At 42.7% G+C, this 288,358-nt stretch overlaps 4 protein-coding genes and 1 non-coding gene across 5 annotated transcripts; 3 read left to right on the forward strand and 2 right to left on the reverse strand.

The window, feature by feature from the left end:
- Positions 1–42,378: 42,378 nt before the first annotated feature.
- On the reverse strand, positions 42,379–121,937 carry PIGN (phosphatidylinositol glycan anchor biosynthesis class N). The gene is made up of 30 exons (XM_033154430.1): positions 121,782–121,937; positions 119,346–119,407; positions 114,303–114,548; positions 113,376–113,497; positions 109,829–109,927; positions 105,620–105,726; positions 104,440–104,564; positions 102,507–102,637; positions 100,909–101,025; positions 98,538–98,578; positions 97,390–97,449; positions 94,847–94,939; positions 92,971–93,026; positions 88,514–88,592; positions 87,291–87,470; positions 83,691–83,830; positions 81,890–81,989; positions 81,557–81,649; positions 80,279–80,370; positions 78,713–78,827; positions 67,504–67,612; positions 65,702–65,804; positions 64,204–64,306; positions 62,601–62,687; positions 61,115–61,170; positions 60,214–60,289; positions 59,381–59,454; positions 55,504–55,546; positions 53,174–53,226; positions 42,379–43,212 (listed from the first exon to the last, which is right to left on the reverse strand). The coding sequence occupies exons 1-30, from the start codon at positions 121,920–121,922 to the stop codon at positions 43,089–43,091; spliced, it is 3,027 nt and encodes a 1,008-aa protein (XP_033010321.1). The 5' UTR covers positions 121,923–121,937; the 3' UTR covers positions 42,379–43,088.
- On the reverse strand, positions 49,074–49,179 carry LOC117050526. Its single transcript, XR_004427098.1, has one exon. It is a non-coding gene; the product is annotated as a U6 spliceosomal RNA (small nuclear RNA).
- A 1,131-nt stretch (positions 121,938–123,068) lies between the features above and the next one.
- On the forward strand, positions 123,069–179,708 carry RELCH (RAB11 binding and LisH domain, coiled-coil and HEAT repeat containing). Its single transcript, XM_033154432.1, has 29 exons — positions 123,069–123,679; positions 134,601–134,690; positions 137,327–137,398; positions 137,510–137,565; positions 138,211–138,324; positions 139,523–139,723; positions 139,823–139,914; positions 140,995–141,270; positions 143,173–143,248; positions 143,707–143,802; positions 153,367–153,479; positions 154,529–154,619; positions 155,780–155,851; positions 156,468–156,608; positions 157,208–157,372; positions 158,572–158,719; positions 159,724–159,880; positions 160,577–160,700; positions 161,000–161,048; positions 161,607–161,686; positions 162,611–162,717; positions 163,874–163,973; positions 167,676–167,758; positions 168,583–168,646; positions 169,908–170,046; positions 170,166–170,282; positions 171,308–171,396; positions 176,404–176,474; positions 178,954–179,708. Exons 1-29 carry the CDS (start codon positions 123,163–123,165, stop codon positions 179,072–179,074), a joined length of 3,621 nt encoding a protein of 1,206 aa, XP_033010323.1. The 5' UTR covers positions 123,069–123,162; the 3' UTR covers positions 179,075–179,708.
- A 7,558-nt stretch (positions 179,709–187,266) lies between these two features.
- On the forward strand, positions 187,267–222,013 carry TNFRSF11A (TNF receptor superfamily member 11a). Its single transcript, XM_033154433.1, has 10 exons — positions 187,267–187,466; positions 202,897–202,978; positions 206,015–206,140; positions 207,286–207,429; positions 208,664–208,757; positions 210,267–210,358; positions 212,153–212,257; positions 215,211–215,263; positions 216,073–216,892; positions 220,969–222,013. The coding sequence occupies exons 1-10, from the start codon at positions 187,404–187,406 to the stop codon at positions 221,379–221,381; spliced, it is 1,992 nt and encodes a 663-aa protein (XP_033010324.1). The 5' UTR covers positions 187,267–187,403; the 3' UTR covers positions 221,382–222,013.
- A 9,530-nt stretch (positions 222,014–231,543) lies between these two features.
- On the forward strand, positions 231,544–254,890 carry ZCCHC2 (zinc finger CCHC-type containing 2). The gene is made up of 14 exons (XM_033154435.1): positions 231,544–232,651; positions 235,501–235,606; positions 237,740–237,816; positions 238,612–238,683; positions 239,640–239,752; positions 241,408–241,502; positions 242,820–242,903; positions 243,113–243,170; positions 245,435–245,564; positions 246,389–246,453; positions 247,294–247,385; positions 250,105–250,233; positions 252,133–253,587; positions 254,557–254,890. Exons 1-14 carry the CDS (start codon positions 231,689–231,691, stop codon positions 254,622–254,624), a joined length of 3,507 nt encoding a protein of 1,168 aa, XP_033010326.1. The 5' UTR covers positions 231,544–231,688; the 3' UTR covers positions 254,625–254,890.
- The last annotated feature ends 33,468 nt before the right edge of the window (positions 254,891–288,358 follow it).

The raw sequence follows: 288,358 nt of genomic DNA on the forward strand, positions 1-288,358 counted from the left end.
TATCCATGTGTGTTGAACCAAAGGTGAATATCCCACAAGTGTGAGAATTGGTTGTTTTGTTCAGGGATGCCATGGTTTTCCATCAGTGAATGCCGGAGCGCAGGCTATTGTGGATAAAGGTATCCAGAAAAGAAAACCTGTCAGTAAGAACAGAACTTCTTGTATTATTTAATAACTCAGATGTTCTCCCTTGTATCTTTCCCAGAAGATACAAGAAGGAGAGCATTCATGTACTTAGGTATTTATTTAAAACGTGTCTTACTCATTGCAAATGCAATTCCAGACGGGGGTGTATATTAAAACAAATTTAGATGCATTGTACAAGGATGAAAAACAAGGCAGATCCTTCCACCAGCAAACTAAAATAGCATCAGTACCAAAGTCCACCAAAAGCCTGAGTGAAAAACTAGGCCTTCAGCTGCTACTTGCTGGTCCTGTCCCCTCCTTTACATTCCTAATGGCCTGGACCCACTACCCATCATGCTTTAGGAAGCTTCCTTTGCAATTTAGCATCCTGCAAAATCAAAGTTCTAAATCATGCTTCCATGTGTCTGTTCCTCGCTGCAAACATTCAGCCCTGAGTCACGGAGGATGGAATGGGTGAGCAGGTTTGTGCTCTCTCCCCTTAGGTGATGGGAAACATGTGAGGGCAAAGGTCAGCACTGGATGCTAATACCGAATAGGTATTTCATAAAATTATAGAGTTCGAAAGGTACCTGAGGGTCATCTAATGCAACCCCCTGCAATGCAGGAATATCAGCTAAAGCATCCAGGACAGATGACCATCCAACCTCTGCTTAAAAGCCTCCAAGGAAGGAGAGTCCACAACCTCCCAAGGGAGACCATTCCACTGTCAAACAGCTTTTACTGTCAGAAAGTTATTCCTGATGTTTAGTCGGAATCTCCTTTCTTGTAACTTGAAGCCATTGGTTCAGGTCCTACCCTCCAGAGCAGGAGAAAACAAACTTGTTCCATGGAACAGCCCTTGAGATATTTGAAGACGTCTATCATCCCTCCATCAAACTTATCCATCAAACTTATCCACCCTTAAATCAGCCCTGAGTGCTCACTGGAAGGACAGATCCTGAAGTTGAGGCTCCAGTACTTTGGCCACCTCATGAGAAGAGAAGACTCCCTGGAAAAGACCCTGATGTTGGGAAAGATGGAGGGCACAAGGAGAAGGGGACGACAGAGGATGAGATGGTTGGACAGTGTTCTCGAAGCAACTAGCATGAGTTTGGCCAAACTGCGGGAGGCAGTGGAGGATAGGCGTGCCTGGTGTGCTCTGATCCATGGGTACGAAGAGTCGGACACGACTGAACAACTGAACAAATCATCCCTCCTCTTAGTTGTCTTCTTTCCAGGCTAAACACACCCAGCCCCTTCAACCATTCCTCATAAGGTTTGGTTTCCAGACCCTTGTTATCTCAAGCAGTTTTGTATCATAACCTTAAAGGGCTGATGAAAATGCCTGAAAGGCAGGAGGAGGAAAGAGACTTTTAATCATGTATTATACACTACAGCAACAATGCCCACAAGTAAAATGTATTGGATTAGAATTAATAACTTGATAAAAGAGATTTGGGGATATGAGATCCCACTGGATCCATGTGTGTGTGTGTGCGTGTGTGTGTGTGTGTGTGTGTGCGTGAGAGAGAGAGAGAATATGTGTGGCTCTGTCTGTCAAGAGCACAGATAATTAGCGATCACAGTAATAAAGATATTATATGCCCTAAAAAAGGGGGGGCATAGATTACAAATACACCCTTGAACAAAGGAATAGACAGACAAGGGTTTGCCTTAATAGTTAAATTAACTCAGTGTGTAAGAACGAAGGAAAAGAGACAGTGATAATTTTATTATTAATTGAAATCCTTTTGTTGAGTTTTGTATGAATCATTCACTATATCCACGAATACAAAGGTAATTTTTTTTTTATTACGGCCATTGAGTTAAAATTTAATTTAAATTGCAATGAAGTGAGATGTACATAGATAAATGTTTAATTTCCCCCCTTTCGATAATCATTTTAGTAACGATTAAAAATTATCACGCGCCTTTATTTTAAAATAGTTTGATACGTTTATGTTAGTAATGATTATATTAGAAATGTCCACAGCTATTTCTTATATATTTGTACCTGTATCTAATCTAAGATCAGGAACAACTACTATGACCACCTAAAAGGCTGGCCTTGGCCTCATCACTTCTGCTTTCCTTGCATTTTAAGCCAGCAATGTTGTGTACACAGACCTTATGCCCCTGTTTGGAGATGCCTGCAATTATAGCAGATAGTCAGTCAGTAGGAGGCACTTCTAGATTCTGCTAAATTTGTCCCTGACTGCTGCGGGACGATAGGGCAAGCCAAGGTAAGATGCCATATTCACAGTGGCATTCTTGGAATATTTGACAATGTCTGATTACAGCCGAACAATGGGCAGTCCATTGGCTGGTCAATTGACAATATTTTACCTGACATTTGACCAGCATGCCAACCTTAGTACCCAGGTAGTTTCTCATGCAGGTAGCGCCGAGAGCCAGGGGCGGAGGAAGGGGTGGGTGGTGGGTGCGGTCTGCCCTGGGTGTCACCACTGAGGGGGGTGACAAAATGGCGGGCGGGACTCACCACGGGGCCTGCAGTGCACCCGAGCCAGGCGTCTCTCCTGGGAGTGACGCGGTGGCTTGGGCGCCCGCTGCCTCCCCTCAGCTGTAGGGCAGCTGAGTGGGAGGCGGTAGGCAGACTCCTCGAAGGCCCCGCGGAGCGTCCTGACCCGGCTCGCCCCGTGGGCAGCTGGCCACTCCCCTGCGCCGCCGCAGGCACCCAAGCGGCTTGCTCCACTGCTGGTTCTGCCTTTGAACCATTCTCTTGAAGCTTTTTTGTTTTTCGTTTTTGCAGCTTCAGGTCATAATGCTATGAGTTTTTCTTCTAATTGTCTGATTACTTTAGAGCAGGCTTCCTCAACCTCGGCCCTCCAGATGTCTTGACACTACAATTCCCATCATCCCTGACCACCGGTCCTGCTAGCTAGGGATCATGGGAGTTGTAAGCCAAAAACATCTGGAGGGCCGAGGTTGAGGAAGCCTGCTTTAGAGTTTGGAACTTAATCATCGCAGCAGGATGGATGTTTCCACCTCCATTGCCCCATCAGGTGCAACTTGCTCTGAGGTTTACTTCTTTTTCTTTTTTTGGTGTGGGGTTTAAAATATTATGTCCCTCCAATATTTTCCCTTCTGAGTTTAATTGCCTGTGTGTGTGTCCCCGTGTGTGCTTTGCTCATGTTACTAGTTCAGATTTCAGTGGACAGCAACCTCAATATTAACAGGAGGATCTTACTCAGGACGTTCATCCTAAATGTGCTCATTTTACCCAGCCAGTGTACATATTTGTCTCTATAACTGGTACACTGCACTGCTGGATGATAGGCTGAAGCCAAGGCAGATGGCTTCTCCTGAAGCAGAAGCCAAACTCACCTGAGGAGGCAGCTAGGAGAAGGAAGATGTCTGTGCTTCCCTAGCTTTTTGGTGCCCAAGGATCTGGGTAGCAATTTGTAACTCCGAGCCTAATTTTGTGGGGCTGGGAGGTGGGGGGGGGCAGAAGGAGAGAGGGGAAACGGGGTGGCTGGGTGGAGGAAGAGCAGGTGAGAAAGCCAAATTAGGAGTGGCAAGAGGTCTCCACAAGCCATCAGTTCAGATCTCTTGCGAGAGCAATCTACTTACTGCTTTTGCACAAACAAATGTTTGACCCACACTGTCCCCAGCATCCTATAAGCATTGTCTAAATGTTTACTGGGAAGCTGGATCGAAGCAATGGCTTAACTCTAGGAAGGAGGGGAAGGAAAAACCCTGCAGGGCATTGGCACATTAGCCCACTCTCATTCTGTGAAACTGTACTTAAATTCACAGTTTACAGCAGTGCTGCCTCGTTTTATGAAATATGCACAGCAGTTATACATATGGCTTTATTATTTTCAGCAGTCAAACTGCAATTAGTTATATCATCAGGCTCACATTGCTGAGGCAAATTAGAGATTATAGAGCATACAGAACTCTACCTACAATTTACCGCGAGCGGTAGATTATTTACATAATAAGTATAGGTCAATTTATAGTTTGATAATTTGGGCCACAAGATTCAAAATGTCACCAAAAAAATAATAACCAGGGAACTTTTATGCCTGCCCCTAAAAGTTCCTTAAGAAAAGAAGAAGAAATGAGCTGGTCCTAGATGTTTAAATTCTGGCAATTGGATAATGAACATGCATCTGCTGGTACGCTCAATATTTATTTCACGTTATGGCAGAACCGAAGATTTATTAACACCTTTGTCTGTGGGTAGAGATAGCCTCCGCTCCAGCTATATAAATCCTTGCCACCACCTGCGTACATCATTCTGCAAACCTCCTTGCTTTGGCATTCCTTTGTTGCTTCACCCCTGATTCTATCGTTTTATCTGAAGCCCTGAGACCATAGGCCTATAGTTTTCAGTGTGCCTGACATCTACACAGAAGACTCAGGCTCCTGTATTTTCTTTCCCTTTTCTTTTTTTAAAATATATTTTTTATTGATTAATCTTCATATGTTACAATAATAAATGAAATTATATTACAATACATTGCATCATATAAAATACTTTTGTGCATTTATACTAAAGAGTATTACACCTCAGAAAGAAAAGGAAAAAACCAAAAACAAACCAAAAAAACAAAAATTACCAAAAACAACGAATTTTATCCAGTATCATAAATAAACCAAACAATTAGACTTCCTGTCAATCCCGACTGTATATTCCAATAATACAAATGAATGTGCTCCTGTTTGTTATACATTTCTTTATATATATATTTTCTAATGCATTCTTATATCAAGGTGTACCCTTACTCCTACTACCGAACTCATTCCTTCTCCAAGGTCAATCAAATTGCTGGCATAGTTAGCGTACCCTTACTGTATTTCTGGACATACAATTTATATTTATCCCACTTTGCCTTAAATTTTCGTTTGGAGTTACCTCTCAGGCTGTTTGTCAGTTGTGCCATTTTGGCAAACTCTTGTGACAGGCTCCTGTATTTTCTTGGGTTTCCTGTGTTCCAGCACGGAGGGAGACCAGGGGGCTTCCAGCAAGGAGCCCTAATACAACACTGCTGCCAAAGGAAAACTGGAAGCCCTTTCTGTCTCTGGTGGGGTGCATGGCACATACAGTTATAGCACAACGGAAGCAAGTTCCCCTGGGAAATGTAGTTTGTTAAGGGTGCTGGGGACTATGGTTCTGTGAGGGGTAGACTAGAGTTCTCTGGGCACTTCAGAGGGGGGAATGTGTTAAATAAGGGTAAACGCAGAAGGAGAGCAAGGCTGGCAAGCAAGATTTGAGGGAGGGAGTTGTGCAAAACCTGTTGCGCTCCCAGCTTCATCCAGAATGACATCCTGTTCCTGGGGGATAGGTCAGTTTGTGAGCCCGATTCCAAATCTGGCTGGTTTTGGTTTGCTCACTGCTTAAAGCTGCCATGGTCTGAATTTATAGAGGATAGTCCTCTGTTTCAAAGGGCTGTCAGAAGACATTAGAAGGTGTCTTCTATTTGACGGCTGCCCCATCCAGGTCTGGTATAAAGATAAGAAGCCACAAGGATGGAGAGCAGAGGCCTTGAAGTTGCCCATCCACACTTAGAAGCACCTTGTCTGCAGACTGAGCAGGCGCAGGGGCCACGTTTTTCCTTCCCTGCTATGGTGGATTGTATTTCTATTCGCATTACAGTAACGATTTGCAAATTTGCACCTGTACATGTAGCGTTCTGCATTTTACATAGACCTCTGTGATCTTTTATGAGATGATGGTATATACTTTTATAAATACTTTTATAAATAAATATAAATAAGGAATTACCATATGGACATTTTATGCACGTTGGTGTCCTCTTTTGTGGTGAGGCAAATCCTCTTTTTGAGTGCAGTGAATAATTGGCCACGCTTACACCACTACACAATTCTGGGAGCCCAATTGAATTCATTCTCTGGACTGTGTGCACTTAGCTGCTCTTTTTCCTTCCGTGTACCTATTGACTCCTTTCTTCCAATCTAATTTGAGTCTCTTATTGAGTTTTAGCTTCAGCTAATACATCACTGCAACCCATGAATAGCAGAAACGTAGGCATATGAAGAAGACTAGTGGGGGGGGGGGACATCTAAATTCCTTTCTCTGAGATCCAAGTTGTTTACATTTCTGCTAAGATTAGATTTAGAGGGGCATTTAAAGCCAAATAGTTTGTAATTTCATCATGTTTCTCAGCTAGGGCATGATGTAGGAAGGAAAACGGGTTGGAGTCATCCCCACTCTCCGCATATCCTGGTGTTACTAAATTTAATCTTCACAAGTCTGCAAGTTAAAAGTTCAAGACCTGATAACCGAGAGTACGTTTCCGAGCACAATTCAAAGTGTTGGTGCTGACCTATAAAGCCCTAAATGGCCTCGGCCCAGTATACCTGAAGGAGCGTCTCCATCCCTATCATTCAGCCCGCACACTGAGGTCCAGCTCCAAGGGCCTTCTGGCGGTTCCCTCCCTGCGAGAAGTGAGGTTACAAGGAACCAGGCAGAGGGCCTTCTCGGTAGTGGCATCCGCCCTGTGGGACTCCCTCCCACCAGATGTCAAGGAAATGAACAACTATCTGACTTTTGGAAGACATCTGAAGGCAGCTCTGTTTAGGGAAGTTTTTAGTGTTTGATGCCTTATCGTGTTTTTAATATTCTGTTGGGAGATGCCCAGAGTGGCTGGGGAAACCCAGCCAGATGGACGGGGTATTATTATTATTATTATTATTATTATTATTATTATTATTATTATGTTGTTGTTGTTGTTGTTGTTGTTGTTGTTGTTGTTGTTGTTGTTGTGACTTCTGTGGTTTTGGCAGGCCTCTCATACTCTGTGAGAAATACCTTGAACAATTGGTTGGGTCCAATGCACTCGCAAAACAACAAAATTTTGAATGCCTTGCTGTTTATGGAGGGGAAACTAGCATGGAGTATAAACTCATTGTTTTTGCACAACGTGAAGCTTCAGGGAATTGTGAATATAAATTCTGACTCTGATACTCCCTGTGGCCCTGGGTATGCCATTAATCTACTCTAGTTCTGATTTCTCATCCATGAACGAGATAACTTAATGCCTGCCTTACCTTTACAGGTGCGGTGAGGATTCATTCAACAGTGATGAGGGGAGGGTGACGCAATGCATTATTTCCCTTTCTCCCCCTTCATGCCATCACAACCTCATTAAAAAAGTAACCTTTCATTTGGACCAGTCTTGATGAAGGCTATTCTCTGTCATTATAATTTTATTTTCTATTATTCTATTATGCCCATGTATTTATTGTAGGGTTGTGACATTTTGTCTGTTAACTGCCTAGAATGAGATGAATCCTTTTTTCCCCCAAAGTATTTTTTTATTAAATATTTTCTTGATTTACAAAGGTATGTACAATGTCTCTCTCATATTTTTTTTCCATGTAACATTGTTACACATCAGTTTCATTTGTTGAGACATTGGGAAGAAAAGGGGCAAAGAGGTGGGAATGCACTATAAAATGTTTTAAAATGGATTCATCTCCCCTACATATATTAAGTAAAAGAGATGAATCCATTTTAAAAACATTTTATAGTGCATTCCTTTGCACTGTAAGGGCTTGTCCACGCAGGAGTTGACTGTTTGTTTGCCGCTGTTTGCATTCCTAATTAATTTGTATACTCCACGTGACATTACTCTCAAACAATAACAATGTCAATTCTTTCCCCCTGAGAACTAGTGTTTACCCAACATGGGAATAATCTGATAAACATGGGAAAATTTGGGCTCTAAACAACTCCACTCAGAGTCATAGACGATTTGGTGCAGTATTTTTTGCCCCCCCCCTGTACCCCCCCCCCTCTGGCTATACCCATGATCACGTTTTTGTTATGTGAATGGTGACACAGATCCCCTGGGTGGGTTACACAGACCCCCTGGGGTTCAGGGACCACCAATCAGGAACTATTGCTATGCACACATACTTTTTTGAGCAAGCCCCTTTAAATTCTTCTCCTTTTTTAAGGAAGGGGCCTTAACAACAGCAAGCCCTGCTTCTGAGCTTCCCAGTCCAGAAGCAAATGTCTGGTCACTGTGCAAAGCAGGACACAGGGCTTGATGGATCTTTGATCTGATCCAGGAGGGCTCTTTGCATGCTATGATACCCGTCATTCCAAAGGGCTGGTGTGCCCTTGATTTGTAACCAGACTGTACAGCTTCAGATATCAGTTAACAACTGCTGCGTTACTTCATAAACTAAGATAAGCTGGAACCTACAACGATTTACGACATATGAAGTGTACTCTTAAAACAAAGCAGCCAACCTCAGGCATTCTTTGTGCCTAAATAACAAGGGTGGAGAACGTGGCTTGTTACATTTGCAATGACCTTGGACCTCGGGAAGAAAAATTGCAGGCATCCTTTATTTTTAGAAAAAGCAGGGAGGCACACCTTCAACAACTGCCGCCAAGACTATAAACATCCTGCATGTGCTTTTTCATCAAAGGCATATTCCGGATGTTGAAAGGATAAGCAGTCTTTTTTTAAAAAAAATAGATAAATAAAATAAAATAAAGACAAAATTAAAGGAGCCACTTTAAAAGCTGACGTTGTGAGCAGCTACTTTTGCAAGGCGTAAGTCTTTGTTGGCCCTTGGCCTCCTGGTCAACACACAGTGGTCAACATATAAGTGTGATTTTCCAGCTTTGCCCTGAGCTTCATTTGAAGCAGTGTTGGAGACTTTGTGCTTGAATGTTTGCCTTTTCATTGATAGAAGCTTTGGCTTAAAAGCAGAAGACTAGCAGCATAGACCTATGGTGCTGGGAAGTGCTCTCTCTGTCTCATTACATGGCTGATACTCTGCCCATTCAAAGAAACAAAGAAACATAATCCTAATTTGTGTACCGGTATATCTATTTTAGGGGAAGAGGGGAATACACTGCTAGACAGTGCTGGATCATATTGTATTTTTCCCCCAAAGCAAGGATTACAAGCACCACAGATGGGAATGCCATCAATTGTGAACCCCATTGGAAAAAGCCTGCAAACACTCAAATTTCGCTCCTGCCCCACCCACCCTTTGCACCCCTTTTTGTGACATTTTCAGGTCACTTCCATGTTCAGCATGATGCAGTCGCGCACATATCAGATGCACCTAAAATGGTCATTGCCTGTACCTATATTTGCTTTTAAAGTTTTACTGGTTTCATCTTTTTTATTTTTTATTTTGAAAAAGTTATGGTGGTTTTGTGTATCTTTGCTTTTAACTGGTTTGTGGAATTTAGCCATAAGTGTGGCTAAACCTGTAATTTTATTTGTACACACCTCTTGGAGACCTTTTTGATTAAGGAGGGTACAAAGTTTCTAAACAAATAGGAAGGTTTAAATTAGTTGCAGCATAACATTCATTCCGCAGTCCGGGGGAACCAGCTCATCCAGCCTTAGGGCTGGGCTAGGTTTAGAAATATTTGGTCCAGCAATTTGCAAGGTATGTGCAAATATGCCCCAAGGCAGAGACTCTGGATGGTAGAGTTCCCTTCTGTCCCTAATATCTTGGAAGCAGAATAGTGGGAGAGAGGCCCATACAGTGGTACCTCGGGTTGCGGACACGATCCATTCCGGGCTGCCATTCGCACCCTGAAAAGTCCTCAATCCGAGTGGCAATATCGTGCTTCTGCGCATGTGCAACCTGCGCAGAACACTTCTGTGTATGCGCAGACCGCGCCGAGCGCTTCTGCGAGTGCGTGCACGGCGAAACCCGGAAGTAAACACTTGCGGGTTTGCCGCATTCGTAACCCACGCCGTTCGCAACCCGCAGCGAACACAACACAAGGTACGACTGTATATGAAAAACACATGCTTAGAGGTTCAACAGAATGTAAAAAAAAAGTACTTATTTGTGATCACGGATTCTGCACATTTTAATTTAATTTTTTACTTTCATATAAAAGGGAAGGACTTCAGTCGTCGTTGCCCAAGGCAGGAAATTTTCCTGACAGTGTTGGCACCTTTATGCATTAAAAGATACCAGAAGATTTCGAAATGAGTTTCAGCAGGACAAAATGAGATAGTGGGAGATCCATGATTTGATCTCACATGTGAGATTTTTTATTTATTTATTTAAAAAGTAAATACAGTCATTGATATTTATTTGTGATCAGAGCTGCGTTGTAGGGATAAATGTAGTTAGTTAAATCCTTTGCCTCCATGCCATCGTCCCAATCAAAATATCCCCTCCTGAGCTGCTTTCTGGCACATGGAACAAAAGCTGAGTATATGGGTGAATTTTATTTAGGCAGACTGCAATAATTGGGGGGGGGGGTAGCAAAATAGCCAGTTTGTGCACTCAGTTGACGAGTGCCGTTTTGAGTGCTGAATTTTACATGTGAATGAGCCATCGCAGATTGAACATCACCGTTTCTAGTGCTTTCATTTCACTGCTATTATGGATTTATCCGATTTAAACTTAATAGAATCTGCTATCAAATCACAAATCTGAAAATTAACGAAGTCTAACAAGTGAAAAAACAGAGGTTACCTTAATTCATTCCTAAATACAGTAACTTTAAACTATGGTTGTGCACCATAGCTTGCACAACTTTTAGGAATTGCACCCAGAATTTACATATGGTGATATCAAATCTGAAACCTTCATGTTCCAATGCTTTATAATAAAGAAATACTCCAGTTTTCAATAAACTTATTTTATGATGGTCAAGCCTCTCAGATCCGAACAAAGTTTGTTAATTTAACCATATGCACAGAGCCCCAAGTTTTTAATACCCATTCCATTACTGATGGAGGCATTGCCCCTCACTCAGTGCCTTTCAGTATGGTCAAACATTCAGCTATGATCCATCAGGTGCTGAGAAATCAATCATTTGTGAACCAGTCCTGTGTATTATGTGTTAAGGAGCACCCATTATCTTCTGCATGAACCTGAGTTCAAAATTGCACCCCACTGGGGAAGGCTGAGACAGCAAAAAACTACCCCTATAAATGCATATGAGAACATGAGGAAAAGAAATAATGAAGCAATAAAGAATTGGAGAGAAATGAAAATATAACACAGCAAATACTAAAGACCGTGAAGAATTAAAACTGAAGTCTAGTTGGAGCAAATGATGCTCCTGAACTCCTTCCAGAACAACCCCTTAAAAGTTAAAACAGTATAACCCATGTTGAGTTCCATAGCATTCTGGGTTTTAAAGCAGATCATACACCCCAGTCCAATGGGGCTGGTGGCCCTTTATCCTTCATCTGACCCCTAAGAAGAGAGAAGGGGAATGTTGCCCCCTTTCATCCATCCTGAGCTTTTCATATTGATCAGAGGTGGGGCCAGAACTTTCTGGGTTACTTACCAGGGAGCATAAAGAGGTTGTCTTCATTGACCCCCCCCCCCCCAAATTTCTAATTTACCCAAATTTTAACATTCCCAGTATCCCCATAAGTGATCTGCCAAATAACTGTCTTGTAAGCACATTGCATTTCAGCATTGCCTCATAAACAAATACAGTGCCACTGCTGCCAGTCTTGTTATGGCTTCGCCAGCTGCAGAGACTCCAAACAAGTTCTTTCTCATTCTCTTTCCTATCAGTCAGCAAGATCTCTTCCACCCTTTTTATAACCGCCGAGGCCTTTCACATCTTTATATCAAACAGGTCTCATGCACACAGCTTTGGCTTCTCAGCAAAGGTCACCATGACCCACAGGCGGTTTGTCTGTAGACAAAGGTTAAATAGAGTCAATCCTGGTCACTCTGGTCATCCAATTTGGTTCCTCAGATCTGCTTTAAAGGTAAAGGTAAAGGGGCCCCTGACCATTAGGTCCAGTCACAGACGACTCTGGGGTTGCGCGCTCATCTTGCTCTATAGGCTGAGAGAGCCGGTGTTTGTCCACAGACAATTTTTCTGGGTCATGTGGCCAGCATCACAAACCTGCTTCTGTCAAACCACAGCAGCGCACTGAAACACCATTTACTTTCCCGCCAGAGCGGTACCTATTTTTCTATTTGCACTTTGACGTGCTTTCGAACTGCTAGGTTGGCAGGAGCTGGGACAGAGCAACAGGAGCTCACCCCATCACGGGGATTCAAACCGCCAACCTTCTGATAGACAAGCCCTAGGCTCTGTGGTTTAGACCACAGTGCCACCCACGTCCCACCAGATCTGCTTTAAGATTTGCTAAAAAAAAAAAAATCCATGGTTCCTTGGACCTGGAAGGGACAGATTATCTTTCTGAAGAGGTTCGGTGCCTCTGGATTTTTCTTTCAAATTGATAAATGTTGTTGCCATCCATCTGTCTCAGGAGACAATGGAGGAGTGCACCAAACTGTTGGAAGGTTGCAGCACCTGCTGTAGAGATGGATACAGGAGAGACCTGTTTTATTGCAGCTGGGGCAGATGAAGGCGTCTGATTGTGCTGCTACAAAGGCACCACAGCATTTCTTCTCTCTGCACTCCTCCTGGCAGTCATTCCTCCTGTGGTCACTGCAGTGGATACACAACCTGTCTGTCTCCAGGCACTGCGGTTGTCTGCAAGGGATTCCCACAAGGCGGGGTTGATGCAGCCAACCTTCATGTCGCAATTGCAGACATCTTTGCAACACAGAGTTGGTCTGCCAATGGGCCACCGGTGCCTGAAGCCACAAATGATATGTAGCAAACCAGACTGACTGATATAATTATTTAAGAATTAACTTTTGTAAGCGACCTCTCGTTTGTTCTTTGTGCAGCTCCATAATTGGTAAAGGTGGGCATATCAAGTGTTGTAAGAAAAAACTGCCCCTTTTCCCTTATGGGGTATCCAAGAGCCCGTATAGAGTCCTTCAGTAGGTTCCCTATCGGAAGGAGAAAATAACAGAGGCCAACCAGAGAATATTGAGAAGCAAGGCAGCTAGTAAGCCTGATCTTTATTAACTCTTGCAACAGGGCCCTCACTCACCACATGCAGGAGAGGGGAGAGACCCAGAACAATGGTGCGCAAGCCCTTATATAGACTTTTGAAATTGCCCACCCTGTAGCTCAAGATCACCCCCAAAAAACGTCATGCATAGGCCTACATCACAGAAGGAGGCAGTCTACAGCAGAAATCCTGTCTTCCAGGAGACCTTACTGGTCACTGATCGCTCTACCTGGGCAGCCTGGCCATTCTCTTGTGATGGTGAATACTTCAGTTCCTGAATCCAGGTCACAGGCTCACCCTATTCATACACAAATACACCCTAAAGAAAGGATTTGCAAGCGAAAAGACAATGGGAAGTCTTTCCCCATTTCCTTCCTTACTGCAGAGGAATATTTGAGGTCACTGGGAGAGTCAAAATGGTTTCAGGATTGCTCTCCTGTACTATTTCAGACACATAGTTTATATACTTATGTATGTGTTTGCCTTGTACATTTATGAACATTTATATATTTGAGACCTTAAATTCTTATAGCACAAGTGTTTAAAACAAATAAAACACACTTCCTCACGCCCTTGTCCCAGGTTGGCTAGGAAATCCTTTGTCATATCATGTGTGACCCCTGCTTCAATAATAATAATAATAATAATAATAATAATAATAATAATAATAATAATTTATACCTCACCCACCTGGGTGGGTTTCCCCAGCCACTCTGGACGGCTCCCAACAGAATATTAAAAACAAGATAAAACATCAAACAGTAAAAACTTCCCTAAACAGGGTTGCCTTCAGATGTCTTCTAAAAGTCAGATAGTTGTTTATTTCCTTGGCATCCAATGGGCACCACTACCAAGAAGGCCCTCTGCCTGGTTCCCTGTAACCTCACTTCTCACAGTGAGGGAACTGCCAGAAGGCCCTCAGATTCTAGCTGTCTACAGCTGGAACCATTCTAGCTCTCTACAGCTGCAATCTTAACCACCCTGACTAGAAATTAACTCCCATTGAGTGGGATTTGCATCTGAGTAAACAAGCTTAGCATTGCGCTATAAATCGCCTGGGGTTCTCTATGTTTGGTCTGAAGCGGACGTGATGAGGCCACCGACATTTCCCAAAGCAAAACCACGGCCTTCAAAGCATCATAGCATTTCCTTATGTGTTGAGCTTAGCCATTACTTCTTCCTGGTGATCTTTGACAGCTTTCCCCCCAGACCTTGCGGTCTGCACACATAGCGGAGCCATCTGGGGTTTGAGCAAAACAGCAGGTAGCATGATATTTATCTTCACTTGTGACCTGCAACCGAGCACAAGCCCGCAGAGATGACAGACCGCTGCAATTAAGACCTTCTATCTTTTCCGCCATGTTGAGGCAGCGACTTCAAATGACAATGCCGTGGACTCCCTGGGTGCAGCTGCAGCTTCCAAATTATTCCCATCTTGCTGTTAAGTCTCTTGCCGTTAATAACATTTGTTATGAATGCATCAGCAAGCAGCGGCTCACACAGAGGGGACTGGAACGTCATCAGAATAAAAGCTGCCTCTCAGAGGACACATCTCACTCCTCTCACAAAGAGCGGCTCCAACGAGACAGTCCCTCCTTACCTCTGGCGAGGGGGTGGGGAAAAGAGCATCTGTTCCATAGTCTGCCTCAGTGATTTTAATTACCCTTAACCATTCCTAATCTACTAGTTTGCTTGCCTGGAAGGGAACTGAGGATGAGGGGGGAAGGGGATGCGTGAGAGGAAGGATCCCCAGTTCTTTGCTGCTTGATATTGTTGTGTGACCTCAACACTTGCCATAGTGGTGGGAGGTTGTGGAGACAATAGGGCTGCCATATGTCTGGGTTTTTCTGGACATATCCAGGAATCGTGCTGCCAAAATGGCGTCCAGGCAGATTTTTGCTGAATCGGCAAAATGTCCGGAGAAACCCAGATGTATGGCAAGTAGGGTGATTTTTTAAAAAATGTTTTAAAAATTAAAAAGCCCCAAAACCTAATTGGAGGGGGAGGTGTTCCCCCCAAAAGTCCCCTCCCTTTTTACTTTTCACCCAATTTTCACTTTTGGAAATATGGCAAAAAGGTAAAGATAAAGGACTCCTGGACAGTTAAGTCCAGTCAAAGGCGACTATGGGTTGTGGTACTCATCTCCACTTTCAGGCTGAGGGAGGCGGCGTTTGTCCACAGACAGCTTTCCACTAAACCGCTTCTGGCGCAACAGAACACCATGACGGAAACCAGAGTGCACGGAAATGCTGTTTACCTTCCTGCTGCAGCGGTACTTATTTATCTACTTGCACTGGCATGCTTTCAAACTCTTGTTGGCAGAAGGTGGGACAGAGCAACGGGGGGTCACCCTGTCGTGGGGATTCAAACCACCGACCTTCCAATCGGCAAGCCTAAGAGGCTCAGTGGTTCGGACCACAGCGCCACCCGCGTCCCATGGAATATGGCAACCCTTAGAGACAAGCTCCATCCAGACCTGGTCTCTGTTGACAGAAAGTGTACTGGGCTTGTAACATTTATAAATAGAGTGTAAGTGGAATTAAATACCATGTGTGCTCCTACCGGGTGCCAGATCCCACACCACGGACCCCAAGGGCAGATCCAAACTGTTTCATTTGTTCACACACACACACACACACACACACACTTTCTTAAGTGGAATTTGTCACCTTCCCCAGGCTCTAAGAGCGGTTCCCACTCCAAACATTCCAGAGAGAGATCTCTGCATCAGGAAACAATCTTCTAAATATTAGCTCCCAAGAGGAGACATCAGTTCACCATTAAAGAACGTTAGCATTCTCCTGTCAAACTTCTGCCTTTGATCAGACCTTGTTTTCAAGGCAAAACCATGGTGATAGACCTGTTCACAATAGCCAGACTGCAAACCCACAACAAAATCTTCTGATGTCACCTATCTCAAAAGAAGCAAGGATGCAGCCACAACCGGTATGGGCAAGTGGCTTGGCACCCACATAAATGAGTGTTACGCAACAGGAAAGTTGTGAAAACAAAGTTTAAGAGAGAGGAATGTAGTGGAGAGCGCTGGTTTTTAAAAGTTACCCGGTTGCTTAAAAATGTGCAACATTTTGCAACTTTGTCCTCATGTTGTACTGTTCTTGTTACAAGTTTATAAATTGCAAAATTATTATTCTGTTGAAAAAAACAACGTGAAGCAAAGCCTATTTACATGTAGCATAACTGCATTTACACACATTCATTCCTTGTTATCTTTCATCTTTGTCTTTAAGAGCTGGCAAAGCAGGCAGGCTGGGAGGGCTCAGACTTCGTCTGAGCAAAGGTAAAGGTAAGTTAAATGACTCCTGGACAGTTAAGTCCAGTCGAATTTGACTATGGGGTGTGGTGCTCATCTCCGCTTTCAGGCCAAGGGAGCCGCCGTTTGTCCACAGACAGCTTTCCAGGTCATGTGGCCAGCATGACTAAACTGCTTCTGGCACAACGGAACACCGAGACAGGAACCAGAGCGCACGGAAATGCCATTTACGTTCCCGGCGCAGCAGTACCTTTTTATCTACTTGCACTGGTGTGCTTTCAAACTGCTAGGTCGGCAGGTAATAGGTTGATCAAAATGAGCCCGATTTCCAGCAACAGGTTTCTGGGACTAGGAAGAATCCTAATGACCCTTCATGTCACCTGATCCCTGCTGAACTGAGGGCTACAAAACTATACTCCAACAATCAACACTGGTAGAGTTGAAGCAGATTGTCCAGAAGCAAATGAGGTCCTTGGGCTAAGAACGTTTCCTAAGTCTTCTTATAAACAGTGGCCAATATTTCTTCTTCTTCTTCTTCTTCTTCTTCTTCTTCTTCTTCTTCTTCTTCTTCCTCAATATATATATAAAAAGGCTGCTTCTCAGTGAAACAAAACATGCCGTTATTTGTGCGAAGGCTTCCTGAACTGTATTAAGAGATACAAATCACTCTGTCAGGCAATCCTTCATCTTCTGCAAGGTTAAAATTAAATTCCTAGAAATCCACAAGCATTTCTGAATAAAGTGGAAGGAACTCAGGAATATCCCGAGGCAGAATGAAAAAAAGGCTGGCTTCTTTTCTTACCTTTTGGTTTGAACATATTCGGTGAAAAGAATTACGAGTTAGCATGCTCAGGAACTGCACACTCCTGAGGCAAATGGAAAATACAGTTTCAAGTGTGCTGCCTCTGATTTTACATCTTAGAAAGATTTTTTTAAACACACACACACACACACAAAACTTGGTGGTTAATGTTCTGTGTAATCAATCTCTCAAAGGTAAACAACACTAAAAAGGTATAGGCCTATCTTTCCATTCACTGTAAATATACAGGCAGGGAAGCAGCAGTCTACTGTAGTAAGCCATATACAAAACTGGCTGGTTATTTGAAAGTTATTGTCGTGGGAGAACCATCTGCCTCCTGGTGGGGTCTGAGAAACAGAAAGGTCTACAGCCAACCATGCAATGACTAATCACATGAATAACAATTTGGTCCTAAGATAGAGAAGGGTGAGAAGGAGCAGACTTTTTAACCTGCAGAGTGGCATTATCCTTGTGGAACTCGCTTCCCAAAGAAGTCCACATGGCCAGCTTGGTTTTTATTTTCAAAATATTGAAAAGCCCATACCATTCACACTGACAAGCCTTGGGAAGACTATATATCATTTACAGAGGATATAACCATGTATAGTTTGTTGAAGCAGGGTTTGTTTATTTTTTGGCACTTGGAAGCTGAAGCATCAAGGGTCTTGTTGATCACTGAGCTGGCACATTATTTTCTAGAATTTCCAGGGCAGTTTTTTTTTTTATTTGCTCTGCTACTGTAATAATAATTTATTATTTATACCCCGCCCATCTGGTTGGGTTTCCCCAGCCACTCTGGGTGGGTGGCTCCCAACAGAATTAATGATGATGATGATAATAATAATAATAATAATAATAATAATAATAATAATAATAACAATAAACTTCCATAAACAGGGCTGCCTTCAGATGTCTTCTAAAAGTTGGATAGTTGTTTATTTCTTTGACATCTGATGAGAGGGCGTTCCACGGGGGGGGGGGCACTACCGAGAAGGCCCTCTGCCTGATTCCCTGTAACCTCACTTCTTGTAGTGAGGGAACCGCCAGAAGGCCCTCAGAGCTGGACCTCAGTGTCCTGGCTGAACAGTGGAGGTGGAGATGCTCCTTCAGGTATACTGGGCCAAGGCTAGGGATTAGTAGCTTACATTTAATGTTTTTAAACTACAACTACAACTGGTGCTTTACATTGCTTTGTAGTCCTTTTGTTGTTGCATGAGGGCTCCATGGAGTCAAGTTAGGTAGGATTTAAATTTTAAAATAACTGTGTGTTGTCATTATTGCTAGTAGCCATTACTGGACTTCAGAGTGAGTGCCTTAAGTCAGGATTTAGTATCTGGGATAACAGGATCCCCAATCAATAATGTTAGCAAGCCCTGCTTCAGTGCAATACATTTTAACTATTGGAGATTTCTGTAGCTCATTAAAGCACATTCCCCCTAATCTTCCCGAGTTCTTTACTTGCATTATTTTCCTAGGAGATTAATCTCTGTGACATGACCAGGCCATCATGCTTGATTACGAGGAAAGAACCCAGTGAACTGGGTAGCACATCATCAAAAGACAGGATTGAAGCAATCAGACTCTTGGAAGGGATGCAGGAAATCCTGGGAAAATGGCAACATCAAAGGTTGAAGAATGCTATGAGCATAGAGAAATTTCTGCTGGCAGTTCCCATGATTATTTTGTATCCCAAGGGACTTCAGCCGCTGTTAATACATTGGCCCCGATCCAGAGAAATAGGACCCAGGATGCTTTGACTCTACAGCGTTTCTGTGCATGCAATCACATTCGTGTGTTATTTTCAAACCTGTTCTTCTCAAATGTGTACGTAAAGTCTGATACACCGGTAAATAGTTTGTGTGGGGCGATATGGTCCCAAGCCCGACTTAAAACAGAGGTACAAAGCGGAGTATTTTAACCACTGGATTATGTAACGGTTTCCTTTCAGCCGGAAACAACCAGACATATTTTCAAGGGAGGAGCCAAGGCTCAGTTGCAGAGAGTGTGCATGTTCTGCATGCCAGTAGATGGACCAGTGATCTGACTCAATGTGAGGCAGGCTTCCATGTTTCTTCTGAAGGAGGAGAAGAGGCCAGATATTAGGGAGGCTAGCAATCAGTAGCCTGGCACCCCAGTAGTTTCTTATTGGCTCTATTGCTACAGACTGAGGTCACATCCACAGCATCCACAGCATGACAAACCTCCAGAATTTCCCAGGATTTGTCCACCAAAAATAGCATCTGGGTGGAATTTTCAGAAATCAGTAAAAATGCCCAGCAAAATCCGTATCAGAAGTGTTGATTTATTTTATTTTTTTTGCAAATTTCCCAAAAATATAGATCAAAAACCAAACAAAAAATTTGCACCCCAAAAGCTCAACAACTTTGTGTCTGGATTTAAAGCACCACTGTACCACTTTAACAGTCAAGGGGAATCCTGGGAACTGAAGTTTGGGATTCCAAGCTTTGGGAGGTCTGCAGCCTTAACAAAAGGCAGTTGCCAGGATTCCCCAGTATTGCGGATGTGGAATAATAATAATGTGTAAATGTATGGTGTGGATGTGACTTGATACCCTACAGCAGGATCCCCCAAACGTGGGTTTCCAGCTGTTTTGGGACTACAGTTCCCATCATCCCTGACCACTGGTCCTGCTAGCTAGGAGTGATGGGAGTTGTAGTCCAAAAACAGCTGGAGATTCAACTTTGGGAAATCCTGCCCTACAGTATATGGCAGAATCCCCTACTGCAGACCAGTCTGGATGCAAGGAAGTTGGAGAGCAGCCACTGCGGCCAGGCCAACAGCCACTAGTGTCTTTATTTGCCAAAGGGTTTCAGATCTGACTCACTATGGAATAGTAAGCAGCTGCCCATTTAAGCCAGCCTTCCCCAACCCAATGCCTTCCAGACATTTTGGGATAATATTTTTCTACATTCTTTTCACTAATATATGCATTTCTATGCACGCTTTACCCTAGCGTGGTGCATTTTGGGTGCACATTATTTGGGTGGAGAATTCCACTGCAAGATTAAGAGAAGTGCAGATTTCAAAGGACGACTGCATTTCAATGCACATATTGTTTTGGAAAGTGAAAATCTTGGTAGGCTTTAAAACAAGAACTGAATGCAGTTTCTTCTCCATCCTTAATTGTGCTTGCATTAGATACTTTCTAATTCAGCCTTGAAAACCCATCGTGACAGTCTAGGCTGTACAATGAGTCAAGCAAAGTCTTTTGCGCAGAGTTCCCCTAGCGTGTCACTGTGTTGTTCCCTGTGGCTGTGGTTGACTCAAGTGAATTACACATCAGCCATGAGGCATTTCTGGGTCGTTTGCATCCTCTCCCAACAAGCCTTTTAAGTAGAAATCTTTATCCCACTATGCATCTGTACTTGAAGTACAGTATTTTTAACTGGTTTTGTATATAGAACTGCATTTAAATGTTTGGATTGTTTTCACGTGCAGAAGTACATTTCAAATTATGTTATACACGGAACAGTGTTTAATTGTTCTTACACTTTTCTTGTTGAATGGCTGGAGCTGTTTTAGTTGTTTACTATTGTAAGCGCTGTTGATGCATACCCTCCAACTTTTCCAGCAAAAAAATCAGGATGTGTGGCTTTTGGTGCTGCGCTGCCACGTGAGTCAGCTGGCTTATGCAGAAGCGCAGCCACCAAAAGACACAAGAGTCAGTTGGCCGCCTCCCATGCCGCAGTGCCTACCTGGAGGTCACTTGCTCTTTTCCCTCCTTGCTCACGTCCTCCTCCTGTGCCACCCCTCATGCCACCATGACAGCAGCGGCAGCTTTGGCAGTGGCAGAGAGGGGCCGAAAAGAGTGTCACACACACCTTACATCTGTGCTCTGGTGGGGAAATGCCTTCCCCATGCACAAGGGTTCCACTTGAAGAGGGTTCCTGTGCTAAGTGCAAGCGCTGGCTCACCCTCCTCCCATGCTCAACAGTGGCGGCACTGGAGGGGAAAAACAAGACATTCACAGATGAAATCAGAAGGCAGGATTGCTTCTGTAATTCTATGCAGACAGGTTAGGTGGTGCGCTCTGGGCAGAGATCCTCTGCTTTGAGCAACATTTGGTAGTCGTTTGGAGTAGTTTATACCAAAAGCTGCTGCAATAATGTAGGAAGTGCTCAGTTTTAAGAGCAAAGAGGGCACCGGGGTGAAGAACTCTCCCTTTTAGTCTTTGCACACTCTCCTAGTGGAAGCTGTCAGCAATGGCTTCTGGGATGAAAGGGGAGGAGGTGTAATCTGAGCCCTAGTGCCATTCCTCCGACTTGAACACCTTAACCTCAAGGAACTCCTTGTTGGACCAAATGATATGCTTGCTAGAGATGGTGTTTGTTGAGACCCACTGTAGCCTCTTCGCTCAATATGATTGCTTTCTGGCGTGGACTGAGAAGACCTGATTGCTTTAAATAACAAAGAAGGTCCAAGGTAGCCAGGGTGAGGCAGCTGGTTTGGGGTGTCATGTCAGGCAGCAAATTTCAGTTTATTGCATTTTTACTGCCAGGGGAGGAGCAAGAGGCGTCTGTGGGATTTTTCTGCTTCAGGCGCCAATATATCAGTTACAGTTTATTTGCGTTGCAGTGATTTTACTGCGCGATTGTTTTATTGTTTGAATTTGTACAACATCTTGAGGTGGATTTTAGTCAACTTGCATCTGACCCGATCTTCTGAAGGACCGCATTGTCCACAGCAAAAGCATGCCTGCATGTGTTTACTCAGAAGCAAGTCAGAATGTAGTGAGGATTTCTCTGTCGTAAATGCGTTTAGGATGCCAGGTGTAACAATGCAGTAGCTTTCCTGGACGGGTGCCCCCCCACACACACATGCCAGGCCATAAAACAAAATATAACTCTTGTTTAAAGTATTGCTGCTCTCCCTGCATTTTAAAGTAATTGCCCTTACCTGACAAAAGTCCAAACTGCTACTGTTCAGATATGCAGACTAGGTGTGAAGCTACAACTGCTACCTGTCAGTGCCATAGTAAACTACTACAGTATTTCACAGCAATTTCCTCCCCTTTCATTCACAATTTTGTATAAGAGATTGCACAGGAAAACATACATTTTTAGTCATACATGGATGCTTTCTTATTATACTGTGAAATCCTGTTTTACCACATGAATATTCATATAATAATTTAAACCTTCCCCGCTGCAAAGAATAAAATAAAATAAATACCCAGGCAGACAGCACAGATGGGAATTGATGGATGAGGACAAGTCTAAATGACAAGAAAGCGGGGAGGCAAGACAGGATATGGATGTGTCCTCACAAATTCTGCGTATTATTTTTTTTTAAAGCTACTTGCTCAATATAAAAAAGGAAATGTTTGAAAAGTTCAGTAACATTCGTGTTTTAAATAAAAACATAAACTGTCATTCCTTCTCAATGGCAAAAGGGGCCTGCATTGTTTCCTCTTTTTTATTGGAAATTAATGAAAAACATGTTGAGTTGAGGATGAGGGATGAGAACGCTGAACGAAACTTGTGCAATCCAGAATGACCTCAATTTTCTTTATGATGCTCCTAGGCTGCCACCATTTAGCTTTACCAACAGCTCCACCTAACCAGGCACATCTACAACGCAAATGGCCAGCTAGCTAGCAGCCAGGATTTTAAAGGCAGCAAGGAGGGGATAACAAAGAATGTGAATGGCAGTGGCGGAGGAAGCCTCCGTGCTGCCTGGGGCGGCGGCACAGCAGCACCCCCCTGGGGGCGGGGTGGCACAGCACGTGCGTCGTGATGTCACGATGTGTCGGATGCACTGCGCATGCCCGGAATTTCCAGGCATGCGTAGTAGATCTGGCCGGTGCTGCTGCGAGCCAGCAAATGAGCAGTGGGTCGGGCAGCCCCATCCGTAAAGAAGCACGGGCGGGGTGCTGGGCGGCGGGGAGGGGCCGGGGAGTGTCTTACGCCCCGTCCTTCCTACGCCACTGGTGAATGGCTGCCATAAACAGAGTACACGGGAATGCACTTCAAAGGGGGAAAACAGATCCCACAAAGAAATTGGTTGCTCAATTTGAGTTGCTGTGTTTGCTAAAATGCAGACCAACTCATTTCTTTTAGTGGTCACAGGAATAAGTTCCTCTAAATATCAAGCAGTCACTAAGAGTGCGGCGTTGACTTGGCAACTTGTCCCTGATGTTTGCAGTCAAGCGAATTTAGCCCCGATGGAATGAAAACTCAGTGCTTACGAAATTCATGGGCATCATTTCAGTTTAACCCTGATGTTTTGTTCTTTTGGTGTGATTGGTGGGCTACTTAAAAATGAGGCTGCAGTTTAGATTTAGTTTTAAATTGTATTTTAATCTGTATTTTAATGAACTGTTTTATGTTTTTGTTGTGATTTTATTGGTGTTAGCCGCCCTGAGCCCGGTTTGGCGGGGAAGGGCAGGGTATAAATAAAATTTTATTATTATTATTATTATTATTATTATTATTATTATTATTATTATTATTATTATTATCTCTCCTTGCAAGTCCTTCGAGCGTACACAAGCCAATGCCTTGTTTGGGTTGACCATGTTTCACTTCCAGACTGATAGTCTCAGTATTACTGAGAAGGACGATGTCTTGAATGGGCCTCTGGTTTTGTAGCAGAATGTTGCAGGTATCAGGATCAAGATGTACAAGAACTGAACTTGTTCCCCGACGAATGACTTGCTTTCGTCCAGACCCATCTCTGTAATACAAACGACTGCTCCAAATAACTATTTCCGGAATCCCTTCAGACAGTTTTGCCTTCCTGCCCTCCATCTCTGCCACTTTCTGAGCCTCTCTCAACCATTTCGTTTTTATGATAGCTCCCATCTAAATGCTCTTCTGGGATTTTATCATGCACAAGAATGTATTAGCACAACATGACAAGCTGTTGAGCCACAGTGCTGAGGGCGGGAGAATCACATGCTTTATTTTGACTTGTTAAAAATGTCTGAGCATATATATACACACACACACACACACACACACATATATATATATATATATATATATATATATATATATATACACCTATTTAAAGGCAGCAACAGAATAAGCATTTTCATAATAAAAACAGTGCATCAGATGCTATGCAGTGCCTCCATGTGTTGTTCTCCACTTTTATCAGTGGTGCTTTTTTACATATACATGTCAGAAAAATTGGTCTTCTTTTCGCCTCTCTGTGAAAGGGATCCTGGTATCCAATTTCTGCAGATTCACTTAACTCGGCTGTAGTGGTTTGATTCTGCTTTCTAGCTTGTCTGGAGAAGTCATTTCTTCATTTGTCCACATAGGGAATTCTCTTTCCTTGCTCCTCCAGACTAGCCTATGGGTTATACCCAATACTAATCTTGCTGAAATTAATGAACTTGACTAAAAGTCCATAACTTTCAGTGGGTCTACTACTGAACACATCTGCTTTCCAGTAACATGAACCAATTTGGGGGGATTTTTCAGCAATGACAGCCCATTTGTTGAATGCTCACCCCAGGGAGCCTTGCCTGACGCCTTCAATACATATTTTTTTGGTGTCATGTGAAGATATTTCTCTATAGCCAGGTCTTTGGTAGATTAACATCCTATGGCCTTTTAAATGTGGGGGTTTTGTGGGGTGGTGGTGGTTATTGGTTTGTTTTTGTTTTATTACATATTTAGTGCATGGGAACATGTGAAACAAAGGCCATCTGAACTGGACTCCCATTTGGGTACATATTTTTAAACATCTCTTAAAATGTTAAGGATAATCCACGCTTCCTGTTTCAGTCTGGATAGTGTGACTAAATGTTGTACATTGAACACACTGTGTGTGTGTGTGTGTGTGTGTGAGAGAGAGAGAGAGAGAGAGAGAGAGAGAGAGAGAGAGAGAGAGAGAGAGAGTTAACTAGCTGGGCAGTTTAAGATTTATGATGGTCTTAGCTTTTCGTTTCCTTCTTTTTAAATGCATGCATTTAGCAAACAGCATGACAGGTAAGTAGAATGAGCTCACTTAGTCACCATTATTGCTATTTTCAGTAAAAGATTTCCTTTGCTTTTGAATGATTTATTTCCAAAGGCCATCACAACTCTAACAATACCTGGCGGTTCCTCCCCCCAGCCCCATGATCCATGATGTTAAGACAAGACAAGAGGATGGAATGCAACAATTAAATGTTAATAATCTGCTGGAGATGTGCTTTAGCTACTCCAAATGGGCACTTCAAATGTGCCCTGAATAGCCGCAATGCTATTACGCTGATGGCAGTTAGACGTCTAAAGCCTGAAAACGTTCAGTGTAAATATTTAATAATCAAATGCATTGGTCATAATTCTGAACTTGCTTCGATGTGTTTCTGCTCTCCTAAGGACATCCCTACAAAGCAAAACAGTCCTTATAGCATCATTTGTAACATTTGCTGTTATGCATTCTTACACACACACTAAGGGGACAGTCAAACAAAAGAATAAGTGCTTTGACACCTCACAGAATTCAGTGGTTGATTTAGGGCACAATCCTACAAAGCCTGGAAGGGCCCCCCCCAAAAAACCCATAGGACTTTGTGGATCTCCCTCGCCGTGGAGGCCTCTTTGTTGCTGTTGTGGATGTTTCCATGGTGGTGGCCTCTCCTCCACCATCGGTGGGGTTTTGTTAGGTGGGTTGAGCTCTCCTGTTCCCTGACACGCACCCAGAACAGGGGCCACCCCAGAGCTGACTTTTTCCATGCCATTGGGAACAATGGGAAGGAAGATCCAAGAACACACACCAAGCAAAGGAAAGGGAGAGGAAATGCATTCTCCGCTGCCACCTGTCGGCATGAGGCCAACATGACTTTGGCTAGTCCTCTGCCTTGGGTTCACCCACCCACTGTCCCTTTGGATTATTCTATTAAGGACATGTTTAATTCTCTCCTGTTGTCATCAGTGGGCTGAATTTGGCTGCTGGCAAAAGGCTCATTGACCCCAGCAATGTGGAATGGCATGAGAGTGCTGTCCGTGGTACTTGAGCAGTGGCTGGTTCATATGCAGACGTCACCACCTGATGCTGCTTTTCCCAACTGATGAACCTGCATGTGTGAACTGACTGCTTAACCACCTCCATAAGAGCACTGAGTCAGACCATTGGATCCATCTAGTTCAGTGTTGCCCGCGCTGACAGGCAGTGAACTCTCTAGGGCAGAGTTTCCCAAAGTTGGGTCTCCAGCTGTTTTTGGACTACAACTCCCATCACCCCTAGCTAGCAGGACCAGTGGTCAGGGATGATGGGAACTGCAGTCCAAAAAAAGCTGGAGACCCAGCTTCAGGAAACCCTGCTCAAGGGCCTCTCAGCCCTAACTGGGGATGCCAGGGTTTGAACCTGCAACCTTCTGAATGCAAAGCAGGTGCTCTACAGCCCTTCCCTCTGCAGACTAGGCAACCCAGACTAACTAATAAAGTTACTGTGATGGAAAAGAATCATCTCCGTGATAATCAACCTCAGTGTGATTTCTAAAGTTCAAATACCCACAAAAATATATATACAATTTTGTTTTGTTTTTACTCGCCTTTGCTATTTGATTCTACTGAGCCCTTATTTCAAAGTCATATATCTATTATAGCAAGAGGATATAGCCTAAGGCTTAATAAACAATTTAAAATAAATAAATGTATCAAAGTAGTAATAGTGATGCCTACTATTATTATTCAACACATTCGTTTCTTTCCTCTCTCTCTTTTCGTCTTTTAAACTGAGATTTTCCCCCCCCCCGCACCCTGTTTTTGAAAAAAAAGTAATTAAAGTCACAAGTTGCTGCCTCTCAAATCGATGACGTAAGGAAAGCTCAGATAAAACTGTCATCTACTCTACTTGTGATGAACTATGGAAGTGCTTATTAGCAAGTGAAAATACAGCGAATGTTGATCTGGGAATAGGAATGGCAAAAAAAGAGAGGGGTTTTGGTTTGGTTTGGTTTGGTTTGGTTTGTGTTTTTTGTTTTTTGTTTTTGCAGAATGCAAATACAGTTTTTCTAAACCCTGCGAAATTAAAATGTCAACCAGCACTGTGGCTGAAGGAGTATTAACAACCCCTTTAAGAATGTCTTGGATAATATTATGTAAAGCCCGATGTCTGTTATTACCTCAGCATTTGCCCCACAGGCTGTCCTTATGCTGATCATCCTAACAGCTTTCATACCTCTGGGTCAAGAACTGCCACTCCTGTCAAAAGACATTTTCTAATGAACTTGCTGTGGGCAGCTGACGGATGTGTCAGAAGTGCCTGGAGAAGGAAGTGGGAGGTGACAGTTTTGCCATTACAGGACAAAAGGGTGGATAATGAATATTGCAAATGTGTAAATGTGGCTGCTGGGGAAAGTGTGTTTTCCTTTCATGTATTTAAGGCGTCTTTAACACCACTACCCTGTGCATGAATAATGAAGACTGCATATCTCAGCATCAGAAAACCTCACCAAATGATCTCTTCCCCACTGCACTGGCAGTACATCCCATCATATCTGCTAAGGGCTCAGCTACATGATCAGCAGATTTGTGCAATGTCTCGCGTCTGTTGCTAGACGGGAGTGCATCGAAGTACAAGTGTTGGGATTCCATACTGCATTGAAACAAGGGGAAAAACAACAACCCTCTAGTCACATAGTAAACTAGCAGGATAGAGAGAAGGGTTCTCTTTGGGGCTGTGTGCACACTGTACATTTAAAGCACATTCAAAACACATTCATTCCCTCAAAGAATTCTGGGTATTGTGGTTTGCCCCTCACAGAGCTGAAATTCCCAGAAACCCTTAGCAAACTACAGTGACCAGAATTCTTTGAGGGAAATGATCTGCACATAGCCTCTATATATATGTGTGTGTGTGTGTGTGTGTGTGTGTATCATATATATATATATATATATATATATATATATATATATATATATATATATGCTAAAGCTAGCATGAAGAAACTGTGGTTCTCCTGCTGGTGTGTGTGTGTGTGTGTGTTGAGAAATTATTGGCATCCATTGTTTGTAGTTCCCAGAATCTATGGAATAAGTTCTTGTTTCAACAAGCTCTTCCAGCTGCATGGAAAATGTGTCCTAGGGTGTTTATTTGTGCTGTTTCATTGTATGGTTGTAAATTCCCTTGAAATCGATAGGAAAGGTGATTCATAAATTAAACAGCAACAATTTCCAATTCAAAGAGAGGCACATCATAGCTTCTGTAGACTAGAATGTCACCCATGGAACAGTTTGAGAGTCCAGCTCAAATGCTTAGAAATCTTGGGTTGGATCCAAAGAACTGTGAGCTTGCCCAAGACTTGACACCATTTCCCCCCTGCTCCCTCTTTTCCCTCTGACCATCCCTCATTGTCCCACCACCATTCCCCTGGCTCTGAGCCTTCTTCCTTTGGGGGCTTCCTTGCTGGTACCTTCAGCCAGTCTGTGACAACATTACATGATGGTCTTATCCTATAGAAGAAATGCTGGGATGTATCTGTCATGGGTTGGCATCATCTGGACTCAGCCAGCCGTGACAGGCCCCAACAAAGTTGTACTCAGAGTAGACCCATTGAAATTATGCTGCCCCAGTTCCATTGGGTCTGCTCTTAGTAGCGCTACCATTGGACCCAAGCCAATGATGGAATGTGTGGTTGCTATTTCAATGTTTGTTGGAGTAGGCAAAATTACACATTTATTTTGGGGCCTTGCTTATTTTTATCCTACATCTACCCCAAGACATCTAGAGATATGTCCCCATTCTCTCATGCTGTTTCAACAATTTCTCCCACCCACAATATTTCTTCAGTTGAGTTTAAGAGTGGGAGGACTGAGGTAAATATTTTGCATGGACAGGATTCTCTAAGCCAGTGTTTTTCAACCTTTTTTGGGCAAAGGCACACTTGTTTCATGAAAAAAATCATGAGGCACACCACCATTAGAAAACGTTAAAAAAATTAACTCTGTGCCTATATTGACTATATATAAAGTAATTCTCTTGAATAGGAATCAAATAAACACAAATCTTTCGAATTTTTCAAATTTCCCCACGGAACACCAGGCAACATCTCGCGGCACACTAGTGTGCCGCGGAACAGTGGTTGAAAAACACTGCTCTAAGCACACCTGGAAACCTGTTCTACTGAAATCGATGGGATGTATTAAATGTCAACGACCAGAGGAGAAATGCTTAGATTTCATGTCAAAATATTATCATCTAAATTGGCCATAAATGGTGGCTGGAGAAATTATATGCTAATTTTGCTCTGAAAACTATGAAGATGTGATTCAGTGTGATTCACTGAATTTTAATGCTGCTAATAAATTTGTACACATGCAACTGAAGCTAGTCTCCAGCTGCTAACCCTCCAGCCCTCTGCTGTAAAGAGAGCTGCTCAAACAGGAGGGCTGCACACAGTGAGTTTTATAATAGTCATGGCATCTATTTATTATTAGCTGAATAATTACTGTTTTGGCATCAATTCTTGCTCTTTCGATTGTGTTACTAATTTTAGGTTAGGTAACAAAAAAGGTTATTCATGTGGCCTTTGACAACCAAATTCCAGTAGAGTAGACTGGAGGGTTGTCGATCACTGAACGAATCTTGAGAGGCGATCGAATTTGGAGAAAATATGTTAAACATGCGTAAGTTGCGAGTCGACTGTACCACATGAATTTGCCGGTTCGACACATTAAATCCCCCACAAAAATAGCTACAGACACGAAGTGCCCAAGGTTGTTGAGCTTGAAGCAATTCTCAAGTATTTCCATACACAGCAATGGTCTGTTCTACCGCGGAGAATTTTCTATTATGCGTTCCTTTGCATACTTATTTGGGAATAAGCTCTGGCGAATATAGCTTGGCTTATTTCCACATAAGCAGACATATGATTGCACCACATATCTTGCCTTCATCTTTCTATATCAGATACATTCCATTACTTTCAATTTCCAGTGACATTTCATATAATACTGACATTTACAGTTCTCATTTTTCACTTCTGTTATTTCCTCAATATATATCTGATCGGAACATATATGCTTTGTCCTCAAAATCTTTATGAGGCAAGTTTTAAATGGGCATGCTCAAATCAAATCAATTTTTTTAAAAAAAATTATTTATAAGATATTGGCACATTGTTTTCATCAGCAAGATCTGAACCTTCCTGCCAATAGTAAAAATTGACAGTTTACTTTGTAAGTTTAAAAACACAGCTCATGCAAGACACGCATAATTGTGGGCTCATGCTTTTCTTATACAAATACCAAGCCTTCAGTATAGAAACAATGTGTGGGATCCACCTCACGACTGCTGTCAGTGAGGACTTGCTCCTCCTCTCTCCCCCTGAGCCCCTAAAATTGTTTTTTGGGGGGGTGGGGGGGTTCCAGGAGAACTCCCAGACATCACATGGAAGAGGAGAGGAGGGATTGCTATGTCTGGCAAGCTACAATTCTTGTGCTGTTTCGATGTTGAATGCCACCTGTTAACTACTGTTGCATGCCACCCCAATCTCCGAGCTCCGCAAGATTCCACGGGAATAGTTTGTGTTTCCTTTGGGCACAAGGCACAGAGGAGACTGCTGTGTCTTTATGATATATGGTTAATTTACACATAAATACAACCTGAGCCTATGATGGAGGGGTTCAGAGCATCAACACCCCAAAGGGGTCTTGCTTCTCCCATAACCACAGCCTTGGATTCAAACAGACACCAAACATTCCTCTGCTTCTGTTACTTCTAGTTTGCTGCCTTCCTTCTTGGACAAATAACTCCCCATCCACTTGCTCTCACACTCAAGCCCTTTATGCTTTGTCATCCTACTGGCCCATCACCCGGGAGGTTAGCCTGACTTGATTAACTTTTAACATCCAGGAATAGGAAGCGTCTAACACTCACCCTAACACCCCAAGCCTTGATCAAATTCTAATGCTTACTGGATCCAGGAATTTAGAGAGGTCTGGCACCCACAAACTGATAGCACTGTATTTTCCAAATTTATTCTGGAGATTTTCTTACTTCCTTAATCGAAGAGCACCTAAGGGAGTCTTACTATAAACATGCTTTATTAGCACAACAATACATATTAGAGGTTTTAAACTAGTCCACAACCTTTAGTATAATGAAAAGTCATATACTGTACAAGGTTGGCCCAAAATATTTTTATGCCTCCTTGAGCTAATTCTCAGCTTTTGTTTCATGTGGACATTATTATACTTATCCATCACTCATGTATTTTTTTCTTAAATATACAGGTTGGTAATTAATATTAATTTCTGTCAGAGCACTCATTTTGATTAATTATCTTCTCAGTGTTTTCCATTACCAGATGTCTTTTTTTATTAGGTTAGGCCACAACTCTATACACACATCTACCCGAGAGTAAGTCCCACTGAATTTAATTTGACTTATTTCTGAATATATCTGTACAGGAAGGCTGTGCTGTTGATGGTTCACAATAATGCTGATCTTTGAGTTGGATTCTCACTTTTTTGTCTCCTCCATTGGATGCTTCCTAGGGTTTTTTGTGTATTATAATAATCCTGATAAACTATTAGTTATAATAACTGGCTGACACCCAATGATGTCCACCCCCTTGGACAACGGAAATCTCCTTGGACAACAGGACATGCTGTCTCTCATCTTCTCTTCCAGCCCCTCTGCACATTCCTAAAATACTTTGGGTTGCAAAGGGGGCTGCATGAGGAATTAGCAGAAGGAGAAGCCCTACTACACAAGCCAATGTCTATATTGGATCACACCCATTCTCAATAGTTATAACAACCATCAATATATATAAGTATTTAATCAGTCTCTATTTCCAACTGTATCGTGTTTCCTTCTTAGTAGTCAGTTAATTCCCAGGTATTCAGATTGGTTTTATGTAAACTCATCTCTTGACAAGTGCATATCACTTACAATTATGTTCTGAAAACCTTCCATAGATGAGGCACCAACATCAAGGCGCACATTATCAAAGAGTTGGAATGGACCTATCTACATTAAACAAGAGAGCAATCACTTTTGCCTGTTAGCCCCACTCTGTGTTCTGTTTCTTGGTCAGGGAAAAGGAATAACGAGAAGAGGCATATTTCATTATATTCAGGGCTTTTTTCAGCCAGAACTCACTGGGGCTCAGTTCTGGCAGTTCTGGCAACTCTCAGGTGGGCACCATTACCATTCTAAGAGAATGAGGGAGGTGTTCGTGGTGAGCTCTCTTTTTCTAGAAAAATAGCACTGGCTATATTGCTTATATAGTATATATAGCATCATAAACATATTATATTAGACACATGTATATTGCTGTCGCAGAAACCTCTCTCTAATTTCACTCTAGCCTTGCCAAAAACTCTAGGCACCATACTAATTTGCCTCTCTCCATTGTTCCCGACCTGCCTGTGAATTCCTGTCCTTGTTTGCTCTCGCTGTTTGCATGCAGTTCAAATATCTTGCCCTTTACCTTCAAGGCTCTGTACTGCTCTCATCCACTTACATCCCAAGCTGTCATTTCCTCCCACTCTTGTAGCCCACATTTCTTCCCAGTTTTAACTCCCTCCATTTATCTTTTCACTCACCGCCTGAGTCATCATTTTCGGTCATCTACAGTGAGAGGGGAAAGTATTTGATCCCTTGAGAAATTTGCCCGTTTGCCCTCTGACGAAGAAATGACCAGTCCATAATTTTAATGGTAGGTTTATTGTAGCTGTGAGAGACAGAATAACAACAAGAAAACCCCCCAGAAACCCAGAAGACAAAAGTCAGAGATTGATGTGCATTATAATGAGTGAAATAAGTGTGTATCAGTGGGAGACTGCCTCCTGTGATGTATGTATGATGTTTTGGGGGTGGTCTTGGGCTAAGGGGTGGGCAATTTCAAAAGTCTTTCAAAAGGACTTGCGTACCTTTGTTCAGGGTCTCTCCTACCTCCTTGCAAGGAGGGGAGGGAACTCTATTGCAACAGAAAATCAAGATCTGCCTTGCTTTCCACTGGATCCTGCCACCATCCATTCTTCTCCGACTGATCATGGACTTAGGGAACCCAGAGTCCCATGGAGAGTTGGGCAGCAAAAGCCAAACCCCAATTTTTACATCACTGTTAAGAAAGTGATGGGGAAATGCACTGAAAAACATGGGTAAGCGCTAATGATTAACAGGAAGATGTATAACCACCATGCAAGCAAATCAGGGTGAATGCTCATTGTCAGGTAACCTCCCTGCAATCAAATTCAAAATGCTTGGTAAAGACCAGACATAATCTTAACATCCATATAAGCTTTGTGCAAGGAAATGAGAACAGATGCTAACTAAACTGCTTGTCTAGAGGAGCCCTGGGTTTATACAGATGACCTGTACAAGTTCACAGGATGATGTAAGATGGCTAACCTACTCCAGAGTAACTAGTAAGGAGAATTACACCACACTGGTATAATGAAGCTTCAATGTAGCAGGAAACAGCTATCTTTATTCACACCAGAAAATAGAATTAATCTCTGCTAGATGCTAGGAAACATTCCAGACCATTCCTAAACAGATCAATACTGATAAAGGGGTTCAGTCACATTTTACTGAGGTGAGGATAATCTACTGGGAACCGAGTGAGACCTGATATGATTTACTGGAAAATAAATCCTTGTTCTTTCATATTTTAAAACACCTTTTCTTCTCTATTGAGATTGATTAAGGCTCTCCCTCTTCTACAAAGCCTTACTCGACATCTGAAAGCATAAAGCCATGCAAGGCAGCCCCAGAGGAGAGTTTTGTTGAATTAATATGATTGGATCCTTATAATAATTGGCTAAGAGTCACTGATCTGCTGTGCTAATCACATAAAATCCAAGTACTATTGGAAAAGTGAAAGAGCAGCACAAGCGCCATTTTGGGTCTATTTCTAATGCTGGAATGTATTTTACCTCGCTCTAAAGACTTGCTTTGCCAAACAGGTGCTAATTTGATCCACGTTGCACTATTGTATTGGTACGTATCAATATTTACCAAGGCATCCTAGTAAATACTCAGAGAAAGTCATTGGACACAGTCCTGCCTGACATTTTATTGATAAATCTCAAAAGCCATGAAATCACCATCCAATTTCAACCCTCTTGCCATCATTTACCTGCAAATGTTCACTTTCATCAAGGCAGGGTGGGAACATCATACTTCTAGGGATATGAGGATAATAATAATAATTTAAAAAAAACCAGTTTGGGGGGGGGGACATTTCTGGAGGGAAGATGACCAAGGCAATTCTACTAGATCGAAAATTTCATTTCTGCAAATTTCATTTATGCACTCATTTCAGAGTCTTTAAGTTGGAGGTACATTGATCCATGGCTGCTGGTGCCATTTTTGTAACCTCATCCATCCTCTTCCCAACATCAGCTACTTTTTCTTTGAGTGGAACCCTGAGTTCCTTCCAAATCTCCATAAGCACTGCTCTACAGTTGTGGTGGAAAATCAGCCCTAACATTTGCTGGCGGGAAATAAGTCCTGGGGCCTTTGGGTACTGTACTCTTCATCTGTGGAACTTGCAGGAAACCTCTCTGTTCTTCTTGTCCTTTGGCTTGTCCTATTTTTGGTCTGGTTACACTTGTGGGCATTCTCCCACTTCGTCGGTCCTGCAGTACTGTCAGGGACCATGCTGAGGAGGGCTGCACTTAGGAGGAATGGTGGGAGCCACACACACCCTGATCAGGATCCTGAATATTCCCAGGAGCAGGAGGACAATGTAGATTTGGAACAGTGGTTTGCAGAGGGACATAGTTCAGAAGACAGAAGTTGGGAAGAACTGGGTGGTGAGCAGGTAGGAAAAGAACTGGGAGAGATTTAACAGACTTGTCCATCTGCTCAGCTCAAGGTCAAGGAGAGCAGATAAGGTGGCTGCACAGAAAGCACAATGTTTGCGGGATCAGGTTGCGAGACGCGGAAGTGATGTGGGTGACTAGGGGGGAAGTGGGTGGAATCCTTAAATGGGAGCACCTTCATTCCTAGAAATGGATCCTTTGTTCTCTCGCTGTGATGATTAAAAATTTCTAACTGGTAAGAGACTCCTTTTGCTTTGTTCTGCTTATTTACTGCCAAAGGAGGGGAGAAAGCAGAGTCCCTGAAACCTGACAAGTACTTTGGCAAGCACTTACAAAAAGGGTTTTCTTATGGAGACCTGAGTTAGGGCACAGAATTCCCCTGGCCACACAACCCTTTATAGGGAAGAACAAAACCTATACTGTACTCATTTGGTTTTCATCTCAACCCCCCCCCAACCATATATCAGCTTAATTCCCTTTGCTACAAACTAAAACAAGCCACCAGTGCTGAGGCCAATAAATGAAATGTCTTGGGTAACACGTTTTCCACTCATTCCATTCATAGTATAATGTCACTTGAAGAGTTCAGGGCTTCTGTTGAGCTTCTGAAAAAGTGAAATGTATTTGTGTTTGCGGTCACGACAGGAAACATCAAACAGAAGGTCAGTTGATCCCCCCCCCCCCAATCTTTAGCTGGGATATCTTTCTTAAAGCGAGCAATATGTTTATAGTAGTCCAAACCTAAGTTAAACAAAATAGTTTCCATGCCACTGCAGCCAATTTTAGACATCTCCACTTTGATACATATTTATATATGTAGTTACGATAAATACAAAACTATTACAGTAAAACTTGGCGGATGCTGGCATTTAATGGTAATTCTTAATATCTTGGAAGTTGTCAGTAAATTTCAGGAATTGCAGGCTTTTGGCTAATGACAAAACAACATACATAAATAAAACGAAACGGTGACAAACTGGCCTGTACCATTTCTTGCCCAATTCCATTTCCTTAGCAAACCACTTCCCTGCAGCACAGTGTGGGAAACTTACCAGCAGTGTGGTGTGCAGTGTAGTGATAACAGTATGGGACGAGGACTGCAGACATCCAAGTTCAAATCCTCAATTTGTCATGAAACACACCAGCTGACCCTGGCTATTCCCCATCTCACAGCACAACCAACCTCAAAGGGTTGTTGTTGGAATAAAATGGAGATGAGGAGAAGTGTGAATGCCAGCTTGAGATGCTTGGGACTATATGTAAATGAGCAAACATGCCTGCCCTGGTGAAAACATATGGAACAACTTTACCGCATGGAGTGTCAAACTACCAAGCCTTCCCTTCTCCTGTCTGCCCGAAAAGAGTTTGCTTTGAGCTGTGTGGAGGTGTGGCTTTAAAGGAAAAAAGCTCTGAGCGTGCTCAAAACAGCTCCCAGGGCAAGTGGAAGCCACCCCAGAATTGGCCCTATGGAATATTTTACAAGACAATAATGCACACTCGCACTACAAAGAACTTATAACCCACCTAGGGTGGATCTAGACACAGGAAAAACAAGAACGATGCTATAAATCAGTCAGAAATTAGATTGTTATAACAAAAGAAAAAATCTCTATGGAAAATCGCGTTTTTAAAATTTCCCACTCTCTGGCGCCATCTAGTGTTGCATGTTTATAGAGCATTCAAATCACTGTTTCCTTACTAATGTAGCTGAGTCCCTACTCTCAGCAGCCAGGAGCATCATAACTAGACATTGGAGGGACCTGGCATGAGTGAACATGGACCACTGGTACTCAAAAGTGTATTGGATACAGCCTTACTAGAAAAGCTAACTGACAAACTGAAACTAGCACAGGGACAAATAAAAGAGGACGGCTTCACCCCGGTGTAGCTCCCCTTTATTACATACACACAGCCCACCAAGACAATAACAAGAATCCACCAACAGAATACAAATCAATATGGCTAAGTCAACCCAACACCAGGCCTCCTCCTCCTACACACAAACAAAACTCACTGCAGTCTACTATAGGTAACCAACCATGTCCTGCCCCCCCCGAAATCTCTCACCACCAATGAAAACTTAATAGAAAGAGAACCTACCCATGTGCCACTGACACAAAAACCTTGTGCATAGACTACGTAAAAGAATGGAAGTCTACTACCATAGAATCATAAAATCGTGGAGTTGGAAGGCACCTGAGGGTGATCTAGTCCAACCCCCTGCAATGCAGGAATCTCAACTAAAGCATCCATGACAGATGGCCATCCAACCTCTGCTTAAAAACCTCCAAGGAGGGAGAGTCCACAACCTCCCAAGGGAGACCGTTCCGCTGTTGAACAGTCCCTCCCCTCTCTCGCATCGAATAGAACTGATCTGTAGAAAGGACTTTTATCATCTAAAAACAGAAACGATGTATGTACGTTTGTAACCCAAGAAATATTTAATACAAACTTTTAAAAATAAGCAAACAAGTAGGCAAGTTAACCTCAGATATATTTTAAGTGGGTTCAGGTAATGACAATGGGTGGGGACAGGGGTGAACAGCAGTCAGGGCAAAAAGCTAGTAGACTCAGTAAGAGAAAAATCGATTTTTCTTCCTGAAGACAGAAGAAAGGGATCTTCTGTCAGTAACAATCAGACTGGCTGAGTGGTGCCAAGAGCTGATTGGTCAGATAAAGGGAGACTGGCAGAAAAGTATCCAGAACTCTCTACATTGAAATGGGTTGTGGAAGGATTTTGAGAGACAGGGAAAGAGTGTGGCTTTGAGATTTGAGGGAAGCCTTTTAATAATAATAAAAAATTGCTGGACATTTCACTTGGTAGGGCTGAGCCTTGTTTGCCCTAATGCACCACCACACTCTGGGAAGCAGTGTGTGTGTGTGTGTGTGTATCAATATCAGAGCTGAAAATGTGCTGCAGTTTCAGTAAGAACCGAGACCCCTCTGTGCCTGTAGTTAAAGAAAAAACTGATGGCGGCAGCTGCAAGCTATGCATTTAGCAGAACATATACCGGTACTGAACAGACGCTGTAAAGTAAACACTGACACCACTAGGAAGCTATGAATAAATACTTGCATTTCCTGCAGTCCTAAGCATGCATGCTTGAAAGCTGTCCTGCCAGAATCAACAGAAATGGCTAGGATCGGGCTGCAAAACTCCCATCTACATGGCCAAATCATTCAGCTGGTTTTCAACACCGCAGAATTTCAGACCCATGTAAGCCCACTCACTGCAGTAATTGTTGTGGGTACCCCAACGGCACTAACTACGATGAGATAAATTGATTTCACCAATGAGGTAATTATCCAAATTAATTATCGCAAGCTGGTGATGATGCAGAGAGCATCAGCTATGAACATTTTTAGAGTTACGAACCACCTCCACTAAAAGTCGGTAAATATGACCCTGTTTTCCAGAAGAGGGCCCATGTTTCCCCGCCCATGTTTTATATGCTGCTCTCTGTGGGAGAAACACTGTTTGAGCAACACTCCCCTTATTTTCCCCCATGTACCGTACTTTCTGTGTAAGCATAACATCTCAACAACGCTTCCTCTAACATAAACACAAAAGACCTGCTTAATAGCTCCAAGTATTCCTCCTACTTTATTTACTTAGAATTCAGCCTGCCAAGTTTGGCTCGGCTATTACAGGGCTGGGCTTGTTTTGGTGCTTTTAAAAAGAGGGCCCAGTTCAACAACTTAAAGCAGTGTTGGCCAAACTTGGCCCTCCAGCTGTTTTGGGACTACAGTGCCCATCATCCTTAGCTAACAAGACCAGGGGTCAGGGATGCTGGGAGTTGTAGTCCCCAAACACCGGGAGGGCCAGGTTTGGCCATCCCTGACTTAAAGGATCTGCCCTACCTAAAATTACTTGCCACCAAGTTTCCCTCAAAAGAAAGGGCAAAATTAGTCATAACTAACTTAAGTCCTCCTACTTACTATGGAACTTTGCTACCTTATAACACCTGAAAGATCTACACTAGCTCCCAGTACATTTCCGGGCACAATTCAAAGTGTTGGTGCTGACTTTTAAAGCTCTAAATGGCTTTGGCCCTGTATACCTGAAGGAGCGTCTCCACCCCCCCATCAGCCCAAACTCTTAGGCCCAGCTCTGAGGACCTTCTGGCAATTCCCTCATGCCATGAACAGGCAGGACGGCGAGGAGGAAAATGATCCTGGGACGCACCAGGGCAAGCAGGGGATAGGGGAGGAAGTACTCACTGACAGAGGATGGTGAAAAGATAGAGGTCAGCGCACAGAAACGAAAGCAGCACGACCCATCACCAGATGGCCCCTGTCCCCATGAACACAGCAGGCTCTGGGGCATAGGGAGCTGCAGGAAGGGCACTCTAGTAAGCTGAGGCAGGCAAGGGCCCAGAGACCGGCTCGCTAGCTCTGGAAACAGGTTGTGATTCCTCAGCTGGAACAGGTGAGGGTCACCTGCCTCATCAAGCTCAGGTGCTGCAATCAACAGGCAAAGTGCAAAAGGTCAGCAGAGCTGAGGTGCTGGGTTTGCTCAACTGCCCAAGTTGACAGATCTTGATTTGGATGCTCCTGGACCTGTACAGACTGTGCTTTGGGTTTGACCCCTGAACAGTATCTGCTGGACTTCAGACTTGGCATACTGACTTGCTGCCAGTTAGGCCTGGGGTTCGGGACACCGGACTGCAAAAAGTGAAGTTACAGGGAACTAGGCAGAGGGCCTTCTCGGCTGTAGCACCCACCCTGTGGAACGCAATGGTCAGGGGTGATGGGAATTGCAGTTCAGCAATGTCTGGGACTGGTTTGTCTACCATGGACCCTCTATGTGGAACAGGATCACTGAAGGAAGAACAGCTGAAAAAAATCAATAATAACAAGGACAAGACCCAGACCAAACCAATAGCCCCTCTTCCCTTCCCAAATGGCAACGGAAATGTTCTGTTGATCAGGCTACCAATGGATAGCTTGCAGCTCTTGTATGATGGATTTACAAAGTGATGGACACTAATGAGATTAGCTTTCTGCAAGATTTGGTTTTGAGAGGTTTCTATGCACATGTCCATGCAGACAAACAGCTCTGGCGCTTTTCTGAGATTCACAACTACAATTAAGACGGCCCGACTTGATAGGATGCTTATCCACTCCCTGTGAAAGACAGAGAACGAGGGACCTGGCTTCTCTGTGCTTTCCAGCTTTCTCCAATAATTGCCTTGGCCTTGGATTAAAGAATATTATGTTTGGAGCTTGTTTATGTGCAGAACAAAGAGGCACATAATCCCACAACACAATCAAATAAGACTGCTTAACTGGCAGAATTCTGCCAGCTTCCAGAGCTGGATAAAATTCAAACAGGCAGCCCAAAGATTTCTGCCTGCTCCCACCCCGAGGAAATCCAGGAATAGCATAGCCAGTCAGACTTTCCATAGGGGACATGTAAAATAGCTCTGGAGAGGGTGTTTGCTAGTAACAGAGTTAATAAAACGGTCAAGAGGGAGTCAGCTAAGGTCACTGGTCTTGCAGTCCAACTAAGAACAAAGCCAATGGAATTAGCAAATTAATCTTATCAGGAGTGGAGGCAAAACAGGGTGGAAACCAAAACCATCTTTCCCAATGCATGGTTAAAGCCAATAGGAAGAGATGCATCAATGTCATTGTTCATGTCAAACCTCTTGTGTAGCCAGTACTATTTTTCTAGAAAAAGAGGTGCTGGAACTCACCATGTTTTCTTGTAACGGCAATGGCACCCAACCGAGAGGTGCCAGAACTGAATTTTGGTATGTTATGGCTCAAAAAAGCCCTTCCCCTATTTTGGATTTTTTTCATACACTAGTTTCCTCCATACAACTTTGCCAGAAATCCAAATGGTTAGGACAAACACGCGCGTTTACAGGGAAAAAAAATATTTATTTTAGGTAGGAAATAGGATTTTCTTCTGGGTCCTATCTATTCAGGGCTGGATCTATACTGATCTTATAGAACGTTATATTGAGTAATGTTTAGAACGTTTAATGGCAGTTTTCCATTGCCGGCAGCTCGCTGCTCTGCAGCACCCTCTGGTGTCACATTTTAATAACATATTTTTAATGTTATAAATGACGAGTGTAGATCCGCCCAAGGATACTCATAATGCTGGCATTCAAACATGTCAATTGCTTTATTATAATTTTGAATAGCTGGTGGTATTTTGCAGCTTGGTATGAAGTGTTAACTGGAGAGATGGGTTAGCAGCCACCATTTTAGAAGACTTTGTTCCAATTGCTTCGTTGCTGTTCAGCGGCTTAAATAACATGGCAATGATCGCTCTCCCATGATAAAGTGATTGATGGTAACTGACAAGCAGATGGATGTCTGCATCCAGTTTTGCAGCGCTAACATTTCTACTGGGATGACTGGGTTCCACAGCTGTAGTGACATGGCTTTAATGCCACATAGCCAAGGGGCTAGAGTGGTACAGGATGAATCCCTTGCTGGCATGCTCCAATACTGGCAGCCGGCGTGGCATGCGTGTTTCATGGATTTTATATGTACTTTCTTTCTCAGAGCTATGACAGGCTGCTATTCCTACAGTCTCTATTCCTACAGATGACTCTGCCATCTGCTGTGATTGGTTAGGTGAACGTGCCCTTATAATACAAACAGTATTTCCATATATCGTATGTCCAAGACAGATTGAAATCATACAATAGAGGCATTCCTTTGATCGGTTGAACTTGGGCCACCTGTTCATTTTAATAGCTGTGTCTTAAATCGGATTGTTTTATTGTGCATTTTGATTTGGGATATTTTAACGTCTGTGTAACAGATTTTTATACACTGGTATCTCTGGTTGCAAACAGGATCCGTTCTGGAGCTCTGGCCGCATTCCAAGGAATTCGCTTGCAACGCGAAACCCAGAAAAATAATTCCTGAAAGATACGCAACCAGAGGTGTGTGTGTTTCTAGACGTACCACTGTACTTGGTAAATGGCTATTTTGGCTTTAAGCAGCACAGAAATTCAATAACAATACCCACAACTCGTTCATCGCAGCAAAGCAAACGGGTCTAGACACAGAAAGCAAGACAACCTAATCCAGATGCATTCTAAGACTCCTACTGCAACACCCACTTGTCTGCAAGCGGGTCCCATTGAACTCAATGAGGGATTACTTCTGAGTATTCAGGTATAGGATCATGACAACCTGCACTAAAATAAGAGCAAGTTGAGCTGAGGCACAAAAATGCTCCTACTGTCCAACGCATTGTGTACGAGCTGATGGCAAAGTGTTTATCTGAGCAGCTACCCATGAAAGATTTAGGGGCAAAATATATACAATTTCTCAGCCTTCTGGCATTGTGAATTCCAGTATGCGATATGGCTTCCTAGGTTTGGTTACCAATTGAAGTGGGATTCGAAATGCAAAAGCTTTTCTTTCTCTGGAGCTTTAACAGCTTGCGAGTTCTACTTAAGATGGCACATGTTGTCTCAGTGTAATGAACAGAGCTTGAATGGGGTGGTGGTGGCTGGGTTTCAATCTCTGCTCAGATCTGCAGCTCCTTAAGATGGCCTTGGCCAAGTCACTGTCCTTCAGCCTAACTTGGCTCACAGGGCTGTTGCTGAGATCATGACAAATGAAATCTCTCTTTTGTCGTTGTTGTTCCTCCTCCTTTTATGTAAGCTTCAGTTTGAGCAGACAGAGAGAGTTCTTTTCAAGTGCATCCTATAAAATTAATCATAGAAAAAGTAATCTGCAGCATCTTCTTTTAAAACAGGAATTAATTCATCTCTCTCTCACTCGCACATACAACCCATATGTTTTTGGGTTTGTTTGTTTTTAAAAGTAGCAAAATTCAAGTTTTAGTCTCCTCCCGTTATACACAAGCCTCTAAATTTGATCTTAAAACACCAGAAGTGAGAAATGGCCACAAAAAAATAATAATTCAAAGCATGCTGACCAGTCCCAAGATTTGGTCCAGAAGCAGACTGTGGACAAAGCGCAATATTCTGTAGGCCTTGGGATTGCTCTCCTATGCCTTTTGGGCCCAGTTACAGAGCCAGTTTATTTCCTTGTCACCCATTTCAATCTCCCTGGAAAAATCATATACAGCACTCATCTTCCAACATTGAAACGGACCATATATTCAGTTTTTGGCAAGAGACTTGTGGCTGTGTCTCTTTCCCTCTTCTTTTAAAAGGAGGGGAGGAAGACAAGGTACAATTCCAGAGAGAAAAGAGCTGGTTGAGGTGTTGTTGCCTGTAGCATCGAGTTCTTTCGGTGTTTCTGGCAGCCAGTCTCATAACTCCATCTGTCACTCGGGGAGGTTGCAGTTTCCAACGATATGGACCTCTCAACCCCATTCGTCACAAGGCATGGTGCTTAGCTTCTTCCCAAAGTGCTAGTCTCTTCGTAGTGAGCAGCTGAGCCACTCCACTCAAAAGCAGCAGGAAGATGGTGAAAGACATTGCAACCACGTAATGGCTAATGCTGCAACAGAGAGACAATTATGGGTGAGAAAGGAACAGATTTTAAATCAACAAGCAGAAACTAAGTTTACCGACAACATTAGAGAGACACAATCTTGGCCGCTCTCCTAAACAGGATGTTCAATAATGAGCATCTGTTTATTACCTGTGCTCATCGCTGGCCATACCAATACAGACTGAGGCTGGATAGCTTAATTGGCTAGAGTGTGGCGCTTATAACACCAAGGCTGCAGGTTCGATCCCTGTATGGGACAGCTGCATATTCCTGCATTGCAGGGGGTTGGACTAAGATGGTCCTCGGGGTCCCTTCCAACTCTGATTCAACAGACAAAAATAGCAGCAGCTTATTTTCTGGGCAGGAAGGAAGTGCACTCCATTAACAAATGAGAGTTGAATGATCTTGGTGGTTTTTAAGCAGAGGTTAGATTGGCCATCAGTCATGTGTGATTTAGTTGAGATGCCTGAATTGCAGGGGGTGGGAATACATGACCCTCGGAGGTCCCTTCCAACTCCACAATTCTATGGGTTTCTGCCTAAAGATTTAGATCCTATATATATTAGTGGCAAGTCCCTAAAGTAAGCCAACACCAGTTTTGGACATTAACACCAATGTATGCTTCTAAGCAGTTCTCTGTCCTCCTAGAGCAAAGGCAGATTACCTAATGGTTAAGATGTGGAATAAACACAGTTCCTTGAAGTAGATAGTCATTAATGGGAGAAGTTGGAATACTGACCAGAATGAAACAAGAACATTAGCGCCAATATTATTAGTTAGGACGCTTGGTGGCCTCATGAGAGTTGAGCTGAATTGCTGGCAAACTAATCAAGCATGAGAAGAACTCTCTAGCTGAACTTTTAGCCGATGAGCCGCATTGTTCTTTAAGAAAACTATGGAGCTCCCTCCCTCCCCTCAGTTACAGCTAAACAGAAAGAGCCCATCGAACTGCTAGCTGCTGCCACTACCTGCTGCTGCCACCACTCCAATTCCACAGAGAAGGTGCAAGTTCAGAGGCTGATAATATTCAACCTGGTTTGTCAAAGTGCACAAGGCATTGCTTGAACAGCCTGGTCAGCACCCTTTGGACTTTGCAGTTCACAGGAATGCTTACAATGAACTGATAACACGAGTCTGTCTTGGGAGAAAAAGCTAATCTCGCAACCCAGCTGGTTAGGCTGAATTCTTTTTTTCCGGCATGGCTTAGAAGAGAAGAGAATTGTTGCTGGATTTTTGTTCAAAGCTTTCTATGGAGTTTTATACTCAGAACTGCATCTTAGCCTTCATCACCTCCCCAAAGCATAAGCTGCCAACTAGGGAAAAAGCACAACTCTTTACATTTAGAAATCGAGGGGTTTTATTTTGGGGGGGGGAGTGTGTGTGTGTTTTTGTTTGTTTTAAAAAATGCAGATCCTTTGATGAATATTCTAATTAGTGTTTTTATCCTTTGAGAACTTGGATGAAATTTTAATTACTTTGAATAATTAAAAGGAGTTCATGACTTCATAGTTTGTTCGCTCATATGGAGCCAGAAGTTCAGACTACACAGCTCTAGAGAATCTACTCAGTCAATGGAAAATATCTCTTGTGTTCCGGAGAATTCAGTTAAATGCCTGGCACACCACTGAGACGCCCAAGTCCAATGACAAATAGCTATTCTACTCATAATTGACTGTGTTGATTATTCAGTGTTTAGCATTGAAACGGACCCAGAAAGTAGTAATTGAGGTTGAGGCTCCAGTACTTTGGCCACCTCATGAGAAGAGAAGACTCCCTGGAAAAGACCCTGATGTTGGGAAAGATGGAGGGCACAAGGAGAAGGGGACGACAGAGGATGAGATGGTTGGACAGTGTTCTTGAAGTGACTGGCATGAGTTTGGCCAAACTGTGGGAGGCAGTGGAGGATAGGGGTGCCTGGCGTGCTCTGGTCCATGGGGTCACGAAGAGTCGGACACGACTGAACGACTGAACAACAACAACTTTAAATCATAAATTAAACAACCCGCCCTTTCTCGTTCTTATGTCTAGAACTGCAGAAAAGACCTCTCCACCTGATTTCAAGCAATTCCACCTAGCACTGCATTCTGTGCAACACAGCCCATGCTGATCAGGACATATAGACACATCTGGAGAGGCTTTCTGGGAATTACAAGTGGCTGCCTGGGGGCAGAGGGAAAGGGAAAGACCGGTTGTGAAACCTGCTTTCCTTTTTTCTTTTTCTTTTGCAATCGCGGGATGCAAGTCAATCGTACTTAATGGCTAAATTTGCCAAAACGGAACACAAAAATTGAAAACTATAGCAGGAAATGCTACAAAGGCAACGGATGTCAGAGATGGACCACAAACTGAAGCAAACATCTATTAAAATTTGTTAAACCTGCCACGCTAGTTGTGAGAAATTGTGGTGTGCGCTATGGATTCAAGTGTTCAATTTATCCAACTGTCTTTACAAAAAGAGATGGCGTTAGCAGTGAAAGAAAGATGCCTGTAGACTTTACGCTGATCCAAATCGTTAAGAATCTTGGGCCTCCCAAATGAATTGAGAGAATAGGTTTCCACTGTTAATGGGAATTTTAAATTTGTGAAAATCTATTGCCGGTATCCACCTTTTACCGAGAGCAACAATTCTGTACCTTAAAAGAGGAAGAAAACTATTTGGAATGGCAAATAATTGCATTCGAGAATAGGGATTGAATCTGGGATGCATATATACAAAGCATTCGTTCTACCACTGAGCTATAGTTGCTTAGCAGAGTCTGGACAATCCATTACCCTCCGGCTAATTAAAGCTTGCAAATGGAGCTGCTCACCAGGACAAAGTACCCAGCGTGATTTTGTGGTTGCTCACATTAAGTCAGGACTGCAGGATGAGCATCAGTGGGATTTGAGAAGGCTGGTTACTGCATCACGGAACCACCTCTCTTAGAAATTTAAACGCCTTCCGATTCCCATTGTGGGATTCCTCATTCAAAAGATACAAATGAAACACCATTTTAGATTTTTAGATATTAAGTCTTCAGGGTTGTTACATTCACATGAAACCAGAAGCTTGAATTATGCAGTCAGTTAGGCACTGACTCTCTTTCTGGAGTGAGAATTTCACTTGGGTTCAATGCAAGATGGCCACCTTCATCCCACCAAAGAGAAAATGGACACCTGGCTCACAAAGTTGGGAAAGTAAAAAGCTGTTGGATATGGCACTGCACTGCTTGTGTACTACAGAGCACACGAATTGGGACATTTTACATGTCACACTGGTGCCATGGGAGGTACTTCCCCATAGATTTATCCTACAGGCCCAAACTAGCATTTAAAGGCTAGCAACCACATATGTGTGTCCACTTCTATAGGAAACAGGGCCGGATTTAGGTTGGATGAGGCCCTAAGCTACTGAAGGTCACGGGGCCCTTTATATCTCCAGCTGTCCCTTGTCAACAACAAATTGTTGCTGTTTTTTGTGTTGAATATATGCTATATGGTAATTTATGGACCTAATAGGTATCTAAAGCTATTTGCACATAACAAAATATGTATTTTATAAAAGTAAATACAATTAAGAAGAAGTATATTAATAGCGAATTTGTGAATTTGGGGGGGGGCAAGAGAGTGGGGCCCTAAGCTATAGCTTGTTTAGCTTTTACGTAAATCTGGCACTGATAGGAAAGACCCATGCAACTTGTCACCCCCTATATGGATTCATCCAGAGTTCCAAGCACACTCCATAGCACTAGTGTAACATTTTAAGGACACCTTAGTAAGCCATAACTTCCTTAAATTTGGTGGTGAGGGGGAATCCCCAAGATGTGGCTTTCACATTTTTTGTTATCTTCTCATTACAAAAAAAAGAATGAAGATTAAAAAGCTGTACCCGGACGCCTACAGTAGATGCTCTGGAAATACAGCACTACTGCTAGGTGCCAGATAGAGGCTGGAGCCGGACTCTGTCGTATTTAGATTAGACCTGATCCTACTGTCAGCCTAGCTGAGTCTAGATCCAACCCATCATTCGCGCAACATCTGCCAGGTTTTAATTTTGACAATTAACAAAAAGTATTTACTGTCTGACAAAAGGAACGCAAGGGAAGCGAGAGGAAGAAAAAGCAAATAAGAACAAGATTAAATGTCTGTGCAAAAAAAGTTGTGGGGAACTTTACAAATCGTGCATGCTGCAAAGAGGAGTGTGACACTTGTAAGTAGCTGCTTTGAAATGAAATAAGAGAACAAAAACAGCTGAGCCACCTGAAAAGCCCCTGCAATGTGGTTTAAGAAACTATGTTCAAAGGGGAAGTGAGAAAGCCTGTGTAATACTCACTGGATTTCAGCTTTCTCAGTGGGCCAGAATGTTGACATAACAAGGAGACTGTCAAGTCGGGGGGGGGGGGAGAGTTATTTGATGCTATCTCACACATGCACACCAAGGAAATACAGCAGTGGTGACGGCTGTTTCTTCATCTTCTGATAAGTGCAGGGTGCGAGTGAGAATTCTGTGCATGTGTGGAACTGCAGCTGCCCACGGGGTAGCCATTCCCTCTCTGCAAGAACTACTGTTATATAAAGTGGCTGCAGAGAAGAGGGAAGTAAATCAGCCCTAACGCAAAAATAATTTTAAAAAAGCTAGGAGTGGAAGAGACGATGTGCAATGGCAACAAGTCAGATTAGGGCCAATAAACCAAAAAAAAGGACCTGACAACATGAAGGTGCTCTGGCTTGATGGCTCCCACATCCAGGAAAAATGAAGGCAGCCTGTTCTGGATGGAGGTGCGTCCCCTTATTCGATCAGGTCTGTAATCTAGGGGTAGTGGCCCTGGATTTCAGGCAGTCACTTGAAGCCCAAGTGGTTTCAGTGACGTGAAGTGTCCTTTTCCAGCTCTGGCTGTTATTGAGAAGGAATATCTTGGTTATTGTTAGCCATGCTCAAGTGATGGGACACGTGGACTTGTTATAGAAAAAACCTGCTCCTTTTCCCTTATGGGGTATCCAAGAGCCCGTATAGAGTCCTTAAGTGGGTTCCCTATCGGTAGGAGAAAATAGCAGAGGCCAACCAGAGAATATTGAGAAGCAAAGCAGCTAGTAAGCCTGATCTTTATTAACTGTTTGCAACAGGGTCCTCACTCACCACATGCAGGAAGGAGGATGAACCCAGTACAATGGTGCGCAAGCCCCTATATAGACTTTTGAAATTGCCCACCTTGTAGTTCAAGACCACCCTCAAAAACATCATACATACCTACATCACAGAAGGAGGCAGTCTACAGCAGAAATCCTGTCTGCCAGGATATCTGTTAATTGCTTAACTGATTGCTTTACCTGGGCAGCTTGGCCATTCTTTTGTAGTAATAATAATAATAATAATAATAATAATAATAATTTATTTATACCCCACCCATCTGGCTGGGTTTCCCCAGCCACTCTGGGCGGCTTCCAACAGAACATTAAAATGCAATAATCTATTAAACATTAAAAGCCTCCCTAAACAGGGCTGCCTTCAGATGGGAGGGCGTTCCACAGGGCAGGAGCCACTACCAAGAAGGCCCTCTGCCTGGTTCCCTGTAACTTGGCTTCTCATAGTGAGGGAACTGCCAGAAAGCCCTTGCACTGGGCCTCACAAGTATTTACCTTGTGATGGTAAATACTTTTAGTTCCTGAATCCAAGTCTCAGGCTCATCCGATTCATACACAAATATGCCCTTAAGACAGGTAAGCAAAAGACAATGGAGAGCCTTTCCAATTTGCTTCCTCCTTGCAGAGAAATATTTGAGGTCAAAATGGTTTGGGAGAGTCAAAATGGCTTCAGGATTGCTCTCCTGTACTATTTCAGACATGTGATTTATATACTTATGTATGTGTTTTGCCTTGTACATTTATGAATGTTTATGTAGGGCTACTCTTATTTTTTTCATTTTTGGGGGGGGGGCCATGCTAATCTTTTCTGTATTGTTCCAATTTTAGTATATGTGCTGCCGAAGCGAGCACATGTAGGGCTACTCTTGAAGATAGTTCAGAGACCGCAAAACTGCTGCTGATCAACCTTTCTGCCCAGGACCGCGTTACATTTGTCCCTAAAGATCTGAACTGATCACCACCAAGATCAATGCAAGGTGTGGGTTCTGAAGTCTTAATCCCCGAGTTGCTTAGGACCACACTCCCCACACTTCATGAGATCAGAAGAGTTGTGACCCACCAGGGGGTCTTCTTGGCACTAGAATGTCAACTTTAGAATACTTTCCCCCTTAAAGCTTTGGCTGGCACCCACATTATCTGTCTTTCGGTGCTAGCTGCAGATGTTTATATTATGCTAGGCACTTCAATGATTTTTTTCTGGAACAGATGGGGAGATATACTGTATTGTTTTGCTTTTTTAATTGAATGCATCTTCTCTGGCTTTTATTGTATCCTGAATTGTCACCTGCACCAAGGTCATTATGATGCAAGGCAGGATGGATGGATAAGTATTAGAAGTTTTTGGAGTAAACATTGCAAAGAAGAAGAAGAAGAGTTTGGATTTGATATCCCACTTTATCACTACCCTAGGGAGTCTCAAAGCGGCTAACATTCTCCTTTCCCTTCCTCCCCCACAACAAACACTCTGTGAGGTGAGTGGGGCTGAGAGACTTCAGAGAAGTGTGACTAGCCCAAGGTCACCCAGCAGCTGCATGTGGAGGAGCGGAGACGCAAACCCAGTTCACCAGATTATGAGTCTACCGCTCTTAACCACTACACCACACTGGCTCTTGAGAGGGAGGAGTGACTACTAAAAACACTGCACTGAATGGGAAAAATAGGTAATGGGTGGGGGAAATGGGGCAACAAAACACACAACCAATTAATCCAAAAAAAGAAAAAGAAATGACTAGTAAACAACAAACCTCACTTTGCTTTCTCTAACATCCCACCTTCAAAACTGCCATCAAGCAAAACTATTGTAAGAGCTGTTGCACATATCATTTGATGACGATCTACAGCTAAAAAGCATGAATTGGTTCCGGTGGAAAATGCTGCATTTGCAGAGGTTCCTGCAGGAGAGCTCAGTTGGTAGAGCATGAGAGTCTTAATCTCAAAGTTGAGGGTTCAAGCCCCACATTGGGCAAAGAGATTCCTACATTGAACTGGATGACCTTCGTGGTCCCTTCCTGCAATTCTATGATTTCTTATGACGTGCAATCATTCAAAAGTGAGTGCCTTTTAACACCTTGGATGAAGATAACCTTGATGTGGTTTGCTCTCCCTTTTCTCTGCCACAGGATGCGTATGTGTTACTGATGGTGCTAGTCGGGCTTTCTCTAAGTGAGAAGTCCGACCTATTTTGGGGGGTGTAGGAGGCAGCTGAGTGGAGTACAGGCGGGTGCTGGGTTGGCACCAGCTGGCTGAAACTATATCTGTCCCTGGGATAGCTCAGCTGGTAGAGCAGGAGACTCTTAATCTCAGGGTCGTGGGTTTGAGACCCACGTTGGGCAAAAAGATTCCTGCATTGCACTAGATGACCCTCGTGGTCCCTCTACAATTCTATGATTTCTATGAGATGTGTCAGCAGCGTTTAATCTGCAACAGCTCACTCACACATCACTTAATGCTGCAGCCATCAGTGGATCAACAGTGTGAACCAGTACCAATGCATCTGGAAAGGAATGGAGTGAGAGAGTCATAGGTGCTGTGTGGCACTCGTTCCTACCTTATATGCTGCTCTAGATTTAGTTACACACACACACACACAAACAATGTTCAGCAAAAACGCTGCTGAAGGAAAGAAATCATGCTACAAATAGAATGCAATTAAAAGCAATTCCTACTCCATTTGTTATCACATAATGGCAGCCTGCCAATATATCTGAGTCTATCAGCAACCAGTACTGCTATGCCTGCAGGCAGCTTTGCTTGGAAAATTAGTTTTCATGCAGGAGTAGCACTGTAATTTTAAAGGGAAACAAAAAGCCACGTTTGCTGAACAAAAAGGCAGTATCTAGTTATAACAGCTTGGCAAGGTTTGATTTCCTTTTATGTTGTACATCTGACGGAGTTCACAATTACAATAACGTCTAATATACAACTTCTTCTTGGCTGAAGGTCAGTAATAACGTATATAATTCAGTGGGATTGGACTTGCTGGAAAGATATGACTATGGGATAGGAAGACACTGAATGGATGTATTCTTTTTTGCCTTCCATTATGTGCAAAAAACCCACCCCGCCCTCAAACCTTTGCCTATGTCATAAAGGCATCATGTTCATTATCAATGGCTGATACTGGCAAGTTTGGGGAAACATACAACATGGTGAGAACAGGCAATATATCAGTTTTACTACATATTACAGAGGAGAAATCGCTATGAGACAGCCCCATATTTATTGGGATATGTACTTCTATCCTTATATCTGAAGAGGCAGTTGAGAATTTATGGTTTATGGGAGGGGAATTTGCATTAGCTTGGCTGTTGTACTCAGTTGTACCACTAAGATTGGTAGCAAGGTATGGTATCACTTAACATCCTTATCTATGAAGTGTGAGAAGCAGAAAAAATGGCAGGCTTGTTAAGTAATGAGAGAAATATATTACAGATTATAAATGCCGCAATAATACTCTGTGTAAAATATAATAAGGAAGTAGTGAGATCATTAGCTGTTCTAGAAAATTCATCACACACATAATCACTGGATTCCCCGCCCCCACCCCCTTTTTAACAAACACTGACCTTTTTCCAACCGCCAAATAAAATTATGGTAGGAAAGCATCTTTCTGAAAGAGTACCCGGTATCTGTTGTTTTCTGGGCTTAGACCAGTTTCCTGAAATGGCTTCACTAAATAAAATAATTATATGGCACCTTAAGAAAACTGTTTTGAGGAGAATGGTCCAAAGTGTTTCGTAGTTGCAGGATGTGCGCCAAAGTCACTGCCAACTGATAAACAACTCAAAAGGCGTGGAGCAGGTGATATAGATGGCCTGACTAGAAATAGCCTATATACATTGTCCTCCATGTCCTGGACCCAACTAAATGACCACTGAAGCCAGGGCTGTAGGTATCTCCCTCAGGGCAAAACACCTCTGGGAGAAGCTGAACAAGACCGTGTTGGTTGAAGAAGGTACTGATGGAAGCAGGAGAGGGAACTGCACAATTTTCAGAAACGAAACTTCCTGTTTACCACTCATTTACCAGTGTGGTGTAGTGGTTAAGAGCAGTGGACTCATAATCTGGTGAACCGGGTTCGCGTCCCCGCTCCTCCACACTGCTGGGTGACCTTGGGCTAGTCACACTTCTCTGAAGTCTCTCAGCCTCACTCACCTCACAGAGTGTTTGTTGTGGGGGAGGAAGGGAAAAGGATAATGTTAGCCGCTCTGAGATTCCTTCGGGTAGCGATAAAGCGGGATATCAAATCCAAACTCTTCTTCTACTCTTCTTATTTTACCATACTTGATTGTGAACAACACACTCTGCATCCAACTAATCTTTTCTGTTTTTACTTATGGGGGGCAGGGAATCAATTCCCAGAACCAGAAGCCTTGTGAACATTCAGCAAACTCCTCTCTGTGAACTTAAAAAAACCAAACTGGAAGCTCTTAAGCTGGGGAGGAGTGGCGAGAATACCTCTGATTCTGTTTAAAACGGTATTTACTTTTAAGACAATGACTGAAGGGGAATAATGGGAAACAAAAATTCTCAAGATGACCTGGGCTGAGAAGAGACATCAGGCAAAGTGTTTCACAGCAGTTAAACACTAAACTACTTAACAAGGCAAGAAACGGACTCTAATAAATAAATATATCACCATCAACATTTATAGGCAAAGAAGGGAGATGGTAGAAACGGCATGGAAGCACTTGCCTTGATTGATCTGTAGACAGCACTTAACTATAGGGATTGAACTAAGAAATACACAGCTTAATCGTTGGGTTTATTTTAGAGGCAGCGCTACAGCTAAAGAGGAAGAAAAGGCAGTGCAGGAGGAGGGGTGGGGAAAGCAAATGCTTTGTACCTTGTTCCAATATCCAGCCAGCTTCCATAATCTTTAACCAGAAAGAAGAAGTGCTAAGGCGAGAGAAAGGAAAAAAAAGAACACCATGTTGTTTGGTAAATAAACGTTGCACAATGAGAATCACAAGGCTCAAACACATGTTCCGGGCCATTCATTTGGGGGCATTTAATTCTTGAAGTAAAAGGTGACCTGGCTTCATCCGAGAATGTTTAACTGAACGACAAACAGGTCAGGATACAAGCAATTAAGGAAGTGGACTTGAAGAAGAGAGGGCTAGGTTCGAATTCCTGCTGTGCTATGAACTCTCTGAGCCAAAATAAAATAAAATAAAATCCTTCCAGTAGCACCTTAGAGACCAACTAAGTTTGTTATTGGTATGAGCTTTCGTGTGCATGCACACTTCTTCAGATACCAATAACAAACTTAGTTGGTCTCTAAGGTGCTACTGGAAGGAATTTTTTTTTATATTTTGTTTCGACTATGGCAGACCAACACGGCTACCTACCTGTAACTAGATCTCTGAGTCAAGGTAGTCGTTACAAGGTGTGTATGTACGGCTATTGCTGAGAGCAGCAACCTTGTGGTCCCTTCCCTGTACCTCCCTAGCAATGTCTAGAAAGAAAGGGGGGAAAGCCCACAATGTGATCACACCCAGGTTCTCCAACCCAATTTGTTGGTTGCAGCTTGCAGGGGTGGGAATGTGTTGTGCAGCACGTTCTAAATGGTTATTGGTTACACCAATGATGTAAAACCCTATGCACACTTAAGGAGCTATCCAAAGTCATGCATACAGCGTGATCTGCCTCATCTCCTGCAGCATCTCACTGTATGCAGAAGCAAAGACTGCTCTGTTTGCAAGGCTGTGGAGAGGGACTCCCATTAACAGCTGCAAATACCTTGCAATAATGTCTGTCCATTTGGAGAACACTGTTCAAGGCAATTTACAACATAAAAATATAGTAGGGCACTAAAAAGACGCCATGAGAACAAAACGATAAAACTATTTACATCTCTTACAATTAATTACACTTTACACGCGGAATATTCCGAGAGGAAAACATTGTTAACTGTGACGCGAAGCCATTTCTCAACTATGAGCCAGGCCTCTGGGCTGCAGAGTCGTTTTCTAACTGCCAAGTGGTCATTTCCACAATTCCTCCCATAAAACAACAACACAATAAATATCCTGTTCTGAATTGGCAATATATGAAGGAGTAATTGCCTTGATTTTAGCAGTGTGTAGTTTGGGCCTTGGAAAACACATGGAATTACCTGAACTGATTCAGGTCAGACAATTTCCCCATGCAATTCTGGCACTTTTATTTATTATGACGGAGAGAGAAAACATCTCAGAATGGGACCCAGACTGGAAATGCAGATTATTATTTTTCTTTAACACTCCCCCCTCCCCAATCACATTTGTTGACTACTCTATAATTAAAATTACGACTGCCTTAGATGTCTAGCACTTAGACACATTTCTCCTTTGGCAGCAGCTCCATGAAGTAAGTGACACAACAAAAGCAGGAGGTGTTGTGACATAACAAAAGCAGAAGGTGTTGTCACTTCAAGTAAGTCCTCAGGGAAGGGTAAGAGATGTGGGAAGCAAGATCTCAGAAGAATAGCAGGCCCTTCCCCTTACTGCTTTAGAGATGCATCCCTTCGAGCCATGTCATAAAGTGTAAATTGCGTTACAGCCAACAAAATCGGCATTCGGGGAAGATTTTCGTGACATTTTTTCCACTTTCTCTATTAAAAAAAAGAGCAATTTTGATTTTAATAAATTGCGGTTCTGAAATTATAGGATGGATACTGAAATATGCCCCCCCCCCACTTAACTCTCTGTGTGTGTTTGTGCGTGTTTGTGTCCCTTCCTGTCTGGTAATTCAGGCATCTCTCTTGAAAAATTAAGGCAGACCATGGCATATTTTTCTTTTGTTCTGAAGGCAGGGAAGAAAAGGAAGAAAAATTAAACTGGGCACCCAGGTGCATCTGGCATTCCCTTTTCACTCACAGGCTTGAACATTCAGTTTGAAATACATGAAAACCAAGCACCGCTAACTTAAAAATAGCTCTGTGGAAGAACTGAAGTAATAAAGATGATGTCTCTTCTGATGCATTCATTAGATGATGTACAAAGGATTGTGAAAAGGGGGTTTGTGGGGGGGAGAGGGATTTCCATCTGCAATTTATGTGGGGCTCCAATTCCGTTCCCTGCCCTAGTTCCAGAAACTTTGAAGTCTGAAACTAATTCAGATTTCTCTTGATTGAATTAGCAGAGCTCTCTGGGTTTTGATCTTATTTGTACAGAATGTCCGACAGTAGCTTACCAAAGCCATGATGTCTGAAATCACAAGAACAATGAGAAAAAGCCTGGAGGGAAAAGAGAGAGAGAGAGACAATGTGTCAGAGGAAGACCATAATTCATAGTTCAACAGTGCAACAACAAAGCTTCGTAAAATCCCAATAATATGACAAAATGTGTTACAGAGGTACAGTTCAGTTCTCCTTTCATCTGTTTTCTTGGAATTATGTGTCTTAGGTTACCAGGGATATACATATCCTGGGCTAACTAAGGAGGAGGGATCAAAATTCTATATTAAGGCAAGCTTAAAAGGAAGGCCATTTCCCTACAGTTGCTCACAGAGCGAATTATGTGGAAGCCTTTGCTATTCTATTTCACAGCAGTATTGATAAGTCACCTTTCAGGACAGAGCCTTCTCAAGGTGGCTTCTAGAAATGTAATACAACACTGAGGGCATAGTAAGTTTGAAAGAAAAAAGAAACCACGATAATTATTGAATTCTTCATTCTGTATCTTCTGCTCACGAGGAACAGAAGAGCACTGAGATTTCACCCGTGGCTGGTGGCCCTGCTAAGCTGCTCCATATTTTCAGCATGTCACAAAGAACTGCTCACACATTTTTCAAGGTTTATTCCCCTCCCCCCCCCTAGTAATAGCCCACATTTCCTCCAAGGAGCTCAAGGCTGTGTGAAATGTTTTCTCCCTCACTACCTGCCACATTTTGCGCTCGCAAAAGCCCTCCTGTGAGGTAAGAAGCGGCGTTTTCCTAATCCTTGTCCAACATTCAAATCCAGCCTTTGCCAGCCAGGTGCCTTCCAGCTGCGGTGGCTGTGGATGATAGGAACTGTAGTCCAAAAGGTCTGAAAGGAGACTGGCTGGTGAAGGTGGCTCTAGCTACTCGCCACACCTGCTGTGAAGGTGATTTCCGCAACTTTAGGGATTAGAAACCTGTATGTTGAAAGCAAAGCTCCTCTTACAAAGCTGAGTTCTGTGGCCATTACCAAATCAGTTACCGTACTTTGGGCAAAACAAAACCACATCCTGGCCGACATGATGCACTACACCAAACAAACCCAAGACATTTTATTTTATTGCTGCAGCTTTAGGCTTATATCTTTAAAAATGTGGTTGAGCTCAGCTGGAAGTCGATGCTTATAATTCCAGGTAGGTAAGTGCGTGTAATAAGGGCTGTATTAAGTTAGGAAATGAACACAGGAACCCAGCCTAATGTAGCAGATGAAATGTTAGACTTGAACTAGGATTATTTAGCTCAAAACCCCCAATAGAGCTTGTGAAACCTATTGGGTGACATTGGGATAAGTTTCTATGTCTTGGCCTAAGCTGGTCTACCTCATTATATATTTTGTGATTTTGTTCTGTGAACCGGCCTGAGACCTCCGGGTATAGGGTGGTGTATAAATTCAAACAACAACAACAAAAAATAATAATGAAGTTGTGAGGCTATGGGTATTTAGAGGAGCAGGGGGAGTCCTATCTATACTGCCCTGAGTTCCTTGGAAGATACAAATGTGATGGCAAAAAGTTAAGCAATATTAGAAATGCTTCGGAGCAACACTTTGGATTATTTTGCCTGACCTCAGGCCCTGTGTACCTGAATTCAGCCCAGATACAGAGGTCCAGCTCTGAGATTCTTCTGGCAGTTCCCTCGCTGCGAGAAGTGAAGCCTCAGTGAACCAGGCAGAGGGCCTTCTCGGTAGTGGCACCCACCCTGTGGCAACGCCCTCCCATCAGATGTCAAGGGGATGTGTAACTATATAACCTTTAGAAGATATTATGTTTTTGGATATGCTGTAAGCCGTCCAGAGATGCTGGGGAAACCCAGCCAGATGGGCAGGGTATAAATAATAAAATGATGGTGATGATGATGATGATGATCTGAAGGCAGCCCTGCATAGGGAAGCTTTTTAATGTTTTGTTATGTTTTTATATATGCTGGAAGCTGCCCAGAGTGGCTGGGGCAACCCAGTCAGAAGGGTAGAGTACAAATAATAAAATTATTATTATTATTATTGACTTTCAGATCTCTCATTTGCAACTTAAAACAGCTCTAGTGGTTCAACCTATACGCAACTGAGCCAGAGCCCTTGCAAATCCTCTCAGAAAGGACTCTTGGCTGTAGCTTCCCTACCACTCAGCGAGATAAGTTCTTGTTCACAACTCTAATATTTCCCAAGAGAACCAAGGCAGTTCTTAATGGCCTCATAAAGCTTTTCATTTTTATTTGTTCCAGGTTGATAAGGCAGCCGCTCTCTTTTGCACCCCAATAACTGAGACATCCTGCACCAAGTTCACGAATGGCTGAGTGTTGAGTTCCACTTAGCCTCGAGGCACAAGAAACTAGTTATCCAAGTCTTTAGTATACAAGATCATTTGTGTTTGGGAAAGCACATTTCAGTGAATGAAATGGACTATGAACAAGCAACGTGAAATACAGCTAAAGACTTTTTCATTATCTTTATTTTTCATTAAGTGATTGAAATATTAGGCCACATGAACACCACTCTAAATTGCTAATGACTGGCTCTGCACTGAAACAACGCTGCAAACAGCTGACCTAGTAGCAGGGAGATGGGTCATTAACTGTAATAATAATTTAATTGTAAAGAATTATAATTAGAAGTGCGCTATCAGTTACAGTGTGAAATGTCATTAAAATGTGCTATTCCATAGCAAAGAGCAAGACTATTACAGTGGCTTCTAACAAATGATTCCCCTCCGAGAAAAAAGCAGAATCTGGTCACGTGATCCAAGCGTCGGCTTGGTAAATTAATTATACCTTACAAGATCATTATAAATTTGACAAATCCAGTTCCTGCAGATTAGCTTACTAGCTTAGTTGGCTTTGCAAAGCATTTGCACAGCTGGATACCATCATGTCATTAAAATTACTGGTAAAACTTTTAACAGCGACCCCATAGAGGCAAATACATATACCCATCAACTAATAGGGCAGTCTGGAGTGGAGTCCCTAAGATGGTTGGATGGGGCTGTGTAGCCTTCTTTGGCAACTCCTGCCAAATGTACTGTTCTGCTTTCCTCTGGACCACATCAATGGGGCCAAGGGGGTGGGTGGGTCTTGTCATCTGGACAGCCCAAGACCTGCAAACACACTGCCCAGGTTCTTGTGCCCCAGGGAAGTCACTTCGGTGCTGCAAACGCAGCCGTTTGACTCCACCCCCAGAGGCACACTCCATTGTCTCTCGAGACAGACAGATGCCAACCACAAGAACAGGACGGTTGGAAGTCAACCACAGGACCTTCATCATTTATGGGTTCACATGATCAATAGCAGTGACAGCAGCAAGAACCTTCAATAAACATGGAACTATTCTTTGCTTTGCATAACCTAAGAGGTGTGCTCAGCTGTAGAATACAGAAGACAACTAGCATAATGTTGTAAAGGCAATACCAATTATGGTAGTGGACTGCAAGTATCAGATCTATAGCTCAGAGCAGGTCTTAACGTAGTATCTAAAATACAGCATCCATGGAACAGGGCTGGCCCAAGACATTTTCCAGCCTGGGAAATACAGAAGCAAATGCCCCCCAAATAAATTTTCTCTTCCCTTGTAGTAATATTACAACAACAACAACAACAACAACAACAAATTAAACTGAAAATCTGCTGTTGCTTCTTTCTGTCGAATGGCAGGGCCAGCCCTGTATATGAAATAGATGCAAACAGGTACTCAAGTCACTACCAGTTTTTTAAAAAGCTTTTTTTTTTAATAGTCGGAGATTTGATAAAGCTTGATCCCAGTGAATGAGGAATAATTGTACTCACTGCAGGGATTTACAAAGAAATAGCTGCAGAGGGTTTACGCTGTGCACCCCAATGAACCCCCAAGCAACTGCTGCTTCGGTAAAAGCGTCTACTGTACCTTTTTGATGATAGCTGCGTTGTGACTTGAACAGCTTCAAAGGCACATGACACAAGAACAAAAGGGATTACAATCTGTTGAGGACACGGAATTACATTAAGCTAATTGAAATACCGCAGAAAAAACAAAACAAAACAAAAATCCAACAGCCACAAATTAACATAGCTAGTATTCAAAGAGACAGTCAAGCACATCTTGAAGTTGGCTTTACAAAATTCATTGTTTTGAATGTAAACATTTTATCTAGTTAACAGACCTGTTGCCTTCAGTCATGGCCCTGCAGGTTCTGTGCATTGCAATCAGAATATTAATAGTCCTTGTTACAATTCTAATACAGCGGTATATATTTTAGAAATACGCTACTGTGTTATGCCAGGGCTCTTCAAATTATTCTACCTTCACGGAACACTTCCCATATAAATTTGCCTGCTGAGGAACTTCTGGGGCACGTTCTCGACTTCATATTGCCGAGAAAGATTGCCAGCATTTTGTCTGCCTTTTACTGCTCTTCTCAGCGAGGAAACTTTGGCAGCTTCCAATGTCGCCATCCCCTGCAATAGTTAGAAAACAGCTAGGTGTTTTCACTTTCTGAGCCATTTTCTCTAGGACTGATACAATTCACTCATTTGTTCGTTCCTCCAGAATCCAGACAGTGTTTCTCCCAATCTGCTGAATCTCTGTTTTTCTCCAAATGTAATTGCTGGTTTGCAGTGATGTTTGGCATTTCCAGTGCACAACCTTTGCAAGCCTGGTGCCCTCCAGAAGTTTTGGGCTGCAACTCCCACGTGCCGCTAAATCTCATCACATCATTCCCTAAAGGTGCGACTACTAACCTTCCACAACAGCAAGGCTCCCATCAGGAAAGGGCTGAACACAGTCAAGAAGCAATGGACTGAAGTTGGATCAAAACTAGAGACCGAGAATGAAACCAAAACAAACATTATTTATTTTCTGCAAGTAATATGTTCTACTAAGAAACAGGAGTTTTCCCACCCCCCTACAATCAACATTTGAATCATCATGCAAAGACCTTTCAAGTCACACGGCTTCTAGTTTTATAGGCTGCCTCTAGTTTTTTACATTACAAGCAAACAGTTCTTGGATGCTACTTATTGCTATAAAGTTCTGTTTCTGCAGCACCTTTTGTTTTACGAAATGTTTGCCACCCTCCGTTTGCTTTCACAACAGGTCAGTACTTGGACAGACAATGAGTTCTTTTAAACAAGCTGCCAAGAGTAAAAAAATACCCTACTGCTCTCTTGGTACTTGCACAGCAACTTTCTGTTGTTGCTTCATGAAGAATATCTCATGAGATACCCTTGTTCTGGTGACCTTTCCACTGGATTGCTGCAATGCACCTGCATGTCAGACTGCCCTTGAAGATGATCCAGAAGCTTCAGCCAGGTGCAGAATGCAGATGCTGGGGATGTTAAGTGGTTCAACATGCTAGACTCACGAGGAGCTGGATCTTAAGGAGCTGCACTAGCTACCAATATGTTGCTGTACCAGATTCAAGGCACTTGTGGAGTCCTTTGCAACTTGGGAACTAGATATCTGAAGTAGAGTTTCCCTCTGTATCAGGCTACTCATGTGTTAAGATGTGACAGGACGGCGCTACTTGACTGCCAAGAGAAATCCATTATGTAGCGACATAGGACAGGGCCTTATCTGCTGTGGCACCCCACTTATGGAATCCCCCTTCCAACTTCTCTAGACATAGTTCACAATAGTTACCTGTTCACAGAAGCTATGTTTCCAGTACCGAAAAAGGCTGTCACTTGGAAGAAAACCTGGGTAGGGCTAAGGAAAACACAACATGTTCCATATTGAGCAAAATTAATGGATAGATTAAATATAATCGTCAGCCCATCATCCAGGAGGACAAAGCCCATGTATGTAATAGCCAATTTTATACAGCAACATCTGCTCATTCCTTTTTTCCATCTTACATTGTGTTAGAGTCACATGGTTTTTAAAATGTCAGGTGAACGGTAGCTGGGTAACCAAATTATTCTTAAAGCATAACTGTTCTGATCGATCAGTTTCCATTGTCCAATAGGAAAAGTAAGAAAAGGGGTATGATTACTCAAATTTCCACAGGGTGAAAGCAGGTCCCATTTGTCTGTTCAACAAGACCTTGTAAGGTTCAGCATTCAGGTAACAACCAAAAACTCTACCTGTAGGTGATGTGTACTAAAGCAAATTAAGGGAAACAGGAGTCAGAAAGAGCTTTGCTGCCTTCTCCTAAATCCCAAGCCTCAGTTTTTAGATATAAAAATGTCAAGTATATACCATCCCTGCAAAGCTTTGAAATTGTCCCCCCACTCCATATATTAATGTAACTTTCTCACTGTTAGGAAAGCATAACTGCATGGGTAGGCAAACTAAGACCTGGGGGCCAGATCCGTCCCAATCGCCTTCTAAATCCAGCCCATGAATGGTCCAGGAATCAGCGTGTTTTTACATGAGTAGAATGTGTCCTTTAAAAAAAAATAATCATCTCTGGGTTATTTGTGGGGCCTGCCTGGTGTTTTAACATGAGTAAAATGTGCCCTTTTATTTAAAACGAATCTCTGGGTTATTTGTGGGGCATAGGAATTCGTTCATTATTATTTTTTCAAAATATAGTCCGCTGTCCGCCCCAAGGTCTGAGTAGACCCCTGCTGAAAAAGTTTGCTGACCCCTGCATAATAGCAAATAAAGAAATCCAAAGCATGTACTTCTCAGAAGTGTTTAACGGCCCAATGATATAGTGAACAAGACTCTTCTTCTGAGATTCATACCTACAATTTCTGTGTAAGACAAGAGAGAGACGAAAAGCACAAAACCACAAAAGTGCCAGTATGCTAAATATATGCAGTACGAATCAACTCGTGGAAAATCAGGTTAACTAAAGGCCAACTCACAAGTCCTAACTGGGAAGCTTCATAACTAAACTTTTCTGGAAATCGTTTTGGATTATTTTAATTTTAAAAACTGGGCACAGTATATAGGCTCAATGCACCAACAACAGCATTGCTACATAAACTACCATTCCTCATGTATGCCTCCTGTCCCATTGACAAGCACTTTGCTTGTAAAATTACCCACTAGCAACTCCGAGCCAGGCCCATCCTAAGAAATCAAGATTTTGCTTTTTTTAAAAAATAATGAAAATTAAAATTAAAAGCCAACCCATTGCATAGAAACCAGGCCTTCACTCAATGAAGAAAAAGGATACGAAGAAAAAAGATCGCCGGACGTCATCCAAATGAAGTTGTCGGAACTGTGTTAGATCATTAGTGTATGAAAAGCTGAGAGCAGCAAGCTGTAAAGAGAGAAGAGAAATCAATGCCACGATGTCAGCTGGTATCCTGTTGATATTAAAGGTATATTTTCTGGGGAGCAAATGAGAATTTAAAGAGTTATTCCTTCAGAGGAGCCCGTGTCTGTTGCTACGAAAGCATCTTCCCCAACAGTTTTATTATACTTTAATGACTCCCAATAAAGTTATCGTTCAAGCAGGATGATCAAGTGGAAATGCTTCTGCTGCCTTAGGTAAGGAAATAACTCCCCGAACTTTCCATTTGCTCTCTTATTTCTTCCTCCTTTTCCCCAAACGTCCTGGAAGGGGACATATTTTCATAATTCAAAAAAAAAGGGTGATTTTGCAGCTGAAGCATTCTCCTCTAGTGAGCTACAGCGGGAAGCAACGGAGGTGCCGTATTCACGACTGCCGGTTAATTCCTTCCCTCTGGTGCAGTGTTGATTTACGTGGATTGACAGCACAGCACCTAATAACTTCTTATTTCCATTGCTCGCACATTAGAGCACTCAACTGGATAATAGCACTCAGCCAGGTTACTGCAGAGCAAACTGAGCTAGCTCCAGAGAGAGTAAGCATGGTTTTTGGTTTCTGTCATTCTCCTAGGTGCTAGTTCAGTTGTGGGGAACCTTTGGCCCTCCTGATATTGCTTTAAAAAATTCAAAAAGTGGCAATAAAATACATTTTCAATGAATATATTCCCTCCACAGACACCTCTGTGATGGTGCTGCCATTAAAATATCCTGTTATGGTCTCCCTTTTTTCCTCTTTTATTGAAGAAGAACAGATATTGCTGAACCACAACTCCCATCATGCTTGCTGGGGCTGATGGGAGTTGTAGTTCAGCAACAACAGGAGGACCAAAGGCTCTCTACACCTGCTCTAGTTTCTTGTTGTAGCTGCTAGGGACTTCGCGCCCGTGGGCTACATTGAGTTTTATGGGCTCTGCCTGTGCTGTCTTCACCCCCGCAGCCAACCTGAATGCTACATGATCACAGCCTAAAACGAGCATAGGCAAACTCGGCCCTCCAGATGTTTTGGGACTACAACTCCCATCATCCCTAGCTAACAGGACCAAGCATCATCCCTAGCTAACAGGACCAGTGGGCAGGGGTGATGGGAGTTGTAGTCCCAAAACATCTGGAGGGCCGAGTTTGCCTATGCCTGGCCTAAAAGATGGGTTTAAAATCACTGGGCCTTTCCCACTTCAACCCATCAATTTTAAACATATGGTAAGATTTGGGAATTTATGGATTTCAGTTTGCATCTGGCCTAGTGGAAATGGCTGCTGGTACTTGGGATTTTGCATCAACACTCCCTGGTCCATGACCCTTTTGGGCCACCCTAGCTGAGGAAAAGAGGATCATTTTCTTTTATTTGAGAATAATAATCCCTAGCCAAATAATGCCTAGACAATACACACACACACACACACCAGAAGCAATAAAGTCTAATCAAAGTTAATGCCCAGTAACTAAATGTCTAAGTGGTATTTACCTACGGTGAAAATAAGGGTTACCTTTGGCTTTGGTGAAATGCTGTAACGTTGTACTGCTTCTTGTTCCATATTTATCCACACAAACATCAACAAAGCCAACGCCAGGGGGAAAAGTGCTTCATATCTACATCAAAATACATTTGAAATTTAAAAAAGCAACCAAGGCATTGGATTATTTTTCCTCCACCACCCTTCCATAACAAATACTACTAGGTCGGGTGTTTGTGTGTGGTAGGACGCTGGTTTGGCAACTTGTTCAACAACTGTGTTGGCCACAGTCAAGTTGAGCTCTCCATATTCACGTTACTTGCACATTGTTCCGATTAATACAGAAAATGCCAAACAGTTGGAAGAAATATCGCCCTTACTTGGCAATTCTCTCCTAATTTGAAATTGTTACCTTCAAGTCAGGTTCTAGTAAACTGGCAAGTACTATTTATCAGCCTCAGAAATTTATCATCACCTTAGAAATTGGCTGTTTTGTTTGAGCTACGTTTTTTGGATGTGGCAAAATTATTTTTAGGGAGAAGTAAACCAAGATGGCCACATTTCGTTGTTCTCAGAAAGCCTGGTTCTGGTATGCTTAAAATATTCAAACTGGTTACTCCCATCATAGGTGACTGCTTTCTTTTCCACTACAGGGAGCCAGCTTCATAGTGGTCAAAAGATGAAAACACACACACACACTATTACAGAGTGAACAGATTGTTCCTTCAGCAGCCCTTTTTGAGAGCTACTGTATTAAAATGCTATACAAAAGAAAGGGCATTGATTGCAGCTTGCTAAAAATATAAACTTCAGTGTGACATTCCATGCAACTCTATTATTACATTTGAAATACTAGGGAAAACTTTTTTTGTTTTTTTACATTTGGAATCACCGCCCCTTTCTTTTAGTAGTAATATTTCAACCACCCCCCAAGATGCTTTATTTAAAAGCATAGGTTTAAAAGTAATCAGTGGGGGCAGGGATTTCATCTCTTCAGATTTCTGTGTCAAATTCACAAATTTTGGATTGAATTGTTGTTTATCTCCAAATGCTGTTGGAGATCATAAGAACTGAAAACTGAACGATTCAAACACTTGCTTTTATTTGATCCTCCTGTGCTGATTATTCCTTCCTCTTTTTTGCTTTTTGGTTTCTACTGTATTTTGAAATCATTGTGTGTGTGTGTGTGTGTGTGTGTGTGTGTGTGTGTTAGCTACCATACGTATTCTCATGAATCAATGCAATCAAAGGAGCTACAGAAAAAAGTTTCAGAGTGTCGTACAAAACATTGACTAAATGTCTACCCCACGACGTCGGCAATGAGATTTTAAACACACGCAGCATCTGGAACTTTGCGTCTTATTGGTTAAATGCAATGGAAGAATGACAAAGAATCTGGCCAAATGAAAATACATGACTTTAAAATTGCTTAGTCAAGAGAAAAGCTAAATATATATATATATATATATATATATATATATATATATATATATATGCTGGAATTTCATTTATAAAGTAGAGAGAGAATTACCCTGTACTAAGCAGAAGGTATGTTGACATCAGGGAAAGAAATATGCTCAGCAACCTCGGGAAGAGAAATGTGGGGCTTAGCAGTGGCACTACCAAGGACGAAGCTGCAATAAACACAATATCATCTGTCAACACCAACATATTTGAATACCCCCCTCAATGACTCTCAAAGCTTGGGAGCAATATATGACTTGTGTAGTTTGCATTCACTTTCCTGGAAGCTAGGGTGCAAGAAAATGGTCTCTTTCCTCACTCTTCGAATTGAATGCAGTGGAATATTCACCACACACCAAAACAAAACAAAAAGACCATCTGCTACAACAGTTCCGAGTTTACCCCGTGAAAAGAGGTGGCCAAGTTTGGATAAATCTTTTTTCATGGGATTCTGCGGCACTCATCCAATAGCCTTATATTACCAGGCTCATTCGTGCTTATTTGGACAATCAAAGTATAAGCATGCCCGAGTTGTTTCTCTTGAAGGAATACTTTGGTGCTGGAATGACTATGTATATATGAACGGGGCCCAAGCTTGAATGTAGAGAGAAACAGCTTGAAAGGTAAAGGACCCTTGGACGGTTAAGTCCAGTCAAAGGCGACTATAGGGTGTGGCGCTCATCTCGCTTTCAGGCCGAGGGAGCTGGCGTTTGTCCACAGACAGCTTTCCGGGTCATGTGGCCAGCATGACTAAACCGCTTCTGGTGCAATGGAACACCGTGACAAAAACCAGAGCGCACGGAAACGCTGTTTACCTTCCCGCCACAGTGGTACCTATTTATATACTTGCAATGGCGTGCTTTCGAACTGCTAGGTTGTAGGGAGAAACAGCTTGAAAGGACCTAGAACAGAGCCTTCCAAACTTTTCATACTGGTGACACACTTTTTAGACATGCATCATTTCGCGACACAGCAATTCAGTTTTACTAGCAAACCGGAGGTTAAACTAACCCTTTTCCAGCCCCGGGAGGAGCGCAGGGAGCATTTGCACAACACACCTACACACAGCAGCCGACACACTTATGTTTCGTGACGCACAGTTTGGAAAGCTCTGCCCTAGAGGCTGGAAGAAGCCTGCCTTATCGTGAGAGGCACTGAGCAAAATATCAACTGGAAGAAGAGAACAAAAAGCATTCCTCCAGTTTTCGCAGCATCAACACTATGCATCTGAACTCCACAATAGTTAATGATGCATCTCATTAATGCCAGGCTGAGCTATTAATCTCAAAACGCTAGTCCGCTTCTAAATCAATATCGCTCATGTGAGCTTGAAGAGGGGGCTGATATTCTCTTTTTCTTTTTTGCAGGATGATGTTTATGGATACTTCTATTTATGTATAATCACAGAACATTACCTTTCTGAGACCAGCTGCTGAGAGTCAAGGACATGTCCCTTCATGTTACACTCCACAGAGCCTAGGGCTTGCTGATCAGAAGGTTGGCGGTTTGAATCCCTGCGACGGGGTGAGCTCCCGTTGCTCGGTCCCTGCTCCTGCCAACCTAGCAGTTTGAAAGCACGAAGTGCAAGTAGATAAATAGGTACCGCTCCGGTGGGAAGGTAAACAGTGTTTCCATGGGCTGCTCTGGTTCGCCAAAAGCGGCTTAGTTATGCTGGCCACATGACCCAGAAGCTGTATGCCAGCTCCCTCATCCAGTAAAGCGAGATGAGCGCCACAACCCCAGAGTCGTCCGCGATTGGACCTAATGGTCAGGGGTCCCTTTACCTTTACCTATACATGTCTTTACCTGAAAGACTGAGTCTTTGCCTGCCGGACTAGGATAATCTCAGTTAAGAAAAGTAGTGCTTACCTAATGTTGTCCAGCTAATAATTTGATTTGTTGTAGGCAGTCCTTGTTTGCTGTGAAGACTGCTGCGAGTACTGTTCACGATGTAAGTAGACAGTGCCAGACTGAGCAACTAATAAAAGAAAGGAAAGGGAGCAATTAATCTGAGTGGTTCCACTATTCTGCAAAGACGTCCAAACTTAAGAATTCTAAGGTCTCAAATATAAAATAAATGTTCATAAATGTACAAAGCAAACACATACATAAGTATATGAACCATGTGTCTGAAATAGTATGGGAGAGCAATCCTGAAGCCATTTTGACTCTCCTAATGACCTCAAATATTCCTCTGCAGTATGGGAGGCAAATGGGAAAAGACTTCCCATTATCTTTTTGCTTACAAATCCTGTCTTTAGGGCGTATTTGTGTATGAATAGGGTGAGCCTGTGACCTGAATTCAGGAACTAAAGTATTAACAATCACAAGAGAATGGCCAGGCAGCCCAGGTAATGCAATCAGAGTCCATTATCAGGTATCCTGGCAGGCAGGATTTCTGCTGTAGACTGCCTCCATGTATAATGTTTTGGGGTGGTGGTCTTGGGCTACAAGGTGGGAAATTTCAGAAGTCTATATAAGGGCTTATGCACCATTGTTCAGGGCTCTCCCTCCTGCTTGTGGTGAGTGGGGACCCTGTTGCAACAGTTTTCCTTTAATAAAGATCAGGCCTACTAGCCGCTTTGCTTCTCAATATACTCTGGTTGGCCTCTGTTATTTTCTCCTTCCGATAGGGAAGCCACTTAGGGACTCTATATGGGCTCTGGAATACGCCATAAGGGAAAGGGAGCATTTTTTCTTATAACAAAGGTATAACACAGATTTTCCCCCAATCAAACCAAAACCGACAAAAAGAAAGGAAACGGAAGCAGATTTGACACTTTTAGCTAGAAAAAGCACTCGTGTTTAAAGGGCAAGTTCTCCCATTGTGCTCATGTGTTTAAATGGCTGGGGTTCCCAATGCCCCCATGAATAACGAAATAGGACGCATTGCCATTGTGTGTATATTATGGGGAACTCTGGTCCTGTAAATGAGCATGTACAACCGACAGCTTCACATAGATATTTGTCACTGAAATGCACAGCAGGATTCAAGATGTGATGCGTGAATCTGCACTTGCCCTACGTGACTTAAGTTCTTGATCCGAGTAGTGCAGATACGACTGGCTACGCCATTGAACCAGTAGGGGGGGGAAATAGCCTCGACCAGTATGAAAGAGCAGTGGGACACATGTGCGCCATCACAACAGCTTTGCAGCACGCTGGCTCCTAGAAGGACATATTTTTTGCATCACCTGCTCCCTTAGGGGATAGGATAATAGCCCAGTGGGGGAGCACATGGTTTGCATCCAAAAGGTCTCATCCCTAACACCTGCAACTAAAAAAAAAGATAAGGTAGCAGGTGATGGCAAAGACCAGAGTCCCTCAAGGTCTCTGCACTGGCTCCATGATCTGGAATAATTCAGCACTCTAAGCAGCATCATTGGGGAAATGGTGCAGATCCAGACTATTTGCATCCTCTTGCTGGCATCAATTCCCCCAACTCCATCTCTATACGAGCTCAGCAGCTCATATGGAAGCAGTCGGGCTATTTGTTTTGAAGTGCTTATGCAATTACTGTGGTTTTACAAGGTAGCAGAAAACCCTCAACACAATCTCATTTTAGCTTTCTGCAGAATTGGCTTCTAGGATGTCTCCCTCTCCCCAAAGGTTCTTGGTTCTTAACTTATACAATTCAGAATCTGTCCTTTCACTTGGTCGGTCTGATTTTCTTTGCTTGGAAAAAACAACAACATACAGTACAGTAGTTTCAATGCCATGTAGGAACAGTGCTCTTTTGCAAAAATGTTCAGTAATATTGTTCAGGATTATGGAAAAAGCTTGCCAAGTAGCCTGAGCACAGCATGCAGTATCATGAAAAGTTAAGAACTACATCAAAAACCTAAAAATCTAAAAATGCAGAAGCTCTAGGAACCACATACTGCTTGACATATTTCATGTTTTCTTGGAGGCATTAGGTATTGTATAACCCCATTATGTTTTGGATGCCACCGTAAAGTATTCAGCAACTCCCAGAGCAAACTGTTGATTCATACTTGCATAACTGCATTTCACGCTTGATTTCACCTAGGCAGAATAAATAGGGAAATGAAACAAACAAATAAGAAAAGAAAAGAAAAACTTTGGGAGGAAGGCTTTCAACAAAGTTTATTTAAGAGGTAGACCTGTCAATAGGAGTCCATTTCCAAGCTTACAGAGTTACAGATTAGAGAGGTAATTAGAGTAGATCACAAAGCAGCAGATATCTGGCACAGCTTTTTATGCTTGTTTAATAAAATTTGCCTGGCGTGCCATCATGTGACAACCCACAGAGAGGGCAATAAGTAATATATATATATGCTGGGCTCTCTCTCTCTTTTTCCTGCCCTACACAACAACAGCTTAGACTTCGGACTTGAAAATTAATTTAATGCAAACCTTTCCCCCACAACAGCCCAGTAAAGGCACTAGCCAGAGTCATCCTGCCGTCCCACTTTATATTTGTCTATCAATCAAGTTTTATTACAGAGGAACTGAAGTTATTTCCAGCTTCGTCCTTACTTTGCGGCTGGGTGGCTGTAAAGGGTAGAGCGCTAAGCCCCACATTTGCCTGTTCATTGGAGTCTATAGGGAACTGAAAGTGGTGATACCAAACTGTTCGGGGTGGATAAAACCAAGTGGGACTGCAAGGCACGCCAAAAGGGCCTCTCCAAATTGGGTGAGTGGGCAGTAAAACAGCAGATTCAATTCTATACAAACAAGCGTGAGATAAAACTGCCTGTATTGTAATGCCCTTACACAAATCAGGGCTTTTTAGTAGAGACGAGGAAACAAGTAAGAAGGGACATGATAAAGGTGCATCTCATATATGAAGTGGATAGAGTGAGGTATTTCTTCCTGTCCCATAATACTAGAACTCGGGGACATCAGATGAAGTTTGTAGTAATGGGATGCTTGCTGGAAGATTCAAGACAGGAGAAAAAAGAAAGCAGTTTCTCCTCCCTATGGAATTTGCTCCCACAAAAGGCAATGAAAGAGTTGTCTTTTAGCAGGTTTATTGCAATAACCTGCAGTTTCACAACAGTGTATATTTAAAGCTGATGAATAAAAGAATGCTAATTTAGAATATGCAGCAAACGTAAAAAAAATAAATTTAAGGAACTGCAGAAAGAGGAGAAAGGAAGTCGAGTTTTGAAATGTTAGGATGATTGTAAAACTATCTAAATGTATATAACTGAAAATCATAAATAATTCTTTAAAAAAAAATAAAGTTGTCTTTTATATCACTTAATAAAACAAATATTTCTAAACAGTTGTCATTAAAACAACAGAAGTACAACAATGTCATTCAATAATACTAGAAAATAGGACCAAACAGACCAAAACCTATCTCTAATGAAGTTGTAACTTTAGTTTCTATTGTACACTGTTAAATGATTTTATTCATTTAGATTTTTTAATAATAATAATAATAATAATAATAATAATAATAATAATAATAATTTTATTATTTATACCCCGCCCACCTGGCTGGGTTTATAAACTCCCCCCCCCCTTTTTTTTAACCACCACTGGTTGCGTATCCTTCGGGACACGTACACGGCAAACCCGGAAGTATTTTCCCGGGTTTCGCTGCACACGCATTCACAGAAGTGCTCTACCACGCCACGCGCATGCGCAGAAACGGTCCCTCCAGTTGCAGAAACCTCGGGATCCGACCAGAGCTCCAGAACGGATCCCATCTGCAACCGGAGGTACCACTGTAAACATAAACTATATATTACAAATAAAACTGAGCAGTGTACACAACAGAGAATTAAGAGTCAGAATCCAGGAAAGCTCGGGTAAATGTATAAGTCTTCAAGAGGCTCTTCCTCACAAATTACCCAAGGGAGGGCATTCCAGATGGTGGGTCTGTGTTGTCACCAAGCATCCGCCTACAAAGCCCTTCCCAAATATTTTGAATCAATTTTCTATTTCGCTCATTTCTATAAAAGTTGCACACAACAGCAGCCGCCATGCTTGCTTACTTTTGTTCCATCTTCACAGCAACAGAGCTGTTCATTATAAGGAATTCCCAATAAATGCCCCTCAAGTACAGCAGAAGGAAATCCAATTAAATCTAGTTTTAGAAAATAGCAGCTGATATTTGGGAACAGGCAAATATTTAAAGGCACCGGGGGTAGGGGGGGGGGGAAGGCTGGAAGAATCCAGTAATAAAATGAAGGCTTCACTAGGCCTTTTTCTTATATGGCAGACCTCGCCCATAACAGCCGATAAGGAGAGGAAGAAGTCAATACGAAGAGTTTACTAGGCTAGATGCATTTAAATATGTAACACAAAAAAGGTAATTCCAACCCAGAAAGCATCTGTACTCAGTTGTTCCCAAACCTGTTTATTTAGCAACACCACAGAAAGATGGAAGCTGGGGTGGATCTGTTTGCTCTTCAAACATAAAGAGCAACATTAAATTTATCTTCTCCATTATGAAAATGTACTGTACACACTGAGGGTGGGGTGGGAATGCTGTGTGGAAGCCAAAACAGTCCTGTTTTAGGCTGATCAAGGCTGTTCTTACAACAGTATTTGTGTTCTATGTTGGTACCAACAAAGAAAAACTCATAGAAGTTTGCCATTTTATTGCCCTTCAAGAGACGCAGGTGTTGTGAGTTTAAAAAATGTAGAATATGAAGTAGTATGATTTGTTGCTGCCTGATGAATGCAAATAATTAAAAAAAATGTCTATTTATTTGGCTTCACAAAAATGGCTTGATAGTCGTGTTTCGAGCTCATTCAAGAACCCAGGAAAATGGCATAGGATTAATGTTTAAGTTAGACGTAATTATCTGTGCAGAATTTGAATTTCTCTCAGTTTCCAAATACCAGAGCCTAACTAAATCGCCTTGGGGTTGTGTTGGGGGGGGGGGGAGTCAACAGCTCACACATGTTTTTGCTCCTTTCAGCAAACGTAGGACCACTTTGCACATGACATACTAGGTATACACCAAGACAGGAGTGTTTCTAGAATATTCCAAAAAGGAGTGCCAACTTGGCCCCACGACAGTGGGTTCCCGATGCCGTGGGTGCCATGCAGTGTGCATAGCCATGGCACTCAAATTTGTGGGTGCCCGGCCCCTTCATGGGGAATTTTGTGGGTACTCGGGCACCCAGGGCCCCAGGGAGGAGTTGGCATCTTTTCCCCAAGATGTTTTGAGTGTGCATTTAAACAGTGAATAAACATTTACAAGTGTATCTGCCACACAAGTACATGTGCCCCTCAAGCAGCTCTTGATTTTGTTTGGCAGCGATAATGTAAAAAATTCCTGATAGCTTGCTACTACTGTGCAGTGTGTGAAATGGCCTTGACGTGGAGATAAACAGAGGCAGCTTCCCCTCTCATTCACAACTAAAACCTGCCATCGTACAGCTGTCTGGCTCATCATACTGTATTCCTTCATTCCTTGGGAGTGTTAACCTCATGCACCATACTGTCAGCTGAGGGAGCTCTTTAAAGGTTCTTAATGCAACAAACAGGATAAGGAGAGCCTTTCCATCTGAGAGCTTCCAGATAATTTAGCCAAAGCCAGACCCCAATTTGAGTGCGGCTTTACACTACAATCGGCGTTTCCGTGCGCTGCTCTGGTTCACCAGAAGCGGCATTGTCATACTGGCCACATGACCCGGAAGCTGTACGCCGGCTCCCTCGGCCAGTAACGCAAGATGAGCGCTGCAACCCCAGAGTCGGACACGACAGGGTCCCTTTACCTTTACACTACAATGGACTCAGTTTAGCATTTAGCCAAGGTGTCAGGGAACTGTCCCCGGTCTCCCTGGCGCAATGCAGGGTGGTGGAAGGGGCTTCGGGAGGCTACAGAGAGCCCCAGCCCCACCTCACCAGCAGCACTTCTTCCTCTAGCAGGGGGAATAGCGACGTCTCCAGCGGGGAGGGGCAGGGAGTTCCGTGCCTTTGGAGCAGAGGCTATGGGGATGCTGGAGAGACCCTGCACTCCCCTCACTCAGCGGGCAGGGAGGGAGAGACGCCAGTTCCGGCGCCCCAAATGCATAGGGGGTGAAACGTAGGGAAGGGAGGCGGAGATTTGGGATTCCGAAATTCTTATGTTGGGGTCCCAGCCGGAAGGGGCCACTCCCGGATTCTGCGAGTGACTGATACAGACATAACAAAATAAAAAATATAAAAAAACTCCTTCCAGTAGCACCTTAGAGACCAACTAAGTTTGTTCTTGGTATGAGCTTTCGTGTGCATGCACACTTCTTCAGGTACACTTACACACTTCTTCAGATACACAAAAGCTCACACCAATAACAAACTTAGTTGGTCTCTAAGGTGCTACTGGAAGGAATTTTTTATTTTGTTTTGACTATGGCAGACCAACACGGCTACCTACCTGTAACTGATACAGACATGTACTTGTAGCTCTGCACAATAAACCTGTTAAAAGACAGGTCGGAGTTTTGCCTGGTTACTCACGAGCAACAACCCCACGGACCTTACACAAGGCATGCATCAAACAGCGAAAAGATAAGGCGGAACACAGTTTATTAGATTAGCTAAACTGAAGATAGATTTGCAAACATTAATCCCGAGGGTAGGATTGCTTTCCTTTAAAAGGTTACACAAGTTAATCACAACTCTCTTATAGGAAGTTACTGACTCCTAATTTACAGACCTTATTTACAGTGTAGCCAAATAAAATTCCTCCGGAGGTGGCTTGGTTGGAAAATGATAACAGCAGCAAACCCATTTGGATTCTTTGTGGTCGTCATTTGAACTGTTTTCATTCCTAGAGGTTTGTTTTGTGGCAAAGCCAGCATGCCAAATCGGTCTGAGCCAACCCAGGTCACACAGGAAGAGGGAAAAAACAGGGGTGGGTGGGGGAAACAAGGATAAAGCGAAGTATTTCAAAGAAAGTAAAAAGGTGACTTTCATTACAACGTTGTGGCAAATTACATAGTTGCAATCTCTTTTGCTTTTTACCCTAATCAGTTTAGCTCCTTATTTCTTCCATCAATACCACATTTACAGTGACATCTAGTGGTAAGTAAGAACATGCTTGGGGGGGGGGGAATTAAACTTGCTGAGAACCACTAATGTTTTAAAAAATTATATTTAGTACTTATTAGAGCTCAACCTACAGCAGATTTCCTTTTTACATGTACACTGGGTAGCAATAATTAATATGCAATCCACTAAAACTGGAATATTTTCCACCCTGTGATGAACCACACTTCAAAATTTTCTAACAGAATTCATGAGAAAAATATGTTGACAGTAGCTCTGATTTATGTATAATCTCTAACTGGAAATAATTAAATATTTCTAACAGAGCACCTTTTCTAAGTGCTTCATACACACATTGGCGCAGTAATCTTACAGTATCAGTGTTAAGGTATAAACCAGTCTTATTACAGTATATTCATATTATAGATGGGTGTGATAAAGGGGGAATGCAGGGAAGCAGGGCCGGATTTAGGTCTGATGAGCTACTGAAGGTCATGGGGCCCTTTATATGTCCAGCTGTCCTTTGTCAACAACAAATTGTCACTGTTTTTGTGTGTTGAATATATGCTACATGGTAATTTAGCGGACCTAATAGGTATCTAAAGCCATTTGCACATAACAAAATATTTATTTTATCAAAGTAATTGTTGAACTGAAATTCAATTAAGAAGAAGTATATTAACAGTGAAATACAATTAAGAAGAAATATATTAATAGTGAAATAATTATCAAGCTCTAACCTAAAATGATTTTTTTAATAATGCAAACACATTGGCATGTGGCAATAACAAAAGTTCCTTTAGAAACACAATTGACAAAGACTCATAATCTAGTCCCTAGAAACTTGCTTTAATATGAAACAATAATAATAGCAAACCAGTGATATTTTAGGGAGCAGGCTAGCAGGCGGGGCCCATTACTTCTCATAGGAGCCTACACAACACAAAACACTGTTGCTGTATGTAGGTTTTATTTTATTTGTTTTTTATCGTATATTTGGGAAATGTACATCCAGGTTTTTTTCATGTAAATTTTTTTGGGGCCCCCAAGAGAGTGGGGCCCTAAGATATACTGTATATCGCGGTGTATAAGACGACTTTTTAAGCCCGAAAAATCTTCTCTAAAGTCGGGGGTCGTCTTGTACGCCGGCAACATCATGCGATGTGACCCGGAGTTCCGCCCCGCCACTGGCTGCATGGAGCCTCTCCCCGGCGCTCCAGCCGCAACCGCTGCCTCAGCCGCCATGGAGCCCGGGCTGGGCGTGGGCGGCAAACGCGGAGGCTTCCTGTGCGGCGACGGGGAGGTTCTCCCCGCTGCCCCAGGCGTCGCTGCCGCCGCCTCAGCAGCCATGGAGGCCGTCCTGCGCTTGGGCGGCAAGCGCGGAGGCCTCCTTTGCGGCGACGGGGAGGTTCTCCCCGCTGCCCCAGGCGTCGCTGCCGCCGCCTCAGCAGCCATGGAGGCCGCTGTGCGCTTGGGCGGCAAGCGCGGAGATCTCCTGTGTGGCGCGGGGGACGCTCTCCCCGCCGCTGCCGCCGCCTCAGCAGCCATGGATCCCGGGCTGGGTGAGTATACCCCAAACTCTGTTTTTTCACATAAAAAGTTGGGGGGTCGTCTTATACGCCGAGTCGCCTTATACGCCGTGATATACGGTAGCTTGTTTAGCTTATATGTAAATCTGGCACTGCAGGGAATTATAGCTCTGTGATTTTTTTCTGGAGCTGGTGGGATGATGGTTTCTGCCAGTACACCAAGATAACTAAAAGACTCGCTTTACTCCAGCAAGTGAATCAGGAAATAACAATGCTTTTAATCTGCATGTGACAGATTAGCAGAAGTCAAAAAAGCAGAAAATAAGCAAGTAGAGGCTAGATGCTCCATTCCTTTTCTTTGATGGGGTTTCTACTTCAAGCTAGCAGTTTAAATTCTTGCCAAGATTGCATTTTTAATTAAACACCAAAGTTTGCATCTCGTCTGGCTGAACTTTTGCTAAAGCTCAGTGTAATTTACAAGTTGAGCCCGTGCAGTCAGAAAACAAGCACCGTCGAGTTCAATGGCACTTAATTCCAGGTGAGTGCAGGATGGCAGGCATGCTGATGCTAATAATTTTGGTGTTTTGCTATTTATTTATCGGATTACTAAAGCATCCTTCTTCACACAGTGAACTCGGGCCAGTTTTCAAAATACTACATTCCATATAAAATAATAAAATACTATAGAAAACCAACCATTAAAAAATTACAGCAGCCCAGGGTGTGGGGGGGAAACCCCCTTAAACGATTGTATCAAGTAATTTCTCCCATCCACACCTTCAGGGAGAGGAAATTTCACAGCTGAGGCACCACGGCAGAAAAGGCCCTCTCTCATATCACTGCAAAGTGGGCTGAGCCTATTGGCAGGATGACAAAAAGAGTGTCCCAGTGTGTAACACTGACTTGTACACAATTCATAGATCTACAGTGGAGAGGGCCTGATATGTATCAGTGGGACAATTTCTCCTCTATTCCCCAGCATGCAGGCACAATGTTATGGGTATGTTCTTTTACGTTTTAGAGGTTCAGCATACTTAAGACATAAGAGGGGAGTTCTTTGAGTCTAGTAAGAAAAGAAAAACTTTTAAGAGAAAGTGGGTATGTGTATATTCTCAAGGAGGAAGTTTCAATGGCATCTCATGCCTACGTGAAAACAGTAGGTTTGCATTCTGAAATGACCTGGTTTCATAATATACAACAGATACTCAGAAAATATACTCTCTCTCCCTGTAACGGTGAAGCTTAACCTGTTTTGACAAAGTGGTTTGGAGCCATAAGCCAAGGGTGTTCTTTATCTCCCCACCACCAGTGCCAGCCCTGCACGACCATCTTTGTCCTGAATTCTTAGCATGAAGGACAAAGAGGAAATATTTTAAGTTTTTTACAAAACGAGCAGACACGAGAAAAACCGGAGAAAGAAAGAGGACTGCATTGGTTTTATTTATGATCTGTGCCAGTAACTTTGAAAAGTTTTGTTTGCGCTTCCCTCCGACAAGCATTTTCAATGCAGCTTTGAAATATACCCCGGGTAAGTAATAGGAAAGGAAGCCAATCTACCCCCACGCCAAAATCATGGAACCGTTAGGCTTATTCGAAGCCAATTTGAGTTAGAATGGGGGCAGGCAAGGTCTGACTGTTCCTCCAACCCGCCCGCCCCCGGTGAGCTTCAAGATACCTCCCCAGTACAAATGCCTAACTCCACCTTCATGAACGCCTTCCAACTGCTGCTGCATCTCCTGCTCCAGAGGTTGGGGGAAAAGGAAGAAGAACACCAGGAAAACTATGTTTCCCAGCGCTTAAGATCGCTGGCTTCCTTCTGCAGCGGCACCAGAACTGTTTTGCTTCTCTGTACAATTGTCCAGGAAAGGGCTGCACATAATAATCTAAAGATGCTTCCTGGAGCTATTATTATTATTATTATTATTATTATTATTATTATTATTATTATTAAAAAGCCAGTTTTACCCACACAGTCACAATGAGCTGAACAGCTGCTCCACACAGTTTTGAAACGTTTTTACAAAACCCAGAAAAGAAAGATGGCAGTCAGCCCTCGGGCTATCACAAAAGCACGCGTAAGATACTATCACTCCCATGCATGGATTGGTTCATATAGATGTGGACTGTTCCGCCTTTTCATAGCACGCAGAGGGAACAGACCACAACCGCTGACCTAGTGTTAAATGCAAACTAGGAGATCACGGTTTGGGTCCTTCCACATTCCAGCAGAGAAATGGGACAAAAAAGGCGAGTTCATGGTTTATCGTGACGCAGGAGCCCTTGACTCGACAGCAAGTTCACAAAATGAATCGGTTACACAGAGGTCCTCCTTTGTAAACGTGGAGCGTTCTTGCATTTCATTTCACAACAGAGAAACACGTTTGGAGTTCTGCTTGCTTTGTGGAGGTGCTGCGTTGTAGCCAATCATTACAAGCGCCTTAAGAAATATCAAATCAGTGGGGAAACTCGTGGTAAAAAGTACGCTGACCCAGAAGAATACACAGAACTGATTTTATAAATATATATATATAGTGGCTGCATAAATGAAAGCTACACTTCTCAATAATTCATGTTTACAGAAGTCACTGACCTGAAAGAGGTATACTGTGAGTTCTTTACAAGGCAAGTATTTCTTTTTGTGTTTCCAGAGGCACGTCACCAGGTAAGATGTAGCCATCAACAGTATCAGCAACCCTGCTGTGGTTCTGTAAAACATAAGATATTTGTGAGGTTGTTTGATTTTTTTTTAAAAAAAGAATATATAGCTTTAGGAATAATTTTCATGAAGTTGAAATCATGTTACTGAAGGGCAACTATACAACATGCATAAAGCATTAATCTAAGCTTTTGGGAACTAGGAGGAAGACAGAGTCAAGGCGTTTTGACGATGTCCTCCTTCCCTTTCACAAGACTCTGTTTCACCATAACTTCACAGTTTCCCCTATTGTGCCAAAAATTTAAAAAGCCACTAAGTTGGCCATTTACAGAGGAAGAATTACCTCCCAGTAACTAAGCAAGGAAGCTGTATAAACATTGGTTCCTTTCTCAGGGAATGACTGCATCTCCTGACTCTACCAGGTCCCAAGTCCACTTGCGGACCCTTCCGTCCCTCTGTTTGCAGAGAAGAGCCTGCAAACCGTGTCACCAATATTGTCAAAACAAAATCGAAAATTCTTTCTAGTAGCACCTTAGAGACCAACTGAGTTTGTTCCTGGTATGAGCTTTCGTGATTGCAGGCCTCTAATTTCTGTTCTTCCCCTCTGCTCCCAGGACCCAGAAGGCAGTCCCCAACAACGTTGTTTCAGTGGCTTCCCTTCTTCATGGCAGGGAAGTAGAGAAAGCTGGGGAAAGGTCTCCATTGAACTCATAGCTCTACAAATAGGAAGGGCTATTAAGAAATACCTAAACTTTATTTTGAAACAAGACTGAAACCAGGATGGGATTTCCTCCAAGGAGGGATACATTTATAGAGAGAAACAGAGCCAGATTTAGGTTTGATGAGGCCCTAAGCTACTGAAGGTAATGGGGCCCTTTATATGTCCAGCTGTCCTTTGTCAACAACAAATTGTCGCTGTTTTTTGTGTTGAATATATATGCTATATGGTAAATTTATGGACCTAATAGGCATCTAAAGCCATTTGCACATGCAGAATGTAGGCACCCTATATATATAAATGAGCAAACCAGTGATATTTTAGGGAGCAGGCTAGCAGGCAGGGCCCATTACTTACATCATAGGAGCCTACACAACACAAAACACTGTTGCTGTATGCAGGTCTTATTTTATTTGTTTTTTATCTTATACTTTGGAAATGTACATCCAGTTTTCTTTTCCTTTAATTTTTTTTGGGGGGCCCCATTCTTGGGCCCTAAGCTATAGTTTATTTTGCTTATATGTAAATCCGGCACTGGAGAGAAACCACTCTAGGACGCCTTTCTCCAGCAAAGAGGAGAGCCGTGCTCCAAAAATGAAGTTTTCAATAAAAATACCTCATTTAAAAAACAACAACCATGCATTTCCTCCACAATTACCTTATTTAAATCCTGCAATTCAACAATAGCGGCGATACGCTTTCAATAACATAATCCCCACCCAATGAAAACGAAATCTGTACATGCCAAAGGAGGCTCGGAATAATTTTATTTGTGCTCTTACACTAGAGAGAAACTTGGCTTTCTTCCTACAACAGGCATCAAGGGGAAGACTGCCAGAAGCAAACACGAAAGAATCCAGCTTAGCACGATCGTCTACAGCAATGAAAAGAAACACCAAATAAATTGAGTCACATGTGCAAATAAAACTAATTATGGGAACTGAAATACGAAGTGGAAACAGCAGGGTTTAGGTGAGGTCATGTCAAAATTGCCATTTGGGGGTCTCAGAATCCTCAATAAAAACATGCACGCACCAAATGCAACCTTCTGCCTAATTTAAGAGTTATCCTTCGCAAGTTTTAGGCGAAAGGTTGCATTTTGCACTCAAGGCATGTTCAGGCATTGGGCTGAAAGCAGTAGTTGAAAGCAGGGACGGCGGCTAGGGGCTGCATGCAAATCTTCGCCCAATGCCCCAGTGCATGATGGCCCTCCCTGCTCAGTTCCTGGCCTTCCTGGGCTGAGCAGGGAAAGATCTGGAGTGGGCTTCTACTCAGGTTTGTTAAAATGCAAGTAGGACCCTCTGCATGATCGGGGAGCCCAACAAAGCAGCCCTCCTGTGTTTGTTGGTGACCTCCTCGTCTGCTGTGTGCCTGCCACCACCCATCATGAGTGGGCTTGCAGTGGGCGGGCACGCAGCAGAAGAGGAAGTAGAGGCAGCGGGGAGGGTGGGGGCAGCCTTACCTGATTTCTCTAGTCGAAAGATGTCCCCGGCCAGCACCACATAAACTACAAGGCAAGTCAGTACCCTAGGTTTCTATATTTAAGGATTACCAAAGCGCAGTGTGGTCAAAATGTGAATAAAGCTGCAGTTCTTCCTTGAATCGTATGGTTAAGAAGTGCGGTAAAAGGCAGAACTAATCACCCTTCAGATGCACAATTTTGGGGTGAAGTGACTTCCCTATTGACCTGCCACACGGTCATAAAATTGCAGAAGCCTTTCAACCCCATTCTCAACAACCTATTTAAAGCTCTGTGACATTAAAGCAGAAAGGGACTTGGGAGCCACATGGATTTTGTGTAATGACCAGCTGGCTGCTAAGAGAATTGTGCAACTTTTAAGAATTGGTGGCTGAATTTGCTTGTTTTTCTCCATCCTCATTCCCCCCCCCCCGGCCACCTTTTGGATCATGGCTTTTCGATTGCAAGCCTGAGGGGAAAGGACCTTCTCATGTTTTATTGATCTATAAGCCACCCTGGGATGCTTTTTGGCTGAAGAGTGGCGTAAAAATATCTTAAACAAATAAGTAAAAGAATCAGAATCTCTTTGAACATTAAATACCTTTGCTTGGTTCCACTGCTGAGTAACCAGTGGCCACATGGAAAAGATAATCAGGCCAAAACTGAGGGAGGAGCGATAGAAAAAAGAGAAAACCTAGATTTAGAAATGGAGGTAGGGGAGAGAAATACAGACATGTTAGCAAGACTGACATTCTCCTCAGACAAATAATATCCCAAATAATATCTTCATAGCCCAGTTTTAATTTCTCAAAACATTTTCTGCATTCATCCTTTTCATTATAATTTAAATGTATGATTATTTTTAAAATAAAAGGTATCCAATGAAGTAATGAAAGCTAATTAATGAAAATCAATAATTAGGTGTATCACTTACTAATATTTCAATTCCCAGGATGCAAATGAGTAAGAATCCAGCAAGCTGAGCTGGCTGAAAGTTCACGAGAGATGCGACTAGTCTCTGAATAACTGGGTATCTGTATGAAAAGATTACATTAGGCAATTATTATTTTTTATCAGATCATAAAGTACATAAAGACTATCACCTAACAAGGACCCTCAATGCCTATGAACTGGAAACAGCAGTTTCCAGTGCAGCATGAAATGAGAGAATAACTATTTACCGACATGACCTGAATTATCTACTTTGGGACAGTTCAAATTTTGTGTGGCACAAGTTTCTGCTTCGTATACATCAGTGTACAAAGCAGTGAACTTAGAAAGACTAAAGACATCATACGTAGCCTGGATCAGAGGGAAGCCTTCAGTAGCTAGAGAGCAGAATTAAATTCTGCAGACTTTCCTATCCCTCACTCAGAGTCCAGACACAACACTTCCTTCATCCTCTCCCGCTACACATAGTTCAAATGCCCCATTTGCCCTTTCCCTCAACTATTCCACGAAGGCGGAATACCAAATGAAAAGAAATGATCACTGTTAGCACTTCTGGCAATGAACTGCTACTTTGTCCGCAATCAATACATATTGTACTAGCCTACAGAATGTGGTAGGAGCACAGCAGGAGCCACGCACAAAAAACAACCATAAATAACAATGCCAATCAAATTTTATTGCATGGTGGGTGGGTGTCCACATACATAGTCTACAGAACCATTTACCCTATCAAAAAGCGGGGGGGGGGGGGGAGAGCATACATCAGATAATTTGCTGCTCAGAAAGTAGGGGATTGTGTTATTCAACTACCTTTCTGCCATATTAAAAGCATTTGCTCATCAGTACCACAATCATGCTTTTATTATTGTGGTGGATGGCGCATGAATATTGCAAGATTTTAACTTTTCCTGCACAGGTTTTCAAGCTGAGAGTGAGGGTATATACGAAGTTGCTAGTGTGCATTAACTTGAAGTGATTGAAAGCGTTAGTGCATGTAGAATTTGGGTGGGTACTGTATGACTGAAAGTTGTATCACGCGAGTTCTGATGTGTCAGAGGACTGCCCTCGCTGGAAGGCAAGGAGCTGCCAGGGCTTTATCGGTATCGCGAGCCCCCGTCCCAAATGCTGAGCAATTCATCTTCATCCAGTGGGGGAAGCAGTGATCCCTCTAGTGGGGAGGGGGAGATGGGAGCAGGAAATAGGAGTCAGGGCTCTGACAGGGGAAGAGAGCCCTCGCTCCAGGCAGAGGCTGGAAGAGAAGCACCCCTTCCGTCTCCCCACTTGCGCAGGGGGGAAAGACGCAGAGGGGGTAGGCAGGGGTTGCGCATCCCGCGCCTTTTATGCTGGGCAAAGAACTGGAAGGGGTCATTCCCGGACTCTGCCGAAGGATGAGCTGGACGTCTTTTTCTTAGCTGCACTGTATATAATTGCACAATAAAGAAACTTAGTTTCAGAAGATTCTGCGTCAGCCTGGTTACTCATGAGCAGCCACTGAAAACCTTACATGATGTTTTATCTGTTTGGGGGTTTTTTTGTTTTTGTTTTGTATGCCGTATGATTTAATCTTCTTGTTTGATTGCCTTGGTAAACCGTTTTGCAATATTTCTTAGGAGCAGAAATATACTTGAAACAAACAAACAAACAAACAAAAGATATCAGGCCACTTTAGAAGGTATTACTCATCAGTTCTCAAGCTTTCTTTGCCTTTTTGCTTCCTCTTGATCAACTTCAAACGCAGCCATACAGATTCCCTACCTCCCACCCCTCCTTTTTTCAAAACTTACTCTTTCAAAACTGCGTACCATATCGGGACTGGTAACAGACAATATATGTAGTAAGTCCAAGGCAAGCTTTGAATGAGCAGGAAAATGGTGATTAATATCCCGACAGTGAGAAACGTATACTGGAAAAGACAACTGGCTCCCTGAAAATAAAACAGATACTTGTAAATATTACTTTAACATTGCAAACATTTTCTTTTAATCAAAACAAAATAAAATAAAATAAATCCTTCCAGTAGCACCTTAGAGACCAACTAAATTTGTTCTTGGTATGAGCTTTCATGTGCATGCACACTTCTTCAGATATGAAATTTTATTTTAATGTTCTTCAGATACGAAATGTTCTTCAGATACGAAATTTTATTTTAATGTTCCAGATTAAACTACTGCAAAATGTTTGCCAGCTTTTGCAATGCAAGGCAGACAAAACAAAATTTCAACAAGCTGTTGACAAGCGGATTAGTTCACAGAAAGCCCAAATCAAAAAGTTCTTAGCATGGAACTAGATACTATCACAAAGGGTGGGGAGGGGTCATGTTGAATTAGCCAACTCTGTAACACATAATGAAATGCAATTGTGTCCTGACATCTCCAAGTCACGCATTTCCCTGTCTTCCCTCTCTCCCACATCATCAGCAACCACCAACGATACGGAACAGAATCAGGGAAAAACAGTTGCCACGTTCAGTTGTAAACTCTCGCCTCAAAGCATAGTGAGGGAAATTATTCTGTGAACACACTGTACTCTCGTGTACACAGCTCCTGGCTTTGCTCCTGGCCTTCCTAGAGCAGAAAAACAAACCTTGGCTTCCTGCTCAAGGATTGTTGAGAAGAAGCAGACCACAGGTTTTGGTTCAGATGTAATTGCTAAGCAGGACGCAACTTGTGGTTTTGTTTTGCTGCTCAAGGAAGGAGCGAGGAGGGCTTGAGCTGCATGCTAATCTGCCTAGCTATGCTTTCCAATCAGTGTTACAATCCAACATTGCCACTATGATAACACAGGAGGAGGCGAATTCTATAGAAGGTTGCCATTTTCAGAAGCGTTCTTGTCTTGCAATGTCTAGTTCTACCTTTACAGGAGCAAGAGTATTGTGTATTGTGTAAATGGAGCTCTGCTCTCTGAAAGGCCTACCCCAATCGTTTCTGTAGAAGAAGCATGCATCTATCTGACATATATACTTGACAAAATTCATGGGACAGACCGAATATACAGCTTTGCAGGATCATGATCAGAGGGGGGGGGTGAATTCCTTCTCTTTGAACCAATTAATTTTAAGAAGTTATTCTGGCAGTGCACTTGCAAATCAAAACATTCCACAAATCACAAAAAGCACCTGTGCATATAATTGTAAGGAAATGTAAGTTTCTAAAAACATTTTTTTTCCAACAAGGATTTATATCACTAAAGATTCAAATCTGCCTAAATGAGAATACAGTCATACCTTGGAAGTCGAATGGAATCTGTTCCGGAAATCCGTTCGACTTCCAAAATGTTCAAAAACCAAATCGTGCTGCTGATTGGCTGCAGGAAGCTCCTGCAGCCAATCAGAAGCCGCAGAAGCCCCGTCAGACATTCGGGTTTCAAAAGAATGTTCACAAACCGGAACAATCACTTCCGAGTTTGTGGCATTCGGGAGCCAAAACATCCAGGGAGTTCGACAACCAAGCTATGACTGTATATACTAATAATATGGGAATTTCTTATGCTGATTTGAAAAACAATGCTAGGCAAATACAAACAGGCACAATATATATGAGGAAAGAGCACAGAAAAATCCAACATCTACCTTTTACTATCTCTAATGCTATCCTAGGCCAGGCATAGGCAAACTCGGCCCTCCAGAGGTTTTGGGACTACAACTCCTATTACCCCTAGCTAACAGGACCAGTGGTCAGGGATGATGGGAGTTGTAGTCCCAAAACATCTGAAGGGCTGAGTTTGCCTACGCCTGTCCTAAGCAATTTCCTATATATGCACATATTATTCCCCCTGTCAAACAATGCAGATTAAAAAAATAGACACTTGTTCGTGAAATTGCACCCATATACATCCAGAAATATAAACCCTACCAGGATTCATCTGTGGGGAAACGAAGGCATACACATGTTCTAAGGAATCAGTGTAGCTTGGTGGTTAGAGTGTCAGGCCAAGACTGGGGAGACCCCAGTTCGAATCTCCCATTCATTCCATAAAGTGCACAATGTGATCTTTTGCCAAAGACCACATCTTAGCCTGAGCTACCTCACAGGGCTGTTGTGAGGATAAAACAGGGAAGCCACATATTCTACCTCGAGTTCTTTGAAAGAAAGGTCAGATATAATTATAAGTAGTGGATTTTTTTTTTAAAAAAATCCAATTTGCTCTTGTGAGCTCCAAGGGATACGAACCCCACTGTTTAAAAAACAATTCAAACATTTTAAATAATTTACTCTCAGATGCTTAAAAATATTTAGAGATGTAATATGTAATACTTTCAAACACCTCCGGAAATTCAGAGCTCTGAAATTACATCTTTAAATATTCTTCAGAATCGTACGGGGAGAGGATATTTGAGACTAAAGGCAAGGTATGAAACGTTTTGTCTCTAAGTATTTTTTGAATTATTTAGAATAATTAATCAGCCCAGTTTATCTCATTTTACACTGTACTTTGCAAAAGGTCAAGACTCTGCTCACATGAATTTATTGGGAAACGCTAAGAAAACAGCGATCTTCATTCGTGTCAGCAAAAAAAGCAAATCCTTTCACAATGAAAGGTTTTCAGAGGTTTAATTTTTCCACAGCATAACGTCTTTGCTCTCAGTTCATCTTTTCAACTGTGCGTATGTGTTTGAGCACTTGTCAGAGAAAACCATTTTTTTCTTCCTATTTAAATAGATGCATGAGATACCAGGAAACGTGTCATAGGATTATTTTTGTGTCAGATGTATGAGAAAGAGGTAGCCCCCTTCTCCTTAACCTTGGTTTAACATTTATTGCAGATGAATAAATGCTGCAAAAACACTGGTTGATCCGGCACTGTTTTTAATATTCCCCCCCCTTGACACCTGTTTGTTTGTTTTTTGCCACTCTCAGCTCTACTGGAGTGAAAGTGCAAAATATAAATGTAATAAATAACAATACCTGTGTAGACCTGCCAAGCCAGACACTGAGCTAACTTGCTACAGAAAATGCCCTAAACAGCCTCGGCCCAGTATACTTGAAGCAGCGTCTCCACCCCCCATCATTCAGCCCAGACACTGAGGTCCAGCTCCAAGGGCCTTCTGGCGGTTGCCTCCCTGCGAGAAGTGAGGTTACAGGGAACCAGGCAGAGGGCCTTCTTGGTAGTGGCGCCCGTCCTGTGGAACGCCCTCCCATCAGATGTCAAGGAAATAAAAAACTATCTGACTTTCAGAAGACATCTGAAGGCAGCCCTGTTTAGGGAAGTTTTTAATGTTTGAGGTTTTATTGTGTTTTTAATATCCTGTTGGAAGCCGCCCAGAGTGACTAGAGAGGCCCAGCCAGATGGGCGTGGTATAAGTGATAAATTATTATTATTATTATTATTATTATTATTATTATTATTAAGCAGGCAGAGCCCAGAAGTGGCAGAGCTGAACTTACCTCTTTATTCGCGATGCTCCTCATCAGGTCAGTATGCATCTTTGTAATAATCAAAATGACATAAAGTGTCCAGCCCACAAAACCCATGGTGACACTGAATCCCAGGAAAAACCTGTCGTACGTATGATAATAAGAGAGTCCTTCCAAAGCAAGGCGAATCAGCTTGCTGCAAAGAGAAACCTATAGAAAGGAAACAACCATTATAACTCTGTTGCTCTCAAGACTGACTCACAACTGGGCTCAAACCCAGCTTTCATAGACAAACCCAACTACCAGTGGTGAAACTTAGCAGATATGAATTGAAAAATAAAATGTAAACATTAAATGTAAAAGGTAAAGGACCCCTGGATGGTTAAGTTCATTCAAAGGCGAATACAGGGTTGCGGTGCTCATCTCGCTTTCAGGCCGAGGGAGCTGGCGTTTGTCCACAGACAGCTTTCCGGGTCATGTGGCCAGCATGACTAAACCGCTTCTGCCACAACGGGACACTGTGATGGAAACCAGAACGCATGGAAATGCTGTTTACCTTCCCACCACAGCGGTACCTGTTTATCTACTTGCACTGGCGTGCTTTCGAACTGCTAGGTTGGCAGAAGCTGGGACAGAGCAATGGGACCTCACTCGGTCGTGGGGATTCGAACCACCGACCTTTTGATCAACAAGCCCTAGAGGCTCAGTGGTTTAGACCACAGCACCATCCGCATCCCTGTTACATCAAATGTAAACATTCTACCACTAGATGGCAATAGGGGGAGGAAGGCAGGCCCAGATAAGGCAGGGAAGGGGAGCCTCAGGCCCCATGGGTCAAATTTGACCCTCTAGACATCTCTGGCTGGCCATTGGGACTCTCCAAAGGGCACAACTTCTCCCTAGCCACACCCCTTCTTCCCTCACCAGCCCTGCTTTGGACCCCACTTGACTGTTTTTGCCTGGCTGGAATGTGTCCTTGGACTCCGATGACACTTCTTGCTTGCTTGTATGGATGGAAAATATAGTGGGACATGTGAAGAAACTGATCTATTGTATATAAAAAAGGGTTTCTAAAAAGAGGCCACTCTTGAGTCTGTCGCTGCCTCGCCACCAGCTTGTGGCCCTCGGAACATTACTCAGAGGGAAATGTGGCCCTCAGTTTGAAAACTATTACCCCGTCTCGTTTAACAGTTTGCTAAAATACCGCACAGAAGACTAAGGGAAGATGGAAGGGACTGTTTCTGTTCACTTACCGCTTCCTCGTACTTCTCACGATGAATAGAAGTCCTTGCTTTTCTAAGAATGTCAATCTGTTCCGATTCAGAGAGAGATCTATGCACAAGATAGAGGAATTTTATTTTATTTTTTGTCTCAGTTCCATTTCTCTTTTGAGGATGGAAGAATAAGAGCGGGCAAACTTCTTGCAATATAGTGTTCTATCTGTTTTGCTTCATAAAAGCTGTGGTTGTTACTTAAAAAAAAAAAAAAACACAATGCCCTCATTGATAAATTGCCATCTTGCTTAAAAGCATGTCTACAAGGGACCATTGCAAACTTTTTTTAAACAAAATTGCTGTATTTTCCCTGGAGAGTTTTTTTTTTTAGAATGCAAGGAGTTTTATTGCATCTGGAGAAAACCACGGAACCTGGGGGGATCTGCTAAAGACAGCAGCAAGTCATGCAATGTAAAGGATGTATTAGACAGAGTGTTAGAGAATGACAGCTTCTTCTTTTTATTCAGATTGGTTGGGGGAGGAAATCTTAATAATTGCAAAGCTTCTGAATCTGCAATACCCATCAGTATGTGTATGCAGGGCCGTCTTCACCAGGTGGTGCAAGGGATCCGGGGCGCCCAGCGCCCGCTACTGAAGCCACCTAAGCTCTTAACTATCTACCTGTTATGAAATAATAATAATTTTGATCAAGCTAGAAAAAACAAAATACATATATACCTAGGTATTACCAAAATGTATACCTACTGTTTCACTAAGGGACTTTCGACTTTGCGCGCTCATTTACCAAAGATGCGCCGAACTTGTCATTCACAACGGTGGTGCTTGTCAGGCTCAATGACGGCGCTTGTCATTCACAACAAGAGATAAGGCGTAAGTGTGGTGTCTCAGCATAATAAAACTTAATTTGGGGGGCTAAACGAAATTTGGGGGTGCTGGGCGGATCTTTGCACTCCGGTGGCGCATATGCTAAAGACAGGGCTGTGTGTATGCAACAACTATGAAAATCTGGGAGGTTTGAATGGATGCTCACTGCATCTTACAGATCACTGCACCGATGTAATACTGAGCAGGCCCAAGAGGTTTGGGATTATAGCCTTGAAAACTGTAGAAGCTTATCGTCAACAATGGGAGGGGGGGATCTGCTTCGTTACAAGAATATAAACAACATCGTTCCTGTGTAAGGACAATTAATTATGTAACTAAACATCAGCACTAATTGTGCAAAGGCTTGTAAATTGTCCCTTAGGAGATGTTAGTAACTCTCACTGGGAATATATATGACAAAATTAATATTTCCACCACATCACTCACGTCTCCCAATAAAGAAAAGAGAAATTGACAGTTCAGACACCAAGTCTGTGATGAAAACGAAGAACCTCAACAGTTTCAAGAGTTCGGTCTGGTTATCGATCCCTGCTCTTTTGAAAGAGGCCATCTCTGCAGATATGTGGAGTGGGGTGTCACTAAACCTTATAGAACAAGTAAAAACAGACAAACCCAACAATTTGAAAGTGGGGAATCTGTGCTTAGCACATACTGCCATACACACGAATTTGTTCGTCCCCCCCCCCCAATACTTAAAACACACACATTAAAAGAAGTGAAAAATACAGTAGTAAGTTTCTCAATGGGCATAAATTGGTGGGATGAAGTGCCTCAGCCGCTCATGACAACAAAGCAGATTATTTTTTAAAAGGCTGGGAAGAGAAAACCCTCTTGCACACTTATGTATTTTGCATGTAAATAAATTAAAGATTCGGGGTCAATTAAAGGCCAAAGGGAGGGGAAAATGTGATCTACAGCAACTCCTCTGGCCAACACTGCAGCTGAGTCAGAAGAATTCAGCAGGAACTAGAAATACAGAGCAAGTTTAGCCTCAAGGTCTGAAAGATGTGATGCAAGACACTTTCGAGTGAACGGGGCTTAATGGGGGAAGCAGGACAAGATTGCCACAAATAATAATTTAAAGTAAACTCTCCATATTGCAAAGGCTAAGCATGCGTAAAAATGAAAAAAAAAAAAAGGTTCTCACTAGCTGTTCCAGTGAAAAACAGGTACACATGTGTACAGGGTTGTTGTTTTTAGTTTGTTGCTGGTTTTAATCTTTTGAACATTTAAAATAGATATTATAATTGTTCTTGCCAATAATAGTATTGGTTTTTTGTTTTGTTTTTTGTAAACCGCTTTGAGGGTTGTCGTTGTTTTAAAAATCGAATGGTGTATACATTTTGTGAAATAAAATAAATGGAAAAAACAAGCTGTTTAAGGCTTTAGCCCTTTATGCAAAGATCAAGGACAGATAGAAAGTTAAGGCTTTTAGCATATTTACTAAGAACACAGCCTAGAGGAATGCAGTGGTTAAGAGACAAGAGAGTTGAACCAGGGAAGCTCCCAAATTCAATCCTTATCTTGGACAAGAAGAGCTCACTAGATGATAATGATGATGATGATGGCCTGAGGCAAGTCATTCACTACAAAGTTTCAGCCTGGCTCCACTGAAACACGGGTATAAAAATACTGATCTACCTTACAAGGTTATTGTAAGGCTGGCTGACATAATGCATGCGTAGCACTCTTGTGATATAAGCATTGCATGCAAAAACAGTAAGAAAAATATCTCGGTCGTTGCTTTTATTCTAACAGTGGTCTGCAGGCTACTTGTTCATCTCTCTGGGACCAGAGGGACTTTGGGGGAGAGGATCCAGCATATAACACATTAAATAAATAAAGATCCTAGACTAGATGATCCTCAGGGTCCCTTCCAACTCTAGGATTCTATGAATGTGAATTTTATGACAGCTTCGCTTGCTCCATCAGGAATGTATCCAGGAATGTATGTGGGTGGGGCTATTGTGTACATTTTAGCTTGCCGCCGCCCCCCCCCCCTTTATTAAAATTCAGAGAGATGTTCAAAGTGCTAACTGTAGGGAATATGTTCACTACAAAGGAAAACTGCTTTGTAAATTATTTCTTCTCCGCAAAAAGTCCTGCGGACCATTGTTCTCGGAGGGAGTTAAAGGAATTGTTATGAGAATTCTTAGCACTCATTCTGAGTTCTAATTCCGGTCATTCTTTTTTAGAATATGATATGGCCATACATTCTAAGAAGCCCACTCAGCAACTGAGGTCTAGGCCAACAGACACTGGTGCCTGTTATGTCTTTGCAGTATATTAGGACCATAAACAACGAAGAGTCATTTGCTGCCACAGCTTTTTCTTCTTTCTGAACAGTGCTTCATTAAATGTTCAGAGAGGTTCGCAAAACCCCTCTCCTTCCAACAGGGACCTGGTAGCACTGAGTCATTTCTGTGGTTCTTTTAATTTAGGTTGGTTTTAATTGAGGGCTTCTGTACTATATTCTTATGGTCTTATTGGCTGGTGCTGCAAAATACTTGGAAAAAAGCAGGATTAAATTGTTTGTTGTAAATAGGAAGATGTCAGCTACACAGTCCCCTCGTAATTTACTGTATTTTTCGATCCATAGGGCGCACCGGACCATAGGGCGCACCTCGTTTTTAGAGGAGGAAACAAGATAAAAAATATTTTTTCCTGGTTTTCCTCCTCTAAAAGCCCTGTTTTTTTGAGGATCAGCTAAAAGTTTTGCAGCTTTTTTTTGCAAAGGGGGAAAAGCAAAGCTCCTTTTGCAAAGGGGGGAAAGCAAAGAGGACAAGCCCCATTTTTATGGGGTTCAACTCACATTTCTGCAGTTTCCAGACAGATAATCTAATCAGCCAGTCACATGTTGCTGGGGAAACAAACAACCTCCCTCTGCAGCACATTCAACAATGGAGGGCGGGGCTGAAAGGGAGCTGGGACTCTTATGTCTCTCCAGATCTCTTGCTGATCAGCTGCTGAGCGGGGTCATTTCAACACTCCCTTTTCTCTTTGTAAAATAAAAAGCATGATCCTCTTTTGGCCCCTGGGCAATTCAGCTCCAGGGACCACCATTCACTCCATAAGACACACAGATATTTCCCCTTACTTTTTAGGAGGAAAAAAGTGCGAAAAACACAGTATCTCCCATCTCCAGAGGGGGATAGAGACAGGAGCAGTGAGTATTACACTTGCTCAGTTTTTTCCCTTTCTAAGTATCACAGTCCACTTCCTCAAGCCATCCTCCTGAGCCAACAACTTGGGTCTATCTTCTCCGACTCTCCATGGCAATTGATAATAAAATCAGGAGTAAACTGGGGTATGACTGCAGCTGGCACTGATATTCATGACCTCCTCTAAATATTTATCCTCACAACACCCCACCACGTCATAATTATTTCCATCGTATTGGGCCCACCTAGCTCTGCTTTTAAGTGTTTACATTTTCTCAATCGAAGCACTGATCCCACACAGCCATTAACTGCTCAGTAAATATCCCTATCAGTCCGGTTATTCCTTAATCATCAGTACCTGACAGAAAAGCAAAGATTTTTTTTTTTAATGTCTTTAAGGAAACACAGTAACATTGAGGACACCCTTACTTGAATGGTGAAAACAGGAATGAGAGTGTGCTTTTCTTCTTCTGTGCCATCTTAATCTGAGAAAGAACGATAGGTTTAAACAAAAAGCAGTGTACTGTATACTGTTAGGGAAACAAATTAAGAAAAAATATGGAGACGCAGGCCAACCTTCTGCATCTATCATACACAGGATTTTTGTATTTTAATTTTTTAAAATGCAGCCCAAGCATGTTTGCTCAGACGCAAGCCTCAGTGTTTGGTGAGGCTTAGTCCCAGGTAAGTGTGCTGCCCTAAACAAAGCCAGTGGGGGAGAAGGATTCATATTCATACTTTTAGGAGACACCTGAAGGCAGCCCTGTTTAGGGAAGCTTTTAATGTTTAATAAATTATTGTATTTTAATGTTCTGTTGGAAGACGCCCAGAGTGGCTGGGGAAGCCCAGCCAGATAGGCGGGGTATAAATAATAAATTATTATTATTATTATTATTATTATTATTATTATTATTATTATTATTATTAGTTTGAGAAGGGGGGAGCTAGGAGAGGCACAGTAAGCATTACCGCAGAGTCCTTTGAGTGGACCACTACAAGTCTCTTAAGAGATCGACTAAGGTTACACCTACACCAGATTTCTTTCCCATAATGGATAAACCCAAATTTAATTTGCTCTGGTGGTGTCCTAGAAACTCCACGTTATACCTGGTTCTGACTCCTCGAATGAAGACATCTAGGAGCAATATAGTCCAAAAATTTACCCAAAGAGAGGCATAAGAACCAGAAGCAGCAACTTATGCCTTCCCCCTCAGTATAGATGTCCAGGAGCAGACCATTCTTGTGCGACCCGCTCTCATCCAGATACACACACACACACACACACACACACACAGAGTCGTGGCTTGCGATCGAAACCCGGAAGTGAGTGTTCCGGTTTTCGAACGTTCTTTTGGAAGCCAAACGTCTGACGGGGCTTCCGCGGCTTCCGATTGGCTGCAGGACCTTCCTGCAGCCAATCAGAAGCTGCACTTTGGTTTCCGAACACTTTGGAAGTCTACAGACGCTGGTGGACTCGCAACTCCCATCAGCCCTAGTCAGCATGGCCAACAGCCAAGGGTGGTAGAAGTTGAAATCCAACAAGCAAACAAGGAAGGTGCACAACGTGAGCCAGGTTCAGGAGGAGTTTCAAAATCTAGGCACGTTTTGTAAGACGGCCCCCTCCTTCGTTGCAGGGAAAGATACTTCAGACACGTAAGAGGTCCTCTTTTGATGACTTTAAAGAGCAGACAGGCACCTATGGGAGCTGGTCTCTTGGTTTGAAACAGATGAATGGCTCAAGCTTGGGAAACTTTTGGTTTTTCTGCTTTCTTTGGCATGTACCAGAAGCTGCATGCGCAGATTGTAACGGGAATGTTCCAAACCCGGCTGAAGAGGAAATGCAAACCCCAACTCTGCAAATGCTGGCAATTCGAGTCCCAGTTGCTTGAATAGGACCCGTGCCAGCAGAACACTTTGAGGATTGCCAGCAATAGTCATTAGCGAGATTGGAATTCAATTCCAGGACCCATCTGCCCCCGCTGGTAGAATGCATTGCTTTCAGTGGCAACAATTCACACTGGCTAGCCAGAGTTTGTCCCTTAAACTCCCCATTCTAATACAGTATTATACATGATACCACAAGTATCGTGAAATATTTACATTTTTGCTTAAGTCAATGATCTTATTTATAAATTTAATAAATTCAACATCTTAGAATAATTCTTTTATCATTTTAAATTGCAGTCCTAAGTATTTAAATGCTCCTTCTCTCTGTCTCCACTGTAATCGCTTTTATAAGTTATTTTTCCACTGCATGTATTTAAAAAGGCGTGTAATGTTTGCATTTGAGCAATATCTCGTTTACCTTAAATTGTTCAAGAATCTGAGCAGCATTCGTAAACATACTCTCTGCTTTAAAATGAGCAGTGTTGTTCAGGTACTCCAGAGGTAGACTCCCCTGAAAAACACACCAAAACCCATGTTTTATGGACACATCATGGATAGCTCAGTTGGTTAAGAGTGTGGTGCTGATAACACCAAGGTTGCAGGTTCGATCCCCGTAAGGGACAGCTGCATATTCCTGCACTGCAAGGAGTTGATGGTCCTCTACAATTCGATGATTCTATGAAGCCAAGACTAGCAAAGCATGTACTGTAAGCAGTTTCTGTGGGGAAGCAGAAATGGCTACTCTACAGTACCAACAAAATAGAAAATTCTTTCCAGTAGCACCTTAGAGACCAACTGAGTTTGTTCTTGGTATGAGCTTTCGTGTGCATGCACACGAAAGCTCATACCAAGAACAAACTCAGTTGGTCTCTAAGGTGCTACTGGAAAGAATTTTCTATTTTATTTCGACTATGGCAGACCAACACGGCTACCCACCTGTAACTACAGTACCAAGTCATTATATACTGAAGGGCATCTCCTACCAGTCTCTCCCCTGTCCCATGGCCATGACCCCACACCGCTGGCATCGCGCTGACCAATCACAAAAAAAGAGTGCAACATGCTTAACTGACATTCATGTATGGTGCTCCTTGATGCAAGAGAGAAATCAGGCACCAACCAAGATACCCCGACCTTGAATGGAGAAGCACCGCACACATATCGCCCCTCTACATGCTTGAAAAATGTACAGGCAACCGTTGGTGTGCCTGGTGGCTCGTCAGGGGAGGGGGCAGGAAGTGACCCTGAAACCCCAGAATGCACTGAAAAAACATGTGAGCGGGGTTCAAGCAAACCCACTCTGAGCTTTGTGGAGTTTGTGGAGCTGGAAGGGACCACGATCTCCCTCTCACATCTCCATTTTTTTAATTTTCAGACTGCCAATGTGCCCTGGATTACTAATACAGATATGCAAAAGCAGGCACACGCAGACATTTGGCAAGGCTTTTACAACTTTCTTGAAGTGATTCCACTGCCTTCCAGTCTGCTTCTCTTTTTTATATATACTTTTCACATTTATGCATTTCTTTAGTTTTACAATCAATTTAACATGTCAAAATTTGACTTCCTTCCCCCTCTTTCTGCAGTTCCTTAAATTTATTTTTTAGTATCCTCTGCATATCCAAATTCATTTAACTTGCTCATTTAATTATCTACCGTAAAGATATACTCTTATAAAACTGCAGGTTGTTACAATAATCCTGCTAATGTTTTCATCTGTTTACAATTTATCTGTAAATATTCAATAAACCGTTTCCATTATTTTATATAAACAAGTTTGTTGTCTTGATTTCTTATTCTTCTGGTAAGTTTCGCCATTTCTGCATATTCCATGAGTTTTTGTATCCATTTTTCCTTTAATGGGAGTTCTGCTTCTTTCCATTTCGGGGCAGGTAACATTCTTGCTGCTGTAGTAGCGTACATAAATAAACTTCTATGCAATTTAGGTAGTTCTGTCCCTATAATTCCCAAACTGTGCTTCTCCACACAGTTCAAACTTTCAAGCCATCAGCAGTTTGGAAACAGTATCTCAAAGTCCACTTGCTCCCATGTAACCCCATACAGATCTGAAAGGCCTGCTTTTGGAGTTCTGTTCTGTCTGAGTTGAAGCAAGTGGGTGACTTGAGAACACTTTTTCCAATGGTGATATGCACTGGTGGAGGAAGGGGGGGAGTGCACCGCCCCCGGCACCACAATCCCGGTGGGGTGCCATCAGGGCTGCCCCCCGCCCACAGTGGGTGCCACGCCCCCACAGGCAGCACACCATGCCCCCAGGACATGCACCATGCCCCCCGGGATGCGTGGCAGCCACGCCCCCGCCTGCTCTCCACCACCACAACCCCCAGTGCTGGAGCATGAAGCTCTGCCACTGGTGATATGATAAGTTTATTTATTAAAAATATTTATTGTCAGGAAACCACCCTCGCCACAGCGGGAAGCGATTCCGGGGCGGTTGCAGTACAGGGAGCCCCTGTCTCCGTTGAGCAGTTCGTCATCCTCCTCGAATGGAGGAAGCGACCGCTCTTCCAGTGGGGAGGGGGGAGATGGAGACAGGAAGTCGGAGCAGGGGCTGTGGCAGGGATGGAGAGCCTCTGCACCAAGCGGGAAGAGGGGGAGAGGAACCCTTTCCGTCGCCCCGTTTGGGCAGAGAGGAAGGACGTAGAGGGGGGAGGCGGGGGTTCAGGATCCCGCGCCTCTTATGTTGGGCAAAGAACCGGAAACAGACATTCCCGGACTCTGCAGAGGGATGAGCTGGATGTCTTTATTTTAGCTCCACTGTAAATAGCTGCACAATAAAGAACTTAGTTTTTAGAAGTTCTGCGTCCGCCTGATTCCTCATGAGCAACCACTGAAAAGCCTTACATTTATCCCCCCACTTTTCCTTGCAAGGGTTGGTTCAAGGATTCTAATTGCGTGACCAGGAGAGGGGGGAAAAAACCCAACAACTAGCATGTGTCTTACCACAGAGTTCAGGGGGAAAGGGACTCCGATAAGAGAAGCCATCAGCGGTGCTATATCAGCCTGCGGAGAAAAATGTGCTCAGTTAAAGGCTAAAGGCGAAGTGCTGTAAAATTACAAAGTGGAAAAATCCGTTTCGATGCAAACAAAGTGTGAGGTCCTTTAAAACTTGCTGCAGACTTTAGGTCCTTCGAAATAATACTGTCCATGTTTGGATAGTGTTCTCGAAGCGACTAGCATGAGTTTGGCCAAACCGCGAGAGGCAGTAGAGGATAGGCATTCCTGGCGTGCTCTGGTCAATGGGGTCACTAAGAGTCGGACACGACTGAACGACTGAACAACAACAATGCCAGGGGCGCCCAAACTTTTTTTCAAAGAGGGCCAGATTTGATGAAGTGAACATGCATGATGTTGAGCTTTTTTTGGATTTGACCCCAATAAGTAAACTGCCACAGGGGCTGGATGAAACCAGCCAGGGGTCCGAATTAGGCCCCCAAAACAGAATCTGAACATGCCTGACCTAGGCAATGTGTCAAGTTTTGTTTAAATCTTGAGTTCTCCAGAGCTTTTCCTTGTTTAAACAAAATCTATGCAACCATACATTGTGACATTACGTTAGGGTAGAAACACTATGGAAAACGAGAATTCTGACTGGAATGATGACGCCATCTTATAATAATTATAATTTTATAATTTGTACCCTGCCCATCTGACTGGGCTGCCTCCTCCACTTAGGGAGGCTTCCAACATATATAGAAAACACAATAAAACATTAAATAAATGTTCCATGAGTTGCCCCGTTAAAAGGATTTGCAAACCCAGTTACAAACTCCGAGTGTTAAGGGCGATCCTGATTATAGCGTTAGTGCTGGTCGACAGTAACATTATGCCAGAGGTGTGATGGAACAGAGGGGGAGATTTGCCCACAAAAGGGAAAGGAAGTGCTTGGCATGCTTTCCATCTCTTCCCTCCGGTTAGGATATTGAAAATGTTGTCATGCCTGCCCAGTTCCATATTGATCGGAACAAATAAAATCAAATTACCTGGCTATTTAAAAAAAAATGTTTTTGCTATCGCTATAAATCATTCTCCCACCTGCATGTCTTGTGGTAGCTTAAATTAAAGACAAATGTTAACCAGCTGTAAGGTACCTGGTTGACATCTTGCCGCTTTAAGGTCTCCAGTTTCCAATCTACGAAAGGATAAAGAGAGAATTAAAGACCCATTTGCGACACGGGCCTAACCAACGCGAACAGATCTTGAGGGGGAAATAAGCCCTTTGATGCTTAATGAGTTGTCGGTCTCTTCTGCTCCATAACACACTTTTTTCCCCAGTTGAAACGAGAATCATGCTTTGCCTCAGAACAAAAATCTAAGAAGTGTACCAAGGGCACTTAAACTATTTCACCTTTTTAAAGCCACAGAAAGACAAAGTTTAACTACTCACCGAAGTATCAAGTTTTGAAAATGAAGCCAGAGGCATAGAACCTCGAGCCACTTGGAAGATTCTAACCTGCTCCTATCCACAAGTTTTAATTTGTATGCTGGTTTTCCATACTTCAAACCATAGGCCTACTCATACTAATGGCATACTCAAAAGTGGCTTACAACATGAAAAGATTTTACATATTTAAATCTGTGCCACAAACTAGATATAATGAGCACTCATATGAAGAGTGCTCTGTAGATTGATACCTGTAGTCTTATATATACTCTTGTCTAATGTTCCTAACCCTTCTTTTAGACTCCCTTAGCTTCTTTTGGATTCTTACAGACTTTTATAGATACTTTCTGTTTTAATTCCTTTTAGTTTAGTTTTTTTATAGATTTTAAATGATTGTACCCTTCCTTCCTTATGCTGGTCTACGACTGTAATAAAGATTATTTGTTGTTGTTGTTGTTGTTGTTGTTGTTGTACATAATTAAAAACATAGCAAAAGTAAACAATAAATGAAACACATCAAAAAGTATACAACTGTAATTCAATGATTTCTACATAAATCATTATAAGAACTAGAAATAAAGATACGAAAGCTTAGTATCAATAACAGCAACAACAACAAAACCCAACCCAAGAGTCACATAATATCTTGGGCTTAATAATAATAATAATAATAATAATAATAATAATAATAATAATAATAATAATATATTTCTACCCCGCCCATCTGGCTGGGTTTCCCTAGCCATTCTAAGCAGATACCAACAATAACTTTGGCTGTGTATGCAGCCCCTTGTGTGAGCTAGCACACAAGCCAGGAAGTCTTCCATTAGTTAGTTTTCCTTTTTTATTTCAACTGAGAAAGTATGGTTAACAGGCTAGGTAGATACCATGCTATGAAGCCAATTTAAATGCTCTGGCTCAAGCCACGGTTTGAACCACAGTTTCCAAGCTGAAATAAAAACAAAGGAAAGCTACAATTAAATGCCGACTTTCTGGGTTGGGGGGGGGGGAGAAAAGATTGTGTGGACAATTGGGTCTGTCCATATCTTGACCTCAGGCCACATTTCTTCAGCCTCAGGCTTCCTCCATCAGTAACATGAGTTCAAATTACCCACCCTACTTTCTGGAGAGTTTTATAAGAATGTATGTGAAGCAGTTAGAGCTCTTAAAATAAAGCACCACATCCTCTTGCTTATATTGTTTGCCTTTTCATTTTATCATAGTTATCATAAATTGTTGTTGTTGTTATTAATTAACTATCCCTCATCTGCATTGTCCTACTATATAGGATGCTCCAAATGTGTTTTCTCATAAAAAAGTCCCTGGTAAGTAAATGTGGAATTAATTTATCTTATGATTTACTAATGGCATTTGGTAGTACAATGGTACCTTGGAACTCGAACATAATCCATTCCGGAAGACTGTTCAACTTCCAAAACATTCAAGTTCTGAGGCATAGCTTCCGACTGGCTGACAGCTAGGTTTTTGCACAGCGGAAGCCGTGTCAGACGTTTGTGCTCCGAGGAACATTTGAAAACCGGAGCACTTACTTCCAGGTTTTCGGTGTTCGGGAGCCAAAACGTTCGAGAACAGAGCCGTTCGAGTTCTGAGGTAGCACTGTACACAGTTAAGTCCAGTGGGCTTGGACCAGATGCCTACATTCATATCCCTGGGGAGCCATGAAGCGACTTCCCTTCTCTTCCATTTTCTGATAAATACACCAATTTATCTGTGGCAGCTAAGAGGATAAAATGGGGGACATGGTTCCCTCCAGACTACAACTCCCATCATTACCAACCACGGCCCATCCTGGCTGGGGCTGACAGGCATTGAGGTCCAACAAACATCTTAATGGTGCCAGGCAGACTACCCCAAGATAAAAGGTTAGTATGCCCCTTGTATTTTACAGAAAAAATATGACCCACATATACTGTAGTGCTATTTTTTCTAGAAAAAGAGGTGCCGGAACTCACCATGAACCCCTCCCTTGTTCCCTTATTGCCACCTGAGAGGTGCTGGAACTGAGTTCTGGTGAGTTCCTGGTAAAAAGCCCTGCCTACACATATAATCCTATCTACCTTTTAAAAACGTGTCTTCATACTGTTGCGAGCTGACTTTTTGTGGAGAGTTGATTCCTGCTCCCCAAGCAACCAGTGGTGTTAATGTTTCTGACGGATGACCAGCCCCATGAGCCCCTAAAAGAAAACAAAGTTAGAATTACTTCATAATGAATTGCTGCCCCTGCAACGGACCTTAACGCAGAACAATAAACCGTTAAGATTGTACCTTTTAAAACGTTTGAACTTGTCTAGTGTTGCCCACTCGAGAACCTCAAAGGATGCCTAATGTTAAATGGACGTGTCAAATGCTGCATTTCTATGTGGAAACTTGGTTGATTCATCTGTACCCATGTGGCTGATGGGAAGCTCTTGACTAGACTACTGCAATGAGTTCCGTTAGGGGCTTCCCTTGAAGACAGTCTAGAAGCTGCCAAACACAGCAGCCAGGCAACTTGACTAGCACTGCAAAGTGGGGTCGTGTGACACCTATTCTTAAAAAATCTGCACTGCCTACCTGCTACCAAAGCCAATTTATGGTGCTAATGTTAGTCTGCAAAACTCTATATGGCTTGGGATAAAGGTATTTGAAGGTTTGCTTCTGTCTTATACACACACACACACACACACACACACACTACTACTACTACTACCTGCAAGGGTGGCAGAATCTTTTCTATTGTGGGCACCCTGGCTGCAGAATTTCCTCGGCACAAAAATACTGTTGTCTCCTATGCTAGCTGCTTCTAGGTGTCATAGAGTAACCAACATTTGTTCAATCAGATTTATGGAAATTACATTTACAGTCCACCTTCCCTGCAAGGAGGTCAAAGTGATGTACAAGTTTCTCCTGCTTCCCATTTTAACTGCACAACAACCCTATGAGGTAGGTCTGGCTGAAGGACAGTGACGGGTCAAAGGTCACCCAGTGAGCTTCATGGCTGAGTGGAGATTTTAACCCCGGCCTCCCAGGGCCTTGTCCAGGACTTTAACCACTGCACCACACAGTCTCAGGTTGGTGCTGGATTTTCTGATTTGCTTGGTATTTTTGTTTTATAGGGGTTGGGAGGGGGTTGTATTGATGTGTGTTTTTTAATGGATTATTGTATACTACCCTGGTCTGAGTTGTGGATTAGAAATGTAATAAGTCATAAGAATTCTAACCAAATGCAAACAATATCCTTACATGAAAAAGATGCTGCGCAGGGATTTCTGTTCCTAACATCTTTTGAGGGAGGGGGGACACACACTCTCTTTATCAAATGCTTCTTACTGCTGGGTCACCTAAGCAGACTTTGCTGCCTGGCCTCTCTTTCTGTCACATCACAGAACGTGTTGAAGAAGAAAAAAGGAAATCTGTGGCATTTTCGTATATAAAGCAAAGTAGAAGCAGTTTTCAATAAATTAACTAAAACCAGGGAAGCAATCTGGAGGGGGTGGGGTTGCATTAAGAAACCTACTTGAGTAGATGGGAGCATTCTGAAGTTATATTAATTCTGCTGAGGAGAATCACCACATGCGAAAGATTAATTTGGGGGTAAAGGCAGCCTTGGCGTTCGTCAGCACAGCACAGCAGCAAAGGAGGATGAAGAAAAAGGTCATGTTTGCAGAATCCTCACCCCAGTCTGTCATTCCATGGTCTGAAGTCAAGATGAAAGCTGTGCTGCCATCATTTCCATAAAAATCCTCAACCATCGATACAATTTCTTTTACACCTTCATCGACTTTCCTAATATTGTTCTTGTACTCTCTGGAGAGGAGAGAAAGGAGTAGAATGTTTTGACATGATTATAATAGAAAATGAATCCAGACATTCATTAAGGCAGGAGGCTTGAGTTACAAGGAGATCAGCCAAAGCGGAAAAGAAAAGAAATGCAAAAAACAAAGATTAAAGTTTTCTATTTAGTTTCCATATCAATAATATCCCCTTGGTAAATTACACTAGGAATCTGGATCCAAGGCACGCCACCCAATTAATTTTTTTAAAAGTTATCTCCTGTGGTACAGACAGCCATAATACAACTGGAGATGCATTTGAAAGTTTAGCTGACAGAATCTTTAGCACTCTCTCCTTTCCCCAACACTAATGTAAAATTGTAAAATGACTCTTTGCCTATAAACCCAAGGAGCCCTGGGAATCATAGTTCTAAGAGGGGACTCGGGACTCTAAAGCAGGCATAGGCAAACTCGGCCCTCCAGATGTTTTGGGACTACAACTCCCATCATCCCTAGCTAACAGGACCAGTGGTCAGGGACGATAGGAACTGTAGTCTCAAAACATCTGGAGGGCTGAGTTTGCCAATGCCTGCTCTAAAGGAATTTATCAAACTACAGTTTACAGCTCCAGGGGAGATGTCAAGAAGGGGAGGTGTGATCTTGTATCGTCTGGGATATAGCCTTCTTGACAGCGGTGCCACAATTATGTAGCACCTTCTGCAGAAAAAAGTCATTGTCCAGCTTCAGGCATTTTTGTTATGGCGGATCTCCTGTAATGGTAGCATGGCTCATTTTAAAAACAAATGCAAAAAATATTATGTGCTGGTTTTCAGCAGTCATTATTGCTTGATGTTAAAAGTTCTACAGATTGCCTTAAGACTTTTGTTAGGAATGCAATTAAGGGTTAAAACAGGGCCTGTTGGAGTCCCTAGAACAGTAGTGGCAAGCCTATGGCACGCGTGCCAGAGGGGGCACTCAGAGCCCTCTCTGTGGGCACGCATGCCATTGCCCCAGCACAGAGTTCGCCAGACATTAATTGTTCAAAAGCATGCCAAGCGCAAACTTTTACCTTTCAGTAATAAGTTGTTTGTATCACTGAAAGCTCTGTTATTGTGTTTTTCTTTTAAGACAAAAGATGATAATGTATGAGTTGTTGTTTTTTTTCTAAACTAAAACCTCAGTAATCAAGTTAAACTGCCTTGCTGGCACTTTGCAATAAATAAGTGGGTTTTGGGTTGCAGTTTGGGCACCCGGTGTCTAAAAGGTTCGCCATCACTGCCCTATAACAATTACATCAAAATGTGGCTGCAGCCCCTGACAAATGTGAGAGGGGCTGCAAGTTGTAGAGCGGAGTTTTTTTCTTCACCCCCTTTCCCAAACAACAGTCTCTGCCCCACTCCCTTCTGTGCTGTGACGCATGAAATCCTCACCAAGCTTCTCCCTTAACCACAGGTCTGGATCCTAACTTTCTGATTTGGGAATCATTGAAAAGTTTGCTGCCATTACGATTAGAAAGGCCACAATGAAATATGCTAACTAAATGCTCGAAACACTGTATTAGCATAAATGAGTACGTTTGCCTACTTTTCCAGAGTCGTCATTTCAGGTTTAAATACATGTGTCAGGAGGGATTTACGTGGATGATACAGAAATATTAAAGTGACATTTTTAATTTCACAACGGGAATGACCCCCCCCCCCCGTTCTAATTATGCATCTCTAAAGCACTGGCTTAACTCCCTTCCCATTGCTATCAATTGCACTAAAAGCTGCTTAACTTTGACGGGATCTTACAGAAGCTGCTATATTTTAAAATACAGATATTAATGCACTGTACCTCGAATGAGGCCGATGAACATGGCCATTTGTGTCTATCCCCAATAAGTGCAGGAAGAAAACAACTTTCCGCTCGTGCAGTTTAGAAAGCAATGTTTTGTTGTTTCTGGCAGAGTGGAAGAAATCCTAGATAAGAAAAGACAGTTATAAATTATCCTGTGCGCAAGCAGATACCTAAACTTCTAAAATTTCAAATTTTTGTTTGATGCCACCAGCATGTACGCAGGAAATCTAATTCTGCAGCGATCCTAGTCCTTTCCCTGCTGGAAAGAGTCAGAGCAAGCTGGAGATGTCTGATAGCAAAGACAGAGTGTCAGACAGAGAGACCACAGCTACAGCCATGGAAAGTGCAGTGGATCAAACAGTAACACAAACTGTGTTCGCATGGCTCAAGGGTAGAGCAAGGCTGGCCAAGAATCCACTGGATCCAGGGCCAATTCGTTTTCCAGAAAGGGGCCCAATCCAGTCTCCTCAGCTGCACCACCCTGGCTGGTGTGCGTTGGCAAGGCTTTGGATACAGCGGTTAATATCAGGGTGGATAAAAATCAATGCTTCTTTTTATTTTGTTAAAAAATGGATTTATTAATTTTAATTGAATTTTTTTAATTTCAATTGGATTTTTAAAATAAAATGATTTTGGAGGGAAAAAATCTTTCTAAAGATAGTTTTCTATTTAAGTTACATTATAGCCCAAAGGCTATTCATCAGGAAATAAGGATAATACCAGCTATGTAACTGAAGCATGGCTCCGGCTCAAGATGCTTGTGACCTCAATGTCAAGGAAGTGTGAAAAACTCACCCCACCGTAACAATTTCCCAGTTGGAGTCCTCAGAGCATTTCCCATTAACTTCTATGGTGAAAGGAGAGGGAGCCCCGAAAAAGTGAGGGGGGGATTGTCCATCTCTCAGTCACATACATACCCGATGCTATAACCATCCAGTACTGTGTGTGCAAATGCCCAACAGAAGAAAAGGAACGAAGCCCAGCATCACCAGTAAAACCCAGCACCAGGAAACTGCGGCTGAATTAACTGATTACTGAAGAGCACCGAAAAGCACATTCGAAATGTCTTGCTTACCCCACCCTGTATTACTCACAGGGTGGGGGTAAGGAGAGACCGTAAATCTTTTGCCATGCTGACCGTGCCAACTAAGGAAGCGAAACAAAGATATTCATTCACCTTAACATGGTCAAAAACCCACGTGTCTAGAAAGCTGGCATCTTCTGTTCCAAAGTCCTCCTTTTCAGCTTCATAGCAATGAGTGTAGACATGATCCCCAGTAGCACCTTCATGGGGGGGGGGGGAGAGTAAAACAACTGCTCAACTTAAATGTAGGAAGGTTGTTTTTGTTGTAAACATAAAACAGTTAACCATATGAAGTGAGTGGGTGATATTTTACTCTTAAGGAAGCCAGGGAAGTATCGGGGTTCAGGTGGCAGCCTGCCGAGAAGCAGACAAATGGACATTGATAGTTGGCAGTAGGACGCAGCTCTTATATAAGAATCAGTGAAATCCAAAAGGTCAAAAGGCAATAGGGTGTTGTTGTTTCTCAGCGGACATTCCATCCAAACTTATTGATCCTGAGTTACGGGTCAACGAGGTTTCAGAATTCCAATCGGAATCTGGCGAGTCGTTAGAAGGTTATGACTGGAGAAAACGAAAGGGCAAGCTCTGCACTGTTTTAAGAGTCTGTTGAACAGTCTTTGGGAGAGCGGGGAGAGATTAATCAAGGAACTGAAGAAGAGGCAAGGAACAAGCCTAGAAAGAAGGTCTGCAGCCAAGAGCAGTGGCAGACAGGGGTCTTGGTGGGAGCAGGCAAATGATGAAGAGAAGAAGCAAACACCCCAAGGCTAAAATCTCTGAAGGCAGAAGCTCAGGACGTCTGAAAGGGGAGAGGGAGACTTCAGCAGAAGTCCTGCAAGACAGTTAAAGCCAGTGTGTGTCAGCAGCCGGCAGTTAACCTGAAGAAACAGTCTCTATGCGAGAAAAAAAATCTTAATAACGCCTGTTACAGGTAGGTAGCCGTGTTGGTCTGCCATAGTCAAAACAAAATAAAAAATAAAAAAATTCCTTCCAGTAGCACCTTAGAGACCAACTAAGTTTGTTATTGGTATGAGCTTTCGTGTGCATGCACACTTCTTCAGATACACGAAAGCTCATACCAAGAACAAACTTGGTTGGTCTCTAAGGTGCTACTGGAAGGAATTTTTTTATTTTTTATTTTGTTTTAATAACACCTGTTAACATAACTGTATGGAAGACAACCTGCACAGAGAGAGGACTTCAGGTGCAGAACTTGAAACAGTGGAGCAAAAAGCATTTTTTTGTGGAATCCAAGATTCCACAATACAAGCACAAGGGTAACTTGAGTAATGGTTTGGTACAGGGTGGGGCAGAGAACAATTAATTTTAATAAATTATTATTATTATTTATACCCTGCCACTGTGGGCGTCTCCCAACAAAATATCAAATATCAAACATTAAAAAACAGGGTTGCCTTCAGACGTCTTCTAAAAGTCAAGTAGTTGTTTATTTCCTTGACATCTGGTAGGAGAGCGTTCCACAGGGCGGATGCCACTACCAAGAAGGCCCTCTGCCTGGTTCCCTGTAACCTCACTTTTCGCAGTGAGGGAACCACCAGAAGGCCCTCGGAGCTGGACCTCAGTGTCCGGGCTGAACAACCTCCTTTAAAGCAACAGTGATGTCATTAAAGAAATTCTAAATCCTTAAAAACATTCAGCCAGTCCTGATTTGGGTAGTTAAAATTTTAACAACATATTCCGACGTTGTTATTTTTTTCTTCTCACTTACATATAATTCCTCATCACCTCGACTACCAGGCGAGTACGTAAATAAAAGAAGACTTTAAATGTTACTTTCCTTGGCATTCATAGAATGGTAAAGGTAAAGGTAAAGGGACCCCTGACCATTAAGTCCAGTCGCGGACGACTCTGGGGTTGCGGCGCTCATCTCGCTTTACCGGCCGAGGGAGCTGGCGCACAGCTACTGGGTCATGTGGCCAGCATGACTAAGCCGCTTCTGGAGAAGCCAGAGCAGCGCACAGAAACACCGTTTACCTTCCCGCCAGAGCGGTACCTATTTATCTACTTGCACTTTCATGTGCTTTTGAACTGCTAGGTTGGCAGGAGCAGGGACTGAGCAACGGGAGCTCAGTCCGTCGCGGGGATTCGAACCGCCGACCTTCTGATCGGCAAACCCTAGGTTCTGTGGTACCTGCGTCTTATTTTAAGCGGCGAAGAGTCTGATGACATTCTGGTGTTCTAACACAACTACAGTCACCCTTTAAAAAAAATGCAGAAACAAGAAGCAATTTGGCATAGATGCTGGAGAAACGGCTCGCCATTGGTTCAGATCTTCATGTGTGGAAGGTGACCCTGTACGGACTCTCAATGTCTAGCATAAGTGACATGTCAATGCCTGCAAAACCCCCTATCCAGGCAGAAAAGAGCAACTACATGAACATGGTCCCTTGCCAAGGAGCTGGACTGTAGGTTGAGCAATATGGTGACCACTTTGGGTGATTGCTTTTGGATGGAATTACTCCCAAGAGACTGTGATCTACTCCCAGAATAAATAAATAAAAACTAGCAGTGATCTACCATTGTCATTGGAGGGAGGAGGAGTATCCGTGGGGTGGATGGATTACCCAGAATTGTTGAGCTACACAATAAGGAACCCACGATCTACCAGGATCAGTCAGGGATCTACCGGTAGATCACGATCTACTGGTTGGACATCCCTGTGATACACCATACCCTGATTTTCCACACCAATAAGCCAATTAACCCACCCAAGCCAACGGCAACTATGTACAGTGTAGCACTAAAGGAATGTGACTCTAGAAAACGTGAAAACCATGGCTAGAGCAAAACAATTGAACAGGAAGGCTACAACCCCTTGTCACGTCCTTCCCAATTTCCTGCTGAAAGAAAATATATACTCCAAGGAGAATGTGCTGAGCCTAACCACACAAAATACAAGATATGTAACAGAGGATATGAAGAGAAGGGGAAGTTTCAATTGCTGAAAATGCCATATTTTAAATCCCTTCTGTCAGTTCTAAAATGGTATCGGGGAAGACGCACTGAGGTTTATCACATTATTCTGGTTCATGGATTTCAGACGTAGGCAGAGCAGCACATATTTTCTTCTCCCCAGGGTTCTTCTGCATCATTTACACAGCTCAAGGATTCTCCATTTGTCACTCCCATCTCCTACCAGTTACTTAACTATTCCTACTCTTAGGTCTCACGGCACAGAGACTGCCCTTCTGGAATCCAGAGTTATGACATTCCCATTCAGATGCTTCTATAATTAGCACACATGCACTGTTTTGCAAAATAGAACATTTCAAGGAAACAGATACGCTCTTTTTCTAAGCCCCAAGAGAAACACAACTATTGAGAGCAAGGACTCATCGAAACGCAGTGAGAATTATTTCCCAGGCTCGATGTTCAACAAGAACTGGGGGGAACAGGGGAAGAGGAGGTGGGGGGAAGACTAGGTCAGATTGTGTCCAGTACATAAGATCACAAAGTGCACCATGGACAAAGAATTAATGGCTACTCTCCTTCTGAAAACACTAAATCCAGTTATTGAAGCCGTATTTCTTTTGTTCACAAGGCCAAAGAGCAAGCATCGCAAAAACCATTTGACTTGGATCCAAGATTCCACAATACAAGCAGAAGGCAATGGTGCCCTCCTATGAGTAAGCAGAAATTTCCATCTCTTCCATCCCTCCCCCCGCCCCCCCCCCCCGAAAACTGCTCTGGAATGTCCACCAACCTTGTAAAGCCAGAATTTCAGAGCTGCAAAGAAGCAGGCTGCAGTAAACGGTCAACCCTTCTGCTCAAGTGGCAGTGCCATCTGCTCACACAAGATCTCTTGATCTTTGTATATTAGGGTGCATTTAAAAAAACAACAGCACCCTGTCACCCTGGTGCAGATAGCATTACACCTACCTATTTTTAGACTGATACACAAACATATGCAGACAACATATGTAGATTTATTGCAGGCATCCCCAAACTGCGGCCCTCCAGATGTTTTGGCCTACAACTCCCATGATCCCTACCTAACAGGACCAGTGGTCAGGGATGATGGGAATTGTAGTCCAAAACATCTGGAGGGCCAAAGGGTTGGGGATGCCTGATTTATTGGAATATCAGCAAGAAACCACAGTATGTTTTGAAGAACATTTGGAAAATGTTTGTGACCCTGTGCGGTGTTGCCACCAACCAAAGCGTGATTTCCAAATCTGCACACCCCACAAAGAGTTGCAAAGGACTTCCTTTGGACATTGCACTTTGTAGTAAAACTTTTGATGCTTTGTAAATGATGCATTGCCAAGACTAAAACATGCTTACCTTTAGCGAACATGGGCAGAATATCTGGACTTCCCCAGCTCCACGTGTATTTACTTTCATTGAAAACGGAATCAAACTCCACTGGGTTTTCTTTCCATCCTGTTAGGGAGACAATTGTTACTGTAGTGTTTCCTAAGGGCGATAACGCGAGTTTGGATACACTGTTGAAGGGAAATAAAAGTAGCAGGCACATTCTGAATGAACACCAGCACTTTTAATGAGCACTCAAACACATCTGTTTCACCAGGTGAGCACATAATGGGAGACCACAATTCCAGCACGTAACACAGTCAGAAAAATACGCAAACATACAGATATTACATCTTACAGTATACGTGCAGCCTGCCCAAAACAGAAGTTGCATCAGTAGATTTTCATGTATGAAGCAGACTTCCGGCGAGGACGCCATCGCGGGCGGTCGTGGGTCGCTTCGGCAGCGAAGCGACTCAGGCCGGCCCGGGGGTAGGAGCCCCGCTACCGGAAGCGGGGCTCCGTTAAACCGCGGGTCGAGCGTCCCGCGGCATGGGCTCTCCAGCGAGCCCGCTATGGCTCCGAACCCTTCTCCCATTCCCCCTGTAAAGGGGGAGTGGGGGTGAAGGGACCACGGAGCCGGGCTGTGGAGGCATGCCCCAACCGGACCGGCGAAGCGGCGGCCGCCGCTCGCGATGAGCGAGATCGTTCTACCTGTCAGAAGGAAAACAGAAGAAGCCCGTTGGCCGTGAGTACGTTAACAATTGGACTTATTTTTGACATTTGGCGCTCCGGGAGCTACGGTGGAAAGGAAGCCCGTTCTTTTCCCTTTGGTGGAGAGAAAGTAACTGCTTTGATGGTGACTGCTGTTGCAGTGGTGGATACAATGTTTTGAATTTGACAAGTGAGTCTGGTTAGACCCCTTTTGGGGGACCTAAGTTGGTGGAAATATTTCTTCTTGAAGTGGATAGAATGTAATCTTTTCGCCCTGACTCCAGGGAAAATGGCTGCGGAGACTTGTGTCTGAGATGGAAAAATACTGTGACTAAGATGGAAAAATACTGAAACCTGATACCCTATGCCCACTTCTACCATGTTGGGTTTCGTTTTCAAGCTGGTTTTAGACTCTGGACTGACTCACGAACAAAGGATTATTTTTTTGAACTTAGAATTGCTGAACCAGAAATTAACTTTGCTGAATCAGGATGACAATTTATATCCCACAAGAAAGACTATTCAGAACATTGTTAAAATGGAAGAAAACCTTGGCAGGGAGCTTAAGGGAATTATTGAAGTACAAAGTACAATGCTTTTGCAACTCCGAGAAGATGAAAAGTCCTGCTGGGGTGAGAGACCCAGGATCAGAAGACAATTTATATCCAATTTCTGGGGTGAGAGCCCAGGAATGATGGGGAAAAGATTTATATATCTACAATTAGAAGATGAACGGAATTTTGAAGCGGAGATGCTGGAAGGTGATGATTTGTATACCCTGATGCTCCCTGCAAGGACTGTTATAGATTGTGTCTGGAACTGTGGACTTATAAGAAAAGAGGACATTCTGAAAAATGGTTTTGGTGTAAGATGGAGAAATGTCTGGGGGGAGACCCCGAGATGGCGAAAGAAAATGGTTAGAAAAGGGATAGGGTGAAATACATTAAGGGAAAAATTAGGATGGTTTATTATGGTACCCTGAAGCCGGTGTGTTAAGATTTTAAGTTTTTGAACTAGAGAAGAGATATTTGAATTTCTTTATTAGCAGCAGTCTAAGTGAAAAAAAGAAGATGTATGATACAAAAAGTAATATGTTGTGCTATGTAGTTATATTATTAATTATTATGAAGTTATATTTAGAATAGATTTGATTCAAGCTAAGAAGTGATAGATTATTTTGGAGTAAAAACTAGATTTTAAGAAGTATGTTTAGTTTTGATTTTTGAATGATTTATTTTAGAGATGAGAAGTTACTAAAGTAAAATTAGAATTGGAACCAAAGGAGAGAAAACGGGGGAAGTCACCTAGTATTGATTCGAACAAGAAAAGTTTTTTTTTGTGCAAACAAGAAAAAGAATTATTGGTGAGATTTGTATTTGTTTTTATTATGGTTTGATTGTTGGGTTTGTGTTTGGGTTTGTGTTGGGGCATGTGTTATGTTGTTCTTTGTGTTGCAAAAGCCAATAAATTCTTTATTAAAAAAAAAAAGATTTTCATGTATGAAGCAGTTCCTAAGAGCACAGGATATGTCCAAAGCAGTTTATGTCAACATATTCCACAAATGACTGGCGTACCACTGTTACCCACTTTAATACCATCGTAAATCTCACAGAAGGTCCAATGTGCCAAGTATTTTGCATCTTTCTTCCCACTGAAATACCATAAAGAGCAAACCAAATTTTGTTTGCCTTCTCTCAGACACTGAAGAATAAACTCCACTCATTCCCAAATACCTATGCAAAACTGATAATGGTTAAAAGTTGCAATCCGATACACAAGGAATAAGTCCCCAATGGGATTACCTTCTCAGTAGACAGGCATGAATGTTGTCACTGTTCATTGTTTCAGGTGGCCAATGAAACTTGAAAACTAGCCTTCAAAATGATACTAATTATAGTGCACACAGCCTAGGCAAATAGTGCACACAAAAGCTTCCATAACTTTCTAGCACCACGTAGAAAACGGAAGAGTAACAGATATATGCCAACTGTCTACTATGCCAAAACAAAACTTCAGTTACAGGTGGGTAGCCGTGTTGGTCTGCCATAGTCGAAACAAAATAGAAAATTCTTTCCAGTAGCACCTTAGAGACCAACTGAGTTTGTTCTTGGTATGAGCTTTCGTGTGCATGCACACTTCTTCAGATACGTATCTGAAGAAGTGTGCATGCACACGAAAGCTCATACCAAGAAAAAACTCAGTTGGTCTCTAAGGTGCTACTGGAAAAAACAAAGCTTGAGTGACCACAATGCTAATCAGAGACCTAGTTGTTGTTGTTGTTGTTCAGTCATTCAGTCGTGTCCGACTCTTCGTGACCCCATGGACCAGAGCACGCCAGGCACGCCTATCCTTCACTGCCTCCCGCAATTGGCCAAACTCATGCTAGTCGCTTCTAGAACACTGTCCACCCACCTCATCCTCTGTCATTACTAGAGACCTAGTAACAAGGTACAAATCTCACTCTTCTTACATTTTAGACTTTCAAATTTACAGAGATTGGAGGTATAAGGCATGGATCCAAAAATAAGATAACTCAGGAAAGTCCATAGAATGAAAGACTGACACTGACACACACACACACACACACACACACACCGAAAATCATTTCCAAAGGGTCAGAGGACACCTTACACACTTTGGGATATAGTAAGGAGTCTGCTGAAAGAATTGTCCCAAATTGGAAGGGCTTCTGACCCCATACCCTACAACACATTGGTCAGGAGAGGCAACCAATCCGCCAGCGATACTTTTTGGTACAAGTTAATTTACCTTAAAATACAAGTTATAATAATTTTATAGTTAGTGGCCAAATATTCTAAAGCCCGTTCATGCAAACAAAATATTTTATGAATAATCAGCATACCTCTTGCAACAGCACTGACGTCTTCGTAAAATCCAGCTATGAGAGCTACATGCCCAGGTCTTGACTCTGTTGGAACGTGAGTATGAGATACTCCCCAGCTGCCTTTGGTTAACATGATATTCCTGGAAGTAAGTCACAGTGGTAACGCATGCAGTTTTTAAAAGCCAAATCCATGCTTGTAAGGCTCAAAAGGAAAAAGGAAAAACGGTGGCCCCACCGCTAATTTAAGGAAGCATTTCCACACATTTAACAATCACCATTTCTAAACTATAAGATTCTACGGCTTTTCCTAGAGAAAAACTCTAATTAAATGTTACATGGATTTTACAGTTTCACAACACTAAGCACAATGTGCTGGGGGTGGGAAGGTTATCACACCCTTCACTGATCCCTTAAAAAATTGGGATTAAGATAAAATAGGGGTGGGAAGAAATCTTACAAGGAAGTAACTGGCGTATTTAAAATAAGAATGACTACTGATCAATCTGGATAACCAAGTACAGTGGTGCCCCGCTTGACGAATGCCTTGCTAGACGAAAAACTCGCTAGACGAAGGCATTCGTCTAGCGGAAGGCAGCCCCACAAGACGAAAAAGTCTATGGGGCTGCCTCGCAAGACGGAAATTTTTCTTCTTTTTTTTCCGTCTAGCGAAAACGTGGCTTGCATTGCCGCTTCGCTAGACGAAAAACCCGCTAGACGAAAATTTTCGCAGGACGAATTATTTTCGTCTAGCGGGGCACCACTGTATATGAAGTGTCTTATTGGTCAAGTCACATTTTTAAATGGCAGAAATAATATTTTCTAGTTGCAAAATTTGGGCACAACAGTGCAAAATCCCTGTCCCATAGCTAAAGAGATTTAAAAAATAATAATAATAATCTCAGGGGTTGGAAGGATTAGGAGAGTATCTTAACAAGAGGAACATACCTAAGGTAAGGAGCATTAGAAATGCCACCGTCATCCACTTCATAAAGCGAATCCGCACGCAGACCATCGGCAACGAAAAGTACTAAGCGCTGCGCAGGTGGTGGCAGGGGAGTCTGATGGGGAGTCATGCCATGGACCAGAGGAGAGGTGAAGTAAATGTCAAAAATAGAGATCAGGAACACACAATGTACCAGGAGACCAGTCGCTACAAAGACCTGCATATTCATGGTGATGGGTTGTCCAGCGCTAAAAAAAGCAAAACAATTAGAGATGAGGCAAGCAATTGTTTGCTGCATTCTGAGTCTGCATCTGATTATACGTTTTGTGCATTCTTCAGTTCCATAGATAAGAGATTTCTTTTTCAAAAAAATTAACTGATTGCTTAATTCATCTTTCCGCCCCACTCTTCTCCAAGCTCAGGGCTGGGGTGACCCCGGGCAAGGTAATCTCGCTCGTACTCATTTTGGTGGGCCTCCCAAAATGAGTTTACCCAGGATTGGCAGGGTAGACAGCGGTGGGGACAAACACTCAGCCCAGAGCTATAAAGTGAAGTGCTGGGCAAAGGGGCTGCAGCCTCTATCTTCATTTGCCCAGAATGTCTCTGGATCCTGACATAGCTGGCTGCAGAGATATTCTGGGAGAATGAAGATGATGATGGCTCCATCTGCTTTCCTGCCGCCTGGCGTTAGTTACAGAAGTCTCTGAAATCTGGCATGTGCCCCACTGTGACAGGTGGTGACATCAAGCCTGTCAAAGCTTTATAACTCAGATCTGTTATCTTTAGACTATCTTTGGCTTGTTTCTCAATGGTCTAGTTTTGGGGTAATGCAAAGTCGAGAAAAGAATGCAATTCCTTTGCAATGCACTAGCAGAGGAAATGCCATAGCCTGCAGACCTAGCAGTTCGAAAGCACGCCAGTGCAAGTAGATAAATAGGTACTGCCATGGCAGGAAGGTAAACGGCGTTTCCGTGTGCTGCTCTGGTTTCTGTCGTGGTGTTCTGTTGTGCCAAAAGCGGTTTAGTCATGCTGGCCACATGACCCGGAAAGCTGTCTGTAGACAAACGCCAGCTCCCTTGGCCTGAAAGCGAGATGAGCGCCGCAAACCCAGAGTCGCATTTGACTGGACTTAACCATCCAGGGGTCCTTTACCCTTTTTTTACCTCTCTTTATGTTCTAGAGAGAGTCATAGTCTAGTGAGAAATGTATTCAGTAAGGCTGGTGTGGAACTGAACCCTATGTGCAAGCAAATCAGCCACATCAAATCAGCTGGGTGGAGGCACACAAGCTGAATATACCCAGTTAATCTCTCTCAAGTCACCAGTCCAAGATCCATTAGCTACATTTTCTGCAAGATATGAATGACTTATACACTCCTCCAGCCCCACTTCCTCCTGCATGGCTGGAAGCAGGGATTGGGAAGCTTTCACTTTCTCTTTTGGTTAACACAGCTTGCCATGTCATCCGAATACAGAACTGTGGTTCGCAATGACTATGGTTAATCTAAACAAGCCCAGCTCCAGAAATCGCAACGTTAAGTCAGCATGTTTGAAACTAACCAAACTTAACGTTGCGACTTCTGCAGGTGGCTTGTTTAACATTAGCCATAGTTTGCTGGGTTCGGAAGAAGAAGAAGAAGAGTTTGGATTTGATATCCCGCTTTTCACTACCCGAAGGAGTCTCAAAGCAGCTAACATTCTCCTTTCCCTTCCTCCCCCACAACAAACACTCTGTGAGGTGAGTGGGGCTGAGAGACTTCAGAGAAGTGTGACTAGCCCAAGGTCACCCAGCAGCTGCATGTGGAGGAGAGGAGACGCGAACCCGGTTCCCCAGATTACGAGTCTACCACTCTTAACCACTACACCACACTGGCTTGGACAACATGGCAGGACACAGTTAAACAGAAGCACAGCGAGAAGCTTCTGGATTCCTCCCAGCTGCATAAGAAGGCAGAAAGATAGAATGTGCAAGCATAGGAAACGAGAAGGCTCATTCACATGTGAATGCCAGTGTGATGTTTGAATGCAGCCAGTGCACTTGAATCCCCATTGTACATACCACCATTCCTTGCAAAAGGTTTAACTTGAGAGAGAGAGAGAAGCAACAGAGCAAAGAAAGTTGTCTGAAGAAGACACTTCTCCCCAGGCATTTCCATTACTCCCTGACAGGAGTACATCTTTCTTCTATTTCTTCCATTTATATAGGCCAATCTATTGCCTGAGAAGATTTGCGCCTGCTGTATAACCTGTAGTCTTCTGCTGAATCAGGTCCTCCAAGATTAATGGAAATGTCAACATAATGAGGCAAAATGCAGTCCTATTTCCCCCCAAAGCCACCATATCCAACATTGCCGCTCTTTGAACACTTAAAACTCACAATACTTGGGATGCTGAGATTGCCTTTTATTTTTAAAAGACAGAGAAAATAACTAAATATAAATATTTATGAAATATGCAACCATTTGTTTCCTATTTATGCTTTCAATATACGGAGAAACATATACAAAGTGTTGTTCAGATGGATATGTTATGCTGGTGTACAAGTATATTTAAAAGTGTCAAGGAATGACAGTAAAAATACTTTAGTCATCTCTTTCAAAAGGAGCGTGCTCCAGTGAGCATTATGTGCCTGTGTTGTATATAATTTAAGAGAATATAATGAAAATGCATTTTCAGTAAGCATGAGTGTCATGGCACGCGTATTACAAAGGGGTTTGATTAGCAGCCATTCTTTTAGCTGACAGGATATATTTTTTATTTTTTGAAAAATGTATTCCGTAGTATTTAATTTAGACTGTCAGAGAAATATGGAAACAATTCATCCATAAATAAATTGAAAACAAGAATAGTTTTATGGAAAACTGTTAAGTTGACACAACCATATTGTTCAGCACTAAGGACGCCCCTGTGTGTTAACCAAGTTTTGAGCTAGAATAATACTTTCAGATTTACTTTCTCTCATCACCATCATATACAGATCATTTCAACAACATTAAAATTCTGTAGCACGGCTACTTCCCCCACTCCCCACAATGTTCTAGGCATAATCATGTGCTCTTCCCCCCACCTTTGATTAGGCAAATGAGCATGAACAAATTTGCATGATCCAAATAATCTGTCATATAATGCAGTTTATAAGACATAATTTTCATAGGCTTTTACATTTAAATGTGTTTTGGTAACTCGTTTCATCTGTTTAAAATTGCAATATCGTCAAAGATTTTCAATGAGCATTTTGTACATTACAATAACAAATGGCATCTGCTTTAAGATGTAAATGTGGCTCAGCAATGCAGAAGCAAACCTAAGGCTAAAAAGCTCCCCCCGAGAACTGAACGTTTTATTGTCAAGTTAACTCTCTGCACCAGCAATCCCTATGCAAAATCTTGAAGGGGTAAATATGATTATCTGCTGTCCTGGCTTGTGGGTCACAAAGCTTGTAGGTCTTTATAACTTCCTGCTACACTTTTTAGACGGCAGGATGGGATATTCAACTCAGCCTCTGAGGCACCCCTGATAAGTTGGCATAGCAAGGCCTGGAAGTTATTTTCACTACCACAACTCTAAATTCAGCTAAGACTGAAACAATATTTGTCTGAAAAGGTCCATAAAGCTGCAGATTAAAAAGGAATATCGAACACTAACCATGAATGGGCCTTCTAGGTTAGCACAGGGATGTTGCAGGTTGTATGGCTGGGATGCGCCAAAGGCAGAGCCATGTAATTTGACAGATTTCCTGTTCTTTTCCTCTAGTTTTGCTTTCTGTCCCATCAATGGCCAAGCATAAAGATGCCGCCTCCACACACACACACACACGAAACAAGGAACAAGATGAAACTGGATGAGCGTGTCCCTCTGAGGAGAAACAAAATAAAAGAATTCCTTCCAGTAGCACCTTAAGAGACTAACTAAGTTTGTTATTGGTATGAGCTTTTGTGTATCTGAAGAAGTGTGTACGTGTATCTGAAGAAGTGTACATGCACACGAAAGCTCTTACCAAGAACAAACTTAGTTGGTCTCTAAGGTGCTACTGGAAGGAATTTTTTTATTTTGTTTCGACTACGGCAGACGAACACGGCTACCTACCTGTAACTAGAACCTCTGAGGAGAGGATGTTGTGTGGAGCTTATCTCCCAATGGAAGCATCAGCTAAGGGGCATAAGATCTAACTGGTAGTGTGGATGTTGAGGACCAAGTGGCCTTGCAAACACCTGCAATATCTGTGTTTGTGGACAGGGTCACTGAAGTAAAGTGGGCAGGTGCTGTGCCTCCTAGGTGAGGGCAGCGCATGCCTTAATCCACCAGCTGACAGAGGAAGAGGCTGCCTTTCCTAAAGAAGTGGGAGAAGAAGACACAAGGGTGGAGTCAAAGAGGCCAAGAGCCTCTGTTCTGACAAGATAGTTTTTCAGAGCCTAGGCTGTGCCAGAGTTGCTCCCGGTAATGGAGAGATCTGGGGCAAAAAAAAGACTGAAGGTCCCATTACTGAGCCCTATGAAATGGAGAATTTATTTTCAGGATGAAGGGTTAGCACAAAAAACACCAACCCATCCTTGTGGAAAGTGCAAAGATTTGTAGTTATGGAAGTACTGAACCTTGCTGTCCCCTCTGTTTTGCATGAGAGTGTGAGTTCAAGAATCTTTGGTGTTGCAACACTGAAGATTGCCATTGCTTGCCTCTTAAGGGTGTTAGGTCTAAGTCGTTGGCCAAGGCCCTGCTGTAGGAAACAAAGATCCTTGACTCTGGCCTTTTAATGGTTTCCACATGGTCTTGGAGATCCTGATGGTTGAGGCTTTCCTAGGGTGCTGATCACAGTAGGTGAAGTTCCAAGCTTGGTGAGGTACGTGGCTGGGTGGAGCCAGGTGGCGTTGGGATGAACAACCAGACCTTGGTGCAGCTGGTCTTTTTCTAAGAGGCAGAAACCCAAGTGGAATTGCTGCTAGATGCAGGATCTCAAGTGACCACTTGTGCATTTGCCTTCCCATAACTCTACGATGGGAGATTTAACTGCTGAGGACAATAATCGTACAGCTAAGATAATATACTCACCAGACCAATGAAGAAGCATTGAAACTCAGCCCACAGTCATTGCTTGTTTTCTTCCATCTGCCCTAGTCCAGATCATGAAAGGGGGGGAAATGAGCTTGCGGTGGAGCTCTCCGTGTTTATCCTTGTGGGGGAGCTCACCTAATGTGGTGGTGGTGGTGGAGGAAAGGAGGTGTTTGGGCAGGTGAGTGAAAAATAAATCTATGGCATTTTATTTCCAATTTAAATGACTTTCAGATGCCTTGACCTTCCTGAATATGCCTTGTATTTCTACCAGCAGTCTCCTTCATAGAATACAAACAGTGCAAAAAAACACTGCCGTGTGCACTGAACACCACTAGGGGATGCAGTTGCTAAGAAATTGCTTTCTAAAAAATTAGCATCTAACATTTAGGTAGTCCAAACATTACAATTTCAAGCTTTCTATTAATTGCATAAAACCCTATAATGTAGTTGAGGAATAGTCATAGTTCAGTGGTAGAGAAACTGTCTTGCATGTAGAAGTTCCCAGGTTCAATCCAACAGTGGCATCTGCAGCTCTGGCTGGGAATGTTTCCTGTCTGAAACCCTGGATAGCTGCTGCCAGTCTGTGTGGACAATGCTAGGCCAGGTGGATCAATGGTCTCAGTTAGTATAAAGCTGCTTCCTGTGTTAGTTCGGTGCTAATGATGCCAAGGTCATGGGCCAAGAGGTCTTTGATTCCTGCATTGCAGGGGCTTGGACCAGAGATCCTCGGGGTCCCTTCCAACTCTACAATTCTGTGATTCTGTGTTCCATGATCTGTGAGTTCTGTTCCCCTTAAAAGCCTTATTTATTTGCTTGTTTTGCTTTAAAGTATATATAAGACTACTTATATTTTACTTTCTTGGGCTCCATGATCACTGCAGATGGTGACAGCAGTCACGAAATTAAAAGACGCCTGCTTCTTGGGAGGAAAGCAATGACAAACCTAGACAGCATCTTAAAAAGCAGAGACATCACCTTGCTGACAAAGGTCCGTATAGTTAAAGCTATGGTTTTCCCAGTAGTAATGTATGGAAGTGAGACCTGGACCATAAAGAAGACTGATCGCCGAAGAATTGATGCTTTTGAATTATGGTGCTGGAGGAGACTCGAGAGTCCCATGGACTGCAAAAAGATCAAACTTATCCATCCTTAAAGAAATCAGCCCTGAGTGCTCACTAGAAGGACAGATCCTGAACTTGAGGCTCCGGTACTTTGGCCACCTAATGAGAAGAGAAGACTCCCTAGAAAAGACCCTGATGTTGGGAAAGATGGAGGGCACAAGGAGAAGGGGGCGACAGAGGATGAGATGGTTGGACAGTGTTCTCGAAGCGACTAGCATGGGTTTGGCCAAACTGCGGGAGGCAGTGGAGGATAGGGGTGCCTGGCGTGCTCTGGTCCATGGGGTCACGAAGAGTCGGACACAACTGAATGACTGAACAACAACAACATAGTTTTTATATTTTGCACCAGAGAGGCTGGGACAACCCAGTCAGATGGGCGGCATATAAGTAAAAAAACAACAACCATTATTATTGTTATTATTATTCTGCCAGGACACAAAATGGCAGGCCTGATGTATTCAAAGCTGCGGGCTGGATGCACCAAGCTCTGGGCCCTCCAAGCCGCCAACTTCAGACACCTTCATGGGGCAGATCTAAACCAGAGGTGGATTTAGGGCAGGGGTAGGCAACCTAAGGCCTGGGGGCCGGATGTGGCCCAATTGCCTTCTCAATCCAGCCCAAGGACGGTCCGGGAATCAGTGTGTTTTTACATGAGTAGAATGTGTCTACTGAATTTTGGGGGCCCCACAGGGCACCGCTGACATTTGAGACCCCAAGATTTGCTGTCTAATCACTCTTCCCTCCCCCCAACCAGTGACTAGCAAGGGTGGGGTTGACAAAACAAGCAAAGGGGCGCAAGCAGAAGCAAAAAAAGGGGAGAAAAATGGAGGGCAAAGAACTGAGGGGAAAGCATACTAAGGGTCCGGAGAAAGGAGATAAAGCACTCATGACAGAGGCAAAGATGGGAGAGGGTGGGTGAGTGGGGAACCACCAAACTCGCACAAAACACATACCAGAAAGGCTACAGATAAGAAGCAATTTTGCTCAGATGGAAAAAAGGATCCCAACCCCCCAGCCCCCACCAGCAGGCAGTGATGGAGAAACCCTGCCCCGATCCTTCGTTTAGCAAGAGGCGTCATCCTCTATCAGCAACAACTGGCAAACAGCCTTTCATGAACTGGGGGGGGGGGGGGGGGGGGGTGTTGCGCAATCAGTGGGTTTCCTGGTTGGCGGGGGTGGGGGACTGATGCGGAAGTGAAGAGAACAAGCCACATTTACACCCGACCCCCAGCCAAAGCGTGGTCGCCTGCGAGTGGGGTGGGGCGCGGGGGCGCGCGCGCGCGCACACACACACACGCGACCTCCTACTCACACGTTCGGAAGCAGGCGCCTCTGCACCCTTACTAAGCACCCCGGCGCGCGTCAAAGGGCCTCGGGAAAAGCATCGCGAGATCCCCGGTGAAAGGGAGCGAGAAGGAGGAAGAGCCAAAAAGTGTCCTCCCCTGTCAGTCATGCATCTTGCATGTCCAAGATGCGCTCAGGTGGAGCCGCGAGACAGGTGTGCACCCTCCTGCTCACCGCCTGTGCCTCCAGAGAGAGAAACGTGAAGAGTATAACGCACGTCGACTCTCACAAACCTCGTGCTCGGTTTTTTTGAAATAGCTGTTTTGCACTTTGGCAGAAAGAGTGGTTTGCAACCAAATTTTTGTTTGCTCCCATAGCTATTGGCGGGGGTTTGAAGTTGACCACGACCCAGTGTCGCGTCCTTTGGTGCAACTGTCAGATCGGAAACCAAAAGGCTTCATATGCACCTGGTCAAATTCTGCACTGGATTTCGGCCAACAAGGGATAAAACACACCGGCGCGTGTGGTGGTTGTTGCAAAATTAATTCTATTTAAACCGCCACATTCCCTGTCCCCCTGAATATTGAATTTCTGCCGAGATTCAAACCTCAAGCCAAAGCTTGCGTTTATTTAAATACAAACAAACTGCGCTTTTTTAAAAAACCGTCTCAGTCTCCGCTTCAGTACAGCACTGACATTTCAGGGATGTAAAATAAAAATAAAAATAGCAACTTTCACCTGTCCGACCTACAATCTAGGAATAATAATAATAATTAATGGACTACAGTGCATCCCGGCCACCACCGTCACACCGATGCAAAACGAGAACAAACATGGTCTCTGCATCCTCGGGGTTTTTTTTTTTTTTTTTGCATTGTTTTGAGGGGGGAAATGTATTTACCGCCTGAAACAAGACGCAGGATGCAATCTCATGTCAGGTAGGAGAGCGGGCATTCTTCCTAGGCAACTGAGTTAAAACAAATATGATATGAATATGTATTTGCTTCTACCTTTTTTTCTTTTTCTTTTTTTCCTGCGCTACCCTAAAGCCTTGCTCTTTTCTCCGTGGGCGCCTCCTGGTTGTTTTCAAGCAGCTGCCGGTTTCTCCCCACGAGGAAGGAGAGGGGAACGGCGCCCACGCGGACCAAACGAAACCTCCTGTATGCCCAGAAAAAAACATACGAGCTGCCCCCTCTATTGCTTTCGAAAGTCTATACCGCGCCGCGAGGACGTCGGAGACAGGAAGCATCCGGGTGGCACTCTCGCGAGAGGCGAGACCAGGAAGAAGCTGTGAGCTCTTGAGGAGGAGGAGGAGGCGGGCGGTTGGTGGGCGCCGCCGGCTGCTGTGGTAACGGGGCTCCGTCGGGGGAGGGGGGAGAGCTGCTTCGGGCGCCTCCCCTGCTCCCAAGATGGCGGCGGCGGGGACTGCTGGGGTGAACCCTTTCCTCAGCGACTCCGAGGAGTCGGACCCCGACGAGGCCAGGCCCGGCGGAGGCAGCAGCAGCAGCGACTCCGGCGGCGGAACGGCAGCTCCGCTCCCGCTGCCTTCGTCGGCCTGCTCTTCGCCGCCGCCACCGCCGCCGCCCCTCCAGCAGCAGCAGCAGCAGCATCATCTGCCCTTGCCGCCTCCCTCCTCCCTGCAGGCCGAGGAGCCGCCTCGGGTCCCCGTGGACGCCCTGGCGGCTCAGCTGCTGCGCGACCAGTTCGTGCTGACGGCGCTGGAGCTGCACACGGAGCTGCTGGAGAGCGGCCGGGAGCTCCCCCGGCTGAGGGATTACTTCTCCAACCCGGGCAACTTCGAGCGCCAGGGAGGAGGAAGCTGCGCTGGGGGGACGACGACGGCGCCCACCCCGCCGGCCTCGGCGGCCCCGGGGCTGCTGGCGGGGGCTGGAGTGGGGAAGGAGCCCGGTGCAGCAGGACAGCTCCGTAAGTTGGGTTTGTGGAGGGAAACAAATTAAATTAAATTAAATTAAATTAAATTAAATTAAATTTTAAAAAGTGTAACAGTTCCGCCGACTCGGTCCTTGGTTGACCTTGGTAGGTTGTTTGTTTTCGCTGCACTCCTTATTTTGCTTCGGAGCACCTATCAGTCGTGGCAGGAAAGGAGGCGAGGCGGGCAGGGTTTGTTTTTGAAAGCAAGTGTTGGGTTTGGCACGTGTAAGGTAATGCTCGGGTTGGGCTCACTCCGCTCCACCTCACGCAACCCCACCCCATCCAATGCCCTGCTTAAGTTAGTAAGTTAGTACCATCATATAGTTCAACATCAGTGCTTTTTTCCCTGGGTAAAAGGGGGGTGGGGAACTCACCATGAAGTTTATAGCTGGGCCGTTTGGAGTGCCACCCACACACCCCAGGGCAGTGCTGAAATGTAAGCTGGGATGAAAAAACTCAAAGCAGACAATAATCAGGATTAGAATTGGCTACAGATATAGGCAGATATTTGGCTCAGGCATTCCAGTCTGCCCCACCCAAAAGACCAAAAAAAAATTATAAAATTTTTAAAAGGTAAGGGAACTCAGTTCCCCTGTCTTCCTGCTAAAAAAAGAATTTCAAAAAACCCTGGTCAACATGGTGTTGTTTGCCACACTTAGGGAGCAGTCCTGTAAAGAGCTGGAATGAATGAGCTGGCGCAAAGCTCCTTTCAACAGGGGCTACTACTACCGGTAGCAGAGCTGACCTAAGCCTGGCAGAGAGAAAATAAACTTTTAAAGTAGTACCTGAGATACACCACCCTTTTTGATGCCTCGACTTATGCCAGGTTGCCAAGTCACATGACTGAGCTGAGGATCCAGCCTCTGCTCCTGCCTCTGCCACACTGCTTTGTCAGGACTTACCCCAGTTTAAGAGCCACTGAGCTCTGCTCAGCCAACTAGGTCCCAGCTCTCCTGGGATGAGAGAGATGATATACCCTGGCAGAGTCCAAGGATTAAGTAGTTAAGAGAGCATAACTCCCTCCCAGCTCAGCCAGAGCTCTGCAGGAGCCTAACCCTCTCATCCCAATAGATCTTGCTATAGGGGAAGAGCTTGCCTTAGTGGGAAGATGGGTTGTGTGATATTACTACAGTATTAAGACTGGAACCCTATGCATACTTACCTGGGTATAAGTCTCCCATTTAACTCAATGGAAATTACTTCTGAGTAAATAGGTACAGGTTGGGTTGCAGGTCATCACCCCTCATGCAGGTGGCATTACTTTGACAGGGTTGCTAGGTCAGAGGCTATTGCTTCTAAACATTAATGATCCTAGATTATTATAGTTGTTGCCGTTTTCTTATAGCCATCTTGTTGCCATCATCTTCTGTTTTTAACAGTATAGCATTGGATGTACATGTTTATCTTTTTCATTCTTGCAAGTAACATATCATCATGAGCACAGGCTGTGCTGATTATTCACACATCTGCAGAGGTGACAAGAATAGCCATGACTATTCCTGATCTGTGTGGGTTTTGCTTTCTTTTTGCAAGGCTAGGTGTTGGGTTGGGTTGGGTTCTTCTGAATCACTTTCTACTTTATAAAAGTGAAAACTGACTCCCCTGTCACTTGCAGTTTGGTGCTGAATCACCAAGCCAGGGTTATAGAGAAAACCCATGGAATCATAACCAGTTAACAATGGGCTAGATCCAGGCTTCTGCTCTTGCAATGGGGCCTCTCCTTCCTCCTCTTCCTCCTACAGCCTTCATGTGCTTCCAGAATTTGCTTTGGAGGGCTGAGGAACTTTCCAGAGCAGATGTTGGGAGCATTCAAGGTGCTGGAGCAGGGAAGAAGACTAAACTAGAAGTTACATTGTGAAGTGGATGTCCGTTGTGCAAGTGGGCAGTCAGCATTGGATGATGCTCCTTATATCACAATAGTAGTTGGCCAAATAGAAAACACTGTGTTCATATTACTTGCTTTGTGTTTACTTCCTTTAAATAACTGGCATGATGTTGTTTCATTGCACCCATAAAACAGTACTGTACCTTAAGTACTTGAAGTGGCTATTGACATAATTTGCCATAAGTGTTAGCATCTTGTTTAATGATGGAGGCATGGCTGACGCTGAGGCATTGAATTGGGAAATGGGTATTCCTGTGGAGGTGGATATTAGCAGGTTTCTGTGTATTTTGTTGGAAAGGTACAGTGAGCATTCGGGTATGTGCAAGTATCTGCAGCAACCCAAATTTGATTGAAATGTTTCTACCATTGCCAGGATATAGATAAAGCAGATACTCATACAGAAGCTGTTGAATGTGCCATTGTATTAGCTTTATCTATAGGGTCAATAGGTTTATGTTGTTCTGGATAAAATGGAAATAACTTAGGTTAATCATAAGACACATTGGAGTGATAGAACTTCCCAGGTACACCTCAGAACTTCCTGAGTTGCAGAATTATCCACATTGGCATTTCAACAAGCATTATCAGACGCTTAGAAGACAAGAACAGTATAGGGAAAATATTAATGTATGGAACAATTTTTGTTCTTTCCGGCTATGACTCTTAAACTATTCTTCAAAGTAAGAAGGAACAACTTCTAGTCCTGATGAAATGCTGGGGTCAGATGTCTGCAAAAACACTATTCATGTGACTATTCCATTCTCATGATCAGGTCAGGTGGAGCATTGCTTCCTTCTGTAAACTGGAAAATTGCAACTTGAAATCTTCTAGGTCACAAAAGTTAAGCTATAATTGTGTGTCTGTTCTCTGCCTCCACGTTATGCTTCTCAGAAGTTAGACTTACTCCCATGAACAGATCTTAACACATGTGTTCACTATAGCAAATTGTAAAAATCAATTTTTAGAATTGTATTAGTGGAATGGACTCAATCCAACTCTGTCTTAAAATACCTGTTCCTAAAGCTAGTATGGGCAACATATGGTCCTTGAAGCTACTTAAGTTACATTACTCCTGTCCCCCCCCCAATATTTAGAGGTGTTAACCATGTTTAGTAGTAGTACCAATATATTTTTGCACTAGTATTAGTGTGGTATGACACAAATGATAGAGTGTATTATTTGATACATTTTGGGGTTAGGAAACAGAGAAATGTTGTTAGGTATTTTACCCTATAAAATGTTCAATTATATTATAAACTCCTTTTGAAATAGGAAAAATACCAGTAGCGATGAATTTTTCATTTATTGCTTTGGCACTAACTTAAGAAGGTGGGAATCACACCACTCTCTCCCTTCCCTCCACATGTGAGGGTGAGAAGTAACACTTCCCAGTTCTGAAGAAATCTCAGTTTTCTGTTAAATTGGAATATGGGAACTGCAGTTTGTTCTGGGCTGAGCATGGACGATTTACATTTTCATTGCACATGCAATCAGGAAGGAGGAAGAATGCTCTCTTTTCACAACTAATAATGCTTTGTGGTTATGTCCAAACTGCGCCTTCGTGCATTGATTCATTTTTAGATGAACTGATTACTGAAGGTTGCACCATATTGTGGGCAATCCATCCTAGAATCCTATCTGTCCAAGAGCTTCAAATCCTGTTCAGACATTTTCCATGTGTAGACTCTGTGCATGGAGAAGGGACAACAGGATTATACCCCTGTTGTTTTCCATAGCCTTGAGCACACGTCTGGGTTTCGTTGGCATGGATTTATGTCTAGCACAGAGATTGAGGACCTTTTTCAGCCCAAGGACCACATTGCCTCATGGGCAACTTTCTGGGGGCCTTGTGTCAGTCGTGGATGGAATGATGGATGTGGCTCTTTACTTTTGCACAATTGGCTACGTTCCAGTCACTCAAAAGCCAGAAGTTTCTACACTCACACCCATGCACATATCTCTCCATCCAGGCAAGCAAGAGGCATTATCGCAGTTCAAGGACATATTCCAAGCCAGGTAAAAGCACTCAAGGAGAGCTTGGTGTAGGGCTGGTGAAGGGTGTGACCTGGAGAGAGCCCTGAAGGTCAGATTGAAAGGCCTGCAGAATTGCATTTGGCCCACAGGTTCCTCACCCCGGCATAGTGAAAGCCTAACAAAGACCAGAACCCCTATGTGGTATTGACAAGCTGGAACAAGTGGAGGGAGGGCAACCAAGATGATTAAGGATCTGGAAACCAAGCCTTGTGAGGAATGGTTGAGGGAGTTGGGTATGTTTAGCCTGGAAAAAGAGGAGACCGAGAAGAGATCTGATAGCCATTTTCTGATATCGCAAGGGCTGTCTCATGGAAGATGGAGCAGGCTTGTTTTCTCCTGCTCTGGAGGGTAGGACCCAAGCCAATGGCTTCAGGTTACAAGGAAGGAGATTCTGACTAAACATCAGGAATAACTTTCTGATCAGCGGCGGAGGAAGCCTTTCTGCTGCCCAGTCATGCGTAGTGGATCCAGTGCCACAGGAGCAGCAGCGAGCCAGCGAGCGAGTGGCAGGCCAGGCAGCCCCACGACACGCCTCTCGCTTGCCACGGGAACAGCAGCACCGGCCAGATGCACCTGGGCCGGCGCTGCTGCTCTCGTGGCGAGTGAGCGGTGTGTCGTGGGTCTGCCCCGTCCATATGGACGGGGTGCCAGGCGGCGGGGGAGGGGTCGGGGAGTGTCACCCCCTCCCCTGGAATCCGGGGCAGAGCGCCCCCTACGCACCTTCCTATGCCTCTGTTTTTGATATTAATAACTGTTCAAGAGTGGAACAGAGTCCTTCAAGAGGTTGTGAACTCTCCTTCCTTGGAGGTTTTTAAGCAGAGGTTGGATGGCCATTTGTCATGGATGCTTTGGTTGAGATCCTTGCATTGCAGGGGGTTAGACTAGATGACCCTTGGAATCCATTCCAACTCTACAATTCTATGATTATAGGTGATTCCAGATCCCAGTTGTGTTGAAGGAGTGAGTTGCTGCTTTTGTTTAGGATTTTGTTATATGTAAATCCATGGAATCACATGGAAACACATGGCTGTCCAGGCAATGTGGACACGCAAGGCACTGAACAGAGCAAGCAAAACCAGCAGCACAGTTCTACTGCCTCTTTCTCTAGGCATTGGTTTTTGACATGGAGGAAACCTGGATTTCAGGATCTCTCAATTCAGCCCTCTCTGCCCCCACAATTGCTTACTTGGAGAGTAAATGGTTGAGCATTGTTCTATCTGAAGATCTGAGAGTTATGCACTATTCATGAGGAATAGAAACGAGGTGGTAATAGTGGAAAACAAGACTATACAGGTATTCAGAAAAAGTGCTATTTTTGTTGAGTGGCTACTGTATTTTTGTAGGTGATTCTAGCTTAGAATTATTAAAAGTCAATTCTCATTAAGGCCAGCATTTGTCACATTTCTATAACTCATACTCTGCAGGCATGAACAATATATAGTACAGTGGATGCTCGGGTTGCGAACGCATTCCATGCAGGAGGCACGTTCGCAACCTGCAGTGTTCGCAACCGCTGTGTCTTTGCATGTGCAAAGCGCGATTTAGTTCTGCGCATATGCGAGCGCCGAAACCCGGAAGTAACCCGTTCCGTTACTTCTGGGTTTGGCGTGGTGCGCAACCCGAAATTGCGCAACCTGAAGCGGCTGTAACCCGAGGTATGACTGTAGTTTACAATGCTGTAAAGTTGGGTTGTAATGGTTAGTAAATATTTGTAAGATTTCAGATGTATTGTGTTTGTGCCATTTAATGAGTAGCATACATTCCCTTTTCCCTTTCTTTTAGACAATGTTCTTCTAGTATGTTACTGTTCGCTTTGACTCTGTCCCAGCACAGCTAGCAGCAGAATGATGTACCGTACTTGTGCTTCTACAGCATTTACCATGTTGGTCTGTAATTCAGGTGAACTTGACCAGAGCTAAAGACTATCTACGAAGAATGTACGTGGAAGAAACTTCTTGTAATCCGTATTTTGATTGGGGCATAACCTTTCAGATAGTACTAATCAGAATTTCACTCATACTAATTCTAACATGAAAAGTAAACTAAGAACTTGCTTCCTTTGGGCTACTGAAATACAAGTGTTGCAAAAGTGAGGAGTTGTCTCTTTTCCCCTCACCATTTCTTGTTCACAGCAACCCAGCCTCAATTATTAAACCCACAAGGCAGGCAGGCGGACACTTTTCTGCCCCCTTCACCTTGTTCTCATCCTGACAGTGGTTCATTATTAATTATAGCTGAAGGGCTCAGAAGTCCTATTCCAGGCTTAACAGAGTTAAAGGCACTGTAAAAATTCTAGGGCTTGAGTTTCTTCAAGGACTTCAGAACATTTATAGTTTTTGGAAATGATGGGCTTAACTACTTCTTATTCCTCAGAGATGCCTCAGATAACAACTCACAGCATGAAATAAGAAAATATAATTACCAGTACTCCTCATATGCACAGTAGCTAAAACAGAACCAGAGAAGTGGAAGTACAGGTATTTACTCCAGCAAGGGAAATCAAGTCTGTTGTTGAATAATTTACCACTGAAAAAAAGTTTGCACTGGAAAGCACATGATAATCTGCTGTTACTGTAGAATTATGTTTTCAGTTTGAAAAACAAGGCTTCATTTAAAATCATTCCAGCTTAGTACTTCAAGAAGGACATTAGATTATTACATACGATTGAATGTTTTCATTATTACTTCTTGTTCATCATTGATGCTTTTCATTTTCATTGCAGCATCAAAAAGGGGCCATAAATCTATAATAGACTAATTTTGGTTTATTGTAATCAAAGTTCTAGTCAAATAAAATTTTATGCCCCCCCCCAAAAAAAGCTTTCCAAACTGATTCAGTGCACCAAGTCCAGTGTAAAACATTCCAAGAAGCTTAGGTTTCTTCTGAAAAGACTTTAAGTTCACTTAGGCGTTGTCTGATGGAGAATCAAATATTTGATTAATAATTTTTAATAAAATTGAGTGCTGAATAATTAGAATGCAATATCTGTTCTCTGAAGTTCAGTATTTGGTCCACAAACCCATAATGGCATTTTATGCAGAATTACAGAAGTTCCGGGGGGGAGGAGATTTAGAAATTGAGTCTCAGCGCATGCTTACCAATTTAGTAACTAGGAAAGTCACTTTTTTTCTTTCAACCCAATCTTAACACAGGCATTATTGATTTTTCTGCCAAGTAATTTGCTCAACTGAAGCCACAGCTAAAGCAGCCTATTTGTCTGGGGCAAGTAGCAGTTGTCCCAGCAATTGCTTGCAGTGAATAGTAGTAGTAATAGGCTAAGTGGCAAATGCTTGCTCCATATGTTTATGATAAATCAATAAAAAAGAATAAAATAATAAAAAGGCAAATGCTTGGGCCTGCTTAACTTGTCGCCTCCTTGCTCACAATGGTTGTAGGCCAAGGTTGGCAACCATGATAGTGTTGCACTATTTTTATCTAAGCAAAATGCAGCACTTCACACTGAATGTTGCTTCCTGATGGGGTGTGTGTGTGTGAACATATATAGGCTGGCAGTACACATCAAATTCAGTCCCTACACACATGCTCTTCATAAATGTGTACACCTATTAGAAGATACACACAGATTGGCAGCAGTCATGGTAGTCTTTTGCACTCCCCTGATGTTTCTCCACAGCTGCTTGTTTCATGGTCACTCCCTCCTGATAAGCGGAAGAGAGCATTCACAGACTTGTTTACAAGTCTATAAATTGCAGCATATTTTAAAAGATATCTGCTATTTATATTCCCTTAGTTGCAAATTATTAAATCAAGGGTGGAGAACTGCTGACCAACAGCCTCTTGTCCTTAGTCATGCTCATACAGAAATTAGCATTACCACCACCACCAGCAGCCAAGAAAGCTCCTGTTCATGCTGATAGTACCTTTCCCCCCTAAACTATATTGCTGCATATGTAAGAGTGATTTTGAATAGGCAGTTTGGGGGGTGTTTGCCTTCTCCATGCACTGCCAGACCCATGACCTCAAAAAATCTCCTGTGTGCCGCAATGAAACTTAGAGAACATAAACCAATTGAAAGAATGGGACATTTTGCTGCATGACAGATCTTCAGTGGTGGGGAAATACGAGGTGACTGAAAGAAGATGGATAGCCCACTGCTAGCTCTGACTCCATCTGCCTCTCGTATGTGGTCCCTGTCAGATTTCCCACTCCCAAAGGAATACAGACCCAGCACTAAAAGGTACCCCACCACAGTCTTAAAATAAAAGCACTTCACACCTGTGTGCTGACAGAAGACTTGTGTCTACTGCAGTAATCAAAGATCTTGCAAACTGAATGCATGTTAGCATCTGTTTCAACTATAGCAACATTAAATGGAGTCCCTAAGTGATAAAATAGAGATAGCTTGTAAGTTTTAAGGAAGACAAAGTGTTGTGGAAATAAATTCTACTGCAAGTTGTTGTTGTTTTTTTGCGTTCTTGGAAACTCTTGAAAAGTTGCTTATTTTCATTTCATTAGAGTAAAATTACCAAATCTCCTTAGTGCCTTTTACTTCACATAATTTGCCTCAACTGATCAACACATTATTTTTCTCTGTTTTGAAGTGGTTACCTCTGGCATGAATAATAGCAGCAAGTCAGTATAGAGTAAAGGTGTGGAGTTTTGTGAAGTAATTTCAGGATTAGGTTGCCAAAATAACTTGTTCTACCTGTTGACCAGGAATATGGAAGTTTGGAGAGTTTCTGTGCTTGGCAGAAACTGTTCAAGAGGCTGACTTAAGAAACAAGCCACAGCCAGGCCAAGTTGCAGAAAGAACAACACAGTAAAGATTATTATAGGAAATAGGCTAGATGAAGCAGAAGAGTAAACTGGCAATTTAGATGGAGAGCAATTTTGTGATTTCAGTGCATCCTTTTGGTAGCACCAGAATAATGGTATCTATTTTAAAAATTATTTAGTTCTGTATTAAGACCTGTGGGATTACTTAACAATTATGAGACAGTACAACTCTTGCGTTTACAATGGGCACATCCTATTAACTTCTGTGGCATTTACTCCTAAGTAAGTGTACATGATTACAGCTCTAATACTCCCCCACTGCCAGAAATAGTGCAGTTGTACCTTGGAAGTCAAATGGAATCTGTTCTGTAAGTCCGTTCAACTTCCAAAACGTTTGGAAACCAAGAGCAGCTTCTGATTGGCTGCAGGAAGCTCCTGCTGCCAATTGGAAGCCGCAGAAGCCCTGTCAGATGTTTGGGTTCCAAAGAACATTCACAAACCAGAACACTCACTTCTGGTTTTGCAGCGTTCAGGAGCCAAAACATTCAACTTGCAAGGCGTTGGAATCCAAGCTACGACTGTATTACTATAATGTGTTTTGCCTGTCTCTCAGTTTATGGTTTTTTCCAGTTTCTTGATAAAGTTTTCCAGTTCTCCCACCCCCAGAGTAATGCATAAATAGTTCTTAGTAAGATATTACTACAGAAAGGAAGTTGATATTTTGCATCTACTCTGTGCCCAGTGAAGGAAAAGAAGCAGATCTCCTTGAAGCCAGCCATGTAATCATTTAATTTTAAGTTTCTCATTTAGCTAGACTAGTGTTTCTCAAACTTTAGTCCCCAGCTGTTGTTGGACTTAAACTCCTATCATCCCTAGTTAGCAGGACCAGTGGTCAGGGATGATGGGAGTTGTAATCCAACAACAGCTGGGGACCCAAGTTTGAGAAACACTGAGCTAGACAAACCTTAGTGTGCAACATGATAACTGCATAGTATAAAACACAGCTACCGTATTGGCCCAAATATAAGCTGCACTTTTTTCCAAATTCCAACAATGAAAAGTTAAAATGCGGCTTATATTCGCAACCTTACAATATCACTGCTGAAACAGCTGCCCTAGGTCAGTGGCCCTGCCTTGCCTTCCAAGGCCGGAATGGAGAGAGCCCCCCCCCCATGCCACCACGAGGGCTGTCAGGAAAGAAGGGGGAAGGGGGGAAGCCAGTAGCAAAACGGCATGGCTATCCCACAGGAAACAGCCCAGAGCACAGGGGAATGGTACCTGTAGGTTTTTCTTCTACATTTGCCATTTACGGGTGTGAGTGCCTGCAGAATTTTAAGGGAGCGGCTTATATTTGGGCCAATACAGTACTGCAAGGAGTTTTATTTTCCTACCCTTTTTAATTTCTTTACTATTCTGTTAAACTGTTTCTAACTAGTTTTATGCAGGTGTTACTCACTGTAGTAAGACAGCTCAGTTCCTTCTCCTGTTTCATGGCTTGGTATAGCACAATTCCTGTGCACAATTGACTTTTCTTCTTTTGCATTTAAATAGGTTTCAAACTTAAGTTGAAATTCCACACTTAGCATGTTTTCTTTAACCATTGAATTTGTTTATGTTTCAAACATGGGTGTAGTATAAGCAGCCTAAAAGGAAACATGCTGCTACTGTATTTGAGACATTCCTGTCCCCATATTTTTCTTGCTGTATTCCTCTTCCTCTTCCTGATCATTGGGGAAACTCCTCTTATTATTGTTAGATTTATATCCATCCCTTTACAGCTGTCATATTCGGCATAAACTCTTGTTTTCAGTGGAATTGTTACTATGCTTACAACACCTGTCCCTTCTCTAAATTGACTTCTTTTTATTCTGTTCCCCGTCTAAATAGAAGATCATGTGCAAAGAGAACACATTTTTGTGAGAAAAAGTTGAGGCAAACAGGCAGTGAAACATTTTGTGGTAATGAGAAGAAAACAGGTATAACAAAGCTGGCACTGTATTATGGGAAGATTATCCAGGGTAGTGTTTAACTAGATTTTACTGGGAGTAGACCTATTGAAGTGAATGAACATGACTAATTTGGATACATTAATTTTAAGTACTGTACTGTAGGTCTATTCTGAGTAAAACTTTGTTGAATACCACCCAAAGCTTTTTTTAAAGTCCTTTGCCGTGTGCAACCTCTCACTTCAGTTGGGGAACCCTTGTACAGGATGGGGAGAACAAACCAAGTTCAAATGTTTGTTTAAATATTTTTAGATCGAGCTGGAAGCATTAGCACTCTTGACTCACTGGACTTTGCAAGATATTCAGATGATGGCAACAGGGAGACAGATGAACGGCTGGCTGGTGAGCAAAATTTCATATAAAATAAGCTATTGTACGGATGTTGCTCAGTGAATTTTTATTTGGAAATAGTCTTTAGGTGTGTCACATTTATTTTTTAAAGTTACCTTTTAAGTTTAATGCTTTGTAAATTTTCTAGTAGCGTGGAATATTTTTGAATGGTTTATTAAATTTGTAACAGTACCTCTTTGGCTAGTTGATTTATTTATTTTTAATAAAAAGAAACTGTTCTTTATAAAATGTTCCATTGTTCCATTTTATGCTTTATGTCCTTTTCTGTCACTGTAATAATTGTCACAAAGCAATGGCATTTGAAGTTCAGCTGAAGACAACTACTGCATCTAGTTTTGTAAGGAACAAAATGCTGTTGAGAGACAAGTTCTTTTAAATATGAAACCTTTTAAATGGTTGTTTATGTTTCTGCTAAACGGTTTCCTTATTGGTCCAGAAAGACTTGCATGAACAGACTGACTAGCAGTGTACTGTGTTGTACAATTCTAAATGAAATAGGTTAGAAGTTGTGATAATATTCAAATATGAAAAATGTTTAAAGTTGATTTCCTTTAAACTGATAGTGAAGACAAATGCCTTATATGATCAACGTTCTAGTGCAATACTTTTGGGGTTGAATATTGCATTTAAAAAGATTGTCAACATTCCAGAATTATCGTATTTTTCCATGTATAAGATGATGTTTTTTGCTTTAAAAGTTTAGGCAAAAATTGGGGGTCATCTTATACATAGATTATGAATGCACAGGAGTTCAGGCCCGGGCTCTGGTGTGGGTGGCCTTGGCTCCACTGCGGGTATGGGCAGCCTGGGCTCAGGCTCTTAAAATATGGTTACCCTATATACTAGCTGGATTAAAATGTTAAATGTCTGAAGAGAAACCATGCAGCAGAGTAAACTGTTTTAATGGTAAAATTAAGTATACAATGTTAAGTTAAACTAGTTGTTTAGTGTATTTCAGAGCTGTTAATTAGATAATAGAAAGACTTTGCCGTCTGACATGGGTTTATGTGATATGGTTTTTCTGGCTTTCTGTGCCCTTGGTGATATGTCTTGCTGTTGATTAGTTTCCTTACTGGAATTCCTGAGCTTCTCTACAATTTGTGTTCTTGCTATCTTTTTTTGAACATTTTTATCATCATGTTGCAGGGCATTTCTGATCTGCAATTGTTCTGTAACAAACTATTTTTATATATCTTAAAGGAAGAACCTTTTAACTTAAACTCAATTCATCTACAAGTTGAGTAACTTTTCAAAAAGCCAAGGTTAACCAAATTGTGCTAATGCTGGCTGCTTCTACAGAATTAATTTATAAATCAGTAGAAAGTATCAATATTGTTTTCAGACTTTGTTGCACAGAAATATTTGCAGATCGGCATTGCTGATTCCTAGAGATTTTTTTTCACTTTCTCATCAGATCCTCAGTTGTGCTTTCGTAGTTCTGCAGTAAAGTTCTGTGCATCAAACAAGTTACTTCCATGTAGTAGATGTGATGTACTCTAACTACCCATTCTGTTTTTAAAGAAGAAAAATGCAAACTGAGTGAATCTTTTTCCCATACACACTTACTACCAACATATTACACAAATTCATCCATAAAATACAGTTATCTCCATACATTATCCAGGGGTGAAAGGCTCCATGAAAACAGCACCTGCTTTTTTGGCACAACCTAGGTTATTCCAATATAAAGATTTTAAGTAATTACCTAAAAAATACAGGACGGTAGTCCACTAGGTTTTACCCAAAGTAGGCCCATTGAAGTTAATGGAACTAACTTAAATATGTTCATTAATTTCGGTGGCTCCAACTTAGTTGAATACCACCTATAATTTCCCCCAGGTTATTATATATTGATAGTGTTAAATTTTAATTACAAATGGTCCAGAGTGAATTCTAACCCCTTAACTACAGTCAATGTAAGTTCCAGTTCTGAGATATTTGATAAATTGGATCTACTTACATATTGCTCAAAGTGCTGTGGCAGAAAGCAATTCATAAATGTTAAATTATCTCACCTTGTCTAAATGATGGAACAAATGTTTTGTTTAGAAAACTTTAAATGTGTCCCTAGCAAAATTTACAGTGGCCTAAGGAGCAGAACCAGCCCACTGATAAGCTGCTCCAAAAAACATAATGCCACATAGAAAAAACATAAATCTGTCTCCAGGAGTTATAAAAATGTAGATTATAACCTGTGTAGTTGCTGGTAATTCCATTTTGTTGATGAGAGTTGTATTTCAAATTCATCCCAGTCCCTCAAAGCAAGTCACACTCATCTTCACACTTCTCTTTTTCAACTTAAAGTATTAGTCGTCATTAATGCCTTGTAAGGAAAATCTTTCAAGCTTTCCGAAGTGGTACAATATTCTGCTTAAAGCCTATAGCATTCCTTGTCAGACAGCTTAAGTTATTCATTAAGGTTAGACTTTAATTATGGAAAATGTTCACCAGTTTGCTTCAGTCTAACTCTGCTGCATGCGTTCATGAGTTCCATAAAGATTGCATGCTTTGTCTTTAATACAAATTGTATTTTATTTTCACACCCATCCTTGCTTTTTTATATTTCATTTTTGTTTCCCTATTCTTGGTTGGATGCCTGTGTATGTTTAATCCAAATCCTTGTCCAGTCCTGGAGTTTGAACTACGGAAAGCAAAGGAGACCATTCAGGCCCTCCGAGCCAACCTGACTCAGGCTGCAGGTGGTGTACATAAACCTTTTCCTTAGTTTTTTTTTTCATTTTGACAAAATAGCAGTAGGTGATGCCTCACAAAATGGAGAATAATAAATTTTTATATATTGCTGTTTGCAGAAAATGAAGTTCCTTTGCAGGAACGGAGAAATTACAAATCAAGTCCTGAAATTCAGGTGGGTAGTTTGGATTGAGGGGAAAAAACACCTTATTATTTTCTGTTATCGTGTATCAGCAGTTAGCCACATAGCCGTCAACCTTCCTTTTTCTTGCATTGGGAAACAGACATAGCTGTCAACCTTTCCTTTTTTTGCAGTGGGAAACGGCGCTGGAATAAGGGAATTTCCCGCAAAAAAAGGGAAGTTGACAGCTATGGTTAGCCAATTGCAAACGTGATCCGTGTGGGAGGCACGTTCACTACCTGCAGTGTTCGCAACCCGCAGCGCCGCACCTGCGGGTTGCGGTTCAGCGCTTCTGTGCATGCACAAAGCGTGATTTAGCGCTTTTGCACATGCATGAACGCCGGAACTAACCTGTTCCAGTACTTCCAGGTTCAGCGCAGTGCGCAACCCAAAATTGCGCAACCTGAAGCAGCCGTAACCCGAGGTATGACTGTAAAACTTTTAGGTGGTGTGGGGGGTGATTGTGTGTAGATAGATATAGATACTAATACACACACTACACAATTGGCTTGTTGAGTACACCATGTAAACTACTCTCTGATATCTAGACATGACTGAGCTGCTATCTTAATACATATGATAGAATAAATATTCTAATGAGAATATTTACATCTTACATAACTTCGTTCTTTTTCCTAGGAACCAATTAAACCTCTTGAAAAAAGAGCTCTAAACTTCTTAGTCAATGAATTTTTATTAAAGAACAGCTACAAGCTCACTTCAATAACTTTTTCAGATGAAAGTGATGATCAGGTAAGTTTGATTAATAATTCTGTTACAGCTTGTCTTTTCCCCACTTAACTTTCCAAGCACTTGGTAATTCTTGAGTTTAGTTTCCAAACAATAATTGTATAGTGACTCATATGTAGGAGAGACTGGTGCAGGGTTATTGTTTTGGTCACAGCAGGAAATAGTAAACCGCAAATGGAGGCCCACAACAAAATACGTCTGTCTATCACCAGCTCCTAACAGTGGTGCTCCCTTTTCGGGGCTACAGCCAGCTTGGAACATGAACTTTATAGTGCTGTTCAGGACTCATAGAGGGAGATAAGTATTCAGGAGGAGCAGGTGTTCGCCCCCCTCACTGCTAAAATGTTCCATTGCTATGCTGTTAAGTGCTGAAAGGTTCAGGTGTGGATCTGGCTGCCAGCCTGGGACTTCCTTAGAACACAGAGACAGGCTTCTAGAGAAGGAGAAGAAAGATGAGAAAGGCCACCTTCCCTGATTAGCCTGGGAGGAAGACATTTTTGTGTTTTTTTAACTTGGTGGCACCCATCTCTGTAACTTTACAGCCAGGGGGTGGGGGAGATTTGCAGGTGAAATTGTCCTTTTTTTTCTTTCCTCATTCCTGAAACCTCCCTATAGACTTGGGGCAACCATACCCAGGATAGCTAGCTGATACAAGGCCAGAGTTCAGGTGTTTTAACACTGCTTTGGGCTTCTCTGTCAATCTCCAACTTTGCTGTACGGTGGGTGAGTCCTTTATGCCTTTTATGGGGCCTGATGGTCACTGCTCCCTCTGATTCTGGAGCCATATCTGGTCAAGCTTTTCAGCTCGCCCCTTTGTCTTCCACTCAGCAATTTCCCCCCTCCTTTTTTGGCAAATGTTGACATGGCCTCTTGCTTCTTACTGGGGATTTCCCCATGAGGTGCCAGGATCCTGTCTGCCATGCTGATTTTTGCTCATAGAAGGGGATTTCCACAGCATGGCTTATTTTGGGGTTCAGTCCGGCTTTCTGGTCCATGTTGGACATCTGTTTCCTTCAACCCTCCCCTGCCTGTCTTGTTTTTCCAGTCTGTTGCATCTCAGAGGTTTGAAAGGAACATCAAGCTTGCACATTCACGCACAGACATGCACATGCTTATGTCTAACCATGTCAATTCATAACAATACTTGACTGGATGAGAAGGGAAGTGTAACAATTAATCTTCTGCTTTTACACTTCTAAAGGATTTTGAATTGTGGGATGACGTAGGACTGAACATTCCAAAGCCTCCGGACTTGCTACAACTCTACCGTGACTTTGGGAACCACCAAGTAACTGCAAAAGATGTTGTAGATGTAGCAGTTGGCCCGGAAGAGGATGAATTTGACGCAACCACTCCTATCCTAGAGAACATTCCTATATTTGGAACACCAGAATCTATAGAGGTAGATAAACGTCATTCACTTTTGTCAGTTTAAAGCCTGCTACCAAAATGCAGTGTGGTAAATTATTTTCCCCCTCCCTTTATGTTTTCCCCCCTTTAGCAATGTGTAATGGTGCAGAAATTGGAAGATCAAATTAATGTGTTAAGCACCGAGAAGTGGTCTCTGCTGGAACAAATACGAAGGCTTGAAAGGTATAGTCTCCAGCATTGTAGACTATGTGCTTTTTAGCAAATGGGAAGTTACTTGGCATTTTGTGATCTCGGAAAAGGCGGATGGCACAGAGAAATAAATGAATCACTTAAATGCTCAGTAGTCACCTCAGTTACAATGTAAATGGTAAACAATTCAATATTTACTTTACTTTGTAACTTCTTGTGCTTTGTTGATCTTAATGGCACAGTTAAGAGTGCGTGACTTTGTTTCATTTGTGCCGTAAATTGCATTGAAAAGGCCAGACATTGAATTATGCTGCTTAAGAAACCACTTTGCTTACCAATGTGGTTTAGTTGCTATTTTCAAGCTAACAGCTTTCAATACCATCAACCATTGTATCCTAGAACACCAGCCCCCAGGGAGCCTTCCCACAGCAGCTGGTCAGAACCTTACTTATAAGCTCTTATGGCAAATCTATTCCAGTAGAAAACTGCTAAGTTTTATTCCTGTGAAGTGTAACTAAGGTTTGTCCTATGCCTTGTAGCTTGTGGTTTATCTGGGAGAGTTAAATCATGAGCCTCGTTTCAGACCACATACTAAGCCAAGCCATGGCTTAGCTCAGCAATGCAAATAAATAACTGGGGAGGGGGAAAGTGGCCATGGTCTTGTATTTAGGAGCCATCGCATTTGCACATTTGGGTTAAGCCATGACTTGGCTTAGCATTACATATGAACAAGGGTGCTGTATGCTCCCTTCAGCATGTTTTTTATCATGGAAAGGTGAGGTTTTAATGGCTACATCAGGGTGATGGAGTCTGTGGTCCTCCAAAGGTTAGATTCCAATTCCCAGCATCCCCAGCCAGCATTGCAAATGGTTAGGGAAGACTGGGAATTAGAATACACCATTTGGAGGGCCACAAGTTCCCTATTCCTAGGCTTAATAAATAATTTTAGAAAACCTTCCAGTTTCGCTTCCTAAGCTTCTGAAATAGGCTTTGTATATGACCTGGAACACATTTTGAAAACCTGTTAATATATATTTTGGGTTACTGGAAGTGGTTTACTTACTAACTTGTTTCTTAATTCCAACCCTTTATGTCCTGCCTCCCACTTTTCAGTGAAATAGAGTACTTAAGAAATGAAAAAACTCCTGTTCCAGTGATATTCGATTCAGTCCAGTCATCTTTAGCTCAAGTGCCTCTCACAGTCCCAGACGATAACGGGAGATATTTAGATATCCAGAGTTCACTTAATGATGGTAAACATGGTGACACTGAAGAGAAAAGGCCTCCTAAAGAAGATATGAGAATTTCTTTTCCTTTGAAGGAGAGAGAAAAACTTCCATCTTGTCCTCCATCAAATAAAGCTGCCATACACTTCGATAAACCCAATAGGTTAGTGGGTTATTCTTTTTCCAGAAAAAGAATACCAATGTTGTCAGATTCTTTTAATGTTTCACTTGCTGTACAGGGCAGATTTAACTTTAAATTCAGTGAGGGATCTGAATTTTTAGTGCATACCCCCTAAGCATTTGGGTTTTCCCCCTTCTGACATGGGAAATTGCCTACATAAGAACTGCCATGCATGAAGCTAACAGTATTACTCCTGCCTACCTTCCAAGTGCTGACCTGAGCACTGATTATCCTGCATTGTGTGTCCAACTTGCTTGCATTCATACCATTTAAGCACAGTTTGACTATGATGCTCATTAAAATAAAATAAAAAGGCTCATGGTTCACTTCTCCAGCCACGGAAACTGCTGCTGCAGGATTAAAAGATGGGGCTCTAGTTGCATAAACACTTCATTCCTGCATGTACATACTGCTTCATTGTATCACAGGTCAGAGATTTGAATCCCAGACACCCCCACCACCCCCATTAAAACAGATGGTTATGTCTGCTGCAAGTATGTTGAGGCCCTAGCTTTTAGATAAAAGGTGGTTTGTTTGACATTTGAATGCAGCCCTGATGAGGCTGTCTCGTGTTCCTTATGTTCTTTCATCTCAGCCAGGTACCTTCAGACCTTTTCAGACCCAGGATCCACGTTTAACCCAAACATGCATTTGGGGATCCAATTCTTAAGTCTTTTACCATATGTCTGCATGGTGACGGCGCTCCTGTTGTGACCCACTTGGGATCAGGCGATGATCCTCTAGTGGGTCCTGACCCACCAGTTGAAGACCAGTGATCTAGTCCATATAGCATCATGAGCTTATACATACTATTGCTCATCTTTTATCTCAAGGAAATATGCAGTCACACCAGAACTTTTCATGCCTTACTGGTAATGTCCATGTATAGCATTTTTTTAAAGACTTTGTTATATGTGTTTCTCACCCGGAGCCTCAAAATAATAGTGTTGAATATACTTTTAGAAATGAATAATTTACTCATAAGCAATTTGAGATGCCTCCTTGAAATCAGGACTGTTTCCTGAATGCTCTTTTTAAAAACCCAAATTCGAAAATTGCCACATTTCTATTGAATGACTGGAATGTAATTGGCTCAGAATATTGTCATAGTCAGTTTCCCCTTTGGTTTGTAGTAGGCAGATAACCATTTTTATCCAACATTGTAAGATCTGAGGATTTTGATTGTCCATCTTGATTTTTATTCCCCCCCCCCCAGTACATTACATGCAAGCTTAATAAGGGCGGCATTTTAGTAAAATCCATTTGAATCTTAATCCTATTCTTTACATAAATTACAAATGGTTCTTGTTTCCATTTTGGAACGTTCTGTTGCCTTGAGAAACCTATCTTTCACCTTTTCATCAGACATGTGTAGAACCCCCCTCCCCTGGTAAAATACCTTTGTAAGTTGGGTTGGGTTGCACTGTAAGAAGAAAAGCACAATATGGAATTTATAAACAAGGCAGGTAACTCGAAAGATAGCAGTTGTTGTGAGGATAAAATGGGGAAGGGAAGGAGCTGTGTATGCCACCTTGAGCTCCTTAGAAGAAAGTTGGGATGTAAATGAAATAATCAAGAAATAGATAAAACTGAAATGTTGTTGTTGTTTTTTTTTAAAAAAAATCTGTTTACATCAGTGGGCAAGCTTTTCATTTCTTGTGGAAACTAGTTTTCTCAGTCAAGTAATATAATCTGTATGATAGTGTAGGAGTACCTTTTGAGAAGTTTTCATCTCATCTGTAAAGCAGTTTAGAATTCTAGCAGCATACGCACACACACATGCACACATGCTGTGTTCTCTGTCAATTGTGAGTCAAAGAGGCATGCTACTAATATCAGTTATCCAACTGTGTTCTATTTCTCCCCATGCCCCAACTGCTGCAGGAAGCTGTCACATGCGTTCCATCAAGCATTGCTGTCTTTCTGTCAGATGTCAGCAGAGAGCCGTTTGGGATCAGAGGTATATGTCCTTTTTGGGAAATGTTAAATCTTGATGCGTCGTAACATCCAGGCTGAGGAGACCATATTGTTGAATCTTTAATACTCCAGCAAACCTCTGGCCCTTTGCTTATGTAGCTCCATAGAGGAGATTTTGGAACCTTTGGACTGGTTATCACCTTTGGCAGCCACACCCAGTAGCCTCAACAAGTGCCATTGTTGAAATGGGGGTGGTTCCAGTTGTATTACTCAAATGGAGTTATACTACTCATCATGCATTAGCCTACACAGATAGCTTTTGTGTTTTTCTGTTTCAAGACGTTTAAAATGAGCATGTCAACCCGGTATCCTGTTGTGTGCTGATTTTGGGGGCGGAAACCAAGATGTGACTGATTTCTTTATTTACCTTAAGAATTGCATAAATGCCATTGCAGCATATTTTTTCTTTTTCTTTTTCTTAAATCAAAATTGCACTTCCAGGTGTCCCGAATTGCTGATAGTGAAAAAAGCGTCATGCTGATGCTTGGGCGTTGCTTGCCGCATATCGTTCCTAATGTCCTGCTTGCAAAGCGAGAGGTGAGAAGTCCAGACATTTTTATTTCAATTTTATGCAAGATTTCTGTTTATTGAGAAGTTAGTAGTGTTTATTATGTTGAAGTCGATTACTTGCAATCATCTTATTACTTTTGTGCATGCATCTCTGCTCCTAGAGAATGGTTGTGCACCTCTGCCAGGTGAGTTTAGCAAAACAGCATGATATCCTACTCTTTGTCCTTTTGCTTAAGATCCTTGATGGCACTCTGCAGGGCTGTTATTGTGAGTCCATCTGTTTTGCCCTTCAGTTTGCTTACTTGTGTTAGCTAAATCCACTTCTAGTGCTTCTGTGTGTCAAAGCAGAGTTATAATATTAAATTGGGGTGAATTAGCCTCTTAACATTGATGAGAATTATATATGTATCATTTAAAACAATACATATATAATTATCAAAGGTTCTCAAGGCAGCTTACAATATGTTTAAAATACAATAGAACAATCAGGACATCAGTCCCTAACTAGATAGGAATTCTTTACCCAAGTTACCATTGACATGGCTTGCAGCTGTTGGTTCCCAGCAACAGGCATAAGAAGTCCAGGGGGTGGAAAGAGGGCAAAGATTAAAAGCTGCTCCCCAGTCGCTTGATTCATCTGGCACTGAACCTCTGGACCACAGCAGGTTTCAAGGGGAAGGGGGAATCATAGAATCATAGCGTTGGAAGAGACCACAAGGGCCATCCAGTCCAACCCCCTGCCAAGCAGAAAACACCATCAAAGCATTCCTGATACTTCTGCTCTAGAATTCATTGCGAAAAGAGCCAAACATTAGGAATCCCTTATAAGGGAAATAAGTTATATAGCTTTATTTCTTGTAAAGCAGAATATATGCTGGTAAAAAGTAAATAGAGCTACAAATATTGTTGTGTCTGCACAACTTTTACAAGAAGAATGTCCTTAGAATTGAATAGCATTTGGCAGAAGCGGCTCACCCAGCAGGACAGAGCTGCAACATAAACTTCCCGGCAGTGGAAACACTGCTGCTTACTGGGAGGGAGGAACCAGGGAAGCTGGTGCAATGTGAGCGCACCAGCAGAGGCAGTCTGGAGCTTTTCCTGGTGGTGTACTGTCACCAAACAGGCTGCCTCACCCCTTTCCCTCCTGGTAAGCAGCAGCGACGCCACTTCTGGGAAGCTAGCATTGTGCCTTTGCTCCATTGGGCAAGGCACTTGCAGTGTTTGGGATTCAAGTGTTGATATGCTGTCACTTTTACAATGTAGATTATAATGCAGGGGTAGGAAACCTGGTGCCTTCCAGATGTTGTGGGACTCCAGTTCCCATCATCCCCAGCCAGCATGGCCTATGATCAGGGATGATGGAAGTTACAGTCCAACACCTGGTGGGGAGCAGGTTCACCGTACCTGCTGTGATGTGAGTCATATAATACTAACAGGATGATTCTTCTTGTAGGTACTTTTAGTGGTCTGGGATTTGGCCCTTATTGACAGAACTTCCTGATGCATATTATAAAGAATGACATGAGCTGAAGATGAGGCAGTTGTGTGTGTTTTGTTTTTGGTTAGGAATTGCTTTTCCAGCCAGCTTGGCTTTACCTATTAATCTAGAGAACTAGTAATGCGATTGGCATTTTAGCCCTTGGGGGCTGTATGAAAAGGCAATCAAGTCAAGAAATGTGTACTGATCCCTCCGTTACAATGACTTAGCAACCTCCATGTGTCTATAAACTTTTCATTAGATACACTGAAATTCTACAATTGCGTGCAGCATTTAATTCTATAAACTGTATGCCTTATGGACTAAACTAATGATTCTGTTTAAGTTGTGATAGAAAAACAACTGTGTAAGCTGTGTTCCAGGATCAGTTACTAATTTCTGACTCTTGCCGTTTGGCTTGGCGGGGTGCTATTGAGCTTCTCTTTGCAGCTCCTAGTTACACTTGGAATTAGTGTAAGATTTCTGCAGCCTACCTCCTGCTTACTTTTCCCTTGCAAAATTCGTGGAAATAATAATCATAACTACATAAATATTCATTCAAGTTACTATATGTGTTTTAAATATGAAATGTCTTATGTTAGAACCTTGTGCTTGCATGTAAAATATGTTATTTAAGGGTTTATCATAATACAGTAGTCCTACAATTTGGCAAAATGCTGAATTTAGAAGAAAAGAAATATTAATGGTTTGTGTTGGAGCCTACTTGTGCACAAACATGAGGCCCATATTTTTATTTTAGTTTCCCTCATTTGGCATCATTTCGACAAATAATACACCCTCTGTTTTTATACCGGTATTACACTCCAATACTAATGGTTGTGTATATAAACAACATTATGTGTACATTATGTGAGTGAACGATTGAATAACTAGGTTCTTAATGTTTACTTTTCCCAGATTAGTTACATGCCTGAGAAAGTCAGAGCAATGTTGAGTTTATCAAACATTGCAATATAGTACCCATTTCAAAACATACCACATGGGTGTATTGCTTCAAAGTTCAACAGAATATGAATAATAGGACAATATATGTTAGGTTGTTATTGATTTCATAAGAAGCAGAATAGTATTTTTGATATTATTAATGGTATAGATCAATATATTTACAGGGATCTGGTCACAGGGAGCAAAAGTAGCATGGAACTAGTTCTGTGAATTCAATAGGACTTTAAGGCAATGGCTTAAGGCAAAGACATGGACTCCCAGAGAGGAAATTGCATGTTGTCTGAACCTGGGTTTAGCTCTCTCCAGACGAACCATGAACTGCAACCAAGATTTGTCCAATACTGTATGGTTATAGTCTTCCAGAACAGCTAAACTGTGAGCCCAGGTTCAGATGACATACAAAGCTGAACTGTGACTTAGCTCAGTGCAGCAGCAAAACAATCAGAAAGGAGCAAAGCAACTGTGATCTCCTCTCCCAGAAACCATACATTCACACTTAACCGTGGTTTGGCTTAGTGATGTGTGACCCAGACCAAAGAATAGTTAAAGCATTACAGCTTTGTGTAAGTAGTAATTTAAGAAGTTGTTCAGACAGGCGCTTTACTAAATTGAATGGTCCATCTAGGTGCCATCTTGGATTTGTCGATCTCAGAAAACCTGTTTTGGTGGTTTGGGCCATTATCTTCTGGCACGTGAGCAGCATTGTGGAAGAAAAGAAAACACCACTAAATTGTTCATGTTTCCCCTTTAGAGCAAAGTGGATTGTGGAATTATTAGTTCCAGAATTTTGCATAGTGTGTTGTAGTTAGAGAACCTGAGGAAACAGAGGCAAATGAGAAGATTGTAGGTATGGCCGAGGAAGACTTCAAAGCATAATAGACAATGTACTTGAGGTAAAGCTTTAAAGAAGAAGCACACTTCATTCCTCTGGCAAACATTGTATTCTTTCCCAGTAAAATAAAACAATTCCTTCCAGTTGTACCTTAGAGACCAACTAAGTTTGTTATTGGTATGAGCTTTCGTGTGCATGCACACGAAAGCTCATACCAATAACAAACTTAGTTGGTCTCTTGGTATCTGAAGAAGTGTGCATGCACATGAAAGCTCATACCAATAACAAACTTAGTTGGTCTCTAAGGTGCTACTGGAAGGAATTTTTTTATTTTGTTTCGACCGGCAGACCAACACGGCTGCCTACCTGTAACTTTCCCAGTAAACTCAAGTGTGACTTTTAAGTTAAAGTCTCTTTTCTTGACTGTTGGAAACCTATAGTTTTCATGTTGCCAGAGTTATTTTTTTCATTCTTACTCCAAGGACTAAATGAAATCGGTACTTCATACCAGTGTTCAAAACCGGGAAAGAAAAGCAAGGTGCTACATAGCACCTGGAACCTGGGTTGTGGGGAGCTGAAACACAATTTCTAGTTGCATTTGTGCCGCAGTGCCCAGCAGATCTCCTGGCTCGTGCAGCACCAAAAGAGGCATGTCTAGGGCTGCTCTTGGCAGTGACGGGACAGCGGAGCTGCTTGTTCTGCTGCTTCAACTACTTAAACTGCTTCGGCACTTCAGCAGCGGTGTGGCTGCAAAACCACCCCGCGACCCTCTCGCTTCCCAAGGCAGCGGCAGGAGTGATCCTGCTGCTGCCACCACCATCTCCTCCTATTCTCCCTCCCTCTGTCAGGTGAAGCCTCCCTTTCTTCCCTTTCCCCAAGGGGGAAGCTTCGCTGAGGTGAGAGACGTGTGGTTTCGCTTCCCCCACCCAGTCATGTAGAGGGGAGAGGGGAAGCTTCGCCTAACGGAGGGAGGGAGAATAAGAGGAAGAGAAGGCGGTGCCATCAGGATCGCTCCTGCTGCTGCCTTGTGGAGTGAGAGAGTTGTTTGGGTTCACAGGGTTGTTTGGAGCTACAAGCAGCTCCGGCATTTGTAGCACCTATGGGGCTACGGGCAACAGCCCCAAACAGCACCTCGGCAGCATCCACAGCGGCGCAGGGTCTGGCAGGGGGATTTCTGCAGCCTCCCAGCCCTTCTTCCTCACCCACCCTCTCATTACATACCGGGCAGGCAGGAAGCCAGCTGAGACTTGGCTCTTTCTGAAGTTCAGCTTCAGCGATCTCTTTAACGTGGGGCTGGCGGGGAGCAATTCCGCTGCTGCCGCCCTCAAAACCACCAGTGGCAATTTGAATTGAAATCTTAGGCGCGATGTACTGCAACAAGAGCTCAGAAAATACTCGCAATAATAAAATCCCCTATCGCAGAATGCACCCGTTACTATTGGAGTTTCATACATATTTTAAATAGAAATTCTGTTAAAGTACTTATTATGCACATGCACTTCAGACATTCCAGCTTCATGAATAAACCTCCAGCCAGATCTTTAGACCTAAAATCCCAAAGGGCTCAATCCATATCCTTCCTAACAGATAGACACTTTTGCATTTTCCAGCCTAAGCAAGCCACTGGGAACTGCTTCCAGGTAAGGGTGCCTAGGAGTGCAACACACTTAGTTCAGCTATAGTATGTCTCTTTCTTGGAAGGATTATTATTTACTTAATGCCTTTTGTTCAGTCTTCATGTAGTGTAGGTAGTCTGTATTACGCTCTTCCTCCATACCTTCTGCACTCGAGAAATACCCCTGTCCCCCCTCCAACTGTCCCCCCTCTTCTCTCGCTTTCATTAACAATACATGGAACTTGCAGTAGGACACATCTGCTCAAGAACATTTCTCATTGTCTCTCCAGTCCCATTGATAGAAGGAAGTTTAGAAGCACAGATGCAGCGATGCAGAGAATGCTCCAGTCCCATAGTATACATGAAAGAATATGACCCATGGACGTGGACACACAGCTAATTCCATCTGATACAATTTCCAGCTTTCTGCAAGGTAAAAGGAATAGCCTTGTATCCGCTCCATATCAACCAATTTGGATTAAATGAAACAACCTTGCAAAGAATAGTAAGCTGATACCTAGGTATAGATTGAACAGTCTCATCCATCCAGTAATCCTATTTAATGTTTTGAGTGAGGAGGGACTCAAACTCATTTTCAAAAGCTTCCGATTATAAAAAATTTTAAGTGTTGATTTCTTAAAGAAAATACTTTACAACATATACATGCATATACATAGTTCCACATACCCAAATAGGATTTGTTTTTTTATATACTGAACAGCAACTCCCATGTCACATGAATAGTTTTTGAAAGCAATGAAAACTTTCAGAAGAAGTTTGTGGAAAGGAGATTTGCTGGTCACGGAGAAAAAAATTCATAGTGGATGTGCCTAAAATAGCTCTTTAGATCTTGTAGTGAAACTTGAGCAAGCATTTGCAGCTTCTCTTGTGCTGAATATTTTAACAATGTGCCAGTGATTAACCATCAAAATAGACCTCTTTTGTTGGATTCATCAGTAGAACTGTTTAGCGTTTGTTTTTTACTCAGCATGCTTTTGAAAAACCACACATTTCAATGCCCATTCAAAATTATTGGACAGTACTATTAAATATCCTTGTAGGAAGCTCTTAGCTGACACATAAATTACAAATGACTTGCCAGAAACTGAATGCTAATTTATAATAAGCTCTGACATGATGTTACTCCACCAAAGGCTAGCGTCCAAAAGCTGCCACAGCTAAAGGCATCTGATGCTACAATTGGATTTATTAGTTTTTTAACAGGCATCTTCGTCCATGATGCATCACCAGTTGCTTTTGAGTTCTTAAGTAGAAGATTGGCATATAAGTTGCAACTTCCAATAGCATATAAATACATTCCATAAATAAATGAATATACCTCAGCTATCCTTAAATCTTATTCAAGAAATCACTTGTATTAATGCCATTGTATGCCAAACTTTAAATAACCAATTGTTAAAAATTGATACCTTCGGAATGATTAATATTCTTGCAGAAATTAACAGATTCAAAATCTATTCTACCTGCAGTAGCTCCAATTTCCTTTTAATGCATTATAGATTCTGGTTCACTGGCACCTACTTCTACTCTCAAAGACTACACTTCCCTCTGCACATTATTATTGTTGTTGTTGTTGTTAGGCACTGCTACCATATGCATTTTAAAAAGCAGCTTCAGTTTCAGATAATCTCTCATATCCTCATGATTGTACAGTAAAATGGCATGTGGTGTTGTGCATGTTTTCCCAGGTGCAAGTTCCACAGCATTTGGTCTGTAAAAGAGAAGGTTAAATATACTTATTAAAATATAGAAGGTAAATGATAGAGGTATAGCAAATCATTACCAGTTTCTTAGAATGGTTTTCTCCCATGCAGTGTTTTTCCTGCATGTTCATGTGCCTGTCACATAGAAAATCAATAATGTGAGGCAAATAATAATAAATAATGTGGTTGCTTTGTTTTTACAATTAATTTAGTTTCAATGTTCATCTGTTTCATCTTTTAACAGGAATGATCAATATGGTTGATCAATATTTTCCCACTTGATCAATTTTTTATTTATATTTTAAAATTTGCCACTTCCCCTTGGTGCTCTCCTTTCCACCCATTACCTTACCCCTTGTACAGGAAGTTAATTATTTAAGCTATTTAAAATGATAATAACAGGCAAAGCTAAAATACATTAAAGCCAGTGACTTAGGTCTTGCTATGTTCCCTTTATCAACATCAGCAGGCATTCAAAATTTCAATTTTAAAAAACCCTATGGATTAATTAAATTTAAATGTCAGTCAGAACTTGAGCATATTTACAAAACTCATCAACCTTGTATCTAATACTGATATCCTGTACATCCTGTCACCTTTCTCACATCTAGGTAGAACTCACTTTGTATAGCAGGCCTTTCCTGACGCCGCTCATTCATACTGAAATGTATTCCAAAATATCAATATTTTATCTTCTTTTGTGCAATGAAGCCTTCATAGTTCACCAAAACTCTACTTGCAGTCTTTTTAGTACAAAAGTCATCGTCACAATTCTCTGTTCTTATATTATCTGTCATAGCTTCTTCCTGGCTCTCCGAATCTATGTGTAAAATAATTGTGTGTTTTATCAGGCCAAACCTAAGATGGTGGAGGGTGGCCTTGTTCATTTTGGCTTATTTTGAAAGCTCTGTTAGCTCTCTTAAACTATATTATCCATTCTTCGATTGTCTTCACTTCACTTGTTTGCAGCTGCTCCGTTTTTGGTTTGTCCTTCAGAGCCCAGATATCTTAGGAAGAATGCAATAACACGGGCAAGCATTTTGCATCAAGTCTCAGATTGCCTTGAACAATTCTATAAAAATTACCCGGTTCTTTAGGCTTTACCCAATGTATACGTTATTTGTGTTACAGCTATTGAGGTAGGACAGATTCTCTCTTTCTCCCCCTTCCCCCTGCTCAATAATTGGGCTTCCCTTAAGACGCCAGTGACTCCCATTTTGTTAGTGAAAATCCCATTTATAACAAAGTTTGGAACAGTCAGAATACTAAAACAAATGGTAATATACTGATAAGATTAGCCATTGCACGTCATAGCGGTAACTATCAAAAAGAGTAAAAAACGTAATTAATTGGTTTGGGATGAATGGTGCTGTGGCATAAAAACAGCAAGGACTACCGGTATAGATGAGTGTCAACCCAGAAGTGCTGACAAGGAAAAAAAAGCATTATTATAAATTGTTGTACGTTTTCCAAGTTCAGTGTGAATCACCTTTTTGTATTTCTGAAGTATTGTTGGTTGTTCTTTCTCTTTTCATATTACTGATAAGACATGAAATTAAAATTGGTTGGCATTAGTTCACAAAATCTTCCATTGTAAAGATTTTTTCCATGCCGTTTGGGAGGTGTGCCTGGAAAGAAAAGTTACAGCTGCTTAAATTTTATTTCAAGACTGGGCCACAGTTCAGTTTCCATTAAGTGTAAGTGCTAGTGCTAAGCTACTGTAGTCCTCCAGCTGCTGATGCCAAATGTTTAGATACATTGCAGGAAAAAGGATCAGGAACTAGGAAAATCCACAGAATCTTTGCATTTACTTTGTTGCTTTTGTGGGCAGAATGTGCACAGATATGAATTCAAAATTCTGGTTTTAGTAGGTTGTAAAAAAGGTAAAGGACCCCTGACAATTAAGTCGAGTCGCCAACGACTCTGGGGTTGCGGTGCTCATCTTGCTTTACTGGCCGAGGGAGCCGACGTTTGCAGACAGTTTTTCCGGGTCATGTGGCCAGCATGACTAAGCCGCTTCTGGCAAAACCAGAGCAGCGCATGGAAACGCTATTAACCTTCCCACCAGAGCTGTACCTATTTATCTACTTGCACTTTGATGTGCTTTCGAACTGCTAGGTTGGCAGGAGCTGGGACCAAGCAACGGGAACTCACCCCATGGTGGGGATTCGAACCACCAACCTTCCAATCGGCAAGCCCAAGGCTCACTGGTTTACACCACAGCGCCACCCACGTCCCTGGTCTTAGTGGGTTGTAGAGCAGACTAAACCTGTTAAACTGGCATAATTGTGTTAGGGAAAATATGTGGCAGCTATCAGTGGATAGTTCAAAACATTTGAGTTATGTCATCTCACTAAATTTCTTTAAATAGTGTGCGTATGTGTGTATAATATGTAAAATGTGTTTGTGTTTATAGGGATAGGTAGATAGAAAAGTGTGTGTGTGTGTGTGTGTGTGTGTGTGTGTGTGCATTCACTCTCTACAGGAATTATTAGGGACTATCCTATTCACTCTGGGGACATCAGCTTAATTCATGGAGCAGCCTAGGTTCACACGGTATTCCATGACAGCCCTGGAATAACTGGATTGAAGTTACTTTCTGGCAGTCAATGCGTAACACCAAATATTTTTTTCTGTGTTTGCTTAGCCTCATCTTTGTTTCTCTTTTTTAAAAAAAACAAAAAAACAAAAACTAAACCAATTTCTTTTCTTCAACTTCAGTAAGGAAACATATAGATAATAAACATAAGCATTTGTAGCACAGTCTTATTGATGCTATTAGAACCTATAAACAGAACACGTTATTTTACAACTTGTGATTCTATGAGAAATAAATATGCAAGCTAATTGTGCTCATGCTGGTCGTAGATTAACTAGATCTTATTTTACTTTATGGTTTTAAATGTTTTGTAGGCTTTTTTAAAAAATAAACGTTGTTTGATAGCTTTTCACCTTTCCCTCCCACTCGCACCTTTAGGAATTGATACCCCTCATACTGTGTACAGCTTGCCTCCATCCTGAACCCAAAGAGAGAGATCAGCTCCTACACATATTGTTCAACTTGATCAAAAGGCCAGATGATGAGCAAAGGTGTGTGTTTGATGAGTGGGAAATATTTTTCTTTTTTGAAGTTAGAAGGCTATTAACAAATTTCCTTGTTGCAGGCTTCTAGTAGAATAGGAACATAATATCTCTGGGCAGCCGCCTAGAGTGGCTGGGGAAACCCAGCCAGATGGGCGGGGTATAAATAAATTATTATTATCATCATTATTATTATTATTATTATTATTAGCAGTCAGTAGTCATTCACTTATACCTTGCCTGTTTTCTTACAACAGAGGTGGGGAGCCTTTTTCAACTAGAGGAGCAATGGATGTATGGTAGGCTACCTTCTAGCCTTCAAAAGTCAGGTTTCTGAACATACCTCTTTACGTGCAGAGAAGCATCAAAGTACATATTCTAGCCCGGCATAAACACTTGAGGAAGGTTCAGAGCAAAGTGTGGCTTGAGGAAATTCCCACGGGTGGAATAGAGATTTTGCCTCTAGGCCAGAGGTTCCCCATCTCTGTTATGTTAAAATTGTAACATACCCTAAATGACAACGTAATATTCCTCATGAAATCTGTACAGTCCAACAGATAGAAATTGCTTGCATGCAGGCAGTTAAAAAGTAGAACCTTAGGCAGGATGGGAAGCGCAGGCAAGGATAACATTTTCATTTTCAAAGACTTCGGTGGCCATTGAGGCTCAAAATAGTGCCCCCTCTCCTCAGTATCTTTGTCATGCAGTGATTTAGTGTCTTAGGCTGAAGAAAGGGTTTGAGGTTGTTCAGCCATGTGAGCCCCCAACTGTAGTTGGAATTGGTACAGGCCAGGCCTGGTTAAGAACTAGGCCTTATTCTCCTGCCATTTAAGGCTGTGACAGGGATGGCAGAAGGAACAGTGCAGGCTGACATCTGATTCTCACTCTCCCCCCCCCCCCCAGTGGCATACAAACCAGTCTGCTCAGGCCTGGTACAGTTCTTACCCCTTGATAAATCAATTTCTGTGCGGATTTTAAAGGAAAAAATAATAGGAACCTGCACAGATTTTCAATTTGCAAATGTCGTTTTAAAACCACTTTAAAATACTTTTTTATAGGCAAATGATTCTGACTGGATGTGTAGCATTTGCTCGGCATGTTGGACCAACACGTGTAGAAGCAGAACTTTTACCACAATGTTGGGAGCAGGTAATAGGAGATAATCTTTATTTACTTCATGGGATCCTGGGGCCATTCCCCCCCCCTCACTGCAGTTTACCAGCAACTGTGATCTTGTCAACAGTGGTTTACAATATATAAAATAGCATATACTGTACTTCTAAGAATTGTAATTGTAAAGGCAAGCAGAAACCAAGAGCAATCTGGGTAGGCAATCCATGAGCGTCTTACCTATAGGTTAGGAAGGTCTGAGGTTGAAGGTGCCAGTTCAAGTAAACAGAAGAAGAAACAGTTCTTAAGCCATGTATTGTGCTAACCCAGGAAGTTCTCCTAAGGGTTAGCAGTGGTCAAGTGACAAAGCTTTAATAAATAGGATTGATTGATTGATTGATTGATTGATTGCATACATATAGCACCTTTCTGCAGGGTTGTAAACCCAAGATGGTTTGTAGTATTAAAATTCTGAACAAATAAATGGTATAAAATATAGATCAATTGTTTCCCTTTCATGCTGACTACAGGCCACCCTCAGTTTGTGAGGGGGTGGTGTTCTGGGTCATTGTGTGCATCTGTGAAATTGCACGTAATTGAAAAAGCCTGCCCCTGTTCCACCCCTGCTTCACTATGCCCTCGCTCTGCTCTTTTAGTGACGTCTTTTATGACGTTTCTGTCACCTCCAGGTTTGGCGCAATGCGCATGTAAACAGTTGCACACATATCAAACATGTGTAAATGGGGATTTGCCTGTACTGACGTAAGCTGCTATGCCTGGGCTTCCTTCTGTCTTAGCTCAGGACTTGCAGGGTGCTGAATAGTCTCTGGGAAGGTGGAGTTAGACTGACCCCAACATTTGGCCAGACCATTGATAGGCCTGTCAGGAGCTGATAAAATCTGCTGCCTGGCCTAGACTTCTTCCCTTTATGGGGATGTTATGAAAATGTCTAATGTCCTTGTAGCCTCCATCTGTTCCCCAGACCACAGCAGAAAGGCTAGCTCCTTTCTGGAAACATAACAATTCCAGGTTCAAGGCATACTGTGCATCCTGATTATGGTTTGTGAATGGAATCCTGTGGTGGCATAGTAAATAGCAGCAGACTTATACTCTTCACATGCTGGCATTTGAAACAGAGAAATACAGGTCGGAATTATAAGCAAAAAAAATATGAAAGGAATAACTTTTCCTTCCCACAGATCAATCACAAATATCCAGAAAGACGGCTGTTAGTGGCAGAGTCCTGTGGAGCATTGGCACCTTATCTTCCTGTAAGTGTTCTGTTTGCAGTTAATATTTATCTAAATTTAAGACTCATTGAAAAGGTTAAAATGATGGCCAGATTCCTAAGAGCCACTTAGTACAATCTCCCCCCCCCTTCCTAGTTTTTACTGGCCCACCATGTTTTTGTTTTGGAGCAGCAGAACACAATGTCATATCACCAACTGCTTTTGAAGCTCCTATTCAAAAATAGTTTACCCATATGTCCTCTTAGACTGCTAGTCTGGAACAAGAAGTCTAAAGACCTAAGGAAAGGAATTAATCCAGTCATTTTGGATCCTGGCCAACTACTTCAGTCGTAGCAATTGGTAATGTTCACATACAACAAAGCAATGTGGCCTTTTGGGAAACAATAAGTGCAGAACTACGGTAATCCCAACCAATGTTCCCCCCCCCCATGCATTCTAAATGCATATATCGGATTTTTTTTTTATTTTTTTTGCAGGTGTAGGCCTAAAATGGCTTATTCTATCAGATAATTTTGCCATCAAGATTAGCTGTCATCACTCTCTTCATAATAAATTGTGAACGATAGCATAGATGTATATGATATTATTGGACTTACGTTTCCAAGTAATTCCAGCAAATGCTAATTTCCTCTTTCAGAAAGAGATTCGAAGTTCGTTGGTACTTTCCATGTTACAGCAGATGTTGATGGAAGATAAGACAGATCTGGTACGAGAAGCTGTGATCAAAAGCCTTGGTATCATCATGGGGTACATTGATGATCCAGACAAATACCAACAGGTATTGTATCTGATAATAATACAGGACAGGACAGTTGCTAGATCATGTGATTATGAACAAAGTCTGAAAAACCACCAGGAAGTATTTACCAAACTAATTCCCCCAAAATACCCTGGGCTATTTTTAACATCATCAGCATTTTGAGATATGATCTAACTTTTGGGCTCTGAAAATATGTTGTTGTGTTTTAGCAAAAAAAAGAGCAAGCTGGCAGATGAGAGAGGGAACATTCTGTAAAATCACTGAAGAATTTTCATTATTTTGACTGTGAACTAGTGTTCAAAGATCTGTTGTAGTTTTTTAGTTGTAATAGCTATGGGTACCTTGGCTGCTTATGCAAGTATTGAATGAATTATCCAGTTTTATAGTTCACCTAACTTTTCTGCATGCTCATTTAACTTTAACAAATTTAGCCCCCTGACACTAATGGTGTTGCAGCATCTACTCCAAATATTTTTGGAACTTTTTGAATTAACCTGAACCACTGGAAACGCCTTTTCATCAAATTCAAGATAGACACTTGCTTATCTTGAGGATGCCTGGAATGCTTAAGCAAAGTAAACATAACTCTCCTAAATGGTCCGTTTCTTTATTACCAGGGTTTTGAACTACTACTTTCAGCGCTGGGTGATCCCTCAGAACGAGTAGTTGGTGCAACTCATCAGGTGTTTTTACCTGCCTATGCTGCCTGGACCACAGAACTAGGAAATTTGCAGTCTCATCTTATACCTACATTGCTTAGTAAAATTGAAAAACTACTCAGGGTAAATATTAAAGGTGTCTCATACTCACTGTTTTTTGTGCCTCTTGAATATGCAAATATACAGCTCGTATAAATATTCTAATCTCTCCCCTCCCCCCACTTATTAGAATCAGTAACATCCAACACCATCACAACTGGTTGTTTGGACTATTCTGCAGATCACTTTTTTATAATGTTCATGTTGCCATGTCCTTTAAATGGCATTTTATCTACAGTGTTAACTTGCTGCTACTACTATGTGTGTCTAGAGTTTGATCATCTGGTTGCTTGCTGGTGATTGTCTTTTGCTGTATGTTTTGCTATCTATAAAGAAATGCTGGAATTCTTAAACTTTTGAAAGTGTTTTCCCCTCTGCTGTCTTGGTATTCGTATGAAGAGTCTGAACATGTTGCAGGTTTCTAGGACATTTTTTTTCAGATTTTCACATTGGAAGTTCATTCTTCTCTCTCTCTGTAGTAAGCTGACTCATGCCAGTTGCTGTGAGATTAGGAGTCTGTAGTAGAACTGGGATGCTGTATGAGAAATAACAGTGGGCACAATCCAAAGTTAAGCACTTTAAAGTCCAACTGAGTCAGGAGTGCTGACTTGAATTAAAAAATGGGGCAGGGCAGGTAAGCTCCACCCCACATAATCACATGATGTGGTGCATGCACCCCGTTTGATTGGCAATGCCCATCAACTGGGGGGGGCTTTGCCCCCTCAAATATTTTATGGGGGGCAAAGCCCCCACTGCCCCTAGGAGTTGGCTCCTATGGACTGAGTTAAGTACATACTTGAATCATTCTTACGGGGAACAGTGAGATTTGAGGTGGTTAACATTGTCTTGGATTGTGCCCACAGTGTTTTGCTTCATTTAGTTTGTCATGGTTTGAACTGAAGGCACATTGATGCATCAACCTTGCTGAATCTAAACTTGTCTGGCTCTCTAGAGTCAAACTAGGAGATCATGTGAGACCTTTTGTTCCACCTTGCAAGAAAGACAATTATAAATGTCACAAATGCATCGGGTTGATAGTTGGGTTTTTGGAGAAGAACCTGATACAAAACCCCTTTGCCTTTATCTCTCCTCACCTTTCTATTCTCTCTGATATATTCTCGTTAATTCCTTTTTAATTATTCAGAAGCTCATTTTGAATGGATACGTACCCTTGATAGCAAAAGGAGCAAGGTTTTCACCTGGATTCCTTGTTTGCATTTCAGGAAGGCGAGCATGGACTTGATGAACACAAGCTGCACATGTATCTTTCTGCTCTGCAGTCCTTGATTCCTTCGCTTTTTGCACTAGTGCTACAGAACGCACCTTTTACAAGCAAAGCTAAGCTTCAGGGTGAAATTCCACAGATTGAAGGTAACTTCCTGATCATTCTCTGTGAGGGTTTATTTTGAAATAGGGTCAAATTTATTTTCATTTCACATTAACTTGAAAATAATATTCCGTAGAAATGCTGTGCAGGGGGACGCAGTGCAGCAAGCTTCTCTCTATACGTAGCTTGAAGACTTATGGTTGAAGAAGTCTTTGAAATGTGAACTTTTTTTCACTACTACCAAAGAAAACCTATAATTCTGCATGTAGGAAGCATTGTTGATACTTTAGATGAGTAGTATCTATAGGGAGATTGGTTTATTCCTATCAATTTCTGATGTATTCATTGCCAGCTGCAAACCCCATGTAAAGGCCCAGTACTGCTCCTGGTGAAGTAAAGGGCAGAATCAGACCCCTTGATTTGGCAGGTGGTGATCATAATACCTTCTCCTTATATATCCCCTGACTTGAGGCTCATAGCTGTTTTGCATACATTATAGATAATCTCGCGCCCCAAGCAAAACACCTGCACACCCTGAAACAAAATATAGACAAATTTCCCAACAGGCAAAATGATAAGAATAAGAATAACTCATGGGAACAAAATGAATAGGGTGCCAAAGGGGTGGGGCTGCCCAAGGGTGCCATGGCACCCGTGGGTGGCATGTTCTAGAATTCTAGTTTATTAAAGAATGATCCAACAACTTGTATACTAGCTATAGCCTCTAAAAACTCTTCACAGGGAAATCCATGTACCGCACATTACAGTAACCGCATCTTAAAGGTAAGGATAAATAACTTCCTAGGTATCAAGAGTTGAGCCACAGAATTAGGATTTAGATTGGTTTAGTTCTCTTAGAATCTCTGGGACTAAATCCCCAAATCTTCTTTTACCTTATGATTTAATGGGCTATGGGTAGGTCTTTTCCCTACTTACTTTATTAGGTGAAAGTGCCTATAGTTAGGCATGTCGATTGCTTCTTAATTTTTATTGTTAATGTACAATAAGTCTTAAACTTTGACCATGGTGGTTTGTCGTTTGCTTCCAGTGACTAGATTCCCAAGGCCTGCATCGCCTCTTCAGGATGTAGCCACCATAATTGGAAGCCGTGAACAATTGGCTGTGCTATTACAACTTTATGATTACCAGTTGGAACATGAGGGTACCACAGGCTGGGATACCTTACTGTGGGTTGTCAATCAACTGTGAGTTCCTTCTGACTTGTTTCACTTGCTGATTCCTCTGAATAATTGTGTGGTGGGTGGGACCCAATGTTTTTAATCAGCTTTAGTATTTTTCTTTAATGCGACAATTTTGCAGTTACTGACAGCATACATTGTTTGCTTTCAATGGTATAAATCAATAATTATACCTGAAGGAGTGTCTCCACCATAGCTGTCAACCCTCCCTGCTGTTCCCCACTGCTATATACATAGCTGTCAACCCTCCCTGCTGTTTCCTAATGCTATAATAAGGGAATTTCCCGCAAAAAAGGGAAAGGTTGACAGCTATGGTCTCCACCCCCATCGTTCAGCCCGGACACTGAGGTCCACCTCTGAGGGCCTTCTGGCGGTTCCTTCAGTGCAAGAAGTGAGGTTACAAGGAACCAGGCAGAGGGCCTTCCATCAGATGTCAAGGAAATAAACAACTACCTGACTTTTAGAAGACACCTGAAGGCAGCCCTGTTTAGAAGTTTTTAATGTTTGATGTTTTATCGTGTTTTTAATATTCTGTTGGGAACTGCCCAGGTCTAAATGTTGAAGGATTCTTGTTAGCACTATTAAATGTATTGTGCCAAAGCCCCCCAAAATATTGGGCTTGTCAGGGAAAAGGATCAGCTTGCTTACAGTATTACAAACCTGTTATCTGAAAAGTGACTTATTTTTAACCTGATTTTTCAGGTTGCCGCAACTTATAGAAATAGTTGGCAAAATCAATGTAGCCTCAACAGCCTGTGTACATGAATTCTCAAGGTTTTTCTGGCGCCTTTGCAGAACATTTGGGAAAATCTTCACAAATACAAAGGTAAACATATTCACATCTGGACGGAATAATGCAGAATAGAAACAATTTATGTGCTTCATATATCTAATGGAATGTTAGGATGAAAAAGTTGCTAACATGCCAGATTAAAGGTCTGGAAAGCACTTGAAGAGCATCTAGCTGACCTTTACTAAGCAACCTTCCCCCCCCCCCCGGTGTATGCATGTTTTAGAGTGTGAGAGGGACCTCACCCACTAAGAACATCTTAATAAATATTCATCAGAAATATATCCTCAGTTTTTAAACTAATTGGTTTTCTTTTACTTCATAACTATTTTTAGGTAAAACCACAGTTCCAGGAAATCTTAAGGCTGTCTGAGGAGAATGTTGGTGAGTCACAGAGTTACTACTTTTTCTACTGTAGCCTTTAAAAAACAAAACACACCCTAGACCAGGCATAGGCAAACTCGTCCCTCCAGATGTTTTTTGCCTACAACTCCCATGATCCCTAGCTAGCAGGACCAGTGGTCAGGGATGATGAGAATTGTAGTCTCAAAAAATCTGGAGGGCCGAGTTTGAGGAAACCTGCCCTAGACTGAATTGAGACTCCAAGTTCTCTACAAATGAAGTTTTGGAGGCAGTTTACATTGAAGATGGTTTCTTATTTCTGGAAGGCAGACTTATAGACAATAAATTGCCTGAGCATGCAGTGCTAATGTAACACTTTCTAACTGACTCTTTTCTGATTTAAGCAATGGTTTCATAGAATAAGAAGTTCTGAGGAAGATCTTTGTGTCCCTCAGCTTCAAATACCAATGGACATTGGGCCAAGAAAAGGATCCCTCATTTTAGTGGGCATATTAAAAGAGTATTAAGCAACTACAAACTTATTTTAAATGGCCGACATACTTATGCTTCTTATTCTTTATTTGTATGGCATGGTTTCAGATGCCACAGCAGGAAATGGAGTGCTAACAAAAGCCACGGTTCCTATTTATGCCACAGGTGTACTTACATGCTATATCCAGGTAAGCAGCTTTTGCTCGGTACTGAATAATACGTGTCTTTGAAACACTCAAGCCTAAGTGAGGATGGTTACATTGCCGTTTTAGTAAAGCTTCTTTATAAATCATAAATTCAGTCATAGCAGCATGTTAACATTGACTTGGATCCCAAGATAAGTTAAGGAAATTCCTAGAAGGAAAGTTTCCCGCCCCCTTCTTCCACCTGCAGACTTATGTTCCCCACCGCTAAAAACATCTCCAGATGATCAGGGGGTTCTGCTCGGATGAGGTATGGGAGGCTGCTGGAGAGGACCGAAATTGGACCTCTGCCCAACCGATCAGTTCAACTGTTCCTGATACACTTGGCCATTTTAATTGAGGGGGCAACATGGAGGTCAAAACAGGAATATGTGACATTGCTATATTTGTGTGTTTAGAAATTCCTGCGGGTAGTGAGACTAGTTTGAAAGATCCCTATTCCACCCCACTATGGAATGCACATGGTAACAAGAGTTGCATAAAAATCTCAGTCAAAATATGTGTGGTACTTGGCACAGGAGTAAACACAGCATTCAGTAGTCTGCAAGTATTTGTACATGTTAACAGAGATGAGAGGCATTTTTACTATTTTAGTAATGTCACTTTCTTCAGAGGTTTGTGACTCAAGTCAACACAAATATGGCTGTTGACATAATCAAAATTAACACTTTTTCTCTGATTGCTGATCCCTGAATGATGACTTTAGTTATTCATTGGGTCTTGGGACATGCTGACAGTGGGGCAGCCAGTAGCTGAGGAGTAGACATAGTATCTTCGGAACAAAGAATGCAGTTGACATCTGGGTCCCAAAACTGAATCTCCTTTTGAAAGCCGCAGGCTTAGCTATTCAGCCACCTTAAGATACATGTTGTAAAACTAAGATTAAAAACTTTTAAAATTTACTTTCAGGAAGAAGACCGGAAGCTGTTAGTTGGATTTTTAGAAGATGTAATGACCATGCTTTCATTATCCCATGCTCCTCTTGATAGCCTGAAAGCCTCTTTTGTGGAACTGGGGTATGTTTTATAACTGGAGTCGGCATAAAGTGGGATCAAAAGTTCCTGGAATTTTTCTCTTAAAACATTTGCAGCAAGAATGCCTAATGATGACTTTGTAGCATCTAGACACTGCAGTCATACTGTCAGTGTTTTGTGGCATTTCCTTGGCAAAAGTGCTGTACTATTTTACTTAGAGCAATGATGATGATGATGATGTGGATATATTATTTATGCCTCACCCACCTGGCTGGGTTTCCCCAGTCACTTTGGGTGGCTTACAGCATATATAAAAACATAGTATCAGGAAAGGAAAAAGAGACCATACAAGGGCCAGCAAGTTTAAAATCCACATAAAGCAAGCAATACAAGGTGTCATATATAAGTGATAAGGCAATCCCAGTAATGGTGGCACCCACTCACTGCTAAAGAAGTCCATTAGAGCTATCAGATAGGTCCAGATTTTTTATTCAGTATGTTTCCCATATTCTCTTGCCTCTCTTGCACTTGTGTAAGAGCCTGGATCTCATTCTCATGCACAATCTATATAGTTGTCCTATCACCAGCTTCTAGCTTGGCCATCACTATCCAGCAATCAGCCTTTCTGAAGGTTTCTTTAAATGTTTGGAACCATTGTGTGCAGCGTCTGCCATAGCACAGAAGTCCATCTTTTCCGTGCTTCTTACAGTTGGTTGGAGTTCATTGGCCATTGACACGCTAACGCAGTGACTCACCTTGAAGCCGAAATGTTACATATTGACAAAATAATTGTGAAACAAGTAATAATCAGCATCCCTTTAATTAAAAAAAACCCTCTGAAACATACTTGTAGAACTGCAGTATGAGATATTCATGCTTCATATATTCTGGAGACTAATTCTGAAGCCTGTGATGAAATTATTTACATACTTTCTTCGGTGCGTAACTTAATGGAAGAAAGGGCCATCCTCTACTTACAACCTTAATTTAGATCGTTGCCTGGAGAGACCAAGAGAAGGGAGGAAAGGTTTGAGTGGGAGCAAAGTGCAGGTGCTTTATTGTGGTTTAGATTGCTGACTAAAATTATCCAACGGCTTCACAGAGGAGGTGGGATTTAAGGTGGGATGGCACAGTGCGTGGAGTCGTTTGAGAGCAAATGACTATTTATACTTCAAAAGTGATTGTTTTGTGTCCTCAGTGCAAACCCAGCATACCATGAGTTGCTGCTAACTGTATTGTGGTATGGAGTTGTTCATACTTCAGCACTTGTTCGGTGCACAGCTGCTAGAATGTTTGAGGTAAGTGCTTATTGAACGCATCTTAGATGCTGTTTGAAGATGCCTTGTAGCATGATTTGGCAATTGGTGGTCCAGAGATCCAGACCCTCAAGGATTTCTATCCCTACCCCCCCCCAAGCTGCCTGCTGTAGTCACTTTTTCCTTTCTCAAGAGGAGTTATGGAAAAGAGAAGCAATAGGCAATCAGTAAGGGGTTTAGCATCACACAGAATCACACTGCAGGCTGCATTCTAACTGTGTTTGAAGTGGCACACAACTCTTGCATACCGCCTTTTGATCAGACGCCACTGTCTGGGTTAAAATTGGATTGCACCCTTGAGATCTCTATAAATATTCGTAGTATTCTGGGTATACACACACACCCTCCCAGTTGCCTCCACCTCCAGCCTGCAGGGAAAGGAAATGATTGCATTACCCTATCGTCAATGTAAGGTGACCCACAGCCGGAATTTGTTGATGCCTGGGGCTTGGTATTGTCTAATCTGACCAGATGCCAAAAAAGTGAATGTTTTAATGTTGCATTGTATTGCTTTAAAATACTTCTAAGAGGTTGTGCACTGTGTGATGGAGCAGAATACTAATACCGTGTAATTTGGGTTTGAAAGCGTTGTAAGATTTCTACCATTCATTTATTTAAGTATTGCTGGCTTGCATCTACTTGCAAGATGTTTTCATGGTAACTGGCACAGTTAGGTTTCTTCTGTTTCTGACTTGAATATTAGATTGTTGCATTGCATGCTTAGAAACTTCCATTGGCTATGAGATACCATTTCAGTGCTGAATTCAGTGTTCAAACCAGATATTTGTTGTCAATACCTTGTCAGATAATGAACTGAGCATTGCCTGGTAACAATAGTAAGTTGTTTCCAATAATAAAATCTGAAATGGCCTAGATTTTGATTTAAAAATAAAACCTATGCAAACATTAAGTAGGGGAAAGAGAACAGTCAATGCAGCATGTTCTTCTGTATCAACTTGCCACCATTGCTGCTCCTGGCACATACAACATTAACTAATGCAGCAGAGGGAGAAGCCAGGAACTGCCCTCCATTTACCATAGTTACTTCAGCCATGCCACAACAATTACTAGCCATGGGAGACATGCTTTCAATTTTCTTGTCTCAAGAGCCTTCCCATTTTCCTAATGGCTTAATGTATCGACTTTGTTGGGCTTAGCTTTGTTAGCTCCTTTGAGAATGCTAATAGAAAGGTGGGGTGTCAGTTTAATAACAATATACTTGAATGCTCTTAGGAGCGCTCTCTTAGTATGAGGTGTGGGGAGGGGGGGTTTAGCAACTGTGAAGGTAATACCAGATATTCAAAGGGAGTTGAAGGTAATACTAGGTGTTCAAAGGGGAGTTGATTGTATAAAGTGCTCTTCACTCCACTTTCTGATTACAGCAAACTACTTAGTAAGTGGTGTTCAAATGCAGATTACACCACACAGATGTTTGTTTCAGTTTTTTAATGGAAAATGATGTCTTCCTTCAGCTTAGGGTCCATTGCTTTTGCATAAGCTTCCTAACCATAAAACTGCACTCTTTTCTAAGGACAACTGAAATAATGTCATCATGGAAGTTGATATACAGAAGTTAACTCTTTGAACATTTATTTTTCTAACATGTGTCCACTTTTTAACTCAAGTATATACTTGCAAATAAAAGGTGGCATCTGAGGTTACTATAAACTAACATGCTGTATTTTATGTGACTCCCCCCTTTTTGCTCTTTTTGTGTACATGTGTGTATGTTAACTGCCCATATTAAACTGTATGAATAATCTTCAGCATTGACCCACATTTGGTTCTGGTTTGAACACTGTCCATACACAGCAGGGATATGAACTTGTTATCTATGCAATAATAGTCCATCAGTTGAAACCATGGGTGGGCAAAAAGTAGGCAGTGGTCTTGTGCTTGACCACCTGATGCCTGCTGGTTGCTTGGATTCTTTCAAAGAATGCTGGATGAAATAGACTTGATCTAATCTAGCAAAACCCTAACAATGTCCATAAGCAAGAGTACATACTCAAGATCACTAGACACAAATTAATTATGCCTTTAACAGTTAGGGATCCGAAAAATGCCCTCCAGTTTTATAAATGGAATACACACCAGTGGTCTGCAGGGATGCTATTTTCTGTGTGGTGGGGGGTGTTCATCATGCAGAACTGAAGTCAGCCCACCCCTGGTTTAAACCAAGCAAGAGCAAGTAAACATTTTAGCTTTCTGTCAACATGCCTTTCCTCTGCACTTTAAAATCAAAATACACATATAAAATGAAAATTCTGCATCTCAAATCTTGGTTGTATCTGATTAAGTTACATCTTTTTCGCTATGTGAATCTCAAGCTTCTTTTTCGTTCATATTTGCTCATGTGTCATAAGCCATGATGGGGTTTTAAAGAACCCGGAATTTTACAACTGAATTGATCTAGGCATCCTTTGTATTCTAATAGAGAATATATATTACATGACCCATAGGAAGTCTAGACAATATCTATCATATTATCATAGGGTTTCAGTAATACTTCAACAAGTCAGTGATCTGTTTATTCATTTCTAAACAACTGTATCAACTCATATTTGATGTCCTTTCCTGGAGACGGAATTATGGAAGCCCACTAGTTCTCACTGTGACTAACCATGGAACATTCCATGCTAACCACGAGAAGCTGGCTGGCTTTGTTAGATCTTCCCATTAGTTTGTCACTTTAACATTGAGTATATTAAATAGAGCTTCCAGTTTGGAATTTGCAAAAACTCTTGTCAGTGCTTCAGTGACTGCTACACATTCATGAATTATTTTTAGGTTGCCAGCAATATTAATTAATAAGACCTCTTACACACCCTTTACTTTAAGGCCCAGGGAAGGTTACAAAAATAAAATATGCCACAATGAAACAAATAAAACAGTTCAGTATAGAAAACAATTATAAACAAAGCAATACAGATATTTAAAAACAATTCCACACATCAAAACAGTTTAACATGGTTGCAAAACAGATACAGACTGGGATAGGAAACAATCTAGTGCCAGGAGTTTGCGAGTCCATCACTTCATTTTCGCTTTTGAAAATAATAGCAGGTCATCTTCGAATGGAAAGTTTAGAAGTCACTGTTGGAATTAAATTGTTAAAGACTTCTTGTGGTAGTACACTGTTGTGTTTACTAGCACCTTACTATAAGTATTTCTACCCTGTCCTTCAGATAATGGGATGCACACCAGCTGCAGCCTATGCTTCCAAATGACATGTGCTCCTTTTGTACTTATTGGTCACATGGAGTCAGTTACATAAATCTTCACTGAATGTGACTTCACACACACACACACACACAGAGAGAGCGAGCGAGAGAGCTTACATACATGGGTATAAGTCGAAAAAGACAACCAGAATGGTTTCCTAAGTCCATTTAAGTTGCAGTAGTAATGGTCCGAATGCCATCAGGTTTTTGTTCCTTTTTTAACAGCTCCACACTTTGTCTAGTTTCTGCCGCCTTGCTTGGGCCACTTGCGCTTTCATCATGCCTTCTGCACATTTGTATATAAATATTTTAAAGGGCACTTTTAGCTTAGTGGTATTTGCTTCTAATTTTGGTTTGCTTTTTGTGTTTTTCTTCCTCTTGGTTGTGCTGTTCTTCCCATGATACTGTGCTCACTCTTTCCGTGCATCACCTGTGATACCCCTCTGCTCTACCCACTCAGCTGTTGGTGAAGGGGGTACATGAAACTCTGGTAGCTCAGAGAGTTGTTCCTGCTCTCATTACTCTCTCCAGTGACCCTGAAATGTAAGTTTCCTGACTGTCTTGATACAACTAGCGTCCCTCTTCCAACGGGTCAAGAAATAAACCATCAGGGTATATATATATATATGATAACGAAACCGTAGAACGTATTTAAAAACAAACAAACAAATGGTCACTTACCTTGCTCTTTAGGGGGGGGGAAATCTCATTCCAAAATAAAGTTTCATTTGGGCTGGTGAAATTATTGCAAAAATTGGAAAACAAATAGTGCGACTTTAAAAGTCACCATTCTTGGGTGCAGACAACTGTAGGCAACTTTCCGTGCCCTGACATGTGCCAAGTGCCACCTTGTTGATGTTTGTTTCTTCAGTGCTGAAGAGGGATGCTACTCTCACTAACACATTATTGCCAGTAAATGCTGAAGCATGAGCAGAGTCCTTAACAGTGTTAATGCCCTGTGTGGGTGACTAAACTCAGAAAGGCCAGTGAGTCTGCCTGCCCATCCTCAGTCACAGCTAACTTAGTTATCCTTCCAGTTTAAAATCATTTTTATTGCATGTTGACTGGTTTACAGCTGACTCTCCGAGGCATGAGTGAAGCCTTAGTTGACAAGCGGGTTGCTCCGGCCCTTGTTACCTTGTCCAGTGATCCTGAATTGTGAGTTTCTGACTGTGACCTGTCTGTCTGTCTCGTTCCTTCCTCCCCACCCCACCCCCCACCCCACTTTGAGCATTTTACTGGTCTATATTTTGTCATTGCTAGAAACTAATACATCTTCAAGTACTAACTTTGAAATTTCATTAATTTTAATTGAAATCTGCTTTAATGTTAAGGCTGAAGAACCCTTCTGCTTTGTTTCCTCTTAGCTCTGTAAGAATAGCCACAATTCCTGCTTTTGGTACCATCATGGAAACGGTCACCCAGAGAGAGGTAAGATGCCTGCATAATGTACTAGGGTAGCTGTTCACAGATACTGGCCACTAAACTCTGTCAAGGCTATCATAACTTTTTTCAGATTAACAAAGAGCCCGTAGTCTTAGATTGGTAGATGAAGGATGCTCAAAGTCTTTTTAAAGTGAACCACAGAGAAAGGATACAATACAGAAGTCAGTCCCTGCCTGCAAGCTTACAGTCTATTAAGACAGAAACACAGAAGAGGGATAGGGAGAGACAGGACTATGTGCTAATTTAGGCACCAGTTCTGAAAAGTTGCATGCCTTGATTAATTAGAATGGATAGGCAACCCTTGCTCATTTTGATCATGGACCCAGTGGTATGTAAATCAGTGAACTGCTACAGACCAGGCCTGCATATGTCCCATAAAACTGTTTCCCATTTCTTTTGATATATTGGAGCCCAATGGAAGCAACTAGGCAGAAAGTAATAATAATGAGGGTATAGGTGTTTATTCAAAGCATTAATCTATTCAAAGCATTAATTTTAAAAAAAGATAAATTTCAGGCATCATTCCCCTCCTTCTCCTCTCCCTGCCTGCCCCCTAAATTTGTTCTGGGAATTCCTCCAACCCCAGAGCAATTTGGGGTGAGGGGAACACTGGGAGAGGAAATTCTGTTGCACAAGCAGAAATCTTTGCACTAGCAGGAGTGCTTTGGTGGATACCATATGTATATAATATATATAAGCGCTGTTAAAACCTTTCAATCTAATTATTGAAACTGAGTTTTGAGTGGTAAAAAATCTGTAGAGTTTGCATTCTTGTAATTTTAGCTTGTTCCTGATTTTCTAAAGAAAAATATTTGAGGAAATGCAACTAAGAATTTTGTACTGACTCATACTTAAATTCAGAAGCTGAGTAAGTAGTAGTAAAGTAGATTAGAATTACTAGGCTAAAGTTCAGAACAGTCTACAGTTCAGTTCAATCTAATTAATATACTCGCATTTATAATGGGAATGTGATTTGAGAACAGAAATTAAACAGTGAGCACTCATGACATTAGTCAGGATGGATATTCAAATGAACACAAATTTGAAGGCAAGGTGGCTATATGAAAGCATTGATTGTTTATGGCATCAAAATACTAATTGCAAAAGAAAACCCTGCAGCGGTGTCGGGGAGCTCATATTATACACAGATTTCCTCAGTGGAGTGTTTTTTTCTACTTAGTTTTATTTAGTTTTGCTTATCTTTTACATAAAAGTATTCGTAACTTCTGTTTCATTTCTTCTTAAGCTGTTGGAAAGGGTTAAAATGCAGTTGGCCTCTTTTCTGGAAGATCCGCAATACCAAGACCAACATTCTTTACACACAGAAATCATAAAAACCTTTGGAAGAGTTGGGCCAAATGCTGAGCCAAGATTTCGCGATGAATGTAAGTTGTCATGATGGAAAACAAACCTTGATTTTCTTGCAGTTTTGCAGATATTGTAGCTCATTCTTGTAAGTTGAAATATTGATTATAAATTTCTTGTTGAAAATTTATTTTTCCAGTTGTTATTCCACACTTGCATAAACTCGCCTTGGTCAATAACCAACAGTCTGCAGATTCAAAAAGATTGGATATTGCTACTCATCTCTTTGAAGCCTACAGCGCTCTCTCCTGTTGTTGTATCCTTGTTTGGTTTTGAATATCGCAACAAGTCACTTAAAAGACTACTCCATCATGCTTTGGTAATGAATCCATTTGCACAGAACTCTGAAAATATTGCAGCTAGAAAATCCAACCCTGTAGAAATTCACAGTAGCAGTTCATCAGAATCTCTTCCTCTTCCTTTCCGCTTCTGCCCTGGGAGGTCACCAAGTTTTCTAGAGAAGGAAAGAGGAAGCACCAGTGACAGAAGCTCTCCATAGTAGAGGAAAGGAAAGAATTAGTGGTATGGCATGGGCACTTAGCAGGAGAGGCAAGGAATGCTTAAGAACTGGGGTGCTAGGGCAAATAGGGAGCAGCAGGAAGGCTTGGCAGTAATGATATCCCTGTCACATATTGTGTGCCAAGCGATTAATTCTTTCTCTACTATGAGAATATTTTTAATGAATACAGTCGTACCTTGGAAGTTGAACAGAATCCGTTCCGGAAGTCCGTTCGACTTCCAAAATGTTTGGAAACCAAAGCGCGGCTTCAGGTTGGCTGCAGGAAGTTCCTGCAGCCAATCGGAAGCCACGCTGGATGTTCGGCTTCCAAAAATCGTTTGCTCACTTCCGGATTTTGATCATTCGGGAGCCGATTTGTTTGGGAGTCAAGGCGTTCGAGATCCAAGGTACAACTGTATTTAAAAATATGCACTGGGAAGACATCAACATGAAGTGTGATATAAAGAAGATGTCTTTATAAATGTTTGAAATAATTCTGTACTTGTCATTATTTGCTCTCCGTTTGTCTTGCCTGTTATCAAGTCCTCCTGAAACTATTTTGACATTGGAAATCCATTGTGTTTGACAGTAACCATTTTCAGTCTTTCTTTGTGTTTTCCCGAAGGAGACAATATACTGGCATTGAGAGAGTTAACCATTTGAAAGGAAAACTCAGAAATTAATGTGCAAAAATAATTATACCCTTTATCTTCTAATTTTGACTGGGGCAGGTGATGGCAAGCCAATAATTTTATGTTGGACCTTAACTGTTTGTCTTCTAGTTATTTCAGAGGATTTAATGGTCAATCACTTTTTACCTGGACTCAGGTGTTTACGAAATGACATGGAATCTCTCTCACCAGAACATGAGGTGAGTAATTGAAGCTGCCATTCTTGCACAGCTGAGTTTTAAATAGCAAAAGAAATCTGATGATTCATCATTCCATATTAAATAGCTAACAAAAGTAAAAATATTTTCCATCATGTAGTCTACATGCTCTAATACAAGGAGGCCCAACCTAATGATGTAAACCCTGCATATTTTCTCTTATCCCTTCCCCATCAATACAAAATCTGTACCCAAAGACTTTCTCTGTGCAGGGCCAACGTAGTCAGGACCATAGTGGGAGTTGCCAAAGGCCAACAGAAAAGATAATACCTAAAGTTCCTCATTTTTAATTTATAATTGCTGCCATCTATAAATCACTCTTTTTAATAGTGAAATCAGGCAGTGCCAACATGAATGGAGTAAAAGGGAGCCTCTGAACAAACAAGACAAGATACTAGCATTTCTTGGGAAAACACAAAGCTTTGGAGAAGTACTGTACACCAAATTTTTAATGAGAAAAGCCTATGAGGGCAAAAAAAAAACTCCAAAAGCAGTGCAGTGAGGACTGAGCATGCTCAGTGGCCACAGAATGTTGAGTACAGACAGTAGTGACCATTTTGCATGCGTTCAATTGGTGTGCGACTGTCGGCATGAAGGTCCTTTTGGACCTGGAAGAGGGCAGAATGGGGATACGGCAGGACAGGGTGGGCTTATGTGTACTCCATCGACACACACGGGGGCATGGAACGCAACCACTGCACAAATCGGGGGTTGCCTATATTTACTGGAAGGAAAAAATGCCAGGAAACTGGAGCTGCTAAGGAGCATACTGATTGCCAGTTAGGTACCTGAAATACAGTATGGCAGCTTCAGTTGCACAGACACCATGTGTCTGTTCCGATGAACATACTAATCTGAGTCTTAGTTCCATCACTCTGCCACTAATAGTCTCCCAGCTCCAAGGTAGTGTTAAAGCTGGAACTAACCACAGGATGGGGGATGCAGGTGGTGCTGTCGGTTAAACCACAGAGCCTAGGGCTTGCAGATCAGAAGGTCGGCGGTTCGAATCCCCGTGACGGAGTGAGCTCCCGTTACTCGTTCCCTGCTCCTGCCCACCTAGCAGTTCGAAAGCACATCAAAGTGCAAGTAGATAAATAGGTACCGCTCCAGTGGGAAGGTAAACGGCGTTTCCGTGCATTGCTCTGGTTCACCAGAAGCGGTTTAGTCATGCTGGCCACATGACCCGGAAGCTGTACGCCGGCTCCCTCGGCCATCAACGCGAGATAAGCGCCACAACCCCAGAGTCAGACATGACTGGACCTAATGGTCAGGGGTCCCTTTACAGGATAGGATACCATACAATACCATATCAATATTGTCTAAATAACACCCATAAGGAGTTGACCCTCAACAGCTCTTATTTCCTGGCCTTTCGGTGCTTGAGCAAACAAGGAAAGCACTTAACCATATTTACTCAAATGTAATGTGTGCCTTTTTTGGCCAAATTATGTCACGGAAATTAGGGTGCACATTAGATTTGATGGCAAATTTTGTTGTTGTTGTTCAGTCGTTCAGTCGTGTCCGACTCTTCGTGACCCCATGGATCAGAGCACACCAGGCACCCCTATCCTCCACTGCCTCCCACAGTTTGGCCAAACTCATGCTAGTCGCTTCGAGAACACTGTCCAACCATCTCATCCTCTGTTGTCCCCTTCTCCTTGTGCCCTCCATCTTCCCAACATCAGGGTCTTTTCCAGGGAGTCTTCTCTTCTCATGAGGTGGCCAAAGTACTGGAGCCTCAACTTCAGGATCTGTCCTTCCAGATCCTGGGCTCAGGGCTGATTTCTTTAAGGATGGATAAGTTTGATCTTTTTGCAGTCCATGGGACTCTCAAGAGTCTCCTCCAGCACCATAATTCAAAAGCATCAATTCAAATGGCATATTAGATTCGCGATGGTATATTAGATTCGCATAAATATGGCAATACAACTTGTTAAACCAAAAGGATTTCTTTGTTAATTGAATAGACTTTTATCTGACCAAACAATGCCATTCTATGTGTTGGGGTTTTGGGGGGAGGGGGGTCATTATGCACACATGCACAAAGCTATTGCCCATGAAGCAGTTTAAAAGTTGGAAATAGTTTCTTGCTATAAAAAGGGTTCTATGTCCCTGCACTAGGTCAGTAATCAGACCACAGGAATACATGAAACCATGAGGTGAGACACCCATTAACTACTTCTGACATTTTGTAGCACAGCCTAGGCATGTTGTATCCCACAACCGGAGTTGCACTGGTCATGACCTAGCAAATCTGGCACCAAAGGTGCACAGTTGCATTGGTAAAGAGCACAAGGGCATGACGCAGAAATTAAATCCGTCTGCACAACAAACCAGTGAGGGCACAACGTATATGCCACATCTACAGGAAAGGAAAACATCTCTCACCATCAACAGAACAGTCTCTCTCTGCTCCATAGCAACAGCCAAAAACATGCCACCCACATTTTTCTGGAAAACAAAATACCACAGGGAGAGGAGGAGAAATGGGAATGAAACACACTCCCTCAAGCAGCTGTCATAGCATGCTTGCAACAGATCAGGCACAAAATTTGGAGTGGTTGCAGCATGTAAGCATATGCCATCACTGTTCTCTTTTTAAAAGAAGAAAGATGTATGATTGCAGAATTACTAGGCCCTCGGTGCTGGCTGCAGTCGCATGGTTGGATGATCAGTCAAAGCTTCATCAGGGTCCAGCACTCCTCCTTTGCCCCTCCCCTTACATGCCACTTCATAGCTCAGCTTCCAGCTTCTGTTAAGTCAGATTCCCCTATTGCTTCTGAACCAAAGAGCTCTGGCTTAAAATGAATTAAGCCAGGATTAGATCCTGAGCAGAAGAAAAGTGGGATAAATGATTTCAGTAAATGCCTTTAATCAGTTTGGTAAATGCTAATATTGCACATACATGTGCAACAAGAGGTTTAGTAGCCTGGTTCCGTATCTGAGGCAGAGCTTACACTTTGCAAAGAGGCAATAAAAGGGGGAAATAAGAGTAATTCATTGCTCTCCCTCATAGTGCGTTCTGGGAGCCCCGCATTCCAGGAGTTCAGTGAGCTGTACTTGACAGTAGTAAAGTTACTAGGACTTCCTATTTTGGATAAGTGCAAAGCAGCTGTGAATGCACTCAATCTGGGCTTTGTAGCGGACACTCACAGCTTATACATATATTTCTCAGAAAGCTAATGATACACATAAAGCTGATTGACTGTGTAAAAGAGCAACTGCAGAAAAAGCATGCATTGGACTCCCACTCAGGCATGGATAAGACCCAGACTTCTGTAGCTTTAGCAACGTTGCCACAATATGTTTCTTCACACCATGCCCCAGAGCTTTTATTATTATTATTATTATTATTATTATTATTATTATTATTACATAGAACTTGCATTTCACCTCAGCTTTAGTGTGTCTCTATTCATATATTCAACGAAGAGTCCAGAAATAAAAAATGTTCTGCATTTCAGCTATCCAGTTAAAAGGAACTGAATAAGGTTCAGATGCTTTGTGGATCTACAGAGGAGTAGGTAACCCTTCTGTCAGATCCCTGCCTCTCTCATCCTGCTTTCATTTTGATATGCCCCAAATCTAAAGATATATAGGGCATAGATCAGGGGTCTGCAAACTTTTTCAGCAGGGGGCCGGTCCACTGTCTCTCAGACCTTGTGGGGGGCCGGACTATATTTTGGAGGAGGAAAGTGATGCAAGAGCACCACAAGCCCTGGTGGCTGCTTACCTGTGTCTTGCGAGCAGCAGTAGCTGGCAGCGGCGGCGGGACGATGAGCGGTGCGTGAAAGGGCTCGGGAGAGGGGCTGCTTAAATGGCGGCTGCTCGAGCGCTGCTGCTGCTGCTGAGACCAACAAAGCCCAGTCCCCTTCCTCCTCTAGGCAGGGTGGGGAGATGCCAGGAGGAGGGAGGGAGGAGGTACCACCATGGGAGGGAGAGGGAAAGAACACATGCGCTGGCGATCCACGCGGTGATTTCCGGACCGTCCGCTGGCCAGATCCAGAAGGCAATTGAGCCTGATCCACCCCATGGACCTTAGTTTGCCGACACTAGCCTCAGACCGGCCCACCAGCTCCACAACATGCAACCTAACTCCCTTCAGCTACAGCATGTGCAATACCTGAGCCAGAAATAGTCAGTGCCTGCTTGTTAGTGTAAATAAATGAATAATGCTTAAAATTAGTAGCGGATAACCATGTTGTTCCATAGGAGTTGTAATTTAAAACATACAGTAGGGCAATAGCTTTACAGTTGTACGTACCTGATCCGTTCTGGGGTACTGTTCGCACCCCGAAAAGTACACAACCCGAGCATCCATTTTGTGCATGCACGATAGCGTGCTTTTGCGCTTGCACGAACTGCGCAGAACGCTTCTGCGCATGCACAGACCGCGCAGGGCGCTCTGCGCATGCACAGCGATCTTTGCTTCCGGGTTTGCGGAGTACGCAACCTGAAGCGTTTGCAACCTGAGGTATGACTGTATTAGGAATCAACCGGAAAATCACAGTATAGTGAGCAAACTAAAGTTATACAAACCAAATAACCAGGATGCATGTTGAGCTTCCTTTAGGCATGCCAGGTTCTGAGATCTTTGTTCTAGCTTTTCGCTCTCTGCTTTAGTACAGAAGGGTATTCATTCCTGTTCGTGTTTTTCCTCAGAATGAAATGATACATATATGTGTACATATTAATGCCAGAGTTTCCATGACACAGTATCGCTAAGTGAAATAGTGTATCACAATTAAACCTCACTAGCTGTGATCACAAAGTAAAAGGTATATTAAGACACTCTTTCAGTGATTATTGACTTTGATGTGCCTGCAAACATTGCAGTCTTCAAGTATTGCTTAAAATGTGAGGTAAGTAAAAGTTTTAGCGCTTAGCTGGTTTCCTCTTCATTTACATAACATATATAGTCATTACCCAGAAGTATATTTAAGGGAAGTGTACGTTCAAACTGCAACATTGTTCTGCCCTTTGTCCTAGGTTATTTTAAGTTCCATGATAAAGGAGTGTGAACAGAAAGTGGAAAATAGGAGTGTCCAAGAACCACAAGGGTAAGGCATTGGTTTATCACAAGTTAGCATCTTCCTTCATTGTGTAAACAACATTAATCAATTGTAACTAGGTTGAAATACCAGATTTTCATCCTGGGCAAGTTTGCTTTTATTTTAAAATAAAGCACCAACAGCACTTCTGCTACTTTCTGCAAAAGTCTAGCAGGAATGGTTAGAAACCACACTTGCTTCCTTTTTCATGTAGGAAATGAGAGGTAGTTCCTTTTCCTTCTTGTTTTGGTTTTTTTTGCAAAAGCCAGCAGGAAAATGCAGTGGGCACTTTCTCCAAAAGCCCAACTCATTTTTATTTTTATTTTAAATCCTCTTCTGAAAATGGGCAGAGTAGGAAAGGTAAGGTGGTTTTGCACCCAAGTTGGGGCTTTTGCAGAAAACATCACCTGTGCCTTGCTTCCTATTGCAGCAGCCAGATGTGACAAGAAGAAACTTATTTTATTCTCTGCCCTACATGTGGAAAAGAAGCTGTAGGTTTTTTTCCACCCTGTTATGTTTTTCTTGCTGGAGGCAGCAATAAAACAAAGTTGGCACTTCTTGCTAAAGCTCAACTCATGATGGGAACCAAAACAAGAGCAGTATTCAGTAAATGTTACCCATGATCACAAGGATTTCTCCTTGCACAACGGGCCTCCCCCCCTTACATGCATGACTTGCGCCCTACCCAAATGTGCTCCAGAGGCTTGGTGGAACCTCTGTAACACATTTAGGTGGTATGCAAGGAGAGGGTACGAACGTTCCATTGTGCAAGCATAAATGCTTGTGCTGACGGAGCATTCACTAAGCACTGTGGTCTAAACCACTGAGCCTCTTGGGCTTGCCGATCAGAAGGTCGGCGGTTCAAAACCGTGCAACGGTGTTGAGCTTACCTTGCTCTGTCCCAGCTTCTGCCAACCTAGCGGTTCGAAAGCACACCAGTGCAAGTAGATAAATAGGTACCACTGCGGCGGGAAGGTAAACCGCATTTCCATGCACTCTGGTTTCTGTCATGGTGTTCCGTTGTGCCAGAAGCAATTTAGTCATGCTGGCCACATGACCCGGAAAGATGTCTGTGGACAAACGCTGACTCCCTGGGCCTGAAAGCGAGATGAGCGCCACACCCTATAGTCGCCTTTGACTGGACTTAACTGTCCAGGGGCCCTTTACCTTTTATCTTACAACCCCATATCTTTCATCTACAGATATAACAGAGAAGGAAGGACAGGTGACTCCCATCCTTTCTCATTACCTTGCTGCTTCTGCCTTCTGGAAAATCCCGACTGAAGGGAAAGAGACAACCCAATCTTTTCTTTGTGGAGAGCTGGGGGTGCAGGGAAGGGGCAGAATGATTCCTCTCCTTTTTCACTGGGATAGTGTAAGAAGACAGCAAAAGGGAGGGCTACTTGTACCTTTCTCAGAATCCACCACAAGGGCAAACCCCAGGGGAAATCCCAAGAACCAGGCCTAGGCTAAGACAGCTAGGTTCTTTGATAAGTGGAAATGATTATGATATTGGGCAACAGCTGACTGTTGTAGCAGCCTGCAAAGTTCTATACATACATATTTCCCCACAAATAGCTTTATTGTTGGATTGAATGGCCTTTCCCCGACAAACCAAATTAATTAAATTTCTAATTACCTTGACATTGTTACGTTAATAGGGCTGCGACAATTAAAATTTAGGTAGTTGGAAATAAAATTAATGGTTCAATTTAAATTTTAACTACCACTAGCATGACAGGGATATTCAACATGGAAGAAAAGGTTTTGTCCCCCCCCCAAGTTCTTTTAAATAGCACCTGGAATGGAAACAAAAATTCCAAGTATATTTACACTTCAGACCGCTTTTGTTTCTTTTTTTAATCTTCTGAATTCATGCATGCTTTTGCTTCCCTCCTTTTTCCTTAGCCTGGGTTCGAGGACAAGCAGGTGCACTTAAGATCATGGGCTGCCAGCTCTCTTAACTTTGAGGAGATTTAGTTTGTGGGTGGGGTTTTGCTTGATACTTCCTCAGAGTTTTGAAAGGCATTGTTGTGAATGGTATTACTTTTTAACAACAGCCTCTTGAACTTACTTATAGGACCCGTGGAGCTTACCTTTGGCCAGGTCAGGTTCTTGGTCCCTCTAACCCAGGGGTCAGCAAACTTTTTCAGCAGGGGGCTGGTCCACTGGCCCTCACACCTTGTGTGGGGCTGGACTATATTTTGAAAAAAAATAATATGAGCAAATTCCTATGCCCGACAAATAACCCAGAGATGCATTTTAAATAAAAGCACACATTCTGCTCATGTAAAAACACGCTGATTCCTGGACCGTCCGTGGGCCGGATTTAGAAGGCGATTGGGCCGCATCCGGCCCCCAGGTCTTAGTTTGGGGACCCCTGCTCTAACCCCATACTATTATGTTTGACAGCAGGGTTCTATAGCTGTGTCATCTCAGGTAATTTTAACTGATGGGTTAACTTACTTTTCCTTTTACTCCCCCTTAGCTCTATGTCAATTGCATCAAGCCTCGTGAGTGAAGACACAAAGACCAAGTTTCTGAACAAAATGGGCCAGTTGACCACTTCAGGTGCCATGCTGGCCAATGTATTCCAGAGGAAGAAATAAATTAGAAAAGGAAGTCCTGGTAAACACTGAAGAGACCTCATTTAAGACTGGTTCCTTGTACTTGAAGTACTTGCCTTTTTATTTCCCCGTCTTACGTTCTTGTACTATAATTTTACTCTAACCAACAAAGATATTTGCACTGCTCTTGAATATTGCTACGTATCTGTTAATTTTGGGTTAAATGTGGTTGATTATAAAACTAAATTAAGTCTGTATCAAGTCCCTGTTCTGTGTTCTCGTCTTTCCAGCATATATATATGGTTTATATATATATATAAGGGGTTTTTTTTATTTCCTGATGGGTTCTCGGCTGATATCTGTATTATACATCAAACTGTTATGGTGGTACTTAAAATAATGTAAATCTGAAGTCACGGTCATGAAGTAATAAAAGTGGAGATTACTTATGTATTTAAGTTATAAGAAGATAATGCAGAATTTTTTAATGTTTCTAAAATGAAAGGCAAGAGCCACCAGCACAAGTCTGATTCCTGGATTGTTTTTTGTAAGTTATTGTATATTTGAATTACAGAGTTAGAGATTATAATGTATAACAGAACTGCTTGCACTACAAATCTCAAAAGAGGACCAGATTATTCTAGAACTGATGGATAAACCAAATTTTTGAGATAAATCTTGTGCATGTATTGGCATTTTTTAATGTGTGTGAAGCAGCTTAGTTATTTGCTGCCCTGCTTTAGACAGCACATCCCAATGAGCAGAGGCAGGGGGTGGGTGGGTGGGAAATATTATTCCAGTGCAGTCCTAATCATGTTTACTGATTTCAATGGGGCTTCCTTCCAGCACAGTGTGTGTATAGTATTGCAGCCTGAAGTGCGATGCTGCCATGCGAAAACATTTTATCCATGTAGATGCTCCCCACAGCAGTGCTATGTTCCCGTCCCCCACGTGCCACCCTGTAAATGTACAGTGTCTACATGCCCGAGCAACACCCCCCTTGGCTACTGATGCCACATGTGCTATGGACATAAATTGAGCAGGGCATGGGGTCAGCACCTTCTCCAGTTGAATGCTAGGTGTGTCGAGTGGCTACATGGATATGTCATTTTCCCTTGGCTAGTATCTCGTTTAAGTCAGGCCTTGGGGTTTGCAGGGCAGCAGCATTCCAAGAGCACGTTGTATTTGATCCACTTCTACATAGCAGCACTCCAGCGACTAAAAGCAATAACTTGTTTTGCCTTTGACACCAATTTAAGTTGTGAGATTGTTGATGCATTGTAACCTTAAAGGGCCTTTCGAATTATGTAAATTTAATGTAGATGATGTACTGCGTGGTTTCTATCCCAGTAGCCGCCCCTGTGCTAAGGAGTGGTTCGTGGATCAAGCAAAGCCTTCCATCAGCTGGAGTGGGAATCGAGCTGACCTTCGGTGATTCTCCCTCCCTTGTATGCCATTTCTCTGGTCATGCTCCCGGAGGACCTCCCACCCCCTCTAGCACAGATTTCGGGTGGGGGTGGGGATTTGCCAACGATTGCCTTGATTCCTTCTCCACTGACGAAACACTCCATGGGATCAAAGAGCCTTCTGTCAGCACCAATGGGATCGAACCCTGTGTATTTCTTGAGAACTGTTTGCAAACGTTAATTTTTAATGCTGACTTCTATCACAGTTTTTATCACTGAGTATGTAACAGTTGCCGCACCCTCGCAGCATACTTGTGCAGTAAATTGGGCCAGCAGCCAGATTTGTCGTGAGGCCTCACAGGGTCTCATGGCTGTGTGGAGATGTGATCTGAATGCAAAATTGTCGCCACTGCATCTTTATCTTCTTACAGCTCTGGCATGCTTCTTTAGAGAGCTACAAAGATAGAGGTAAACATTCCGTTTAAATATTGCTGTGTTATGTAAACTCTGGTTTTGCGAAATGGGAAGGGGGTGTTAAACTTGATTGGTGTGGGTGGGTGCAGGCCCAGTTCCTCTGCTATTTCTTTGCAAAGAGACGGCTGTACTGATAGCACTCTATATGTAGGAGTCACTAGCCCAGGAATCTCACTCTGGCATTAAGCCTAGCAAATGGGCTCAAGCCTTGCCAAGCCCCGGTCACATCTCCTGCACGTTCTGCAATAAGAAATGTAGAGACTGTTCGGTGGAAGATCTGTGAGACCAGTACCTTCAGCAATCACTGCAATTCCTATTCAGAGCACTGGCAAAGAGAGTAAAGGGGGCACCAGCTTTAGGCTTCCCAGAGCTCCCATTGTATCCGACTGGGTGGGGGCTGTATGTTTATCTTTTCAGACACCTGTCATATCTGTAACAAAGGACCTGTTTTGCACACGCCGCAGCTTTCATTTTTTGAATTGTATACACTGACATTTTTAACAATTCCCTATCTCGGTTACTGCCAGGTGTGCTAATTCTGTTGCAAGTTGTTGTCTTAACAGACTATCTGATTATGAAATGTTGGAGACATTCCTGAGGAATTGGAAGTGGCTGTGTCTCTTGTCCTTTCTTGAGTTAAATAAAATGTTTTGCATACCTCTTTTGTCTGTCTGTTTAAGGATTTCCAGGTAACCTGTTTAGTTTTGCTTAAAATAATTTCAGTGATTCATACTTGATCTAGCATACAGTATCGTGCTTTATGCAGCCTAGCTCAGGCACGTCCAACAGGTAGATCGTGATCTACCGGTAGATCACTGGACGTCTGTGGTAGATCACTGGCTCCCCCCAAAGAAGCTCAGCAACTTTGCCTCCCCTAAAAAATGCTCAACATTTTAGCCCTTTACCCCCCCCCCCAAACAGGGCTTTCCTCCCACCTCAGAAAATCTCAACAACTTTGACCTGAACCCCTAAAAATTGGCCTTCCTCCTCCCTAAAAAAAGCTTAACAACTTTGACCTGAACCCCCCAAAAGGGGGTAGATCACTGCCAGTTTTTAACTCTGTGAGTAGATCGCAGGCTCTTCGGAGTTGGCCACCCCTGGCTAGCTCATTGAACTTGATACCACTTCTGTATTTTTGATGAATGCAATCAATTAACCTTGTGCAACACACCCTTCAAGCACTTCCTTCATGGGCGCTAATTGTCCAATCCCATTAACTGAAGCCCTCTTAACTGTTCAACTGCTGTCCTGCAGTAAAATTCATATACAGATTGCCATCATGCTCATGCACAGCAGGATCTTCTGCACTACAAATAACTGGTCAGCCAGTAATATTTCTGCTGTCAGAAGATCTCTTGCTGTATTAGGCAGAATATTGCAGACATTCTCAGTCCTAGAAGTCTTCCAACAATTTGCAGGATTGTGTGCAAACAGGATCTTCTACCCCAGAAAAGTGAGCTCCGCATACTGTATATGCATTTAAAAATGTGTGTCTAGCGTTAAGCTCGTGCCCTAGTTTATCACAGTGGTCAGGGAGGTCTTAAAAATTGCACATACTATTTACAGGGATGCATAATTAAATCAAAAGTAATGCTTGATTGAAAACAACTTGGGGGTAGTAAAGAGTGCAGCACATGCAGTGTTACAAAGGTGGTGGACTAAACCCGTAAAGCTTGCATCAGAGCGTCACTCCATGTATGCAGTCTCATTCATTTTAAAAGAAAGCGCATTCACCTCTGGGACGGACCCCTGCAGTTCCTGTTTTGTCTTGTCTTACTGACAGTGACCTGGAATGAAGCTGTAGTCCCCGCCAACTAATACCCCAGTAAAAATGGGCAGAGGTTGAGATGCAGACATTCTCTTGGGAGTTAGAAAGCAAGGTGTGGGGTCAAGTGGGATAAAATACAGTAGGTGGTTTTCGTTCTTTCTCCAGAATCCTGACTGCTCTCTTCTCCATCCTTCACTTTTTGCTTTTTGGCATTCCATCATTTTTTGAAGGGGACAACTTGATGTTTGTGGAAGATGCCACAGCTGTGCATAACCTCACACATTTGTTTTCTATGTGCTCTCAATAGAGATGTGGCAGGCAGTCATCAAGCAAAGGGTAAGACAAGAAGATGGTCCTGGGCAGGCATAATGCTCAAGAAGTGGACACATTTGTTATGACAATTTTACTCTTTAACAGCTGAGGGGAAAAACAAGATGGATGGCCATCGGTCCAGAGATGGTCTAGTTGAGATTCCTGAATTGTCCCAGGGGGTTGGCTAAATGACCCTCAGGGGCCCCTTGCAACTCTACAATTCTCTGGTGCAGGCTTGTGCAGAGTTTTAGGTACACCATTGGCTCGGGAATAAGTCCCACTGATCATGATAATGTTTTCCTTTTCAGATAATACAGAGCATGGTGAAATTACAATAAATAAAACCTCCCCTTCAGTAGTTTCAAGCACTACTACAGGTTCCACATAATATCTGTACTGCATTGTTTACTATGACAGCATCTGCACTTTGGAACTCCCCGCCTATTGCAACAAAGCACATGCCTTTGCTAGACTCTTTTCGGGCACCTGCTAAAAGCATTCTTCTTTAGGCAAGCATACCTAGATGCTTAGGAAGTTGAAGTAATTTTAATCTTAATATTTTAGTTTTTGTGTGTTTTAAAGTAGGATTGTTAATTTTTCTTGATTTTACTGCTGTGGGGTTTTTTGTTTTGGTAAACCAGTATTCAGTACTGTGTGACAGCAGTTCTCCAGGATTTCAACCATAATACTTCCTGGGGCCTAGGAGAATCAGTCTGCCAATCTGGAATCTTAACACGCAAAGCATACCATTTCCTGCTGAGCTCCAGAACATGGCTGCAATTGAAAGGAGTTTGCTTGTATACGAGACCGTATCTGGCTTTTATGCAGCTTCCTTTTATGAAAAAGGAGTAGCTACATAGACTAAATAGTACTATGAAAATTAAAATATTGCCTCGGAGGAATAAAGAAGACCTGCTAGCAGAAGTGAACTTTCTCAACATTAAAGCCACTTAAAATAATAAAAGGCCAAAAGTCAAGGGTATTGAATCTTGGAACAGAGTCTTAATGAGCACTGGTTAATGATTAATAATCTAAACATTTTTGTTCAGAAGCGGGTTGCAATCTGGGTGTTCTAAGTGGAATGTTATCTATCATGCCACATTGAGTCGTGCCATTTTCTTAGAGCAAATATTCAATAACGGAGTTGCAAGAACAATTCCTACATCTCTAGAATGCTCTTAACATTCATTTTCCTGCTGAACTTTCCATAGCTGTAGCAGAAATTAAAGATTATCTAGTTGTTTTAAGTTAAGCAGCGATTTTGTGTGTGTGTGTGTGTGTGTGTGTGTGTGTGTGTTTTGTTTTGTTTTTTTTTAAGGATCCAGTACAGGCAATTCCCATTTTGTTGTTGTTGTTTAGTCGTGTCTGACTCTTCGTGACCCCATGGACCAGAGCATGCCAGGCACTCCTGTCTTCCACTGCCTCCCACAGTTTGGAACTCCCTTTTTACATGCGTGTAGCCTACCCTGTCCCCTTGCGGTGCCAAAAATCATGCAAATATCAACTGCATACAAGTGGGGAGTTGCCTGTATACAGTGCTAAAAAGGTAAGGGGACCCCTGACCATTAGGTCCAGTCGCGGACGACTCTGGGGTTGCGGCACTCATCTTGCTCTATAGGCCAAGGGAGCCGGCGTACAGCTTCTGGGTCATGTGGCCAGCATGACTAAGCCACTTCTGGCGAACCAGAGCAGCGCACAGAAACGCTGTTTACCTTCCCGCCGGAGTGGTACCTATTTATCTACTTGTACTTTGACGTGCTTTTGAACTGCTAGGTTGGCAGGAGCTGGGACCGAGCAACCGGAGCTCACCTTCTGATCGGCAAGCCACCCGCATCTGCAGTGCTATTTTTCTAGAAAAAGAGATGCTGGAACTCATTATAAACGCCTCCCTTGTTCTCTTATAATGGCAATGGTACCCACTTGAGAGGCGCCGGAACTGAGTTCCGGCTGGAAAAAAAGCCCTGCTTGTACGTTGTTAGCATTGTGGGGGGAAACATAATTTTCTAGCAGAAGCAACATTGATTTCATACGTTTTCTTACAAGACAGATTATCAGGATGGTGTGTGGGCTTTCTGGTCAGTGCTTGGCTGCAAGATATTGAGCATCTCTGCCAAGGTTAGCAGGCACCAATCACAACACCTTCACAACCCTTCCTGGCTCAGATGGAGCAGAGAGAGAGAGAGAGAGAGAGAGAGAGAGAGAGCTGCATGTCATCGCCATACTAATGCCGCCATGCTCCAAATCCCCAGATGTATAATGAGACAACTGGAGACCAGGGAGACCAGGACAGGGCCCCGTTTCGGCGTAGATGCCTTCCTCTACGCCGAAACGGGGCCCTGTCCTGGTCTCCCTGGTCTCCAGTTGTCTCATTATACATCTGACACGCATTGTAGAAGCCCTTGCATCAATTTCTAAAAGACTTTCAAGAGATTTTTCAATGTGAAACTATTTTTTTCATTTAAGACTGTAATTCTTAACAGGATTAACACTATATTTGTATTTACTTATGAGTAAACACATCTTTTTGGTTGAAACTTCTGGCCAGAGTTCTTAATTATATTTATTTCAGTGTATTTTGTAATAAGAACTATTATTCTTATAGTACCATGGTACCTCCAACTCCTACCTCCCTAAGTCACTCCAGAAGAACACCGTGGTCAATAGTGCCAAAAGCCACTGAGAAGTTGAGGTCCTACAGGACTGCACTCTCCAGTGTCTCGCACCCAACAGAGTTCATCAATCAAGAGTGACTAATGCTGTTACATTGCCCAAACTGGGCCTGAAACCCGAGTGGAATGGATGTGCACGGTTATGCTGAAGATGGAACTGCAAATTTATAGTCTGAGTCAGGCATGAGTAAATAACGTCCTTGCCGTTACAGAATTGTCTGCACTACTAAAAAGGGGAAGAGGAGACTTAGCATTGTTCCAGCTGTACAGTAAGTGGTGCCGATAACAGCACTGGAGGAAGAGATCTTGCCTTCTTCAAGATCCATGCACAAAACAGACTGGTTGACCCCAGAAATATAAGCAAAGCAAGCATAAGGCCTTTACCTGAATATCAGCATCCAAGTGCTTGTTGCAGGTGAAGAGGATGTAATGCTTACGTGTGTGAGGTGGGGGGTCTTCTTCAATCTCTATCTGTGGAGAATGCCAGCTGAACCCAACATGCTGCAGACGAATTAAGAAAATCCTTTATGGCAACTACCAAGTAAAGATTAATTAGGACCAGAAGTAGGCTAGATTTGTGTGTACACACATGTGTGCTTGAGGCAGAGAATCCAAATGGCTCCCCTGAGGTAGTAAAAATACAATAAATTAATTGTCAACACACAGTCCTTTATTAATAAAAGAAGCTGAGGCTCCAATACTCATGGCCAGCTCATGAGAAGAGAAGGCTCCCTGGAAAAGACCCTGATGCTGGGAAAGATTGAGGGCACAAGGAGAAGGGGACGACAGAGGACGAGATGGTTGGAAGCTACCAACATGAGTCTGACCAAACTGCGGGAGGCAGTGGAAGACAGGAGTGCCTGGTGTGCTCTGGTCCATGGGGTCACGAAGAGTCGGACACAACTAAACGACTAAACAACAACAACATCCCAATATCTAGCACATTCAGGGACGGTCCTGAACGGGACAATAGGAGTAGCAATAGCTAGAAAAGGCAAAGTGTATTAAGATCATTAGCAGAGCATGGGAACGCAAGGTCACCAGATATGATATGATTTGATTTTAGTGGAAAGGATGGCTAAATTACGCTTGACAGCACTGGAGCTAAAGTGTTCTGAAAGGAAGCCTACTGATTTCCCGCCACGGACTGAGCCCTGAGGGACAGCTCAGTCAGTAAAGCCTGAGACTCTTAATCTCAGAGTCATGGGTTCGAGATGCTGGGGCGAAAGATTCCTCCTTTGCACCAACACCAAAAGGCCTGGACTGGACTTGAGTGCTAGGACATGCTGCGTTTCTGTGGGTTGAGGAGGCCTTAAGCTGCTTTGTTTCGGGGCGCAAAATGTCTCTGGCGGGACCCTTATTCCTTTTCCTTAGACGATGCACCCTTCGATTCGCAGCACAGATGCCATGAAACGTTTTAAATTAGGAGGAGCGAGGAAAAGGAACTGACCAGGAGAGAGTTAATACACACACACACACACACACACACACACGAGAGAAAGTGGCAACTCTGCAAGTTGAGTCCTGAGGAAATGCTGTGGGAACTGCAGCCAGAAGGGGAGGGCCTTTCTGTTTCCTTCACTTGTGCGCTGTCTCTTTCTCTCTCGCCAGCTCTCTTCGCTTGTGGCTGAAAGGCAGAAAGGAGGAGAGGAATCAGTCACTTAAATGTGCCTCTGCCTGAGGCTTAGTTTGGAGGACTTTATTCCTGCTCAGCAGCAGCAAGCAAAGCACTCCTGGATATTATGGCCGTCTCAGGAAGCTTCTGGCTTGTTTTCACCGTTTTCATCATCACAGAACTACAACAGGTAAGGCTGGAAGGCGGGGTGGCAGGAGGGATGCAAGGGTATAACGTGGGTCCTTCAGTCCCTGGAGCCCAAGGTAAGTTTGAATTTAATTTGTTCTACCGTTCTGTTCGAAAGCTCCTGCAATAGCTCCCCCACTCTATTAAAAAAAAAAAAGTCAATGCAATTTCACGAACATAAAACCCTATTCAATTAAAAAATATTGAAGGGGCACAGAAGGGGCAAAGTCCATTTTTGGAAGGGGCAGGGTGAGCTTTGCTGCACACGTTGGATTTCTGGAAGAGAAAGCAGAACACTGGTTACTGCAAAAGAATGCTGCTGCCTGAAATGCATTCAAATCCGATTGACTTTTGACAGCGTTAACATTTGAGTTAGCAGACTGAGTTTTCCAGTTGCCACAGGTAGCCACAGCGATTGCAGTGTGGGGGCTACTTGTCTTTGCAGCAGGAGAATCTTGCTTTTCTGGAACTACCCATGCCATTTCACGATAAAATGACAAATACACAATTTACAGTGCATTTACAGGAAAGCAGCAAAATTGAAAGCGGACCGTACACAAAATAAACCCTGATGTAATATTAAAAAAGAGGAAAGCTTCAGCTCATCGGCAGAAGCTCCCAAAAGCATGATTCCTTCAAAAGGGAGGGGGTTTATAAGGAGAAGACGCCCCTACAGATATGACCCAAGATCCTGCCTTCGCAGTTTGTATCCTCATGAACTGGGAGACCCTGAGTGGGGCCTCCTCAGGTGATCGTAAGTTATGTAAGAAAACACGGCAGGAGGCTCCGTCTGCGTACACACACACCATACATTTAAACACATTTCTGCCCTCATTGGAACTGTAGTTTACCCCTTCCAGAACTATAATTCCCAGCACCCTGAGCAAGCTAAAGTTCCCAGGATTCTTTTGGCAGGGAGGGGCTGCTTTAAACGTGTGGCTTGGATGCAGCCCTCTTCCAAGATACAGCAGCGAAGCACAGCTCGCAGTTCTTGTTTTCAATACTTTCCGTTTCTTACCTCTCCTTATCTAAAATAAATATCATCCTAGTGCAGTGCCCCCATTCCAAGGAGTTCCGAAGGTAAGGGAGGCGAACAAGCCACCCACAGTCAGCCCTGTCGAGAGAGGCGAACCCAGCAAGGAAGGCTATCGAGGGATGTAATTTGCTGAAATAACAAACCCCGGCAGCAGAAGTCAAGCAAAGGGTGGCTATCTAATTTCTCATATTTTGTGTTTTCCAATCATTTTGGAACCGACCCATTGAGTTTCACCCAGTGGTGGTTTTCCATCGAAGTCTGCCTTCGCTCGTGTTCTTCCAAACTGGAAACGTCTCCAGTGATGTGGCTTTCACCACTTCCCTTGAGAAACTATCCTGCAAGCTATACTCCGTGCTTAAACATTAAAATGCTTTTTATAAACAGGGTTGGTATTGTTAAAAAATTTTCTTCAAATTATATACTTTCTTGGGAATCTTTCTTGGTTGGTTTTTGTGTTTTTTGTCCCCCCCCCCCATTTTCAATATTTAGCCAGTGAATATTGAGCAGACCTGGATGCAAAATGCACACAAAATTAATTAAGGACAGCTCCATTTGTTGCCAGGCGGTATTGCCCAGCTCTTTAGGGAAACTAGTTCATAACAATATATAGCTAGTTTTGCATAGTGGCTTTGAGTCAGGAAGTAGCCAGGCTAAATCTCACCTCTATCATAAATGCACAGGGCTTTTTTTCCAGCCGGAACTCGCCAGAATTCAGTTCCGGCACCTCTCAGGTCGGCACCATTGCCATTCTAAGAGAACGAGGAAGGCGTTCATGGTGAGTTCTGCCACCTCTTCTTTTTTTAAAAAAGAAAAATAATAGCACTGAACCGCCAGGCCTCATGTCTACTTTATTTGTTTATTTACATTGGGGAAGGGCCTTTGCATGCAGAAGGCGGCCAGTTCAACCCCTAGCATCTCCAGATGGGAGAGATTTTGATTTCTGCCTGAAACCAGGGCTGGCACAAGCCATTTTGGCACCTGAGGTAAACCACAAAATGGCTGCTCTCCGCCAGGGAAGAAGGGCTGAGTGAAGTTCTATACAGTGGTACCTCTGGTTATGAATGGGATCCGTTCCGGAGCCCTCTTTGTAACCTGAAAGGTCCGCATCCTGAAGTGATGCATCTGCGCATGTGCGCGATACGATTCAGTGCTTCTGCGCATGCACATGATGTCATTTTGCACGTCTGTGCATGCGCAAACCGCCGAACCCAGAAGTAACCCGTTCCGGTACTTCTAGGTTCGGTGCGTTCGTAACCCGTGATGAACGCAACCTGCAGCGTTCGTAACACAAGGTACGACTGTATCAGGCACAAGGGGATGGGGGTGGAATAAAGACCTACATCAGGAACAAGGATGGGAGGTGACAAGCAGGACCTCCTATTCACCAAGAGGCTGTTATAGAGGCGGCAATATGAGGGAGCTGCTGAGGGGACAGCAGATCCAGCTTCCAAGGAACTGTTGTTGCCATTGCAGCTGCAGAAGCAGCAGCAGGTGAAGCTGGATCTGCTTGCCTCATAGGTGGGCCGGCACTTCTTGGTGTCACTCACCAGGCTCAGTAATGGAGACTGAGGCAGATAAGAGCACTTAGCCAACTCTCACCAAACTGGTTCAGAAGTGTGAAAACGCTAAACTATGCATTATTTACATTAAGATTTTGCACAATATTTTGGTTTTGTTTCATTGTTATGTGCAATTTTGATAAACCGTGCTAAAGATTGATTGTAGCTTAGGGTTCAGAAAGCACGCTAAAGTATAAAACAGAAGTGTAACCTTCCCATTTTCACCACACAACAGTGCCAGAGGAGGAGCAGGGTAACATGTCAACCTGAGATTCATTTCTAGGGCTGCTATTCGAGAATCGGGCAGCAGAATGGCATCCAGGCAGATTTTTGCCAGATTGGCAAAATGTCCAGGAAAACCCAGACATATGGCAAGGGCAGTGGATCAGGTTTTTTGGGGGAGATGTTTTCACTTTTGGTAATATGGCAATCCTATTCTTACTGGCCTTCATAATGCAGCTATATCATGGTTGAGCATTGTGTCCGAACACAGCCATTTAGTGTGACTGTTTCTTTGTTTACAATCCAATAATATATTTTTATTGGAAGCCAGCTAGAGAACGTAAAACAAGTGAATACAAAACAAGGTAATAAAAGCCGTAAAACTGAATGCAACATAATATCTAATATCGTATAACAGTTTAATGCAGACAGTTATACATGGGTTGAATGCTGCCTGGAGCTAGTGCGAGTTCTTAGTTGCCTGTCTGTTACATGAAACTGATACCTTGTCCACACTTCTGCTTGTCCTGTGTCTAGAAAGTGCAGGTCTGAGCAGTTTTCTGCTTGACCCACACTTTCTAGACATGGGTCTGAGCAGTTAACCCCTTGCGCTGCTCCTTTCCCAGGGAAAAACCATTCTTTACTTTTAAATTGGATCAAACATCAATGCAGAGAAAACCCAAATTGCCATTTGCTCTGATTGAACACTAAAGAGCATATTTTTCCCTGGGGGAGAAACAGCACAACAAATGGAAGTGTGGTTGAGCCCTAATATAAGATTAAGGGGTAAAGGCCATTCTGAAACACCATGAAAATTAACTTTTAGATATATATATATATAGAGAGAGAGAGAGAGAGAGAGAGTGTGTGAGAGCTCCTAGGGGCTGTGGTCCCTTTGCCCCCCCATACAATATTTGAGCTCCCCCCCATTGATGGACATTGTCATTCAAATGGTGTGCGTGCGCTGCGTCTTGTGATCAGTTATATGAGACAGAGCTTATCTCCCCCCCCCCCATTTTTAAAATTCAAGCTGGTACTCCTGGACCAGGGCATCATTGAGGCAGGCCATATACTTTCTCCTTTAGGCTTGTGAAGATAAGGCTGGCCTCGCTTTGCCCGTGAAAATAAAAGTGGGAAGGGAAATAAAAGAAGGAGATCTTCAGTGCACAGTACAACTTTTCATTAAGTCCAACGGAATGTTCTCTTGTACGTCTACTGCTACTGCCTTCCTTTTTCCCGGGGCTTGCCCAAGTCGGTGGTCTCAACATTGGTTGGCAGAAGAGGGGATGGGTTTAAGAATCACCTCTTCACAAGAATGATGGAGTTTGTGGTAGAAGATGGAGCAAGGAGCAGATCTGCTTTTATTCTTCCGTCGGGAAGTGGTTGTGGTATGGAACCATCTCTTTCTCGCCTTCCTGCCAAACAGGCCTGCAGCTGGTTCAGAATAAATGTGTGATAGGCATATGCTAAAGTTGCACTGTATAATTTATTTTGCATACAGAACTGGGGCTTCCAGGTGAGGTAGTTTAATTTATTTATTTTTTATTTTTTGGTACGATATGTATGAAAGGCCAAAAATCCATCCCTTCCCCAAATTAGGATTAGTCATTTAAAGTTACATATAATTCTATCGGCTCTATAAATCACTGCTTCCTCTCTGAATCTTGCTAAATCTTTAGCCTCAACCACATCCTGGCAACAAGTTCCTCATTCTAATTTTGCGAAGAATATGAAGAATATTATCTGCCATCCCATGCCCTAAAATGGTTCATGTGGGGGTGGCGGGGAATCCGTACACAAGTACTATTGGTTTTAAACCAAGTCACATTTTTATTTTTATTTTACAAAAGAATTTACAGTAGTTCCAATTAAATCTACTTCACAATACGATGGGAGAGAAGGAAATCTGTTGAAATAACAAGTGCGATCTAGAACCATTGTCCTTTACATTATGTTAGTGGTTCCTTAAATATGGACTGATGCATATTCCTGTTCTCTGTGGGCACAGCTTTAATTCCATGTTGAACTGGCAGCAAGCTTATGTTATGTACTCAGTGACATTTATCCTCTGCTGCTGGAAGAAGCTACAGATACTAAGAAAATCTTCATCATAATAGGCACAATCCAGGCAAACCTGAGCAACCCCACACATTTTTTACTTGGAAGTAAGCCCCACTGTGTTCAGTAGAGCTTACTCGAGTGTGTAGCATGCCTTAAGTCCCATTAATTTCTGTGGTAACAAATGCATCGTACTGAACTTTCAAGAGGGATATGCTAAATCAATGGAAATTGGAAGGGCTCCAGCATGACCAGCCATTTTATTTCCAGTTAAGGCAGAAGTATTAAACTGGCTTTCTTATGTGTTCCTCTCCATTGGCTCTGGATTCAGAAGTGCATCAGGGTAGGTCTTTGGGGGCACAAGTCCAGGGTCCCACTCAGAGGGTCCCATGCAGACGGAACCCCCAAACGCAGCAGGCTTAACTTCATTTGGAAGTACGTGAAATTATGTGCCTTGCTATCTAAAGAAGTACTTCCCATAAAACCACCGTATCCAGAGTCTAAAATTAGTTAACTGTGCCACTCTTTGTATACTGCATGGCACTCCCTTATACTGAGTCAGACTCCTGATCCTCTTTGTCTGGTTCAGTTTCTGAAAATTTGCAAGTGATCCTCAAAGGCCTCAGGTAGCTGCATTCCTAGCCCTCCTACCAATATCCTTTTTAACTGGAGATGCTGCAGACTTTGCTGTCTCTACCACTGAGCTATGGCCCATTCTCTAGATGTAAAACAACTGCCTCTATGGACAGTGATTGGCCAGTAGCATGACTCTGTCTTAACTACTTCAAATCTCCAGTCCAACAGCAAGGACTCTGTGGATTTATATTTCTTGTTCATATGTTTGCTGATATCAGGCAAATTCTCCAACCAGTAGTTTGGCCACCTCTTCCTTTTTAAAAGTCAGCCAAGTACATTGTGAAGCACAGCGGTCGAAGAAACAGAATGCCTTTTCTCACACCACTCTCTCTTTTTCCAGGAACTGTTGACAGGATCCGAGCATCTTTTATTTTTTTTTATTTTTTATCCCATTTTGTATTTCAGTCTTCAGCATGTAGAACGCTCTTCAATCTTAAGATTTGTGTTTTTCAGACAGAAATATTGTTTTCCCTTCATTTTGCTGCAGCTCTTCGCATTTCCTGACCGTGTATTTGCTTTATGGGATGGAAATTTTGTGATGTGGTTTTACAAGTCTCATTGGAAAGTCGACATCACGAAAACCATTTCCTTCACGGTTTAGGAGTTGTTTTGAATTAAAGACCTGGAAGTGAACTTCTGGAGATACAGAGGCTCTTCTGTGCCCTGTTTGAGAACACTTAAGATACTGTTTACAACAAACTGGCTCCTAAGCATTTTAAGTGGTGTTTCTTGGACTTTGCATAGACGACAGCCCTATTTGCAGCCTTAGGGTACTTCCAGATCAGGATTGATTATGGAATCTGAAAGCCTTATGCATGTTAAGTTTTTTCTTTTCTTTTTTGGTAGTGTCCACACAATATTATTGTCATCAAAATGCCAGCTCATACTCTTCTTTTTTTTAAAAAAAAAATCCCCTTGAAGTGTAGGTGGGTTCCCATGAAGCAAGACACAGCGATAACAACAAGAACCTTTATTGAACTAACAGAACTGGACAACAGGGGCAAAGCAACTGCTTACATACATTTCTGAAGGCCTGGGCCACTCCCACTCTCAACGTGATTGGCTGTCTAAACTCCCAAGCTGCGAATCATAGCTCAGAGTTTAAGGGCCAGTGGCAGTGGCCCAAATCCTGAAATATTCTGTGGTTGGATATCATGTATCGAATCAGAACACAGGGGCTCATAATCCAGACTCAAGTTCAGGCAAACACAGACCGCTGAATATGTTACACCTGAACATGGGGATTTAATCTAATAGGCTAGATATGTGGTGACATTTCATCTAACGTTACACCCCTGCTTCCACTCACTCCTTATCTTAGCACAATCTAGCCATTTGGTTTCTGGTGGCCCAAATTATATGAGTGTGTCTGTTTCCACAGATTGTTGCATGCTGAAGCCATGTTCAAATCCAACAAACTGGCTAGGAAGAGTTGTTCATTCAAGGTCTATCCCACCTTGGAGACTGTAATTGTGGCACATACATCAGACTTAAAGGAGGGGGGGTATTGTGCAAGGCCGCTTTATCACAGAGCCTAGGGCTTGTCGATCAGAAGGTTGGCGGTTCAAATCCCCATGACGGGGTGAGCTCCCGTTGCTCAGTCCCTGCTCCTACCAACCTAGCTGTTTGAAAGCAGGTCAAATTGAAGTAGATAAATAGGTACCGCTCCGGCAGGAAGGTAAACGGCATTTCCGTGCGCTGCTCTGGTTCGCCAGAAGCGACTTAGTCATGCTGGCCACATGACCCGGAAGTTGTCAGCGGAAAAACGCCAGCTCCCTCAGCCTTCAGAGCGCCACAACCCCAGAGTCATCCACGACTGGACCTAACAGTCAGGGGTCCCTTTACCTTTTAAGCATTAATCAGATAAATATCATTCTTGTGCAAGATCTCGGTACTGTATTAAAAATTCAAACAAACAAACAAATGGAGGTGGCTCTCCCCTCGCCCAAAAATACAAGCTCCATTGGTTGATTATGAAACATGAGAACCAAGGCTGGTAACATTAGCTGCTGTACCCTTCCTGGCAGGTGTGGGGGACATTTTTAAAAGGTATATGGGCACAGGCACAGATACACTTGCATAGTAATCTTTCAGAAGAAGACAAATGACTAGTAACACTACCCTTTCTTGTGCTCTGAACTAATTATCTGGCTCAGTATCTTGAATGACAACTGATCTCTACACACCCTGGTATGACTTAGTCAAAGTGTTCCTTCAATAACCAGTTTTCAATATAATTTAGAATAAAATAAAATAGTGAGGGTCACTGTAAAGACTTTGCATCTAGAGTGCTAAACCGAAAACTTTGGTTCTCATTTGTCCTGTTGAATGATTAATTGCAAAAAAGAAAAAAAAGTTACAGGTTTTTGAGCTAAGTTTACACCTGTTGAACACAGGCCATAACCCCTAATCCCAGATGGTTTTGGTTAGCTTCACACAGTGGGTGCACTTTAAATAAACGTTAGCTTTCAAAACAATGAGATTATCGCTATAGAATAATCTCCGATTATTGGCCAGAATTTGTGTGTCATAAGGCCCATGGAAACCCCCTAGGTTGCTCTTCCAGGTTTCATTGTCTCCAAAAAGAAGAAAGGGCCCCCTGCAATTATATCCTCTGCCAGGGACGTGTCTTTCTCTCCGAACAGTCATTTGAGCGAAGAGCAATTTTAGCAGGCCATGACACACAATTTCTTCTGTAATCAGGTTGCACAATAACATCATAAATAAGCCGCTCTAAGGGTAGCTAAATGACTTTTGCCGATTCTGTCCATTTCTTCTATTTCTATTTCTTTGGAGTGGATATGTGTTTCTCTACTACATGTGGAGAGTGTGCATAAAGTGTGCATAAGGAGGAGAGGAGAGGGATGTAGTATGGCCAATGTTTTTCTTTGTCTTGTTGTGACTGAGACCCGCAAGGATTCTTAGCTCAACCTGTTGCAAACACATAGGCAGTGTGTGAATGCACATGAGCAATCTCATTGAAGACAGTGGCAATATTCTTTTTTTTTTTTTTTTTGAATATTTTATTTGTTGAATGTAAGAACAACATATAATCAAATATAAGCCATCAAATACAGTTTTCCCCTACCCCCCCAAAAAACAGCCCCAACTACGTCCAGGTAATTACATTAGTAATATAATCAACTAAAACATTATTTCTACAGTTGCTGGTTTAAAAAATATCATTCCACATGCTCCCATGTGTCTTAGGTGGTTTAAATGCATGTTATTTCTTTGATGCATATGTAATAAAGGAGGACCACGTTATGTAAAAGTTATGTAGTTTTTCACATTGTTTTCTTTCAAGTACCCTTTCTGTTAACTTTTGGCAATATTCTTTGCGATTGTGCAAAGGGCGAAGATATGCACAAAACGCTTAGGATAATGTTGCACATGGTATTGCAATGTGCCTTTTGGGTCTCTTGCATGCTTTATTCATGTGCATGTGTGACTGTGACTCATATGGAACTAGGTATGGGGGGTTCAATTCAGTTCACATTTAAAGGTGAACCTACCCACACACATTTTTAAACAGTACAGGAATTGAAACAAAGCTATCCTTTGAAATTTGCACTTCTTCGAATTTTGTAATGCAGCTCTCAAGCCAATGTGTGCACTGGGATAAAATGGGCAAAAATAAATGCATAGATGAGTGAAAATAGCATATGTTCAGGGAATCTGCTCTGCAAAAATGTGCGTATTCAGCAAAAATTTACTTAGTAGGAGAAATTTGCACTGAAATGCTGACGAATGTTCATGAAGTCGTACAATATATATATTTTTATTTATTAAATGTGTTAGTCGCTTCACCTTGCCCAAGGAAACTCAAAGCAACTTACAACAAACAAAAATAAAACCGCACATAGATACATTAAAACCAAGGTGCGGGGATATATTAAAAACATCCCACCTACTTACAAAAGGTTACAGATACCTAAAGGCCAAAGGCCTGGTTTAAAGGGGAAAGTTTTTGCCTGCCACCTAAAGATATTGCCAAGTGAGCCTCCCTGGGGAAAGCATTCCACAAACGGAGCCACCACAGAAAAGGCCCGTTCTCATGTTGCCACCTTCCAGACCTCTCGTGGAGGAGGCACACAAAGAAGGGCCTCAGATTATGATCTCAGGGTGCTTATGGAGAGAGGCAGTCCTTGAGGTATTGTGGTCAAAACTAGCACTTTGGACTGGGAACAAATTGGTAGCCAGTGCAGTCAGGTCAGAATTGTTGTGATATGCTTAAGCTGTCTTGCCCCGGTGAGCAACCTGGCCATTGAATTCTGCGCCAGCTAAAGTTTCTGAACCATCTTCAAAGGCAGCCCCATGTATAATGTGTTGTAGTAAACCTAACCTAGAGGGTACCAAAGCATAGACAACTGAAGTGAGACTATCCCTGTACAGATAGGAGCACAGCTGGGCCACCAGCCAAAGCTGATGGAAGACACTCCGTGCCACCAAGACCACCTCAGCCTCAAGCAATAGTAATGGATCCAGAAGTACCCTCAAGCTATGGACCTGCTTATTCAGAGGGAGTTTAAACTGACCAAGAGCAGGCAACCTCCCATCCATCTGGTCTAGGGAACCGCCCATTCACAGGCCCACAGTCTTATCTGGATTGAGCTTCAGTTGGTTGGCTCTCATCCAGTCCGTTACCAAGGCAAGACATCTGGCCAGCACATCCACCGCCTCACCTGCAGGTGAAAAGGAGAAGTAGAGCCGGGTGGCATCAGCATATTAACAGCAACGTACTCCAAAACTCCAGATGACGCCACTCAGTGGTTTCATGTAGATGTTGAACAGCATGGGGGATAGAATCAGACCCTGAGGAAGCTCTCATTGAAGGATACATTGGGTTAAACAACGCTCCCCAACCACCACCCTCCCCAGTGTGGAAATGTGAGGAACTACATTTAAGATGTGGGGATTAGAAACTGAGGCAAGTAAAAATTGACTAAGATGAACTGAGTCATGTTCTTTAATTTCTGCAGGTCTGCTCTGAATAAAATCTGAGAAAAAGAAGTGCCAGAACTCACCATGAACACCTCCCTTGTTCTCTTATAATGACATCTGAGAGGTGCCATTGGAACTGAGTTCCAGTGAGTTCCGGCTGGGGGGAAAAAGCCCTGAATAATATCACCCATAGAAGATGGTGCTGTAAGTTGCACTGAACTCAGCGAGGCTTACTTCTAAGTAGGCACCTCAGGATTGCACCGTAAAGCACTGAGTCTAGATGGGAACCATGCCCATATAAAAAAAGTGCTGAATGTTTACTTTTCTTTTCTGTGCATAACTGTACAAAGAAGGCACCAGCTTTTTATTGCTTTTCTGTTGGCTCCTTATCAGTGAGGTGAATGATAGGACCAAACAAAGCGCTCCCATTGTCCTCAACCTCCTTGCTGCAAAGTGCAGGGGTGACTGAAACAGGGCCACAAACAACCTTCTGTTATAAAGGTTAGAGTATTGAGTTACTATTACTTTCTCTCTCTTCTTTTTTTTTCCTTCAAAAAAGAGGAAGTACCTTAGGATACAATGCAGAGGTTTCCTGCTATTCTCTACAAGTTTGGCTCTGTGTGCTTTTTGTAGATTTGCATGCTGTTCCTTAAAGCTGGGGACTTTGCCCCTGTCAAACTCCATCTAAGTCACCGCCGAAGAGGAACCTGCAGGCGGAGGCCGAAAAGGAAGAAAGTAACTCCTTTTATGATCATGTTGTGTATGAATTTTCTGACGAGCCTTTGGGTCCATGTAATTTATGAAGTGGTTACTTGATAAGTGGCTCATCTGTGTTGCCGTAACACACTTTGTAACTCAGTGCTAAATCCAGGGATGCAAACGTGGAACGAATCTCCTCTCACTACATGTCCGGGAACAGGGCCGGATTTAGGTTTGATGAGGCCCTAAGCTACTGAAGGTAATGGGGCCCTTTATATGTCCAGCTGTTCTTTGTCAACAACAAATTGTCGCTGTTTTCTGAGTTGAATATATGCTATATGGTAATTTAGCAGACCTAATAGGTATCTAAAGCCGTAATGGGATCAAAATAAATAAATTACCGGTATGTATTACATGAAATCAATCAGTAGGCATAAGACTCATACCCTTAGTCTGTGCTGCCTGATCATCAGTCTGCAAGCACTCTTTAGATAACAGGTACAACAGCTTGACCTACATTCAACTGTGCTTCCCTGCAGTCTGCAGCTGTATGCTACACCCTGCCATGCAGAATGTAGGCACCCTATATATAGAAATGAGCAAACCAGTGATCTTTTAGGGAGCAGGCTAGCAGGCGGGGCCCATTACTTACATCATAGGAGCCTACACAACACAAACCACTGTTGCTGTACGTAGGTTTTATTTTATTTTTTTATCTTATATTTTGGAAATGTACATCCAGGTTTTGTTCCCTTTAATTTTTTGGGGGGGGCCAAGATAGTGGGGCCCTAAGCTATAGCTTGTTTAGCTTATACGTAAATCTGGCACTGTCCGGGAACTTGAGATGCACAGCTTAAACATGCGTAGAGTGATATGTCACCACTTGGTAAATGGGGTCATTGATCAATGTCCTGAGTACATGATGAGATTTCCATTGAGTTATGTATGGGCAACAACTCACTCTCTGTGCCCTTTTTACTGCTGGACTCCTGCACTGAGGTTATAATTTCAAGGAGAAACTTGCGGCACCTTAAACTTACTAACAAACTTTATTACAGTAGAAGTTTTTATGGGGTTGGGTCCATGTCATCAGATGCATCTGATGAAATGGACTTTGTCTGCAGAAAGTTTTGCCGTAAGGTATTTGTCAGTCTTTAAGGAGCAGGTTTTGCTGAAATGGCTTCCTTCTTGGAATATGAAAGGGAAATAGGTGTGATATCTATAGGTAAACACGAATACAGTCATACCTCGGGTTGCGCTCGCTGTGGGTTGCGCGTTTTCAGGATACGAACGCGCTGAACCCGGAAGTACTAGAACGGGTTACTTCCAGGTTTCGGTGCTCGCGCATGCGCAAAAGCACTACATTGCTAAGTTGCAAATGCTGCGGGTTGCGAACATGCCTCCCGCATGGATCGCGTTCGCAACCTGAGCATCCGCTGTACTTAGTTGCAAGGGACCCAGGCAAATACGACTTGGAACCAAGTTTATCTCTAACGTTATCTCTTGATACTGAGATCCAGCGCCGAGGGCCTTCTGGCGGTTCCCTCACTGCGAGAAGCAAAGCTACAGGGAACCAGGAAGAGGGCCTTCTCAGTAGTGGCGCCCGCCCTGTGGAACGCCCTCCCATCACAGGTCAAGGAGATAAACAACTACCTGACATTCAGAAAATACCTGAAGGCAGCCCTTTTTAGGGACGTTTTTAATGTGTGATATTTTTGTATTTGATTTTTGTTGGAAGCCGCCCAGAGTGGTTGGGGAAATCCAACCAGATGGGCGGGGTACAAATAATAAATATTATTATTATTATTATTGATATGACAGTTAGCATTATCTCAAGCGTAACCTGATTTAACAGTAATTCATTTGATCAACAGGGCAAGCTTACACATGTCTACTCAAAAGTAAGCCCTGCTTTATTCAATGAAATTGAGGGCACTTCTGCACCAGTAATTTATGACGTATTTGCAGTGTCCCTAGAGATTGATTCTTTGAAGGGGTGGGCAGCCACATGCTGTGCTTGTCTTGTACACATCCCAGTCCCCCTGTTGCCTCTTGTTAATGCTGATTTTTCCATACCAGGGGGTGGAAACCAAGTAGCACTGCTAAGGCGGGTATCAATATGAAAACACCAGTGGCTGTTTCAAAGCAGAGTATTCCATTTTTTGAAGGCAGTTTGTTTCTGGCATGTTATAATGAAATTTTCTTGGTGTGTGTATGTGTGGGGAGGGGTACTCTGCCACCCTGCCTCCTAAGTTCTGGTTTGGCACAGCTGGGAACATCTGTGCCATTTTACTCCCAGGAACAACCCTTGCAAATGTAATTGCTTTTGCTTCAGTGGTGAGAGAAAGGAAATGACAATCTTGCTGTGCATGGACTTCCAATCTTTCTTTCTTTCTTTCTTTCTTTCTTTCTTTCTTTCTTTCTTTCTTTCTTTCTTTCTTTCTTTCTTGGAGTGTGGAACTTGCACACTGTCAGAAAGCTCTACCTGGATTTTTGTTGTTGTTGTGCATGTCCCAGGATTATATATATATATATATATATATATATATATATATATATATATATATATATATAATATCTAGCGGTTGAGTCATTTGGGAAGCTCACAACAAAACAGATGTGGTGTCAAAAGTCCCTGGAGTGAAATGGGATGTCTCTGAAACTTCTCCTCCCTTGCTTTCAAGCAAAGACCCTTCTGCAAGCAAAGGCAGACTGGCTGTGATTCTCTTGGGCTCCACCACAGCCAACCAGGGTGTGTTTGTAAAATTGAAGGCAGCAGTGGGTGGGTGGGTTTCCCCTCCTTTCCCAACCAGTGCTTGCGATACCATTAGCCAAGCCTCCTCTTCATCCTTTAACACACAGTCCCAGACTTCCCACTCAGCCCGATGAGCTGGGGAAGGGGGAAATGTCTTAAGCTGGGAACATTGATGGTATACACATTCCATGCATTTATGAGTTTGCTCAAATTCTGACCCTTCACTGAATGTAGATATTATGGGTTCTGCCCCCCCTCCAAAAAAACTTATGACAATACATTCCACTGACACTCTATAATATTGGGCTACAGTATGATTAAAATAAAGTGGCCAACAAATTTAATAAATTGGTGTCAGGAATGAGCCAGCTCCAAGTGAAGGTTTGCAGCCAACTGCAGAAAGCAGCCAGGAACAGAGAGGCTTTGATGTTAGTCAGGCAGGGGAAAGCCGGAAGCTGCAGACTTCGGCTCTTCCTGACCTTGACATTCCGGCTGATAAGGCAGTAGCTGAGAGCAGGCTAGAACGCAGCCAAAGCTCGCCGGAAGCACAAACAGGCGTGAACGAACTCAGAGACAGCCGCTCAGAAAAGGAAGAGGTGGGAGCTGATCCACTAAGACCGAAGAGTCAGCAAATGGGAGGGCTGCTAGATAGGAAGCAAAACAAGAGACGTGAGGTTTATAAGTTCAATATCTGTTTAGGGAAGCTTTTAATGTGTGATATTTTACTGTATTTGATTTTTGTTGGAAGCTGCCCAGAGTGGCTGGGGAAATCCAGCCAGATGGGCAGGGTACAAATTATTATTATTATTATTATCTTCTGTCAACACCGGAAGGATTCTTCAGAAGAGTCATCTTGAGTAATGGTGCCGGAGGCTTTGTTAGAGCCTTCTGGAGCGATCTGTTTGTTTTTGCAATAAATCCACCTTTTTAATTAGCTACACTTACTGTGTTATCAAGCTGGGAACCTCAACTCTTGACAATTAACCAGTAGTGGCCAGTGGGGCTGCCTGGGTAGGGCTGCCTCACTCTCCTGGCTTCCCAACACCACACACTTGGCTCTGCCACTGTGGCTGTACTGTGCCAGCCCTTTTATTCAAGTTGGCACCCCTGCATAGCAGTAGGAGACCTTAATTATGTATCAGTTTTCGTGACTGAAGATGAGCAATGGGTCTTGTGAACAGCCCTGAGATCTATGGAGGACAGGTGGCATACTACTACTACTACTACTACTACTAATAATAATAATAATAAATAATACATTGTAGATGTATTTTCTATGTTAATGAAGCTTTATTTAATGAAGCTTTATTTATTTGCTTGTTTTGAGCTGTTATTTTCTCCCCTTAACTTTTCAGGCAGGTTAAATCTTACTGCCTGATGGTGTCACTGTGAGACATTACAACCGTAGTCACAGCCAACTGAATCCACATTCAGATGTGAAACTTTGGGATTGCCTTGAAATATTTCATAACTATTAGGGCTTTAACTGACCGTGTCCTAATTTCTCTCTTTTCCCGTCCTCCAGCTGTCCTTACAAATCACCCCTCCCTGTAGCAGCGAGCAACATTATGAATATTCTGGACGATGCTGCACCAAATGTGAGCCAGGTAAGCAAACCTAGGACATGCTTCTTCCAGGAAATAGTGAGGGGGCCCATCTCTCAGTGGAGGAGCACATGCTCTGCATGCAAAAGATCCCAGATTAAATCTGGTGAAGCTGGGGAAGACTTCTGTCATGTCTGAAACCCCAATGTGTGTTTGTGTGGCACTGCTAGTCAGTGTAGAATATGAGCTGCATTGACTGATGATCCGACTTAATATTAAGGTAGCTGTTTCCCCCCCCCAAAAAAAAAAAATTGAAAAAATGAGAACTCGTGTAAGAAAAACATGTCAGATGCTCCTTTTTTGTTCTATTGAGGGGTGCTCCAATTTGATACAGAATACAGACTACATTTCTATGCCTGTCCAGGAAATTTTGCTTGGGTGGAATGAAGCTGGGCTCATATACGTGTGTCAGGATTTTCTCCTTAGGTGTTCATAACTGTGCAGAAATCTCTCAGAGGAATGGTGGCACTGAGAGACTCCCTCCCTTGCCAAAATAGAGAGCGGGGAGAGAAAGGAAACAGAGGGGTTTGTAATATACAGCAAAGGAGGTGGAGAAAGGGTATGTTGAAAGCTGAGCAGTAGGAGAGGAGGTGTAAGACCATAATGGGCTCTTGAGCTCTTGAGCGGTGGATTCAGGAACACGAAGAGGCAAAAACCATGCAGGGTTCAACAGTATTTATTTTGAGTTGCATATGCAAAGCAAAAGGCACAATCCAAAAGTTGGACTGAGCACTGAGAGACTGGCGCGTACTCCTTATAAAGACAATACAGAAACCGAAAATAGAAACCGAAAATTGGCTCAAGGTTCACATGTTCCCTAGGAGGGTAACCTCCCTAGCCTCCCCAGTCTGGGAATGTGTACCTGGCGAGCTTTGAATATACTTGGCAGGCTTCCCAGAAATATAGCAACATAAGCAACAACAGTCCCCTATTGTATGCTGAAGGTTGAACCTATTCATAAGGCATGTGTGTGTCTAATCAGCAAGAAAGCATAACTTCAGTTAACCGGCAATAATACTTATTGCATTAGATAGGAAATACAAAGGCATAAATCAATAATACCCATGCAGGGGGATGAGTCTACTAACTAGGAAATACCTTACATCTTAATGGACTGAATATAATATTAATACAGTTGGCAGGAGCCAACTCCAGCTGCATTCCTCCTGTCTGCTCAGAAAGCGCATGCATCCCGTCCAAGGCTGAGAGCCCCCCCCCTTGCTCACACAACTCATAGCTGCCCCTCTCCCAAAGACCCATAGGAACAATACACAAATATAAATCAATACATACCAATACATGTAAGGATACACAACTCCAACAAGCCTGATGCCTCCAGTATGATCAATCAACAAGACCAGCTCTTAAGCCCATTAAAGGCTAACCACAATTAATATTAACGGCACATTCCTTAAAAGGGGCTTTCCGTCCCCCTCTCTCGTGATGGTGTTTCTATGGTAACAGCCAAGGTGCTATTTCTGTATTAACAGGCCATTGTTTTAATTCCAGACTGTGCACCGTTATCTAAACCTTGAAGCTGCTGGCTAGTTTTGGCTGATTTCCCAGAAATAGCTGAAGAAGCAACATTAGGCACATTCCTTTGTCTCTCTTAATATTACACAAAAATACAGAAAATATATTAATGCACAAATGCTGTGAATGATACACAAATAAACAAGCTTAGAAAGCAATTAAGGCATTTATAATCAATATGGGATATTTAGCTATTTGAACTGTCCCCTTCAGAGGGAGGTGGGTTGTGATGTGAAATGAATAGAGGGATGGAGAAAGGAAGAGGTGAAGAGATGGAGCCGAGTTCCCCACAGTTCCACCAAGATGTCCACCTGTTCACACAAAATGTCCCTCCTGGTGCTTTTAGTTTTAAGGTTTATGTGGTATGCAAGAAAACTTTGGAAGGTGCCAGTTTCTTTGTCCTCTGTTGTTGTTGTTGTTGTTGTTGTTTTGTTGTTGTTTGTTTGTTTGTTTGTGTTTGCTTGTTTGTTTGTTTTTATACTGCCCTATACTCTCAGGGTGGTTTACAGGAAATGACAGGCCTAAGTCCCCACAACTAACCAGGTCTTTCCCTTTTGTAAAACCACCATCTTGATTTGCACTAAACTTAGTGGAATGTTCTTCTTGAACATCATAGACCAGGGCCAAAAAATTCAGCCACAAGTTGCAACTTGATATCTGGGACGTTTGTCATATAGTTGAAATTAACTGGTTGAACAGTGGAGATTGGTCCATTGTTAGACTGACAATCGAATCATACTTCAACACTGGCAACGCGTTAGCTAGCATTCTCTGCCACCACTGAGGACAGCAGGCTAGATTAGAGAGCGTAGGACAGGAACATGCAGTTTTGTCCTCTGACACCATGCCAGGACTCTCGGTCCCCCAGCATCTGTTGCCTGAGCTGGCTGCTGCTGTCTACCTAATGGCAGGGCTGGCCCAGTAGTCAGGACATCAAAACAGAGCCCAAGAGTCAACAATATATGCCAGTTTACATTGTCAAGTGCTATTTTTAAATTACATTCTGGTGAGTGTGGATTTTTTTTAGAGATTGTTGAATTGATTCTATTGTTTTTAGAGTTTGTGTTTCTGTTTTTACTTTTTTTTTAAATCAAACACAGCTTGGATGGCTAGTCGCTGGGAAGCGGTCTATAAATTTGTATAATAATTGAATCCGCAAAGCCAGTAAGCTTAAGAAGTGACCGGCAAAAATTTGCTGCTGCGGAAATGGCTCCCTGTGGATCTTGCAGAATCCACTTGTGCGCTTTGACCACCCATGATTGACCCCATTCTGTCAATTGCCGATCCTGATCCAGCATGTTCTACCTGGGTCACCATGGCTGTAGATCTTAGCTGTCCTTTTGAAATAGATCTGACATCCCTCGTTCCAGTATTTTGATGAGCAATACCTTTACTGGGAAGAGGAAAATAATTCTCACACCAGAGTTAAAAGCCTTTGTTAGCGCTAGCTTGTCGGCGTTGCAGAACCTGAGGTGTGTAACCAGCCTTTTCTCCTGCCCTTTTAAGGAAAGTACATGTCTGCCAAATGCACTCGCACTTCAGAGACCATATGCCAGCCCTGTGGCCCAAATGAGTATATGGACATCTGGAATGAAGAGGAAAAGTGCTCGCTTCATAAAATATGTGACCAAGGTAAGGGAAGCTAGTGAAGGCATTGCTGTGCCTCTGATCTGAGTCCTTGACTTGTGTTATCATTTTAGGTGGAGAAGAATACTAGATTGTTAAATGTAGGTGCTACTTACCTTGCCGTACAGTTAAGCGTACCATGCCGTACTAGATTGTAAACTGAAAGGAGAAGGCCCATAGTTCAGTAGTAGAGCATGTACTTTGCATGCATAAAGTTCCAGGTTCGATCTCTGCAATCTCTAAGTAGGGCTGGGAATGTCCACAACCTGAAACCCAGGAGAGTTGCTGCCAATCTGTGTAGACAATAGTGAGCTTGTTGGTGCTATGGCCTGACTTAGTATAAGGCAACTTCCTATGCCCCTATGATTAATGGGTGCCAGTGGTGCCGAGAAGAAGGGAGGGAGGCCAGCCAGGAAGGGGCCCTGATGGGGGCACCTTTCCCCAAGGACCACCAACTCAGCTGGTTCTGAGCATGTCCTGAAAAGAGACCCAAAGCTTGTAGAGAGGACTCGCCTTGTTTTACTTTATATGCCGTGCTTAACCATGTAGGGCCTTTAAAATCTGTGAGGGAACTGACTTTTGGAAGGGTAGAGGGAGACGAGAGAGAGAGAGAGATAATCTGTGGTTTTGCTTTTTTGTGTGAGTGGGGAGAAGGGATGTGAACACCCCTTTAAACCTGCTTGCGAAACTTAATTGGCAACCATCACAGTCTCCCACAGCAGGCTGAGAGATGGCGTGCCTAACTGGGACTTGGGCTCTGGGGGGACTTCCCTTATGCAACCGACCATGAACAAACTGCCATTCTGCTAAGCTCCCACGACCATCCTTCCGATTATCCACACACCCCAACCCGCACTAACTCCCCTCCCCTGACATTTGTACTTGTTTCCCTGTATTTTCCTCTTCTGTTGATTCAGAGCTTGGGGTTTCCCCTGTTCCTTACTCACGGGCACAACAGGCAGTTGTGCCCTTTCTGCGTCCCACCAAGGAGTCACAAGGGAGTGTGATTTGCAGTCCAGCGTAAGCCACTCTTGCCAACCAGGAAGGGTTCTCAGGGAGAAAATGATCGAGGTCAGGCTAAGGGCTCCGAAGGAAGCTGTGAAGGCATGGCTTTAACCTCCACCTGCTTCCCCACTTTGTTCTGTTCGAAGGAAGAGCTTTGATAGAAGTGAACCCGGGAAACAGCACAAACCAGCGGCAGTGTGCCTGCATCGCTGGCTACCACTGGAATGAAGACTGCGACTGCTGCCGGCGAAACAAAAAATGTCCCCCTGGCTCTGGAGTCAGGCATCCCAGTAAGATTTCTGATTTTGCTGAGGCACCCTGGGAATTTTTGGTCCAGTTTGTGCCCAGAGCCTTTTGCAAATGCTGTTTTAGATGCTCACTGGGCTAGTGATCCCAGCTTCAGGTGACACGTGGGAAAGCACTCCAGGAGGAGGCCTGAATTGTTCACATCATCGCTCCTCCTCATTTTTTATAAAAAGTATTAATCAATTCGCTATGTGGGGAGGCACCTGCCTCATACTTTACGCTATGTCGGGGGTGTGGCACCTCTGGCTCAAGGGCCAAATTTGGCCTACCGGCCCGTTTCCACCAAACCACACTTGCCCACCTTTCCACTGACACCACATGTCATTTAATGTGTGGGGCAGATAGAGGTCTGCTTTCCCTACAGAGCATGAATCCTTGCAGAGAGAAATATTGAACCACCTCCTGTCCATCAGCGGATGCGTGGGGAGTTCAGTCCTGCTTGGTTCAGGGGCACCACTAGAGAATTTCCCATAGGGAACCTGCCTCACACACCCCAAACCTTTAGAAAGCAGGAACAGACAACACCACCCCTGCCCATCAGCTGGTATGTGAGGAAGTAAATCCTGCTTGATTTGGGGGGTGTGTGTTTGGCATGAGATAAATAACAGGTGGGTAATCCTGCCCACCCATCAAATTTGGTGCGGGATTTAACAATCTGGGCCACCAGGCCAAAACAACCCTCTGTTGTGTGTATTGTGGATAGGGTTTGTATGTTTCCATACAAACATATGTGGATGTTTCAGAGCTTTCAAAATCCACTGCATTTGTCTATCATAGCTGCAAACCCATGTTGAAGCATGCAAGCACAGCAAATCCCATTGTGCAGAACCAGAGGTTTCGCTGCAGCTTGTTTCAGGTCCTGCTACCGCGGAAGGGCACAGCTTTGCTTTTATTTTTTATTTTTTCCCCTGAAAGTTGGCTTGCTTCTGCAGCATGCGGGAAGAAGTCCATCGTCCCTCAGCCTTTTCGTCAATTGTTTTCATCGTTGGCTTGCACCAAATGCCTGCTCTTATGATTTGCAAACGGTAGTTTGAGAGAACATGTGATGGGTTGGTGGGGAGGGTGGGGTGGGGATTTCCTAAAAAGGAAAACAGTTTCGCATGCTTCGGTATATGAGGCCCTTGCCCGTATGCAGAAAACAGGTTTGTTAGCAACAGGTCTTCATGTATAAAGTGATGCTCTATTCTCAGTTGCTTTTACTGGTTATGTTTCCCACAGTACAACAAAATAAGGACACAGTGTGCATGCTGTGCCCAAAAGGATCCTTCTCTAATGTCTCTTCTGCGACTGATGCATGCAAAACGTGGACCAAGTAAGTGCCACGAATCTACAGCAGTAAAATAATAGTAAAAAAAATATCAGTAAAGTCTCACAATACAGTCGGTAGAGCATGAGACTCATAATTCCTTCTTTTTCCATTCTTTTATTTATATTTTATACATATATTTACATTTACATTTTATACATTCTTATTTATTTATTTATTTATTTTGTAAATAATAATCATAAATAAATAAGAATAAAAATGTGCACCCCAGCACCGAGACCATTCCATTGTAACTATCCAACCTCCCAAAATTTCAACATCTCTTGCGATGGTTTTACCCCTTTCCATTTTAACAGTACAAATTCTACAAACACCTCCATACCTGCTCAAAATCATTCCTCCTGCCTCGGTCCAGTATATCTGAAGGAGTGTCTCCACACCCATCGATCTATCTGGACACTGAGGTCCAGCGCTGAGGGCCTTCTGGCGGTTCCCTCACTGTGAGAAGCCAAGTTACAGGGAACCAGGCAGAGGGCCTTCTCGGTAATGGCACCCATCCTGTGGAACGCCCTCCCACCAGATGTCAAAGAGAACAACAACTACCAGACTTTTAGAAGACATCTGAAGGCAGCCCTGTTTAGGGAAGCTTTTAATGTTTGATGGATTATTGTATTTTAATATTTTGTTGGAAGCCGCCCAGAGTGGCTGGGGAAGCCCAGCCAGATGGGTGGGGTATAAATAATAAATTATTGCTATTAATTATTATTATTCCCCATCTTACCTTAATGGCACATGTTAATTTATCATTAATAGCTATATCCCACACCTCTTTATACCATTCTTCCATTTTATATTCTGCTTGCCCCATCCAAGAGAGAGACCCAGTGTGGTGTAGTGGTTAAGAGTGGTAGACTCGTAATCTGGGGAACCGGGTTCGTGTCTCCGCTCCTCCACATGCAGCTGCTGGGTGACCTTGGGCTAGTCACACTTCTTTGAAGTCTCTCAGCCTCACTCACCTCACAGAGTGTTTGTTGGAAGGGAAAGGAGAATGTTAGCCGCTTTGAGACTCCTTCGGGTAGTGAAAAGTAGGATATCAAATCCAAACTCTTCTTCTTCTTCTTCTTCTTCCACTTCCTAGAGATAATCATTCGTGCAGCTGTCAATAAATTTGTGAGTGAGTCCTTCATAGCCTGCGAACCTTCCATCCCATTGTAAATTGGTAATAATGCTACCTCTGGCCTTTTGGCCAGAATTAACCCAGTCATTTCTGTTATCTCCTTAAACACCCTTTGCCAAAAGAAATTGTACATATATACACCCCCACCACATGTGAACATAATTCCCTGTTTCCTGGCATCCTCTCCAATCATAATTTCATGGTCGTTGTTTCAGGCCTCATATTGGGCAAAATATTCCTGAATTGCAGGGGGTTGGACTAGATGACCCCCTCTGTCTCTTCCAACTCTGCAGCTCTATGATTCTCTGTTTCTGTTTACCCTAGATGTATGTTTATTACAGGGGTCAATATATTCCTTCCTTCCTTTCTTTCCTTAGCTGCACAGCTCTAGGAACTGAGGAAAACTATCCTGGAAACAGATTGGCTGATGTCATTTGTAAGAAGCAACTGAAGATGCAGCCAGAAGACGGTAAATGCAATAATATACTGTTAAATGCCACCCCGAACTCCAAGCGGTTGTGAGATTCTGGGGGGGGGGGGGGGCTTCAGGAACTTAACCAGGTTTCGTGTTTCTTCAGAATAAGGGCCAGGGAGACTGTGGTGTCTTTACGATGAGCCACTTCCTTTGTTACCTTAATGGCCCAAATTTAGAGGACCATTACCTCAACAGCAAGCTAGCCTGGCTATTCCAGGAATTGAATCTGTGTTGGATCAAGGAATTAGAAGGGGGCTGAGGCAAAAAAAAGAGAGCTCATAACAAGTCAAACAATGATTGGACCACAGAGGGTTGCAATTGTTAAGTATTATTTGTAGGACTTAAGTTGACATTCATTCTGGCTTAAGTTCCTCAGACCCTGAGGGCCTTATCAAATTTTATCCTCAACAAGATTTTCACAACATGAAAACTGATGGGCCGAAGGCTGATCTCATTGATTACTATTTTGTTTTCCAAATATAATTAAACAAGATTCGTGCAAGAGTGGATTTATCCAGGATTAAAATTTGCTTTGCACAGACCCTAAACAGTAACTGTGATTTTCAATTGTGCTCTGTGCACTTTCCAGTGAAGTATCCAATATGACAACCAGTGTTCTTATTCACATGTAATGCTATGCCAAATCATAGCTAAATGTAAAGATGCATTATTATTATTATTATTATTATTATTATTATTATTATTATTATTATTTTCATTTCTATACCACTATATATTTTTAAGGAAAAAACCTCAAAGCAGTTTACAACACATTAAGACATCAAAAAAAAACCAATTCAGAATAAAACATTACAGAAGAAAGTCTAATATAAAGCATACATTCAAAGCGACATAATTAACAGGAAACTAAAATATTATCTTTTAAGATTTCAGAATAAAACATTGCAAAGGAGGTCAACTACGGAATGCACATTTAACACCGCAAAGTTAACAAACAAAAAAATGATCTAAAACATTTCAAAAGAAAACATTACTAAATGAAGTCAGATATAAAATGCACATTTTAAACAGCATGTTAAGCAAGAGAATGAAATGTTATCATAAGCGTAGAACATTTCTGCTGCTGCCAGTTGTGTTTCATGGAGGGCAGTGGCTGTGGAAGCTCAGGCTCAATGTCCTGGATCTGCAGTAAGAAACAGCCAAGGCATTTGGCTCTTTAGCAACCTCAGCTTTTGTAGCTGGAGTCAGTCAGGGCCCTACCCTCCCAGGCCAGATTCTTCGGGGAGAGTGCCATCCCCGACTCCCATATAGCTTCCCACCGTTCTTCTAGTAAGACACTTTTAAGGGATGCAAATTCTCCATCATCATCATTGCATTATTTATACCCTGCCCATTTGACTGGGTTGTTCCAGCCCCTCTGGCCAACTTCCAGCACATAGGAAAACATAATATGACATCAACCGTTAAAAACATGGGATTATGGCTGCTGTAGAAATCATGACTACGTTGCTCTTCCCTTTGTGCTGCTGCTGCGCTACCCAGAGCTCAGCTATGGTTTGGCTTAGCACTGCATCTTAATCTAGGCTCCAGACAAACCACAAGCCGTAGCCAATGCTATTTCTTGGTTTACCACTCATGCTTTGGAAATTAGCAGGAATAATTGGAATAAATGTTCCAGTTATTCTTCCATGTTGCTGGGTTTCTGTCATAACACAATCGGTGCTTTAAAGGGATATTTTGAATAACAAAAAAGGCGAATTCCAGGAATGTATTACTACCTGAATATACAAAATGCTCTGACACCTATCTATCCTTTCCCCCCGCCAGAAACCAACACATTATTTTATATACTGATTACTCCACTCCTCATTGTCTTGGTTGGCATTGCCATCTTTGCGATACTCTATCGCAATAAAGGGAAAGCACTGACAGGTAGGTAGCGTTTAATTATGTCTTTCTTGATCCGTTGTGAAAGCCATGAATTCTCTGTGCATTTCCTATTTCAGCCTCCTAATTTGCCTTCGTAAAAGCTAGTATATAGATCACCACATTAATCTTTTAAACTGATCTTTAGTGTGCTTTTTGTTTTAGCAAATACGTTGCAACTTTCACAAATAATATGTTTTGGATCTGAAACACAGAACTCTCATACATGAAATACCACCCATGCACCATTTTTAAAAGACATACTCAGAATGCAAAATGTGCCCATACACCATGGGCACAATCCATCTGGAAATTACCCTGTGTAAACCCAATGAAATTAACTGGAGTTGTGGAATGGCACTTTCACGTAAGAGCTGCTATTCATATAATTTTCATCCTTGCACAATTGAGCAGTGTGTGCACTCAATTGTACACAAGAAATTGCCATGCACATGAGCATCTCCGCCTATTTCTAAGGAGGAGTACACTGGACTGTACATTCCTTTGTACGTGTAGGTCTGCTTCCTCCGCTGAAAAGAATGAGATGACCTTAACTGAAGAAGTGTGCATGCACACGAAAGCTTATACCAAAAACAAACTTAGTTGGTCTCTAAGGTGCTACTGGATATATATATATATATATATATATATATATATATATATATATACTCCCTTTGTGCATCATAGCTTGTACATTTGATAGCAGTTGCTGGATCAGGACTATTAGCTTCCATGGAACTTGCGTAATGGTGTATAATTCATGAGCTGAAATCCTGAAATCTGAGCTGGTTTGATACTATGAACTTCGGTTTGACAAAATAGGCCTAAATCCAAGCACTTCAACTTTACTGGGTTGTGACTTGAGGGTGCGGCTGCTGAGTCAACTTAAAAGCATGTCAGACTGGTTAAAGTGGTTTTGTGGCCAGCCTTGTAAATTTGTACTACTCTCCAGGAAGAATCCTTCGGATGGATTGGGAAATAACAATGACCCCTGCTGAATAACGAACTCTTAAAAATGTCGGTCAGGTCATGGTCTGGATTCAGTCTCTCTACACCTGCCAGTTAGCATTTGAGACCCATCTTGTTTTCTTGCAATTTTTTTGCTATCTGAGACTCAAGGTGCAGAATCTTTAGACAATAATTAAACATATAGATAGCAGACCTTAAGGGACTGTTGTGAACAGATATTCTGTTCTTCATAGGAAGCAAGAAGTTGATACTACTCCAGGAGGTTTATTTCACCATCATCCTTGATCCTCAGAAAATGCCCTCATTTGCACCTTTAGCCCCCAAGCGAAGCACATAACTCATGGAAACACAATTTCTTTCAATGGAGCCAATGAGATTATTTTAATGGATTTTGTGTGTGTGTGTCTTTCAAGTCTCCCCAGAGCTATATATAATTGTTCCTTTGTCATTTCATGTGATATATCTTGCAACAGACGATCCAACCAATCATTTGCACCCAGTTAGATCATTAACAAGTCAGTCATAGGCGGATGGCGCATGAGATGGAACAAAGACACAGTGGATGTAGAATGTTCTATTTTTGGCACAGATGGTCCAAATAGACACACATTCCATGGGGGGGGGGGGGGCTTGCAGTGAGTGTTTTTAACACACAATTTTTTCAGTTTTTGAGAAAAGTTGGTTTAAAATTAAACAACTTCATCCCACTTTAATTTAGTGAATTGAATATTGTGGCTTGTAGCCAGATATTGTCAGGCTAGACCCACTGAAGTCCAATGAGTTAGTCAGGACTATTAAGTTCCATTAATTAAAAAAAAAACTTAAACTAGCTGGGTCTGGATCCAGCCCTATACTTGCTGCCTTGTATTTTTTTAAATGTTTAACCTATTAAGTTACAGTTAGGTAGCCATGTTGGTCTGCCATAGTCAAAACAAAATACAAAATAAAAAAATTCCTTCCAGTAGCACGTTACGGTATCTGAAGAAGTGTGCATGCACACGAAAGCTCATACCAAGAACAAACTTAGTTGGTCTCTAAGGTGCTACTGGAAGGAATTTTTTATTTTTTATTTTGTTTTAACCTATTAAGGACACTGACCAGTATTAAATGCACCAGTCTACTGAAATCAGCTGGCTGAAGTGCACCCAACTCTTGCAATAGATAGTGACTAGAGAGTCTATCAATCAATTTGGGCTAAAGTACTAAGGCTTGAGATTAGTTAGGATAGCTAGATAGATAGCTAGATGATAGATAGATAGATAGATAGATAGATAGATAGATAGATAGATAGATATAGATAGACAGATATCTGGCGATAGTATGGGCAGGAATACCAACAGGATTTCTCCATGTACATTGTATGTGGATTGGGGCCCCTACACCACCACCACCGCCCATCTATTGACTTATGTACAGAAGCCTAGCCTACCTCATAGGGCTGTTGCAAATATAAAATGGGGAAGGGGAATATAATGTACACAAACCTGAGCTCCTGGCTGAAAAAGCAAAATGCAAATATATGCCACAAGTCAACATTTCTTCCTATGACTGCTTAGCAACTATGATTAAGTGTCTTTAGCTCCAAAGCCTTAGTGCTGTCTCTGTCTTTTGGTTTACAGCCTTTTTTTGTAGAAATGTACAATTGACTTAACTTTTTTTTTTTTTAATGAAAGCTCAGAGTCTGTGGCCCCTGCTAGCATAGGTTCTGCTACATGTGTACCCTCTGTACCTCCATTTCTGCAACTCTGAGTGTGAGAGGTCTTGGACTCTTCCCACACCGTTCAAGTGATAATTAAATCAATAAACGGTTGGAGTCAATGACACAGATACAACCGTCTCCCCCAACTTGGTTGGAGTCCGGCATGCTAAAGGGTTAAGCATCCCAGCAAAACCAGTTTGAATTGCTGTCTTTTGGGTATGTGGTTCTATCTGTGACTCACTTATAGCGTGCAAAATTCTAATTCATTCTTTTCTTTGTTTCCCCCTCCAGCAAATCTACAGTACTGGGCTAATGACATGTGCAAGCAAATGAAAGGGACAAAGGTGAAGTCTTAAGGCTGTACATACTGTGTTATGCTTCACGGCCTCCCTCTTGCTTTCCTTGGCAGCTGGGGAACCCAAGTGGTGATTTAAGGACATAGGTTTGTCAGCAGCTATTTGGTAGCTGCCATAAGGAAGGGCAAGTGGGGGGTGGCGAGATTGCAAGGAACGAAGAACCACAAAGAGGGTCGCCTGGTATTAAGTCGTGGGTAGTCAGAGATTAGCCCTGTGCAATGGCTCTGAGGTTTCAACACAAGCAAAAGATCACTATTATTAACAGTCTTATTACTGTGGATTTCTCAATGGCTTCCTTGGGCTCACAGTCCCTACACAGTCCAAAACCTCTGTGATCCAGTGATTATTACATGCTATCTGTTTTAAGTTGTATTTCTTTTTTAAAATGTAGTTATCTCATACTGCTTTGCTGCTCATTTCCAATGTTTTCGTGCTGCTGCTTATGTGCATAGCTGTCAACTTTTCCCTTTTCTTGCGAGGAATCCTATTCGGAATAAGGGAATTTCCCTTAAAAAGGGGGAAAAGTTGACAGCTATGCTTATGTGGCCAAAACAGCAGGCTTGCCGGGGACCTCAGTGTATATGGAAGCACAGATTCTGAAGCTTAGATTCAGAAAAGGTCCTTTTGTACTGCTCTGAATTCACCTACCCGGTGTTGGGTGAGAGAACCTGTCCCCTTCCCTTGTTGAGGACACATGTGAAGGCTCCTCAGCTGTTGGAGGAGAGGCCAGAATAGTTATGGTTGCATTGTAAAACTTCCTATTTTTAAAGCGCATTTTCCCTCTGGATTCTACACAGGACTCTCCTCATGGTACATTTGTAAACAGAAGCGTGGCAAGCCCGGCTGGTCTTCGGCTTTTGGGAGGCACATATTTGCTGGACCTTGACGAATATTCTTTTTCGGAGGATGCGTGTTACTCACATGGAGACATCCTGGATAGGAAAGCAAGCTCCGATGCAATCCGCTGTGAATTGGGAGACAATTTCCCAGTGCTGCCTCCCGCAGCTGTGTCTGAAGATGACCAGTTCAGGCAAATACCCACAGAAGACGAGTATACGGACAGAACGACCCAGGGGTCCTGCTATTTTCCTTTACTGAGTAGACCTGAAAGCAAGCCTGTGTCGCCGTTCTCAGAGCCACTGGAAGTAGGAGAGAATGACAGCTTGAGTCAGTGCTTCACGGGGACTGAGAGTCTGACAGACTCGGCAAACTGCTGCTGCTCAGACCCTTCATGTGGAATGGACCCTGTCCATGCCTCCTCACACCGATGCCTGCAGAACTCTTTTCATCAATCCACCTGCAGTAGCATGGGAGATGCTGATAATCAAGGCATAGGTGTCTCCCTCTCAGTGCCCAAGGAAATCAGGTGTGCTGCCTGTTGTGTGTCCTGCAGGGAATCTTCCAGCAAAGCTGGCAACACCATGCATTCTTTAAAAGAAAGTGGGCCTTCTCCACTGTGCACCTGCTGCTTGGACTCTCCCTCTGTGGATCAGTGTGGCTCGGCAAGCAACAATGGTGTCAGAAGTGATCCGTCTGATGGAAACGGCACAAAGGACCATAATGGAAAAAGAGCACCTGAGTCAAACAGCAGCACTTCAGATCCCCCAGCAGCATCTGGTAAGCCTCCAACAACATGCATGTTGCTTACATTGCAATGTTTAGGTTGGGTGTGCATCCTGTAGCATCAACATTTCAACCTCCTCATATGTGAAATCAGGTATACAAAGGAAGGTGGCCATCTCTGTCATGAACCTACCTGGTCATCAACTTGCAAAGCTCTGTAAGAGACATGTGGCAGGCAAGATAGATGTTTGATGTGACCAGGCAAAGACATCATTGTGTTCTTACTCATGATGGACCCAGGGGCAGCTTTGAAATTTGTGTAGGCTACTGGAAAGTAACATCCAAATCCCCTTAGGCCCCAGGCAGTTAATCTGCTTTTGGTTTTCCCTCCCATATGTTTCTCAAAATTTTCTGCACAGATCATATTTATGGCAACTAAACAAGAATCATTTAAGACAGACACTCTTTATATATATATTTTTTGCAATATTCATTTGAAAGCAGACTCCAGATGAGCAATGGGGTCTAATGTATGGAATGATCCAGTCCATAAAAGTCCTGCATCCCATTACAGTATTATTAGAATTCCTGCCCCCCAGCAGTCCCTTGACTGAAGGGAGAAATCTTCCTCTTTTTCTGGTTTAAAGAAAATTTAAAACAGGAGTGGCCAGCATTATGCCCATGAACATATTGGCATCCTTGGGAACTTCCCCTGGCAGCGCCCAAAGCTTTTGTGCCACCCTCACTGCCCCTTTAGATATGTGTGTTACCATTTTTCCTCTTGAAAAAGTACATAGAGCAAAGGAGGAAGTTGGAAAGAGCAACATGTTTCTCACTTCCTCTTTCACCATTATGTGCTTTTCAAGGCTACTGATCTGAGCCTTGCTTGAAAAGCACATAAAGAGGAAAGAGGAAATGGGAAGAGTGCCTCACTTCCTTTTTAGTGCAATGTGCTTTTCAAGACTGAGATCAGCACCTGAACAACCAAACAGAAAGGGAAGAGGAAAGGGGAGGGTGAGAGGGAAAGCAGATCAATATGGGATGCCATAAAGGTCAAGAGAGAGCAAGAATGGGGTGCCAGAGAGAGAGGGAGAGAAATATATATGCATGTATGCACACAAACACACATCAGATCCAGTAAAATGGATCCTCTTGAAACTGCAATTTTATTTCACAGGTAGGAACCCAACTCTCATCAAATCAGAGGTCATATTTTTCTTTACTGATTGAACTGTAAAAATCAAAGCTTTGGTGTCTTTCGGCATTGCCATAGTGGGGGAAAAATCATGGATCTGATACAGATTCTTAGGGATTCTGATAATTTTTTACAAGAGAACCATTCAAAGCCACCATCAAATGATAGGTTTCCTCTTTTAGTGCCCAGATCTGTGAATTGCTGGTGGTTTTAATTGCCATTCCTATGTAAATCTCCTAAGAGCCCATGAGTATCCATAGTGTAGGTTGATGATTTTGTGGTTCTAGCAAGCACCAGATCTGTGATTTTATGCAGTTTACCAATGTAAGATTTTAACTGGTTACTGTGTTGTTGTTTTCTGACACCCCACGTAATAGCATACAAAATCAGGGGGATCCATTTTAATTCTACGGGATCTGACTTTTACCCTTTACCCAGATGCTATGGAAAGGCAAGGTGACTGTGCACACAGATGCACACTCATTCTCACATACATTTTCTCTCACTCCTACTCCTGACTTAGTTTGTCGATAAATGTGAAATTCAGTGCATAACAGGAGGGAGACAAATCACATGAAGGCTTTGCAGTAGGAGCCTTGGATATGTTCAACTCTGAAGTTTCAAAATGGCGCTTGTCCTTGGCTCTATTTTTTTGTTTAAATGCCATACAGACATGGAAGCTGGAGGCAACAAATGGAACCCCACCTGCAATGTGTCATCCAATGCAAATACCTTTATGATGCTTCACAGGGCTCCTACAGAAGACCTGTTCATTTATTCATCCTGATTTGCTTCCACATAGCTTACGCAGTGGTTAGACCATGCCATGATGCCAGGCCTTTATTGAGCATTTGTTCCAGTTTGTTTACAGGGTGGTTATATGACAATGAGCATTTGTTCTGATTTGCTTGCAGGGTGTTTACAGGGCTTCCTGTTCATCATTCATTCGTTCCACACTTTTCAGTGTGTTTCCCTATCAGTTTCCAAGATGAAAAGCATCCTGCTTTTGTTTTGTTTGATTTGTTGCCCTAGGGTGACAGAGCCCTTTAATCCACTTTAATGGTGCAAATCTAAAGTTCCGATACACACTTGAATCCCTCCTACAAAATACTGACAGTCTGGAGGCGCCTAGAGTAAGGCTTGCCCTGCTTATTAATCTTGCAGTTAATTTAAGGATGATATGAATGAGCCAGGAACTTTTGTTTTTTCCTGAGATTCTGGAAATGGTCTAGACCCAGCACGGTCACATGCTGGTACCAGTGGTTTCTCTCCACCCATTTTCTGGCACTCTCCAGCCCTGGCTAGCTAGCTGGCCGGCCAAATGTTGTGGTGGTGGTGGTGGTGAAGAAGGAATAAAAAGAAAATCCCTTCACCAATTACAAACTGAGATTTTTCAACTCACCAGATGAAAGCATTAGTCACAGTTGTTGTTGTTTTTGTTCTGTATGTGAACTCTTGAAAAACAACCATAACATAGTACATTATATCCCTTGACAGTTATCCTATGAGGCAATGGATTAAAAATGAGTTCTAGGATCCAAAACAGTTTACATACATTTACCTGGAAGTAAGTCCCACTGCTTTCAGAGGTTGTAGCTTTAAAGATTTTGCCTTGCTGGTGGTTCGAATCCCTGTGACGGAGTGAGCTCCCATGTGTTCCAGCTCCTGCCAACCTAGCAGTTCGAAAGCATGCCAGTGCGAGTAGATAAATAGGTACCACTGTGGCGGGAAGGTAAATGGCATTTCTGTGCTCTGGTTTCCGTCACGGTGTCCCTTTGTGCCAGAAGCGGTTTAATCCTGCTGGCTGTCTGTGAACAAACACCAGCTCCTTCGGCCTGAAAGCGAGATGAGCACCACAACCTGATATTCGCCTTTGACTGGACTTTAGCCTTCCAGGGTCCCTTTACCCTTTTTGGTTTTTTTTACCATGGTAGCACAAATCTCTTCGTAAACTCTGACCCCAACTATTAGAGACAGGAATTATCCATGGATTCATTTCTGATCAGGTGCCGCAATCTGTAGCTTGTTTAGTTTGTTCTTCTACCACTTTGCATTGTTTTATCAAAAGCTACAAAGGAACAGCTGGAAGGACCCCATTTGTGGCATGAAGCGTGCAGGCTTCTGGGGACCTGACCTTGGGTCCCTCCACACATGTGTGGTGGGTGCATCTGGTAAAGTTGATTGACATCTCCCATGATCCTTAGCATCTTAAAGAAGCTCTGTACAGGAGCATGGCTCATAGAAACCTGTAGCCTCTCTGCTCCCTCCGTTCCTGTAAATCAGGGGTGGGAATCCTGTGGCAAACCAGATGTCACTCGACTATAGCTCCTATCAATGCTGACCATAGATTACGCTTGCTGAGGATGGTGGGAGTTGTAGTCCAATAACATCTGGAAAAAGCCACAGCTTTTCCACCCCTGCCTTAAGTAAACGAAGTGAAGATTGCAGAAGTCCGAGGCCTCTAGACCAGGAGTGGGGTGCCCAAAGCTTCCCCCTCCCTCTTGATTTTTTTCCTTATCAGACATTTATCACTACCCTTTAAACTTATCACTTGCCATCTAAACATCTGGTCTAATGGATCAACACTAAATGGAAACTTTTGGTTTCAATAGTAGGCTGCAGGTCGCTGCGTAAACCACTCTGTCAGTATCAGCTGCAAAGGCTGTTATCACTGATCTGCGGGAGCTGTACAGTTGCCATCTGAATTAGAGGTTTTCCAGAAACTTGGGTATTCCCTTATGAAAACAGCATTTTAGCTCAAGCTGCATTGGCCTGTCCATAGCATTCTCCTTCTGCATCTGTTACTTTGGATCTTGATTGATTGCCTGCGATTGTAAACTCCTGCACTGTAAATTCCTTACAGTGCCCATATATTAATGGGAAAATGTGTCTCTCTCTCCTCCTCCTCTTCCTCCTGTTCTAACACCCTCTCTAGGAAATGTGACTGGAAATGGCAACTCTACATTCATTTCGAGCGGGCAAGTGATGAATTTCAAAGGTGAAATCATCGTCGTCTACGTGAGTCAGAATTCCCAAGAAGGGTCTATGTCTCCCGGATCGAGTGACGACAGCCTGGGAAGCCCAGTGCAAGAGGAAAATCTGGACCGCTGCGAGACCTTTGCGGGCAACGCTCACCAATATAAGGAAAAATGTGCCGAGATGAATTCATATCACAGTGTGGGAGATGAACCTCCGAGCATTGTGGGAGAGTACAAGAGAACTGCTGGGCCTATAGCTCAAGAAGAGACGCATGAGAGTCAGAACACAAAACTTTTCTATAATGAGGCCTCACCGCCCGTGCAAGAGGAGGGAAAGCCAGGGCAGTTTCTAAAGCAACCATTGAACTGATGCGAACCAAGGCCTGAATTGCTGGTTTCTGGCATTTGGTCAAAAGGACACGATGACTGAATGTGTTCTAGCAAACAGCACCTGGGTAGCAATCTTCTATTCATTGTCGTCGTCAGAACGCTGCGGCTGACAGATGAGAAGCGGGGCCTTTTCTGGATGGTGATCCCTCTGCTATAAAAGGAAGCAGGAAACTTCAGTTCGCTTTGGTGCTATAGGGTACGTCTCTCACAACAAGCTGAATATTTCAGGATTCAGGTGCAAGAGGCATTGCTGCTGTTCCAAATGCCCAAAATGCCTCGGGAAATAAGCTCCCGAGCATCTTGTACATATTGCAAACATCTCTGGTCTTCCATTTTGTTAGAAAGGTAGACCAGCTGTTAGGGAGAAACTGTTCAGTTTGCTTTTAAATTTGAATTAATCAAATTTGCACTTTCCGGAACGATAGGAGAACCAAAACACAGCCGCCTTTCAAAATCCGCACTTACCTAAATGGCGCACTTCAGTTCTCCAACCAAATAATGTTTACAAAAATGCATATATTAGCGGGGAATGTGTATAGAAATAAAGACCTTTGTGGGAAAACATATAAAAATGCACGATATCAGGAGAAGCTGCTTGCAAAAATGGGCAGATAAGTCAAAACAGCAGAGAAAAATGTGTTTATTAGGAGAAGATTGCACTAAAATGCTGAAGAATCTTTATAAGGTGTTTTTTTTTGGGGGGGGGGTAAAATCACGAATTGCTGCATATATGTGGAGAACTGAATTTAAGACTGGAGAAATGATGACCTCAGAGAACCACAACTGACAGACCCTTCCGTCTCTCAAACAGGAGTCATGTTCCCCCCCCCCATTTGATAGGCTTGAGGTTAACTTTACCTATGGGAAAGACGCCACTGGTTTAGTTGTCCCCATGCTTCAGACAGGTTTGCTTATTTAAATGTGCATTCACCACCTTGTCCTTTAAAAGCAAATCCAGTTTTAAAAGGGGTTTGCAAGAGCTACTCTGGGTCTAGGCTCGGTTGGCTTTGGGCTTTGGCAGGCTCCTGCCAATCACTGCTCTGTTCAGCTGGTTTCTGGTGCAAACTTACAGAACCATGAGCTCAGCCTCGGAGAAGACTGGTTTGTTTGAGCAGAACATAATGGGTTGTCTCCCAGAACAACTCCGCTGCTCAACATTTCATTTGCTGCATAGCCTCCGATTCTGAATTTTAAAATTTTAAACATCGTTTTAGCACAGACTGTCAGCCATAGTTTATTTGTAGCTAATATCGTTCCATCAAGTTTGATGGGTGGAGCACCAAATAACCAAGAAGGGGGCCACCAGCTGTGTTTGATTCCAACTCCTCCTCTTCCCAAGCCTTGGTTATTTTTAAATTCCCACTAGCCATTCCCTTGCCCCCGTTCTTTTCTGAATGCCTGTGGGTGTCATGTTGCTGGGTCCAGTAGCAAGCAACAAGAATGAGGAATCATTTTATAAAAAGAGATTTACTACATACCTTCCAAGATAGGGACGTCCTGTTCAGTAATTATTATCAATAATAATAATATCCCACTCATCTGAATGGGTTGCCCCAGCCACTCTGTGTGGCTTCCAACATATACAAAAACATAATAAAACATTGCACATTAAAAGGCTTCCCTATACAGGGCTGCCTTCAAATGTCTCCTAAAGATGTTGTCTCCTTGACGACTGATGGGAGGGTGTTCCACTACCGAGGAGGCTCTGTGCCTGGTTCCCTGTAGCTTTTACTTCTCACAGTGAGGGAAGCGCCAGAGGGTCCTCGGAGTTAGATCTCAGTGTCTAGGCTAAATGATGAGTGTGGAAATGCTCCTTCAGGTATTATCCCTGCTTCCTTTCGGATATATACATACACACAAAGAGAGAGGGGGGGCTGTGCCAAGGGGCTCAGCAGCCTTACCTACAGCCTCACCTGCTAGCAAACCACCCAACACTCATCAAATCCCCACCACTATCCTGTTAGACCAGGTGGCTTCCAGCATGTATTAAAAACATAATGAAACATTAAACATTAAAAAAAAACCTTCAGGCTGCCTTCAGATGTCTTCTAAAGGTGTTATCTCCTTGGCTTGTGGGTCACATAACTCCATACCCTCCAACATTTCACGGATGGAAACAGGGATATCCTAAGAAGATTATGGGATCAAATCAGAAACCAGAACGGCTTATGTAAATCCAGGACTGTCCCTGGGAAATAGGGAAACTTGGAGGGTCCATTATTCAGAGGAGCCTCTTAAGTCCCTGTGCAAGAACCTCAAACTACAGGCCTAAAGGAACTGTCCATAATACAGGACTCAAATTGCCCTGACCTTAAAAGGGAGAAGGAAGAGTTTTCTGCCAAGGCTGGGCCGCCTTCCACTGGCTGAGTAAAGTAAACCCTTCCGTTGCAGACTATCATCAGTCAGGAGCAAAAATGCTCACAAGACTACTCACATTGCCCTCTGCTGGCCTTCTTCTTCTCAGCTGATGCAGCTGACTCATTACCATGCACTTTAATGCCCTAAAAGGGGGGAGGACATTGGCAGTGGATGCCTCTCTCCATCCCTCCCTCCTATTCATGTGAATATGAGACAGCGGCATTAGGTACTGGAGGAGGAAAATATGCCTTGCTGAGGGCATGGGTATCTGTGGTATGACAAGGTTATATTTGGAGTTCAAAAATCATTCTGAGAGTCTGGAATAGATATAAAACCTAGGTTATGTATGATGGTACCCTTATGGATCTCAACGCAAGAAGCATTTCATAGGAAAGAGGTGAAGGGTGAAGAGAAATGGTTAGCCTATCAGTAATTATTAGAGAGGAAACTATGCCTTGCTTCACAACATTTCAAGAAGAGGAGTTTATAATACTGTTTTCATAGAATCATAGAGCTGGCACCAAGGGTCATCTAGAGCGGCCTCCTGCAATGCAGGAATCCTCCCTGGGTGGGCTTGAACCACCAACCTTCTGGTTAACAGCCAGAGGCACTGACCCATTGCGCCATGCAAAAAGGATGCTGAATCACCCCTCTGTGTCTTCGTTGACCTACTTGTTCCCTGCAAAAGATGGAGATGGTCTAATTGGGGACATCTGGGGGGGAGAAGGTGGAATTCTAAGGATTTTCAATTTTCTGTGATGTGGCCAAAAGCATTGTCCCTCCTCCTCCTCCTCCTCCAGAATAGAAAAAGCACCACCTAGTTTCTTTACCTGTTCTTCATCTTTCCAACAAATCTGCTGTGCATTTCTCACAAGGATGGAGGCAGAAACGAGTAATAGCTAGTGATATTTGCAGAGATGGGGGGCTCAGCCGCTGCATTTTTTTTCTGTCTCAGGAAACTTGTACCACATGAAACTTCCAAGCACATGGAAGTGCTGCCTTTGAATGTTAGCTCCTCTCATGCTCCATCTTTGAATTTAGCAGATGTAAACTGCCAGGGATGGGGGCGGGCAGGGCGGAATTAAATTCAGTTTGAATTTAAAAGCCTACCGGTACTTACCTACTTTTCACTTTCTAAAAGAATCTGTGAATCAAGACACAGCCATCCTTTGAAATTCAGGCTTATCCGCATTTTGCAATGCAATGCTCTGGGCACAAGAATACATATACTAGGGCTAAAGTCTGTGTATGGTTGCATATATTACAGGAAAGAACACGCAAACTGCATACTTTGTAAAAATGCATATATTGAGGATTTCATACAAAAATGTGTATATGAAGAGAAATTCACACTAAGATGCTGATAAATTTTCTCAATTTGCATCTTTGAAACTTTGTGTTAAAAAAGGAATTAAAAAGTGTCCAAAAACAGACCCCACCCTTTAAAAACAAACAAAAAACTCATTGTCAAAGAAGTTGGTGCTCAGATTGGGATCTTTATCTGAACATTATGGGAAAGGTTGGGACAAAGCACAGTGCAGAAAACAGTAAGTGTCTCTGCCTGCTCAGTTTACAACCTTTTGCTTTAACAAATGGAAAGCGCTTGGAACTGGATTCTTTGGGAGGGACTGGATTTCTTTAGCATCGAACTAAGTGATTATGCAAAGCAATGCTTTGATTTGCTTTGCCGAGACAGGCTAGCATGGGTTTTATTTTAGAAGTTCCTGGTCCACATTTATTGCACACACAAAAATACCTTAAGACCTCTCTCTCTGAAAAAAAATCTCTGTAAAAAAGGCTGTAAAAACAGAAAGCCAGCCCTAAGCGCTCATCTGTCTTTAACACCAGATGGTATGAGCTCATCTACTCCTCAGCAGCAGAAGAAAAGCAAACGTTGTTGTTGTTTTAATTACCACTTGGTGCACAGTAGTGGATCACCTTTATTTATCATCCAATCCTTGTAAACATAAGAAGAGCCCTGCTGGATTAGACCAAAGACCCATCTATTTTTAAATTTTATTTCACAAAATTTATATTATATATTGCTTGATTGTAATAAACAAAACCTGAAAGCACTGCCCTCCCCTGCCTAGTCCAGCATCCTGTTTTAACATGGCCAACCAGATGCCTATGGGAAGCATACAAATAAGGATACAAGCACAACAGCACTTTCCACTCTTGTGATTCACAGCATACTGCCTCAGGTCCTGGAGGGAACATATAGGCATCATGAAAATTAGCCAATGTAATCCTCTTTGCCTAACCCCGTTTCAAAGCCATCCAGATTAGTGGGTCCTCTGCACTGAGCACAATCCTCCATTGTCTCCCAAGGCAGACGGATGCCAACAATAACAGCTACACCTTGTGGGAGAGAATTACATTATTATTTTTAAGCGATGCACTGTGCAAATAAGCACTTTCTTTTGTCTTCCTTGGTTCTTTCAATATCCAGCTTCTCTGGATGACCCTACACCATGGGCGTACCCAGGGGGGACAGCTGCCCCACCCCCTAGAAGCAAAAAATAAAATAAAATAAAATGGTTATCGGCAGCATAAAGGGGGGGGGGAAAGCTCTCCTAAAAACTACTGGTCTTTCTCCCCCTCCCAAAATCTCAATAACAATTGAGCTCTTGGCCAACACTATGTGTGTCTGTGTGTGTTGCGCTGGCTGATCGTTGTAAGAGAGCTTTGGAAACTGAGTTCCCTTGCATGGCGAGTAGTTCCTTTGCGAGGGCTGAGCATCCTGGAAAACTGAGTTTTTCAGCCATTTGGGGCTTTCTGTTTGGGGGGTAAAGTTTTTCTGTTTTTTGAAGCTGTTTTTGTTTGCTGTTTACATAATGCGGTCAGTAATCTAAAAACGAAGCGAACCCCTAAAAAACGGGGCATTCCTCATCCCCCAAAAAGGTCAACAACTTTGAGCTGAACCCCAAAAAACGGGGGGGAGATCACTGCAGAAAGTAGATCACAGTCTCTTGGGTGTTGGCCACCCCTGGTATAAGACATGTAACTAGAATATATTTTTTTAAAAAAAATCAAGCAAATAATTGTAATAACTACCATAATAAAACACTGCTATAATTATATATAATTTTCCTAAAAATTTGGTTTCATCCGCCTTTCTGTGCTGAAATGTCACAACCTGGACGACCATGGCTTGCCCCCTCCCCCTAGTTTTGATCCTGGGTACGCCCCTGCCCTACGCAGTGCTATTTTTCTAGAAAAATGGGTGCCTGAACTCACTTGTTCTCTTATAATGGAAATGGCACCCACCTGAGAGGTGAAGGAACTGAGTTCCTGTGAGTTCAAGCTGGGGAAAAAGCCCTGACCCTAAGTTCTACTATTTGGAGGAGGAAAAACTTCTCTCTACCCACTTTTCTACACCATTCATAATTTTATACACTTCTATCATGTTTGCTGTACAGCGAGCAAATAAATCACCCACGAAAAAATGCATTTTAATAAAGCAGATGGCTTCATGAATCTTTCGAAGCAAGTTGGGTAGAATGAATAAAAAGCACTTATACAATTTCCAGGGACATCTGGATGAATGCAAATGACTAACAAGCCAAAAGCTATAATGATGAGCTGGAGTTTGGTACCTCACTGGGATTACATCTGTGTCCCAGTTACCTCAGGAATGCAGCCGAGGCATGCACCATTTAAAACCATGTAAGTTAGTGGAACATCTGCCATTTCTTTCATCTGCTGCAGAGCTCAGGAGACGCCTTTTCTGCACTCAACAACCTTCGGCTGAATACTGCAACTGGCCTGAACTGCCTCAACTTTTTCCTAGTTGAGATTATCTGCCTGGTTTCCAGCACCTACTCCCGATTCTCTTCAAAAACCAAGTATGCATTTCACAAATGAATTTGGAGCGCTCTTTGGAACAAAATTACACCCATGGAAGCAAAAGGTGTGTGCTTTTGCAAATAGTTTCAAGAACCCAGACAACTGTGAGAAAGAGGGCCGTCACGTTGAGCACCTTGCTGTTGTTGAATTATACCTTTTACCGTATTTTTAGCTCCATAAGTCACACTTTTTCCCTCCTGAAAAGTAAGGAGAAATATCTGTGAGTCTTATGGAGCGAATGGTGGTCCCTGGAGCTGAATTGCCCAGGGGCCAAAAGAGGATCATGCTTTTTATTTTACAAAGAGAAAAGGGGGTGTTGAAAGGACCCCGCTCAGCAGCTGATCAGCAAGAGATAGGGAGAAAGATAAGAGTCCCCGGCTCCCTTTCAGCCCCGCCCTCTCGCCCAGGCCTCCTTTGTTGAATGTGCTGCAGAGGGAGGTTGTTTGTTTCCCCAGCTACATGTGACTGGCTGATTAGATTATCTGTCTGGAAACTGTAGAAAAGGCTCCCTTTCCTTTAGAAGCTGCAGAAATGTGAGTTGAACCCCTTAAAAACAGCTTTTCCTCTTTGCTTTCCCCCCTTTGCAAAAGGAGCTTTGCTTTTCCACCTTTGCAAAACCTGCAAAACTTTTAGCTGATCCTCAAAAAACCAGGGTTTTTCCCTTTGCAAAAAAAGCTGCAAAACGTTTAGCTGATCCTCAAAAAATAGGGCTTTTAGAGGAGGAAAACCAGAAGAATATTTTTTAACTTGTTTCCTCCTCTAAAAACGAGGTGCGCCCTATGGTCCGGTGCGCCCTGTGGGGCGAAAAATACGGTATTTGTTGCATACTTGAAGTTCCCCCTAAGCCTCTGTGAGTGTCTTTCCTTCAGTCACACATAACTGCAATTCAATGTTGTGCAAATAATTCCATGATCGCCACCAGGAGTAAACAATCAACATCTCTGTGGCGGTGGGAAGAGACCTTTCTCAGGACATCTTGAAGCCTGGCAGCACCACTGATAATGCTGAGTGTTGCATACCCTCATTGGATCATGCAAAAGGTGGACCCTCTTTCCCAGGGGTAGGCAACCTAAGGCCCGGGTGCCGGATGCGGCTCAATCGCCTTCTCAATCCACCCAGCGGACGGTCTGGGAATCAGTGTGTTTTTACATGAGTAGAATGTGTCCTTTTATTTAAAATGCATCTCTGGGTTATTTGTGGGGCTTGCCTGGTGTTTTGACATGAGTAGAATGTGTGCTTTTATTTAAAATGCATCTCTGAGTTATTTGTGGGGCATAGGAGTTCATTCATTCCCCCCCCCCAAAAAAAAATATAGTCCGGCCCACCAAATGGTCTGAGGGACGGTGGACCGGCCCACAGCTGAAAAAGGTTGCTGACCCCTGCCCACTGCTTTTCCCTAGCAAATAAAAGACAATTGCACTCTTGGCATTTTACTGCTAGGCAGGAGGGGGAAATCTAGTTCAAATTTTAATGAAAAACTACCTAATCCACACTTTTCCTATACTATGAAGGAACTAAACCGACTTTTCACACTTCTCTGGGCCATAGGCACCATCTCTGGGGGGCCCTGGGTGCCAAGGCACCCACAAAATTTTTACTGAGGGTGCCCAGCCAGGTGACCCAATGTGGTGCACGCATGATGTCATATGGCATGCCAAAGCCTGACTGGGCTCATCACAGCCGCAGGAGAGTCTGACAGGGCCCATCACGCCCTACAAAAAGGCCCCACCACACCATGTGACATCATGCACACAACACACATGTGCCGGGTACCCACTTACTCAGATGCAAACCCCCTTTTCCTGTTAGTAAGGCTTGTTTTCTGAGAAAATATGCAGGCTGTTTGGATAAAACCACATCACATTTACTTGGGAGTTGTGTTGGGTGGGTGGGTACATTTTGGTTTCTATTTGCACTGTGATCATAGGAGTGCAATTCTCAGCACACATACTTAGTAGCAAGTGCTACTAAACACAATGAGACTTCAACTTCTGAGCAAACACACACAGGCTTGCACTGTAAAGGAATATGCCTAAATGAACTTACAAGTCATGTTGACCCATATGGAAGTTATTTCCAAGGGAAGATATTCAGGACTGCAGTCACAAAGATCTACTCCCCCCCCCCTTGCTTTCGTTGGCTGAGATTTTGGCTGTGGACTTCAAACTAAGCACTGAGTTTCACTTTCATTTCACATTTACCACAGCAGTTTAGTTTTAAGTTTCATTTCTCTTTCACTGTGTATTGTCTCATCCCGTCTTTCCCTTATTGATTCCCTATAAAAATGTCACAATCTCCCCCTTCCTCTTCAGTTGGTGACCAGAACTGAACACAGTATTCCAAATGGCATTATAATATTGGCAGTCTATTCTTTTCCTACATCGGGAATAAGCCCTATTAAACTCACTGGACCTTATTTCTGGGTAGACACGCTGATATAAGACTGCACTACTAAGAGAACATTTCAACAAGAAAACACAACATCCCCTCATGAGGTCTTGCATTTATTGTTTGTCATCATGAGCCATTTGCTTAACAAGATAGGACCACCTTGGTTGTTAGAAACCAAAGATACACTTCTTGGGAGTGTGTAATCCTGTGGATTTAGGTAAAGGAAAGCCTGGCGGAATTCGTTAATATCCTTATAAGCACCATCCATATGCCCTTGTTTTTCCCACAAAGAACAGGTTCAACAAGTCCATTCCAAAAGAGGATTACAATCTAAATATAAGACACAGGAAACCAGCAGAGGGCAGGAAGGGAAACAGGAAGCAGAATTGAACATGGGAATCTAACAAACATCTGAGGAAGCATATAAAGGATCAGGCTTTTAAGTGGAAGTGGTTTTTTTTTTGTCGAGATCCAATGCACAGAGTTTAGTGCTAAAATCTGATAAGAGTTTTCATAAAACACAGGCACTGCTTGCTGCAATTATTAGGCGTGACCTGATCTGTTCTCTTTGTGTTTCTTAAAATGATGTGGAATAAACACCCCTTTGCAAACTCCTGTACACGCCCAATACATTTTGGTACCCGAGGCGAACCACAAATGGGGTCCCCCCCCATCCCACCTGGGAAGAAGGGGGCGAGTGAAGTTCTACATCAGGAACAAGTGGGGTGGGGAGATAAAAGATCTGCATCAGGAATAAGGGTGGGAGAAGACCAGCAGCACCTCATAGTAATCGAGAGGCAGTATTATTCTGTGATGAACAGTGGTATATAAATCAAATAATAAACAAATAAGTAAATAAAAATTAGGAGAGGATGCTAAGGGGACAGCAGATCTAGCTCTAAGGAGCATGCCATAGCTGTCACCTCCACCATGACAGTAGTAGTAGCAGCAGCAGCATCCCTTGAAAGCTGGATCTGCTGCCCCTGTGACTCCTGCTGCCTGAGGCAGTTGCCTCATTTTGTCTCATGGGTGGGCCGGCCCGGATTACCCACCCGTTTAGACATACAGTATACCGGCTTCGACATTTTTGTGCAGCAAGACAGGCTGAAAGAAAGGTCCCTCCCTCTGCAGAGCGCACCCTTGCATCTGTCTCTCCGCCCCTACGGAAGCCATGCAAGCACTGGTTCGATAGCGCTGCAATCATCTCTCCCCGGGGTCTCCTCTTAGGACCCAGCAGGCGGGGCGGGGTCAGGCGGAATCGTCACGGCGCGAGGTGACGCGATTCAGGAGGCGGCCCTCGGATTGGCCACCGGGGAGGGGGGGGAAGGTTCTGCTTCTATTCCGGAGCCCGCCCGCCCGCCTCCTCTTGCTCCTCCCACTCGCCGCCCCCTCCCCTCCTCCGTCTCTTCTCCTTTCCGTTCGCGCCAGTCAGAGCGAGGGAAGGAACGTCGCGGTCTTGACCTGCGCAGTAGGGGCTTTCTCTCCCTCCCTCCCCCCCCCCCGGGCACGCAGGCCCTCACGCACTCCCTCAGGCCGCCGAGGGGAGCCGCCGCCGCCATCGCAGACTCCTCAGCGAGCGCCTCAGGTTTCCTGCTCGGTGAAGGAGGGCCATGAGCGGCAGCGGCGGCTCCTGACGGCGGCGCCGCCTCGCCCGCTCGCTCGCTCCTCCCCCCCCCCATCGCGCCGAGGATGCTGAAGATGAAGCTGCCGGTGAAGCAGCAGCAGCAGCAGCAGCAACGGCAAACGATGAGCCACCAGGAGGCGGACGACGGCGGCGGCGAAGGAGCGGCGGTTGGCGGCATGGCCTGCCACCCTCGCCGAAGCGGCGGCGGCGGCGGCTCAGGTGCGGCCGCTTCCCCGGGCCCCGGAGGACTGCCTCCGCCTCTCCCTCTGCGGTGCCTCTGCGGCTGCTCGGCCGGCGGCGCCCGCGAGGCGGTCTACGAGTGGTTCGGCCTGGCGCTGGGCTCCTCTCAGCGGCTGGAGTTCGCCGTGGGGCTGCTGGACCTGCTCAACCCGCTCGAGCTGCGCTTCCTGGGCTCTTGCCTGGAGGAGCTGGCCCGAAAGGACTACCACTGCCTGAGGGACTCCGAGGCCAAGGCCAACGGAGGAGACGCCGCCCCGGCGGCCACCGGGAACCCCTCCGCCCAGGCGCAGCAGCAGCAGCCGCCGCAACCCCTCGCGCCGACGCCGCCTTCCCCACCGGGCGCCGCCGCCGTAGCCTCTGCTTCCCCGCCTCCGGCTGCTCCTGCCCCACCGCCGGGGGGCAGCGACTTCCGCGACCCGGCCGTGCGCTCCAAGCTCATCGTGTACTTGGCGCTGCTGGGCTCCGAGAACCGAGAGGCAGCCAGCCGGCTGCACCGGCTGCTGCCTCGCGTGGACGCCATCCTGCAGAGCTGCCGGCCCGGCGGCGAAGAGGAGGAAGCGGCGGCGGCGGCATCGGGGAGAGGCGAGGAAAAGGCGTCGTCGTCGGAAGAGGGCCTGGGTCCGGTGGCCCAGGAGGAGCTGCTGCTGCTCTTCACCATGGCATCCCTGCACCCGGCTTTCTCCTTCCACCAGAGGGTCACCCTCCGGGAGCACCTGGAGCGGCTGCGGAGGGCCCTTTGCCGCGACGACGCGGAGGACGCGGACGGGCTCACCTGCCGCGGGGGTCGGGTAAGGGCGCCGCTTTGAACGCGCGGAGCGAAAAAGAGAGAGAGAGAGAGAAACACACGTCTCTCGCATAGCCCGCCCCCGCCTCTTGCTAATCCCCCCTCCCACGCCTCATGAATGGAGTCTTCCCGAGCCGCCACCCCCCCCCCCGTGCTCTCGCCTGCTGCACAGGCGCCCGGAAGAACTTCTCCTTGTGACATAACAGTGTCTAGAGTTGGGGGGTGAGCTGCTAGAGGCCCTCCGCGCTCCATCCCTTCCTCAAAGTGGCCCTTTAGTTGCGGCGGAGGAGGAATCTGGTGGGCGGGGGAAAAACTCAGTCCGTGGGGGGTGAGCTGCAGTGTGTGTGTCTGCTGCAGTAGGTCCTCTTGCCCTTAACAGGATGAGCTGACCCAATTTATCCCTCTGCTCCTGGAAGTAAGGGAGTTTCCCATTGTCTCACCGCTGCTTTTCCACAAAATATTTTTGTGTGTTGCGCAGAAAGGCAGGATATTGGGGGGGATTAGTTTAAATAAACGTTGCTGGATATGTGACCATGCAACTGGTACATGCAATGGCTGTGGTTTAGACCTGGTGGCGCAGAATTAGAAGAGCATGAAAATCAGAAGTTGAGGCAAATTTGCAGGAGGCTTGAGGTACTAACTCCCATTTAGAACTTCATTTTCTATTTCTAAAGCAAGCCTGCTATTTTCATGAGGGCATAGAAAGTTTGCATCAACATACAAGCAAAAGGATTTGCAGGTGTAACTTAAAAGTCCTTGCACAGTTGAAATGGGATTTCCTGTTGCCAGTGGTGAAAGAGCCAAAATGCCTCAGCAAATGATGGCAATATCTTTTCCCACATTTGTTCTGAGCATATGATACAGTGCTACATCTAGGTCTGCGCCCCAGGGCCAAAGTCAAGGACACCACACTAAGAGGAAGGAGGGGAAAAAAAATCCAGAGAGTGACGGGATGAAGTTTAATGGTAAACAAGGCTGCTATCAGCACCTGGACTGGTGTTGGGCATGCTGGGGCTCACCAAGTTTGATGCTAGTTGCCATAGAAACAATTCCCCCCCCCCACACACACACTGGGGTCATTACACATACATGGTTACAGATGAGCATTTAATTACTATATCTTTATTTTATATATAAATTATCCTTTTCTAAAACAAAATGGTGCTTATTCCCAAGTATGTTTAGCATCAGGGCAGCAAAAGCAAGCACCATTTCTTTCCTCTAATTGTGTTACAATTTAAGCAAGTTTCAGATGTGAAACTGCACCTGATCGGGTTATTTTTGCGATTGTTGTTTTCTGTTATACATTATGAATGTCAAAATAGTTATAATCCATTGAATAAGTGAGGAGGAGAAAGATAAGTGTTCAGTGTGTTCTTCACAACTGAAGTGTGGCACTGTAAAACTATTAGTCCAGTATGCAGTTTCTGAACATGGGACCCTACATTTTAGTATTTTGAGAGAAAATAAAACATTTGTCTTCACTCCATACATTTTTAAAAAAAATTATTATAATTATTTCATTGATATAGCACCATCTGTCCGTTTTTCGAAGAACAGATGTGACAGGTTCCTAGCCCAAGGGCTTACAGGCACATGGAAGGGGAGGAAAATTGAGGCAGGTTAGACAGAAGAAGAATATGGTTCCATTACACGTACTTTGTTTATATACACAAAAGTACATGGTGCTGTTTATTTTGGAATTGAACATCTGTTAACACTAGGTTGGGGAAGGTTGCAATGGTGGATGAGGGGAGTGACAATTCCAGAGAAATCAGAAAGGAAGTCGAATTGGGGAGGTACCCTCATGTTTGAAATGGATTTCTCAGGCAGAACCAGAGGTTAAAATGTGAGGTTCCTCAAGGTTCAGTTTTATCCCCCATACTGTTCAACATCTACATGAAACTGCTGAGTTGGGTTGGGTCATCCAGAGTTTTGGCGTGTGTTATCAGCAATCTACTGAGGACACACAGCTCTGCTGCACCTTTACATCTCCTTTACAGTTGATATGCTGGACTGATATCTTGTCTCAGTAATGGACTGGATGAGAGCCAACCAACTGGATCTTAATCCAGACAAGACTGAGGCACTGTTGGTGGTTCCCTAGACCAGATGGATGGGAGGTTGCCTGCTTTTCATTGGGTTAAAGTCCCACCAAAGGAGCGAGTACACAGCTTGCGGGTACTTCTGGATCTGTTGCTTTTGTTTGAGGCTTAGGTAGTCTCAGTCCCATGGAGTTCCTTCCATCAGCTTTGACTGGTGGCCCAGCTGCGTCCCTGTCTGGACAGGGATAGCCTCACTTCTGTTGTCTATGCTCTAGTAACCTCTAGATTAGATTGCTACAATGCTTTGTATGTGGGGCTGCCTCTGTAGGCTGTTTGGAAACTTCAGCTGTTGCAGAATTAAGTGGCCAATTTGCTCACCAGATTAAGACTAAGCATACAATTCCAATTCTGGCCCAGCTGCACTGGCTGCCAGTTAGTTTCTGAGCCCAATTCAGAGTGCTGGTTTTGACCTATAAAGCCTTAAATGGCGCAGGACCGCAGTACCTCAAGGGCTACCTCTCGTATGAACCAACCTAGACTCTGCAATCATCTTGAGGCCCTTCCACGAGAGGTCCGGTGGGTAGTAACATTTCTGCGTTGGCTTCCCGCTTGTGGAATGCTTTCCTCAGGTAGACTCACCACAAAGAGTCAGACACGACTAAACAAGAACAAAGTTGCATATATAATGCATTTTGCATTATTTTTCACATGCATGTTGTTTCCTGTTGTCTTTCTACTATCATACTTTTATATCACTAAATGTAATCAGATTTATATTTAATATTTTTATTTCTTTTCCTCAATTTAGAACTTTTCTCATAACTGCATGGCAAGGAATGAGAGCGGTTTACTTGAACAAAGGGCAGCACTTCATGATAAACATATGGTAGCCTCCCACAGACCACAACAAGAAGGTATGTAGATCAAAATCTCATATTTTGAGTAGCTAAAGGATTAGCAAAGTCCCCCCCCCTTTTTTATGTCTTTTGCTCTCAGTTTGTGGTGATGTTTCCACTGTTATGTTGTTCCACTAAAAACACCCCATTCGTAATGCTCACTAGAAGGACAGATCCTAAAGTTGAGGCTTCAGTACTTTGGCCACCTCATGAGAAGAGAAGACGCCCTAGAAAAGACCCTGATGTTGGGAAAGATGGAGGGCACAAGGAGAAGGGGACGACAGAGGATGAGATGGTTGGACAGTGTTCTCGAAGCGACTAGTATGAGTTTGGCCAAACTGTGGGAGGCAGTGAAAGATAGGGGTGCCTGGCGTGCTCTGGTCCATGGGGTCACGAAGAGTTGGACACGATTGAACAACAACAAGCTTTCGTAATATCAATTGGTATAATAAAAAATGAATCAAAGTCAAATTGGGCAATTGTAATAGAGCATCAATCAAATATAAAAAACCAAGTTACAATTATCTTTTTCAAAAGACTATTCCTTAGAAACATTTATGTGCACAGCTCTTTAGGTATGCTAAAATGGTGTATTTTCCGTGTCTTCCATTTTTTCTTAAATTGCTAATATGGGCAGTGAGTGTTAATAAGTTGCCATGTGTTTAAATATTTATAAACCAATAACATAATTTCAACATAAAGCTTTGCATTTGTTTGATTATAACATTTAAGGCACACTGAGTATGCCTCCATTGATTCATTTTTTTCTGATCAAATCCTTCACTTTGACTGCATTTGTATATTTGCTTTTGTTACATAAATCAAACAGATATGCTACATCACGTCTCTGGCAGTGGAAAATAATCAGAATCATCTCCCTGCCCCCCCCCAACTTAAATTGGTAGTTCCAGTTGATGAAATTCACAAACTAGGAATATCCATTTTTGCTATTGCAAAGCTTTTTAACAGGAGCTAATTAAAATACCTCTTAAGTACAGTTAATGGATTAGAAATTGCTGGGAGTTGGCAGAGGAGGGACAGAACCCTTCGGCAGCATCCCACTACATTTCTATACTGGGTGTAGAAAAGAGGGCTTTCCTCCTGGTAGTCCAGTTTATTTATGTGCTGCATGCAGAGGATGGAAAAAGAACTTAGCCGCTTTTCTGCTGGCCTTATGACTTGCCTGTATGGAATTCCTTGTTTCCTGTTGCTACTAGACTAGTGTTTAAACACAAAGCGGTATAAGCGTGCACATATTTTTAAAATAAATAAATGTAGTTGCGTTCAATCTGTTTAGGTTAAAAGGAACTATGGTTCAAAAATTAATGAAGTCTGACTTTTTCTTGTCTTGGGACTAGGCCTATTGTGTTTCATTAAGTGGGGGAGGATTGTAATGCTACAAAATACTTAAAACACTCTTCAAAAGAGGTATGACTGGATATGGTTTTACAGGTTCATTGCCCCTTTTGCAGTGCAGTCCAGCCAAGTATATTGCAATTGAATATTAGGTGGGAATGTGTTCCCATGTTGTGGTAACTACCTTGCTTCTGTTCTGTCTTCTCTTCTCCTTGCTGTTCTTCATTTCATAATGAGTAAGGGGAATTGAGAGCTGTTACATTTGATAAAAGATGTCCCAGTCAATGTCTTCATTGTGTAGGAGGACAGAAGTAGTTGTATAAAAATGTGGAATTGTCCTTTTTACACTAATTCTCCAGAAATACCTGGAACTTCTTCAAGGTTATTGAGAGATAACTCATGATTTAATTAATTCTGGCTTCCTGATTTCTTGGGTTGCTGAGCTGTAAAACAGTTTGAAGTCAAATGAATTAGTGCAAATAGGCCTTTAACAATTCATTTTGGCAGATACCGCTGTGTAGCCTATGCAGATATAGTTGGATCAGCATACACTGGGCAACAGAAGACTAGCTCCCATTGCACAGTGGTATTGATGGGTAGTAAATTGAAGACTTTGAAAAACCATATACTGTAGTTAAAAAGAAGCAGTGATGTGCTGTTTCCAAATATCTAATTCCAGGTCCAGCCTTCTAGTGTTTTAGCAACATGGGCAAGTACCTAATACAGAGAGGTGAAATCATGAAAAGTACTTGTGAACTGTTGAACATTTTTACATTTCCAGTTCGTGTTTTTCAGCTGTTCATATTGAAAAGATAATGCTGAAAGGAGTACCAAGGAAAAGAGCTGACAAACATCTGGAGTATACTTTCAAAGTAAGTGATCAATCTGTGGGCTACAAATACTTGCTTTGATTGCAGTTCAGAGTTATTTAGGATATAAAATACTGAGATTTTGCTATTGTAATTCATTACAATGTTTGTGCATTGCCTTAAGAAGCTTGATTGAAGGGTGGTCTAAAAATATAAGAAAACATCAGAAAAGGCTTAAAATGTCAGATGGATGTTCTTGCTTAATCAAGCAACACTTACCTATGCATAGATTCAGAGTTTTTTATAGCAGTTTGTTGTATGAGTATTGTAATTCATTCTGAAAACACTGTTGCCTTGTTATATTAAAACAGAAATGCTTACAGTCAAATTGAATGTGCAGTTTGAAATCGGCTAATTTGTGCACCGTAATATATATGAAGTTGATATTTCCCAACTAAAAATGCTAATTTGGATAAAAAGATTTATCCTCTATTAGTCATACCATTTGGAGGATAGAGCAATCATGAATCAAGTACTATATATAAAGAGTACTTGATACATGTTCAGTTAACTTACTATAATATGTCAGGGCAATGGTTTAGAGGTTGGATATTACACTAAATGAAATTAGTTTTGGGATGAGATTCAAGCTTGTATCTGTCTTATTATCATGTTTGGGAATGCTAGAATACCTTCTGTTTCTAAAAGTGGCTTCCCCAACAGGCTGATTGAACTTAGTCTAGAAGGCAACAGGTTGGGAAAGGCTACCTTGATTACATGGAACGTTGGTATCAAATCTGCCATGGTACCCTGTAAAAGCAATGTATGGCTATATAATTATATTTTCTTTTTCATCAGGTAATCTGGTCTGATCATTCTATATCCTGTGTAACAAAAACACATCAAGATTTACAGGAATTTCTACTAAAAGTAAGTATTTGAAAGGGATTGTATTATAAAAACAAGCAGCTTATTGCAGTTCTATATTCAAAGGTACAAAGCTAGCTTGAGATTTATGTATATGGTCTTCAAGGTAGAACTGAAAAGCTACTATTTTTCCAGTGACTTAAAAAAAAAACCAGACACACACACAGGGTGAACATGTTCAGATGTTATATGCAATTTGAGTTGTGCTTATTACAGAATGTTGACAGTTTAGATTGGTTAGGAAGCAACAATTTCAAGTTGTTAGCTGGAAGTAACTTAGCAAGCAGGGACTGCTTGTTTCAGCAATAACTACATACATACATACATACATACATATATATCAATACAGTCTAGTATTAGAGTCAATTTGGTGGAACCATTTGAAGTCCTCTATCTCTGCAATCTCTACATCTAAAGTGGCAAATATCGGAATAGCTAAACTGCCACTTCCATGGCTGAGCGAGGAAAATTTCCAGGCAGGTTGCTCCCATGTACTAAACCTCTGGAGCTTTAGAGAATTTGTCTCTAGTAGGACATATCTATATAACAGTGCTTTAGGATTTGTAGGGAGGGATTGTAGCCTTGGGAATCGGAGGGCATAGGAATGTTATAGATGAGAGGAGCTCAGTATTGGGAAAGCCGGGTGGAAGTGGATATTCCTATGGTGCAGGGATCATAGTCCTTGTGAGAGCTCTTTTTCACGTCTGAACTAGGGACAGCAAGATGGTGATTGCTACAAAGTGTCAATTGACTTATAATCATCACTGCAGTATGACTGACTTGTATGAAGACATGAGCTCTGATAGCCTTCTAAAATGTTCTCTTAAAAGTGCTGCATTGGACATAAGCCACTGCTGATAGAGCATAGAAGAGCTGTAGCCGCCTTATGATGATTTGCATGACTACTTTGATACAAATTGCTTTTATCTGCCAATAATTAACATTATCCCTCTCACCAGCTTCCAAAGGAACTTTCTTCTGAAGCATTTGACAATACTATTTTAGGAGCACTAAATCAAGGGTTCCAGAAGCAAGAAGAAAGGCGACACTTAGACTTTGAACCCATGATAAGGTAATAGTTTGAGGAAATTAATATGGTGTTTACCATATTAATTTTGATGTGGTGTTCTCACCTTCCATATTATGCTTGTCATTAATCTTTTTAAACTAGAGATTCACATAGGAAGACACCTTCTACCAAATCAGAACATTGTTATATCTAGTTCAGTATTGTTTACACTGACTGGCAGTGGCTCTCCAGGTTTTTAGACGAGAATCTTTTCCATGCCAGGGAATGGAGGAATGGAGGTGCAAGCAATTGAATCTGGGACACTTTGCATGCAAAACATGTGATGTATCACTGAGCTTCACCCCTTTCCCCTAATCTGCACCCATGGGATTATAGTTGTGCAACTTCAGATCCGAAAACAAGGCATTGCTAAGTCTGCATAGCTGTAGTTAAACTGCATATTCAAACTGGTGTCCCCAGAATCCTAAGAATGCCGAGTTTGTTACTTTTGTAGAAGGAGGAAGGAAGGGGAGCATATAACTTTTCCATTCCTCACTTGGCGAGAACATTTGTGTTCCTGCATCTTTGGAATATCCTCTCCAAAGAATTTTGTTTCGCCTCTTCTGACTTTTTTGAGTGAGCGCTAAAAATGTTTATATCCTGTTAGGCCTTTGACCTATTCTAAATAGAGTGCCAATATGAATGAAATCCAATGCTATTAGTTCTTATATGCATTGCAGACCATAAGACATGGGCCCATAGAGTACAGGACCTATGCAAGTGTTGCATCCAACACATAAGATATGGACATGAGAATTACTATGCATTCTGCTGAGTCACCACTCTTGTTTCTGACATTTTAGAGTAGTTATTACCTTCTTGCTTTATCATTTTATCCTGTTGGGCAGGAGAGGCATGGCTCTGTCTTGTACCAGACACCTGAAATAAACTGTACCTGTCCATTGTGTGTACATGTCATGCCAAACTTGGCTTTGTCGCAACGTAATGTGTAATGCAGTTCTTATTCTGGGTCAAGCGTTAGTGTTTTAACATAAACTTAGAAATTCACTTCCATCTGTACCCCTACCCAAACTAGGATACGAATTAGAAATGGGTAGAATCATATTTTGAAATTTGGTTTTTAAATACAGATCTTAACAGGGAAGAGTTATCGGAATAATATATTTTATTTCATTTCATTTTTTTATTTGTATACCGTCTTTCTATCTTACAATACTCAAGGTGGTTTACAAGCTGAAGAAACAAAAAAATGTACATCTTCTAACAATCTAATACAATACAAAAATGTGATAATAAAACAAAACTTTAAAATAAGCAGCCTACATCAAAAGTAACATTCAACAATTATTAGAGTAGTATAAAATAATAATATCAACATATAAAAGTTAAACAGAAATCCACTCAACAGTTACAATAAATAATTTCTAAACTATAATCAATAAAAGAACAGCAAGCCACAGTACATAAAATAATACAATGCAAATTGAGAAGCAGAGACTAGAGAGTGGAGCAAGGCAGGTGGAAGAAGGCCTTGCCTGATGGAATCTCTCCCCTCATTTTTTTGTGGGGAGCTAGTTCACATTCCAATTCTGGGTGTTTGGTTTGGGTTTAAATGAAAGCAAAGTTGAATGAATGAAAAAGTAATATATAGATTAAGGTAACCTTGATTGGATTGTTTACTTTCTTTTTATTTTTAGGCAGCTGTTTTCAACAACATCTCAAGCTTTTCTGCAGAATCAAAGAGTAAACAGCTTCTTTCAATCTCTGTCCTCGGAGGCTTTGCATGTGCACAGTAAGAACCTTCTAAACACACTTCTGATTGATTTACAAATTAATACAAAGTGTTTGTATCAGATAAGCTTACACACTTATATTTAAGATACACTTACATTGACTTCAGTAGGATTAATAGATGTAACTGAGACAGTGTGCAGACTGGTGTATCAAGATTTGATAATAGCCACTAAATTTTGAATGCTACAGCCTGCCCATCTCCTGGCCCTTTTAAGTTTTGAGGTGCAGACATACGCTCAGTAGAAAGCTATAAACTCTCCTAAGCCTTTAAACTTTGTAAAACGGATGTCATCTAATTCCAGGCTTCAGAAATGCCATCACGTGCTTTATCAACATAGTTGACTGATCCTATAATGCTAGCCTTTAAACAGTTTCATTGTTGCATTTTTAATTTAAAATCTTCAGTGGATGTACTGCTGTTGAGTGATGCATTTACAAGAATTTGTATTTATAAACATCACAGAAAAATCTAAAAGACATTTTGTATTTTTAAAGGGCAGAATTAAAACATCCCACTCACTAAAGGAAGCCGCAGATAGTTAAAAGCCAAAGGGTTGGTAGAAAAGAACTGTTTTTGCGTGGTACCTCACAATATGTAATGATGGCACCAGGCAAACTTCCCAGGGGAGAAGCTTCTACGAGCATGGAGCCACTCCTGAAAAGACCCATTCTCAGGTTGCCATCCTCTAGACCACCTGTGGAGGGAGCTCATGGAGAGGGGCCTTTGTATGTTATTTTGCATGCTCTTTGGAGTATACATCCACCCCCCCCCAAAAAAAATGAATGGATGGTTGACATAAGCTATCTAATGATATACTGTATCTTGAAAGCTAGCCAGTAAAAAAGAAGATATGAAATTAAATGACAACTGAAAACAGATGGTGTAAGCGGAGCCATCCTGTCAGGTCCTTAGCAGTTTTAGAGATTAGCATATTAAGAACAGATAACCAGCTAAAATTATCAACTTACTGTTTTACAATAAAATTAACTTGCTGCAGTATTGGCAGACAAGGACTTCTAAACCAAGGACAAGGAGGAGAGTGTATGTATGAGAGGCTTTGGAACGTATATAGTTCTCCTTTCAAATACATAATTTTATCCGTCACACCAAACTAGTACAGGAGTTCTCTAAATGCTCCTAATGTTAGACTGGTTAAGCTGCCATGGAGTCTAGAAGCAAATTAATGCAAGTAGCTGCAAGGTATACTCCCCATAACTTCAAATTTTCTACAGCCCTTTGTAAAACTAGGTAGCTGTTAAAATTAACCTTTTGAGTAATACCTTTTGAAGTTGTTCAATGATGCTTACCTTCCAGATAATCTCCAATCTTCTCTGAAGACATCTAAGCTACCGGAACATTTCAAGGAGGACAGCTCAGAAGCTTCAAGTCAGGAGGAAGGTAAGCATACAGTTCAAAATGAACTTGCAGTTCATTATGCTGCCCCCCTTACCCCATTATAGTAGTATTTTTGCTCTTGTGAAAATGCAGAGGTCCAGGGATGAAATTTTATTATTTATACCCCACCCATTTGACTGGGTTGCCCCAGCCACTCTGGTTAATTAAAATTAACTTGATCAATAATGTTTTTACTATTCTTTCCTATCCAGAAATGATACAGCACACAGTGATTCACAAGAAACATAATGGGAAATGTCCTATTACGAAGTAGGTCCTTGTTATTTTCTCATTTAAACTAACCCATTTGATGCTTGGGTTTTTTGAGGGGGGGGGAATATCTGCCATACTGTTGTTAAGAAATTGCTAGGGAACCTCTTGTGGCAAATTGTAAATCTTATGTTTAGTATCAGGAAAATTTTGCTACAGTACAGTTTTCTTTCTACATATAATTCAAGGAAACAGCATCTGTGAAGACAAGGGCTAAATCATGTACCATGGGAAGGGAGACAAACCAGTTAAACCAAACCTGCCCCCCTTTTTTTAATTCACTGCTGCCACCAAGTGGATATCTGCCTTCCACAGAGAAGTCCTTTAAACTTCTGGACTTTAATTCAACCAGCCTACTCCCAACACTGGCTAGAATGGCAAACCACACTCTATTTGGTTGTGGGGTGAATAACAAGGTTTCAGATGAAGTTTTTCAAAAACAAACGATACTTTCACTTAAGATTTTAGTAAGCCATGGACAAAACGTATATTTACAGTTTGAGTAAGTAACAGAAATAAATGCATGCAGCAATCCCTGTTCTAGGTTGTGTCCCTAACTAAGCCAATACTTTAATTCTTCATATTCCTTTTTGCTGCAGTGCTCAACTTTCCACAATTCCAGCTTTCATTCAGCTCTTCAGTCACTATTTTCTAGCATAACTCTGTAGACCATCTCTCTAGACCAAACATGTGCAACCAGTTGACTGCGATCGACAGGTAGATCCCCTGGTGATCCCTGTCAATTGCGGGATTAAAAAAACTCCAGAATGAATGTTTCCTCCCCCCCCCCGCCCTCCCTCGCTCTGTCCCTCCATCGCATCAAGCAGGTGTATGATTGCCGTTAGCGCTGCCTGCTCTTGTTAGCTGTGGCATTTGAGTTGAGCTATTGATGTTATTTCCCCTTTAAAAAAGCTCAGCAACTGTGGTCAACTCCCCCAAAAAAGCTCAACAATCCTCAATGACAATGGGTAGATCACTGCCAGTTTTTTTTTTAATACTGGGAGTAGATAACAGTTTCTTGGGAGATGGACAGGCCTGCTCTAGACCATCTAGAGAATAGAGTCTTGATTAAATTTCCATTTCCTGTTAATTGCCAAGTTCCTATGGTAGGTATTTTATCTTCCTGTGCACAGTTAATGAGCAACACACTTTTTAAATGTTTACAATATTACAATAAAAATAGTCTGTGCATATTATTATTATAAAAATGAGAAATGTTTGTGTCAACATGAATATTGTTGTGAACGTAATCATATTTACATGGTTGTAAATTACTCCATACTTCCAAATTCTATAACATAACAGGATCCATTTTTCCATAAATGTGATACCATCCTGTCTTCCTTACATTATTTTGACGTCCCAAACTTTCAATAACTATTGAAAAGTTGTTGACACTTCTTCTTTTCCTTGTTATAGCTAATACACAGCCTTGCCGCTGTCAGAAGATAGTAATTTTTCTGGCTTCCTTGAAATCCCCTCTTAAACTTCTGACTGCTGCAAACAACTTGCTGAGCAAAACATCTCCTTGTACTTTTAACCTTCCTATGAGCATTTGACCTCCAATGCACAAGTGCCTTTGAGACGAAAAGAAACCATTTTACAATTTTAAAACCCCCAGCACAAAATAGCAGACAGTCTTATTTCTTCACACAGCCATTTGAAGAAAAATTAACATGAGCAAGGATTGAAAGGACCTCTTGAATGAGCACACTTCACTGACTTTTTACTTGCACACATTGCCACTGTCTAATCTCTTCAGCCATCTCTGGTGTGGTAGCCCATATTAGCTTGGCTGCAGTGCTCTTTCAACAATGTATCACAGTGTTATTGATGCACAATAATTACCTTGAAGACACTTGCTAACCTAGCTTTTTAAGACTGGCAGAACAATGTGTGCTGCTGCCTGTTTGGAAGATTCCCAGTTTGTTTATGTAATAATTTGTATTAAGATTTTCAATGTTGCAATACAATATAAAAAGAAAAACATACAAAATAAGACAACAAATAGCAGGCAGAGGATTAAATATCTCAGTTTTTAAAGGCTCAGGCATACCAGTGCTTAGGGAGGTGAAATCAGTGAATTAACAAATGCAGTTGCTACTTTGTCCCAAGTGTGCAGATTAGTGTCTATCTACAGAAATGCAGTCTCTGAAATTTAGTAAAAAGAACTAGCCTTGTGGGTTGTGCATGGGTGGACATTTTCCTGGATGAAATGTTAGAGGTGCTTTCAGTGACATAAACTCATGTATTTCTTATAACAGCACAGTTAATACTAAATGTTCTTCGCTGGATGGCTTCAACATAAATTCTGAACATAACGGTGTGGCAGACTGGAGAAGAAAAGGCTGTGCTGTTCAGCAGCATCCAGAACATTGCACATTACTTGATCAGGTATTTATTTGATGTGTCTTAAAAGCACATATTTCTTGAGTGGCAACAGAACCCCATTGAATTCACGTGTTTTGTTTTTAATAAAACCTCTCTGGAGTGACAGTTAGTGCTGGTGATGAATTACACCACTTTTCACAAACCTCTTACCCCCATAGGCTGAGTGACAGGTGCCAGCAGTACCATTTCAAAGGGACGGAAGGAGTAGAGCAGTGGGCAGGATGGGGCAAGCTGCAGAGAGCAGAAACATGACCCAGAGGCTTTTGCAAAATTTACAAGGTTCATGGAAGGGAACATGACAGTTTCATAAGTACCATGTGTGCATTAAAAAAAAAAACTTAGATAGTGCTCTTCTTCATTTGAATGTTGGTGAAAAGCAAAAAGAGCTGAAACCATTATCTATAGTCTTCTGCTTTTGAATTGAATTGTGCCACTCCCTGGGTTATTTTAAGATGAGTGTCAGATGATCTGCATCCCATCTTCCAGTTGACTAGCCACAATTTTAAGCAGTGAAAGCCTTGTATGTCATTCCCATTTTTAAGCAATGGAAATGCTGCATGTTTAAGCTTAGATAGGACTTTCAAAGATATTTCATATGCAAATATTTATTTGACTCAGTTAAGACAGAGAGGTTCCTTAAGTGTGCTGGAACACCAGCAGAGCATAAGCAAAGAAAAATGAGAACTTTTCCATCTCATTCCAAATAACGAACTGTTACGTGGGAGGAAAATAACTTGGTGTCAACGTTGCTCCTTTGGTCTAAGTGTAGTTGTACATTTGTCGGTCTCTGAAGTGGGAGGCTTTTGATCTGCTCTTTCGTTCTCTAGTACACAGGGGAGAAGAGAATTTTGCCTGTAATGAGCAAGAAGAAAGGAAAGTTTCAACCAGAAAAGTAAGTACTACACTTTAAAAAGAAACAGAATATTGCTTATGCATTTATCAAAATATAGCCATTAAGTATAGCATTCAAATTTCAAAGCTGATCTTTTTCAGAATTTACTATGAGTTTTTTTGTTTGTTTGTTTGTTTACTATGAGTGGTAAACAGTACAAACCATGGCTTCCGCTTGCAGGTTTGTTTGGAGAGAAACAGATCACGATCACTGGTTCACACACAATTAGCCAAGTTTATGGTGTGTTTCTTCCAACTCCAGGCAAGGTAGATAGAATAAAGTAGCAGCAATTGAGCAGCATGCAATAGCACAATGCTCATTCACAGTACGTCATTGATTGTTTATTAGGTCACATCCACACATCCATATATTTAAAGCACATTTATACCACTTCAACAGTCATGGTTTACCTCAAAGAATCCTGGGGATTGTAATACACCCCTCACAACTGCTTCTCACTTCTTCAGCAAATTGCAGTGTCTAAGATTCTTTGTGTATGGTGTGGATGTGACCTTACGGTGGCTTACCGTGATATGCACACCAGGTCTTTCATGCAGATGTTGACTTACTATCTAATAGCCTAATCAGAGGTTTGCCTAGACATACAAAATACAATTTGTTAATATGATGCAATGTACTAACATATATTAATATATGCATGTGTACCAGTAACTACGGTCATGTTAAACCAAAAGTTTAAAAACTTTTGAGTTTTGTATAGCACAATCCATATCCTTGAATAATTTTGAAGTTGAATTGAAAATACTAACCTCGTGGTCCTATGAGAGACTTTATGACCACTTATTTTGAAAATTGAACTATGTTTGTATTCTCACACAGAGATAAAATAAAGAGAACTGACACCCGGTTTACCATCAGAACTAGCTGTATGAGAGTCGCTGATGGTCACCTCCACCCAGGAACAGTAAGAGGTAGGAAACTGAGATTTTTCAAGTTCATTGGAGTAGCTTCTCTGTCAGTGCCAATTATAGGCAGGGCCAGGGACAAAAGCTGGTGGATCAGTGGATGTGGCTCTTACCTTTCTACAGTAGGCTACATTACAGCCGTGCAAATATCAGAGGTTTCTATACACGCGTATCTCTTGATCCAGGAAATCAAGCGACAGCATCACAGTTAAAGGAATACACTCGGAAGAGTGCAGAGCATGGACATTGAGGGTTGTGACCTGGGAGAGGGAATGGCCTAAGGAGAGTCTCAAGTGCTGGACACAGGCCTTGAGGGTCATGATTTGCTACTGGGCCCGAGACTCCCCACTCATGTCTTAAATTCTTTGATTTATACATTAATCCATTTATGCATACTGCATACGGATGATTATATGGCAAGATGAACTGATAGGGCAGGAAAATATTAAGATTCTCTGAAAATTGCCAGAAGTCTTCTTCATGGTCTTTCCCATTGTTAGTTCCGTGTATGGATACTGCACTTGCACAGAGTCATTTCTGGAATCATTCTAGAACTTTAACTAGGCTTGTGCCCCACTACTTGAGAGGACATCTTATACTGTCTGTGGAACTTGAAGGGCAAAATGAGTGCTCCCAGTTCTCTGATCATTGTGAATGCTCTTTTTGACTGTTCTTCACTTTCATTAAATTAGAGAAGCTTTCCCCCTTTATTCTAGCTAAGAGATAGAATTCGTTTTTCTTTCAGTCTGTAATTTAATCTAGTTGTCCTGTGTGTCTATTGAACGACTGGGAGTGTGGTGTTCAAAAGGTGCTGTGGCTATCAAGGTGTTAGTAGAGAGTACCAATCTGGATGGGAACCACCAGTGCTTTGGTTTGTGTCGGTGAATGGCATATGGTAGGCTGTTCCCTATGTTAACAGATAAAAACGAGCCTGACATGGTCACTTTTCCACTTGAAACGCTGCCGTGGGGAAATGGCTGCAAGTACTGTAAAGGGACTATGTTTCATCTCTCCCCAATCCCCAACTCCAGTCACCTGACTCCAAGGTGATACTTGAATACATGGCACCGGTGTAAGGTCTAGATCAGAGGTCTCCAAACTAAGGCCTGTGGGCTGGATAAAGCCCCAGGGACTCATTTATCCGGCCCGAAGCAACCCCCGCCACCCGCTCTTACCGGCACAGCGCGGCTGGCCACTTCTGGGTCAGAGGAGCACCAGAAATAGCTTGTGCCCATGTGCAAGTGTTATTTCCAGTGCACATCCGGGTTGAAGGAGGCCTGTGCACATGCACACAAGCTATTTCCGGTGCTCCTCTGACTTGGAAGTGCGCCGGAAATAGCGTGTGTGCACTTGTATGGGCACACGCTCCCCTGCCCTCCAGCCTGCCATGCGATCAGCGCTGGAGACACCGGCCCAAGGCGCGGTAAGTTTGCTGACCCCTGGTCTAGAGGAAGATCTGAAATGGCAAACTGCTTCTTTTGATCCTCTTAATGAGTCCTGAAAGCAGTTCTGGAAGGATATCTATTTCATTTGTTATGTCAATCTTAAGATGTCTGATTCCAACCAACCTCCAATGCTCTTGATGGCTAGCTACCAAGTAATAGATTCTGCCTAGACTCGGGCATTATAGTATCTGGAGAATGGCTATATTCTCTCTCTCTCTCTCTCTCTCTCTCTCTCTCTCTCTCTCTCTCTCGTGTGTGTGTGTGTGTTGTGAATAGAAATACCTCTTTAAAAGGTGTGCTGCTGCGTACTTGCAAAAGCTGATGTAACATTTGGCAGAGCGTGTCTTTCACAGCCTGTTTTCGAACCTAGGGATACCTGCATCCTCTTACAGGGGTCAGCAAGCCAGTTGTGTTCTTCAGGTTGCCATAGGTACAGCTTAAGTCACATGCATATAATAAGGTCCTCTAAAGAGGAGGAAACGTAAGTGTTAGCAACCTGGCCTAAAGAGTGGTCAGCAAACTTTTTCAGCAGGGGGCCAGTCCACTGTCCCTCAGACCTTGTGGGGGGCCCGGACTATTTTTTTGGGGGGGGGATGAACAAACTCCTATGCCCCACAAATAACCCAGAGATGCATTTTAAATAAAAGGACACTTTCTAGTCATGTAAAAACACGCTGATTCCTGGACCGGATTTAAAGGCGATTGGGCCAGATCCGGTCCCTGGGCCTTAGTTTGCCTACCCATGTTCTAGAATATTCCCAGAGTTGGCCCTGCATTGGTGCAGAACCCTGCTTAGAACTGCCCAGATAATTACTTAAACAATGGAAATCCCATGTATAGATAGGACAGGATGTATCGTGTGGGTGCTCAGGATGATGATGATGATGCAAAATTGAATTGGATTGAACACCAGCCCTCTGTTGCTTACTTTTGAATCAGAGGACTTTGAGCAGCACTCTTACATGGTGGGGAGATTAACTGTTCAAAGAGAGGAAGTAAAAAGCTCCCACTGTTCATGTCCATGGCCATTGTGTCTAAAGTAGCTCTTTGAAATTCAGCCGTAGATTCTGGTATATCATGGCAGTGGCATTGTGCAGTTGTGTAAAGGTTCTTGTCTTTTACTATTGGATAACAAACAAAAGATCCTTACTATGGACTTGACTTCAGGGAGCTATCAACTAGGTAGCAGGTGAAAGTTGCAGAAAATGGCAAGTTAATATGCATTTTAATTAATTGACCATGTTTAGTGGTAACCTTTGCTGAAATGAAATCTCTTCTAGATTCAAATTTAGACATTACAATGGGACATGACACATGTGGAGAAACCTCTTCAGAGAGTTACAGTTCTCCTTCTAGTCCACGGCATGATGGAAGGGAAAGCTTTGAAAGTGAAGACGAAAAAGACAGAGGTTGTATATCTGTACTTTTAAAATAATAAGAGTATATATATAATTCCTTTAGTGTGCTTCTCCTTTCACTTGGATTGGTGTGCCTAGGTCAAGGACACCAGAAATAGCCTCAGCAACTCCACTGATAACTAGGTATTATATTATACATTCTAACAGAAGTTTTAAAATCTGGATTCCTCTGCACAGAGGGGGAACAGCCTTCCTCTTAGATCTTTTCTCCCTCCCTGTTTGGGAGCACTTGTCTAACTAAACCATAAATGTATTTGTGAAAACTGCAGGACATCTTTGCAAAGGTTTAGAATATCATACCACAATGTAACCTGCACCTAATCTTGTGCAATAACTTCTTTTTCTTACCTCTGTAACTATATTCTGATTGGCTTTAAATGCCTCTTCTGAACCCATGGATGAAGAGGTGACTATTCTGCACATCCATTCCATCTGCCTCATATACTAACAAATCTCTACTCTCTGTTAGTGTCATTGACAACTCTTGCTTTATATTGGTCATTAAAAATAGACTTAATTTAAGCAGAATTGTAGAGTTGGAAGTGGCCCCAAGGGCCATCTAGTCCAGTCCCCTGCAATGCAGTAATCTTTGCTTGTATGTATTGTGGGTTCCTGAGAGAAAAGGCTTGAAAAGAAATATAGGCTTAGTCAGAGCTGGGCTTCAAGCTTTACTCAAGTCCCACAAAATCTGAATTGCCTTATCTGTTCTTGAATTGATGTAATTTGCCAAACTTGCATATTATGTATTACAACCTTAAATATATAATTTGCTTTTCAAAATCACTTAAACTTACTGACTTTATTTTCAGTCATTTAAAATGTTTTTAAAAAGCAAATTATATATTTAAGGTTGTAATACATAATATGCAAGTTTGGCAAATTGCATTACTTTAGTAATGTAAATGAGAAAGTAATTATTTCATAGAACTGTAGAGTTGGAATGGACCCTGCAGATCATTTAGTCCAATCCCCTGCTATACAGGAATACACAGCTGTCCCATATGGGGATTGAACCTGCAACCTTGGCATTATCAGCACCATGCTCTAACCAACATGTATTTCCTGGGTTGTATTCAGTATAGTGCTATGTACTGTATATTCTGGTGTATAAGACTACTTTTTAATCCAGGAAAATCTTCTCAAAAGTTGGGGTTCGTCTTATACGCTGGGTGGAGAATCTGCGGTCAAGTATATCTCAAACTCTATATTTTAACTGGAAAAGTTGGGGGTTGTCTTATACGCCCAGTCTTATACGCTGGAAAATACGGTACCTCATTGCATGAGCAGAACAACTTCCCTTGTACAACAGGACTTCTCCCTCCTCCATGTGCCCCCTAAATCTTCTGGACAGATTTTGGGATGGTGTGATGGAGGATAGGAATAAACCATTAAACAAAAGGAAGTCATTCTGCTCATACAGTTAGTTAGCTGAATACCATTTGATGTGTCTATTCAAGATACTCAAATTTTATTTACAAATGCCACGACTGTTTCACAGATAAAAGGACTACCCACTTCTCATTAACATAAACTAAATAAGAGATAATTATATTCACAGTGCAGTTGAATAATTGTGAGCTGAAGTGCCTTTCCAGGGCAAGCATATTTTAAAGGTGCTCAAATGATGACATAATATGCCATATGGTGATTTTTGTAGTTTTCAATTGTGGTACAAAGTTGGATGCTGTGAGCAAGAAATGGGAAACTGAAAAATAGCAAGGAGCCATCATCAGTATAAATCTACCTGTCTGTCTCTATCCCCGCCCCCATATTTTTTTTTTAATTGTATCATTAGTCCTTTTAAAGCTATTTGAAGTGGCTAGGTCTGGAAAATATTGTTTATAGAACCCTTAATGTTTAAGTGCTTAATTATACCCTGTTTCCCCACAGACACAGATAGCAATTCTGAAGATTCTGGGAACCAAAATGTGATGAGATTTGCTGGTTATGGTGCTACGGACCTCAATAAGTCACCTGCACAGATTTCAGTGAGATCAGACAATGGGAATATCGTAGAGGATCCTTTGAATCCACAGTTTCAGCACATTTCCTTTTTACCTGCTCTGCACTACGTGGTGCACAATGGCGCACAGAAGCCTGAAACTGTAGTCCCACCACCCATATCTGCTGATGGGAAAACTTTGGGAATGGTGGTTGCAAATGCAGCTCCTGTTGGAATGGGCTCCGCTGGTGAACCTGAGAAGCATGTTGAACTTCTGTCTTCACCTTTGTCTACCACTTTCCTCCCGCCCGCGGTCCAGTCTGGTAGCCCTGCATTGCATCTAGCAATACACAGAATGAAGATATCTTCACCGCAGGCGCCGTCTGAAAATTGTGCAGTTAGTGGACCACAGCAACAAACTGGAAACTTAAGTATTGGATCACCAAACACTGCCTTTATCCCAGTCCACAACCCAGGTAACTTTCACGGACCCACAGTTCCTACTACAGACCCAATCTCAAAACCTTCACCCCATGTGATGGGCTTAAATCAAATGGTGCCTCATGTTGAGGGAAACGCAGGAGTGATCCCTCAACCTCCCAGTCTAAAAGTAGTTGTTCCTGCAGCTGGCCTCTCCACAGCACTTCCACCAGCTCCGTTTCCTGTTCCAGTGACTCTTCATGCTACCAGTGTGTTGCCCAATCAGAGTACGACTGTGCTGAACACTGTGGCATCAACACCACCACCGCCTCCATCATCTGGTCTGTGTGCTAGTCAGGTCCAGCCTACTGCTCCTCCTGCAATACCTACCCACACACCGGGACCTGCACCCAGTCCGAGCCCTGCTTTAACACACAGCACCGCCCAGAGTGACAGCACATCCTACATTAATGCTGTTGGAAATAGTAACGCCAGTGGGACTCTCTTGTCTCCACCGCAGTTGGGGTCTGGGCCTTGCGGGCCGTGTGGGTCTTGTGGTCGCAGATGCAGCTGTGGGACCAATGGAAGTCTTCAGATTAACAGTTACATTTATACCAATCCACTTCACGGACAGTTCTACCGAGTTCCATCTTTCATCCCTCTGCCATCACTTTGCAGTGGTAGCTACCTCAACCAACCACATCAAACCAATGGAGCACAGATTCCTTTTTTCGTGCCTCGGGCCTCATATGCAAACGGGCATCTGATGCATGACCCCGTAATGGGGAGCCAAACCAACTACGGTATGCAGCAAATGGCAGGATATGGGAGGTTGTTCCCTGTGTACCAAGCTTCAAATGTAGTTGCCAATACTAATGGATCAGGGCCCAAGAAGAATGGGAATGTGTCCTGTTATAATTGTGGTGTTAGTGGGCACTATGCACAGGACTGTAAGCAGTCATCTTTGGAGGCCAGTCAACAAGGTAATCCTAACTCCCAACATGGTTGCTTCTGAATTCACTTAGCTTCTATTCTTGACCCTGCTGCTCCCATCCTGCTATCTGTGGGTTGTATGACTGTGTGTGTGTGTGTGTATGTGTGTATGCATGATTGTCAGTAATGCCATCTAAGAGCTTGTAATTGGGCCCAAATAAGTTACTTTGTCATAATGGCATTCATAGATAACCAAGCAAAAAACTGGGTCACACGGCACCAGTAAGGGAATAGCAAATGAAACTAGCCGTGCACTTCCCTGGTTTATTAGATTTTTGCACTGCTAAAATGTGACTCTGTATCTCATTAGTAGCACATCTCAAAGCAGTTACAAAACAAAACATAGTTTTTTAAGTTGGTAATTTACACATGCTTTACGTGTTATGAACTTAAAACCAACCACTCACTTACCCCTATGCATAACTTAGAAAAACAAACAAACAAATCTCCCTCTCCCTGTTAATGTGACTGATTAGACATTTCAAAATGTGTGGATAAAGCATTAAAATGTTGGGTGCCATCTGTTTTATAGCAGTATTCTTTTTAATATTTGTAACTGTAATTTATCCATTTCCACCCCTTGGGGGTTGTTGTTGTTTGTTTGTTTTTGTTTTTTTGGTGTGTGTGTTTATATCTGGTAAAACTTGAACAGAGAAGATCAGTTTGGTAGTCTGAAGCTATGTGCTCTAGAGTAGTCCCATTGAAATAGGTGGAATTGCTCTGCAGTTGTTAAGTCCAGTATACTGTATGCTTGTTTGTTTGTTTGTTTGGAAGAAACTGTCTTAAGACTTTTATCTAAAATCTGTCTTCTAGGCAGGTTATATAGATGTAGCTTCCATTTGGATGGAAGAATAGGATTTGAGGAAGGGTATGTTCATTTGGGGGGGTTTTGTAGGTTTTCTTATAACTTTATTATTAAGTGTAAGCAGTGACTTAGTAAGTTCTTTTTCCTGTTCTAGGCACTTACAGATTGAGATATGCACCTCCCCCACCCCCTTCTAATGATACGTTGGATTCTGCTGACTGAAACCAAGTAAACATTGCCTACATACCAAAATGAAGGTTGGGAAGTCTGGGGAGTTCTTTGGATTTGAGAGATTCCTTGTGTGTGTTTATTTTATTTTTTTCTTTTGCATTTTTTCATTGCTCGTGAATGTCTGTTGTAATACAAAGGAAGAAAGTGGTTTTGCTCCTGGTCTGACTTGCATAAAGCATGTTGCTATCTCGGCCAATCAATCAAAAGAGTATTTGAATGAATAGACTTTTGCACTGAAGATATGCAATGTTTACTGCATTATTATTATTATTATTATTATTATTATTATTATTATTTTAAAGGAAAGGTCATTTAACCTCTGACTACACTGGTTGAACAGCCATACGGTTGAAAGGGGTAATTGGAGCATGCTCTCACACAAGCCACCTTCCCCTTGCCCTCATTTCCTCGTGCTGCTATTGTTCTTTCCCACCTTTTGCTGGGTCATTATCTCTCCATGGGACTGGATTGATGTTCAGCCGTTTATTTCTGGCCCGTAACTCTAGTAAATTCCTATGCTTTTGATCTGATGGGGGCATTGCTTGCTTTTTTGAGAGTCTGGAAATTCACAATAGTACATGTGCGGAAACGGACAAAAATAAAGAGCTTATATGTGCCTAAAAGAAACAAATAAAACATAGGATGGGGAAGGCTTAAAGCTGTGTGTGGACCTTTAACTGATTTCTAAAATAGAAATACGTTGAACAATTTTACTTCTGTTGTAGTATTTTTTTTTTAAGCCTGTTGGTTCAAATTGTGTAACTGGTATGAATGCCTTAGTTTGTGTGTCTGCATTTGTAATGACAGTTGGCAGCAAATACCTTTATTAAACATATACTCTACATTGTTGATACAAAAATGACTTGATTTTTAACATCTTCCCCCTTTAGACTGTTACAGTGTTGTGTTAGAATGTAACTGGTTTATTTCAATCTGGTCAAAAATCTATGTATTCTACAGAACCGTCGGGTATTTGTATACTAGAACCAGTCTACCAAATAGCAATGTCACTTTCTTATGACAATTTTACCACTGTGTGATCACGATATAATGTGAAAGGTTCTGATGAGTGTAAAGATTGATCATGTTATATCACAAAGTTTAACACTGCTGTATTTTATTTCTAAAAGCCAAGGTGTACTAAATTGCTTCCAGATAATATTTGATTTCTTAAGTGCACTGAGTTTATCTGGAAGAAAGCTTTTGACTGTTGAGATCAACACTGAACTACCATCCTTTGTGTACCCACAGGTATCACAATTCATAGAAGAAATGTAGGTTTTTGCTTTAAAAAAAGAAGATATGCAGCAGATGGGAAGCAGTCAAAACAGTTTTCATTTCATTTCTAATTGCTAAACAAGAAACTTGAAGAAGCTTGATTTACTACATTTCTTCATAGATAGCATTTATATTTATAGCACCAATATATTTTGAAAGTGAAGGGAGTAAAGGGGTAGATGAGAGCTTTAATTTAAAAAAGAAAATTAGTATAGGAAATTATCTCCGTTATAAAAAGTACTTTTATTTGCTCTGGGTATGTTGGACCATATTAAAATGAAATAATTGCTTTTGAGTTTAGTGAGGGTGTTGAAAGCACCAGTGGACTTCATTCTCAATTATCTGCCAGTTTACTTTATGGAACTTTATGATTTCAGATACTGTACTGTAAATGGGAGGTATGTTGCCTTCTCTTTATTTGTATGTTTACCATATACTTTGATATTTGAAATGTTATGTATGGGAAAGCTCACTTATATTTCTAGAACAAATTGGATTTTATGCAGCATCTTTCCTTGAATTAACAGCAATAAAAAGAGAAAAAAAAATCATGTTTGAAAATACTGTACTTTTATTCAAGGCAATGAATTGTCTTACCCATATCCTACATTGAAGTTTGGAGAGTGTTTTGTTTTTTCCCCCGAGCTCCCCTTCCTCTTCTTCCAAGGCTTCTTGGCCACTGCAAAGTTTGGAGAGTTGATCGTTTTAGCAGGCTCCAAAGATCTTAAGCTTGAATAGAAGTTATACACTTAACTGATAGGGGTTGGGTACGAATCACTGCATAACTCAGCTCAAAACTGGTTCAAATCGGATGAGATGCTGGGAAAATATATTGTGGCTCACTGTTCAAAGGGATAAGTCACACAGGTTACAATTATTGATGCGTTAGTTACTTTGGACTTCCACGCTATTCCTAGTAATGCTTATGCAGTTTTCCTCACATTTCCTTATGACCCACACTAGTTACTCATTAATTGAGAATTTAAGCACTGCTGTGGTAATACAATCATCAGTATACCTTAACCACAGGTGGCTGGGAGTTGCATTTTTTTAAATAAAATAAATGCTTGATATTGTTATGTTTTTAGATATTGTGTAAGCCACACAGAGTGGCTGGGTTTTCCAAGCCAGATGGGTGGGGTATAAATGATGATGATGTTAAAGTTAAAGCAGCTTAGGAGCATCCAAACAGCAATAGCTACTGTACCTTACAATCTAGAGTAAGTGGAAAGTATCTGAGCTGCCAAAAAGGCACAATGGCATGATTTCAGCTACAAAGCTAGCCCTGCTGGAAAGTTACTGAGTGCAATAGCTCTTCATGTCATTCTGCTGGTACTTATCACATTGCTAGACTACTGAAAATTTTGCATAGTAAAAACCTTTTGATCTAACTGGTCTACTCAAATGATTAACATTGTGGGACCACCACTAAACAGTAACTTGGGTAACCTACCATGTGGCTGGCTGTATGAATTGGGCCCAAATCAATGAATAGTTGTTGCATGTCCTAGACAGGGAATAAATGCCTCGTTTCATGTTTGAGTGCAAAATATGAAAAATTGCTCCCACACAAATCAGTAAGTGAGGTGGTAGTTAATGATGACTTCACTGTCCTGCAGCTTTTTGAATAACTGATCTGGTGCAGCATGCTGGTTAAGAGCATGAGCTGTGGCTTGGAATTCCATGGTTTACACTGGTGGTAAATTCACGGTTTAAGCCAAGCCCTGATCTTGCAACTTTAGACACTCATATGTAATGTTGTTGGCATCTGTCTGTCTCGAGAGACAAGTGTGCCTCCAGGGGTGAAATCAAACCACTGCATTATCAGCACCAAAGTGATCTCAGGGTGCAATCCTGGACAGTGTGTATGGAGGCACTGGGCTAGCCAGACAACAAGACCCCCTCCCCTCTTAGCCTTGCTGATGTGATCCAAAGGAAAACAGAGTGATATGTTTGGCACCAACTTGGCTGCAGGAGTTGCCGGAAGGAGGCACCATCCAGCCATCGTCGGGACTCCACTTCAGATTTGTGTAAGGTTTATTCCTTAGCTTTTCCTTCTCCTGAAGATATCCCACAAGGCAGCAGAGGTTTAGAATGAGTGTTTTCCTTCTGGATGAGCTCCCTTCCCTGGTTAACGAGCCTCATCTGTTCCGCACTTCCCTCTACAGCACATGCAGAAATACAGTGGTCAATATGGTGAGGATACTAGCCAGCAATCACATTTGTGGTAAGTATTTGGGGGTTATATGCTGAAATCATCCAAACTCTTAAGAAAAGCATTATATAAATTCAAGTGTTCCACTATCGGCCCAAAGCCAGCTAACCACACTACCCTATTTATTCCTGCTCAGTCATCAGCAGATGGGCAATATCAGTGGAGTATGCTCTGCTTAGCCTTGTGCATGCCCAGGGTTGCTCAGTTTATGGTGAAAAATGATCCTGCAGACATATCAAACAGCTACTGCCATTCAGACTGGATTGGAGGTACAGTCTAAGAGCCCCCATGCAACTTGGTTTGTCCTTTCTTGTCAGCCATTTAGACACTGGAGGATTGGGCAGGAGGATTATAAAAGATAAGCTACCTTGAAGCACCTGTAAGTCTGAAAAGAATCAGGAGACTCATCTGGGCTTCGCTTGTGATTTCCATGTCTGACAGGTGTTTCCAGGTAAGCATGTGTGATTGCAGGAGTTCACTCTTCTCTGGATGAGGCTATGAGTTTCCCCACTCCAGTTCTCTCACTGGACATTTGTATGTGTATCAGAAGTTTAGCTCAAGCTGTACCCTGATGTTTTACTGCAAGCTTGAGGTCTATTTAAGAAGAAGGTACTAAGACTCCTGACTGCAGCTTTTGATATACCGGTACTTCCTTACAATGGCAGTGGTTTACTAAGCTAAATATGCTCTAAGATGGTCTCTTGCAAGACAGTTTGGCACCTGGAGAAGAGAGCAAAGTCTACAAGCCAAGATTTTACATGCTCTTGACGACATGGGTTTGCTGCTCATATGAGGCACAGTTTATCCCAAATGTAAGGTCAGGACTGCTTAACTTGAGTGATATAGCTGAATGACTTCTAATCTTAAAATCTAGGCGAATGAACGACTTTGTAAAGTCTTCTGCAACGGAACTGACGATTCACTGTGCTAGAGAAGTAATTTAAAAGTAAAAATTTTAGCTTCTTCTGTTAGATTCACAAAATGTTTGGGGTATGCGTCCCCCCCAGGAAAAAAGCACTGAACGTATATATGACTGGGCTGCACAAGAGCTAATATGCTTGCTCTGGAAGGAAGCAAACTAAATGTTAGTAACACTCAGCTGCACTCCTGCAAAAAAAGTTCAAACTAATGGTGATTGGAAAAACCTGAAGTGATAGCTAATGATGTTTCAGGTGCAAGTACAAAGACTTGACACTGGTTTTAAAATGGTGGGGGAACACAACTTTGGAATAGAAGGCCAGTAGTGATTTGTGGTAAGTAAATGCTTACACATGGTTGTTGCTTTTTGAAATATATAGCAGTTCTTTATTGCTGTTTTCTATGTATACATGTGTGCTGGGAACTGTAGGATCAGGGGGTTTGAATGCATGGTATTCCAGAGCGGTAGGGTGGGAATGGAAATGTGGTGCTCTAATCTCAGTATGGCAGAGAAGGAGAAACTATGAAAGATCTCTCCCTCCTTGCCTAGTTGTCTCATTCTACTGTCTTCGTTTTTCCATGATGCTATAGATAGCATGGTTTCATTCCTCTAGTGCATGGCACAGAAATCAAATCGCTCTTGAAGGCCACTTAACTTTCTTAGAATAATGCCACATTCATTAGCTGAAAGGGGGGTTATGTCAGTTTTAGAGGTTTTTTATGCTTAATGAGCAATGTATGAATTCTGTAGGGATGCGGGTGGCTCTGTGGTCTAAACCACAGAGCCTAGGGCTTATCAATCAGAAGGTCGGTGGATGGAATCCCTGCTGCAGGGTGAGCTCCCGATGCTCTGTCCCAGCTCCTGCCAACCTAGCAGTTCGAAAGCATGTCAAAGTGCAAGTAGATAAATAGGTACCGTTCCAGCGGGAAGGTAAATGGCATTTCCGTGCGCTGCTTCCGGTTCTGCGGACAAACACTGGCTCCCTCGGCCAGTAAAGCGAGATGGGCGCCGCAACCCCAGAGTCGTCCACGACTGGACCTAATGGTCAGGGGTACCTTTACCTTTACCTTTATGAATTCTGTAAAGTAAATCTGCTTTAAAATCATTATATGAAGTCCCTTTTCCCCTCTACCCCAAAGTGTGCTCTCTGCATCACTATGGCTTTCTCACCTTCTCTCTTCTTCCTCTTTACTCCAAAGCACTTGTTTGTGGCATGTGTGTGCCCTCTTTTGCCGCCGCCGCAGCAGCAGCAACCCACTATCTCGCCCATCCTTCCTCTTACTAGCTTCAGCACCTTGCAGGTCTCTTGTTAAAACCGTGTTTATGGAAGACAATCTTACTCGGCTACGAGTGATCACCAAAGAAGAAGAAGATAACAGTGGTACCTTGGTTCTCAAATTTAATCCATTCCAGAAGTCTATTCCAAAACCAAAGCGTTCCAAAACCAAGGTGCACTTTCCCATAGAAAGTAAAAGTTCCAGACCTTTTAAAAACAACCCTTAAAACAGCAATTTAACATGAATTTTACTATCTAACGACACAATTGATCCATAAAATGAAAGCAATAATCAATAACTATAAAATAAATAAGACAGTATTGTAGATGATAAAAAAGTGAAAATTTATTTATTTTTTTCTTCCCTGCACTGATGATAGTCATTGTTTGGATGGATGGGAGGCTTTTATCCATTTCCGCAGTCGCACAATCACTCAATCAGTAGCTGAACTGGATTCCACACAGTCACAAAAATAAATCAACCAAAAAAACCCTCAAAAACAAAAACGCAAAATAAATAGCAAAAACAAAAGCACCAAACTTAATCTGTTCCGGAAGTCCGTTTGACTTCGAAATGTTCGAAAACCAAGGCGCAGCTTCTGATTGGTGCAGGCGACCCGGAAAGAATAGCTGACAAGTACATCGTACGTTCAGCTTCCGAAAAACGTTCGAAAACCAGAATACTTACTTCCTGGTTTTTGGTGTTTGAGAACCAAGGCGTTTGAGAACCAAGGTACCACTGTACAGTGCTGCTTTCAGATGTCTTCTAAAAGTCAGTTGTTCATCTCCCTGACATCTGATGGGAGGGCGTTCCACAGGGCAGGCGCTGCCACCACCAAGAAGGCCCTCTGCCTGGTTCCCTGTAACTTCACTTCTCGCAGTGAGGGAACCGCCAGAAGGCCCTCAGAACTGGACCTCACTGACTCCATCGATATCCCACAAGTCTTTTCACACTCCCAACAATGGACCCACTGGCATAGTGTCCCTTAACTGGTTTTAACTAGCTGAAGAAACTAGCACCATATTCATGCATTTTACTGACCAGTAGGCAATCAAATTGCTGTTGGTTCTTTTAGCTCAGTGGTGGCTAAACTTAGCCCTCCAGCTGTTTTGGTACTACAATTCCCATCATCCCTGACCACTGGTCCTGTTAGCTAGGGATGATGGGAGTTGTCATCCCAAAACAGCTGGAGGGCCAAGTTTGGCCATCACTGTTTTAGCTGCTGCACGTAAGCTTAACCCTATTGTTTAGTACCACTGTACCAAAGGTTCACTACTTACTTTCTTACTGCTCCACAGGCTAAGCTGCTAGGCCTAAATTGCTTTTTCAAATGTGTTTCCTGTTGCAAGGTAGAGAGATTATGGCCAAATGGGCCTTTGGCTTCAACCATCCAGGCTCTTCTTTGGAGGAGCAGAAGTAAAAATAGTAGGGCTGCCATATTTCAAAAACTGAAAATCTGGACACAAAAGTTGAGTTTGTTTGTTTTTTAAAGCTATTTTTAAGGAAATTCACCAAAAAAAATAAACATATGGGCTACCGTACATCCAGGTTTTCCCATACATTTTTACTGATTTTCGGAAATTCCACCTGTCTACTATTTCCGACAGACAAGTCCCAGATATGTTCAGGAAATCCTGGACGTATAGCAGCCCTAAAACATACTAAATATAAGAAGGGAGGAAAGGGTTTTTTCCCCGGGAGGGAATTTAGATACGTTTGGATACTCTTACACATAACTTGAAGATCACTCTGGCTAAAGACTATATGCCATAATTGAAACACACATACACAATACCTGTTTGCAAATAGTGGCTACATTAGGTCTATGTACCTGGTGTCATTTAGAGTTGTATTCGGTGTTAATAGACCCATGGAAATGGATGGAAATTACCAATTTGGCTCCTATTTTTAGGGGTCAACTGTAAGAAGAACTTGGCTGGACACAACCTTCGGAAAGCAAGGTAGGTACTGAAACATGTCTGGTTGTTTAAATGGACGCAGTGTTAATTAACAGTGCATTTTACTTGGAAGCAAAAGCGCAGTTAAAAAGCCAGTAGGCTTGAAATAACCTGTGCCAGTGTTCCTTACAGTTCCATTCTTGTTTTGATAGCCAGAATCACTGGCCAATTCATCCCACTCACTAAGTATCCTGTGTGTGTTTATATGCAGATATATGTGTGTGTGGACTCAGCTACATTAGTTAAAAAAACACACACCCCGTTTTGAATGCATTATAAACATGCAACACCAGATGGCGCCGGCGAGCAAAAGAAATTTCTATGCGATTTTTACATAGCAGTTTTTTTCCTTTTGTTATAATGATTTAATTTCCTATGGTTCCCCCCCTGTAGATTCAGTGTGTGTGTGTGTGTGTGTGCGTGTGTGTGTGTGTGTTTGGTTGGCATCCATCTATCTGGAGAAACAATGGAGTGAGCCTCTGGGGGTGAAGTCAAAGTGCTGCATTAGCAGCAACCATGATGCAGTTAACTATTATTTGGGCAGGGACCCAAATAGAACTTAGACTAGAAAGGTCTGTACTACATTTTCACCCTTTCCAGGATAGCTTGAAACATCCCCCCCCAAAAAAAAAAGATTGGCGTGTGGGAGTCGTTCCATGACACACAATTTTACTCCTGTAAGTTGCTATCCCAGACAAAACTGCAGGCAAAGCAGCCTTTTGCTACAAATGCAATAGTGGACTTGAGCATGCAAGCTGCCTTCATTTAAGAGAATCATTCTGTACCAAGCCAGTGTGGTGTAGTGGTTAAGAGCGGTAGACTTGTAATCTGGTGAACTGGGTTCGCATCTCCGCTCCTCCACATGCAGCTGCTGGGTGACCTTGGGCTAGTCAAACTTCTTTGAAGTCTCTCAGCCTCACTGACCTCACAGAGTTTTGTTGGGGGGGGGAGGAAGGGAAAAGAGATTGTTAGCCCCTTTGAGACTCCTTAGGGTAGTGATAAAGCGGGATATCAAATCCAAACTCTTCTTCCTCTTCTTCTTCAAGAAATGCATGCATGGGTAGCGGTGCTGTGGATAGGGCACAGAACCTGTGGGGGAAAGTTAGCAGAGATGGAGAACTAATTGACTGAAGAAGGGAAGGGAAGCACAAAGTTACAGCAGTCCTAGAGAAATGGTACTGCTAGATTTCAGATGGTGCTCCTCTGGTGTTCAGCTTTGGCCCTCAGACGCTATGTACTGGGCTGAGAGGAAGCTCTCAGCTTTTGTGGCACCTGATTTTTCCAAAAGTGTTCTTTGCACCTCATTTCTCATATCTCGAGAACTTGAATCTTGTGCTTTACCTTGTTTAGAAGCCACACTGAAACCCAGCCTGCACACAATTGTTATTTTCTCAATAGAAATCCAGTCCTCTTTATTGCCCATTCTTCAACCTAGCTTTCCCTTTGAACTCACACTGTTTTAATTCAATTGTCTCAAAGAAAACGTACCGCAATATTAGCTGTGCATTTTCCTTTATTTTGCTTCTCTTTGATAGCTGGTTATCTCTTGACATGCTGAGTGTGTTGCTGCTCTGAAGGCGAGGAAAGCCCCTTGGTTCTTACAAAATTAATTTTGCTTCTTTTATGCTCCACACAAACCTGGTGTTGTTTGTTTGAACATTTGCATATTTGCCAGAAATTGTTTCATCTCTGCCGAAATGTTATTTTTACAGCTGGGCTGCACCTTTGATGTAACGATTTGGTTGGGAGTTGAGAGGGACAAAGGGGTTTTGCGGGGGGGAGAGATCAGCAGCTGTGTGATAGCTGGCGACTCTTTTTGAGTCTCCTAACAGAGCAGGAGAAGGTGTGAGATCTTAGCAAAGCACCCCGAGCAAGGGATGCAACCAGGTGCTTGGTACTAATAATAAAAAATAAGGAATTTATAGAAAATGCAAGGCACAACTCGACAGATGTTGAGTGCTCTAGAATCTTTCCTGGTATTGAAAGGCACAAATACAGGATGGGTGACACCTGGCTTGAGAGCAGTACATGTGAAAAGGATCTAGGAGTCTTGGTAGACCATAAACTTGACATGAGTCAACAGTGTGATGCAGCAGCTAAAAAAGCCAATGCAATTCTGGGCTGCATCAATAGGAGTATAGCATCTAGATCAAGGGAAGTAATAGTACCACTGTATTCCGCTCTGGTCAGACCTCACCTGGAATACTGTGTCCAGTTCTGGGCACCACAGTTCAAGAAGGATACTGACAAGCTGGAACGTGTCCAGAGGAGGGCAACCAAAATGGTCAAAGGCCTGGAAACGATGCCTTATGAGGAACGGCTTAGGGAGCTGGGTATGTTTAGCCTGGAGAAGAGAAGGTTAAGGGGTGATATGATAGCCATGTTCAAATATATCAAAGGATGTCATATAGAGGAGGGTGAAAGGTTGTTTTCTGCTGCTCCAGAGAAGCGGACACGGAGCAATGGATTCAAACTACAAGAAAGAAGATTCCACCTAGACATTAGGAGGAACTTCCTGACAGTAAGAGCTGTTCGACAGTGGAATTTGCTGCCAAGGAGTGTGGTGGAGTCTCCTTCTTTGGAGGTCTTTAAGCGGAGGCTTGACAGCCATCTGTCAGGAATGCTTTGATGGTGTTTCCTGCTTGGCAGGGGGTTGGACTGGATGGCCCTTTGGTCTCTTCCAACTCTATGATTCTATGAGTCTATAAGATGCCAGCAACAACAAATGACTACTTCCTATGGATGAACTTCCCCGGCCAACCCAATCCCTGCCAATCTATGCACAGGATTCCAAGGATCTTGGCTCCAGGGCCGTCTTAAGCATATCCGGTGCCATGGTTCAAAGATCCCTCCGTGCCCCCCCCCCTTTTCCAGACTTGTCGAGCTTTTCCCAAGCCTCTGCAGGGATTGCTCTCCTCCCGCGGAAGATTGGGAGGCAAGCTGCACACCCGCCGGCCATATGGTTGATGGGGCACAGCTGGCAGGTGTGCACTGAAAGGGAAGGCTGCCAGCAAAGCCTCACAGCTCCCCCATTTGCTGCGGCGCCCTTGAGAGGCCAGTGCCCTGGCCCAACGTGCCAGTAAAGCCCAATAGGAAAGATGGCTCTGCTTGGCTCTTAACCAGGGTCTGTGCTGCTTTGGAGAATTTAAGGTGTGGCGGAGGCTTTAAGAAAGACAATTTATTCACATATCTGCACTTGAGTTTAGATGGAGGGAGTCCAGATCTCAACAACAGCATGGTTATCTCAAGAGGGGCTTATTCCCCCACCAAAGCATCTCTCCTAGCCTGCCTTTAGCCAGCCTGCCAAAGATGGACCTCTGTCTTTGTCCTTCCTAGCACAGCTTGCTTAAGACATGCTTTTCTGTCACTTCTCTCACAAACCCCATCATCACCTTGGCAACCTCTGTCTGCCCAGGCCCAAGATTCCTCTTAGATCAGGCATAGGCAAACTCGGCCCTCCAGATGTTTTGGGACTACAACTCCCACCATCCCTAGCTAACAGGATCAGTGGTCAGGGATGATGGGAATTGTAGTCCCAAAACATCTGGGGGACCAAGTTTGCCTATTCCTGTCTTAGAGGCGCTGGCTTGGAAAGGGAGCTTAGCCCATATTTTTTCCACTGGCCTGCAATCTTCCCATCAATACTCCAAATAATCAAAATTCTACCATTTATTAATTTAGGAGTATTCCCCCCCCAAAAAAAACCTATAACTACATATTTCTGGCCAACCAATTGTCTTCACTTTCAATTCGTAGAGTCTTTCCCACAGTTTGTTTACATGTAGTGAGAGACACTTTTGTCATAGATATCTTGCGAATGGGGTGGGGGGGATGAGGGGAAGAATGTACCTTATTAGCGCCATTAAGTAAAAGTCAAAACAGGAAAAATTGAAAGTGGATCCCGTGTTGCAGCTTGGGAGTCAGAGGTGGGTCTTCTTTGCTCACACAACCATTCCAGGGAAACTACTTACAGGTATATAGATTGCTCCTTGGATACTGTATTTTTGCAAAAGCCCTACCAGACTGTTCTGCAGTTCCTCCTGTGCCAAACCTGTCCCCTTGTGTGTTTCCAGAAAAGGGCATGGAGTTTTATAGGTGCACTTTTATGGCAAATAATTCTTCAGCAGTGCATTGCAGTGGCAATTATACTGCAGTGCTGCTTTGTCTATTCACCAGAGAGCTATTAAAAGGAAAGGTCTTACATATTAAGCCTGAAGCAAGAGGACATCATTAGTTCACCCTTTTCAATGACAATCCCGATGACATGGGTGCCAAATAATTGCATTTCCCCGCTCTCTTTGTTATTCTCCCGTTATTTTTCAGACAGAACTGGTTTGTGGTAGGGCTTTTGTTGTTGTTGCCGAATCTTAAAGTGTAAGTGTAGCCCTAGCCTTGCCTGGGTGTTCACTGCAGACTTTCAGAGCGCATAGAAGTTTTAACAAGTAGCTCCCTCCTTGCCCCCTTTCTCTCAAAGGGACTAAAGCTCCTGTATTTTGCAACTGCAATACAAAAGGGAAATAAAGAGCAATTATCTGGCTGCAAGGAGTAAACCAGTAATTAACCCCGACCTCCAATTTCCCAGGTGGACTAAGTAGTTTGGGAAGTCTGTGACCATACTAAATGAACAGTAAGAAATTAATTGCAAGTGCAAAAGCAGCTTGAAAAGAGGGTCAAGCAGGAAGCTACTAATTAAATGGGCTGACAGGCAGAAGCAGGACTTGGACTGTTAACAGGACTTTTGTTGTTGTTGTTCAGTCGTTCAGTCGTGTCCGACTCTTCGTGACCCCATGGACCAGAGCACGCCAGGCACGCCTATCCTTCACTGCCTCTCGCACTTTGGCCAAACTCATGTTAGTAGCTTTGAGAACACCGTCCAACCATCTCATCCTCTGTCGTCCCCTTCGCCTTGTGCCCTCCATCTTTCCCAACACCAGGGTCTTTTCTAGGGAGTCTTCTCTTCTCATGAGGTGGCCGAAGTACTGGAGCCTCAACTTCAGGATCTGTCCTTCTAGTGAGCACTCAGGGCTGATTTCTTTGAGAATGGATAGGTTTGATCTTCTTGCAGTCCATGGGACTCTCAAGAGTCTCCTCCAGCACCATAATTCAAAAGCATCAATTCTTCGGCGATCAGCCTTCTTTATGGTCCAGCAGTGATCCATGAAGGGGTAACAGGACTTACCTCTGCATAAACATATACCAGTAGTAGTATCTTGTCCATGGAGCCAGGTAGCACCAACTCTTACTGGGAATAGAGTGCTTTATGAGATAGCACGTCGTCATTCAGAACTACAGTTTTAATTCTGGTTCAAACTGGCTGCAGAAAAGCAGTGCCTCAGCAACACTTAAAGGGCTCATTGTGTTGACAAGTTGCAGAAATGTGGTGAGATTGTCAGTCAGGAGTCCAGCAAAGTGGTAAGATTCTCTCCACCATTTGGCAAGGCAATACAGATGACTGGCTGATGACATGGTTATAGGAACATCGTGGTCCACTACCACTTGACAAATGGATGTTCTGCCTTTTCAAAGGGGAGTTAGATAGCTGGTTGGTGAACATATGCTGCAGCGGAACGAAATTCTGCAATTTGTAACACGATCACAGCTACGCAGCAAAACAAGCGGCTCTCATCTTAAATAGCCTAAGAAATCGATAGACGCAATAATATGATATAATTATGGCTGCTGTCTGCGGACCACTTGAAACAGATGTTGCTAAAAGATGATGTATTGATTTCTCTTGTTCACCTCTGAGCACTTAAAAACCTAATGAGACCACTTAGAATGTAAATGAATCGATTTCTCTTCCTGCTAAGAGGCACCAGTGAGTTTCTCATGGAGTGAAGACCGAAATAATGAAATGTTAAGAGGATAGAATGTGCTCATCGCCCACAATCTGATCCCAGCTTTTTAATTTACATTTGACAAAAATAAAAAATAAAAAAATCCTTCCAGTAGCACCTTAGAGTTTGTTCTTGGTATGAGCTTTCGTGTGCATGCACACTTCTTCAGATACACTGAAACAGAAGTCACCAGACCCTTATATATATAGCGAGAGAGTGAGGAGGGGTATTACTCAGAAGGGTGGTGGGAATGGGCGATTGGCTGATGGGTGTGGAAAACCTGTTGACAACTGTTAACGACTGCAATTAGTCTTACAGGGAAAAGCAAGGGGTGAGATGGCTAAATGTATAAATAAATAAATGTATGTATAAAATTGCTTCAGATGTCAGCTATAGCTCTTCCACAACAAGTCTGAGAGACTGTCTGCCTTTGACTTTTATTTTTAAATATTTTGAAATCAATACATAACACAGAGGGGTCTGTGAATTATAGGCTGGGCTTTGGAAGCCAAGGGTTAGTTTTTACTAGCCAGCTGTGAAGTCCAGTCCCACCACGACACAGCAACAATGCTGTAGGAATGATGAAGGGGTTGTGGCACTCATCTCGCTTTACTGGCTAAGGGAGCCGGCGTACAGCTTTCCGGGTCATGTGGCCAGCATGATTAAGCCGCTTCTGGCAAAACCAGAGCAGCGCACGGAAATGCCGTTTACCTTCCTGCCGGAGCGGTACCTATTTATCTACTTGCACTTGACGTGCTTTTGAACTGCTAGGTGGGCAGGAGCTGGGACCGAGCAACGGGAGCTCACCCCGTGGTGGTGATTCGAACCGCCGACCTTCTGATCAGCAAGCCCTAGGCTCTGTGGTTTAACCCTCAGCGCCACTCGCGTCCCAACCTATATAGTAGGCGTATTTAAAATGAGAGTTGTCATAGTGTCCTGTTTATTGCTCTTCAAAATATGGCAACTCTATTTGTATGCAAAGCTGGAATCCCCCTAATTTAGGCTGCCTATGCACTAGACCTTTAAAGCATATCAAAGCTCATTCTTTCCCTCAAAGGATTCTGGGGATTGGAGTTTGTTTAACGTTGCTGGGAATTGTAAGTCTGTGAGGGGTGAACTACAGTGCCCATAATTCTTTGAGGGAAAGAATGCGTTTTGAATGTGCCCGACCACAGTTCAGGGAGCAGGACTGAGAGACACAACTCTGCTTTCCTTGCCCAGCAGCTGATGGGTAGGGTTTCATCTTCTTCAAATTTGGCAACATACACAGGCTCTCAACCTGCTCTACTGGATCAAAGAAACAATTGTCTCCCAAGGACGTCATTTTGGGCTTAGCCTTTGTTTTGTTCCCCGTGTTAATACGAACATGGCAAGCATAATACTATGTCACGTTTGAAGAGCTTTGTCGATCTAAATGTCATGGCTTCTGACGTGTAGAAGTAGAGGAATAATAAGAACGCTGTAAAACGCTGTTTAAAAGCTGCCAGCAGCTTCATGTAAAAAAAAAGGAAAGAAGCCCAGTTTGCTGGAGGGGGGGGGAGGTCTTACTTTTTCCTCCAGGTATCAATCAGAGTGACTCATCCGTCAGTTTGAGGCTTGGGAATTCCAAATGATTTGGGATTTCCCCCCCCCAAAAGTTTTTATTTTTTTCTGATATAAGAACATAAAATGAAAAAAAAAATACAAAACAACCACAAAACAAACAATAAACCAACAACATCAATACATTATCATATTCCAATACATCTTTCCTTTACATTGTCTTAAAGACCTCCTCACACCCTCTCCTTCTGCGTACATTGTATCACATCTGTAGTAACCTTTAACCTCATAGTTCTAACCAATAAAATGTACTATTTAAGCTTATTCCTTTAATTCTAATTTATTCTAGCTGTTGCCTTTTACTTCCGTCTGCTCCTCTTAAATCTTTATTTTTGCATAATTTCTTAAATAGTCCTTAAATTTCTTCCAGTCCTTCTCCACCGCATCGTCCCTCTGGTCACGGATTTTCCCGGTCATTTCTGCGAGCTCCATATACTCAATCATCTTCAACTGCCATGATTCCCCTAAATGATTTGGGATTTTTAAAGAAAATATGCCGGAACTCCAATTTTTGTACTGAAATGTTCTACATCATCATAATAAATCGCGAACATTTAAAGAGGCTTGTAAAATGTGTGAAAGCAGTTTTGAGAGACCTCCTTGGCTACCCCTCTGGAAATTAGTACAACGTAGGCAGTAAATTTCGCTGTGTGGAATGGAAACCAGCCAATCTCATGAATAAGCTCATCCAGATAGGGACACCATTTTTCTAACCAAATTCAAACAGCAGGATATGGTTTCTTACCATTAAACTTACTAGACTTGGACTGCACAGCCCTTCACATGCAGGACTCAAGTCCTCTGCGTCTGAAAACAGAGATGTGCTCAGATCAGAGAGACTTATCCACATAAACAAACATTATTTGCGTCCATCTTCTACATGAGGGGGGCCTGTTACGGTTTTCTGAGAGCTTTTTTTTAAAAAAAAATGTATACCTTGACTTTTCTGTGACTGGGGGGCCAAATTGGACATTCTGCACAAATGCATTTAGTATTCCCCAGCCGTCCTTTTAAAATAGGGAACTGTTATTCTGAAGGGGCTACATGTCAGCCTGGTCCCTACCGCCCACTAGTGGGCGTTTCAGGATTCTAGGTGGGCGGTAGGTGGTTCTATGGCACAAGCTGAATCCTCCTTCCATCATGCACTGGTGGGCAGTAAGGAAATTTTACCAACAAGAAAGATGCATTAGTGGGCGGTAGGTATAAAAAGGTTGACTACCCCTGGGCTACTCAGTTCCTAGAAGTGGCAATGGGTGTGTGTGTGCTTAGGCTGCCTCTGGATTTGTCAGTATTTGGGGAGAGGGATTCAATAACTTTAAAGGTGAAGGACCCCTGACAGTTAAGTCCAGTTGCGAACAACTCTGGGGCTGCGGCGCTCATCTCGCTGGCGTTTGTCTGCAGATAGTTTCTGGCCAGCATGACTAAGCCGCTTCTGGCAAAACCAGAGCAGCGCACGGAAACGCCGTTTACCTTCCCGCCGGAGTGGTACCTATTTATCTACTTGCACTTTGCTTTCGAACTGCTAGGTGGGCAGGAGCTGGGACCGAGCAACGGGAGCTCACCCCGTCGCGGGGATTCGAACCGCCGACATTCCAACTGGCAAGCCCAAGGCTCAGTGGTTTACACCACAGTGCTACCCGCATCCCCTCAATAACTTTAGGTTTGTGCAATTAAGTGGATTGAAGGACTCTGTCACCTTAGTGTTGAATGGGAAGACATGTAAACACCCAACAGAGAAATTGGAATGAATAGTTTTTGTCATACAACCACCCCATAAATCAGAACAAAATGCTCAGTCGAGAGTTTCATGTAAGCAAATCAGGACAAATGCTTGCTAAACAGGTTGTTTGGAGGAGCTTAACCCCAACCCTCCATTTTCTCCCAATTCCCAATTTCCTCACTTAAAACCTCCTCCATGGCTCCCTGCCATGCCCTGGTGATCCCCCCCCCCCTTCATGAGTGTTGAATTTGAAAACTCTGCAAGAAGGAAATTCTTAGGGATGAATGATTTAAAGCCAGGAAATGGTAGCTGGGCAAAGAGTGAAGCATCTTTTAATTTTCCCTTGTCCAACGCCAGGGCCGGATTTACGTTTGATGAGGCCCTAAGCTACTGAAGGTAATGGGGCCTTTTATATGTTCAGCTGTCCTTTGTCAACAACAAAATTGTCGCTGTTTTTTGTGTTGAATATATGGTAATTTATAGACCTAATAGGTATCTGAAGCCATTTGCACATAACAAAATATGTATTTTATCAAAGTAATTGATAAAGAAATGAGCAAACCAGTGATATCTGAGGGAACAGGCTGGCAAACGGGGGCCATTACTTACATCATAGGAGCCTACACAACACAAAACACTGTTTTATTTGTTTTTTATCTTACATTTTGAAAATGTACATCCAGGTTTTTTTCCTTTCAATTTTTTGGGGGGCCCCCAAGAGAGTGGGGCCCTGTTTAGCTTATACGTAAATCCAGCACTGGTCCAACCCCATTTCCCGCTCCAGAAAACGTTAGGAAGAAGGAAAGTCTGTAAGGACGGTGTTGCACGCATCTGTGTGTAATGTCTAGTTTGGACCTTCAGGTGGCAGCAAATGCTCCTTCCCACCATTTTTCCGATTTTCCCCATGGCAACATCTTTCCCTGTTAAAAGAAGGGCTGATAAGATGTCCTGCTTCTCAGGGTAATAATGTCCAGCTTAGTCCTGAAGCCGAATGTGCACATGCAAAATAAAATAAGTGGGTTGGGTAAAAGCTTGAAATGACACTTCAGATGCAGAATCACATTTTTTAAAAATGTTCCTTTGTGTTAAAAATAATCCCACAGTCTGGGGTGGGTGGAAACTCCAGCAACAGAGAACAGCAGTGACCGGGAAATTTGAATAATAGAATTGGAGAGTTGGAAGGGACTCTGAGGATTATCTAAGTCCAACCTCCTGCAATGCAGGAATATGCTGCTGGCCCCATACGGGGATCGAACCTGCAACCTTGGCATTATCAGGACCATGCTGTAACCAACTGAGCTAGAGAGCCAACGTGGTGTAGTGGTTAAGAGTGGTGGACTCGTAATCTGGTGAACTGGATTCGCGTCTCCGCTCCTCCACATGCAGCTGCTGGGTGACCTTGGGCTAATCACACTTCTTTGAAGACTCTCAGCCCCACTCACCTCACAGAGTGTTTGTTGTGGGGAAGGAAGGGGAAGGAGAATGTTAGCCTCTTTGAGACTCCTTAAGGGAAGTGAAAGGCGGGGTATCAAGTCCAAACTCTTCCTCCTCCTCCTCCTCCTCCTCCTCCTCCTCCTCCTCCTCCTCCTCCTCCTCCTTCTTCTTCTATATCCAAGCACATTCTTCCATGTGTTCTTACTTCCAGGGAAGTATTTTCTTAGCTAGGAGGAAGTACCCAGCGCTGCCCAGCAATTTAGAGAAATCAAAAAATATTACGATATTTCAATGGATACTGTAATTTGTGTGACTTTGAGGGTTGTGCACACACAAACACACACCTGCCCAGGGCTCCAACCTGACTTGGTCCTGAATCAATTGGGTGGGGAAGTGGGGACACAAAGTCATGCCTAAGTCAGATTTTGGTGCATTATCTTGATTCAAAATGGTGCCTGGCATGCAAATGCCAATGAAGACCATCCCTACCCTGCAGGAACCCTTGTGCTGAGTTTGGTGGTCATATCTTGAGGAGCGGACCAACCGATTCCAAAAACACGTGAAGGCACACGAAAGCAATGTTTTGGTCAGCCCTCTTGATTGAAAATGGCACCCGGGGTCCACACATTGACAATATCCACCACACCACCTTGGGAACCTTTGTGCCGAGTTTGGAGAAGTTATCTCAAGTAGGGCTGCCATACATCCGGAATTTCCTGGACGTAGGTGGGATTCAGCCATCAGAAACAGTGTCAGGGCAGAAACCACTGAAATGTTTGGGGAAATGCAGACGTATGGCAACCCACATCGGAAGTGTAGATTTTGGCGAACCTCCTTAAAATTAGCTCGAAAACTTCATTTTGTTTTGAGATTTTGCGCAAAAAAAAAAAGTCTGAACAACTTTGACTAATAAAAGCTCAAGTTTTGTGTACGGATTTTTCCTTTTTGAAAAATGGCAATCCTATCTCAAGAGGTGGCCAAACCCACAGTGAACAGACAGACAGACAGAAGATGTGGCAGAGTATTTGGGAACGTGGTGGGATACCCCCATACCTGCAGTTTGATGCGCAGCGCTACATTCCATTTTCCCACCTCAACACCACACCACTTCCTAATGGAGCCTGCATGGATCCTGCCTGAATTTCTACCACTATGTGCGATCGCTTTTGATGAAAAATAAGAAGTCCAGAGGTAAGCACAATTAGCAATATTTCCTCTCGGCCACCTTCTCTGTTCTGGTGATTGGTTTCCATGGGAGTTAAAAGGACTGGCTGAGGATCAGATCAGATCAGATCAGTCCCCTTTGCCCAACCTTCTGGCTAGAGGGGAGGTAAATCCAGATGTATGTGTTAACACACACTCACATACTAAAGGCAGACTTAGAAGACACTGAGGTCATATTTGCACCATACTTTAAGAGAATACATCATTGACTCAGAAAATCCTCTTGGTTGCCTTGGCTGCCTCCTGTCCAATCCAATTTTTCTGCTCAATATCACCCCTCCTTAGTCTTTTCTCATCCCCACTTGTAAACTTTCAGTGTCAGACCCTCCAACATTTCTCGAATGAAAATAGGGATGTCCTTGTCCATCACCATAATAAAGTTCAGGTAGGTAACCGTGTTGGTCCTTCACAGTCGAAATAAATATAAAAAATTGTCCAGTAGCACCTTAGAGACCGACTAAGTTTATTCTGGGTATAAGCTTTCGTGTGCATGCACACTTCTTCAGATACCTACAGACCAACTAAGTTTGTTATTGGAATAAGCTTTCGTGTGCATGCACACTTATTCATATACATAATAAACATAATAATGTTATTATTTGTACCTCACCCATTTGACTGGGTTGCCCCAGCCACTCTGGGCAGCTTCCAACATATATAAAAACAGAACAAAACATTAAACATTAAAAAAAAAAATCTTCCCTATACAGGGCTCCCTTCAGGTGTCTTCTAAAGATTGTATAGTTACTTTTCTCCTTGGCTCAGAGGTCGGATATCTCCCTACCCTCCAACATTTCTCTGATGAAAAAAGGGACATTCCGGGATCAAATCAGAAACCAGGACGGTTTCTGTAAATGCGGGACTGTCCCTGGAAAATAGGGTGCTTGGAGGGTCTGCAGTGTGTGTGTGTGTGTGTGTGGAATTTGGTGTTCATTGAGAAAATAAGTTGGGACTTTGTTACAAGCATTTTTGTGTAACATGGCGTTGAAACAGATGGGTCCCTTGTCTCTCTTTTTTGCCATCTATGTCCTCCCCCCCCCTTTTTTGCTACATCATGGGGAAAGGGACCTTTAGAACCCACGTCACTCGATTGGATAGAGACCTTATCTGGTTAAAAAACAATCCGACTAATTTGAAAAGCGAAAAGAACAAAGTTTACACAGGAACAGCCCAGCTATAAAGATGCAACAAGGTTGATAACCTAAGTCGTTGGGATAAAGGGCTTAGTGTTAAATACTGTGTGAGGTCATGCTAAATACATGTTTGCCATTTCGGTGGGTTGTTTATTAACCCTCAGAGGAAAACCTGTGTCAAATTAACACATTAAGCAGTCTCATAAGTTCACTAGTTTGGTCTCTTTACTCCTTTCCTCTTTTTTTAGACCACTAACTCCGGACTCTAACTTGGTATTCTTGGAATGAGGTGGCGCTGGGGGGGGGGCGAGATCCACAAGCTGATTTGAGCAGGCCTTTCCCCTCCTCCTCCTCCTCCTCCCTTTGTTGAGTTCAGGGCGAAGGTCTTAGCTGCAAGAGTTTTCTCCAGCAAATCCCAGGGCTACTTTCCTCATCAAGTGTCATTTGTGTTGCTGCAATCTATTTTCCCTTGGTTTTTCTGATATCAACACATAGGTCCTGGTCAAGGATGTGTGTGGGTGTGTGTGTACCTCTCCATCCATATCTGAGGACTGATCTCGCGAGTTCAAGTTCCTGGTCCGCATTGCAATGAAGATAAGGAGTAGCAGCCACACGTAGGGTACATGTGGACGTCTGCTTTCCTTTGCTGAATTAGGGCTATAAAAATTGCACTCCTGAAAGGACACACAGACGTCCTTGAGAGCTGCTGAATGATTTCGTATGCACACTGCAGCACAGGGAGGATGTCTTGGAGACACAGAAGAAGAAGAAGAAGAAGAAGAAGAAGAAGAAGAAGAAGAAGAAGAATAGTAGTAGTAGTAGTAGTAGTTTGGATTTGATATCCCGCTTTATCACTACCCGAAGGAGTCTCAAAGCGGCTAACATTCTCCTTTCCCTTCCTCCCCCACAACAAACACTGTGAGGTGAGTGGGGCTGAGAGACTTCAAAGAAGTGTGACTAGCCCAAGGTCACCCAGCAGCTGCATGTGGAAGAGCGGAGACGCGAACCCGGTTCACCAGATTACGAGTCTACCGCTCTTAACCACTACACCACACTGGCGGAGGAACGGAGGTGCGAAGGGAGCAGACCGCTCCTGGCACCACTATTCTGGTAGGGTGGCATCATGGCGGACCCCCCGGACACGCGCCGCGCACTCCCCGTGCCGGGTGTCACGCCCCCACAGGCGGCATGTCATGCCCCGAGAACGCGCGCCACGCCACTGGGGGCAGCGCACCATGTCCTCGCGGGCAGCATAGCATGCCCCCGCGATGCGTACCACACCCCCGCAGATGGTGTGCCACAGCCCCGGGATGCGCGCCACGCCCCCCAGGGGTGCCAGCCATGCCCCCCGCCTGCTCTCCGCCCCCGGTAGCGGAGCATGCAGCTTTGCCACTGCTTGGAGAATGAGATGCTTGTTGTTCATCATCTTCATTGGCGATCACTCGTAGCCGAGTAAGATTGTCTTCCATAAACACGGTTTTAACAATGAGTCCGTAAGTGACTGTGGAGACCAATTCTTGGTCCTTCCACAGTGGGGACATTGGTTTCCATGTGGCAGTTGATCATGGTGTGGATTTGCCAATCATGCCTTCCTCTTAGCACGTTTCTCCCTTGCGTCCTGATTTTGAGTGTCTTCAAAGCCCATGACACCTTTGGTAAAGACTGTTCTCCAATTGGAGCACTCACAGGCCAGCGTTTCCCAGTTGTTGGCGTTTATACTACATTTTTAAAAAATTGCCTTGAGACAGTCTTTAAACCTCTTTTGTTGACCACCAGCATTACGAAGCACAACGCTGTCATATATGTCAGAACCTGAAGTACAGGAAGCTACTTACTGTTATGTGATATTATTTCTTCATTTTTAGTAGCAAACCCAGAACATCATACCCTCCAACATTTCTTCAATGAAAATAGGGACGTCCTATTCAACAACAAGAACAACAACAACAACAATAATTTTATTTATACCCCATCTATCTGACCAGGTTGTCCCAGCCACTCTGGGCAGCTTCCGACATATAGAAAAAACAACTTAAAATTTCTCTATATAGGGCTGCCCTCAGAAGGCTCAGGGGTCGCATAACTCCATACCCTCCAATGTTCCTCTGATGAAAATGGGGACATCCTAAGGAAAAGCGGGACAATCTGGGATCAAATCAGAAACTGGGACAACTTCTGCAAATCCAGGACTTTCCCTGGAAAACAGGGACATTAGTGATGATGATAATAAATTGTTGTTTTATTATTTATGCCACCCATCTGACTGGGTAGCCCCAGCCACTTTGGGCAGCTCCCAACAGACTATTAAAAACACCACACATTAAAAGTTCCCCTGAACACTTGGAGGGTCTGGTACATGCTTAGATTTTTAAAAGTCTCGATAATACATGTGTGTAATCACTGCCATGTCAGAAGCTAGCACTAAAGCTAGGACGTTCATATTGAAATGAGGAAGGGATCGCCATGTTTGTGTGATGCAAATAAACATGTGTATGCCGCCTTGTAAGGGATGCAGGTGGCGCTGTGGTCTAAACCACTGAGCCTGTTGGGCTTGCCATCAGAAGGTTCAAATCCCCGCCACAGGGTGAGTTCCCGATGCTCTGTCCCAACTCCTGCCAACCAAGCAGTTCGAAAGCACGCCAAAAAGTTCAAGTAGATAAATAGGTACCGCTCCGGTGGGAAGGTAAACGGCATTTCCGTGTGCTGCTCTGGTTTCGGTGTTCCGTTGCGCCAGAAGCAGGTTAGTCATGCTGGCCACATGACCCGGAAAAACTGTCTGCGGACAAACACTGGCTCCCTCTGCCTGTAAAGCGAGATGAGCACCGCAACCCCAGAGTCATCTACTTACTCAGGGGTCCTTTACCTTTACCTTTTTATGCAGCCTTGTATATTACCACACATAGGCCTGAGTTGTTTTCAATTGCTGCTGAATTCCACCCCCCTCCAAACAATCTGATTTATTCCAATTTATGGCACAAAACATACTTGCCTGAGATATTTTCCGAGCTGGTGAAATAAACATGACTATTTCTCTTTGCCGGAGAGATTCTGTGCCTTTAACAGAGTCAATGTAGGCAGAAATTCATCCCAGTACGAAGATGCTGTAATGGAAGAAAGCAACAATGCTTGTTAAGTTTCTGCCTGCTGTTCAGTTTTTAAAGGCACGGGGCTTCTTCCAGGGGAAAAGTGGCAGCCCTGCTTCAGTTTGGACTGGAGCTCATTCTTATTTTAATGGCGCACATAAGAAAAAGTCGGAAAGCAGGAAAATGGCACCTTTGCTGGAATCTGCAAGACTGGCTGCTTCATGTTAGGGCCAATGAATGTGTAAGAACAACACAATAAACACATTTCTTAAGCTGAGGGTTCAATACCTGCTAAGCCAAGGGCAAATATTTTCTTTTATAAGATTTCTTTCTTTCTTTCTGTAATTCCATTAGAAGATTAGTGAGTTGGCAGGCACTTCTGTCCTAATTGGGAACAGCTTTGCTCTCTTGTAGCCCTTGGAGAGTTTCAGTTTCAAGAATTTGGAACTCTGCAAGAGGGGCAAATTTCTGGAGTGCTTCACTTTAAAACTGAAGCAGTGGTATAGAGAAACAGGGAGAATTACCAGGGATGGGCACCTGATAAGACACACATATCTTGCAAAATATTCTAGGGCAACCACCTTTTCCCCCAGCAGGTAAACTTTTTCATGCAACAGAGATAACAGGGATGGGGAATTTGGTCGCATTGCAGTTAGAGGTGCAGAAGCTCATGTGCATGGAGAAAAAGGGGACAGGTATTTAGAGTACAGTGAGGATGCTAGCGGCATCAAATGGGGATGTGTACCAAACCTCTATGCATGCAACATACCTCAAAATCAAACCCACATTGCCATTGCAGGGTGAATCCCTGAACCCACACATTTTATTATGTATCCACAAACTGCACTTGGGACTTGAACACACACACACACACACACACGTCCTCAATATATGTACCAAGGAAACATAATGTAAGCCATCAGAACAAACAATTCTAACTGAATTAAAAGTAGAAATAATTTTAAATAGAGCCTCCACACATTATCAGGATTGATATAAACACGTGCAGTAAGAAATAATTAAGTAGGAAGCTAAGGGAACGTTAATAAATAGATTTGAATTGCATATGCAGTAATAAAAAGATATAAATTAAGTAACCATAGAAAGGAGGGGAGGGGAGTCGAAGGAAATGCAAATTGTAAAGATTTTGTCTTTGGTTTTTGTTTAAAACAGATTTTTAAAATGTGAAAATGAATAATAATAATAATAATAATAATAATAATAATAATAATAATAATAATTTAAATAGAGCCTCAACATTCTGAGGCTGTGCATCAGATTCAATGGAAAGCCAACAGGAAATGGCTATTTGCACTGTGCCTTACTTGTGAACTTCTTTCAGGATAACTTTTTCACAATGCAGAGAAAAAGGCACTGGGTTGTGTCTCACGCTAGTCCTACGCAGAGCAGACCCATAGAAATCAACGAGCCCAAGTTACTCGTGTCCAATAACTTCAATGGGTCTACTCTGAATAGGACTATCATTATAGACAACCCACTTAAAGGTTTGCTTGCTGGTCTTAAACATGTTTCAGTTATAGGATGAAGCTGAAAGGAAAGTACTAGCCTGGAAGAAAACTCCCCAAATCTATATTAAGCAATGCAATTATTAGGTCAACCAAATATCACAAAAAATGTTTCCAGTCAATGTCCTGAAGGTGAAATGGGGATGGTGTGCTATGAAGATCATGCAAAAATGTGGTCTGTGTTAATTGATCTTGGTGCAGAAAATGTGTTCTGAAAAGAGGCATTAAGCGAAGAGATGATGTTATGGTCGAAACTTATCTGTAGACCCACTGACAGTCTGACAAGATTGCAAGCAGTGTTGTTGTTGTTCAGTCGTTCAGTCGTGTCCGACTCTTCGTGACCCCATGGACCAGAGCACGCCAGGCACGCTTATCCTTCACTGCCTCTCGCAGTTTGGCCAAACTCATGTTAGTAGCTTCGAGAACACTGTCCAACCATCTCATCCTCTGTCGGGACTTCTCCTTGTGCCCTCCATCTTTCCCAACATCAGGGTCTTTTCTAGGGAGTCTTCTCTTCTCATGAGGTGGCCAAAGTATTGGAGCCTCAACTTCAGGATCTGTCCTTCTAGTGAGCACTCAGGGCTGATTTCTTTGAGAATGGATAGGTTTGATCTTCTTGCAGTCCATGGGACTCTCAAGAGTCTCCTCCGGCACCATAATTCAAAAGCATCAATTCTTCGGAGATCAGCAAGCAGTGTAACTGACCTTTATGGCTGTGCCCATTGAGCAGTTGCTAGACATGCAGGAATGAGAGGTGTTTATAGAAGAATTATAGAAAGAATTTTCGAGGTGTTTTTTTTGTGTTTTAACCCAACGGAGATCTTTATCACCTGCTAATTGCTGCAAATCAAGCTGCCTTTACAGGGACAGCCAGCGGCTGCTTCTTCCAAAGCTGGCAGCTCTGATCAGGAGGAAGGTGCAGCAGCTTTTTGCCAAACACCCTCCCCCATATTGTGCCGAGTAGACAACTCTTTAGGAGCAATCAATAATGCGGTTTGAGTGCAAATATCCCCCTTTTTTTGGATGATGGTGCAGATCACTGCAAATTCCTTCTCTAAGGCATAGCATGGCAGCAGGGGACTTCCTGCTTCATTATCATGTTTCTTTGTTTCAGGCCTTGAGGTCAGTGGAAGGTTAATAAAACCTACCAATTTTATTATTGCTCTGATTCTCTTCCTTTAGCCAGATCATGTCCTGCCCTCCCCCACCCCCGCCCCCATGTAAAGCAGCAGGTAATAGCCAGCCCTGCCATCAGCTAGGCTGGGGTTCTTGTAATTTGGGCAGTTTTCTTTGTTAATGTGTACAATGTCAATGTCCGTATAGTTAAAGCTATGGTTTTCCCAGTAGTAATGTACAGAAGTGAGAGCTGGACCATCAAGAAGGCTGATCGCGGAAGAATTGATGCTTTTGAATTATGGTGAACAACAAAACAATGTCAACAGGATATTGGCTATCACATTAAATGACTTTTGCTTAACAGTGAGTCATGTAACCAATATGGTCAGGGTTCTGCTTTTTTTGTTTTTTTTAAATTGGCCCTTCATCTTGTCCCTGCTAACAGCACCTTGATCCGCAGACCTTAGCAAAGGATAAAGGTGGTCTCTATGTCGTTGAAAAGTTTCATTTCCTGAATCCTGCACAGAAACAAGGCAGGCTGGAGTGTGTGTGTGTGTGTGTGTACACACTTGTGTGCTGCCTTGGATGCAGCACAGTCATGAGTTTTGTAAAAACAAAAAACAAAACAAAAAATTCCTTCCTTCCAGTAGCACCTTAGAGACCAACTAAGTTTGTTCTTGGTATGAGCTCTCGTGTGCATGCACGCTTCTTCAGATACACTGAAATAGAAGTCACCAGACCCTTATATATAGTGAGAGAGTGAGGAGGGGTATTACTCAGAAGGGTGGTGGGAATGCGCGATTGGCTGATGGGTGTGGAAAACCTGTTGACGACTGTTAATGACTGCAATAAGTCCTAAAGGAAAAAGCAAGGGGCGAGATGGCTAAAGATAGCTTGGTCATGTACAATGAGATAAGAATCCAATGTCTTTGTTCAGACCAGGTCTCTCCTTGGTTTTGAGTTTGGTAATGAGTTGCAATTCAGCAACTTCTCTTTCCCGTCTATTTCTGAAATTCCTTTGTCCTTTTTTAAATTTTTTATTTTGTTTTGACTATGGCAGACCAACACGGCTACCTACCTGTGACTAGATGTTCAAACATAAATTTGAGAGAATGGAACCTTTTGTACTTTTTTAATGGAGCAGAGATATTTTGAATCCACCTCTACCAACACTTCCCAGCTCAGATTCTAGCAGAAATCTCTCATCCTCTGGCCAACAGTGTCTCTCACTGTTTGGGGTTTGGGGTTGGGGACAACTCATCACCCGCCAGATGTTGTTGGGATCTGGTTCCCGTTGGCCTCAGCCAGCATGGCCAATGGCCAGGGATGATGGGAGTTGGGAATCCTGCACATCTGGATAGCAAGAGGTTCCTCATCCATTCTCTAAAGCCATGAGCAGCTGCAGACCCACCATTCTGAGAGCTTGGGAGGGTTAGAGTACTTTGCACTATCTAAGCTTATTCTTTTAACCCCACATGATGTGTTGGACAGCAACTGAATGCACAGCTGAAATAAAAACAGGAAAAGAAAGCTCGGCTGTCTGCTAAGCTTGTCTCCCCCCTCCCACCAACAATAAATAATCCAGAACTTACTTCATTATGCATAATTCATAATTCTTCTCTTGGGGGTAAAAGGGCAGGAAGCGTTGCAGGTGGCCAGAATATTTAGTTGCGTTGTCTTCCATAAGGTCAGCCAAGTGTTCCTTTTTCCCTTCTCGTGGAAGAAAAATGATGCAGATCAGCCGGCGTCATGCTATTGTTTTGGTCTTATCAGAATTGGGGCCAAAGCGTTTGCTCTAACAACAATAACCTGCCCCAATGGCATCTCCGTATGTGTGTGGGTTTTAAAAGTCACGCTTTAGCACAATTGAACAAATGCCTCCTTAAGTTAGGAGCTAAGGTTCCCTGAGTAAACAGCCATTTTTCTTCTCTGAATTATTAACAAAACGTGTTCCTTGACAGCCAAAGAAGGAAACTCTCACCCTCTTTTTAGGTAAGAGATAGAGAGAGAGAGGCCTTCCCATGTGTTTCTCTTTTTAATACAGCACTTATTTAGTTATTGTTGGAAATCCAGAGTGCTTTTCACAAAGGGGGGTTAGCTCGCAGCATGCTAGATATTGCTGTCCAAAGCTCCCTTCGCCCCTTGACCATGCTGACTGGAGCTGATGGGAATCAAAGAAAATCTGGAGGGCTACAGGTTAGCTACCTTTCATCAGGGACGTCTTAGCCATTGAGGCTACTGGTGCCAGGGCACCGGATTTACTTAAGACGGCCCTGCCTTTCATCTACAGCAGGGGTGGGGAACATGTGGCCCTCCAGATATTGCTGGACTACAACTCCCACAATCCCTTTGTCTATGCTGATTGGGGCTGGTGGGTGATGGAGCCCAGCAACATCTAGGAGGCCAAAGGTTATTCACCTCTGATCTGCAGGGCAGTACCGTGATGTCAATGGCAATGAGCATAGAGACACTTTATGCTGACCATCAGGCAATGGCTTTTTCCTACCTGCCTTGCCTCCACCTCCAGCCCTGGGAGCCTTTCCCAGACCATGATTTTGACAACAGCTGAAACAGCTGGGAAGACACAGGAGAATATTTTTTTTAGAAATATTTTTTTTAAAATAAGTTGTCTGTCCTTGTTTCTCAATTTGATCCTTTTACATGGTTTTGTGGTATTTTATACCTTGTGACTAGGGCTGGGCGACATCAGCTTTTCAACATCGTGCTGTGTCGCCAGCCAGACATCACGGTTTGGGGATATGTTGCGATGTTGAAAAAACAAGATGCATTGTCCTCTGCCCACGAGACCGGGTGAAACGGCCCCAGCTCTCACCTCGGGAGCTGAGGTGGTCTCACCCAGGCGCTCGTGGACTGGGATTCCCCCCCTCCCCAGCTGAGACGGCCCCAGCGTCATCGTCCCCCACTCACAGGTTAGCAGGCACAGCATCGGGGCTCCTTTAACTGCTCGAATAAGGCAAGGACAGCTGCACACTCCTCAGTTGTGCTGTTTAAAGACGCAGAAGGAGAAAGAAGCTGTATTGGTGCCTCGCCAATACAGCTTGTTTCTCCCTCTGTCAGTTTCACTCGGCGATATATCGCTGGTGAAACCCGCCACCTCTTCTGAACAAAATAAAATAAAAAATTCCTTCTCCTGAGTCCCTCTGCTAGCAGCACCCGCTGGAGGAAGGAACTCTTGACTCCCTCCAGCAGACGCTGCTACCAGAGGGACTCAGGAGCAGTGGCAGTTTCACCAGCGATATACCACTGAGTGAAGCTGACATCACGGTCTGATGATGATGATGATGATGATAATAATTATAATTATAATTATTATTATTTATTTATACCCCACCCATCTGGCTGGGTTTCCCCAGCCACTCTGGGTGGCTTCCAACAAAATATTAAAATACAATAGTCTGTCAAACATTAAAAGCTTCCCTAAACAGGGCTGCCTTCAGGTGTCTTCTAAAAGTTAGGTACCGTAGTTGTTTTTCTCTTTGACATCTGGTGGGAGGGCGTTCCACAGGGTGGGTGCCACTTCCGAGAAGGCCCTCTGCCTGGTTTCGTGTAACTTGGCTTCTCACAGTGAGGGAACCGCCAGAAGGCACTCGGTGGTGTACCTCAGTGTCCAGATGGAATGATGGGGGTGGAGACACTCCTTCAGGTATTCTGGGCCTTTGAGGCCATTTAGGGCTTTAAAGGTCAGCACCAACACTTTGAATTGTGCTTGGAAATGTACTGGGAGCCAATGTAGGTCTTTCAAGACCGTTGTTATGTGATCTCGGTGGCCACTCCCAGTCACCAGTCTAGCTGCCGCATTCTGGATTAGTTGTAGTTTCCGGGTCAGCTTCAAAGGTAGCTCCACGTAGAGTGCATTGCAGTAGTCCAAGCAGGAGATAACTAGAGCATGCACCACTCTGGCGAGACAGTTCATGGGCAGGTAGGGTCTCAGCCTGCATAGCAGATGGAGCTGGTGAACAGCTGCCCTGGACACAGAATTGACCTGCGCCTCTATGGACAGCTGTGATTACAGCCGAAAGGGAATTGTTGGTGGAGAAATTGGAAGACGCTTCCCGCCCAGGTGGGAACATTACACGCCACTGATGAAGTAAAAGAACATTGGATTTTTAACTAGAATGCTTTTCCTAGCATTTCAAGGGCAAATCGTATCATTAATGGCAAAATGGGTCTTTGCTGCACCAAACGCTTTATCAGAATTTCTGCTCGTTATGGCATTTGGTAAATGCCCATGGCAGGTAATGAGTGCCATGCTTGTCCCTATTTTCCCTTTGTAAAATACTTTTTTATGTTTTTACATTTACAGCTCTGGTGAACAAATAGCCGTGTGAGATAAGACAGCTAATTGGTCATGGTTTAGGAGCCTGAGGGAACCTTATTTTAATTGTAAGGTGCCTTGGGAAGACTGTAGTGAAGGTGTGGGGGGTATGATTATAGTAAGCAAATAAAATAAGGAGCATTACTCTTCATGGTTACATGATGATTTGAAGCAGATCATCCATATCCAAATCTCCATTATGAACCTACCCCGAGCCTGACATCATCTTCTGAGGCCGTTCTTCGTGTGCCTCTTCCATGGGAGGTCCGGAGGGTGGCAACACGAGAACGGGCCTTTTCTGCTGTGGCTCCCCATTTGTGGAATCCTCTCCAAAGGGAGGCTTGCCTGATGCCTCCATTATACACCTTTAGGCGCCAGGCAAAAACGTTCCTCTTCAAACAGGCCTTGGGCTGATTAATATTCTACAGCCTTTTAAATGTGTTGTGGGAGTGGGGGCTATTGTTTCGTTTTGTTGTTTTTGTCTTAACGATCTATTTTGTGCCTTTATCCTGTATTTTTAATCTTGTGAACCGCCCTGAGATATTCAAATGAAGGGCGGTATACAAATTTAATATAAGCTATGCAGGTCCAGTCAAGTTACGCAACCAGAAATTCCCAAGAGAAGGCTGCAAACAGATGTTTTAGTTTTTTCTTTATTTTCCCCCACTGGAGCCAGTGCTTACACATTTTAAACTCGGCGGCCTACTGCCACAAAGACCACCCTCAGGACGGACTTGGAGCAATAATACTCCCCTTCCCTTCTCTGCAGCTGGCTTGGCTTTAGTCTCAGGGTTTTGGAACCATGGAATAGACAAGCATCGCAGCTGTTAGAGCTGCAACTGTGACAATATCCTTGCTCTGAACAGCTGAAAACATCTCAGGATGATTCCCCCCCCCTCCCCTGAGGCTTACTTCCTTACTCTTGCATTAACCTGTTCCTGGTTTTCAGCTATCCCGCAGAATAGAAGTGTTGCCACAGCTCTTTGCTGTTGTATCGCAAGCCACACAGTTCATACAGTAGTTTGGCTAATCAATGCACTACTGGAAGCATCAGTAAGTTGCTTTATAACAGGGCTGGGGAACCTCAGGCTGAGGAGGACCAAATACAGTGGCACCTTGTATGGTGTAGTGTGGTGTAGTGGTTAAGAGCGGTAGTCTCGTAATCTGGGGAACCGGGTTCGTGTCTCCACTCCTCCACATGCAGCTGCTGGGTGACCTTGGGCTAGTCACACTTCCTTGAAGTCTCTCAGCCCCACTCACCTCACAGAGTGTTTGTTGTGGGGGAGGAAGGGAAAGGAGAATGTTAGCCGCTTTGAGACTCCTTCGGGTAGTGATAAAGCAGGATATCAAATCCAAACTCTTCCTCCTCCTCCTCCTCCTCTTCTTCTTCTTCTTCTTCTTCTTCTTCTTCTTCTTCTTCTTCTTCTTCTTCTTCTTCTTCTTACGCCTTGGTACTCAAACAACTTGGAACCCCAACACTGCAAACCCGGAAGTAAGTGTTCCGGTTGGCAAAGATTTTTCGGAAGCCAAACGTGCTCTGTTTTGAGTGTTACGCTTCCGATTTGAGTGCCACACTTCCGTTTTTAGTTTTACACTGAGGTCTGTCTGTTTTTGCTATTTATTGTGCATTTATTGTGTCTTTTTTGTTTTTGTGACTGTGTGGAACCCAGTTCAGCTACTGATTGATTGATTGATTGTGTGACTGCAGTACATTGTTTGTTGCTTTCATTTTATGGATCAATGGTCTCGTAAGATAGTAACATTCATGTCAAATTGCTGTTTGAGGGGTTGTTTTTAAAAGTCTGGAACAGATTAATCCATTTTGCACTACTTTCTATGGGAAAGCGCGCCTTGGTTTTGGAACAATTGGTTTTGGAACAGATTTCCAGAAAGGATTAAGTTAGAGAACCAAGGTACCACTGTACAACCTGTGAGCATTAAAAGCCCATATGCATATAGCAAACTCAGTCTCTTACAGCAAAGTGCAGCAGAAGCAACTGTGGTTGGAAAGTAACATCTAAGGTTTTATTTATAAAGCAAATAACAAAACAACTCTCACATCCATCTTCTTCAGCAGAGGGGAGAGAAGGAGAGAGGGAGGAGACATTTAAATAGTTCCCATACTCATGCATCAATTAAGTAATTAAAGGCAACCCGCAACATTATGCAATGTGAGAATGAGACATTACAATACTGACATCCTCCCCCTTTTCATGATAACATTGCATTATTATCTAGTACATCTGTAACATCTGTACATATAGATCCAGTTGTTGTTTATTTACAACCTTTGACAACAAATCTGCAGGTATTTCTTTTCCTGGCATATATGATACTTGTATCAGCCCTTTCTGAATACAGTCTCTTGCATGTAACAGTCTGATCTGCAAGTGCTTAGTTCTCTGCTTACACCCTTCAGATTTCAGTAAAGCCAAACAGGATTTGTTGTCTTGATACACCGTTATAGGACTAGATATTTCTACTTTCATGTCCTTAAATAATTGTAACATCCACTCAACATCCATAAGCGAGTATGTTAGTGCATTAATCTCAGCTTCACATGAGCTGAGACTTACAGTGGTTTGCTTTTTGCATGACCAGTCAAATAAGCAATCATTATACATATAACATACACCTGAAGTGCTCTTTCCATCCATAGGATCATCTCCAAAACTTGCATCAGCATATATTTCCAGTCCTTTAGATTTCTTATTTGTAAACCTTAGCCTATAATGCTCTGTACCTTTTAGGTAGCGAGCAATGCGCTTTAACGCTTTCCAGTCCTGTACATTTGGCTTGTTAGCATGTCTACTAAGCAAATTTACACTGATTGCAATATCTGGCCTCGTGCACCTAGCAATAAAGCTTAGTTTGCCTAACACACTTCTGAATAAAGTTGCATCAGAAAATAAATTATCATTATCTTCAAGTTGAAAACCTGTAACCATTGGTGTATCAACAGCATTGGCATCATTTAAATTTAATTTAGCAATCACATCATTAACCTTCTTTGTTTGATGTACTAGAAAATCACCCTTTTGGTTTCTCTCTATTTCCAGAGAGAGAT

Source organism: Lacerta agilis, chromosome 7 (genome assembly GCF_009819535.1).
Source record: "Lacerta agilis isolate rLacAgi1 chromosome 7, rLacAgi1.pri, whole genome shotgun sequence".
Taxonomy (NCBI): domain Eukaryota; kingdom Metazoa; phylum Chordata; class Lepidosauria; order Squamata; family Lacertidae; genus Lacerta; species Lacerta agilis.

Excerpts from the sequence above, each read along its gene's own strand:
- PIGN (XM_033154430.1), bottom strand. The coding sequence starts at position 121,922 with ATGACTGACAGGGGAGGACACTTTTTGGCTCTTCCTCCTTCTCGCTCC. Across the intron at positions 98,579-100,908 it reads TGAAGACACGTTTTTAAAAG|ATTGGAAACTGGAGACCTTA; the intron begins GTAGATAGGATT and ends ATCCTTTCGTAG. Across the intron at positions 64,307-65,701 it reads TACCTTCTGCTTAGTACAGG|ATATGAAGCACTTTTCCCCC; the intron begins GTAATTCTCTCT and ends ATTTTGATGTAG.
- RELCH (XM_033154432.1), top strand. The coding sequence starts at position 123,163 with ATGGCGGCGGCGGGGACTGCTGGGGTGAACCCTTTCCTCAGCGACTCC. Across the intron at positions 155,852-156,467 it reads CATTGGCACCTTATCTTCCT|AAAGAGATTCGAAGTTCGTT; the intron begins GTAAGTGTTCTG and ends TTCCTCTTTCAG. Across the intron at positions 176,475-178,953 it reads AGTGTCCAAGAACCACAAGG|CTCTATGTCAATTGCATCAA; the intron begins GTAAGGCATTGG and ends ACTCCCCCTTAG.
- TNFRSF11A (XM_033154433.1), top strand. The coding sequence starts at position 187,404 with ATGGCCGTCTCAGGAAGCTTCTGGCTTGTTTTCACCGTTTTCATCATC. Across the intron at positions 208,758-210,266 it reads GCATGCAAAACGTGGACCAA|CTGCACAGCTCTAGGAACTG; the intron begins GTAAGTGCCACG and ends TTCTTTCCTTAG. Across the intron at positions 216,893-220,968 it reads AGATCCCCCAGCAGCATCTG|GAAATGTGACTGGAAATGGC; the intron begins GTAAGCCTCCAA and ends CACCCTCTCTAG.
- ZCCHC2 (XM_033154435.1), top strand. The coding sequence starts at position 231,689 with ATGCTGAAGATGAAGCTGCCGGTGAAGCAGCAGCAGCAGCAGCAGCAA. Across the intron at positions 242,904-243,112 it reads AGCTTCAAGTCAGGAGGAAG|AAATGATACAGCACACAGTG; the intron begins GTAAGCATACAG and ends TTTCCTATCCAG. Across the intron at positions 243,171-245,434 it reads GGGAAATGTCCTATTACGAA|CACAGTTAATACTAAATGTT; the intron begins GTAGGTCCTTGT and ends TTCTTATAACAG.